General features: G+C 32.3%; 9 protein-coding genes and 1 long non-coding RNA gene across 26 annotated transcripts in view; 6 read left to right on the top strand and 4 right to left on the bottom strand.

The window, feature by feature from the left end:
- Positions 1 to 3197, top strand: part of LOC129910699 (thyrotroph embryonic factor) — an 84603-nt gene extending 81406 nt beyond the window's left edge. For 6 of the 13 annotated variants that reach the window (XM_055988183.1, XM_055988176.1, XM_055988175.1 and 3 more), the window contains 2 exons: positions 1510 to 1766; positions 1842 to 3197. In XM_055988183.1, coding sequence (XP_055844158.1) covers positions 1510 to 1766; positions 1842 to 1928 — 344 coding nt within the window. In that variant the 3' untranslated portion in view covers positions 1929 to 3197. The remainder of the gene's footprint in view (positions 1 to 1509; positions 1767 to 1841) is intronic. The other 7 variants (XM_055988184.1, XM_055988178.1, XM_055988177.1 and 4 more) reach the window with 2 other exon arrangements.
- Positions 3198 to 24962: 21765 nt separating this feature from the next.
- LOC129910698 (LON peptidase N-terminal domain and RING finger protein 1) lies at positions 24963 to 75829 on the top strand. The gene is made up of 6 exons (XM_055988174.1): positions 24963 to 26670; positions 69189 to 69307; positions 69507 to 69647; positions 69745 to 70147; positions 70218 to 71113; positions 73930 to 75829. Exons 1-6 carry the CDS (start codon positions 25113 to 25115, stop codon positions 74155 to 74157), a joined length of 3345 nt encoding a protein of 1114 aa, XP_055844149.1. The 5' UTR covers positions 24963 to 25112; the 3' UTR covers positions 74158 to 75829.
- A 3423-nt stretch (positions 75830 to 79252) lies between these two features.
- On the top strand, positions 79253 to 101500 carry LOC129909021 (circadian locomoter output cycles protein kaput). 5 transcript variants are annotated; one of them, XM_055985939.1, is made up of 9 exons: positions 79253 to 79571; positions 90022 to 90267; positions 97997 to 98145; positions 98209 to 98390; positions 98594 to 98810; positions 98879 to 99196; positions 99270 to 99793; positions 99854 to 100210; positions 100278 to 101500. In XM_055985939.1, the coding sequence occupies exons 2-9, from the start codon at positions 90230 to 90232 to the stop codon at positions 101139 to 101141; spliced, it is 2649 nt and encodes an 882-aa protein (XP_055841914.1). In that variant the 5' UTR covers positions 79253 to 79571; positions 90022 to 90229; the 3' UTR covers positions 101142 to 101500. The 5 variants fall into 5 exon arrangements, with proteins under 5 accessions (XP_055841914.1, XP_055841910.1, XP_055841912.1 ...); XM_055985935.1 differs by having other exon boundaries at positions 79253 to 79825; XM_055985937.1 differs by having other exon boundaries at positions 79253 to 79934.
- LOC129909022 (uncharacterized) lies at positions 97969 to 98645 on the bottom strand. Its single transcript, XR_008771385.1, has 3 exons — positions 98442 to 98645; positions 98270 to 98355; positions 97969 to 98214 (listed from the first exon to the last, which is right to left on the bottom strand). It is a non-coding gene; the product is annotated as an uncharacterized LOC129909022 (long non-coding RNA).
- Positions 101501 to 105592: 4092 nt separating the features above from the next.
- LOC129910002 (protein zer-1 homolog) lies at positions 105593 to 114703 on the bottom strand. The gene is made up of 11 exons (XM_055987217.1): positions 113563 to 114703; positions 108264 to 108742; positions 107941 to 108192; positions 107804 to 107881; positions 107620 to 107744; positions 107389 to 107560; positions 107169 to 107330; positions 106565 to 106726; positions 106359 to 106508; positions 106054 to 106299; positions 105593 to 105993 (listed from the first exon to the last, which is right to left on the bottom strand). The coding sequence occupies exons 1-11, from the start codon at positions 113861 to 113863 to the stop codon at positions 105835 to 105837; spliced, it is 2286 nt and encodes a 761-aa protein (XP_055843192.1). The 5' UTR covers positions 113864 to 114703; the 3' UTR covers positions 105593 to 105834.
- Positions 114704 to 117550: 2847 nt separating this feature from the next.
- LOC129909136 (mitochondrial inner membrane protein OXA1L) lies at positions 117551 to 126455 on the top strand. The gene is made up of 3 exons (XM_055986108.1): positions 117551 to 117722; positions 117808 to 118864; positions 126170 to 126455. The coding sequence occupies exons 1-3, from the start codon at positions 117654 to 117656 to the stop codon at positions 126328 to 126330; spliced, it is 1287 nt and encodes a 428-aa protein (XP_055842083.1). The 5' UTR covers positions 117551 to 117653; the 3' UTR covers positions 126331 to 126455.
- LOC129909137 (MIP18 family protein galla-2) lies at positions 126327 to 127112 on the bottom strand. The gene is made up of 2 exons (XM_055986109.1): positions 126871 to 127112; positions 126327 to 126806 (listed from the first exon to the last, which is right to left on the bottom strand). The coding sequence occupies exons 1-2, from the start codon at positions 126989 to 126991 to the stop codon at positions 126457 to 126459; spliced, it is 471 nt and encodes a 156-aa protein (XP_055842084.1). The 5' UTR covers positions 126992 to 127112; the 3' UTR covers positions 126327 to 126456.
- Positions 127113 to 129201: 2089 nt separating this feature from the next.
- On the top strand, positions 129202 to 133280 carry LOC129910957 (RNA-binding protein 45-like). Its single transcript, XM_055988567.1, has 9 exons — positions 129202 to 129652; positions 129711 to 129899; positions 129958 to 130334; positions 130394 to 130457; positions 131895 to 131989; positions 132049 to 132167; positions 132241 to 132411; positions 132464 to 132527; positions 132754 to 133280. Exons 1-8 carry the CDS (start codon positions 129345 to 129347, stop codon positions 132518 to 132520), a joined length of 1380 nt encoding a protein of 459 aa, XP_055844542.1. The 5' UTR covers positions 129202 to 129344; the 3' UTR covers positions 132521 to 132527; positions 132754 to 133280.
- Positions 133281 to 135186: 1906 nt separating this feature from the next.
- On the bottom strand, positions 135187 to 138979 carry LOC129912611 (RNA-binding protein 45-like). The gene is made up of 9 exons (XM_055990913.1): positions 138522 to 138979; positions 138272 to 138460; positions 137876 to 138213; positions 137753 to 137816; positions 136496 to 136590; positions 136316 to 136434; positions 136082 to 136252; positions 135957 to 136028; positions 135187 to 135714 (listed from the first exon to the last, which is right to left on the bottom strand). Exons 1-8 carry the CDS (start codon positions 138806 to 138808, stop codon positions 135972 to 135974), a joined length of 1320 nt encoding a protein of 439 aa, XP_055846888.1. The 5' UTR covers positions 138809 to 138979; the 3' UTR covers positions 135187 to 135714; positions 135957 to 135971.
- A 1444-nt stretch (positions 138980 to 140423) lies between these two features.
- On the top strand, positions 140424 to 146169 carry LOC129912609 (flap endonuclease GEN). Its single transcript, XM_055990912.1, has 6 exons — positions 140424 to 140652; positions 140710 to 141034; positions 144159 to 144312; positions 144366 to 144501; positions 144561 to 144728; positions 144796 to 146169. The coding sequence occupies exons 1-6, from the start codon at positions 140495 to 140497 to the stop codon at positions 146093 to 146095; spliced, it is 2241 nt and encodes a 746-aa protein (XP_055846887.1). The 5' UTR covers positions 140424 to 140494; the 3' UTR covers positions 146096 to 146169.
- Positions 146170 to 267802: the final 121633 nt, after the last annotated feature.

Below are 267802 nucleotides of genomic sequence, written 5' to 3'. Positions count from 1 at the left end.
ACTCGACAATAGACAATATTTTTTTGGTGACTCGATTTGATGAGAATCAGAAAGAACGAAGTTTTGTACTATTTTGTTTTCTACTAGTAGTAGACTATCTTTCTCATATGAAAGAAAGATATTAATCAAACAAGTAAACCTCCATATTTTCGCACTTGAAAAGTTCACATTTGCCTTGGATTTTAACTTTAAAGGTTACCAAATAAATATAGAAAACTAAAGTATTTATATTTTACCAAAAAGTGACACCTCAAAAAAGCTGTAAAATTAAGTTTATCAAAAATTTCCGTAATTTTTTTCTATCAAAATTTAAGGAGAATTAAGGGAAGAGTGTTCATAAGGTTAAGTTTACATTAGCTCCTTTTAGTTCACTACCTGAAAGCCGAACTGATTTTGTAAAACAAAGGAAAAAAGTAGTAGAAAATTTAAAATTTTTTTTTCTACTAGATGAAGGGCAGCAAAATTCCCCAAATTTGATTTTTTGAAGTTTTTACTTTAAAAATAAATCAAAAATGTAAGCTAGGTACACACATGCGATTTTGGTCGTGTGATTATTCAATCGCAAAAATAGATCACAAGGATTTCAATGACTATGGGGACAGTTTTCAAAATTTTTAACACGCGTTTAAATCCTTCTGATTTATATTCACGACTAAATAGTCACGCTGCCAAAATCGCATGTTTGTCTCTAGCCTTTAATTTTAAATTCTTGTTAAGTTTCAATTTTTTATAATTTGAAGGTCCCTCCGTATAAACCTTTTTCCCTTTTTGCTCTTTAGTTGGGCCTTTATCTAGTGTTAGATAAAAAGTCTAAAAATAGTTATACATATATAAAAATTTCTTCAAACTTTATTTCAAAATTGGTACATATGGAGCAAATCTCTTTAAATATTTCCCTAAAAAAATTTGTATTAATTAATTTCAACTAATCTCACGCAAATGCAATGGAAACACTTTTTACCCAATAAAAAAAATAAAAAAAAAACTCATCTGTCTCAAAATATTGAAGTTATATATAAATGAATGCTGCCAGTGTTGCCATTGAATATTTTTTGTCCTTTATCTGTATTATTAAAAAAGTTCTTAAAATTTTTTACGTTAAATTGTTTCAGCTAATTTAGTTATTAAGTTTTACATTTTAATCATAATCTTACAAATAAACAAAAAATTAAAAACATAAAATGTTCAATGGTGATGTGGTTGATGATGATATTATCAAATGCTAAATGTTATAATATTTCTAAATATTGTTGAAATACACAAAAGCAAAAATTTCCAAAACTGAAAATGTTCCAAAAATTCTTCTTCTTAAAATAAATAAGAAATTCACATAAATTAAATGTGTTTCCCATTTGCGTTTTTTTTTTTCTTTAATTTTTTTCTCTTTTACTACCTTTTTTTAATTTTTTTTTTATTTTTTTTCTTAATAAATTCTTCCTGCCACGCCCTCATTCATTTTTTTTATTTATTTTTACAATGGACAGTTTGTGAAACATTGTTAACATTTAGTATTTGATATTTCAGCGTTTTCATTTGCATCGTCGGGACGGGATTTCGATCCACGTACCAGAGCGTTCTCAGATGAAGAACTTAAACCCCAACCAATGATAAAAAAATCAAGAAAACAATTTGTTCCAGATGAACTTAAAGACGACAAGTATTGGGCCAGACGCCGAAAGAACAATATCGCTGCGAAAAGGTCACGAGACGCACGCCGACAGAAAGAAAATCAAATTGCCATGAGGGCTAGATATTTAGAAAAGGAGGTGAGTTTTCATTTTCTGCCCACAAACTCAACTTAAAATCATTTTTATCAACTTATTTTTATTTTATAAATTTAGAATTCAACTTTACATCAAGAAGTTGAACAATTGAAACAAGAGAACATGGACTTGCGAGCACGTCTATCCAAATTCCAAGATGTGTAATGTCGGCCCCATTCTTATACTACTTATTTAAATAATATAAATAAATCAAAATTATTAAATGAAAAAATTCAGAATATTTTTAAAGTGAATAAAAACAAAAAACAAAACAAAAAAAAAAAACAAACAAAAAATTATAAATAATGCAGCTAAATTAATGAAAAATTAAAGAAAAAATAAAAAAAAAATAAACAAAAATGTAGCTTAAGTTATATTGTTATTATATTATTATGATTGAGAGCAATTATATACATACATACATATACACAACCAGAAAAGAAAAAACGTTAAAAAAAACTAACATTCATAAACAAAAAAATAAAGAAAAACACAGTACGGGATTGCAAATAATTTAAATAAACAACAAAAACAATTAACGAATAAATTTAAAAACAACATAAAAAAATATCAATTAGTAAAATAAAATGCAAAAGTTAAATTATAAAGGTACATTTGTAAATTTAAAAATAAGGAAAAACAAAATCAACAAAAACAAAAAATACTGAAGTAGAGAATATTCTATAGTTATTCCTGCTGACGCTTACTAAAAATAAATTAAAAACAAATAAAATATGTTAAAAAAGAAATCCTAAGGCAAAATAAAATGCAAAAGAAATATTTAAAGAAAAAAAAACTTAAAACTTGTACCTAAACAAAAAAAAAAAATTGTTAACTTCTTTTTGTTGTATTCTTTTTAATTTTTCTTTCTTTCACTTACTTCTTTTTGGCGCAAACGTATCGTATATAATTCATTTTTAATTGTTCTTTTTCTTTCTTTAACTAAAACATTAGTTTGTATAAAATGATCTTTTCTTTAGTTGGGATACATCGCAATGTTTTTTATTTTTACTAAAGATTTGTTTTTTTTTATTTTTTATTAAAAAATACAATTTTAAAAAATAACTAATTCATAAGTATATTTTCTTTTATTTATGTTCTTAAATGTAAAATAATTCTTTTAATATTTATTTTTTACTTTCATTGAAAATAAAAAAAAAAAAAAAACAAAACGAAATATAATAAAAATGAGTCAATTGATTAAAACTTGGTTATAAACTATATTCTTATCATAAATAATTATTATTATTATATTTAAAATATTTTATTTTTATTGAATTTTGTTTTATTTTTTAATTTATAGATGTATACTCTCAAAATAGAGATTTAATTGAGAAACAAAAAAAAAATAGCTGTTTAACTAGATTAAAACAAAAAACAAAAACACTTAATATTGAACACATGCTTTAAAAATAAACAAAAAAAAAATAATAAGACAGCAAAGTTAAGGAATAAAATGATAATGTTGATGATATTGTTTTTGCAGAAAAAAAAGGATGTTGATTTTAAATTTATTTATTTTTTACATTTATTTAAAAAGGAAACAAAAAACTAAAAAAAAACAAAATAAAACTGTAGGGACATTGTTATATAAAAGCTTGCAAAAGTTCTTTATTATTATTTAAAAAAAAATGAAAAATGATGATTTTTTTCAGCAACTGAAGCTACATTAATTATAAATAATATATATATTTTTGTTTTTTTCTTTTTGGAATAAAATTATACAAATGATTAAAAAAATGTTTTAAATATTTTTTTGTTTTTATTTGAAGTTGAAACCGAGATTCAGGTTCAAATTTTTCAATACAAATGGTTTGGAAAGATTTTTGGTTTTAGGAAAAGGGAACGAAACGAAAAACTGAAATGAGAACTAAACGCCATTCCGGAAATGATTATATTAAATCGATGTCTGAAATTAAAAAGATTCGGAGTGAGTCAAACATTTTAAAATTATTTTCTAGACACTTTTCATCACAGAATAATTACAATAGCAAGCAGCAAACAAAATTATTATAAATTTTATAATTAAACCTTATTATAAAATATCTGTTTCATTTAATAGTATTTCATCAAATTTTCATGTGATATTTTTAAGTATATTTTTTTTTCAATTCTTAAATAAAAATATGAATATTGATACAAAAAAAATCAAATAAACGCCAGCAATAATTTTTTTCCACTAAAACATGATCCAAAAACATGTTTTATTGTCAAGATTTTCACTTTTAAAACTATTTTTAGTAAATTTAATCTTCACTCCAAAAATATAGATACTCATACCGACATTTTTTATTTTCTTGATTTAAGCTTTTCCATTTGGATCATACATATATCCTTATAAACTGCTTTTATAAGAAAAAAAAAAAATGTTGTGGAATACGTTCTTCACTAATTCAAAAACAAATACTTGATTAAGATTAGTACTTGGTGGAAGGAATTTAAGACAATGTGGAAAATTATACGGCTCCTCTGAATAGAGTGAAAATGAAATAATCAGACTAAATAGTTTGTGTGAAGTTCTCAGCTTTACATGTTACAGTGTAATTTTTTCCGTCAAAGCTGTTTTTATTGTGGATTGACATTGGAGGACATTTTTCAAAATCAATTTTTTTTTTTGACAAGGTGCTAGAAATTGTTTAGAAAATCTGAAAAAAAAGAAACAAACTTATAATTTTTTAACCCAAGCCTCCACGAATTTTTGGACAAAATAACGCAGCAACTAGGAATTTTTCAGTAAAATTGTTTTATTTACAAAAAAAAAGGTACCTACTCACTTAGCGTTGAATAAAAAAAATGAATTTCACAAAATATAAATCGATTATGTATTAGAATTTTGCCAAAGAAACGATTATAAAATATAAAAATTGATCACCTGTTTTATAAAGTATTTGAGGATGAATTACAAAATTTCACCAGAATATAGTACCTTGCTATTTTAAGTACGTACAAGTCTCTTGGAATTTTTTAACACACACTTACTATCAAGAATATTGCATATTATTCAATCTCATTTTATTAGAATATTTTTTTTTTAACCAAGGACTAAGCCCTGATTCATTCACACACCATCAATTTTAAATTGCCATTTAAGGTAGAAATTTTTTTAATTTGAATGAAATTTGACAGATTTTTCATTTTTAATAACAACATTAATTGTAACGGAAAATTGATATGTATATTTTAAATATGTGTTTCTTGTCCCTACAATTTTTATATATTTTTTTTATTTTATCATAAATAGTGGAATATAAAACAAAAAAATAAAACATACAAAATTTGCTAAAAATAAAAAAAAAACAACAAAAACACACATAAACAACACTGCCAAAATTAATTTTATTGCAGTGCTTAGAGTCTTCCTTAATTTTCGTACTAATCGAAATGATAGTGCCTTTATTTCTTCTAAAACTAAAAAAAAAGAAAAAAAAATTGAAAAAAACTCAACACAAGAAAAAAAGAAAATAAATACAATGATTTGAGAATATTTCAATCTACACAATTTAAATTGCTTCTCAAGAAATAAATTTAGTTTAGTTTGCAAAATTCCACTATTTATGAAAATAAAATAAAACATTTTCATTAGTGTAAATATTTATTTATAAAAACAAAATAACAAAAAATCAACATCCTCTTCGATTGACTACAAAAAGTTAAACAACAAAAGAAAACATAAGTTTTAACACAAATTAGAGCACGATATCCTTAATAAATTATAATTGATTTAAAAATTTAAATTTCCTTAAAAATCTTATATTAAAAAAAAACGAAAATTGTAAAATAAAATGAAAATATAAACAATTATAAAAAATAATTATGAGCGATCTCACAAAAAAAAAAAAAGCAAAAAAAAACATGCAACAACACTAAAAGTTTAAACACACACAAAACACAATTTAATATTAAAAAAAATAATTAAATGATTAAAACCCTAACGACAACTTTATTTTAATCGCTTTACATAAAATTCTACAAGAATTTATTATTTTACAATTTTTAAATTGTAAGCAACAAATAATGAAATTTATAAAAAAAATTAATTAGTTCAACACTCAAATTTAATTTCAAAAAATACTGTAGTACCGCCCCAAACGAAATACTACGAATTTACAACAAAATGATAAACAAAATCAGTTAAATAGAAAAATCATCCCACATTTACAATGCCATGTCCTTTTATCAACAAAACAGAAAAATAGAGCTCGTTGTAAAATGCGATAGTTAAAACAGTAAACAAAAGACGCTTTCAAAATATTGCTAAATACAAATTTAATTTATAAATGTTTACAGTTTTGTGATTTAATATAGTTGATGATAATTTTCTTTTTTTTTTCAAAAAAAAAAAAACAAGACAATTTTCTTTTAAATGATTCCCGTCCTTGAAATATGAACAAACTAAAACAGAAAATAATACAGAATTTTAATCTTTATCGATAAAATAGGGAACGTTTTAAGTTTCACGATAGTTACAAGAAAAAAAAATTGGTAAAATATTATCTCTTTTATTTAATAAAAAAAAAAAAAAATTATACAAAATTAAATATTGTACAAGAATCAGGTACATTTTTAAAAGAAACATTTAAATTTAAACAAAATTATACTGTAGATATTAAAAACTTCTAATATTTAGAAATTGAAATGGAAAATGCTAAATTAAAACAAAACAAAAAATTATTTCGTTGAATTTTAAAACATGAAAGTTAAAACAGAAAAAAAAAATGATGTTACTCATACATGCAAGCAATTAATATTATGTAGTTGTCAACATTTAACAGTAAACAAAAAAAATGAAGTAAAAATGAAAACATAAACCAACTTATATAAATTAAAAACAAAACAAAAAAAATGTACACTAGTTCATAATATTATTATCTGTAGATATAGCAGAAAGATAAATACAAATAAAAAATATTTTTGGTAAATAACATTTATTGAATATTAATAATTTAATACTATTATATTTTTATTTCATTGTTTAAAACAATATACAAATACATATATGAACAAAATTGTTTGTAATTTTTTAAATATAAACTTCAATATTGATAAAAATTTTGTTAAAATTTTGAATTATGTTTTTAAGAATGTTATATTATTTTTATTAATTTACTAATAAACGATTCCTACTGTTATTGAAATACAAGAGTGGTATTTTTGTTTCTTTTTTAATATTTTAATTTAATTTTGTTTAAATATTTTGTTGCAGGTAGAAGTAGATATAAGAAATTGTAGTTGTTATTAGTGATTCGTTGGACAAATAAAGAATGAATATATACATGCATAATGTATTTTATTGATCAAAATAAAATATAAAATATAATATATTCTTGCTATTTTTAAATAAAATATAATATTATTTTTATTAAGTTAAATTTCATTTGATGGTATAATGTGCTTGGGTACTTTTGAAAATGGGCTATTGATTCACTGCCTTCAGATGCATTTATTTTGTTTAAACTCTATTATTAAAATTATAAATAAAATTATTGCCTTAATATTAATCATATTTCTGAGGGAATAACATTTGCTCGTTTTATGATTGATTACTTTCTATTTTTCATAATTATTATACGAATGTTAGAAATATGACTTCAAGTCCAATATTTCTATAAAAATCTGTTCAAATTTTTAATTTGTTATCCCCAATTCATTCTATTAGACTCTTAAGGTCGCCGATAGAGGGTTTGAACAACCTTCTGTAGGCAAAAGGGTGCGAATTTGGCTGGACAAAATTTTAAAATAACATTATCATTATGATGGTCACAGTAAATTTTTCAGGAATTGTGTATACAATATTCGAATTCTTCGGAAAATTCTACGTCAATATCATATTCCCTATAAAATATCTGTTGAAACAGAAAAAAGTTATAACAACATGAAAAAGTATAAACCAAATTCGCACCCGTATACCTTACACGCAGGGTTAAATCTCTCTATTAAAAAAATTATGGAAAATTATAATTTAATTAAATAAATTAATTTCACCAGTAATGTAAAAAATACATACAAATCTGTTTTTTTTTTTTAATTAATGAAACACCGTTTTAAATAATTTATGATCACAAAACAAAGTATGCCTGATTTCTTGTATAAAAAGGAATTCTTAGAGAAAAATAATTGAAAATCGTTAGAACCGTTTAAAAAAAATAATAATTTTTAATATATAAAAATTTTCAAATTTTTATTTTCATTCATTCATTTTTCAAAAAAAAAAAGTATGTATGCATGGCATTAATTAACACTTAAAAACGATATTTGGAAATATTTCACTGATCCGTTTTCAAAAAATCCACAAATAAGCTATTTTGAAAGTTTTCGAAAATTTTAAAATTATTATTTTCGTTATTTTTCGTTACATGGCAGGTATCGTATATTATATACAGGGTGTCCCACAATCACCGCCCCAAACAAAAACCATGGATTCCTGAGGTCATTTTAAGTCGAAAAACTTAAGAGGTAATTTTCTCGTTTTCGTCCCGTTTTCGAGTTATGACGGTTTTCGCGATTTCTGCTCTCTTTTCCCTTATCTGGCTTTATCTTTGCCAAACTTCGTCTGATTCCTACAATTTTTTAATATCCAATTAAGAATTTTCAGATTCAATTAAGCCAGTATAATTTGCAAATGCTTTCTAGTTTTGAATTTCGATGTAGATTCTATGTGAAACAAACAAATTTTAAAATATAGGACTTTTATGTCGATTTGCATGTGTTTCCATTTACCCCAGAATATTTTTCATAATGGGTAAATGTAAACAACGTATTCTGGGGGTAAATATAAAAATATATTTTTGCTGAAATTATTGGTTTTAATAAAAATAAAGTATTTTAGTCAATTACTATTGCTAAAGTGCCGCGGAGTCACATTTTAAAGTAGCCAACCCCATCATTTTCAGTGGATGATGTTGCAAAATCGGTCTTTCAAGTAAAAAAAAAATATGACGTTCAGAGCTGCTCAGGATGCATATTGGGTGCTTAAATAAAGAATCAAAGGAAGAAAACAAAAACTTTTATTGGAATTTGAAAAAGTTTTTGTCAAATACCTTCTTGAACGTTTTTCAAGTCGTTATCCATATGATAAAGAGGAAATTCTAAATTTTAAACCACCGTTTACATTTACCCCGTATTTGTAAAAAAACACAAACATGGTGGGGTATTTGTAAACATGCCATATTTGACAGTAGTTTAGACAATTTGGGAAATATTTGTTTATATTTATAATGAAGAATTGCCATCATTTCATATTTGCATTTGAAGATACCTGTCAAGTTGTTCCGTTAAAACATATTAAAATCTAAAGTCAAAAGAAAAAAAGACATGAAATTGTTTACATTTACCCGCATTGACCACCTACTTACGCAATACTAAAAAAAAAAAAAAAAATTTCATTCCTGAAAATCGTAGAGGATTTTTTCCAATTTTATTTTTCTCAAATCACTTATCTTGGGATTCCATTGAATTAAAAAAAAAATATTTTTCCAACAAACATTCAATTAAAATCTCGACTTCTGAATTCTAAAGGAAAAAAGTTTTGAAAAATGTTTATCCCATCAAGTGGCATCACTGAGTAATACAATAAAATATTTGCATACTTTCGAGGAAAACAAACAAACTTATATTTCAATGCAGAAAAGTATGCAACAATTTGAGTATTCTTTTTGAATTCGTAAATGTGTCATTCGTTGGGCAAATGCTAAGAAAAGATAAATGAAGTTTGAATTCTATTTTACGAAAAAGCCAAACCTTGCGTTAAGTATCTTGAAATATTTCAACTTTGAGGGAGGGCTCGATCCACCACTTTAAATCAAAAATGCACAAAAGTGCATTTCATAATATAACAAGTAAGGTACATTTTATGAAAAATGCTATAGCATTAAATAGGCCTTTTGAGTTCAAAGTTATTCTTGTCAAACTTTAACTTGCTAATCATTTTAAAAGTAGGTACATTATTCATGTAATAGAAGCAAAGTTGATATTCTTTCACCAAAAAGATTAAGATGAAAAAAATACTCCAAATACTTAAAAATCTGTTAAGTGGAATATAAGAGAGTAAAAACAGTTTGGTTACAATTGATCCCACAGTATTAAATTTATTTATTAATTATTCGAGTCAAAATATAATTTTTTGGTTTAATCACATCTTGATTTTCGAATTATTATTTTAACATTTATTAGGATCTATTTATGCGTTTAAAAATATATTTCCTTGCAATTACTTTCATAAAAATGAACTTGTATTTATTCATATCTATTTTTTATTTTTTGTGTCTTTGATAAAAACTGTATCCAAGCACATTTCTATTCCTATATAGGTACACACACACATATAATTACATACATTATATAGAAATTCCCTGAGACCTATATTTTGACACCATAAATCTATGGGCACTAAAATTGTAAAAACAAAATGTAGTAAACAATAGCATCCTAATTATATTTTTTTTTTTCTAAGTATTAAGGAGGCAACACAATAAAAAAAAAAACATAGTTTAGAAATCCCATTTAAAAAAAAAGAAAGTAAAAAAAAACAATGAATTGCATGAAAAGTTCTTTAAGAGTTGTTATAAATATTATTATAATAATACTAGAAAAAAAACAGAAACAAAAAGTTATGTAAAAAATGCATTAGTTCTGTTACTTGTTGAACTTCATTAATTGAAAATAAAATTATATAAAAAAATGAAGATATATATGATATACACATAAAGTATTAAAAAAAGCAGTTATATACATAGCATATAAACAAACTACTATATTAAAACATAAACTAAAATATTAAAATACTCTAGTTATAAAAATTAAACAAGGAAAAAATTAAAACAAAGAAAAAAATCATAAACATGCACTGCATGTAAAAAGCATCTCAAATAAAATTAAAAACAAAAAATAAATGATAATTATAAATTTAAATAAATAAAAAATAAAAATAAAATCTAAAATAAATAAGAGCCTTTATTTACATTGATTTACATTTTGAAATTTTTGCATGAAGGTGAAAAGATGAAACTGAACATAATAATATTTTATATACATGTAAGAAAAGATTAAAACAAATTACAACAACAAACAAAAATGTTTATAATAAAAATTAAAAATTAATATTAAACGAAGAGTAAATAAGAATAAAAAAAAGTATACACAGACATGTTGTTATACACCGATATGTACCTATTCGCTATACAATTTAGAACGTTTGTATTTTGATGGTGTGCAAAGGTAAATAGACCAAGATGATGTTTTTATTTTAGTTTTTTTTTTTTGTTAATTTTTCTAATTTAATTATAATTTAAAAAAAAAATAAAACGTACCTATAATTTGAATTGTTTTGTTATAAGTTATAGATAACTATGCGTTGATTAAGTATAAGCATAGTTATATCGTAGATCTTAAAAAAAAAAAAAACAAGTAAAACAAAAAAAAAACATAATAAGGATAGATAACTTTTATTCGCAATGATTGATACTATTTTTAAAAGATATTTTGTTTGTATAAAATGAATACATAATTTTGTTTTGTTGTTAAAAAGCTGAAAGTAAAAAAAAAATGTCAGAAACAATAAAAGTTTAGATACAAATTTTGAAAATACAAATTTGAGTTTTATTTTTCTTAATTTATTAAGTTCTAAATAGTGATTGGATTTATGGAATTTGTAAGGGTAACATAAAAATTGAATAAAAGCAGTAAGTACTTCTCGAAGACGGATTAAAATCCAAATTCACGAAGACACAACATCCAGAAAGGTCAAAATCCTAAAAAATAAAATAGAATAAGTAAATAAACTCTTCAAAATTGTCTACTCACTGAAACTTTTACTGAACAAATCTTCTAATAATTGAAGTGTTACAAGAATAAAAGTTAAGTGGGTGGTTAAATATGTACATATACATATAACAGAAATTTAAGTTTTATGATATACTATTTCAAAAAATTATTTGCGAACGAAAATTGATTTTAGGTCAATGATTTTTTTCCCCAATTATCAATGCTTCGGGTTTTTGGGTTTTCGTGATTTTTGAGGTTTTCGAGATTTTATGTTTTTCAGATTCTAGATTTTCGGGATTTTGGATTTTAGTTTCGGAACTCTGACCCCAACAATATTTGTCTACAAAAGTCAAATTTTGTTCGTCAAGTATTTTTTAATTATAAAAGTTTAGATATTTCTGAATCTAAATTTATTTTTTGAAAATTAAATCATCTACAGTTTTTTTTTCAATTTTAAATTCATTTTTATTTTTCATCATTCTAAAGCTAGATAACAATTCATAAAAACTAACCTGCTTATCAATTACTTAGAACTAACTTAATGGCTCTATGCCTTCAGCCTTAAATCTATTTTAATATTAATATTTGAATGGTTATTATTTTTCACCAAGAAATAATTTGAAAATCTTGGAATTTGATAATATTTTTTGTTTCTTATCACCTACAGTTTTTGTTTTTAAATGGATTTCTAAGACTTAAATCAATTTTTGTATAAAAAGCCTTATAAGATTAAAAAAATTAACAGCCAGGTTTTAATTTCATTAAACTAGTTTTTTAAATAGACATATTTTAAGTACAATGATGTTAGACGTCACATAATAATGTGAGGAGCTTTTTGTCATAGGCTGAGGGAATACTCGTCGGATCCAGGGTTTAACTAAAGAAGCAACAAACTTTAGCTTTTGAGGTTCACTTTATTTGTTTCTTTTTATATTCAGTGTTTTACAATGTTTTACAAAGGTTTTATGTTTTACAATATTTATGTTTTACACTATTTATGTTTTACAATCTTTCATTTCAATTTATACATTTTTATTTCATATAACTTATATAATTCAAATTCATAAACTTAGTTCTAGTTTTGACTGAGGAAGCAGTGTCCACTATAAATTACAGTCTGAGATAGCAGACGTCACTATAAACTACAATCTGAGATAGCAGACGTCACTATAAACTACAGTCTGAGATAGCAGACGTCACTATAAATTACAATCTGAGATAGCAGACGTCACTATAAACTACAGTCTGAGATAGCAGACGTCACTATAAACTACAGTCTGAGATAGCAGACGTCACTAATTTTAGAACCTGGTAATCCACTTCTGGAACCTAGTTCTTTCAAAAAGCGGAGAAGCACTCTGTACACCTGATTGGTACTTTTGTAATTCAAGCACGACTCGATTGTACTGGATTTTATCCGGTGTCTTATGTTTATTTTTGTAGTAACTGGATGTGAATTGTAAGACACAGAAAAAATCCACCACAATGTTTTGTTATGTTGTTAGTCTTTTGTTATCTGTATACTGTTGTTGTAATGCGATCGTCCACATCACACAGGCTTATCAGTATGACTCACGTGATGTATGGAGTATGTGGTGTAGGCTTATGTAATGTCTCATTACAATAAATTGAATAAATTTACCACGATATGAAATCCTGGTCTTAAAAAATAGAAATACTTATGCTGTTCAAAATATCTTCGAATTAATAGGACAGTTTTTTTTTATTTAAGGCCAATTTTTCAATAGTCAGATAAACCTCAGATAGAGCTTATTCCTAGGAATAAAAGTTTTTTTTTTATATTGACATTTATTCTTCTGATAGTCTAACTGACGATTGAAAAATCAGGGCTTAAAAAAAAAGTATTCATTTTATTCAAATTAATCTTTCGCAGTTTATTATTGTTTAAAACGGTTTTGTCATCAAACTAGTTAACAAATCAAAACTTGTCAAACGTAGCCAGTATACATGGGCCATTTACCATTTACTCGGACAATTCTACACCACTTTCCAACTCAAGAAGAGGGCAACATAAATATTTATATTTCTAATTTTCAACCGAGATATTAAATTCAAAATATCTTAAAAAAATTAACAGGTTTTTAAGAAACCTCGAAAAGTGGAGCACAGATTACAGTAGTGCCAATTTGTGAAAAATTTTGAACTTTAAAGTGTAATTAAACTATGAGTTTTATTTCGGTTCGAGGCTGAGTGCATTTATGATGTAAAATTATATTTTACCTACATATTTCCAAATTTCGGCCGATATTGCCAGAAAAAATTACATTCATATTCTTAAAGATGCTGGTGTCAAGCAGACTAGCTTAGTACAATTCAAAAAGCTCAATGTTTTCATACAAGAAAATTTATGTTAAAATACCAATTTCATTAATGGCCGCCAAACGTCCAAAACGCCCATCCTTCATTTGTCTCTAAATAGCACTTTTCACCTTGAACACACTCTTTTCGGTCTTGGTTATATTATACCAAGTGCAGCATTTTCACATAACTTCACAAGAATTCGAATTTATTCACATGTTTCAAATATGTATGTAGTTTCAAATCGTCCCACTTCCATTCCTTTGTGAAAAATTAAAATGGAAGACACAATTTATATTAGCGTACCATTATTTTTCTATAAAATTTTCGCTTATGCTGTGGTTTTTATACTGAAAAATACTCATCATTTCATTAAAAGTTTATAAATTTGCAAAGTAAAAGAATAATGAAAATTATTTTTATTTTTAAGTCCCCAGAAGGACAGAGAAAAATCGCAGTTTATCTAAAGAAGGTATGATTTCATTAGTCAGTAAGTAATATAAAAAACTAAAGCAGAACTATTAGAAATCTTCAAAATTCAAATCAAAGAGGCTTTAATGTAACTCCGCCAATGGGATTAAAATTGATTGTAACCGCTTGAAATATGATAGAAGTCACTAGTATAATGCCGAACTATCTTCCAAGCTATTAAAATCAATCACTCGGCTTAAAAATAAAAACAATTTTCATTATTTTTTTACTTTGCAAATTTATAAACTTTTAATGAAATGATGAATATTTTTCAGTATAAAAACCACTGATGAGCACACTGTCGAACCTGGGCGAAACGCATATGGAGTTGAGGTCACTTGAACTTTTTAAGTGGTTTATAAATTTGTTTAAAGTGGTCGGTATATTCTCTCTCTGCGATTCGGTATTCAAAAATACTTTGAAGTAATGTGTCAAATGCCCATACAGTTTCTAGCTAGATCAATCATCACCTAATTTTTAAGGAACTTTGAACCTGCTAAAGAAGGTGAAATTCGGTGTCAATACCAATCACAAAAACTTACTACTAAGTACTAGATTCCTCAATTTCCTTTACAAGGAATGGATATTTCTTACGTTTATGTAAAAAAAGGATCAATTTTCAAGAAATCTTCCAATAACAAGAAGACATTTTTTTTCATTAGTTTTTTCCCGTGAGAAATTTTACTGAACAACTTTAAATACCCCAACTCCAAAAAACATAAAGATAGCCACAAAAAAATTCCTTTTATAAATGAGTCTGAATACAATTTGAGTGGACTAGAAAGCCAATAAACCTTTAATTCACCCCCACCACTTAGAAATCAGTAATACTTGAAATGATTATGATAATTACTTTCAATATTAGTCATAAATAAGCATTCAAAAAATTACTCATATGACGATTTGTTGGTTGACGGGATCTGTGTTGCAGCGATCATTGAAAGCAAAAGTCGGATTAACTTTAGATCTTTACTTTTCCAAACCGCCACTCTAGTTGCTGATTAAGTTAATGCAATTGATTTTTAATTTTTATTGTAGCTTTATTTGCACTTAACATGCACAATCTAAAATAATTATGTTTTCATTCAACTAACTTACATGTACTAAAAATTCTTTGAAAACATTTTATTGGTTTGCCTCTAATCAACCAATGACGATTACATTGTATTATTATTGTTATCACAGAATTGTAAAAAAAAAAACAACACCCGCAAACCAACAAAAAAAAATCCCCTAATTAAAAATATCGCATGTGTTCAAAATGTTTAAAATGTACTTTATTAGATAGATACTTGTATGTCAATGGCAAATTTGTTTACTTTATAAAAATTAATTACACCTGTGTAATAATAATAATAATAATTAATCAGTGCAACAAAATTGCAAAATCATTTTTTCTTACATAACCAACTTAAAACATTTTAAAACTAAAATTCTGAACACGTTATATTGCAACAATGTAAATAGTTATAAAATCCTATATAGATCTTATGAAACAATTTAAAAGGTTTTTTTTTTGTTCATTTCCTTAACAAAAAATATTATAAAATAAAATGAACTTTGAATGACTTTGTTTCTAATAGGCATACACACAACAATGTAAGCACAAAAAAACTATAACCACTTACTCAATTGCGATTACACAAAAGCAAAACCATCATCAGCGTTCAAAAAGTATCGCCTGTTGTAATAGTTACACTCTCGTTGTCGTTTTTTTTCGTTTCTTTTTTTGCTTTTTGGATTTTTGTTGCTTCCAAAGTGCCTTTTCAAATTGATTGTTGTTGTTGCAAACGAATTCGTCTATGCATGTTTCAAAAGGCACACTAAAACCTACTCTCTGCCTGCTGTTGCTGCTGCTGCTGCACTTGCACAACTCCGTTAAGTCACTACTAACTATACCTACCCACCCTCACCCCGGCGTTAACCCCACTATTACTCTCCACCTCACAAACTTATATATTGCCTTCATCGTCATCGTCGTCTTGCGTAATTATGGATTCAATCTGCAGTCCCTTAAGCCTGTGCCATACACAAAAAAAAAAAACAAAACAAAAACTATCATGACTAGGATTAGTCACTCGGGCGTATACGTAACAAAAAAAAATAAAAAATTCAAATAGGAACAAAATCAAATACAAAATATTGCGCGACAATTTGAAAAACATTACAAATAGAGGTAGTTAGGTTAAATTTTGTTGTAATTGTTAAGTGCCTACTGTGAAGTACTTCCCGTTATCGTTGCCATTTGATCTTTCAAACAAAAACGGATATTCCAACTATTATACCACCACTCTAAAGGGATTCAACGATTTGTCAAACAAAACAAAAGCAAATAAATGATACAGATCTACCAAACGAATGAATGCCACAGGTAAAAAGAGATACAAAAACAATAAAAATATCAGAGATAGTAAGCTTATGTGGAGACTTGAGACAAGAAAAGGCAAAAATATATAAAAATGTACATGTAAGTTGTATCATCGTGAACTTGAGCTTGAAATCATTCACTCTGCACAACGAGTTACTGATGATGATGATGATGATGGCTGCAAGCAAACACCAACCACACTTTGCCAAGCCACCAGCAAAACATATCAAAGGTGTGCAATAATTTTTTTTTTTTCAATTTCTTAAGTTGTTTTTCTTCTGCAACAACTGCAACTATAACACATTTTTACTTTCTTTCATCATCATAATTCGCATTTGTTTTTATTTCATTAGATAACAATACAAAAAAAAAAGCCAGTTTTCTCACAAATAAAATTTATATCTCACCAAAATACAAAAGTACATATCTTTTTGTCACAATTTATATTTTGTTGTTTTAAGAGAGAGATTTTGACATTTCCCCCATTGCTCTTTATCTCTCTTTCGATTAAATAAATGTTTGGCTCACAAAAGAGCAAACACAAAAGCTTTTCTCGTTCTCATCTAAAATTTAAGGGATTTGAAAAAAAAAAGTATCTTTTACCAAAATCCAAACTGGAGGTAAAAATTTCGTTGAATTTCAATTTGCCACTCATTCGCTGGCGAACAGCAGCGTTAGTTTGAGATATAATTTTTCTATTATTTCGCTTCAATCGCGTGTGCGTCGCTTAGTTGAGAACAACTTACTCTATACTCTATAAGATACAAAAAAAAAAATACTAAAAGAAAAATAAAGAAGAAAAAAAAAAAAAGAATTTAATTTAAAGTGAATGTACTCTTGGCGGCAGAAGAAGAAGAATTTTTTTTAATTCCTTTTTCAACCCCCCGCAGCAGTGTTTCTTTATTTTCTTCTATTTTATTGTGGGGAAATATACGCCCATTTATGCGATGAAATCAGTTTGTGTCCGTACAAACTAAATAAGATTGCGGGAATTTTATTAATCAAAAAATAATAAATAATTTGTATCTACAAAGTTTTTACTAAAGAAGATAGAAGTTTAAAAAAAAAAATAAAATTCGGTGTCGTCGTCGGTTCGTGTGTACTGTGCATGTTATTACGACATCACAGCACAGCGAGTAAAGGCGAAAAACACGTTTTTCCCCCGAGAGGCTCTCGTAATCGTCGCAGCCGTCGTCTTTTTTTTTTCGTTGGTTTGCTTGTTTGGGGCTTAAAAACAAGGTTTGTGTGTGCAAATTTTGTGTTGCAAATCACAATATTTTTTTTTCCTCTATTTTTTTGAAAAAATTTATCTAAAGCGGTTGTGAGATATGATTCAAATAATCTGGAAGTTCTTGGTCTGTTTTTATATTTTTCCTACTACTGCTAACTGCCTTGGATTGAAACGGCAGCAAGGCACATTCACATAATGCGCGACTGTTACATAAGTGCGTTATGACAACAGCAGCTAGCAAGCGGTTACTTAACACTCTACACCATACCGATATGATATTTCTCTGCTGTGGAAGATACACCCTGGTTTAGTTTAATTTTTTTTTTTTTATTTTGATCAGAATATTATTTATCTTTTTTTAATGATTTGATGATTTTTTTTTTTTTTTGATTTAAGAGTGAATTGAATGAAATAGTTTTTTGATTATAAAACACGTTCTAGTGGCATCTGGTTTGTTTCAGATATTTTTATTAATATTTTTTTTTTCTTTTTGTATAAACAAAATCTCAAAAAATCATCAACCATATGTGGTGCAACCTCTTGCACAAGAATTTTTGTATCTTTAAAGTGTCTACGTGGTTCTTAACACATAGTACGCGATTCCAAAAAAAAAAAAAAACACAAATCTAAAAAAAAAGCTTTTCTATGTGCAATTTGATTACGTATGCAATAGAATGCAGTATAATTTTTTTCTTCGCTAATTTTTCCAGTAAAATTTGAAAAATATACTTTTTTTCGAATTAATTTTTGGTGTTTTTTTTTTTTATGTTTGCCTTCAACCTGTATCTGCTATATCGACTGAATTGTGTGTTATTATTCATTCATTGTGTGTTACCTAATGCAAAAGAATTTGTATTTGTCTGGCCCGCCCGGCCTCTGTGACTTGGGTGGCTGCCTTCTAATACCCTACATTGTTGATTTGTAAATATTTGTAGTGTGGTTTTCCTTATTGTGTTTTTTTTTTCTTTATTTTCATTTAATTTTTCTTTTATCTAATCATGACTATACAATATTGTGTTACGTGTTCCTTCCGTTTATATAATTTCTCAGAATGAAAAAAAAAAATCTACGAATTATAGAATCATCTACATACAAAGTTGATTCATTTTCTAATTATTATTATCGGGGTTGAGAGAGAGGAGATATATCAATTTTTTAGCCTCTTTTTTTTTTGTTGTTGAGTGTTTTTCTGTGTTGTTTTGACTGTAAATTGCGCTTCATTCATATTGTTAAAGTGAGTTTTTATTGAGAAAGATGCAGTACCTTAACCGCTTTTATATCGCGAGATAGTGTACAACACTAAAAATTGTTAAGTAACACCATAGAAGAGGAAAAAAAATTGATTATAGGAGGACGCACTCTTTTTTTTTTTCTTTTTTTTTTTGTAGCTGTCATTTTTGACAGAAGATTTTATGTTTTTTATTCTCTCTCACTCTCTCTCGGTTTGGGTTTTTTGAAGTTTTTTTTGGAAAAGATAGAAAGATATGGAATTTTCTCTTAAAACAACAGCTTTTTGAGCTCTTTCTCATTGGATGCATTTTTATGCTATAAAATTTATTCTCTGATATAAATTCTCCTCTCTCATACTCTCTTGGCTTTTTTTCTAGAGCTCTGCAATTTTGTGTCCTATAAAAAAATAAAAAGTGAGATATATATCGAGAAATATGTGTCTTATCCAAAATATTACGTACAACAGCCTTTTTATTTAGTTTTTTTTTTTTCGTTTTCAAATTGTACTTATAAAATCAAAGCTGTTACGTAAAATCTAACATTTTCAAAGATTTGAGATGTTTGATTTTTTTTGTGATATTGTTGGTGCTGGTATTTTATTAAGAGCTTATGGAGATCAAAGATTAATAAAAAATAAAATTATAACATAGTTATGGGTTTTTGTTTTGTAAAGATGATGGCCTTTAGTTCAAAGGAATACAAAAAAGCAGGCTGTTTATGTTTTTTATTGTGTTCTTAAAAAGAGGGGGGGGGGGGGAGAATGTTTTTAATTAGCTTGAGATTATCATTAAGTATTTAATTCTTGAGTGGCAATTAAAAAAAAAATACAAAACAAAAAAACAAAGAATGAAAGAGTGGCACAATTATAAACATACAATGCACATTATTAAGAATTAAGATACGATTTTGACTGAGGTATTTTTTTTTTCATTTTTTTTTTTATTAAATTTTGTTTTTGTTTGTTTTGTATACTTTTTGCTGAATGCGTCATTGTTCAAGGTGGCCTCTCCAGAGAATTGTGTATTTAATTTATTTGATTTTTGTATTATTTGTTATTCACAGATGTGATAACACAAATATATAACTGCATTTTTTTTTTTTTTTATTTGCAATTTTTCGGGGTTGAAGATCTTGGACAAAAGAAATTTAGGATTCACCTTGAAATCAAAAAATGTTTAATCTTGTTCTTTGTTAGGTAACAAACAACCAGTAAGAAAAAAAATGTATTTAAAATTGAGTGGGATCAATAGACGATAAATTAAATTTAGATGCCCATTTGAACCCATTTTTGAAAAAAATAAACTTGTTATCGTTTTAACCTTGAAAATTTAGAAGAGAGAGTGTGGCTTTGAAATAAAAAAAAAGTTAAGTTGACCATAAAGTTTTAAGATTTTTTTTTAGAGAGTTTTTGTAGATTGAATGAAAACTTTTTCAATTAGTGTTTTTCTCAAAGGATTTTCGTGGATTTTATGGACTTACCTTTTTTTTTTGTTTCTAAACTTTTGTTAGAGTTTTTTTTTACACTTGGGAGATGACATTTGTTTGAAAGATTTTTGTTAATACCTACCTAATTGTGGTTTTCAATTTTAGTTTTTAAAGTAGTGTGATAGAGGTAACTTTCACGACACTTGGAAAAAATGGATTTGATGCTTTTTTTTACTTCGTTATTTGAATAACAAATTTACTATAATTTTAACTACTCCATGTTTGAGTAGTTAAAATTATAGATAGGTAATGTTAAGAGTCCATTTAAATTGTAACAGGTTTAGTCACAGGAATACCAACACTCAAAAGCCCTTTACTCAGCAAAATTGCACACATACATAACTAAACTTTTTATTTAAATAAGCCCTTTGCCTGATATTTGAATATATTTTTTTAGAGGAATCACTTAAAATCGCCTTTATTCTGTGAAGCAAGTCTCTTATGTCTGTCAAAGTATGAACAAATTCTTGGAAAATTAGTTCTGTAAGGTTGAGTTTTAACAACAAACCCCCTTTAGGAATGAAAACAATCCACAATTTTCATAAAAAAAACCTCAGTGCCCATGATTATCATGATTTAAGTCACCATATCCTCGCTATAGACTTTACTTATTTGTTTCCACTCATTTCATATTGCAATTCAAATTAAGCTGCCAAGTGGAAATATTAGTTCTTGTTGATTCTCATAATTTCAAGGGACTATTTTTTGTTTGGATTTGAATGAAATTCCTTGATAATTCAACGAATCAATGATATTTTACCGCAATTTTATTATTTTTCGACAACAAATTAAAACTTTTATAACTTTTGTTTATTTAAAGTCAGTAAATTCATTGCAATTCAAGAAAAACAACGACTTTTTAAAAAGAAAAATAGTAATACTGTATTATTAGATATTGGTTATTTTTTTTACACAACCTTTGTACTCAAGAATGGCTTTATAGTTCATCAGTTATTTACTGTAAGTGTTGACTATTCATTAAAATTAGAAAGATGTGCTTTAGCCCTTTCATAGATTACTTAGGGCTCATTATTATATGTTTGCTTAGATATTAGAACTATAAATCTCAAATAATGTACCTCAAGAACTATAAGATTAAGTTGTATTCTTTAGGATTAACTTTTCAAGGAAAGTAAAAGTCAACAAACTTACTTACAAAAACTTCAGAAACAAACAAACACAATATCAATTTTTATTGTAAATTCTAAGTACATTGACCTCCTTCCCCAAATTAAATATCTACTTCCAATATTTCTTATCATAAGTTTTTCATATAAACAACTTTATATTTCACACATTTCTATCAACACCTCATAGGAAAGCCTAATAAAGTGTTAATTTTCGTTCATCAATTAAGATAAACATGATAAAAAGGCGTTATAACTTATGAACAAGTTAAATAAAAATGTCTCACCTTCAATAAAGGCGTCAAGCACTCTAGCAGACTTATGTTGTTGTAAAAGAAATAAAAAAATTCTGAGATTTTTTTATAAATAATACTGATAATTCAATCTGTATCCAAAATCAATTAAAAACAAAAAATTATGTAAGGCTTTATAAAGTTTCTCCTCCTTCTTCTTTATTGCTGCTTTAAGCTAGTAAAGAAACAAAATTTTAAGATATAAAATATTGATTACATTCGATTAAAAAGTTTCTTCAGATTTCCTTTACACAAAATCCTTTTTGTTATCAAATATTTAAAGTTTTCTTGTGAATAGAAACGATACTTTTGCAACAGATAAGAGAAAATCTTGTGAAGAAGGGACATCTTGAAAGTTATGTTACGGGTCTCTTTTTTCAATAGGTTTATACTGAAAATTAAAGAATTTACAAACATAAATTAAAGCAAAATTTCTATCTTTGCCAAAATCTCTATTTCATCTCAACACTTCACTTATTTTATTTACAAAACCATTAATTTCTGCTAAGGGCACATTTCTTGCCAAAAATAAACTCTGCACATAAAGTTCAAAACTTATTTGAACTCATTACCTACTATAAATCACCTTTTGCCATAAAGCAAATATCTTTCTATGTAACAAGTAGTTCACTTAATTTCATATCTATTTAGACTTACATTAATCTTAAATCCATATACCCTAGCCACCATATAGTATACCACTTATAGGAGTCAAGTCAAACAAATATGTATACAAATGGCATTCTAATGCAAAATTTACTTCGCTAAAATACCAACGTTGTTAGTTTTATAAACTGTAAGTTAAGCCAATAAGTAACTCAAAAGGGCAAAAAGATACAAGATATAAATGTGTTGTATACAGTATTCCAGACGGAACAGAGCGGAGGTACACAAAAAGGTGAAACCTCCAGTTAGCAAAAGCAAAAGTATGCAAGCAAGCAAATTCCAACACAATAGAAGGCAAACACATTGTGGTTTTGGTTTTGGGGGGCTTTTGCAAAATCTCAGGGTCTCCACTCAGGTCAATGGCAAAAAGTGTTTCCCACCCATTTTCAACATCGAACTTATAACTGTTGCTGCTACTTCTGTATGAGTTGTTGGTAAACTTCTCTTCTCAAAGACGACGAACTTTTTTTTATATATCCCTGTACAACTCTTTCTCCATTTGTACTATATGAATGAGTATTGAGTATTAGATTTATACATTCACTTTTCAAATAAAAAAGAAGCATCACAGATGTGCACAATACATCGTGGTTTGAGTTCTTCTTTCTTGCTCAGTTAGTATAGTCCCCCTTCTTTTTGTAAGTCTTTTCAAAGTTATTTTGCTGGAGTTTTAGGGTGTGGGGGTATGGAATTTTATATTCAACAGGCTTTCATGCGTGTAAGGCTAATGGGTTTCACCCACGCAAGGTGCACATAAATAAAAGAAAAAGAACTTTTTTTGCTTCAGTTGTTATCTCAGTCTTTCTCTCTGGCTTACAATTATTATTTAAGAAGGAATCCTGATGGCAATATTGCGGGTTATGACATGAATAATGACTATTTGAGCTAATGATGATAAGATAGTTTAAGTGGGCTAAACAATGTTCATTTCATTTTGTAGGAAATTCAAATTATTTGTTTTCGTATATGGCTAGGTTGAAGTCATTTCAAAGATTTGTCAAAGAGTTAACAGATTAGTCGTTGTCAGGAAATTTAAGAACAAACATTTACAGATGTAATCAGATTTCTTACTTTAGTTTAGGCTAATCTAAAAAAAAAATATTTAAAGAAGCAGTTTCTAATGGAGATTAAATATCTTTAATCTATTCACAACTTTAAAGTAGTCGTAACACATAAAATTATTATTACTATTTTGAGTTAGCGTATAACACCTAAAGGACGAAATTTAGACAAATATACGCTTATTCAAAGGACATTTAATTTCCAACATTTTTAACTTCCCAAACATGGTCATGTTAAGAATCACAACAAAATTGAATGAGTGCATGAATCCTGAAATCCCTTTACTCAGCGAAAAAGCCCAAATGCAATATTTTTAATGTAAGTGCCCATTGGTGTTGAACTCCTGCTTTTTAATTGAATATATTTTTATATGATCAACCAAACTGAATCACGGATTTCAAAGAAACACTTAAAAAAAGCCTTTTTTTCCTGTGAAGCAAGTCTCTTTTGCCAGTCAAAGTAAATTCTGGGCACTTCACAGTACAAATAATTGTATGAACAAATTCTTGGAAACTCATTTCATAAGAGCTTCTCACTCGGAGGGGGTAAGGTGGCAGAAGGGAAAGTAGACTTTTAAATGCATTTCATGAAGTTTCAATTCGCATGCACTCAATGTAGACTTAACTCATTTTATTCCACAAATTTAATATTGCAAAAGTTTAACTATTATGACTTTTAATAAATGACTTGAAATAAAAAAACAATAAGACTTTGTAAAATAATCTTTGTTAGCCGACACGTCTTTTAATACCGATCAATATTTTTTTAAAGTTAAGTTTCAAGAAATTAGTTTAACAGAATCCGTAAATACACCAAACTTTTCTTTTCCTAGTAGTTTCGTTCTTGTTGATTCTCATCGTTTCAAGTGACCCTTTTTTGTATGAGTTTGAATGAAATTGTTCGATATTTCAGTCAATTGATGATATTTTACCGCAACTTTAATCTTATGTAAAACGAAATTTGCATTTTATCAAATAAGTTCACTGAAGTTATTAATTGGCTTCAAAGGGATGAAAAAATATGTTTTTTTTTTAATTTTTTTTTTTTTTTTTTTCATTAATACGTCCCATGATTAAATAGACCGAGAGCCCAGAAAATCAAATTCGTATCTCACAATTATTTTGCTTCTAATTCACATTCAATGTATACTAATTTTCTTTTTTTTTCATTCTTATTTCAGTGAAAAATAAAAATAAAGAATTAAAGACTTTTTATGGACTGTCAAATAGAACAATTTCAAATTGGTGTTTGTGTTAAATGCAATAAAACTAAAAGAAAAGTATAAAAACAATCTATTAAAAAACAAAGTTTAGAAGAAAAAACAAAAAATTCTCAATAATGTCAAAGAACGCCGAAGATGCGTTCAAAAAACTTCATAAAACCGCCTATGAGCATATAACTGAAGACATAGTTGATTGGTGTATACGCAGCGATGCATATAGAAAACCAAAAATTTCTCTATCCACATCGGCAACAACACCACAATCTCCATCATCACATCAACAAATGAAGAGGCGACGAAAAAAGAAGAATAACTCCACCCTATCGCCGGCATCAGTAGTTGCTGCTATAACACAAGACACATCACAATCATCACCACCACCATCACCACAACCAACAACACCCCTAATTTTGTCATCGGCAACATTCAATAACAATCATCTGCAGCATTTGTATCCACTGAATATTCCAGACATTGCCACAGCCGCCGCCGCCGAAAGGAAGGCCACCACCAGATCCTCTCATATTTACCAGCAGCACAATAATTCCATCAACTATGGCAACAGCAACACTCTAAACCTGTACTATTTGTATGGGGACTCCCTGGCCCGTTGTGGCCAGTTGCGTGAGGCCTTCGATATTTATGCATTTATAGCGAGCAATTATCTAGACGGGTGTATTCCGTTAGCGCGTTTAAAAGTTCTCTCGTCCACATTGATCGATTACATAAGCAGTACCTCGGCAACAGTAGCAGCTTCGAAAACAACCACCACCCCTGCCACGGTTGCCCCTGCAATTCGAAGGGTAGCCAGTAGCAGTCTTGCTATGGAGACTAATTCTACGATCGGTGGCGGTGCAATGGCAGCTTCCACTGTGCCGATGCTTAGTACAAACACCAACAGTTGTGATCGAGTGAGATTTTCTAAAAATAAACGTATTCAGCGATACTGGAAAGATGGTGGCGGAGGTGGAGGTGGCGGCGCTAGCAATGGTAGTGGGCGATTCAGCCACGATGTGACGGGACTATGTGACGAGAGTCATGTAGATTTCTGTGACGTTATGCCAAATGACGTCACCGCCCAGAAACAACAAAATTCTGTGACAATTGAGGCCGAATTGGACCCACTGATGTGTCCTCAATGTCGAGACATCCTTCGGTGTCCAGTGACGGCAAATTGCGGCCATAGCTTTTGTCGGGAATGCTGTGAAGCAGCAACCATGTGCCCTGTGTGTCGCATCAAATTTCCAACGTCATTTACTCCCGCATCTGCTGCAGCATCAACCGAATTCCCGCCGTCGTCGTCTGACCAAATGATGGGCGGCTCGTTATACAATTCCAATACAAGTGCGTCACAATATATGAACTTTACTTCCGATAGAGGAGCGCCAAGAGCTATCACCAATACAGCCGCTCTATTGCATAACACAACCAGCAGTAGCAGCAGTAGTAGCAGTACCAGCAATGGTGGCAGCATTGGAAATTATCATCCGCATGCCAACGGCAATAATAATATTTCAATGAAATTCATGCCGGATGTGCTCGTCAGGCGTCTGGTGGATAAATGGTGGGGTGCCGATTTGCAGGCCAAAACAATCAACGAAAGGGCAGCAAGTTTCTTGAGCTTGAATCTTCTCGATGATGCCCTAAAGTTCTGCAATGTCAGTTTGGAAAAATGTAAGTTAATGCTAAATTTTTATATTTTCTTTCTCTTGTTTCATTTAATATTCTTTGTATGACTGCATTTAATGTCCTTTATTTGAGATATATATATTTTCTGGGTCAAGGACCTTTTGGCTTTTGTTATATTGCTGCTGATGTTATAAGTTCATGCGTCGTCGGTGTCGTCGCTATGCCCCGATGACGTAGACAATGTTACCGAACCGAACCGACCGACCCCCATAGAGTTAAGTGTATCCAAGCATTAAACGAGTGCGGGAAGAAGAAACAAGAGAAGAGTAGTGATATGGTCTCTTTTGTATTCGGTGTACATATAAAATACCACTGAGAGAAAAACTCATCCTTTGTCATACACATATACACACTACACGCGCTTACTCATATTATATCCAGTCCTGTATGATAGTTGACAACACACAGAGAGATGGAAAATATGTGATTTTCTGGCCAAACATGAAATTGTGGAATATTCTCATGGGGATTGATATTACAGTGTGGTGTCCTATGACATAGAGATATTTGTTTTCCCAACAATTTTTTGCCTGTTTCCCATTTGTATTTTTTATTATCATGATTTTGCCACGGTTATTTAAATTTTCTCTTTGTTTTATGGTATTTTTCCTTCTTTTTTGTCGAATGTGAAAAATTGCTGTTTTATTTATTGTAATTTTGTGTTTTTTCTGTTGAAAAAAATTCATGAAATGGGAGGAATTTTTTTTTAACGTTCATTATTTATTTAAGTTATTTTAATGGAAAACGATTTAAGATAAAAGTTAAAATATTAAATATTTATATAAAATATTTTCGAGATAAGGCGAAAGTTAAAATTACATTTTATGTTATAAAATCATAAAAGTTTCAGTCAAAATAATTGAAATAATTTTTTCTTTTCTATAAAAAAAAAAATATGTGAGTGGATTAATTTAAATGGGCCCTTGAAACCATGAGAATCAACAAGAACGAACAAAAATTAGACACATGCTGTTTGTTCTTGTTGGGTTTTCCCTAATTGTATTATTATTTAATTTCCCAGTAAATTAAGTATTAATATGAAATTAATAAACACATACATATTTTTGTTCAACATAATCCCAAAACATACCTATGGGTTATCTTAACATTACTGACAGAGGCAAAAACATAAATCATCATCTTGAAGAAAAAAAAAAAAAAAAACTCATCACTCACATTTGTGTGTGTATTTAATGTATTTAGGTACTGTTTCTCTTAGTATTTAATATTCTGGAAATTAATATAATTATAGGTCTTCAATTCACACAAATGAATTTGAGTTGAAGTAAAGGTTAATTTCTGTTGATAAGAGACACCGACCGGTGATATGAAGAAGAGCGATGACACAGACTCGTTCAAAAATAACCTTGATGTTATGCAACAATTAAGATTAATTATGACAATAATCAAATTGTGTTCACCTGGGTCGCACAAGCTTAATGTGTTGTTGCCATGACTCAATGTTTTGTAATTAAGTTGGGAAGTGATAAGGAATAATAGAGAGAAATTTTTTTGTTTCAATCTTTAAACTATCGTTAGCAATAGTTTTTGATTTTGATTAGTTTGTTAGAAATTTATTTTCTTTATAGGTACTAACTTAGTTAATAGGGCCTTATTTCGTCCATCTGTTTGTCTAATTGAATTTTCTCCATTTGAAGAAAGCAGATAAATTAATTAAATTAAAACCTATAACTAAATAAAAACGCATTGAAAAGTATACGAAATTTATGACTGCTTCTAATTAAAAAAAAATCATTAAAGCCGTTTTTTTTTTAGAATTTTTCGTTTGAAGAAATTCTTCGAAGACGAATAATTATTTTTTTTACTAATACGCCCATTAATACCGACCAATTTATTTCATCTAAAATCTAAGATCTAACTAACATCGCTATAAAATAATTGAACCCCGTCACCCTACTTAAAAAACTTACAAAAATCTTATACGGTTTCCACAGCCCTATAATAATTTTATATAATTTAATTAATAAAATAAAAATAAAGGGTTAAGGGAGGTAAAAGTACATTATTATATTTACTTCACTAAAAAATTATTTTACAAATCCGAAAGTAGAAAACTTTTCATTTCGTAGTAGATTCAATTCGAAGTGCTTATTAAACTTAGAAATTAAAATGTTCGTTCTTGTTGATTCTCATCGTTTCAAGGGACCATTTTTTATACGGGTTTGAATGAAATTCTTTGATAATTTAGTGAATTGATGATATTTTATAGCAACATTATTTATATTTAACAGAAAATTTGCATTTTTATTTATTTACTTCAAATGGAAGGAAAATACAGGGTGTCCCACAGTCACCGCCCCAAATGAAAACCATGGATTCTTGAGGTCATTTTAAGTCGAAAAACTTAAGAGGTAATTTTCTCGTTATCGTCCCGTTTTCGAGTTACCACGGTTTTTATGATTTTTGTTCTCTTGTCCTTTAACTGGCCGTATCTTTGCCAAACTACGTGTGATTTGAAAGATTTTTTTTACAACCAATCAAGAATTTATTACAGTTTAAGTTTGTCTCAAAACTTTTTTTTCTGCGGACAACCGTTTCTCCACAATTTTGCATTAAACACAATTTTCTTCGTTTTTTAAGTTGTTTTTTACACTTTCATATCATTTAAGTCAAAAAAACACGTTAATGAGTATTAATTTTTTGTGCTTTTTATTAAAGCCCAGTTTATTTTCATAAAAAAAATAAGTTTTATTTCATAAAAAAGGCTACTGAAAGTAATTTAAAAAAAATAAACAAACTGAGTGAATTAAAAAAAAAAATAATTTTTAAATAAAAAATTAATTTAAATGAATTAAAAACTTTTTCTGAGCTATTGTGGTTAAGAAAAGAACAAATAGATAAAGCTCAGAAAAAGTTTTAATTCATTTAAATTAATTTTTTATTTAAAAATTATTTTTTTTTTTAATTCACTCAGTTTGTTTATTTTTTTTAAATTACTTCCAGTAGCCTTTTTTATGAAGTAAAACTTATTTTTTTTATCGAAATAAACTGGGCTTTAATAAAAAGCACAAAAAATTAATACTCATTAACGTGTTTTTTTTGACTTAAATGATATGAAAGTGTAAAAAACAACTTAAAAAACGAAGAAAATTGTGTTTGATGCAAAATTGTGGAGAAACGGTTGTCCGCAGAAAAAAAAGTTTTGAGACAAACTTAAACTGTAATAAATTCTTGATTGGTTGTAAAAAAAATCTTTCAAATCAAACATAGTTTGGCAAAGATAAAGCCAGTTAAAGGACAAGAGAGCAAAAATCATAAAAACCGTGGTAACTCGAAAACGGGACGAAAACGAGAAAATTACCAGTTAAGTTTTTCGACTTAAAATGACCTCAGGAATCCATGGTTTTCATTTGGGGCGGTGACTGTGGGACACCCTGTATACATATTTTGAATCAAAATAATTTTTTTAACGAAAACGTCCCATCTTCTATCTTATTAATAATCTTATCTGCATGTTAAATATCTGATTATTCAATTAAAATAAAATAATAATAATCAATTCTAAAGAAACCACTTTCTCAATAAATTCACACAAAAAAAAACATTCCCTTAACAAAAACAAAAATAATAATCTTAATACAGTCCTCTTCAGAAGTAAAGTGGCAGTAAAACTCATGTCATGTCTCCCCAATCACAAGAGCTAGAAACAACCGGAAATGGTCACTCATGGTTTTATTGTCCTTTTCCATGCAATCACCACCACCACAGCACACACATGGAACAAACAATGACAATCACAAAACAACAAAATTCTTCAAAAAGAATGCATGACAACAACAAATGATAGTGTGATTCCACTTTCATTGTAGTCTTATGATGATTTTTTCTTTTCATTTGTTACAACTCAAGGGTGTGCAGATATAAACATCCAATCCAAAAGTTTTACTCCTTGTGACTCTTTCACCCCCTTAAAATAAATCGACATGTCTATCCAGTTCTTACACTTTTATTATTATTATTTTTATTTTATTAATTACAATCACACACTGTAACACCACCACTGTCTGGACGTGCGACTTTGTCGAGTACTCATTACAATAAATGCAACAAACAAATACAATTTGTATTAACAAATATCATTCTTTAACAAAATAAAATAAAAAAAAAAAAAAGGAAAAAACTAACTGCGAGACTTGTTATATCATCAACAACAAAACAACGTGCATTGCATAACCAAAAACAACGATAAACGTCACAATGCCGTGAACCAAGCAAACAAGCCGGCCTGGCCTATAGAGCTTGTATAAATAATGTACTTGAAAATTAAATAAACAAAGGAATACAAAAAAAAAAAAGCAAAAATAAAACAAACATTCACAGTGTGTGATTAATGATTCTTGTTTTTGACAATTCCAAGCGATTAAAATTGCTATCATTAAAATTCGATCAATAATTTATATTTTGTTTTCTGTTTTGTATTAAATTGCAGAAGTTCTTATCAATGCAATTGAATATGATATAAAATCGATTATGTGTGTATTAATTATGTAGAAGGTTGTTTTTAACCAAAACAAACAAAACAAAAAGCAAATAATAAAGTTATAACCTGTCAGTTGGGTTTCGTGGAATATAAGTAACGAGGTAGGTGTGACATAACATAACTCTCTGATAGACTAGCATAGTATAGAACTGTCATTTGAGTATAAATACAAGATGGCGAGAATGATAAAAGTATTTTTTTTTTCTTTCTGTTATGCATAGGGATGATTGTAAATAAATAAAATTTTTTTTCTTATAACATCGACACACACGTTATGTAGAATATCAATGATATCCACTTCCACTATGTAAGTTTTATACCTTTTTTTGTTGTTGTTGTTTTTGTTCTTCTAAATATAAAGCAAATATTTTATTATATCTATATCGTGTGTGTTTTGCGTCACTTTATATCTGTTACGCAACAGTGTGATAAATTTATATTTTAACTTCTTTTGAAGTGAGTTAGTATTAGCTAACATCAGCAGGCTTTTTTAAGGTGGTGGTAGAATGAGAATTATATTTGGCAACAAGTTGACTAAAATTGGGGTTGATATTCTGGGTTGGAATAGAATAGAAGAAAAAATGTTATGTGATAGGCATTTATAGACAGCTTGATACGCATACAAATTGAAAAGCTATCCCAGAGAGTCATAGTTGTTGACTTGTTGTCAATTTAATTTGGCAAAGTAAGTAGGTATAAGGAATTTTGATAAGCAACTTTGATTAAGAGAATAAATATAAATAAAAAACATACCCAACCCATATCAGACAAACTTCTGTGGGATCTTTATTTATTTTAAGAATATACATTGCTTTATCCAAACAATGCTTTAAAGTTACAAGAGTTAAATTTTAATTTTTTTTTGTCAAGGCTAAGGTGAGCTAACCGGACTCTAGTGTTTTTGCGAAGAAAGTACAGTTAACTCATTTTTTTAAAGAAAAACAGTGTTGAACAGTCTTTAAAACACTTGATACAAATACAATGGTTAAAGAGAGCACTAAGATTATAGGCTTTCACGAGTTGGGTATAGTGTTTTATGTACTGAATACAAACTTTCATCACCTGAATTTATACGTTCTGAGTGCTGGCTTTCCTGGTTTAAGTTCAAATGTTTGTACCCATTTTTATGTACGTAGTACAGATTTGTATGTACTGAGTTCAAGATCTTTAGTACTCAGTACAGGCTTTCAGAGTTTTATGTACTTATTACAGATTTGTGTTTACTCAGGAATCAGTTTTATGAACTGTGTTCAAACTTTGATGTACTGAGCACATTCTTTTAAGTTCTTAGTACAGAATTTTATGAGCCGAGTCAAATTTATATGTACTGAAAACATGCTTTTATAGTTTGAGTACAGAGTTTTTTGTACTGAGTACAAAATTTCATCTACTGAGTTAGATTCTAATGTACTGAGTGCAGACTTTCATGGTGTTAGTATAGAGTTTGTGTGCTGTCAAACTTTTGGCTTTCATGGTTTAACAACAGTACAGATTTTAATGTTCCCATTACACACTTTGATGTACTGAGTACAGACTTTTAATTACTAGGTACAAACTATTTTGTGAGCTAAGTCGGACTTTTATGTACTGATAACATGCTGTCATGGTGTGAGTGCACTGACTACATATTTATGCGTAATAAGTACAAAAATTAAAACTTAAACCATCACTAATGGTTACTCTATGTAAACTAAAATAAATTTTTTTTACTTGTAAAGTGATCAAAAAATAGTTCCAAACTAAGTACATAGTGCAGAATAAAGCACACACTTTTCAGTGATGATGTAAACGAACCAAACTTTTCAAAGGTTTTTTTTCTCACTAACTCCATAGCTTGCAAATGACTTTAAAGACCTTTCAAAAATTGAAACAGTCAAGTTTTTTTTTTTTAACTTTACAAGGTTCAAAAATAAAAAGTCCATTAAGTTTATTGAAGTCATTATAAAAGAAACTATTTGTGAGTTTCTATTTTTTTTTTCGTTTCACACCGTCCCACGTCAATATTGTTCAATCTATGTTCAGAAACACAAGAGTTGTTTTTTTTTTCAAGAATATAAACTCATTTCGCCTCCACATAAAATTGTTGCTTTATCTACCATCCTTCAATCCACCAACGACTTCTGACATAACCTTTATACACTAGGTAAAGTATATATTATATACTACACAGACAATGATGACGCACATCCTTGTTTACCTTGTCCTGGATCTCGCGCTGTTTTTGGAACACATACAAAAAGCATCTATAACAAACTTCTTCTCAGAGTCAACCCTAAAACTATCCCGAAAAGGAGGTTAATATTATTTCACCCCATACTGCTCTCTCATACTCTCACACACTATCCCAACTATCCTTTGATATTACGAACAACAAAAAAAAAATTGTAGTAAAATGTTCATTAAAAGTTCAAACAATACACTTGGGAGAGTGAGAGAGAAGAAGAGATAGTAGAAAATAGTTAAAATTGCTTAAAGAATTCAGGACATGAAAAATCCCAAAGCATTCTGTTTAATAGCAAAAAACAAAAACTTAATGAGCACACAGGCACACGAGCAAATATAAATATATTACGTGTACGCAATCACATTAACCTTCTGTCGTGTAGACATAGTAAATAAAATAGAAAAAAATCTTCTCATTCTCACTCACAATAGCAGCACAAAAAAAACGCACATCGTACTATTAGATCAGACAAAGAAGATTCCGGCGGTGTCGTATAGTTGTAGCTGCCTTCGTCGTAGTTCTAGTCATAGTCGTCGAACTGTCAACTAGCGATGTTGGCGTTGTGCGGCGCGACAGCGGAAGATATAAAAATATATTCTAGACGTGCGACGACTGTCACGTACGGATTTTAAGCTTTAGCTATTTTATTTCTTATTTTTTTTTTGTCTTGTCTACCAAGACATTCATATTGCTTCTCTCAGCTTCCGCTTTTACAAAACTTAAAAAAATGATTCATTTATGATTTTTTTTGTCTTATATTGTGGTGTAGTATTAAAAAAAATCCTCATTCCCATCCTACCGGAACTTACCAACAACAAAATAAAAAATCAAACAAAAGACTCGCAATAATCATAATAAAATCAGCTCTTAGACATTTTATTTATGTTCTTTGGCATCAGTTTTTTCTTGAAAATTGAAAGGTCAACTTAATGGTCTTTGATTGCGTTAAGGACTTTAAGGTTTTATGTAAGAATTTAGTTAAGATGAAATTGATTTTTTTGTATTTGTTAATAAATTGAAAGGAAATTCTTATAATATTTGTGTCTCTAGAACACAATTGTTTTGACATTTTCTTTAAAATTTAAAATATTAAACCTTTCAATTCAATTCTAGAACTGTACTGATTTAATTGAACTAAATCTAGTCTTCTTCTTTTTCTTCTATTTCTACTTCTTCTTCTAATTCTACTTCTTACTTCTACTTCTACTTCTACTTCTACTTCTACTTCTACTTCTACTTCTACTTCTACTTCTACTTCTACTTCTACTTCTACTTCTACTTCTACTTCTACTTCTACTTCTACTTCTACTTCTACTTCTACTTCTACTTCTACTTCTACTTCTACTTCTACTTCTACTTCTACTTCTACTTCTACTTCTACTTCTACTTCTACTTCTACTTCTACTTCTACTTCTACTTCTACTTCTACTTCTACTTCTACTTCTACTTCTACTTCTACTTCTACTTCTACTTCTACTTCTACTTCTACTTCTACTTCTACTTCTACTTCTACTTCTACTTCTACTTCTACTTCTACTTCTACTTCTACTTCTACTTCTACTTCTACTTCTACTTCTACTTCTTCTTCTTCTTCTACTTCTACTTTGCTTCTCAAGAGAAAAAAAAACGCAAGGTGCAACTTTACATCTGGTGTATTTAATTATAATATATTTAAGTTAAATGTACGTGATAAAATAGTCAAATATACCCGAAATATTGTTAAATATACCAGAAGTAAATTTATCCCTTCGTTATTTTCTCTCCATGAAGTAACATTATATTTTTTTTTCTGTTTAGTCCTTCAAGAAAATTATTGAATTCTTCATATTTTATACATATATCTCCCAAAGTTTTCTATCCAAATTCCCCATTTCAAAAAAGTGTCAACTCTGAATTAAATTTCTGTCAATTGCATGTTTAAATGATATCTACTCATTTCTACCCCCAATTCTTACCCTGGTTCGCTCTCGCTCACAAACTCAAAAACTTCCCCTCATTTATGGTAACATTTTGTTATTTTTCGTCTCCTATAAAATTTGAACGCATTCCTGTTGAATATTGAATTATATTATTTTTGGGGGTGCCTCTCAGCCTTCCTCTATACCTACCATACCACACCCTTTCTCAAACAAAGGATATCACTGTTTTTTTGAAGGGGGGTTTTACTGGAATTTTAGTGTATCCAGCCCAATTCACCCTTACTCATGCCTACCCTTGTCCTGCCCGACTAACTGCCAAAGTGTGTTTGGGTTTATTTTTCCTATTTTTTGTTTGTTTTTTTTTTTTTTAACAAAAGGAATAAAAAAAACTCTTCTAAATGAGGTCACTCTCGCGCATACAAACAGACTATATGCATAAAGTGGCTATATGCAAGTGAGAGAGTACACTTAGGTATGCAATTAAGTGAAATATTTGGCGTTTAGCTCATTTTCCATTGTTCTAATGTAATGAGTTTTCATTTTGTTTTTTGGCTTTTCATCCCTACGAACGAGTTGGTATACCTACCCCAGTTCTGTTTCAGCTTCATAATCTATCCTTTTGTCGTGCGGTAGTCATTGCGAATGACTCGTTCGTTGGTAGAATACCCATTTTAATTTTTGGCATTTTGACTTTTGTTGATTTGTTTCAAATTTATGGTTAATGGGTGGTAGTTTTTATTTTTCATAACGGGACGTGCAGACTTTTATGTAATAAAACCTTTAAAAAGAAAAAAATATTAGAGGGAGTTTTTTTTTGAAAATTTAATCACTCTGATGCTAGAGTAGTTCATTTGAAGGGTACCTATGAGTAAACCTTATTTTTTCATTGAAAATGAAAATTGTGAATGGTATCATAAAAAAATCTTTTCTAGCTTTGAGGCTTCTAATTAAGAAAAAATAGAAAAAAAAAATGAAGAAAACTGTTGAAACCATAGCAGATTTTTTATTTCATTTTTTTTTTTTTATTTGTGAAGAATTTTTGTTCGCGTTTGAAAGGAAGCGGCATCATTCAACCCAATGAATGAATTTTTAATGCCATGTTGGAAAGAATTTAGGTTGTGGTCTCTGTTTTTCTCTCTTTCAATTTTTATTCTGTATACTTTTGGTACAAGGGGTAGGGTAAATTGAAGGTATGTATGGATCGGCTTGCGGGTAGACTTGTTTTTTTTTCTTTTTACAAAAAAAAAAAAAAAACAAACCTCCCTCTCGGAGAGAAAAATTCAATTTTCCATCCTAGTTAACTCTTTTTCACATTTTCTGGCATTCCTGCTGGGCATTTTTGTTATAAAAAAATTTCAAAGAACCCAGAAAACAGAAAATATACACAGAGAGGAACAAAAAACACAGGGAGTTTGTTATTTACTGCTGATGTTTTTAATTTGTCCATTGACAATATTTACTTCTCTTTTTTTATTTTTTTCGCTTCAAAAGTGATTAATGCCTTGGCAATGTAAGTTGTTGTTCACATCGTTTTTTGCTCTCAGTTTTTTATTCAATTAAAGGATCGTTTTTTGTTGTCAAAAGCTTTAAGTAACTGCCAGGTTATAAGGACATGTTGACAATGCGTTTTTTCATTTGTAGTTTTTGTACGAAAGTATATTCAATTGATTTTGGTTTAATGAAATCTTTTGACTGTAAAATTAGGGTTTTAAATCGCTTTTTAAAGAGTTGGCCTTATACATATGTACATAGCATTGTACAAGCATTTTAGAGGAGCAGGAAGACAAGTAACTTTGTTTCAAAATTCTATGTGACATAAGAATTCTTTATGCTTGATGAGTCCTTCGAAATACCTACTGTACCTAAATCAAAAATTTTGTATCTCAGATTCATAATTATGCAAAATACTTCATGGTGTATTGCAAAAGTTCCTAAAACCAAAATTCTGTATTTCAAAATACAGTCAATCAAAAAAAAATTATTCAGAAAGAGGGCAACTCTTTTGTACATTTTTTTACAAAAAATAAAATAAAATCGCACAGAGCTTAAGAACACTTATGTGTGCTAAATTTTCCACATTAACAATTAGTTCGTTTTGGTTTCTTTTAACTTCTGAGTCAAAATTTCCCGTACTCTAAAACCACGTATAGACTAAGTGAATTAAACCTGCAAAGTAAGTACATAACAACTTTTTCTTTTTAAATTCCATTGGCCCTTACAAAAACCCACCTTCATAACGGATATAATTGTATAACAAAAAAAATTCAAAACGGAAATGCATGCCTTTTACCTTTTCTTGTGAATACGTGCTATATTGCTCATCATCATCATCATCATTGTGTACCTACACTTCACTCTAAAGAACCAATTATAGAAAAGCTTTTTATTGTTCGTTCTCAAAAGTTTTCAATAAGGTTATTATTATTATTGTTGATGGTTGTTCCAATTATATTGTTGATGATTCAATGAATTTCTCAATAAACAAACAACCAAAACGATGACGAATTATATTCTACTTTTTTGTGCTCTATCATCAACAATAAAAATAGTTAGTGACAATATATTATTCTTGATTCTCTCGTATTTTTGTTGTTACGAAATCAAGAAAAATGTAAACAACAAACTACTCTCTCAAGTATAATACAGTTTACCTGTACTTTGTACCTGTTGTTTAATCAACCCGTAACGTAATTCATAAGCAAGGTAATAAATTGACAGGTTAAGCACGAGTATAATAGAGGTACTTCTTTTTCTAAATAAAAAAACAAAAAAAAACTTAAATAAGAACGTGTGCAATGCAAAACAAATTAAGATATTTTCGATTTTTCTTTCTTTTTCTTTTGATTTGTTGTTCTTTTTTTTCAATGAATCCAATGAACTTTCGATTGCCCCTTCAAATTAATTTCTCAAGAAAATGAAGCGAAAATGCAAGCAGCTATTTCCTTGGCAACACTCAACCGAAATTGAAAAAGGGGATGGATGAAGGCGGTGTTTGTTAATTTTCCAAGATCATCAGCATCATCATCATCATCAAAAAGAAAAAAATCTCAATGATATCGTTAAAAATTTTGATCGAATGAAAATTAAAAAGATAAATCGGTAACATACGTTGAAAAAAGTGTATTTTTGGTAATGCAGTAAGTGGTAATAATGATGAGATGATGATGATGAGGTTTTGGGTTGGGTGACCCTCCTCGGTGTGATGCACGTCGCGTCCTCAATTCTATAAAATTCTATAAAATGGAATTGTGCCAAAAGAAAATCGGCGTTTTTAAGGTGATTCGAGTTGATTTGAGATGACAATTCTTAGAAAATTCACTTTAGTCTTGAGATAGATGGTCGCCGTTATAGTGTCTACTGCATTTATAGAGTCACACACATACATGTCTCTATTTTCATTCTTTTGATAGCTTTTGATGATTTTTTTCAAAATCTCTCTTATATAGGGAGTATCGTATGATTTAATTTTGATATTTTTTGGCTGCCTTTTGTTATGTAAGATGAGTTTTATTTTTTGTTAGATTGTTATAAGATTCGACGAGGTGCCAGACAAATTTGTTTTCATTGCATTGAAATTCGAATGAGAATAAAATGTTTGAAATTTGTTTTGTTTTGAGGGTGGAGAGGGGTTGTAAATTTCATTTGTTACATTTGATAGACAATTGTATCTATTTGTTATTTTGATTTGGGGATGAGGGAATAGAAAAGCAAGAGGTGAATAATTAAATTTTACAATTTAAAAATTTATAAGATAAAACAAATAGAAAAAAGAATTGCATTGCATGAAATGATTTATTTGTTTCAACAATTTGCCGGCAGTGACTTTGTTTGTAATGCTTCATTTCGGTCAGTGGTTTTTGTGAAACTCTCAGACTCATATTTTATTTTATAATCTTTTCCGCATTCTTTAATTCTCGATCACATAAGCGAGACGTGCTTTTGTTAGTTTTATTTTTAATTCATAAATGGTATATTTGATATTGTATTATGTTCTTGTGTAATTTTTTTCTTATGACTCATTTGTGTGATCTATTTCTCTGAATTCATAGTATTGACAATGAACAGAATTTTAGATGAAGTATTTCGTGATAATTGATAAATAGATGGTAACTTTTATTTAATTAAACAAAAACACAAAACAGATAAAGCCAAATTTTTAGTCTTGATTTCTCGGCAGTTATTTTATCAATTTTAATTCCGAGAAACTGATGTTTAGACAGATCTGATAAAATAAACCGAATAAACCGGTTTGGATTTTGGTTTTGTCATTGCTTTCTCGTTGTTATTAGTGCTACGTAGCTAGGTCCCAAAGGAATTGATTGGTGTATATCATCGAAGAACTTTACCTAATATAAACTTTCAAATTGGCATCGGAACCAAAAATTAAATGAGCGAAAGGGTGTTTTTTTTTTGTGAAGGGAACATAAATATTTATTATCAAAAATCTGATTTAAAAATGTTACCCGATATAAATCCAGTAATAATTCGGTCAAGTATCTATAGAGGCTCATCAATTATTTTTAATGAAATGGTGTTTTATCGAGCAAAGAAAATGTAGAACGAAAATTTTATTTGTTTCATTAACTAAAAAAAAACACCCTTTCTCCCAAACGCTCATTTTAGTTTTGATTCCCATTAATAGATTCTCTTGATTTTATTACCTCTTTGAAAAAAAACCCTTTCACCCAAAATTATTTTATGAAGTCTCTTTCTTATTGCTTTCATTCTTAAATGTAGTTACCAAATTTCATTTACCACGATGTATTCAAACACACTTTAGATTCTTGCTTCCAATCTCAAATGTAACAAATAATTTCAATAGGTTTCCATTATTATTATTACTTAGTTTTTGGAATAAACTCACATTTTGTCTACATCTAAAAAAACATCCTTTGACGGCAAAAAAATGCATGGACTTCTTTTATTTGCTACTAGCCATGGTCATTTATACGCACAAAACAATATTTTTCCCCTTGTGATTTTCAACAGTTATTTCATGAACTTTGCTTTTTAAATAAACATAATTGCATCTTAAAACCTTCACTTTTCAAGCAGTTAAAATATCAATCTTTGTCAACCTTGTCAAGATTTTAAATAATATTCACTTCCCAGAATAAATAAATTTGTCATAACACAAAAAAAAACAAACCTTGTAACTTAAAATCAAATAACAACAAACCATGTAACGGTTTGTTCTAAGGTCAAACGACTTACTCATTTTAAAAACTGTAAACAAAATTATTTAAATACCTGTAACTACACTCGTTTATATAGTATTTTTACCTAATGAATTAAGTCTATTTTAATTTTTTGTTACAAAACAAAAATTATATTACCATAAAAGCAATGCATCCATTGCTATTGCGCTACTTGTCTATCAACGTTTTCATTTAGTTTTTTTTTTTTTTTTTGTGTAACATTTTAAATTAAGGCTACCCATAATTGAATGCGCACATTCAAGTGTGCACACACTTATTTAAATCGTATTGACTTGATAAAAGATAATTTTGTTACGTTACCAAATGTCAGAACTCACGAACGCACAATCGAATTGAATAAATATTATGATGACTCATTTGATTGCATAAACGTCAAAACCCTGTCAGAATCTAATATGATGCTTATGTGAAAGTATCTCTATCCCATAACTAGCACTAGACTTATACATCTGTCTAGAAAGAAAAAATGAGAAAAAAAAACAACCAACTTACGCAATAACCAGTCGCGCACTTCTCAACGTGTATTTGGCAGCTTGGTAACAAATATCAATATGGCACCACATGACAGCTGAACATACATCAAGTTACACTATTTTAAACCATACTAAGTCCTATATACGCAAGAGTCTACTTCTACACTGCAACAAACTAAACAAATCATTGATTAAATCACTCATGTTACACATTAAAAATAAAATTAAGTAAGAGAATTATACAATTACAATTTTACCTCCTAAAAAAAAATTGGTTTTATTCTCTGTGTTTATATAAAATTTTGTCAGCAGAGCAGCAGTAGCAATATTGCATAATAAATCGCTGCAAAAATAAAATTTTTTTCTTAATTCCCTGTTTTTATTCGTTCTATTGACTTGAAGTATTCTCCTTCAATTTGAGTGGTTCTTGTGAGAAGTGAATAACATTTTCCCAACCAATTTCCTTTCCTTTCAACCCCCCCTTTTCCCTTTTTCTTTTCATCACAAAATAACAACAAGAGAACAATAATGTCATACAAATTATGCATTCATAAGGAGAAGAAGCGGGATAAAAAAATAAAATAGCAAACCGGCGACAGATCGTAGAGCAGCGACAGAAATGTATCTTTCTATCTTTTCTGTGTGAACCTAATTAAGTCAAAAACGTTACCACGCTCTTGAGATTACCTCACACCGACAGTCTGCGCCAAGTTGTAGTTTTTGGTCGATTTAGTTGGTGGTAACACTGGTGTAACACTTATAACTCCATCATTTTGCAACAACTTCTGTCTCTCGTTGTAACCATTTTTCATCACATCCAATCGACTTCGGATCGAATTAATCCAATCTCCAATAAAAACCAGGCCCCCTTTATACGGAGATACGTCTTTTGTCAGTCAGTTTTTTTTGTTTCTTTTTTTTATTGCACATTTAGTCAATTTTTTTCTGTCGATTTTTTTGTTGTATATTTTTATGTAACAGACCTACATGCAATACCCGGCGGCGGTTGACTTTGACATACTTTCCGAAACCAACACACAATGAAAGGTAAAGACGAAAAAAAAATCATACACAGAGACAACATGGCCAAAACAGCAGCAGCAGCATAACTCTTGTCATATATTCTCTCATTTGAAGCTTTGTGCCGCTTTTTTTTACTTTTGCCACCTTTAAGTTGTATTGGAGCTACTGGGGGGAGTGCTATAAGCTATATACGGGCAGAGATTTAAGCCATTAAGCTTGCTCTTTATAAGGAGATATTTAGAGAGAGAGAGAGAAAAGACACAGCTAAAAAAAGAGAACTTCGTCTTGGGAAAAGATATTTTCGCCGCAATGCGCTCCAAGCTGTGCTCTAAAATGCTAGTATAGATATAGATACTGTATCTCTCTACACAACACTGGTTGCTTTTTTAGATGCTGGTTTGCTGCTTTAGACTAGAGTACGTTTACTTTCCTCGCGAAGCGTTGTGTCGTCATCATCGTGTGCCATTTGTAAGCTATTTTTGCTCCAAATTTAGTCTTTACACTTAAACACCGAGAGAGAGAGAGAGAGAGAGAAGATGTAAGATTTTTTTTTTTAAGTGTTTATTATTTGCTGTAGGTCTTTTGTGTATGTTTTTTTCTTTTTCTTCATTTTGTCCAACATTACATAATTGGTATGGAAATTGTCTGTTTGTGATAGCAGGCGGTTGGTTATAGTTTTCTTGCTGGCGCTATTTGAGCAGAGCAGGATTGACATTAGTATTTACGCTTTAAGGGTTTTTTTTTTCTTCGTACTATGCTAGGGGAGAGCCTAAAGGAGGGTTTTTGAAAATTCAAAGCTTTTAGCAGTATTTTTTATTTTATCTTTGCCTTGTCTTGTATTTTAAGTGTCAGGGAAGAAGAGACATGGAAAAGATAAAATTTAAAAAGAAGAAAAAAAAACTTAAACGCAAAAATGGGAATGAATTTTAATTATAGATCTTTAACGAGAGCTTGTTTTACACTTTCCTTGTCTCCCTTTTTTTTTGTCATTCGTTGTTGTTGGTTTTCGTTTTAGAACGAAGCAATTTAAAAGCTTGAAGGACACACTCTTATTATCACTTTCATTGTAAAAGGAAAAAAAAAATAAATAATTTTTTATTTGATGAGAGACAATTAAAATGTTTTACTAGCGATGATAAAGCACTAAAACATCATATAGATACTTCTGCTGGTTGCTGTTGGCTTCTTCTTGGATAGTTAATTAGTCTTTAAAAGTGCGATATGAATGAAGCAATTATAAATGTTTTTATCTAGGTAATGTAGGTAGGTATAACACCTACACAACATACATTTTCTTCGTTTATTATTATACATTCTGTGTTACTATTTGTAGAGAGAGAGACTAATTTTATGCTTGAAATTTTTTAATTGTATATGCATGAAGGATTTTTAATGTTTAAGATCTGAATACAATTATTATTATTGGGTTTTATGTAATTTTGTATGCAAAGATGCATTCATTTTATCAATTTATGCACACTTTCCATTCTAAAATAGAATGCATAAAGGATAGAATAAAAGTAAACATTTGATTTTGTTTGATGTTTTGAAAGAGAAAATTAAATTCTTTTTCCTTAAGGGGAATTTAATAATGGATTCAATCATTTTTGAAGTAGAAGTTCTTGTAAATACTTGAAGGAATATTCTTGTTTGATAATATTTCGTTGAATGAAACAAACTCTGATTGAATTATTTGTACATGGAAATAAGAATCATCAAAATTAGTGTTTTGAAAAAAAAAGTACGTATACGTCACAGTGTACCTAAAATGATTGTGTTGTTAAATTTTATGTTAGATTCTGGAATGAGTTCAGTTTAGTAAATAGTTCTATTTGATTACGAAAATATGACTATAACTTAAAAAAAAAAAAAAGAACGATTTTGAGTAAGAAATTCTTGAAGAAAATTTAAATTCAAAGAAGCGACTGACTTAAATGAACACATTATGAACCTGATCAAGTCCTTAGTACAGGGGAGTAGGGAATCATGAAAATTAATATTTTGAAGAAAAAAAACGTGTATACACCAGGGTGTACCTAAATCGAATCCTTTTTAATTTAATGTTAGACCATTTAATTTTTTTCTGATATCAATTTTTCAAATTGATTTTCTTTATTTACAAATCATATTCACTTTTTTATTCCACATTTTTTCGGACGAACAAAAAAGTTCCGAATGAAACATTTTTCAAGTGAAACTCACAATAAAGCTGATTAAATGTTAGCTAGTTTATTTTAAATATTCGAAGTATTTCGCAGAAGCATTGAAAATATTTATACTAAAATAGTACACACACTTATTAACTTCATAATTTCAACCATTTTAATTGCTTTGCAGTATAAAAATAAAAATACAATCTCACAAATGACTTTTTGTTCTTTTTAAATGAAACAATTGAAATGTTCTTCATTTTCAGTTGACCTAAAACAACAAAATTTCTAACAATACAACAAAATCAACAAAACGCTTATATAAGTTATCTTCTTTATATACAAAACAACCACAAAAACAACAACAACAAAAAACTAGCAAAACAGTAAGCACGTTTTTCATTGAGGTTATTGTTCTACGTGCTAGATAATATTGACAGGTGTTGAAAAATATCTTTTTATCTTTTTTACCTTCCACTACTATACTTTTATGTGTAAACACAAAAAAATAAACAATATTCAACCGGTATGTTCAAAGAAAGAATGATAAAATTAAATTTAAAGAAGAAAAAAAAAAGAATCTCTCTTATCTAATATTTGTATGTTAGCTCTTCACAATTATTTAAATATTTCTTTGTTTTCATGTCCCCCGAAAAAAAAATTATGAGTGACATTTATATTTTAAACTTATCAAATATTTATTTGTTTTTTTTTTTTTTTTTATTTATTACGTAACCATAATCAGAACAGAATTATGCAGAGTAAAACAAAAAAAAAATAGAAGACAGAGGAAATAAAATTTATTAACAGACTGAAATGAAAAAAAAAAAACTGGTTTTGAACTTCAACTGTCTTAACCTTTTTTATGGACAATCAACAACAAAACGGAAAAATATTACGATTATATAAACATATTGTTGACTTTTCTTATGAATCATTTTCAACTCAAATTAATTTTTTGTCTGTCTTTGTGTTAATTGACTCAAAATTATTGCCACATAAATTTAAATAAACTCATAGTCAATTATATTTTGTTTTCCTTGAAAGTTTTTAATACCTTTTTTCACTTAAAATACAAAATAAAAAGGTTAAATTAAATGTTCTTGAAGTAGAATACTAAATTTTATTCGCGTGGGTTAGTTATTAAATATTAATTATTTAAGGACAAAAAGTTTTGAACTTAATTCCCATTTGGAAAAAAATATTTTTTTTAATTATTTGTTTTCGAGGGTGTTTCTTTTGTTTGTATTTAGTATATTTTTTTTTTTTTTGTTAAGGTAATTATATTCCTTCCAGTTCCACATTCTTTGAAACTTATTAATTTTGTTTATCTATGAGAAAAGTAAAGAATTTAATTATTTCATTTTAAAAGACACGAACTTCGTGACTATTGTACATTTTTTTTTTTGAGAAACTATAATAAAGTTTGGCCAAGGTAAAAATGGGGTGAAAATTAAATTAATTCCTCTAAAATGCTTTCCTTTATTAAATTTTTAAGAAGGCACTCTGTTTCACTAATTTACGGATGTTCGTCAAATCTGTTTTATGACTAGAAAAGATTCAATTAAAAAGTATTAAAAAGATCTAATAAAAATATCAAAATATTAATTTTATTGAAAAAAGTACGTATACGCCGTAGTGTACCGAAATTTAATTTATTGTTTCAAAATACAAATTAAAAACTATATTGCTACACTGTGGCGTATGTGGCGTATATATGTAAATAATTAATATTTACATGTTTAAGAATATGTAAGGTACTGAAATGAATATTAAAAAAATCCTAAAACGGATTTCAAGAGCCTTTTTACCACAAAGACATTTTACAATCAAGAACTTTGAATAGACAATCTGAAACTTCTTTCTGCTCACTTGTTAAACTCACCTACTATTAGGAAACAAATTCACTACAGTTATTAAAATTTCTGAAATAAAAATGTTAAAACAAAACCTTTTCTTTCAGAACTACAAAAATCTTAATGGGAAAAGTTTGTTTTATTTTTTGTGTTGTTTTTTTTTTTTACATTTTCATTGACCAGACTTCCCTTTCGTGTATGTATAGTATTTGCAAGAACTTTTTCACTTCATGTCAGTCCCTTTTCATGTACTTTTCATTAGCGTGGCACTCTAATTTCCTGTTACACCTTTAAGTCCCATCCCAGTTTTTGTTCTGTGTATTATGAACTCAGTTGAACTTATACTATAGAAATTCCCAACTATATAAGGGGTAGATTACAACACAACAACAAAAACAACAACTACACCATAATAATTATGCTATGTTGCGGATATCGATTTGAATTTTTTTTTTCTTTCAGTTTTTACAAACATTCAAGGAAAATATACATATTCAACCACTCCTTTAGTAGTTTGCATAATAATAATCATCATACAAAAAAAAAATAATTATTCTTGATTACAGTTTTCCTAGCAAATGAGAATTTAAGGCAAAGAGGGAGATGGTTTAAAATGTGTTTACTGCAAACACTCATACATGGTTAATTGATATTTCTTTGTTCATTCCTCTCGAGAAATGGTTAGTAATTTTCTTCGTCGTCATCGTTGTCGTCCTGTTGAATAGAACTTGTATGTTTTCTGTAGATGGGTGGTGTTAAATTATTCTTTAGTATTCTTCTATGAAATATGTGTCCTTCTACCAAATTTAGTTTTGACAATTTTTACTTGCTTGTATCCTTGAAACCACTCTAAATATTAAGACTCTTGTTTTTTACATTACACTCTGTTAACTTTATATGGCTGCCCAAAATAGTCGTAAATTTGTGTTTGTCTTCATTTTACTTCGACATTTTGTTTTCTCCTTTGAAGTGAAAGAAGAATTCATGAGGAGCTGGAGGTGCCAATACAAATTTTAGAGATATGAGGTTTTCATTTTCCATTGAAGTGTATAATCGTGTTATTTTCAATTACCATTAGTTTAGTAGATTTATCTTCTGGTTTTACATATATCTCTGATTATTTGTATATAGGGGTTTCATAATTACATATCGTCGGTCTCATAAGAAAACCTCGTAACTCCCAAAATCAAAATTTTACAGGAGAGACGAAAGAGTAAACAAACAACAGAGTAGTTGGGAAGAAACGCGCTGTGCAAAATTTGAATTTAAGTCTATTTAGAGTTTTCGGAATGACCCCAAATTTTCTGGGTTGCTCCGCTGACATATTTTCTAAAGAATGGCATTCAAAAGTAATTTTTGAAAAAAGTGGAGTTACGAGGTTTTCTTATGAGACCGACGATATGTCGTTTTTAAGTGCAAGAATCTGTTTAAAATAATTAATAAATTATAATACTAAAACATATCACTATATTCCATGAACATATATTTTTCTTTGTTTCAAACTTCAGAAATTTCGTAATTAAAAAAAGTACCACATACCACAGTGTACATCCCAAAACAGATAAGGTGATGAGGTGATAAGTGGCCCTAACCGCTTTAAATCATGTCTTCTTCGGGAGTTTGCCAAAATAATTTTTTTATAAAAAAGTACGCATACGCCACAGTACACCGAAATATTTTATTTAATGATAAAGTCTTCTTATTTTTCGTTAATGCAATCTTCTAAAAATCAACATTTTAATAAAAAAAAAAAGCACGCATACAACACAGTGTACCGATATAACCTACTTAGGCCATTTTGTTTCACTTTTGAGCAGACCTTCTAGAAAATTCCGAGTTATCAATTTTAAGTAAAATGTTTGATTTTTAAGACAGTTTAAATGACATCATTTTCAGCTAAGTAGGTGTGTTTTTAGATTTACATTTCATTTTCTCCCATGTCACTTTAACCTTTTTCAAATTATTTATGCGTATAAAAAGCTTAACTTTTGGTCTCAAATAATCATTCAAATCTAACCTGACTTCAACCTATGCCCTTATGATGACATACACACCCAACAAAAAGAACAACTTCCATCACATAGTCCTACATAAAATAAACAAAATATGCTATCCAACTATTTATAAAGGCATTATGATAATGTCAACAAAAAAAAAAATGACATAACTTTTTTTGGACTTTAAAAGCAAAATTGACAACAAAATCCATTACCATCATTTGCTTCACTATTTAGAAGAACAACAAAAACAACAAATATCTTTTCATGTTCAAATGTACAAAAATCTCAACCAGAGAAAAAACCACAAGCTTACCACCAACTTCAACACTGATTCCAAGTTTATTTCATAATCCTAAAATCTCTTTTGTCAAGACAAGTAAAAAAAAAAGATAAAGAAGATCAAAATAAAAAAAAAAAAAAATATAGAAACAGTGAAATAAAAAACAGATTTTCAAAGCAATCTCCTTGAGGCCTATTCAATTTGTTTCTGGCACTTGCCAAAGATGAAAATGTCCTTGAGTATTCTTTCTTCACATTTCCATCCTAAAATATGATATTGTATATTGTAGATTGTTTTTTTTTTAACTCACAATTTATTTATAAAATATATTCCACTTCATAAATGGTGGAAAATTATATAACAGCACATATTTTTTTTTTCACAGCGAAAAAAAAGAATATCTCATAAAACATAAATACAATATCACCACACGACCTACATTATTCGCAATCTTGTTATATTCCCCAGACCATAACCAAAGGCTCTATCTCTTTTTTCCGTACTCTGCCTGTTTCATTCTCAAATAAAAAAAAAGAGTCATAAAAATTTGCTATTCAATCATCAAAACCCGGCAATTCCTTTGAGATACCTTCTCAAGAAGGCAAAAAAATAAACAGAAAAATAAGATACAACCCAGAACACATCATCATCAACATCATTTCGCACTCATACAAAAAAAAAAACGATAGGAAGGTATAAGCTTTTTCTAGGCCGCTAAAAGCGTAAATGAAATACTATAGCTATTCTCGAAAAGTACTTGAGATTTAAATTTAATTTGATGCCTTTATGTGCCGTGTATAGCTGGGCTATAAATTTGAGTCTCCCATCTCAGATCTAAACTGACTGCGAGTTAAAAAAAAAAATCCGGATAATTAGAGCAAATTATTGTGGGATTGTTTTCTTCAAAAACTCGTAAGATACACACAAAGCCTAAGGAAAAGAAAAAACAAATTAAAAAAATAAATAAATTGTATTTTGAAGGTCGAGATAAGCATTATTATGTATTCAGATACTTGTTTTCCCTCGTTCAGATACATTTAATTGCAATAAAGAAAAAAAAGAAACAAAATTTATATAAATTGTAATACGAACACCAACTAGATTTACAACAACAAAAACAACAAGAAAATGAAATATAACTAAATATGTAGGTAGTTTAGGTACAAGTCGTCGAGTATATCTAGATACATTTTTTTAATGTTTATTATGTTCGGAAACCACTTAGATTGTATACAGCGGCTATGATGATGATTATTATTATTATTATGATGATGATGAAGATTGGCCTCGAGTGTACTTTAGGTTTTGTGGTGCGGTTTTGAGCCATTCGTTGCGTTGCGTTGCATGTTGTAATGCTATTTATGGGGCAGTTATCGCTACTACTGTACTGCTTGCTACTGCCACACACTCGAGTGTGCGGTGGAATCAATTTTCGCGGCAGTTTGTAATAATATACGAGAGCGTAATGTCATTTTGATGTTATAATCAGTAATTCACAAATGCATTCATTAGATGTTTTTTTTTTTTAATTTTTTTTTTTTCTAAACTAGAAAGTATACTATTTTGCATGTTATTATTGACAGTGAGAGAGATACTCTTTTGTTTGGGTTATTTCTAGTTGTTGTTTGTTGTTATTGTTTATGCAATATGAGTATACGGAAAGAAATTCTTACATAATAATAAGAGAGAATAGAATTTATTTATTCTTTATTTTTAAGTTTTTGCTGTTTGTTTGTGTTGTTCTTATTGATAATAAATGAAAGAGGACAGATTTATGAGAAGAAAAAATACGGAAATCACAAAGCACTTTATAAACAGATAGAAGTATACACATGGACTGGTTGTGACAGTTCCTGTTTTATAATAAAAATATTTATTCCACATATTGCGTGTGAGAAGTTTTAAAAGATTTCAATATTTAAAAGTTCCTTTTGGGGTACTTTATGAATTTATTGGAATACAAGTTAAATTTCTTGCTTTTTCATACAAAAAAAAAATATTAGCAATTTCATCATCGGTTAATTTTTCAGTTACTTTTTTCAAAAAACTTGAATTTTATTTTAGCTTTTATCAAATACAGTGTATCACTATCAATTAAATCTTTTATTAAATGAAAGGCAATAAAATAAGTTGATCTTAGGGTTCTCACTGATACCTAATTCGTTTTACTTTAAAAAAAAAAGTACGCATACGCCACAGTGTACACGAATTTCTTATTTTACTTAAAACTCGCAAGAAATAATTTTGTTCAGGTCTTTACCGAATCGAGTCTACCTAAGGTTGACTCTTTAGACCACAATATTTTTTTTATTCACCAACCAAGAATCACTGAGGTTATTATTTAACTTCTTCTCTAAAACAAATTTAATTATTTAACTTAGTTTAGCAACGATAATTTTATTACGTAATATTATTTCATTTCTATTCCTAACTATTTAAATAAAATGAAAACCTTAACTATACCAACCCCTAAAAATGACCGTCCTTCTACCACCTACACACTCTAGGTGTTAAAATTATTTAAGGCCCATTAAATTAAGGCTTTTAATTAAGCTTGAATATTTAAGAACCTTAATTGGATTTGTCTTCCTTGGAAACTACACTCTACCCATCATCATCAACTTTTTTATTCAAACTTTCAAAGCTATATAAACGATTTCATTTCTTTGGAAGAATAGAATAAAAAAAAAAGTTTAATTCCATCAGGTTGAAAGGTTTTTATGAATAGAGAAAGAATAAAATTAAATCTATTTTAAGAAAATCTTTATCTATTTTGAAGTATATTTCAATTTCTTCGGTTTCGTTGGTTTAACATCTTCTTTGTCTTCTTTTTTTTTTTTTTTGTTTATCAGCAGGTGGAAATGTAAATCCTTGCTAAAAATAACATATTTTTAAGAAATAAGTTTTATATGTTAGTTATCTTTCAAATTTATTTTTTCTTTTATTTGATTGTCAAAAACAGATTTTTATCTTTCTCAACATAAAGAAGCTTACCTCGAGGATTTTTTTTATAAGAAAAAAGTTTTCATCATGAGTATACATAAAAATAAACAATTTTTTTATCTTGCTTTATAAAATGATAGAACGTAAAACGAAGAAGTTTGAAAATGCCAAAAGGAACAAAATCCACAGGGAATATTCCAAATAAAATACATTTACTTAAAGTCAGTCATAACTATACTCATAACCAATACTGAAGACTTTGTCTTGGTAAGCTTAAAAAATATTTCTTGCATTCTAGTTTCGAAAAAAAAAAGACTTACGAAAGATAAAATTATTATATACAAATGAAGATGACATTGTGCGTCAGCATTGACATTTTGTTCTCCTTTCTTTGTAAGAAAAAATATCTTATCTCACAAATTCTAAATATAAATTAAATTGATTTCAATTATTCATAACCAGGAATCCTGTGGCTTCCCAAGGAATAAATTCACTCAAACAAAAACCACCCACCAACGAACGAAACATATGAAACCAATAAAAATAAATTTCTTACTTATCCTATTCCAGCATTACCTTCCTTTTAACGACCCCTTCCCTCCTCTTCCTAACCCGACAATAAAGTCTAAGGTCAATCGTGAATGTCTTTTGCAGAATTCCACTTGTTTGAATTATATAATTTTTATTTCTTTTCTTCAGCAAAAATACCTCCAACATTGTGTTGAACAAGGATTTAATCTCTTTCTCGGTTGTAGATATATATGTATTGGAAAATTTGCCATCCGCTGCCACCGAGCGCGCGCCATTCCTTTGGTATTTTTGTCTGGGAATTTGTGAAAAGTATACTCCTTAAGCATATCAAGTTGTTGTCGAAACCACTTCACTGAGCAGGAGTGTCCTTAAAAGTTATTGCTTTTTCTCTGGAATTTCACAAACAATCTTGTTGTTTCAAATAATAATCACTTTTGGATTGAGGATAAAATTATTTATTTATTTATTTTTTTTTTTTTTTTTATTGTCTTTTCAGTTAAATAAATATTTGTATGTGTTTGTGTGGAGTATTTTTGTGGGCAAATTAAATATTCTTGATTTTTTAAGTGCCTTTTCTTATATCCATCAAATAACGATTTTATCCCACTTCTGAGCCACGAGTTATTTGCACATTCCAATAAGAAACAAAAGTCATTTGAAGCCCTTAAAGAAGAGTGAAAAGGCAATTGAATTTAATCAATTTGGATGGGAAATTTTATTTAATAAAGTTATTATTTTATTTGCATAGAAAATGTAAACGTAGAAGAAAAATAAAGTGAAAAAGACAAAGAAGACATAAAAGCTTAAATAAATTAATTTAATTTTGTAGCTTTTTACTGCTTCTATCCTAGAATTGAGTATATCCTTGCTCCTTGTTGTTTTTTTTTTTTTTTTTTTCCATAAGCCATTTTGAAAAACCAAAGGAACCAACATTATATTATTCTCACTGAGTCATCCGAGCCGAAGAGTGATTTGGGTCAAGGGAATACACGCGCACATTGTCACCAACATTAAAATTTATTGCCAGTAAATAATGAAACATATGTGAAGCTCCTCTGGCTTGTGTTTCTCGAAGCAAAGGCGGAATACAAAAAATTCTTTGTGGTGCCATATATACACAAATAAGAAAAAAAGTTGAAAAAACAAAAAAATCAAAAGAGGCCATTTTGCAAGAATTCACAATCAGAGAGAGAAACGACTCTGACTTGATGCTTGGCTATGAAACATGTACCCTTACCATTTTTTTTTTTTGTGTATAGATATGTGTCTATGGTACCGCGAAATTGCTGAATATTTAAAAAACCAAACTTTATAAAAAGACATTTAATCGTCCAACGACGACGATGAAGGATACACTTGGGGTATATATTTTTTTTTTGTACTTTCCATGGTTTTGGGTTATTTTTCTCTTCTTTTCATTTAGGGTGAGATGAATTTTGTATTTTATTTTCCGATCTGGAACACATTTGATGGGTTTGAAAAAGTTCTATGAACTAACAAATTGGGTCGTTAACTTAGGGTTGATTTGATAAAACATATGGATGACATTTTATCGGTTGTTTGCAAAAGTCATGAATTTTAAGTGTTTTTTTTTCGTTAAAGAAAGATAATGTGATTTGTTTTAGAAAATTATTCGCATTTGAAATAAGAGTGGGGGTGACAATTTTTGTAACTTTAATATAAAGTCCTAGTTTAAATAAAATTTTCAACTTGTCCTATTTCATGTAAAATTTTGGTGCTTCATCGTCAAAAAATTCTACCTAAACGTTCGAATTGACAAAGAAAACTATATCTGAGCAACATCGTGTACGGTTTCTGGAGATGTATTTCAGCTCACTCCAGGTCTTGCGCTGCCTCTTCCTCGACTGTACTCTAGCATAAGCTACCTGGCCTTCTGGCTCTTCTACCATCGAGTTCCTCCATTTCATGTTAGGTCTGCGAGCAGTACAAGGCATATCACCAATTAAAAATAAAATTGGTGACAGTATGCAGCCCTGTCTGGATCCAGTTTGAACTCCTATTATTTGAACCCATCATATCGTTGCTTTTATAATGCGTTGATGTTATCAATTTTTATGTTGACAACAAAGACAATAACAACGTAAAAAGTCATTTTTGTTATTTTAGAGTTGAGTCGAGTGTGAACTATAAAAACTAAAGATTATAATCGGAATTCCATAATTTTTTAACTCTCAGTAGTTTCTAAACTGAAAACTTATTATTTAAAATACAAATTTTTGAAGCGATTGTCATTTCCATGCGATTTATCATAAAAAATGTTACTGTGAACTATAAGCGGTGGAGTCTAAAATTAGTAAAATGTCCTGATCAATAAAAATGCATGCATACATTAACAAAACACGAACAAAATTTTAAGAATTGAGAAGCATTATTTCATATTAAATTTCATTAAGTAAAACAATAACACATAAACTATTAAAAAAAAATTCAATCACACACGCATGCATATAAGTCAAACTTGCGTTCATAAATCATTTTGCCTTTGCCTCTCTAAGTGGGCATATGTACTTTAATAATAAATATCATTACCAACTTGATTTTGTTTTTATACAATATACAAATGTTATGCAACCAATCTTGTTTTTGACTTTTATGAAGTATATCAAGGTTAATGGATTTCACGCCACCACCACCGCTAAGTGTGGAATTGTTGTTGTTTACCTCGTCATATGCTTCCACAATTTGTGCGCATTAAAAAATATATAAAATTCCTTTGTTCTTATAGTATAGTCTGCAGCTGTGCCGCTGACCTGCAGGCATCTAAATGCGCCATATTTTTAAATAATAACAATTTTTATGATATCATTTTGTTGATATCGAAAAAAAACAAACAGGTATTTATCACGTCACTCGAAAATGTACAAATATCTAAATGAATTCGTTCGAGGTTTAAGTGTTGAAACACAGGCGATATCCATTGGATTAATATATGCAAAAGAACTATACACAACACATTAACCTAAGTAGGATAGATATTTTCATGGAAATGGACATGATGATTAACATTATTCATGGCAAATAAAAACGAAAATCATACCATACTTGTGTGATGGTCGAGGCAGAAAAGTACCTACTCTGTTGCCATTATGTCGCGTCATTTTGTCATCCTCAATGTTAGCTATATTTGCACACACACCAAACAGTTTCGCATCGTTAAATGGTTCGTTTGGCATGGCCTTGAGAAATGTTCATCGGTCGTTGGCGTTTGTTCGCATTAATGGATCATTTGTCGCCGTCGTCGTCGGTCGACGCTTTTCACCTCGTTCTCCACGATACTTTCTATCCACAAACCAAAGAGAGAGAGTAAAACATTTTATCAAAATAAAACTTAATAGCTGGATTAGATCCTTTTGCCAAATCCTGAATGAATATAGATGTTGAAATAAGTATGTTTAGCCATTTGAACATATATGTTGACATGTTCATGACCAAATGTTGATAAGTCCTTCTATCATCACTTTTTCAGGCTTAAGTTTTGTTCAATTTCATAAATTTTCAATAATTTTTCCCCAAAAAACCTTCTGTGTCATTCTCACACACACCCCAAACAATATGCTAGCTAGGTGTTAGAATGGTGAAGGACAGCAAAAAAATGGGAAAAACCCCCCACCAAACCAATCGATATCCTTTTGGATAAATAATTTCAAGTTTGTAATGCATCGTGTAAACAATATAGTTACCAGGCCACTGCCATAAAGTGTCATGCATTTAAAGTTTACACCACAATTTGTGGGTGGTGTTGCTATGAAAATTGCTTTATATGTGTGTTTTTAGGGGCATGAGAATAATAGAACAACTTTTACCCATAGTGTAGGTGTAGTTTTTTTTTATCCGATCCATAATGGACACGGAAAGAGTTTAGGTTAATGGAATTTATAAGTAGAGTTTTCATCAAATAGAGGGGGAATTTATGTGTGCTGGTACGTGTGATAAATTTTTTTTTTCAATATATAGTGAGAAAATTTGTATTGGAAATTGTGTGGTTTGAACACATATTTTTTGATATCTTTTGTACAACACAACACAGAGCAAAAGGAATTTCATTAGATAAAAATCTAATTAAAAAGTTTTTGCATAGTTATTATAATGACAATATAGTGACATTTTGAAGGATTGAACTCATATGTATACTTAAATATCGGAAAGGGTATAGATATTAGGGGGATAAATGAGCTTTCACGTTTTAAATTGATTAATAGAAAAAGATAAAAAATTTAGCCTTGTAAACTAAAAAAAAAGACAGATAGACAATTTTATAGTATAAAACGGATGTTAACTTCAAGGCAGGGCCGGATTTTCAATATGGATAAACATAGTAAACCAAAAATATAAAAGTCTCTTGAAGAAAAACTGATAAAACACTGATGTTCTAGACTGTTCGAGACATAAATAATTCGATAGTAAATATGCAACTTCCTTTAAATAAAATATTTAATTCTGAAAAAAATGTCTTAGGTACCTACCTAAATTTTCGTATATAATTTTTTACGATAAACTCGGTTTTGGGTTTTTACGGTGCGTTATTAACTGCGTTACTTTTCTACAACTTTCAGTTTTTTTCTCTATATGCCAATTTAAATCTATAAAAAACAACGTAAGTCTCCCATAAATCTAAATGACAGAATATTTATTTTCAAAAAAAAAAAACTAGTAACAAAAAGTAACGCAGGGGTAACTGAGGACTAGAGTTGCATTTTACCTACAAACCATTTGTATTTTGAATTTAATACCTTAAATATAAATCTGAAACAAGTGTTTTACCTGCATTCTTCTGTATGGTAACGCACGTTACCATACTACGTAAATTAGTAACGCCATAGAAAATATTAATTTTATCGATAATATAAAGTTTATTGAAAGCAGCAAACATTTTTTCACTGTCAAAACTGTTAGCATAAAAACTATGCTTAAGAGTAACGAAAATATAAATTTCTTTTATACTAATCTCAAAAATTTGGTAACTTAGTGATGACGCAATAAGCACTACCACTTCCAGTGACTTTTAAGATATTTGTCTATCGTATTCACCGTGACAAACGGAAGAGTTAAATAAGTCAAACGTTAAATTGAACTACTATATTTTTGTTTGTACATTGTAAAGCAGGGTTGCTAAGATTTTAATACTTGCTTACTTACAATGTAAAATATTCCTTTTAATATACATAAAATAGGAGCAACCTCTCATCTTTAAATCCAACCCTGTTAAAAACATTCTTTTCTAAACTGAATGGTTGATTATTCCCTTATAATCCATTTATTTAAAAACAAAACCTTTACACTACAATGCCCTAATGGTTATCTTCATCAAACCATAAAATTTATTCCATTAGAAAATAACAGCAAAAAAAAAACTTATTTTATTTTTGTTGTTTTATGTTATTTGAAATCTCTTGGCAATTTCTACAATTATTATCTTCCATTTGTTTACATTTGCATAGACCTAAATGCAAAATAACCAAAAAGAAAAAAAAACACCCCAAAAATTCTATCAAAAAAACAACACTAAGCCTCAAAAAGTAATAAACAAAGACCCATCATTTTGTCGGTCTTTCGGTCATCTTATCTAAAACCTTATGCCTACCCTCAAAATAAGCAAATTTGTTTTCGTTTTCGTGACCAAAATTTGTGTTTTGATGATGGTGGTGGTGGCGTGAATTATAAACACACTAACAACAACAACCAAAAAACCACTCAATACTTGAAATCAACAAGCTTGTGCTACATCCAAACATCCGCTCCATTAAACAGTCAAATACAAAATATCATTTTGTATTGAAATGATTGAAATTTTATTTTTAAATTTAAATTAAATAAGGACCCAATAGATAAAAATAAAATAAAAGATATAATTAAAAAAATTACACAAATACCTTCTTGTTGACAATAAAATTTCAAACAAAAATAACACAAACAAATCGAAAAAAGATAATGAAAACAAAAGCCAATTTTTTCTAGAAGAAATAAAAATAACAAAAAAAAAACACAAAAACAAATGAATTCCAACAAAAATGAAATGAAGATTATTCTTTTATAAACAAAAAACTGTAGATATAAGAATTTGTAGTTCTTCTTAACCAGAGTCAGTGATAGTATAAAATCTCCCCTAAACATAATACTCCATTTCCTCAAAAAAACAACAAAAACACTGAAGCTATACAAACACACATGCAAACGATAATAATATGTAGAGGAATCATTATCGCAACATTATCCCCAGTCCTCACACAATAATTCTGTCCGTCCAGAGCGTGTATAAAGTTCTGCGTCGTCGTTGTCTTCCCCACAAAACACAACACCAGAACACACCACGCTGCCCTTTTGTGCTGCTTGCACCCTCAACATTGCCACCAGCCACCCAGTATGGGCCCCCCCTCAGCTCGCATATGGGTGCTTTCTGTGTTGGTGCTACTGTACATCAAGCAGGTCATCCACCCCACTTGTACGTTGAAATCAAAATGAAAAGAAAAAAAAAAAGCAAAAACAAAACGAAAAAAAAACAAGATACACTCGTACTCGTGCAATAAAATATACAAACTGTTCTCGTCTCTTTGACTCCCTCTCTCAATGGCTGGCTCTAGTGGCCTTCCTTGCTCTCTCTTCTCTGTCTGTGTAGGGGGCCATTCGCTATTGTTGGGGGGGCCAAGCCAGCAGCAGCGCAGCGGTGGGTGGTGTTGTATGGGAATGATGAAGTGTTGAGTCGTTGCCTTCACGAAACAAAGCGTTGCCGAGTCAAACAAAACAAAGAGAGCAAAAAAAAAACAAAACAAAATGAAGCGAAGAAAAAATTCAACCCCCTAGATGTTGATTTTTGAAAGTTTTTTGTTGACTAGCCACAGCCACACAAAAAACTCTTATTATAGGGTTTTTACCCACCCCCAATTCACGACCATTCATTTACTGATACCCTGCACGATTTTTCCACAAAACTCCCAACGCAGACAGACGACAAAGAGAAGAATGAAGGGACATCAAATAGAGGGAGATTTGTATACCCCCTCCCTTAACATTAAACACTCGTTTCGTGGAAAACATCGCGGAAAATCCACAAAAAAAAAAGATACAATTTGAATCTAAATGACGTAACACCATGTTTTAGTGTTTTTTTTTTTTTTTGTGGCTTTAGCGTATTCTCGTGTTAATGCTTTATATTATCTCTCACACTGACTATGGCTGGATTGGATATACTCTGGCCTCTGGGTATCAATGTATCTGTGTTATGAAGAGAGAGAGTCAGTCTCGGTTAATATTTATTTAATTTTTTTTTCTTGTTGCCGTTCAACCCTTGTTTCGTTGATGATTACACAACATTATCGCGACCCTAATTAAGAAGGTCAAAAGACTTGCAACTTTTGTTTTATTACACACAGGGTAGTAGGGGGTTGTAGATCAACATCGAGAATGAACCTTCAAAAAACAAAACACAACACACTTGTCGACAGAATTTTTCTTCGACAAAACACAGAAAAAACCTCCAATATTGCATAGCTGTTATATCATCACGCTGACGACTGAGAGCTGAAAGAAAAAAATTCTATTGGATTGGATGGCGTGAGGCGTGACATATAAAAAAAATAAACTGAAATAGAAGAAAAGCTCTTTTTTTTCTGGAAATGCTTTCCATGGATTTGATTAAAAAACGTTTGTTCTTTGACGTTCTTAGAACAAAAACACAAGCACTTTTGCTACATATTTGTAGAATACCCTCACTTTTTTTTCTCTACAACTCAAGAAATTTTCTCTTCAAAATGCTCTTTTATAACAAATTTTGAATTTAAGTGAATTCAATTGAGTGTCAAATAGAGATACTCTCAGCCCCCCAATGGGGTTTTATAGAAATGGGGGGAAATATTATGAGGCATTTTTTTGTTGGCGATATGCCGATGCCGGCTTGATTGTGCTTTTGTGTATTTTATTTTGTTTTTATATTTCTTAACATTTATTTCTCTTAACAAGAGTTGATTAAATTTCTCTTTAATTCAGCAAAAAAATATAAAGCTTTTTTGCTTGATTTCGATAAGATTTGTGTTGTTTTTTGTTTCAAAAGAGTTACGTTAACAATTTATCTTTTGCGCAATATCAAATTGAAAGAGATATATTTTTGTTATAATTTTTTTTTTGTGAATTAGTTGAGTAACCTAAATATAATAGTTCTCCCTGAGCATATAACCTCGTTTTTTGTGGTGTAAACAAAAAAATGTTATTCAACAAGCTGCAAGTAAAAGTGATGACACTTTTTTGTGAATTATAATAAATTAGATAGCTAGTTATTGAAGGAAATAACTATATTGTTTAAAAAATTAGATAGAAAAAACTTAACATAGTACTCACATTGGGCGCCAGTTTTTGATTTGAATTTAAATTAATATAAAAAAAATACAAATTGAGCGCCACTTTTTAATTTAAATAAATGTATAATTGAAAAACTAATAATGCTAATTGGCAAGCAATTTAAACGAATTGTATAAAGAAATTATATGGACGTCCTGATCAGATGTAGGTACATTCTGATTTCTATTAATTCTCATTTTCGTATTGGGCGCCACTTTTTAAATTGAAGTCTCCATGAAGAAAATTAATTATTTAAAGTCCTTTGACAAAGAATTTAAACGAATTTAACTAAAATACGAAATATTAATAAAAAGAGAATTCACGTTGGGCGCCACTTTTTAATTTAATGAAAAGAAATTAGTAGAGTCAGTTTATAACAAATTAAAACGAATTGTAAAAATGAATTAAAAATATGGCTGGTTCAGCGTCAGAGGTACTCGCATTGGGCGCCAGCTTTTCGTTTTTAGCCTCAAGATCTGAGCAAAATATGAAATCACTAAGATTGAACTGATTTGCAAGGAACTCAAAAGAATTTTACTGAGAAAAAATTTAAATATAAACCAAATTTACGGAAAATATAAAGGCTTTTAGGGGTACCTCATTTGTCAAATTAATCCTTGTTTTAAAGTTATGAAAGAATAGATACTGTCGTACTCAATTTTACGTCATGTCACATAATTTATTGCCAGCGAAAAATCAAGAAGCTTTTTACGATATGTCACTTGTCAAATTAGCATTTTACACTACTTTTCAAAATTACAACCACCTTTTTTTAAAGAAAAAAGTAACTTAACTTTAAAATTTTTAAAGCAAGAAAGAATATAAAACAACTAGAATCCGAAGATAAAAGTGCTGGTATATAAATACCTGATCTTAACCATAATATCTATAAATATATAAATCCATATTACATTTCATACGTAACACACAAATTAAAACATATTTATGTCAACAAGTAAAAAAGCAAACAGATAAACTATTAAGAGCTAAATAAACAAACCATTTGGTAGCTACGTTGGGCGCCATTTAAACGAAACAAAAAAGAAAACTAATATTAAATTTTAGAGATATGATATTTTCTTTCAGTTAAAATATTATTGTTTACAAAACATCAAAACAACATACTTTACTTAGCCCATATCAAAATTTGTTTTCATAAAGAATTCGCGAATTAGTAATTCAATATATTTTCACACTTAAACAATTAAACACGCTGTTTACCTGTGATCCTCTCTTTCCACAAAAATACGCCAAAAAAACACTCTTTTAAATTCCTCTTCCTATAAGTCGTCATTTTCGTGTATAGCTCCATTAGTCATCATCAATATAACCTACTCATTCGTAGAATCTATCTATTCTTCTGTTTGGTTTTGTGTGGCGCAGACTTTTTGGTTTGCTTGTGCTAAAATCATCACTCTGTGATTTGTGTTCCTTCTAATGGCCTGATGTATCCGGTGGCAAATATTTGGTCATCAATTTTTTTTTCTATTTTTTTTTTTTTTTCATTCGAATCACACCATTCATCCCTCTGCTAAGCTCTTGTGGCCATTTTTCACTTAGTAACAGAGTTCATTCATATTGAGTGACTGTGTGTTTTAGGGGGAGAATTTCATCATAATCGTCACTGTCTGTTCACTTTTATATCTATTTCATCATATTGACCTGTTTATTCATCGTAACAATTTTTTTTTTTTTTAATTTTTTTCGTTGACGTATTAAACCATAACCATAACCAATAGAACAAATTTCACAGTTGAATACAATGAACCAACAAAAAAAATTATTCACTTCCATGTTGGATAATACAAATGGGTATAGCAACATTAATACGTAACTTATTACCCACAAGAACCTATACATAACTCGTGTACCCTAATATTAGAAGGAGAGGGAGTGTGTGCCACATGCAAGCTTTATTATTGTCAAAATTTTTGTGTGGGCACATTTCTTATACCAACCATGGACATGGACATAGACATACTCGACGATGTGAACTCTCATAGTCGATTAATCTTTTGAGTATGCGTTCTTATGGGATGCATTCTTATTGTGAATGCACCATAAGCCGCAATCAATAACAATCACAATCGCATCCGTTCAAAAACTCATTTGTCAAAAACAATTTTTTTTTTTTTTTTTGCTGTTGGCAAAAATTGTTTCCCTTCCTCCTCCCCCTAACCCCCCTCGAATTGAAACACCCACTCAACATACAAAAAAATATACAAGTACTTGGTACATATGTGATGAACCTTGGTTACGATTTTGGAAATTGAAAAATCACTTTGGTCGTCATGTGTCGTTGTCGTAGTCTTTCGTCGTCCTCGGCGAATCGTCGTCGTCCGTGTTTCGGTTGATTTGGGAAACTTTACCATGAATGGGTGATGTGCTCCAGTTCCTATATCAAAACCGACTCGACTTAACGACCGTCGACGAGACGACGACGACGGAAGCACGGGCTCAGCTCAGAGAGTATCTTGTGTATCTAGTATTTTTTTGTAAATTTAATGTCGACTGCAGTTGAAGTGGATATGGTTTTTCTTTTAATGTGACCTAGTTTTGGGTGAAGTTTTTTTTTAGTTTTTAGTTGAAACTGAAGGTCCATTTCCGCAAAAAAAATAAAATAAAATAAATAAAAAAAAAAACAACCAGAAAACTAAATTGTTTTTGAAGATTCTACTCTCACACTGCATTATGGTTGGAGATTTCGTGCGATGTTGTTTAGTTGTTCTATATTTAGAGACTCTCTAGAGTGCTTGAAAGGAAAAAAGCTACATAAATTTGTATCTATCGAATTAGTGAAGATATCTCAGGTGAAATGAGGATAAGAAGTGAAGAAAGCTTAATTCGATTTCGGAGAAGAAAATTCTATGTTTGTCCTTCAATTATATTGACCAAAATTTATATATATCATTGAACTCGTATTTGTATAAATTATTTAGGTCAAAATTGAAATTTAATTTGATGTGAATTCAAAGAGAACCTAACAGATGTTTCTTATATTTTTTTGGGGGGGTTTAAACTTGATTCAGGTGACCTTAAATTATTTCCTCTTGGGAGAGGAAATACAAAAATGCGGTACAATTTATAAAAATAGAATGCAAATAATCCAGCAGTAAAATAAAAAAAAACCGGTGGTGCAACATTATTTTTCCAACACCGAGGTTAATTGTTAATAGACGTAACGTTAAATATGTCTCGCTCGCAACAAGCCAAGAATACAACATTAGCATTTAAATAAGAGTGCACTAAGCACGCCTCTATTTCTTTTTTAACATTGCATCACATAATAATTATATTGAGTAAGATTTTATAATACCTAATACTTGTTTTCTGGTTTGCAATGATTTTTTTTTTTTTATTATTTATTAGTTTGATTACTTTATGCAATAGGAGGAATAGAATATTCTAGAATTCAACATTGTTTGTTCTTATGCAACAATTATACCTTACCTCTTGCTTATGCGATGTTAATAGAAGTATAACTGAAATACCTTTTCTTATGAGTAATATAGAATATTTAATAAAATATTATATAATAATTCACCTACCTTTTTAATAAAATTCATAATCATTATTTGAACTTTTATAACCCATTTTGTAGATACAAATTTTATATTTTTCATTTCTTTGTTGCTTTTAAAAATTATATACAATTTTGTTGAAACATTTTTAATTTGAATTTTTGTTTTATATTTTTTTTTACTTAGTTGCGAGTCATTCATATGTATTCATTAAAATTGTGTGTTTGGTTGATTGAATTTTTTATTCGTGGAATTGAAATGAAATTAATTAATTGTTTGAGGAAATTTTCATGGAAATTATATTAAAGAAGTAAACAAACACATTTTGGATTATAAAATAAAAAAAAACAGAGAATTTTCGAAGAATTGTTATTGTATGCAAATTTGTTTGGTTTTTACTTATTGGGATTTGGATGAAAGTACAGATAATCGAAATAAGAAATTATTAAAATAAAAAGAGAAACATAAATCTACACTGAGGGAAAACTAATTGAAATTGTAACATGTTTGTTTCAAAGTTGAACGAATTAGATTATTGATGCTTTAATGTAGGAATCCAATTAAAATCAATGTTTTTCCAGTGTTCATTTTCAACGCTAGATTCCGAATTATAGTAAAATCAAAGTGATTTTAATTGATTTAACGATTTTTGCAAGGTTTCATGCAAAAGCGATTAACGATTCAAAATTTACTAGCATTTTTACAAATTTGCTCTTCCACATTTGAGTGTGAACAAGAACTCGACTGTATTTACAGACTACTATTTAAAGCTTTGAATCAACTCGTTCTTGTTATACCTTCAAGTGAAATCCAAGGGAGCTTTCTAAAAATATTTTACTGCCAAATTGGGCGTTCCGCAGGAAAGTCACTTGGGACCTCTACTTTTTTATGTTTACAATAAATGACGTACCGATGGTATGAAAATTTACCGAATACCTAATTTTGCAAAAGGATATTGATAGATTTGCAATAGGTACATTATGGCGTATAAAGGTTGGCAACTACATAAATGTCAGACAATGAAATTCTCCAAAAAACCAACTTTGAGTTTGTTTGAATATAGAATATCCGACCACAGTTTACTTCGTGTTCAAAGCCTGAAAGACCTTGGAGTTAAATTATACTTGATTGTACGGAACACATAATTCTGATCTTAATCAAAGCCAATTCTATGTTTGATTTTGTAAAACATTGGTCAAAAAAAATTTCGAAATCCTTTTGTAACTCTTGTAAAAAATAATAACATTAAAAAAAAACGCATGTCTTCAAATACTTTCAGTTGCTAAATAAATAAATTCCTACACTCCAAATCAAACGATTTATTTCGTCTTCGTTTTTTTTTAATAGGTATACCTACATATATATTTTTTTTTTATATTTTTTTAATCTTCTTATGAAGGACCTTAATCAAATCTCACAGCTTTAACTTTGACATCAAATATCTACTTCCTTTCTGAAAGACTTAAACTGATTCTGTAAATAACAACTTCAAAAGCACTTTATCCATACAAAAAACCCAGTACTTCTTACTCAAGGATAAAAACCCTATTCTTCTATATTTACATATGTGTGTGTCTACAAATTAATCATAAATATTTTGATAAGAATCCTAAAATCTTAATTTCCCTAGAATCCTCAAAATTGTAAACTCTCTCATCATCAACATAACAACGTCTGTTTAACCTCTTCTTCACCCACGTACATCATTATCATACTTCAAATTACCAACAAATCATAAAATGTAAGATATATGTGTTCGCCCCCTTTTATGCAAACAAATCACTTTCAACTCTCAGATATAAAGTGGGTATACATATCTAAAATAACAATGCTTCTACCCTTCTGAAATGGAATGCTTCATAAAGTACCCAATCAACCGAAAATTTAAAATCACCCTACAGAGTCTTGTCTCCATTTACTTACAATTTCACTAACCCAAACCAGAAAAAAACACAAACAATGACGCTATAGACGCGTTTTATTACGACGACGAGTCGAGTCGAATCCCACCGTCATAATCAAGGTGAACCGCGCACAATGTAAGTGTATCTCCAAGTCTGTTTTGTAACAAAAATTGAAAAAAAAAACACCACAACCCACACAACAGTAACTACATTATGCCTTTTGCACAACAATGTTTCACCCAATAACATGGTCATAATACCATGCTAACAATAACATAACAAAAAAAAAAACGTAATGTAATGAATGTCATCAGTCATCCAAAACAACACTGCTGGACGACATATGCATACGTTTTATTTTTTTTTTATTTTTTTTTTTCCTATGATTCATGAGAATCAATAGAACGAACTAAAAATGTCATCAAAAAGTAAAGTGAAATTATTAAAAATTTAATTTTTCATAAACTTTTTTTGTTGTTGTTGCTTGTTTTGCCTCTGATTGTTGACATAAAACAAATTTTTAATGAGAATTTCCATTATGGAACCGAGCCAAGTTAAGACAAAGAAAAAATACTACAAACTATTGGGAATGCCCCTGACTGATCTGAGGAGGTTGCAAGGTCACTTCCTAGTTTGTCTATAAATTTTCTTTGTTTTGTTTGTTCTTAAAGTGAAAAGTTAAGTGGTCATCTTTTTTAAAATGTTACGTATGCGTTGCGTTTAGGTAATGTGCATTTGACAGGTCATTATGTTTATATTTTTGTGTCTGCAAAAAGCTATTATGAGTTTGATAGATAGTCTATTCGATAGTGGGTAGTTTTTTAATGCATCAATTGAAACGAAGACATCAAAATGACATTTAAGCAATGTGTCAAAAAAGTAATAACGTTAATTCTGTAAATTAAGCGAATTTCTTATTCATAAAGAGATCAAATTCGGTATCTGCTCTAAATAAAAGCTCTTCACACAACAAAACTCCCAGACATAACTCTATCAAAAATCAGAGAATAATACACACAATCTCTCTCGGAGAAAATGTCAATCTCTTTAACTGTCGTAATTTGCAATGTAACACCGCAACGCTAGCAACAATCCAATCCATTCAAATGAAAAATGATTAACGAAATCATGTTGCACAAACCGTCTATCTCATTCATTATAAAAGTTGGTAACACTATGACGCCATCGAATATAAACTTTACAATTTAGCAACAAAAGGCATTTAAATGTTACACAAAAAACGTAATAACATGGCTTACGGGCCGGGCGGGCTGCCATTCCTCCAACAAAAGTCTTTTTTGTTGGTAATATAAGAAAACCCATCAGCCACGAACGAATACAAAAACCTACTCTCTGGTGGCATACATTTCCGTTCCGTTCAGTTTGTGCGATGTGCAAAGTGAAGGAGTAAAAGATATATACACTAGCGCAGCAGCAGCAACAGCAGCGCCACCATGCCATATTGCCATATGGCCGTATGGCATGTCATAAGTGCGCGCCTAATGACACTTAAAACTAACCATCTCACATCGCAAACGGTAAACGGGTGAATGTATTCCATTTTGAAAGACCGACACGATGATGACGATGACGATGACGACGACGAACGGACGACCAAGATGATTATGTCACATTTAACCAGAGAGAGATAGAGAAGTTTTAGTATATTAGATGGTAATTATCTCATTTTCTTATTCAAATATCATTTGTGATGACATTAACCACACATTTTGTATTATGTTTTGTGTGTTCATATTTATCTTCTCTCTAAAGTGATGCCACCACACAACAACACAACAAGAGACTAGAGTTTGTCAGACGGACATCTGATTTATGTTGACAGTTGACAGTTTGTTGCGTGTGAGTTGGACATCCACTTCATAATATGTGATATAAACCAATTGGGCTAGTAGCCAAACTTGTTAAAAACTCATGTATATAGTAAATATTTAGAAGAAAAGAAAAAAAAAAATATATCAAAACAATAGTTTTTTTTTTCTTCTTGTTTAACAATTTTAAAGATTTATGTTCAAAACGTTTTAAATTTAAATATAAATCATAAATTTGTTATGAAAAGGTAGATATAGATTTTTATTTTTAGCTAGGAAAAATGTTTCTGTGGTTTTTTGCTAATTTTTCATCACAAAATAATAATATGAATGGGAAGAAAATTGCCCCTGTCACACTTCATTATTTGATTCAGGATTTCGGGTTTTTTTGAAAGAAAAAAAATTAAAAATTTGTTTCCAAGAAAAAGTCACACCCCTTTTAATATGTTCTATGAATTAAATTATATTGAAGGTTAACACTTTTTTCAGAAAAAAATATGTAGACAAATTTGAATAAACTTGGAAAATTTTTGAAGGTTAATCTTAGTGTAATTTTTTAGTGGGTCACAATTTTATGTGAATTTTTAAAAAATTAATGAACGCGTTAGAAAATAGGCCAGTTGTACAATTACGTTTTTTAAAAGATTTTTGACAATAATCCCAAATTGTTGTCTCATCTAAAAAATACCCTTTTAAAAAAATTAAAAATATAATTAAATTATGGACTATTTCGATTCTTGATCCTCATGGCAACGAAGCGACTCTTTACACATTTTCCTACTTCCCAAAAAAAGAGTCTTTTAAATTCTTGTTTTGTGCATTAAATGAACCATATTTACAAGTTTTCAGCAGGACTATTTTTATTCTATTTGGTACCTACTTATCCTGGATTTCACCTTGTCTTCAAACAAAATTAAAACACCTTTTCACTCAAAATAACTTTAAGGAATGTAGACTGTTTATATACTTGGTTATTAGAACAAATGAAACATATTCACCAAATTTTGTATGTCAAATGTTACATCTTTTTCACTCATACGTCATACCCCAGCTCTAAGAAAAACACCCATTAACCGATTTTATTTTTGAGAACTCTTTGATTTATTTGTTTCTATTGCAAATGAAACAATAATACCAAATTTCACTAGGGAATCATCTTTTTTCACATGAGAAATTCGGTCTTCTTTTACATATTGTTAACAAGTTTAACGTAAAATCATTTCGGTCTTCCGGTTTAGATCTCATTAGATTTAGCACGAAAAATACCTCAAAACTATGTATTAATAATATTCTTCAATTACACCATTTTTTTTTTTATTATTGTAATTACCTCTAACTTTCCCCTTTCTTTCCCCCTAAAAATTTTGTCCCATATTCGTTTTGACTATGTTATTTTTATTTCAAACGGTGTTTTCAAGTTCAAGGGTAACACACAAATTAATGTAGGTATTATTTGGAGTTCCACGAGGAAGACATATTGGACCATTTTTATTTATTCTTTTTCTGAATGACATTTATAAGTATATTTCGTATTTTAAAACTCTCAAATTCAGTGACGACTTTAAACATTTTACGGTTTTTGAATTAGAAATGTTCGTGCACCAAGTTGAAATATCTAAAGTTTACCTAAAAGAGGAGAAATCCCTAAAATTTTCTTAATAATTTCTTAGCCCTGTTATTTATTTAATAAAAATTTATCAAATATGTACATATTACCTATTTCACTTCTCCTCATTCTCCACATATTTTATTAATTTTCTTTTTATATCTTATCTTTTCAGGTCCCAACAATTTCAATAGTCTATTATTACGGGCCGAAGTTCTAAGAAGACTAAATCATTACCAAAGTTCTTTAGCAGATATTGACAATGCTCTGCGAAGAAAATCCTCATCAGCGAAGGTACATAACTTTTTTTTTTTGTTTCCAAATTATCAATCCTCTTAACTCAAAAAATAAACTCCATAAAGTACATTTATCACTTTTTTAAATCGCCCCAAAAATCCCATTAAAAAAATAAAGCAAAACATTTGGCCAAATCAATTATAGAGTATTATCATGACACTCTTTTTCATGTTTTCATGTTTTTTTCTTCTTTTAGGCCCATTATCATCGTTCACTGGCACTTTGTGGATTAGGCCGTTTAAATGAAGCACTTGTTGACCATTGTCTGGCAGTTGGCTTGGATAATAAAAATTCCCTGCTCTCTTCAACTGAACTTTTTCAACATGATCTCGCCAAGGTAAAATCCCCCTCAAACCACATCATTATTACCCACATAATCCCTCAAACTAATCTGTCTCCTTTTTTTCAATTATACCGAAAAACCAACAAAATAGCTCCTGCAAAAACTTTTGGCACAATCTCCAAAGAAAATCCATCTCAACTCGTTGTCGTCTGCGTCGTCGTTGTCAGCCTCATCGTCCAATTCAGCGCCCTATGATATTGTCCTCGAAAGTCGGCAAAGGAGAAAACAGATTGGATTACAACAAGGCATCATCTATAAAGGGGACGAGTCCATTCTAAGTGGTGCTGATGATGCAACCACAGACTGTGACCTTCTGCGGCAAGGCTCACGGAAACATTGTCGCAGAAAATCCTATAGTATTAGTCGCAGACAACAACAACAAAAACCAGCAGTCGCATCAACACCAACAACAACAAAATTGGTTAATTTTTTTGGAAGCTCACTTTTCGATAGTGTTTTGGAAAGAACTCAACAAGAAGTACAAAGAATCAAAGGTAAGTGAGATTGTGGTCAAGTCCCTGGGAAATATGATGTAACCACTTTTTTTCAAAATTCTTCTTTCAGAATCAGAATCAAATTTAAGTCGAGAAGAAAGACACCTACTTCCAGTTAATCCTAATCTTATCGATGCATCAGATTTCGATTGTGTCCTGTGCTGTCGGACTTTTTGGAAGCCCGTTGTAACGCCCTGCGGTCACACCTACTGTTGGGTATGCTTGGACCGATGCATGGATTACTCACCCTCGTGTCCATTGTGTATGTCGCCACTTGTTGAACAGCATGTGAATGTATTGCAAGGCTCATCCTCACCAGTTCCTTTCATTCTGGCCAAGAGGCCAGTTACAAAATTTCTTGAAGCAGCCATGAAACGATTCATTCCAGAATGCTATGAAAAGCGTTTCCAACAGGAAATGGACCTGGAGCCATCGGTTCCGGTGTTTATTTGCACCACAGCATTTCCACATGTTCCCTGTCCATTATTTGTCTACGAGCCAAGATACCGACTTATGGTGCGACGAGCTGTAGAATCGGGCGAAAAACAATTCGGTATTGTCCAGCCACACAGTGGCAAGTCGAGGTATTTTGATGTGGGTACAATTCTTGATATACGAGATTGTGTGCTGTTGGGTGATGGTTGCTCGATATTAAGTACTGTCGGATGTAAGAGATTCAGGATACTTGCCAGAAATGAAAAGGATGGCTATGAGACAGCCAAAGTTGAATATATCTACGATGAGATTATAACAGAGGATACAGTTCCATTTATTAGTAGTATGCATGCGTCAGTGCTAAGTAAGGCGATTGAATGGTATGAGAGTTTGGGAACAGAAATTAAAGAGGAGATCTTAAGGAGCTTTGGTGGGATGCCAGCGGTTGAGGATAATTGGGAGAGTATTGCCGATGGACCAGCGTGGGCATGGTGGATAATTGCTCTGCTGCCATTAAATCAGCAGTTGAAGGTAATTTGAGATAAGATTTTTTTTTTTTGATTACACAACCACAAGTGGGTAATTGAGTGCAAATTGTAGAAAAGGAAGTGTAAATTGATGGTAATCAAGTTAGTTTTAGGGAGATTTTAAAATCCTTTTTTTTTTTAGTTTTTAGAAATCATTGTTGATAAATTTTTTTTACTCAAGTTGGGTGCCATAACCTAGAATTTAATTGATAAGTACCTTAGTTTTAACTTATTTTCCACAAATAGAAAGATTGTGGGATCTGGAGGATTTAAATCTGTTAAAAACCTCTAGTTTGAAAAATTGTTGTTCTTTTGGTAGTAATCTCACGTTGGGCGCCATTTCTAAACTAATTGCATTCTAACATGTATTAACAAAATTTTTCAGAATTTAACTAAAGATCAGTTTCCAATGTGTTGGTCTTTTAATTCTTTTTTGGATCAAAACATGTCTGTTTTGTGCTTTAAAAAGTTAAGCCGTGATAGGACAAATTAGGGCAAAACAAGGGAAATAGGCAAAATTACCGTTAACATTGAGGTTACGCATAAAATTTAGTATACTTAATGCAAACAGATGCAAGTTACTAACTCAAATCTGGTTCTCTTTTTTCTTGTGCATTCATTAATATTTAACAATGTTATCCTTACAGAAAAAAACAAATTACGGTGTCATTTACCGCATTGCAATGCAAATTAGGCTACTCTACGCACGTTCAAATTAGAATTTCAAATCGAAATGTTACAACATTGATTTTTTTTTGTTTGTTTCATTTATTCGATATGAGCTAACACTATTGAAATTATTCAATCAATTCTGTATGCTTCTTTGGTTGATGCATGTTACCTAGGCACATCATACTTGTACGAAGGGTTAAAACGTCTGAAGTTATGTCAACTTAATCATTTCATCATTACTAACTATTCCTAAATATTAGTCCTTCATACATTTATGTATCAGTAAAGTTTTGGACATTTGTAAAACAGCGTACTAAAAAAAAACAATATACCTACATATTTCTGTGTGGCCTTGCTAAAAGTTTAAATGCAAAATTAACTCACCATCCATTTACTCACTTAGTTCAAGTATGCCGCATAAAAATTGTTTAATACATTTTCTATTTTCCTCATTTTTAAAGCATTAATTCCGATAAAAATTTCAGCTTCGCGTGAAAGAGCCAGGACAATTTAAGTTTGATCTGTCAAATTTTAATGTAAAAATGTCAGAAAAAATCAACAATTCCTTACGTTCTAAGAACTTTTTATGTTAGGGTGGTCCAATTTTTTGGTTTTTACATTTCCGTTGTTCCCCACTCAAAAATTGGTTGCATATGTGTTTTGTATTACTCACGTGAAATTTCAGCTTTTTAGGTGAAGTGTAAGTGGGCGCTCAACAGGCTCAAAATTTTTCCTCAGATGCTGTTCTAGCTAGGTACTCATGACTAATAAATAACTTTTTTTTAATAATTTATCAAGTGAATTAAGTTGCGAAGTGGTCAAATTTTTCATGAAATGTTTTTTCTTTCATAAAAAACACTAGTTAAGTGATATTTTCACCGATTTTTTTGTTCATTTAAATTCGTCTGTAAGTATTTTTTGCTTGAAGTTAAAACAAAACAGAATTGATCAATGAAATATGAATGACTCAAAACCAAAGAAACATTTAAATCATTAACTTGGCTGTCGGAAGCATGCGTGCTTATCATATTTAAGCCAAATTCCAACTCAAAGCCAAGTCCTATTACGATATAGGTAATCAGATATTAAGGGTAACAAAGTCTAATATTTCAAAGCTGATGAGCGCCCTCTTTCTTTTACTTTTGAGAGCTAAAACTCTCAGCATATGTTGGTATAGATGTCTGTAGCAAAATAATGGGTGGGGAAGTAATGAATTATATGGTTTATTTTTTTGCCTTATAACGTGGACCACACTAATGTACATTAATGGCTTTTAATGTATATTGTAATATTGTTTGAGTCCATGATACTTCTTTTTTTTCCTCATTTTTAATGCATTTAATCAGATGAAAATGTCAGTTATCTTCGAAAGAGACCGGATATTTTTTAACGGAATAGATAAATTATATTTACTCTAATACATTATGTGATTTAATTGAATCATCAACAATTATAGAAAAATATAAAATAATCTATCTGTTTATTGCCAAGTTTTAATGTACAAATGTCAGAAAAATATGAAAAATGGCTGGAAAATTAAAGCCCGTTTTCATTTTAAGTAGGTAGGTACATATTTTTTGAAAGTGAAATCTTTTTGTGTAAGTATATTGTTTACACTTTCACTCATAGTTTGATTTTTCATTAGAAACATGTTGTACTGCTCTATTATGCATTTTTAATGCATTGAAAATTTGAAAATTAAATGACATATCAAATTATTTAATAATGTGGGATTATAAATTTTATTCACTATTAAAGATTTTGACCGTATTTTTAAGAACTGTCTTACGTGATCAAAATACAAAGATATGACAATTTAGTTAGGTGAAATTTGTTCCTTAAAATAGGGTTGCCACATTCATTTGACATCAATTTTATCCTTTTTAACTCGACGGTTTCCTCTCTAACTATTTCTAAGCTTACAAATTGTACTAAACAGTCAGAATTTGTAGTCAGCTTATTCAAGAAAATAATAAAGCTTTAATGTAAAACAATGGTGCTTTGAAAAATACATTACAATATGGTTTCTTTATCTTAAAACATTTGATATCAACATTTTACACTTCCTTAAATGTACTCTGTTTTTGAAATACGTTTATAACACTTTCCAACATCTTTATATAATATTTGTCCTTTTGTCTCTTCCAGGTGGACATTCTTGCTACAACCAGCTTAGAAAAACGCTTACGTGCCATTGAAAAAACTCTCGATTGTATGTCCGGAACATTTAAACGTTCACAACAAAGTTGTGTTGTTGTTCATCGTGAATGCATTCAGCCATGTCAAGCTATTGAATGCTGTCAACGTTCCTCATCTGAATTGTCCAGCAGTAGTGATTCACACACACCAAGTGAACATTCACATTTAATGCTTTAGTTCCTGATGAATGGCTCTATGTTCTAATATAAATTTAAAAAAAAATACCAACCGCAAAAATAAACTACTATATTAACTAAAATTGACCATAACACTACACATCTAAAAATTAGGTTTATTAATTTTATTTTTTTTTTTTCATTTTTTTTTTTTACAATTAAAAATAAAATTACAAATAGTACACTAATATTATAAAAAGAAAAATTTAATTAAATAAGTGTTGTAATAGTAAAGTATGTATAACTAATTTTTAAATAAAAAACTAAACAAAAAAAAAAAAAAGAAAATCAACCAACTTTATAGCTTTAGGGATGTTCTAGCCCGCGCGCGTCTGAGCCGTTGTCATCCTATACATACAATTATTATTCTTATATTCGATGTATAATCCAAAAAAAACAAAACTCGTGTATTCGTAAATTCGTATTCTTCTCATCTTTTTAGTATTCTTTTTTCTTTATAAATTTAGTAATTTTTTCTTCTCGTCAAAACGTAGGAACACATCTTGGGGGCCAAAAATAAAAAAAAAAATATTATTAAATTAAACAAAAAAAAAATTCTTATAACCAAATTGTTTCCAAACAAATTAAAAAAAAAGAAAAAAAAAATATAAAAATTATAACTTACAAACAATCAAACTTTTAGAGGGAATTATATATAGATAAATAAAATTATATATATATATACATTTATATTTATATATAAACAAAATATTTATGCAAATTTTAGCTAGATCTTTCTCTTACTATTACAAAATTTGTTATCCATATTATATATACTTATATCAACAAAAACAAAAAAAAATAGATATTTTTACTAAAAAAAAACTAAACTAACAAAATAAAATTAAAAAAAAAAAAATAAATGTTAACAATAGCAAAATGTTTAATTGGTTCAACTTATTCCACAGTACAGAATTTATACATTCCGATAAAAAAATTAATTTAAACAAAACAAAATTATATAAATTAACAAAAACAAAAAACATATACCTAACCATTATCTATAATGTAGGGAAGTATACTTGTATCTTATAGATGGTGTAGTAAAATAAATGTATGTGAATATTCTAAAAGAAAAAAAAAATTATATTCTATATTGTACAGTATATCTATATTATATATATTTTGTATATGTCAAAAAATAGTCTCGTTTAGCCAATGAACTACACGGTTTCCAAAATGTGTAACATAAACAATTATTATCCATTAAATGTTCTCAGAATGATTTAAAACTATAAAACAAAAACAAAATTTAACATAAAATACATTTTCCAAAAATAAAATAAAACAAAAAAACACACAAATAGAATAAAAATTCAAAAAAAAAAAATAAAAATATTATCGACGGCAACTGAATGACAATCTCGTGTTAAAGCGCCATCGCGTTCGTTTCTAATCGTGTTGTATAGCGCGCGTACAAGCGTAAATAAACATTTCTTAAATACAAAACAAAAATATAATAGTAAATAATAATACAAAATTTGCAAAAATGACTCACAGATAAACCAGAAAATAAATTCACACTTCTACTAATATGCATAGTTACAAATAAAACAAACAACACCATATTATAAAATTTATTAACAAAAAATAATTGCTAAATGAAAATTTATGTAAAAAAAAAAAAACTTTTTAGTCTTTTTGTCCTCCTCCAATATTATTCATTCCCAAGAGAGTTTCTTCTGTATCCGATTTTTATATAACCTCTATGCATACAAAGTCTCTTAAAACTTATTTAATAACTATTTAAACAAAAAATAATTGTTTAGTTTTTTAACTCTTAGATGATAAATAACAATAATACAACAAAATAAAACTTCTATTTCTTTATATTAGTATAAAAAATTAAAAAAAAAAAAAAAACTAAAAAATAAACCTCGAACAACTCACAATTTTATTTATTAACTTTAGTTATATAATTTAAAAACAAAAAAATACATACAAACAAAAAAACTGAAACAAACAATTTTTTAAGCTGTGAATATTATTATTATATACTTTTTTTTTATTAAATTTATTATTTTTTTGTTTAAAAATATTTTCTCAATTTTAAATTAAACAAAACAAACTGACAATGAAATTTATTGTATCTTATTTTTATTTTTTTTGGACTACAAAAAAACAATTATTTGTTTTATGTTAATTTTTTTTCTTGTTTTTTTTTTTTTTGAATTTAATTTGTTTGATTCATAAGTTGTGTGTCAATTTTATTTTTTTTATAAATAATTTTTTTATACCATATTTAATAATAAAAATAATTTCTTAGACATTTAGGTAAAGTATTTATCTAACAATCAAAATATCCTGTATTTTTTATATGTATACTATGTGAAAGATTATTATTATATGAAAAAAAGTAAAAACAAAAAAAAATCATTTAAATGTAATTGTTGTAGTGTTTTTATTAGTTTTCTTTGTCTTATATAAAAAAAAAAAAAATAATTAATTTTATTTAAAAATACACTTAATAAAATGTGAAGAAAGAAAATCAAAATTTTAAATGAGTATTTTTTATTTTTTGTTACAGCTTTAACTTTTTAGATTTCTTTATTTTGAAATGAAAAGTTGCGAGGGTGAGTGGGTCTAAGAAGAACTAAAATTATGATGGGATTTTTATAGAGGTTGGTGTCACGAATAAAATTCCTTTCAAAAGCTTTTTATGGTTAAGCTCTTTTATTATTCTTTTTGCCAAAACCCATATATTAGACATCCCCTAAATATAATAAAAACTTATCTTTAAAAAAAATTGCATTTAGGCATTAATAAGGATGTATACCTCATACGTTTATTTGTAAGAAAATATTACGGATGCATCTTTAATACTTTCAATGAAGGTGTGTAAAGAACAAATACCCAGCATAAAATCTTGAACTTCTCATGTTTTACGCAAACATTTTTGAAGTCAGATACAAAGTAATTAAGTAACAAGTTTCTTTATGTTCTTTTTGGAGTAAGAATGAGGATGTTTTTTATATCATATTATAAAGCTCTTTATATTTAAAAAAAATAAAATTAGAGCCAATTCATAAACAGGTTTATACTCAAAAATTCATCGATTTGCATGCATTACTGAAACCTCAACAAACTATAATTTCTGCCTTGATCCCTTAGCATGTGGTAAATTTTTTTCTCAAGCACAGGTCTGAGATAAATTTTCTGAGTGTTTGCCCATGCATTTTCTTCACTGTCCCAACCTCAGTTGGTATTCATAAGCTAAAACTAAAGAAACCCTTAGGTTTTCTTAACTTATAGAATAAGCTGAAACGCAAGAGCAATTGGTTAAAATTTTTAAGTACTTGAGTGACGACTCTGTAGGACACAAGCCTTAAAAGTGTAAAAGTAAATAAATTCAATTGGAACAAAGAAGATGAAATTTCGAAATTCAGTTTACATAATAAATTACAATAAAAATTGATTTCGTTAAAAATGGAGCTTGCATAGCTTTTGAGATTTAAGGATCAAACCCTTAGTCAGAGGGTTTGAAAACAAAAATAGTCCTTCTAGAAACTTTAAACAAAACCGAGATATTTAAAAATACCTGTTGACCATTTAAAGAAAAATTGGTACAAAAAACTCTCAAAACCAAAAAATCGAATCAAGACGCATATTGCTCTAAATCTGAATATTTCCAATATCGAGTATCGAAAGCTGCATTGCAGATTTCGATACTCGATGTTTTTCTTCTTAAAATGCCCTTAACCAATTCCAATATGAAAAAATTCTGTATCTTTATCACTTGAATTGCGTCTCAGAAGGGTTAAAGTATAAAATGATGCAATTTGAAGAGAACGCTTGAAATAAACAAAAGTTGACTTTAATTTAAGCTGAATATCATTTCATTTAATTTTTCACTCAAATATTTAGAATAAAGTGTGTCGGTTATTTTACAAAATTTTAGTTTAATTTTCCTTTCCTATTATCACTATAATATAATGGGGATTATTGCACCTTCAAAATTCTTTGGGAATATTCATTTCTTCAATTTCTGGGATTCTCAATAATTTCTGCTTACGAGCTTTCATCGCAATTTATAAGTATCGTGAATACATTTTCCAAAGGAATCGTAGTCACTTTTCGTTAAATTTGTTACTCCACATGAAAATTGAATCAGTTTGGGTCTTTAAAATGAAAGAAACACTTTTTTAGCTAGACTTATGTAAGATACATCAATTTGTTCAATGGAATTCACATTGAAAGTAAAATAAGAAATTTTTTTACCGACACCGACGTTTTAATAATGACCTTACATATCACAAAAGTGTCGTTTTTAACTTAACTTAAAAAACAAAAGAATTGTTCCAAAAGCTTTTTCAGTTAAGGATTTTCTCAATAAATTAAGTTGAATTTAGTAACGAATGTTCTGACAAAAAAAATTCTTATAGGTTCTCCATTCTTCATCCCCATCATTTTGCATTTTATAATTCTTCCAAATCGATATTTGACTTACGGCCCTGGATAATCCTTAGTGAAAGGTACTGACCATTTTTTGTTCTGCTGTCAGATCAAAAGAACACAAACCTGGACTTTTCCGTATTTGTTCTGACGTTTTGATTTTGTAACAAGCAACTCTTGCATCCATAATTTTGAAACACGGTATATTTTATAATATCTTATCCATGATTCTCTGAATCATTCATTTGCTAACTTACTATAGGTACTAACCCTATACAAACGTCGGCAACTGCTGCAAGCCCCTTTCGTTTCGTCAGAAGCGCACAGTTGTTGTTTATATGCCAACATTTAAATAAGCTATACAAAAGAATTTAATCAAAGCTTTTATCGATGTTGTAATACCGTATAACTTTAGCAGCTTATACAGTTCGTCGAGGCGAATACACAAAACAACAACTATCTACTTATACGATAACATCAGACAGGTAAGGCCAACCCCCTCTGAGCAACCCCTTGAAACAGAGATAAGCCATCTACAATTATAGCTGTCAGAGATTGCAGCTAGCTTACTTAGGCTATCTAAAGCTTTCACTAGAAGTCTATCTGATTTACTGCATTCTCTTTATAAGCTTGAACGGGTTTACACATTAAAAATGTTAGCGTTTAGAAACTTTTCCATTTCACCATTCACCGAGTAGAGCCTAGAGCTGCGTCGAAAAGCAAGTGCATGCTGCGCGTTATTCTTGTTCTTAGAGCACGACCGACCCAATAGTTGTTGAGTTTGTTCTGAACAAGCTTTGTGGAGGCTTCTCATAACTGTGTGCTGGAACGATGCAGTTTTCACACACCATCATGATAATCAAACGAGGGATATTAGTGGTGGTTGTAAACTTGTTGTATTTCAAAAGTTTATTGTCTTTTTGCGACAGCAAAGCTTAGAATGCAGCACAGCATGCACTTAGTTTGGTTCAAGGAAGGCTCGGATTGCCCGCGGAGCTTCGATTTGTCTGCCGGATTTCAGACGTTAGAATTTTTTTTCGTTTTGTTCTGTTTTGTTTTTTTTTTTTCAATCGATTTTTATTATTTTAACGGTTCATTACTATTTAAATAGTGAAACCACATGTTTTTTTGCCTTTTTGATTTAAAGAAAATTAAATAATTTAATTATAACCATTTACATGGCTTTTTAAGCTTGGCCATCGCAATAAAGAACGAAAGCAAGAGTTCAAGTTCGACAGCCCCGACTGGCACAGGCAAATAAATCGTTTACAACAAAAGTATACCTACAAACCTATCTTACTTATAGATTTGTTTCATTTCACTTAGCGCTCAAGCTCGAGATACGGAAATATAATTCTTTTTAAGAACTTAAGCTTTGTCGATGATGTAAATTTTAATTCTTATTTTTTTTTTAATTTAAAGTTTATTGTTTTTTTTTTATTTTTAATTAAAAAAAAATATAAAACAAATGCAATTGCTATTCCAGACGTTGTTGCTAATAATTATCTAATAGAAAGAAAATAACATGTAATGTAAATAGAAGCTATTTGATAATAATGATTTTGTGTGTCTTGGTGTGTTAGCGGTGCGCGGCGCGGAGCACGGTGCGTTGTCCAGTACACATATACTCGTAGTTGTGGCTTTTTATTTTAATATATGCAATTAATCATTGCAAATTAAACTATAAATAAATGGAAATGGAAAACAACAACAACAGCAACAAAACCAAATCCAATCTAATGAAAATTAAAGTTGTAAAACAAGTAGTTGGCTCTGGCATTTTATATGAGTTGTTATAAACCCCTTATATTCTCGTCGTATGTGAACTTGAGAAGTGTGTTCGCATGACCTTTGACACATCATCAACAACTTAGTGATATGTTTTATTTGTATATGTAGTACCTATAATTCTCTTCAATGTATCGCTCATTTAACTTGAAGATGAATACTGGAATTGAGCATTGGATCAAAGATTTGTTTGTATTTACAATTTATTAACGTGGCATATTTCTAACTAAATCTGACATTTTTATAAGTAACGCATATATTTGCATGTTTTGATTAAAATTTTGTTAGGATTAAATCAAAACAAACATAACGATTATGATGGAGAAGAAATAGAGGTTTTTGTGACAGCTTTTATCAGTGCGTCTATTCTTGAAGGTTATAGAACCATACTGTCTAGAATTGTTCTATTCCAATGTGATATACATTTTTTTTTTGTTCTCACCTTGAGAGACATGTTTGTTTTTTTATCAAGCTCAATTGCTAATTTTTTCCTGAACTAGATGCGACGAAAAACAAAAATTTGATGTTCAAGGTGGTTGTGCTTCAAATTTTGTTAAAATATCCCAGTGAAAATCAATTTTTGCCCAAAATTTATAAATAATATATTTTAGTAAAAGCACAAAAAAAATAATCAAATTGGTTAGATTATTTGGTCAACGACAAAAATTATATAGTAACTGTTAAAAAAAATAGTTACGCATACACCACAGAGACCCATACCTACATCGTTTAATTTGAATTATCTTGAATTATCTTCCGTGTGATATTTCTCCTTTTATTTGTTTCATTCGTGAGCTTTATAAAAATATTTATTTTCTCAATTTTGATGATAAATGATTATGTTCATTCAAAATTATGTTGCGTATACGCCACAGTGATTGGTAAATCGTATTAATTGTCAGTTGAATGACCTACCTAGAAATACATATTTCTCTTTTTTTTCTCACATCCATGAGTTAAAAAAAAATGCAACACCTTAAAGTACTTTTACATAACGGCCATTCCAAAGTAACGGAGAAGACATATTGACCTTGTTTCCAGTTTATCTCGTTGAGGAAGCAATCTTTTTTCTTGAAACTTGGTAGGTCTCATGATAAAGTTGATGTTCTAGAAGTTTCACGAAAAACAAATTAAACGTAACCAAATTATTTACAGATAAAGCGGTAACGGAGAAGACGCGTTACCGCCTCTGTCTGTTAATAATTTAGCTATTTTGAATAATTAGTTTTTCTTGAAACATCTAGAACTTCAACTTTATCATGAGCCCTTAAAACCCACCAAGTTTCAAGAAAAAGTATTGCTTCTTCACCGAGTTAAATTAAATATCTTAAGCATTCGCTCGATAAAATCCCTTATTTATTATAAAAGGAGCGGTCCCTTGCGTAAATTAAAAATTCTTCTTTGAGACTTTTTTAAGTTTTTTTTTTTTTTATTTAATCAAGCTCATTATGTTATTCAGTGCTAAGCACAAGCTATTATTTTTTTATTTGAGGACATTTTCTTAAAATTAAAGTTCTTAAAATAATTTTTTATAATGATAAGGAGCTATTAATATATTATACATAGGTAACTTCACTTATTTTTATATACAGAAAAAAAAAAAAACGATATTTTTTGTACCAAAAAAATATAACATTTATTAAAGCAAATATTGTGTTTTCGTAATTAATTCACCGAAGAACAACGGGTTTGGCTTTGTAACCGTTTAATGCATGTCAAATTTAATTCTCAGTATTTTTCATAATTTCTTGAAAATAGATTAGATCTATGTATCTTTGTTCTCCAAAAACTCTCTTTTCACATATTTGTTATAGGTTGCGAGTATCAGAAAAGAGATTCTCCAACTGAGTATTAAAAAAAAATATCAATCCGTTTAATAAATCTTAGTTTTCAATTAAAACCAATATTTTAAAAAGCAAAATAATAACGGTTATGATAAGAAAATTATCTACAACTTGCTCCGGCAAAAATCAAAAAAAATTTGCTTTAAGATCAATTTTTCCGACGATCGACGAGAAAGATCCAGTTGAATGGCGAAAAATCCCTTACATAAAAAGCATTTCCGAGTTTCTCATTGAACCTCTCAAGAAAGCTAACAGAAGACCAGCTTTCTTTAATGATTCAACTTTAAAAAATGTTATTTGCAACAACAAAATATTTCCTAAAGCCAATCAACTGAAGAAGAGCGGTATATACAAAATAACGTGCAGTGATTGTGACGGAGTTTACATTGGAAAAACCGCGAGAAATTTGGAAAAAAGGTTCAACGAACATGTAAGAGCAGTTTCTTATTCGGATCCTTCTTCTGGCCTGTCGCAGCATCTCCGTTGTTCTGGTCATTCGTGTTCAATTGAAAACATTGAACTTCTTCACAACCTAAGTTCCGGAAGGGTTTTAGATAAATTTGAAATTTTTGAAATAAATAAACTCAAATTACAGGGACAAAAACTCCTTAATAATCAAATTGATTTAACTAATAATAGTCCACTTTTAAATATAAAATTATAAGCTTTAAAAATTTCTCTAGTCATCATTGTTTGTTTGTTAACTCTTATTATGTATTTAACCTTTGTAACTCTCTTTTATATGTAAACGTATAAGTAATGTCAGTTCCTGATGATGTCTTCATAAGACGAAACGCGTCGACTCATTTTTATTAAAATAAAATTTATCAACATCATTGTGAATCTTTAAAATAACAAGTGTTTTATTATTCTTTTATAATGTCATCAAGATTTCACCAAGTGCCAACCAAAGAGTCAATCAAAAAGTCATATCGCTTCCTATATGATTTTTAAGAAAAAAAGATTTTACTCAATTGATATTTTTTGTCCTGCGATTAGAAAACTTATCATTAGAATGTACGTTCGTTCATATAAATTGCGGAAATAAGTGGTATTTATTGTGGTTCTTCACTAAAAAAAAAAATTGCCTGAACTTAGGATGGTGAAAAACTAACTAACATTCACTTCCACAGAATAATAAAACAAAACAAAACAATTTCAATATTTATACCTAATTCTTTTTTTATTCTTGGTTCCTCATCGGTTTTAATATTCATAATTTAATTTAAAGTGAATTTAATACTCTTCAATTAATATGAAAACTTGCGTTTTAGGCGGTGAAAATTATTACTTATTGATATACGGAATTATGAAGCCAAGAAAAAAGAAAATTTAAAAAATTCCTTGCTGCGAATTAAAGCTGACACATTTTGGTTTAATTTTGCATATATATTATATACCAATATATTGGTTGGATTTTGTTTAAATATTATCCCTCTGTCGGCACACGGGTGCCAATTTGGCAGAACAATAATAAAAAAAATTACGATTTTTCAAAAAAGTGGTCACAAAAAAGTCTCTTTATAAGGATGAAAATATTTTTTTTTCGGAATTGTGAATACAATATTCGTATTCCTCGGAATATTCTACATCAGTTTCATTCTTGATTCTCTATAAAATATTGTGACCGAAAAAAGTTCTAGCGACATGAAAAAGTATAAACCAAATTCGCACCCGTGTGCCTATCACGTCACAAAAAAGAGGTGTGTCTATAGAGGGTTATGATTGAAAACCCATATCAAAATGTTGAAGAGGTTTTTAAAAACCTACAAATGAATCCCCCAATTGCCAATTTCTGAGCTTCATAAATCCTTTTGACCTTTGGCTACCATCATAAATAACTGCAGCACTTTTCCATTCTTAGGTTTGATCAAACATAATAAAAAGTATTCTTATATATTTGGTTTAACTGTATCAAGGAAAGCTTTTACAATAGTAAGGTACAATTTATCTGAATTTATAAATTAAATCTAGATTTGCTCAAAACTCGAGTTATAAGGAGTAAAAGGTGACAAACTATTAAATAGTCAAAAACAATAATATGGTTAATAACTTTATCAAATAATTCAAGTCATTTCTCTAACCAAAACCTATGAATCGGAAGTCAGATTTAAGTTTTATTCCCATTTCTCAACTAAGATCATACTTTCCAACCCTTTGTAAATATTTAATAAAACAATTTTTAAGCAAACCCACGACATAATCGTAATTGACCTATCAATTTCCCAAGAAAAAAAAGCACTCAACCAAAAAAAATAACAAAAAACCAAAAACCAAATCCTATGCTCACATTATACAACCCTAACCAAAAACCAACGAAGTGTCGCATGTTTTCATTTATAAGAAACCCAATACGGTCGCATCTCTTAAAAATTTTTGCGGTCAAAGAACGACTTACCGCTGAAAGTAATATCCGCTGCCAAGTCACCGGTTCGGCGGGCAACACTATAAAAACTTCTTACCTTCACATATTAGCGTACATTAGCGCCCGACTATTAGCCGGCTTTGTTGCTTTTCAGTGTAAAGGTAAGCCAAGTTTATGCAAAACAGGTTGCAATGGGGTTGAAGAAAAGCTTCAAGGTGACTACCTACTATTTATAATATTATTTAATTTTCATTTCTTCCACCGCGCAGCTTTCACCCCCACCTACCTGTCAACTGCATAAAAAAAAAAAAAACATGTTCTCTCATTCAATTTGTACCTTGTATTGCCTCTTTAAGCCCCGTGCGCTGAACTATTATTTCACTGTCAAAGTATGCATGCTTGCAGTACTAACACTTCAAAAGAATCTACGTAGACTAGACTGCAAATATTATGCAATTTGCGCTGCAAACTTGTCGTTTATATTATTACTTCAGATAATGCAATTAAATTTGTCGTCTGTATGCAACTAGAATGTATCAGTGTGTGTGCCTTCAAGTCAAGTTCAATGGCAAAAAAAAACTTTAATAGACAGCAAGCATGGTCTACCCATACTATTTAAGAATAAATCGCACACATACATACTTATAGCAACAAAACAACTATCACAGCAAAATAGACCGATAGATTGGTCTATCGGCTTTTTTATTTCTGAGCGTGAGTATAGAGCTTTTGTTGTTTAGCGTCACTATCAACATCTCATTTCATTTCACATCCAATGAGCTTCGAGACTGATTTTCTATCAATTTAATTGCAATTCAATGATTTATAGATACATTTGAAATATGAATGCTTATTTGAAATAATTGGATGAAATTTACGGATAGGGATCATGAGAATAAACCATTTGCTGCATTAAAACATCACAGAGGGAGGACAAAACAGGACATAGGTTAGGTATCCTTCAACTTCAAAAATAAATATCAACAAATCCGTGTTTGTTGTCGGTCCTTTGTAGATTTTCTGCTGTTTTGAATTTTAATTAGAGATTGCGACAAATACTCTCTGTGTGTTGATGGTTTCCCAGCGATATGGTCGTTTAATCTGAATCCTTTTTCTATATTTCATACTGGTTTTGGTGAACCTAACCTAACCATATGTGCGGTAGCGGTGGGCAGTGTGTTGGTCACCTCCTTTGGTGAAATTGAGCAGAAAATACCTTAGGGAAATTATAAGCTTGTTAAAATTGGTTAAGCTCAGCAGGTGTACAACACACAGAGATACGAAAGATGGTTATATAGAGTGGGGGTGATGTGTGACAAATGAAAAGCCATCATATCATAACAAACAGATAGATATAATGATACTGCGATACATCTGACCTACCTGGTAGCCAGTAATCGGTTTATTTTGTTTTGATTAACAAGCAAATGCATTAAATCGTCAGTATAAATCCTTTGAATGTTTTTTGTATTTTTTTCTCGTTTTGCCTTTAAACTTATTAATTAAATGGCAATTAAAAGCGCATCGGTTACTAATTGGGCATTGTCAAAGAAGAATAAATAAGGGGTTTATTTTTCGATATAAAAATGGCAGCTAATCATCGTAAATGCTGTATTTAAATTATATATTTATAGATGTGTCAGTAGATATTCAGATTTATGTATGTATGCTATTTTTTATTTTGTGGATGATAGTTGTTAAAATTAGTGTTGTGGGGTGGATTAAAATTTAAAGAAGAATGTAGGAAGGAAATTATTACAAAATCAAACACTATATTATCGATTCTTTTTTTTTTTTTCAGATAATAAAATAAAACATTACCATAGAAAATAGGATTTCTATTTCGGGGCTAAAATTTAAACTATAAAACCGATTTTTTTCCATAATGTTAAAAAGGGTCTTGAGACTTCAGTTATTAACTATAGGGAATAAAGGTTTTTCTCAAAACCTTTGTCCTGAAAATCAATTAATCTAAGATAGAAGTTTTTCAGAACCCAGTTTTTGTAATTAATCAAGTGAATCTTCGATTCGCGTGAATCGAATAGCAGAATTGGGCTGTTACTCCACAAATTTTGGTGACATTATTTGTATTGAATTAACTTCTTGCTTCTGTATTTAAAAAAAAAAAACATGCAAGATCGAAACCAATGAAATTAATCATTTTGAAAAATAAATAATTTAAATTTTAGTTCAATCACATTGGTTTTTTTTGATTGCACTTAGTTTTTCTTTTTACTCACTATTTTATTATTGTAAGTTTAGCAGGGGTCAAGACACAGTCTAGTCAAAAATTAAAATGAATAATTTAATAATTTTTGAGTTCGAATCTCTTATTTCCAAAATATATTTACCGAAAAAGTTGTGCAATCGTATCCTCAACAAGTTTTCTGTAATATAGAAGAACTTTAATTGAATTATTTTACAAAATACAAATTTTAATCTTATATCTACTACATATCGCACCCTCAGTGCAAAAGAGCGATAAGTCAAAAAATGACATTTTTGAGATAGTGATGAGGAAATGTTGCTTTTTAAATTACCTTTCTTTTGAAGGGCTTGTTGTTAACGTAAACGAAAAATTCGAAAGATTATGACTGTTTTTATCCAATTCCTACTATGTATATTAAAAGTCAAACTCTTTCCTAATTTAAACAATTTTAAAAAATAAATTTATTAAAACTACAAAATAAACATAATGGTTCTTGTAATAGAGCTTTGCTATATGGAAATTGCTGTCCCATAGAAAGTTATAGGGGAAAGTTTAGTGTCAGTATGTATTTTGCATAAGCGTTTTCTCGAAATGAACTTTTTTGAGTTCTCGCTCTTTTGCACTGAGGGTACGATATGTACATTGGATCATTTTTAGTAAAAGTACAAAATTGGTTTGTTAAAAAGAGTATGTATTCAAACTTTTTTTTTTAAACCAAAGTCTAAGCTTTCTTCATCATTTTTCTAAGTTTCGAGGTGGAAAAACAATCACAAAACAAATTTGAAAATTTTCACTCTTGTAATTTTTCACTTTTGGTGGCAATGTAATTAGGCTTTACGCAGCGATTTTACAGAAAGCAAGATGAACCGATTTTCTAAGATTTGCCGACTAGCTCAGACATTCTTAATTTTTTTTATCAAGGAGAGATTAGTCCTAAATAGTGTTGCAAAAAGTATCTTAACGAGATAATAGTTTTGTTTTTTGCTGTTTTTGATACCTATAATATTGTTTTAAATGTAAACTTTTAACTTTTGAATATAAGCCAACTGTCTTATGTTACCAAAATTGCAAATTCGTCAATTTGAATTAAAACAGCAGCATAAGTACAGAACTTAAATATCTAAGTATCATACTGCAATTTTGCTATCAAAAACCATTATTATTTTGCGAAACCTACAAATAAAAAGGTAACTTAACTTTTGATATCTGTTTATACACTTACTATATTTGGAAACTATTGTAAAAGCTACTACATATTTCGAATGCATATATTTTTCTTCATATAGATTTAGGATACAAATAAAAAAAAAAGATTTGCCTCATGTCTGAAAATATACGCAAAGTATGAAAAATTCTTATGATCAAAACAAAATTAATTAATTTTATTTTTAAATACCATTTTTTTTTTTTTTTAAACATTTTGATAAGTACACCGAATTTGGAGCTCAAAACTACCAATAAAATTCTCGTAACACAAAATCGTTAACAGTCTGAAGAAATAATGGATTTGCGATCAAATTTACATTTTAAAATCAAACTTAGCAACTAGTACTCTGTTTTGTTCTAAATGTTTTTTTGAATGAGGTTAAAAGATAAAATTAGCAGGGAAAAGCTTATAAGAATTTCTACCCTTGTGTGCAATTTCGTAAATATCTTAAATTTATCGTGTAAATCAGATATCAAAGGAAAATACATAATGAATGAATGGAAATGAAATTAATCAGTTTGTTGTATTTTCAAAACAAATCAATTTAATAAAACAAAATCAACAATGTGAACTGTTTTAATAAAACAACAATATAATAATAATAAATAATTTTTTTTAATTTATGTTTAATAGATACTGTAATCAAAAAAATATCCTTCTTCTATTTACAGTTATTTTTAAATAAAATAATTACAAGTATCGATGGATTTTGTAGCATTTTATTAAATTAATACAATTAAAAACCACAAGTCATATGAAAGCTTATTTCATCTCATTGTTTTTTCTTGAAAGAAATGCCTTTACCTTTTTTCCAATGTCTGACGAAACCTAAGCCCTATTTTAAATATTTGTCAACCCTTTAATATCTCACTGATTGTGTGGCTATTTGTTAGGTTAAATTTTTCAAATTATCGAAACCATAAAAAAGCATCATTATTTCACTAGGTACGTGTTTGTAAATATTCTTCAAGTTTTCTCAGACTTCCTTGAGCACAAACTCAAAGAAAACATACTATTCCTTTTTCTCGCAGAAGTAAATTATTACGAGAGATTTCAATGAGTTCCCAGAAACAATAAAGAATTTCAAAACCAACTCCTGGTGACAAATAAACCAACAAGAAATACATACCTTCCTCAACTCGATTTTCCATACAAATTGTGGTTTTCTTAAGGCTTTATTGTTCTAGTTTTACCCTTTTTTGCAGCATCAGTCTAAGTTTTAAAAGAAACTTTGCTGAAATTTACAAAGAAGCCCCAAAACCAAACACCAAATACTTGCAATCGAGAAATTCTAGGAAACAGATCCTTTGAATTGATTTTCAACGTTTATTTTGGTAAAATTGCATTAAATTTTGACATAAAAAGCCATTTTATTTTTGATAGGCTGGATAACTTAAAACGTCATTATACTACAAACGTGTGTATTTTGTGCCCTTTTTTTAAACCATTGCGTTATTATATATGTTTGTGTATATATGATATGATTTTAAGTGTAGGGGTGGTACCGAATATGAAGAAGGCACTCCATCTGCTAGTATGGAATAGCCTGGGCTTCGTATAAGATCCTGCGCATCACCAAATGTCCGTTACGTAATTGGTTGAATACAAAATAAATAGCAAAATGCTTTTTTAGCTAGAGTGAGGCAAAGGCAAACGCAAAACAGGAAACATGCCACAGGTAGTAGATTTCTTTTGTTGCACATCGATTGTGTCTGTTTCGATTCGAGACTCGAAGTCGTTGAGTCTGTGATTTTGTTCCAACCAGAGTGCACTTGTTGCTCTTTTGAAACAAAATAGCAAAATCTCTCCCACACCAATACACACACATTAATCGTCCTTGCAAAGGATTTTACATTGATATCGTTATGATTCGAAGACGGTAATATTGAAATCAATCCAAATAGACAGACATTCGGTATTTGGATTTCGGTGTGCTAACGGCGGATTTGGATTACGTTCTCGGAGTGTCCTTTTGATAAAAAAAAATATAGAAGAAAATTCGGATAAAAAAATATCATTCGATAAAAAGTTCAAAAAAATAATATTGTGAATAATTACAGGTGCAGAATGTGCGTTAAAAATTACTTCATTTTGTTTAATGTTGATGCTACCTGAATTTTTTAAACCCCAGACAAAAAATAAAGAAATCAAAAGTATTAAAAATTTTGTTTTCATAAAAAAGTGTTACAAAAAAAATACGCCTGAAACAGAAAATTTAGATATTTTTCACCTTCTCAAAATTGGAATTAATAAAAGCTGTTATCAAACATGGAAGAAGAAAACGACGATAAGGATGACACGAAAAGGTAAGTCTTGAAATAAATGCTTCTTAAATTATTTTAAGGAGATTTCCAATACACATTGCATTTTGGATGGAAGAACATTCTGGATTACAACAATGGCTCAAATAACATTAGAAACTGAAGTTAATTGATTCGATTTCGTTTGTGTCGTTTTTGTTTCCTTCTATTTTATCTTCCCGTATTATATTTCGTCTAGTGAGTTATTTCAATTAACGTGTCGTTGTGCTTCTTGATATAATTATTACCAAGATTACGTCGATGAAATTATTGGGAATAGCCCAAGGTAGACTCTTTTGTTTGGATTGTTAATAAAACAACATATTTTTTTTTTTAATTCCATATAAAAGTACGTATACGCTATGTAAGCCTATGTAACTTTCTTTGAATTGTCCGCATTTGCAAGGACTTTCCTGACGAATGAAATTCTATTAACTTGAATATATATTTATATATCAATTTTATAATACCTTTTTGTAATAGATAAAAACGTTGTTTCGTTATTTTAAAGATTTATTAAACCATAAGATAGGTCTGATAGGTCATTTGAAGGACCTCTCAGTATTTGGTAATTTGTCTTTCGGCTTTCGATTGAATGGAGTTATGTTTTTAACTTTGAAAATGTTTGGTTTCTGCTGTGGCTTGTATTTGAGGAAAAATCTTTTTAATGAAACATTTTTTATTTCGTAAGCCAATTTGGTACAAATTAATACATCGCAAGTTTGAAGTTTTGATAGAATTCGGTTCCATAGTTACGACAGTGATGACCGGCTTCCACCGACGAGTTTATGACTTTCGCTAAGAAGTTATTGCTATTTTTAAACACATCCCTTTCACCTTGGGGGCCCTTTTCCGATAGGTACAGAAAAAAAGGAAATTTTCCCAACTAGTGGAAAACTTATACCTAGTTTAAGATCGCACAGCAAATCACATTAATTGGAAAACTCGCGTTATTCAACTACGCAACACCATATAACGCTGCAATTTAAAACTGCCAGACTTTTAAATTCGTTATTAGAACGCATTAGGCTATCAAACTGCATACTCACATTTTGGCTATACCTCCACTCTTGCTGTCCAAAGTGTCTGAATCATTACAAGCTCGAAACAAAAACTCATTCATGAATCAAAAAAAATTCATGAAAGAATAAAAGCAATTTTTGCAGCAAAAAGAAAACATATGAAATATTGAAAAAAGGTGGTCTTCCATTTTTTCATCAATTTTTCTGACTTTTCCCCTTTAAGTTATAAAATGATATGTTGAAATAATTTGGGTCCAGAAAAAATAAAGTTAAATTATTTTTGAGCGTTTAATATAAAGAATTTGTGACAAATTAGTGAAAAATTCCATAGGTCATAATCGTGTGGCCACCTACTGTAAAAAAAGAGTGCGCAAATGAAAAAATAATTCTTGTTCACACTACTTTTATTTTGAAGAACTTGAACTGTAAAAAATGAGTGCACAAATGAAAAAATAATTCTTGTTCACACTACTTTTATTTTGAAGAACTTGAACATGATTGTTTGTTTTCAATTATTTATCATTATTGAAGAGCACCAAAAACCGATACCTAATTATGTAATTCGGTAACAATTTTTGACTATCAAAGGTAAAAACTTTTATTTTTTCTTCGAGATAAAAATAGAACCTAAACGATGTATCTTCTTGAAATCTCGATTGATACCATCTATAACAAAGTTATTATCTAGAAATGATGAAATAACAGCAAATTTTTAATAACACCTTGAGTTTACAAGAATTCACAATTAATTTGAAATGCCTTTAAGCTTTTAGGAAAATTTTTTTGTTTTTTTTTTTAATGAAAAGAACAAGCTAAACTTAAATGCTATGGTATTGATGGTTTCTGGATAGAAACATGTTTAGGAGCCATCATTTGTTGTTAAAGAATTTTCTGACAAAAAAAGCAGCGCTTTTTGAAGTGCTGAACATGAATTCGAAATCATCCAATACAATTTTCCTGGCAAAAACAAGAGGAGAAAATTATCAACAATTTATGTGTGACTTAAAGCTTTCACCAAAAAGAGCTATGGAAAATCCATCAAATCAGTATTTTCTGAATGGAAACAAAATGTTGGTTCTTATAAATTTTACAATTCTTTTTAGAGTTTTGGTAATTTAATTTTGAAAATGTCAATTTTCACTTGCATCTATTGAGGTTATAATACACTAAGAGCAAAAGTATGTTATCAGTCCCTTTTTTTTGTCCGATGAAAAATTTTGCATTGATTTTGTTTTGTTGCAATTCCTTTGAATATAACATGTGTGATTACAGTTTAATCAAAATCGGGCCATTTTTGAGATAGGTAATTGCAATTACTTGAAAAAATTGTATGGGAGGCACACTTTTTAAGAGAGATATAATAAAATCGACATTCAGAATTCCATCTGTCTACCCGTTAAGGCTGTGTATGAATGGATAGACGCGCAGACCAACCGACCGACACGACGACGCCGACGGACGGAATTACGAGACTCACTTTTCCGGACTTCTTCATCATTGGACACGTTCAAACACCTATCGGATAGGCTATCTGGGATACCCGTATCTGGAATATCTCTGTGAACGAAAAGCTATCCAGATAGCTTGCCAAAGCAGCTACAAAAAAATATGTATAAATATTGAAAAGAAAAAATTGTTTCTTTTGAGCAAATTATTTTTTTTTTTATTGTGCATACGATTTAACTTTCATTCTTGCCATTAAATGTTGTTTTTGATCTCATTTAATAGCTTAACCCTTAAACTTTAAACTGAGGGCAGAGACATAAAACACAGTAAATCAAAAGCAAAAGAAGAGTTTTAAAAAAAAAAAAAATATTCTGCATCCTACAAGATCGTAAAAAGTGAAATTTAGTTGTACTAAATATTTGAAAATTAAAATAAAATAATATAAGTCTTTAAAAAAAATTTAAAAACTCCTATAGAAAATGCTTCTCATACACATCAAACAAATTTATCAACCTACCTTCCTCGTTTTTCTATCATTGTACCTACATTGTATTGTCATACCCGATCAAAATCTCAAGCTCGATTTGTTTATTATTGCATAACTTTCCATAATACCTCCATAACATACTACCAATAAGGTAGCAAATATACATGTTTTTCTTTTATATTTATGTACATATGTACGTCTACTAACTAGCGTCATTGCAACAAACTATTTTCTTTTTGCTTAAAGAACCACATCAGTCTTTATTATATGACCTTTAAAAAATCCAAAATAAATGCACTTAAAATAAGCTGTATCCATATAGGAAATTCTTCGGAAACCTTTCATTTCAATTTTAAATCTCAATACATACGCCCACATTTCAATCAAACACCCATGCACAATATTAAATAAAGGATATTTTTACATTCATAAATTTCCTATATATAAACTTTTCACATATATTTAAAAAATCGTAGGTCGTGAATGTGGTTGTGTCTTGTGGGAATGTTTGAAAAACCTTAAAAAATTATATATAGAAATTGCAAAGGTAAATAAAAACACAACATGTGCTGTCAAATTGAGAATTGCATGCTACACTGAACTCTATATTTTCTATCTATATTTAAATAGTCCATAGACGTATTATTCTTCGCAAAAATCTGCTAATGACAGTTTCAAATAAAATACTAGACTCATCTGAGGGAATGAATGTAGAATTGCTGCCAGTTAAGGTTTGCAGGAAAACTCCAGGTATCAGAGGGTTGAAATGTGACTACCTATATAAGCTATATAGCAATAGCTAGTTGCGAATATAATGCAATAATTAAAAAGTGAAACTCTAACCAACCTATCATCACCATCACTGTATCTGTACCAGGGCTTACTTTCTATACCTACTGCTGAATCAAAATCAGTTGTTGTATTATCCTTTAGAAGGATTTAACGCACAACAATAGAATGCTCGAATGAATTCAGACTTCTCGATTTAGTTATTCATATTACAGCTGGGATGTAGGTATAGTTAGCTATGTGTCCTAGAAAGGTCGTCCGGTAAAAATAAACTAATTGTACTGGATGTCTTTCCCAATTTATTAGCATCTGAGCGGAATTTCATGCACCTGAGATTCTAGTAAGTTTCCATCAGTTTTAACAATAACATTTGGATAACAATTGAAAACATTTTCATGGGAAATTTATTTAACTTTTTTTGGGGGTTGTTGTATCAAGTTTTTTGAATCAGGTGAAGATGAATGAAGATAATCCGAGTTATGCAACCATTAAGATCAATGTTTAAATTAACCTTTAAAAAATCGATGAATTTCGCATAAATTTTTGGAAATTCTGATTCATTGGCATGGTTGTTTTTGAAATATGATAAGCCTGTGGTGTGAGCTATGACAAGTAATATTCTGTGTTATATAGCTATAGAAATTTAAGAACATGAGATACCTGTTCTGATGATTTAGGAATGTGGTTAAAAAATGTTAAATAGTATTATGCTGCCAAAAGTTGTTATAATAAAAGGTTGCTATTAAAAGATTCTTGGTTTTTTTTGCATATATCGACGGCTTTCTCAAAAGTAAGTGCATTAACATTTTTTTACATAATGATTATAAAACCAAACTACACTACAATAGATCTTCCATACCTGATACTAAAAATATGTTAAATTTATGAAATTTTGAATAAAGCCATCTGACCACAATAATGATATCAAAGGCTTTTGATATTTGAATTTTCGATTGAAAAATCCATGTTAATTCCATTACATGAACAAAACTGCATTTAGATAGCAATTTTTCTACGAATAGCCGCCGGCGGCGGACGTAAATCCCACAAGACTACTTTTTGCTATTGGATCTGCTAGCAATAGGTCTCTTGATATAAATCGGTTACCTCTCACTCAAAAATTTAATGCCAGAAAAATTCACTTTTTCAAAGAAATGCCACATTTCAACCAAATCTTCTTTCGCAAAATAGATTTAATAGTATTAACTCTTAGCTTTCTATTCTAAACTTTAAACACAAAAAATAAAATGGATTTTCAATTGGAAGCAAATCAAATGAAAAATATTCCTCATAATTCTGATGCTTATTTCTTGATTGTCTTTAGCCAAACTTTTTTCACATGATTTTATAAGTTTCGTTTTACGATGATGGGGAAGTTAAAAAAAATGAGTTTCATCACTCCGCCGTCTGTGCGTTCATCTGTACATCTAGTTAGGGCTTAAACGGATGGATTTTTTAAATACATCTTCTTTCTAATAACTTGACTACTAGTGGAGTAACTAAAGCTCAAAAATTGGCAATATTAGGGAACCCGGCCGAACAGCTTAGATTTTGATGATCTTTTTTTTCAAACGTCGGTAATTAAAAATACTTTAAAGTCTATAGATTAAAAATTGCCGGTGTTGCCGTTTTGATTTTTGAAATTTAATTGAAGTTTTTTGTGAACAAAAACAAATTTTTTTCAAAAATTTTTCTTAAATTTCATAAATTAATTGATGCCAAAAGATTGTCTAGGAAATTCAAGGAAAAAAAATATATGGGAGTGAGGGACAATCTTCCATCGTTCAAGCGATAGATGTAATTTTCTTATTAATTGACTTCAAATACAAAAAAAAATATTTGAACACAACGGCAACACCTACAATATTCAAATATACATTTTTTAAAAGCTAAAAGCTTAGTCATACATGTAAAATTAAAATTAAGTTAATTGAATGAACGGCTTTCGAAAGAATGGTAATTGAACTCAGATTTTTGAAAAAAAAAATTATTGAAAAAATTTTAACATTTCGTTTTTTAAACTTGGTCGTAATATAAAATGCATTTATTTTTAAATTTTTTTGGCCGCATTTATTATGATTTCAAATTATAAAAGGAAATGTCAATATGTATTACGGTTTATGAAAAAAATTAAAAAGTATTTCATTTTCGAAGAACTTTTTTTAATAAAAGTTTTGAAAAAAAAATGTAACTTATTTTTTTTTTTTTAAGTTCAACATCTAAACATAAAATTATTTTTTATTCATTTAATAACCCTTACTGTTGAAAGTTAAATAGCAAAAATTTAAAGTTCCTATTTACCACAGTCTTTGAGAAAATTAATTATTTCAATGCAAAAATTCAGTTTTAATAAAAAAAAAACCATTGAAATGAAGTAATTTTTCATTTTTTTCAAAAGTGTGATATATTTTACCTTTTTTGCTTCGAAATTCAACTGATAATATTTATGGCCAAAAATTTTTTTTAAATAAATTCATATTTTATTAGAAAAAGTTTGGAAAAAAGTCATTTTAAATTTTTCTAATAACATTTTTTTTTTTAATTCTGAGTTTGAGGACCATTTTTTCAAAAAGTCTTGATTAAATTTAGTGGATTTAAATTTAAGAGATAAGAATGAGCTTCTGGTTTTTTAAAAATGTATTTTAAAATATTGTAGGTGTTGCCGTTGTTTTCTAAATATTTTTTTTGTGTTTGAGGTCAGAATGTTAGAAAATTGCATTTATCGCTTAAACGATGGAAGATTGTCCCTTACTGCCTTTTATATATTTTCCTCAAATTACCTAGAGAATCTATTGCTATCATTTGTTTTATGAAATTTAAGCAAAAAAATGGTTTTGTTAAAAAAAAATTAATTTTAATTTAAAAAAAACAATACGGCAACACCGGCAATTTTTAATCTATAGACTTTAAAGTATTTTTAATTACCTACGTTTGAAAAAAAAAATCGTCAAAATCAGAGCTGTTCGGCCGGGTTCCCTAATAATTTGCTTTAGTTACTCTACTATACATACAAGGTTTAACGCATTTTCTCGGAAATGGCTCTAACTATTTCGTCAAATTTGATATATTTTTTGATAAAATTGAAATATTTTGTATTTAGGTAATCTCGTATATTTTGGCAAACGCTGAACCAATTTTATTCAAGATTTTACAGGAAATTTGATACGATTCTCGAAAAAACAATTACGGAGTCCGTTCGTAATGAAAAATTTCATACAAATTGTCACTACACGGAGAAAACAGACCACATAGAATTAAGCGGATCGCACCTTAATTTTGGCGGATTTCTGCATGGTGTTTTGCTAAGATGACTTTCACTTTAAATTAAGGTGACAAGTCACATTAATTTATAGAATGCGCAAATTAAAAAAAAAAAAAAAACTGACAACCACCGCGGATCGAACTGTTGGGTTACTAGGCGAGTGCCTTACCATCGTGCTATCTCACTGTTGGAAATAAGTATGATAATCTACAAGTAAAGCTAAAGTGTGACTATAATTTTAAAATTTTTATTTTTGGTCGGTATTTTTAAGATGAGCATTTATGTAAATTAATATAAGATGAAGTTCACATTAAATTTAACTAAGTTTAAGTGGAATCACCTTATTTTAAGCGGATATCACCTTATTTTAAGGTGGTGAAATTTAATGTGCGCATCATCTTATTTTAAGATGACATTTTTTTCTCCGTGTACGATCGGATTTTGTGATTGTTTTTTAGGGAATCGTAGAAAATTTCCGATACGAATGGTATTCGTGATGAGGAAGAATATTTTTATTTGGACATTCTATAACTTACCTCAAAATCCTTTTTTCATAAAATTCTCAACATAAATAGGTAGGTACACGGTAGGGGGTATTTTTTACGAGTGATTAGTGAAAAATCGATGAGCAAATATTACATTTTTAGCTTACTCCTTAGTCCAGTTCTTATTCTGCTGGAAATTGTATCATGTTTAAACCCTTAAAACTTTTTCAATCATTATTTGCAGAAAGTCCAGAAATCTCAGTGAGAAAAAACGTCGTGATCAGTTCAATATGCTGGTGAACGATTTAAGTGGCTTAATATCATCAACATCTCGCAAAATGGATAAATCCACAGTCCTTAAATCAACAATTGCATTTCTTAAACATCACAACGGTAGGAATTCTTAAAGCAATCCAAATCCCAATACCAACTAAATTCTTTATTCTTTATTTGCAGAAATAACTGATAAATCAAAAATTCATGAAATACCTCAAGACTGGAAGCCTTCATTTCTTACCAATGACGAATTTTCACATCTTATGCTCGAGGCACTCGATGGATTTATTATAATATTCTCCAGCAATGGTTCAATACATCATGTATCTGAAAATGTAACATCACTTTTAGGTTATTTACCGGTAAGTTGAGAGATGAGAAAATCTGACATATTTGCATAAAAAAAATATTACTTCCACTACTATTCCCCTCTATATTTTTTTTCTAAACATCCTTAAATTTTGTTTTTCGAAACTTTACTCTCTATTATCTTGCCCTTTTTGATAAAAAAAATTTAATTTAAATCAGCCACATTATTGAATCAGAGCGATGAACTAAATTTCAGAGCGATCTATTGAATATGACAATCTTTGATTTAGCATATGAAGTTGATCATGAGAAACTATACAACATCTTTCTGAATCCAGCGTTAGTGATCGATCCGCCTAAAATCGAAGTATCACCCGAAACTCAGATAAATGTTTTTGTTCATCTTAAACGTGGTGTATTGGATAAAGTTGATACTACGGCATATGAATTGGTGAAACTTGTTGGTTATATAAGTAAGATGCCTTAGAACTTTTTTCGAACTTATAAAAGGTTTTAATATTTCTTATCTTTGATTTAAAAGAAAAAGATGTTACAAAATCAGAAAGTACAACGTCAAATACTCATTCCCGATCGTTTTCGACGGATAGCTGTGATAAAGGTCTAACATTTGTTGGAACTGGACGTGTGCAAATGCCTCAATTAATTCGGGAAATGTCCTCAATAGATCCGTCCAAGGATGAATTCACATCGAAACATAGTATGGAATGGAAATTTATATTCCTAGATCAACGAGCACCTCCAATTATTGGTTATATGCCATTCGAAGTACTCGGAACTTCCGGTTATGATTACTATCATTTTGATGATCTCGACAATATTATAAGTTGTCATGAAGAATGTAAGCTTATAAGTTTTAACTATTCAAATTACTATCAGTCAATATAATTTCTTTGAAAAATTTCTTCTTCCAGTAATGCAAAAAGGTGAAGGTAAATCATGTTACTATCGTTTTTTAACCAAAGGTCAACAATGGATTTGGTTGCAAAGTGATTATTACATATCGTATCACAATATAAGCTCAAAGCCCGACTATGTTGTTTGTACGCACAAGGTGGTTAGTTATGTTGATGTGATTAAACAAAATAAACTCAACAGCAGTAATAAGACCACGGCCAAATGTACTTCAGCAACAGTTACGCTTAGAGATCTCGAAGGTGCGGCAGCAGTTGGTGGAAGTGGTAGTGTAAGTGGGGTGGATGTTAGTGGGATTGAGAAAATGCCAGCAACAACGACAACCAAGTCACCCGAAATAGACTCAAGTATAGTTTGGCCACAAAGAGCAGCAAAACTTGCGAATTACGGAAGTATGACATCGGCTGCAGGTTTATCTAGTAATGTGAAGCGAAAACGTTACTCCCACACCAGATGCAATGAATCTGATTATACCTCAGACTCATCGTCGAGTAGGCACTCTCTAATGACGCATCTTAGTTCGGTAGGCTATGAACAAAATGATACCACTTTCCAAGTTATTTATGTTTCCCTTTTTCTTTAGCAAGCAAGAAATCGACATAACTTATCATCTCAATTACATCAAGCGCAGCAGCAACAACAACAACAGCAGCAGCATTCTATGTCAACTCATCAACAGCAACCCCACCTACAACATCAAATGCAACAGCAGCAAATGCAATCTCTGCCCCATACTAAGCTTACAAAGATGTCTCAACAAGCAATAGGTCTTCAGCTGGTTTCAAGTCCGCCTACTCAATTCGCTCAGCCAACCTATCCCATGCGAAATCCCCAGCTAATGGGACACACCTTCCTCGAGCCACAACAGTATCTAGCAGCAATACCTGTGCAGCCAGTGATAGCACCCTTCCCAATGACCCCAGTCCTTTCTCCAATGAATGTAAGTATACAAATTGAATCCTTATAAAACTCCAAATCATCATTCATTAACCTTTTTGTACTTTCAGAATTCTTCCGATATTCTTCCTAGTGTAATGATGACACAAACTCAAACCCAAATACAAGACCAGCTCCAACGAAAGCACGATGAGCTGCAAAAGATGATATTCCAGCAACAAGATGAACTTCGACGAGTGTCTGAGCAGCTTTTAATGGCGCGTTATACCATCATACCAACATATAACAATCCCAATCAGAATAGGCATTTTCAGTTGGGCGCCAGTTCCATAGACCATCACCAGCAACAACAACCACAATTTGTCAACTACAACTATGGAATGAATGACCAACTGCAAAATACCCACCACGATGTTCCTATGCACCAGCAACAGCACCAGCACCAGCAACAACAACAAACGCACCAGCAGCACCCCCAACAGCAATCAACTCAATCTCTGCAGCAACAAATGCTACCGAGAAATCCACCTGTACCTGATTTGGAGCAATATGGCCATGAAGATATCGATGCGTTCTTGAATGCCGAAGCACTCCAGCCAACGCTTGTCCTACCATCACCATCGCCAACCACAATGAACCCACAACAACAGTTGCAACCCCACCAACAGCCTTCTGCAATGTCCATGAATCCGCATAATCTCGGTGTGCAACAGGATGATAGTTTATTGTCATACATGCACATGCAAACTGAACCGACGACGACATCAAACCTGCACTTTCAAATGGGCATTAGTGACGATGGTTCGGAGAGTCGTGGTGAAGATGTCACCGTTGCTGGGCAAAATCGCTTCAACCCCTACCAAACGCAAAGCAATCAATTGCCAAATGATTTGGAGATTCTGCCATATCAGATGTCACAGGAAACGTCCCAGATACTTTTCAACTCACCTCATACGCCTGGACAAAGTCAATAGGGGTGGCATTAACCAGATTGCGTTGTTCGCATTCACAGCCCTTCGTAATCTGATATAGCAACCAATAACATCAACAACAACATATTGTCAGTGCTAAGGTATTATTGTATTAATTATAAATAAATTAATTATAGAACTTAATTATAACAAAAAAAAAATGTAAATATATATGAAATGCTATGTAAATGTGGAGAATGTTAGTATAACAAATTTTTTTGTAAATGTTTGATTTGTCTGTGTATGATGTATGTACGAGTAGGTAATATTTGTGTAGTTATAATAATCAAAAATGTACACATAATAATAATATTAGAAATATTTTTTTATATTGAAAATAAAATTAAGAAAATAAAAAAAAAAACATGGAAACACAATCAAAAAAGTTGTAAGTCCAACACTCAAAAAATGTTAAAATTCGCTTTAAAAGAAGTTATTAAATGAAAGTATAGCTTTTATCGATGAAAGATTTTTTTAATTTTTTTCAAACATCAGTGATTAGTACAGGAAAGATAGACTTTTTCGTGGAACGAAATACAGGACGGCTGAATTTTTCAAATCTGAAAAATTGGTATTAGAAAAGCTTAAGTCCTGGTTTTCGGGACGCCACCCCCCTGGCGAAATCCGCCATTTTGGAAAACGCGAATCACTCTATATCTGCAAAACCATGAGTCCTATAGAAATGGTTGTCAGACCAAAGTTCTTGGAAATTTAATTATCTTTTTCTTTGTAGTACATAATTTTTCTCAGCGGGCAATAGTTTTGAGGTTATGTTGTTTTAATTTATTTTTTTTTCGGTTTTCTTAAGATTATAACAATCCCAGTACTAGTTACATAATTTTTTAAACAGTAAAAGTTGTAGACCATCAAATTTCCAATAATTTGGTATATTTTCAAAAGTCATGCGATGTATGAGTCGAAAGTTATTGAATTGAAAACTATAGTCTAAGTACAGGAAAGTTAGTAAAGAAATCAGGCATTTTGTGGAACGAATTAAAGGGAGGCTGATTTTTTCAAACCTGAAAGAAGGGTATTAGAAAAGCTTAAGTCCTGGTTTTCGGGACACCAACCCCCTGGCAAAATCCGTCATTTTTTAAAACGCGAATTGGTCTATATCTCCCAAACTATTGGCTTGATCGAATAAGTTACTGAACCAAAATTGTAGGTAATATAAATATCTTTTCTTGTGCATGCACTGTTTTTGAGCGAGGACAACACTTTTTAGGTTATGTTGTTTTATTTTTTATATTTTCTGTTTTTTTAATTTTTCTCAGTCTCTATGATAGAAACATAATTTTTTAGCATCATTAAAGTTGTAGAACATCAAATTTACATTAATTTGGGATACTTTTGAAGATTATATGACTTTTCAAACCAAAGATACGGAACTTAAAGAGCAATCCCTCTCAATATTTTCAAAAAATATACTAATATGTTTTTGCATAAGGTATGAAAAAAAGGCTAAACCGGGTACCTAATGTAAAAACAAGAAAAATATGATATGAGGGGGAGTTATTAAGGTGGGTAATGGTAAAACTTACAATATTGAGGTACACATATTTTGTTTTAAGTCAAACATCATACTTTTATGATTCTAAAAAATTATGTTTCTATCTGTTTCTATCTTCTACTGAGAAAAATTAAAGAAAAAAAAACAGAAAAAAATAAAAAATTAAACAACATGACCTAAAAAGTGATATCCTCGCTGAAAAACAGTGCATGCACAAGAAAAGATATTTATATTACCTACAATTTTGGTTCAGTAACTTATTCGGTCAAGCCAATAGTGTAGTAGATATAGACCAATTATCGTTTTTCAAAATGGCGGATTTCACCAGGTGGTTGGCGACCCGAAAACCAGGACTTTCGTTTTTTTACTATCCTTCTTTCAGATTTGAAAAAATCAGCCGTCCTGTACATCGTTCCACAAAATGCCTGTTTTTTTTACTAACTTTCCTGCACTAATATTATAGTTTTCAGATCAATAACTTTCGATTTATACATCGCATGAATTTCAAAAATATACCAAATTATTGGAAATTTGATGGTCTATAACTTTTACTGTTTAAAAAATTATGTAACTGATACCGGGATTGTTATAATCTTAAGAAAACCGAAAAAAAAATAAATTAAAACAACATAACCTCAAAACTATTGCCCGCTGAGAAAAATAATGTACTACAAAGAAAAATATAATTAAATTTCCAAGAACTTTGGTCTGACAACCATTTCTATAGGACCCATAGTTTTGCAGATATAGAGTGATTCGCGTTTTCCAAAATGGCGGATTTCGCCAGGGGGGTGGCGTCCCGAAAACCAGGACTTAAGCTTTTCTAATACCAATTTTTCAGATTTGAAAAATTCAGCCGTCCTGTATTTCGTTCCACAAAATGCCTGTTTTTTTACTAACTTTCCTGTACTAGATAGTAAGTATTTAAAAAACATAATTTTTATATATTCTTCTCGTTGGAAAATTTTGGTTTTAGAACCAAATTTATGTGTGATTTTCAGTATCAACCTATTTCAGTATAGAAATCCATTTAATTTGCACCGTTTACCCAAAAATTGAACATTTGGAAACTGCCAATTTAGTTTAAATTATTTTTCTAAGCGATTAATCTTAAATTTTGTAAATATTGTAGGTATATTTCTTCAATCGGCATCAAAAATCCATCCAATCGGTTTTTTACACTTTTTTTTATAATGGATTTTTTAAGCGTTCTCGTAATTAAATGAACAAATATGAGAAAAAATCTCGCCGAATTTTAGAGAGTTACCCTTTTCAGACTTAAGGGTCCTTAACCACAAAAAGTTCCTACTCCAGATTAACTCCATATATTTTTCGAATGAATTACATTACACCTATAAAACTTGTTGAGAACGCTTAAGATCTATATTATTTAAAAAGTCATATAGGAATGGTATCAAATCAATTTTATAGGAATTAAATTATCCAAGCTTGAAAAATTTGTTTTTTTAAATAACATACCGAGTACCTACCTACCTACTTTGCTTTTATCACAAAGTGCACCATTTTGTTGCTAAGCCGCCCCACTAAGACGACATAAATTTAATAGTAAATTTGTTCCAAAATACATGTCAGTTTTTTTTTTATTTCTCGAAAAAAGCACCTAAAAGAGTATGAGGAGCATGTTGGGTAAAATAGCTATAAATTCAGGCTAATAAATTGGCGGTAACACATAAGTTCTTGTTAATTCATTAAAATACCTTCAATATAAATCGCTCAATTTAATTAAATAAAAACTAATGATTTATTTTTAAAAATCGAGCCTGAATTTCTAGTTTGTTTCTATTTTGTACCATGTTATTCCTTTGAAATAAATTTGTATCTTGGTTCCAGAGTATTTTTGACAGGCTGAAAAATATTTTTCACCACAATAGTGCCATATTTCGATATGCTTGGGGATCAAACAAGCTACACATTGGTTATTTTTCAATTCAAATAAAATTAAAAACAACATTGATAATATTTTTTTTTATATCGTTTTTCATTTTATTTTAAATAACCTATTTATTGATTTTTCTTACATTATACTTTTGCATTAATTCCAACACATATCATTTTTGTTTTTTATTTTATAGTTTGCTGTATATAGTCTGTACAAATTTAAAATGAAACAACTCTAAGATGACAAAATTAAAATTTAAAAAAAATAAAATAATAATATGGGAATTTAGGAAACAAGAAAGGATTATTCAAAAATTCTTAACTAGGACTTAATTAATGTTGGTATTTCGAAACTTACAATAAGTTTCAACCAATATAATAATATATTTCTATTTATGTATATCTGAAAATCGATGCAATCTTAAAATATTTTTATGTCAAAAACATAAATACACTACCATCATCAATATAATATTTATATTTTTTTCGTACAAATCTGCACTTAAATATATTAATGCAAAAATCTTTTCTTTTATTTTTAATCGAAAAAGAAATACTCAACAAATTAGTTAGTTCATATAATTATACCATATTTATTTTGAAAACAAACTCTTTTTTTATATAAATTCTTGCCAATTGAATTTTATTAAATATAAGAAAAATGAATGAGATATATTTCACAGCGCATGAAAATCATACTCGAAGAACATTTCAAAAATTGAGTTTCATCGAAGCAGAAAATTCTTTTTTTTATTTCAATTAAATAAAAGACCAAAACACAAAACATTACATTTTGACCAATGAGTATAATGATATAAGAAAAAAATATATATTTTTTTTAAATAAAAAAAAATATCCTCCTGTATCTCACAAATAACAAGAAATAAGTCAAAGTTTTAAAACTTAATAAAATTAAATATTTTGTTTAAATATATATATATTTGTTTTAAAAAGATCAATATTCTTTGCGCAGCAAATATTTACAGTAAAAAGTAAATCGATGTAAAATTGTTTTTTTTTTTTTTGAATAAAATGTATATGTGTATGTGTGGGAGTATAAGGGGAAGAAAAGGAGGGCGGTTTTGTTTTTTTTTTGTATAACTTACATTTAGGTTTTAGAAGCATATTATTTATATAATCATAAGATAGAGACTAAAATACAAACTAAACACTTAAATTTTAATAAAATTAAAATAAAAGAGACAGGGGAAACTAACAATAAAAGGCGTTAACGATTAGCTCAGCTCAGAGTTAGTAAGGATCAATTTCATCGACGACATGCATTGGCTATCCTTCAAGAGTTGCCCCCTGATTAAGACAATGTTTTATAACCAATTGGGCTGTTTCTTTGATTTTATCATACGGACTGGGATGTAATATCAAATCAGTCAAAATATGCAGGCCATTTTCTTGTTCAACAAGTCTACAATACTTTTCTGGATAAACCTGCAATAAAAACACAAATTAACACTCGTATTTCGTCCATTATTCATTTAGTACTCTTACGCATGTCAAATTAGCTAAGGCCCAAACAGCCCAATGCTGACACTGTGGAGTATCATAACAGCGTACTAAGCCTAATATTGGCTCAAAACTACGATAGTTTATATTTCTCTGACTCTTAATGTCCCAACGATCGATTGCTTTAACCATGCGTAGAAGAACATCGTCACGGGTCGGCAATTGTATGGTCCATGCTTCGGGGCCATCGGAAGCTATGTGAGCTAATACACCGGCTGCATTGTAACTTACCTAAAATCATATTAATTTGTTTTTAATATTCTAGTAAAATAATTAAAAAAAGAATTTACTTCAATTCCATCACTATCAGAATCTAGAAGTGTAGCAAAGACTTCAATAAATTCTGCTGTCATCAAATTAGGTCTCAGCCACTTGACTTCAGCAACATTACCCAATAGACCCATCATATTTCTAAGAAGTTCCTCACGGTCGGGAAATGTCTGCAATGATAAGTTTGGTATATAATGATTTTGTCCAATAAGAGATTACAACTTACATTTAAACATTTGAGGAAGTACTCCATTCCTTTGCCGTCTAAAAATCTCTTACAATTAATTGCAGTCTCATCGGTTACGTTCCACATAGTGGACCACGCTACTTCCATAACATCGTCAAATACAGAACGTGTTAAACGGTCCTTGATGAGACCTAACATCGTCTGTAAGGCATACACAAAAAAAAATACAGTCATAACCCTCCTCCCAAAGGTGATATATTGGCCGGGCACCACCCAGGCTCCCTGAACTTAACTATATTTTGTCTATAATTCGTAATCGCGACAGCTTTCTAAAAACATGTCGTGCTAAACATTGGTGTAAGCAAGCAGAGCTTTACAAAATACAATGTTTTTAGCTGCTGAAATATCTGAAGGCTCATCTAGTGTATAGCTTATTAATAACTGATGCATTATAGTAAGTCGGGTTCCCCCAAATATTTTTCCTATCAAAAAGGTCGCGAACTCAAAAAGTTTGAAAAACACTGGTATAAACTAAATGCCACCTAAATTTGTATGACATCTGGCCAATCAACTGCCTTTAAAAATTCAGAATTTAAGTGCAAGTGGTCTGCTTTGAACCCGGCCAATTTCAACAAATACTTACACTAACAACACCCATATCTCCCAAAAACAACTTCTGTCGTCCGTCAACTTGACACGCTAAAGTGTTTAACAAATAAATAGCTATCCTTTGAACAAAACCTTCTTGTTCGGTTTTGGACACACCATGTAACAAAACTCTAATCAGACGTTCATATTCAAAGAGCTGAAACAGAAAAACACGGTATAGATCCACTTTGTTTTGGAAGAAAAAATATGTTTACCACATCATTTGGCATGGAAAATTGCGTTAGTGTTAGGTAGCCATTCCGAAGCATCGTGTCGTCAGTTATGTGCATTTCCATTCCATTTAGAAGAGTGCGAATAATGTGATTTTTAAGAGGTGTTCCAAACTTCGATCGATCACGTCCTTTTACAATGTAAAACAGAGTGGCACTGAAAGAGGTCATATTTGTCAAGTTCATTTTCTGGTTTATTTAAAATTATTCAATTACCTTCCGGATATTTGCATGTGTTTGAATTTTAAATGACGATCCATAGCTGTAAGAACAACATCAAGAGCAGTATGGATCTCTTTGCAACACTCAAAACGAAAGATGTGGTATAAATCATTTAGAACCTAATGATGAAACATTTCATTAATTTAATCGATTTTCAATAAAAAAATGAAGTAGTTACCCTTGTGAGAACAGCAGGTCTATCGTAATAGTAAAGCGCTGCAGTTAGGATTTGTTCCTCATTAGCATCGCCAGCAATCTAGAATATTATTACAAATTCTCATCATTCTCTTTCGTAGGAAAAATAAGGAAACCCACCTCAATAGCAGGAATATCATGTCTTTTACAGGCCCAATGTGGTGTATGATAAAGGCCAAGGTACTGTAGTGGCCGTTCAGTTCTTCCCGCCAAACCAGGAATATCTGAATTCATTGGTGGTCGAGATTCTGAATTGAGGCCATCTTTTTTCTCGCATGCTCCTTTCTGTGCCACACCATTGCCAGCTAAATTTGTTCCCGATATATCCAAATGTGACAATTCGGGTAGATTTTCAACAAGCATCTCAAGTGTCTTTTTAATTAAAAAAAAAAATAGTTATCTTATTATTCTGTGATGGTTTTATAAATCAATTCCTTCCTTACCTGATCTGGAAGATCATATGTCCCATGACCATTTACCGATCCACTTATCGATATATCAAGTGTTCGTAATTTTTTCATTCGACAAATAGCATGCAATTGATTTGCTATTGGCCATACATTGAATAAAATTAACGTATGCAAGTTGGGTAGACTGCATAAGGCTTCCAAACTAAAATTTGCCAAAATGCATGATGTTAAATCTAAATAGCTCAAATCTTGTAGATGAGCAAATTGCAGGCGATGATGCATTACCACACCATTGAGAACAAGTCGACGGAGATGGGGACAGTTCAATTGGAAGTCTACAGGTTCTTTTTCATTTGGTTCCGGATGCTGCAATAGATGTGCACTTAAACCTAATTCCAGCGAACGGAGACTTTCGCCGTATCTCGCTAAAAGATGATGTGATTGGACTGTTATTCTGTCACAATACCATATTGACAGAGCATACAAGTTATGTCGCAGTAGAATTTCTAAACCTAAAAGAAAAAATGTAACGAATTTGTTTTTATTAGAAAAAAAAAGATTATTTTTTCTTTAACATCATTTGTCAGTTCCCAAGATTTTTTAAGGGTTCTAATAAAAAGTTTTTTTTGAGCTTTTTCAAAAGAAGAAGGTTAACAGGTATAGTAATTGTGTGTCATAAAACCGGAGGAAGATTTAAGCGAAACGGGGTGATCAAGAGTGTATGTCTTGTCACGAAGGAGGGGCTTTCGACAGATGAATCCTAAGACGTCTACATCGCTTTGTCATGAAAATATAGAGGTTTCGGAGGAAATTTTTTTGTGATTAATGAAGTGATTCTTTCTATGCACCAGAATCGAATAGCAGAATAGGGCTGTATAAAACTTAAACCTATGTGATTCTGGAATTCTTTCCAGTGGAAGGGTCAAATACGTATATTTCATTTAGGCACACACAACATATAAATCGTTACGGGTAGAGTTTTCTAAAGCCAGCGGTGGTTGTCTAGTTCGACCTATTCAAGTCACAGCCATAAAAGAAGCGCTGAACCGCCTTCTTGTGCTTCCAACTACATATTTAAAATTCTGGGGTCTCGGACATGGATATTCCAAATGTTAAAAATCTAAGTAAACCTAAATTGTCTAGTCCTTAAACAGAACAAGTGCGCAGGAATAAACAGTGATCAGATAAACACAAAGAGGATCATCCACAAAATCAGATGTGACGAAGAGGTTTGTGGTTTTCGGAGGGTTAAATAAAACTCACATTCCGAATTAATATGATTAGGCTATATTGACAATATTTTACATTGTAAATGTAAGAGTTTGGGCTCTGTCGTTTTTTCTAAGCCTGAATTAAGAGCTCCGTCTAACATATCTAGGGATTTTAGCTTTTTAAGCTATTTTTGTTGTGCTTGTTTATTTAAATAAAAAACTCTTAAGTAGAGCCGATATGGTTAATTAAAAAAGCTTTTATTTTGAGTTCTATTTGTCGCATCACTTAGATTGAGGTCTAGGGGAAATAACAGGTGTGTAGTGTGATTTTATCGTATTCACATCAATTGAAAAACTGGCTAAACCAACCGAAACCTAGGAACATTCCTTTCACGCACACTTGACCTATTCACAAGAAGTTCTTCCATGTTTTCACCTTCTCCCTGGGAAATGTTGTTGAAATTAAACTCGTTTGAAGAATCTACTTTATTGTTTATTTTTGCAATTGTTCAAGAAACTTAATGTTTTTTTTTTCGTCAAACTCAAAGTATTCGATGATTAGAGATGATTTATGATCTTTACAAGCTTTCTATAAGAAGGTTAGAGGGGCTTTGAGCTGATGCCAAACTCGAAGTTGTGGCAAAAGAACATATTCCTTGCAGACTTAGGGTCGCAACTGAATTGCAGCTGAATTAGCCTGTAAGTTTTGAATTTTTTTGAATTTTGAATTTTGAACTTTATTTGGCTCAGTGGCCATTTATATTTAATGATAATTTACATTTGATATTTATGTTACATTCAAAATAATTGACCTATAAATTTTAATTAATATAAGTTTTGGCATATATAAATATTTGATTTTTAAATTGATTCAAATTGTTGATATTTCTAATGTTGATTGGAAGATGGTTAAAGGCCTGTAATCCCATGTAGAGTATGCTGGCTTGTGCTCTACTAGTTCTGGTCCGGATAATATTGAAGTCTTCTACATTTCTTAGGTTATATGGTATTACTCTTCTTGTAGGTACACTGGATTGTAGGTATTCTGGGCAAAGATTGTGTTTTATTTTGAATACAAACACCATTGCCATCATATAAAGTCTTTGGTTGATATTTAGCCAATTTAATGATTCAAGCATTGAAGTTATTGAGCTATACCGATCACATTTTAGTATTGTTCGCATGGCTTTGTTTTGCAGTTTTTGTAGTCTAGTTTTTTGGGTTATGTTACACAAATAGAGAAGACTTGCACAATATTCAAAATGGGGCTTGACAGTTACATTAAACACTTTTATTGCACTATTTTTAGAAATGTTTTTACGCGTCCTTCTAAGGACTCCTAACTTTTTTGACACTTTCTTACATATGTAAGAAACCCATCCCTACCCTCTCACAACTAAAAAGTCGCAAAGCTGGAGTATCAAACGGGTCCTAATAGAACTAATAATAATTTTTAAGGGTAAGCTCTTCAGACTAGATGTTCCAAGGCAAGAGAAAAATGCAATAAACATGTTTGCTGAAAAATAAACTTTTTAGAATTTATGGCAACGAAGACGTTAGTCATGAAACCATGAACAAATGGCTCATTTTCATAGGTTTGAAAACTAAAAAATGCGTTAAATGTGTCCAAGTTAAGCGCTTACAAAAATCTTTTGCTTCATCAGAATCAAAAACCGGAGAATTTCTGAAATACCTATGTGACCAATTGAATAGAAGTCCCTTGGTGGGGCAAATTATTTCCTGACATTTTTGGTTGATTTTTCGCACAAAGTTTTTATATTATGTTTGAAGCGCATTTGACTTCTTAAATTTTGAAAAAGGTAAGCTTGGTGTAGAACAACTCCATTTAACCTAGCCTTCATTCTCATTATTTTGTACTGAGAAGCAGAAGGGTTGTCAAATTAAAACAAATTGATTACACTGGTTAGCAAAGTTAAACTTTTTTTTGCTGTCGGAACAAAAATATACTTTTCTGAAGGTTTTCGGTGTGTTGAACTCGAATCCGAAGTCAAAAAAATTAATCAGCTCCCGTATGTGAATATTACCGTTAGAAAATGCTGTACTTCGGACCTTATTTTTTTATATAAGGAAAATTGTTTGAGCATATTTAGTAACGGTTTCTATAAGAACTATTTTCTAGAGATGCCGCGAACATTCGGCCACTATTCGGTATTCGGCCTATTTTTCTGGTATTCGGCCGAATAGTTTAACTATTCGGCCGAATACCGAATACCAAATGGAGAAGAAAAAAGACTTAAATTATTATACCAAAATGTGTGTTTTATTAAAAAATTGCAATTTTAGTACTCATAATCTACTAAAGGCAAGTTGTGGTGAATGAAAACTATTTGTTCCGCATTTGTTCGTAGACTATTGCTGCTTTGAAAAATAGTCTTTCGCTGTAAACACTTGTCCCAGAAGAAAAAAGGTAGACTTTAGCAAATGTTGTCAAAATATGAAATTTTATAGTATGTGTTGACCACCACTTGTATGGGTCCGCCGTTCGATTTTTCTCGAACAGTCTTCATATATAATTCGATTTTGGATGTCTACCTTTGCAGTAGTAGGTAGTGTATTCAGACATTTACATATCTTAAAAGTAGTTCAGTTATTCATCGTTCAAATACGATGTTGTTGGGAATTTTTTAAGCCACATCTATTCTTGAGACAAAGTATACAATTTTTGAAATTACCAACGTTTTTTTCTGAGTGTCCTTGGCCGAATATTCGGTATTCGGCCGAGGAGCGTGGCCGAATATTCGGTATTCGGCCAAATCAATGTTCGCGGCATCTCTACTATTTTCCATCTCTCTGACCTGTTTAACTGGCTGAACAGAATGGAAATTCGCTTGTGGCAAAGAAAAACGCCGTGGTACAAGATGTCAAATAAAATCGCTCAAAATGTAGAAAAGATGAACAGAATTATGTGGCGCACTAAAATGTCAATTGCCTTGAAAAAAAAATAATATTAACTGAGCAACCACATTAGAAACGTCAAAAGTCATTGCGCTTGTAGCTTGAAGTAAAAGTCGACTCGACTTGTACCACAGCGAATTTCCTTGCCACAGCCACAGCTACGTATTCTGGCACCAATATACTAATTTCATACTTTTTAACTTTGACAGCGACACAAGACACAAGCCACAGACACAGACACACATTCTGGTCTACCAGTAAATCTTTCCGATATCTTTTTTTCCGGCCGAGATATCCTCAGTTGTTTGGAATTTTATATCTGCCCTAGAAATTTTATAACGCCATTATCTCCTTTATTTATAAAGCCAAACCCACTTACTTCATTTTAAGATATCTCGGGTAATAATAAAGATATTTAGAAGATTTCAACAGGTTTTGAAAGATCAAAAATAGTTCTTTTAGAACTACATATATATAAAAAAAATAAGGTCCGAAGCACAGCATTTTCTAACGGTATTATTTCAAAAACGGGAGCTGATTAGTTTTTTCTGACGGATTCGAGTTCAGCACAGCGAAAATCTTCGGAAAAGTATATTTTTCTTTCGACATCAAAACCCTTGTAAACCAGTGTTCTTAACTGAAACAATTCTCGTTTCCATTGAGTAATGGTTAAGGGTTTTTTTTTATAAGTAAGCAATTAGCTAGAGACTTAGATAACCTTGTCAATTGAGGTTCTTGTTTACTGTGGACTAAAAGTATACTCAATTTTTGAACTGTTGAACAGAATTTGACTATAATTTTGATTAACTTCAAAGTTTTTTAATGGGTTTGAGTTAAATTTTCACCATCTTGCAAGTTTGGTCTTTGGTTGGGTTAAAATACTAGTTCCATATGTATGTACTAATTACTTTTTGTTTTGGGAGAACTTTGGGAAACATAAAGCAGACATAATATTTGATCATTCTATTTAAAGATGTCAAAACATAGCAATTACTTTTATTTGTGTTTTTGTTGTTGTTTTAAAACGCACAGTAATGCCATTCATGATTCATAAACAAACAATAATTACTTTCTATCGCCATGCTAAAAAGAAAATCAACGATTAAGGGCTCATTAGAGATAAATCATAGACGTGATTACTAATCCTATTTAAAATAACCAAAAATTGAAAAAACAAAAGAACGAAAGAAATATCAAAAACTCACCATCACCAGTCAATGTACTATTTCTTAAATGTACTATCTTAATCGATGTCCTGTCAGTGTCCCGGAATAAATTAACAACTTTATCGTCGAGATGTTTCTGGAAGCGCTGATAGCATTCCACAAAACGATCACAAATGTCATTTGGCAATACAAATCCACTGTCCAATATACGATATCCACTCTCATCGCAACAACTAATCACATCCAAATTATTGGACAAATATTGAAATGAGATGTCTTTCAATGTTGGCGGATCCTCGTCCAACACTCCATTGGCCTTTAATCGAACTTTTCCACTCATTTTTCTGTTTTGTTCTTTTTTTTTTTGTCTTTTTTCTTAGAAGTAAATCTCAAGGTTTTTTGTTTAATTAATAAACAAAAAAATTATATAAAAAATATATAACAACAAAAAGGAACCTGTCCTTTTTGGATGGGATAAAAAATGTAAATCAGTGTCCTTCCGCTCTGCAAAACACTATCAATGAACAATCTTTCTAAAAATACAAATAAAAATATATTTTTGCTTTTTTTTTTGTTTCTTCTTCTTCCTTGAAAATTACGTAGGATTCGTTGCAAAGTGCATTTAGTCCACAAAAGGTGGGGAGGGCGACGAAAAGAACAAATTAAATGAATTTAGGGTAAAAAAAAGATGGTTTTTTCTGCCCGAGAGCAAACAAACTTATTTGCACAAACTCAAGTTATTTTTTGTAAAACTTCATTTTATATACAAGCAATGGTTTCGTGAAACATTCTTTGTGGATTTCTTTAATAAATATTTCATTTTCAATGCATTTGTACACTGCTGGCACTGACACACACAGGGCGAACAGAAACAGAGCCCCAAGTAGACGAGGAGACTTTTTTTTTGCTTTTTTTTGTGAAGAAATTATGAAGAAAAACTTCTCGATTTCGTTTGTGTCGTCAACGATGATGGAAATGCCTTGAATTTGGCGTGTCAATTTAGTCAATATTGTCCTTGAAATTATTGCTTTTTTAATAGTTAATTGGTTTAATTGTTTTTTTTTTTTTAATGTTTGTTTTTTTTTTGAAATTAGCAAATAATAATTTGCACAATAAAATTCACTTTTTTTCTGTGTCGTAGCCACAAGCAGCAGAGAACAGAACACAAAAAAAAAAACTACGACGATTTTGGACTTTTCTTTCACTTTTTCTGACATTTCATTTTATGGTTGCTGTCCTTTTTCTCTGTAGAAAAGGAACAGATAGATGGAGAAGCAGAAGAGATGGAGAAAAAAATAACAACAACAATAATTTAATTACACCACAGAGAAGTCAGCAGCTACACAGCTAGGCAAAAAAAATGAGCGAGAAACTTTTTTTTTTTTTTGTTCGATTTGTTTTGACGTCGATGTTTGTGCCAGCAGAGATTTTTCACCATTTTCTTTCGTTCTTTTTTTGTTGGTTTGCGTGGAAAAAGATCTGTTTGAGTTGGATTTGTTTGGTTTCCATATTGAGATAATTTTTTTGAAACTTCTTTTGCGGCGTTGGGGGATGAAAATTTACGCCGTTAATTTGTCGTTAGTATAATTTTGCTTCATGATGTCATAAGAAAATATGTTGCTTTGCTAAATATAAACTAAGCGAACACCATATCTACATTTTTTTTTTTTTAATTTAGTATATGGGAATTTGCTGCTAATTTGTAGTTAGTGGGTCAATTTCCATTTTCTCACTCACTGTAGTAAGAAGCTTAAACGAAGCTTTAACGAAGCTCTACTGGAAACTGTGAGATTTGACAGAGACAGCTTCGTAATGGCTTGCATAGCTTTTTAAAACATCGAAATTATAGGAATAAACACATTTACATTTTTTTTTTTTTTAAGTTTAGTATATGGGAATTTGCTGCTAATTTGTAGTTAGTGGGTCAATTTCCATTTTCTCACTCACTGTAGTAAAAAGCTTTAACGAAGCTCTACTGGAAACTGTGAGATTTGACAGACAGCTTCGTAAAAGCTTGCATAGCTTTTTAAAACATCGAAATTATAGGAACAAAAAAAAGAAGAAATTCTTGGAAATTCTTCCAAAGAGCTTGTATAGCATTTCAATACAAGTCTTATGAAGATTGATGAACAAAAATTAAAAAAAAAAAAAGAATTTTCCTTTTTAAGCCTAGTACGCTGCTGAAGCGAAAAGAAATTTTCCATACAAAATTTCGTTCTGCTTTTCGTTTTTTCAGTACGCAGCTCTAGCAAAAAATTGGAGAGTTTTCACTTATTTGTCACTTACTTTTTACTGTCCTGTTCCATTTTTCTTGACTCCAAGAGCAGTGTTGACGGGTTTTTCACTTTTAATTCATTTATTTCCTGCTTTAAAAATTATTTTCTGTTGATTTTTCTTGATTTTAAATTAATTTTGAATTTTTTTATTTTGATTTTGACAGAATACTCTATGATATATTTTTTTTTGTTAGCATTTTCGTTGTCGACTTTGGAGACTTGAAAATTTTTCGTTTCGCATCAGCAGCGTACTAGGCTTAAGAAGCTTAAACGAAGCTTTCAGGAAGCTCTACTGAAACTGTGAGATTTGACAGATAGCTTCGTAAGAGCTGGAAAAGCTTTTTAAAACAAAAGTCTTATCGAATTTATCAAAACAGAAACAAAAGAAATTCTTGGAGCTTCCAAAGAACTTGGGTAGCATTTTAATTCAAGTCTTATGAAAGTTAAAGAACTAAAATTAAAAAAAGAAGAGTTTTCTTTTTTATTTCGTTTTGATCTGATTTTATATCATGAGGCAGATTTTATATTTAAGGCAGAGTGAATTGGGTTAAATATTTTAGCCTCGTACGCTGCCAAAGGCATTGTAACAACTTTTTAACAGTTTTGTTGAACAAGTTTAAACTTCTATAAGCAATTTTCTTCTTTTCAGTTGAGAGAAGCTTGGGTTGAATTACGGCACAAGATTACGATCATACGTTAACGTTTTGACTATTGCCGTCTCTATTTAATCAGTAGAAAAAGATAGGGACAGATAGAGGCCATACCATAGAGGCCTCTATTTCCAGGCTTTTTCCCACATGATTTTATCTTAATAGGGGTATTCACGATTCGATGCAAATGGTCTTGTATCGTTGTAAAAGTGCAAAAGTGTAACATTTTCTTAAAATAAAACAACCAAATATGCAAACTACAATTTTTTTTACACTTTTACACTTTTGCTATACCCCAACCCTATTGCAAAAATAAAATACAATGGTGCAAAATTTGTCTTTTGTAGTTGTAGTAGTAGAAAACAAAATTTTGCATTTTTACATTTACATTTTTACATTTTTTTGTTACACCGGATCGTGAATACCCCTAATATTTATTCATTTTATATTGAGGCATTCATGTAACGGTGTAAACTATGGGTAAACTTGGTAAAATAGTAAATATCTGTCAAACCCATACAACATTTTGACACATTTACCACTTTACCACGTATACCCTTAGCTTACATCGTTTCATGATTACCCCTTTTACTTTGAATCCGAAATAAAATAATTTCGCAAAATATATATTTCATTTCGAATGTCAAAGGAAATAATTTCCAATACGATTTCACATGCAAAATGAGACAATTTTGCGAAACTATCTCATTTGGGCTCTATTTGAAACAAACTATAGAGACTAGCGCTAGCATGCAGATCGAACGTATGTATTCAAGAATATCAATCGACATTTGGACAGGTCCAGCTCAAAATCATTTTTGTTTCTAACTTTGAATTTAGCACACAGACAAAAAGTGAAGAAAAAGGAAAATACTAGCCAAGTATGCACTATACTAGTAAAAAAAGGAAAGTTTCACGTTGAATTTCTATACGTCACAATTTTCCACAATCGACTACTAGCTTCGTAAAAGAACGCACTTTCTACCTCTGTTTACACCCTTATGACAAAAACACCTCAAGTTCCGTTCAATACAAACTTCTAACAATTTCATAACCTCACCTTCCACAAAAACTTTTTCGACCAATTAAGAAATGTCATCTGTCAAATAACATCTGGTAAAAATTTTCCTTTTAAAACATTTTGCGGCTGAAAAAAATCCTATAAAGTTAAATAACACACCAAAAAAACAATAAAAAAAATAAAATGTTATCTACCAAAATTCGTATTGTATTAAATAATAAAAATGCCACCTTTATGTGCATGCAATCAAAAGTTAGTATTATGAAATTTAACACACAAAAACCCATTCAAACCCGCCTAACCTATAATCACCAAATATCTATGTGTTCTCTTGTAGGCAACTCGATCAGTTATTACACCATTGTCCTCGGCTAACAATCGAGATCTACACATCGCACATTGTCGACAACCAATCAGGACAATCGATCCTGCTATTGTCTCAAAGTTGACACCTCTTTATGGTTTAGCTAGCGTGCGTTTTGCCAGCGAAGATGCTGCTGGTAAAAACATCATCGACCTCACACAAATCCCAGAGGCTCCTCCTATTCCAGAGCCACAGTCGCTAAGTGAAGTGGCTACACAGGTTCTTAATGCAGCTGGAGAACCAACATTTGCCTCATTGGGATTAGGTGGATGGTCTCCAGTCGGCATGGTCCAAAACTGCATGGAATACCTTCACATTGGTCTCGATGTGCCTTGGTGGGCGGCAATCGCTATCGGCACAGCCGTCGTCCGTACACTCATCTTTCCCTTGGTCATAGTTTCACAGAGAAACGCGGCAAAGATGAACAATCACATGCCCCAGTTGCAGGTCTTGCAACTGAAGATGACCGAAGCCCGTCAAACGGGCGATGCCATCGAGAGCGCACGCTACGCACAGGAAATGATGCTTTTCATGAAGGAAAAGCAATTGAATCCACTGAAGAATATGGTTGTGCCATTGGCACAAGCTCCACTCTTCATTTCCTTTTTCATGGGATTGCGAGCAATGGCCAACACTCCTGTGGAATCACTGCGTGATGGTGGTCTCTGGTGGTTCACAGATCTGACTATTGCAGATCCTTACTTTCTTTTGCCAGCCATCACGAGTGCTACACTCTATTTAACCATCGAAATTGGAACAGACAGTGCACGTTTGTCGGCACAAAACATGCACGTAATGAAATACGTGCTGCGTGCTCTGCCTGTTGTCATCTTTCCCTTCACCATGAACTTCCCAGCTGCCATTCTATGCTACTGGACTTGCAGTAATTTCATTTCTCTTGGACAAGTTGCCATTTTGAAGATTCCCGCTGTAAGAGAATACTTCAAAATCGACAAATTGATTACCCACAGACCAGAGAATCTACCAATGAAAAAGAAGAAAACTGGATTCGTCTCAGGAATTAAAGAATGTAAGTCAAATCCAACCAAAGATTGGGAGCGGGTCAAAATTCTGACTTCAAAATTATAGTTTTGAAAAGTCTGCCTTTTTAGCGAAAATTCTGTTTTTCAAAATTCTGCTTTTTTTCTATTCTATATTTTAAAAATCTGTTTTTTAAATTCCGCTTTTTAAAGTTATGTAGCCACAACCAATAACCGCTAAGGTCAAAAAAAAAAAAAAAACAAAAAATTAGTTTTACTTTATAATGCTGCATTTTTTAAACAACAACAAAAACTTAATCTTTTCTTAACTCGATCTAGAGAATTTTTTTTATAGTTAAAAAATTAAGTACATATAGAATTAGAATTGGAAAGAATCATAAGACCACTCAAATTTTAAGCGGTTATTGGTTGTGGCCACAGAATTCTGCCAGCTTATATTTGAAAAAAGAAAAATCTGCCAATTCTGTTTATTTTTTTAAAGCATATGCGTTTGCTAAAAAAAACACACCTGATTAAAGTAATTCAACATTAGTAGTTTCCTATAAGTTTTTGTTACCTGTCGCAAATATTTTTTTAAAATTCATTGACAAAAAAAATCCCTTTCGGTACCAGCAGCGTTATTTTCATTTACATTTCTTTTAAGGTATCCACTTCTGAACAAAAAAAATAAAGTACCTATACAATCGCATTCATTTGACACATGTGTCAGCGTGATCAATAAATTAAAATCCTTGTGATGCTCAAGTCTTCTTAATTTCAACCAACCTCTCTTGCTGAGGCTTTGTCGCTGTTTTTTATTAATCTACACTAAAAAATCAAAATTATATTTACATTTTTATATTTTTTTTTCTGTGAAATTCAATTTTTGTGAAAATATTCCGCAACTATTTTGTGTCGGAGAATTTCCGATGAAATTCAAAGCACAACTTTAAAAAAGTCTTTGCTGAGCACACTTCATCGCAATGCGTTGATGGGCGTCATGTTTCATCGGAAGATTCTCCGATATGTCAATCGGAACGGATACCTCGATAGAAGATTCTCCGATTTCGAACAAATCGGAAAAAAAATTTCTCCGAACGGATACCTCGATAGGGCTGAATAATGCCTAGTTAGTTACTTCAATAAATTAAAATCCTTGTGATGCTCAAGTCTTCTTAATTTCAACCAACCTCTCTTGCTGAGGCTTTGTCGCTGTTTTTTATTAATCTACACTAAAAAATCAAAATTATATTTACATTTTTATATTTTTTTTTCTGTGAAATTCAATTTTTGTGAAAATATTCCGCAACTATTTTGTGTCGGAGAATTTCCGATGAAATTCAAAGCACAACTTTAAAAAAGTCTTTGCTGAGCACACTTCATCGCAATGCGTTGATGGGCGTCATGTTTCATCGGAAGATTCTCCGATATGTCAATCGGAACGGATACCTCGATAGAAGATTCTCCGATTTCGAACAAATCGGAAAAAAAATTTCTCCGAACGGATACCTCGATAGGGCTGAATAATGCCTAGTTAGTTACTGGATTAGTACAAAAAATTATTTATTATTTTATCGTAGTCTTGACATTTCACCCCCAGCCTGGAGGAACGTTACAAGTGAAAAACGATCCTTACCTTAAATCAAGCTGCGTGACCTAACGTCCAATTTTTGGCTTGGAAGACCTCTGGTTTTCAAAAAAAGACATTATTAGCTTTAATTTGAAATTAAATTCGCCTTTTAATTCGGTAAGTTGTAAGGGGCGCAGCGTATTATTTGAGACTTTTTCCTGAATTATTCGTAGTTTTGTATATACTTTGGGTCATTGTTAATAATTTATCAAGCTTTTTCCAAAACATCGTTTCATATTCAAATGCCAATAACTCTTGTTTTTATTTTATAGTGAAAAAACTCCTTAACTCATCGACCAAAATACCAAAAAACAAGACTTTATGAAAAAACTCACTTTCATCGCTTCTAACCTTAAAACGGGCTGCATGACAAAACTGCCAGACTTTCACCAGGAAGACCTCTGAATTTTGATAGCTGACAATATCACCTTTAATTTGACACCAATATTGTCTTTTAACTCTATGAGATGCACAATGCACTTTACCACGCCAATCGTGCCAGGATGCGAACGGGAAGACCTGTGGTTTTCGTAACTACTAATAGCCCTCTTTCACTTCTCATTTGAAATTTTCTTTAGCTCGATGAGTTGAGCGTTTGTGCAGTGGCCGCCCGCTCTAAAATTTTGTATGGAAAATTTCGTTTCGCTTCAGCAGCGTACTAGGCTTAAGGCAATAAAATATGACTTTTTGAGATTCCTTTGCAAAAAAAAAAAAATTAACGGAGATATAATTCGACGCCAAAAGTACAAAATTCAATTCAATTCAATTTAAGTTTATTGAGACTTTCTTTTTTTTAACATTTGATTTATAAAAGTAGAAAAACTTATACTAGGTTTTATTGCTGACTTTGAATTGGTCTAGCTCATACATTCAAATTATTATAAAAAGATTTACATTATCTTTTGAAAAAATAGTAAATAACTTGACTAGTTACATATGTGTTTAAGTGTTGCTCAGGGCACTTTTCAGAATGTACATATTGTGATTGAGTACTTAAAACTAGATAAAAAAAAATTAACAAATTAACAAGAGGCAGATATCGACTCGTGCCAAAAAGGACACAAAAGTCCCCTCATTGACACGAGTCGATAAATGCATCATACCACAAAAGGTATTACATAAATTTTTCATTATACATGGTATAGAGTTTAGTTTTATAAAATTTGTACATTGTTCATTTAGTTAAATAAAGCAAATAATTTAGAATTTTCATAAAGTTTAAAATTTGTACATTATTTAAAAAAATTTTTGAGATCTGGAATTGTTCAAGTGTGTTAACATTTTAATTTGAAAATAAAAGCCACAAAAAGTGTTTGAATGAGTTGAGTTCCATCTATTAGCCTCTATATACATTTGGATTGCCCCTCCCATAGAAGTCAGAGAGGAATTCGTTGTCATGAAGTTGAAATAATTGGGAAGACGAGGGGTTCGCCAAGCTAATTGGAGATGCATAATACCTATCTTCAATGGCAAATTCAATATTAGCTGTATATACATTTCTAATCAGGGGGTTGTCATGATAACTAAAAGAACGAATTCTTTTCGTAACCAGGTCGAAAAGGTATGAGAGTAAAGGTATCGTATTTGACTCGCCATATATGATAGCATTTTTATACCATTTTCCACCTGGTCGTCTATGTTTGTTTATACAGAATCTTAAGACATATCTTTCGAATATTTGAAGTTCTTTAGCTACAGTTGGAGAAATTTTAAACCATGAAATGAAGCCGTATGAGAGGATAGGTCTGATAAGTGTTTTATATAGGAGGAGTTTGGTGCTTTTGTCCACAAAGGAAGATCTGAAGAGAAATTTAAGCTGAGCTGCTGCAGCTTTACTTTTATTAAGAGCGATACGAGCGTGGGGGTTCATTCTTAGTCTCTCATGGAAGTTAATTCCAAGATATTTTATCTGTTTTTTAAGTGGGATCAGATTTCCATTAATAAAAAGTTTGAGTTGCTTGCTTTCTCTCACTGCTAAGTGATGACCACGAGGGGAAGCGTTTCTAAAACAAATCAACTCGCTTTTTTGATAATTGATGGATATGCCCCAGTAGTTAAAGTAGTCGACAAGTCTTTCGACATGACTTTTAATAAAATTTAAGGCATCGTGAGGTCTTTCAGAAGAGGCAAAAATAACCGTATCGTCTGCGTATTGTATGCTTTGTGAATGTCCGAGTGAAGAGGGTAAATCATGAATGAAGATATTGTATAAAAAGGGGCCCAAGAAGGAACCTTGAGGGATCCCGGCGAAAATTTGAATAGCTTCTGAAAAGGTCGAACCAATTTTGACTTTAAAAGATCTGTTTGACAGGAAATTAGAAATGATTTTTATCGAGTTAGTTGGAAAATTCAGGGAAATCATTTTGGAAATGAGGCCATCATGCCACACTGAGTCGAATGCTTTTTTTAAGTCCAATGAGCAAGTGACAGTGCACTCTCTTTTTCGAAGGTTTTCAAGTATTATATTTTCGAGGTACATGATGGCGTGTTCCGTAGAGTGGAATTTCTTAAACCCAAATTGGGTGTTTGGAATAATGTTATTATCTTGGCAAAAGGTTTCGATTTGTCTGTATATAGCTCTCTCAAGAATTTTCCCTAAGTTGGAAAGAAGTGAAATTGGTCTAAAGTTTTCAATATCATTGGAAGAACCTTTTTTCTTGATTGGCAGAAGGATAGCCTCTTTCCACATATTTGGGAAGTAGAAATTATTTAGGCAATTGTTAATGATAATAGTCAAAAATTTTAAAATTGAATTACAACATTTTTTTAAAAAGAAATTTGAAATTTTGTCAGGACCAGAAGATTTTTTATTGTTTAAACTCATGATTGTTGATTTGATAAAGTCAGTAGAAACAAATTCACTAGAAGATTGAAGATCAGATTTGTTAGTAATTGAAAAGAAAGAGATGGTTGGATTATTATTCCAAGCTAAAAATGCATTTTTTGAAGTAGCTATTTCAACAGCAGTGACCGGATTGATACGAAGATTTTGATTTGAATACAGATCAGTGAAAAAATTTTGAAAAGCGATTACTTTTTCGGAATCAGTGGAAAGAGTGCTGTTTCTGAATACAATTGGAATTTCAGATGGATTAGATTTATTTTTACGGCCAGTTATTTGATTTATTTCTTTAAAAACCATAGGTGAGGGTTTAAGGTTTCGAAGTCTGGTTTTAAGGTTTTCGTTGAGATCAATTCGAATTTTATCTTTAATGATTTTACTTAAGCATGAAATACGAGCAGAGAGTTCTAGGTAGTTAGAGTTTAAACGGTTTCCATTGCTATGGAAAATGCGTTTCAACTGCCTTTTCCAAATCTTTCTAGTTTTCATAAAGTTTAAGGTGTCTGAACTAATGTTTTTGTAAGAGCTTTTGATTTTTTGAATAGAAGAGTGGTTAATCATACAGGTGTTAAGGGCGTTTGTGAGAAACTCAATTTGATTATCTATTTCAAAATTTGAGAGATTAACGTCATTTGGGATGGAATGACTATTGGTAATAGTTACTAATTCTCTATTACAGTGGTTCCAATTAGTGTTTTTAAATGAAATAGGGTGCTCTTGTATATCAGGGATGGGGTTGAAATTGATGATGTTTAAAGCTAAAAGAACCGAAAAGTGATCAGAGATGGCGTCTAGAGTGACGCAAGAATAATTTTGTTGCTGGACAGAGCTAGAAGTAAGACTTGGAGAGGTTAAAAAAAAATCAATATGTGATGATGACCTTGGAAAAGTTGGTTCGCCCGGCGAAGTGATGTCTGTGCGAAAGAGGTTATTCTGATACCAATCAAAGAGGTTGTGGCCGTTTACGTTGGTGACATTATCTCCCCAAAAAGGGTGACGGGAATTAAAGTCACCACCAATAATAAAGTGACTGTAACCTGTTAACGCATCAAACAGATCATCCAGGGCTTGTTGTAAACATTGCCCAGAATTACCTGGAATATAAATCGAAACTAAAGCAATTTTATCTAACTGACCATGGGAATCATAAGATTGAATGCTAATAATTGTGGCTGAAATAACATTATTGTTAAAGGGTATGATTGAGTGTTGAATAGAGTCTTTAATTAAAACTCCAGTCCCAACACCTGAATCATTTCTAATGAATTTATAGTTATCAAAATATCTTCTATGAAAAGTTTTTAAATGAGTTTCTTGTATAAGAACCACAGTGGGTCTAATGTCTTCAATTAGAAGGCGCAGGTCGGAACATTTTTCTGTAGAGATTAGCGAGTTAATGTTGATAGAGAGGGCTTTCATGTTCATGGTGAAAGAGAGGCAATGAAACCGAGATACGCCCCCGGTTTGTCTTGTTCATTGAGTTGTTTATACTCTGGCCAAAAGGATTTAACCTTACCAATCAGAATGTTAATAGGGACACCGAAAAGTTTGATTGATTCGTTTAAGAAGTCCCCAAAAATAGAGGATTCTCCAACACCAGCAGAAGATTTACGAGGCCCAGATGTTCGAGGCTGAAGAACTTTTTTTGCTGTAGCAGCATATGAGTTGTTTGATGTAATAAAAGGTGTTGCTGAAGAGTTAACTTCAGCGAAACGTGTAATTTTTATAGTATTGCTAGATTCAGCTTTAATTTCTTGATTTTTAATATGTAGTAATCTTTTCGGACACTGGCTAAAGCTAGCTGGGTGACCTGCTTGCTCACAGTTAATGCAAAAGACTTGTGAGGGAGAACCCTCATCATTTGCTTTATTTGTGCAATCTTCGGTTTGATTAGCTTCGTGATTTTTCCCACATTTAACGCAACGAGACTCGTAGGCACAGTATCTGCTACCATGTCCGAATCTTTGACAATTAAAGCATTGAATCGGGCCCTCCCTTTTAATAGAGTCCCACCAAATTCTGTGGTGTAAAACAATTTTGATTTTTCTGAGTTTAACGATGTCTTCATTGCTGTTAACTGTACATAGGAAAATATCTAAGTCATATTTATTATCTTTCGACCACTTGGTGGTGAAGGGTTTAATTTGAATAATATTTAGTGAATTGTCTATTCTAAGTAATTCCTCTCTGACATCTGAAGGAGGGAAACAACCTGCAAGGCCTTTGAGAAGAATAGATGGATTACGTAAGGATTTGGGAGTGAAGGAGTGGCCTTCCACATTTTTTGACTTTTTAAAATTGTTAAAAAGGACGGAATGTAAATCAGGGTTTTTGACACGGACTTGAACTCTACCATACCCGTCAGTTCTTAATACTACTTTATTATTATTAATTTCACTAGCAAAATCGGATAAAATAAAGTTACGTATAACACTAGATTTTAAACCTGTGATGTAGATGTAGGGGCACCATTTTTGATTTTCAACTACGGCTGCGGGTTGGGCATCTTGACTGCTGGCCTGCTCTTCAGTCTCCATGTTACTATCGTCTTCGCCAAAAGTACAAATAAAAAAGCTTTTTTGACCTGTTAATATTAAAATATTTCAAAAACGTGAGGTGCCAGTAAAATTTTGACTTCAGAATTCATCAAAATAAGCAGTAGAAGATCATTTTATAATAATCTGAACAAAATTAAAAAAGGATTTGGAAAATGTTAAAAACCGCGCGCTTATTTTTTTTATTTTTTGGAGAATTTTGTAAAATAGAATTATGAAAAGTAGAATATTAAAAAACTGATTTTTGGAAGCACAATTTTGACCCCCGCAGAATTTTGACCCCAACCCCCAAAGATTATGCCATTTTACTGTTTTTGGTTCATTTCAGCTTGGAGCAATATGAAAATTACCCGACAAATCGAAGAACGACAACAAATTGATCAGATACGCTTTGCCAAGGCAGGCAGAGGCCCTCTAGTGAAGACATTCAAATACGATCCAACCAAAGCACCACCCGCCACAACGGTGGAAGTGAAAAGAAAGGATTAATAGAACCTCCGCGCGGGTGTGGACTTTAATTAGCTTTTAAGGAATTCAAAATAACAAAACTTGTATATGTACAGAAAATAAAAAAAACTGTTACGCTTGCGTTTTTGTTAGGAAAAATCAATTGATTTAGCCTTTAGTGGCAATGCATTGGTTAATGACCTCGGCAAGGTGTTTGTTTTCCAAAGCGGCGGCAACTCTTTCTTTGTCGGCCAACTGCTTGTTGACAGCCATTTCGGAAGCATGAGTTCCAGGGGTTATTTCAACGTTGACTTTGAATCTTGGCGGAAGCGAGCGAAGAAGTTTGACTCGGATAGATAAGCCGATTAGGGTGGCCATGCTGCAGTGCGGGATTGTTGGTGTGAAATGGATAGAGACTTCGTTGGCTTCGTCGTTGACTTTGATGAGATCTTCTTGGACGACGTGGAGTTCCTCTAGGGACAGAGGATGTTCAGGGTCATTGATGCTTCGGATAAGATCTGATTTTGGGAAGATTTTTATTTTATTTTATTTTTTAGGCAAATGGAGTAATTTTTGGCTTACCAAAAATTTCACGCGAATCAAATGGATCGGGAATGCTTTCGTTTTCTTCGTCAGCTGTTGTTTCTCTTTCCTTGCACTTGCCATAGACATTTGGATTTATATTTTCAATTTCTGTTGGCATTTTATAAAAAAATGTAGGTATTTTTGTTTAAATAAAATGAAAATTGAAAAATTATTTGTTGTGAAATTTATTTTGCGTAGTTTTTTATGAATTTTATTTTGGTTTTTTTTTGACAGTTCAAATGAATACATTCAGTGAAAAGAAGAATGGCAGTTGGATTTGATTGGTATAAAATTAAGGGTCATATTCGGGATTTTAATTCGACGATTTTTGAATTGAAGATTTTTTCAGGCTTGGCCACACCGGAGGGTACATGCGGTAGCGGTACGGGTAATTGTATGAAAAAAATTCCAAACTGAAACATCAACGTTCAGATGTTCGGCCAAGCCTTAAGGCTTGGCCACACCGGAGGGTACATGCGGTAGCGGTACGGGTAATTGTATGAAAAAAATTCCACATCTGAACGTTGATGTGTCAGTTTGGAATTTTTTTCATACAATTACCCGTACCGCTACCGCATGTACCCTCCGGTGTGGCCAAGCCTTTAAAGTTCGACTACACTGGCAAGGTATGCGGTAGTGGTGAGGGCATGAAAAAAATCCATACCTAAAAAAGTACAAATAAAGTAAAATAAATACGTTTGAAATGTTAGGCTTTTTGATGTGAAACCCAGGTGACAGAAAAAAAAACTCCATGTTGAAGCCCACTTTTTCACTTTATAGGCCATTGAAGTTAAAGGTATAACTACAACGGCCACTTTTTGCAAAAAGTCAAAAAGTGAACATTTTCAAACTGATTTTGTGATAGTTTTTCCCAACGCAAAATTAAAAATAATAGCCGTTTTTTATTATCACTTGATCCATATAGATCATTAATTAAACTGTATTACAACAACTACATGAGATCTTGCAAGATCACGATTCGTGATCCTGATGAAAAGCAAGATCACGATTCGTGATCCTGATGAAAAGCAAGATCTCATGTAGTTGTTGTAATACATTTTAATTAATGATCTATATGGATCAAGTGATAATAAAAAACGGCTAATGATGCAAAAAGCTTATTTTTTGGTTTAAAAAACAATTTTTGTAGTTTTTTTTTCCAAAAAAAATAGCAGCACTAGAAAGAAATACAGAATTTTTACTTTTGTAAATTTCACACTTTTTCACTTTTTAGGTCATTGTAGTTAAAAAGGGTTAACTACATTGGCTCAAAAAGTGAAAAAGTACAAAAGTGAAAATTTTCAAACGCATTTCCGTATAGTTTTTCGGGATGAAAAATTAAAATAAATGATGCAGAAAGCTTATTTTTTGGTCTAAAAAACAATTTGTATACTCTTTTTCACAAAACAACTGCGCTAGCGAAAAAAAAAATATTTTCACTTTTGTACTTTTTCAAAAAGTGGTGTATGTAGTTAAGCCTTTAGGCTTAACTACTTTCACTTTTTGAGCCAATGTAGTTAACCCTTTTATACTATGTTTCCACCTACGCTAAATCCGAGATTTAGCTAAGTAGATTTAGCACAAATCTCGAGTTTTATTCTAAATCTCGGATTGAAAGTAGGTGAAAACCTTAGATTTAGGGTAGCTGAACCCAAATCTAGGTTTTAGCGAAGTAGATTTAAAATAAATCTCGAGATTTATTCTAAATCTACTTAGCTAAATCTCGGATTTAGCGTAGGTGGAAACATAGTATTAACTACATTGGCTCAAAAAGTGAAAAAGTACAAAAGTGAAAATTTTCAAACTGATTTTTGTATAGTTTTTCGGGCTGGAAAATTAAAACAAATGATGCAGAAAGCTTATTTTTTGGTTTAAAAAACAATTTGTATACTCTTTTTCACAAAAAAAAATATTTTCACTAATGTACTTTTTCAAAAAGTGGTGTATGTAGTTAAGCCTTTAAGAATATGTCAAAAATTAAATTCACATCAAACAAAAATAGGGGAACGCTTTTTTATTCAAATTAAATTGTTCCAATTACAATGTATTTATTTTAATTTTATTGCAAAAAAACCCGAATATTTATGTTTATTTAAAAAAAAAACAAACACTCCTTTAAAAAAAACTTAATTAAGTTTTTGAAATCATCTCCTTCAACGAAAATAAAAACTAAAAACTTTTATAAAAGTACTGTAGTTTAAGCATGCCCTAATATTTTATTTATCATTTTCACTGAATACAGCCATTCATCTTTTTTCTCTTTCACATGAAGCATCATTTTCCTCTCGTTTTAACTCCATTTTTATCTCATCTGTCTGTATGTATTTTTGTAATTTGTAATTTCCATTCATTTTCAAGTCGTTTCCTCTGAGCGGTTCGGATTTTGTTTCTTCAACAAATATTAATTAAAATACCTGAAAACTCAATATTTTATACGAATTTTCTTGCTTTGCCTTTAAATTACAAATAAAATGTCTGATTTCCGCTCAAACTATAGAGATGATCGCTCTAGTTCAAATAAACAAGATGAGCCTCCAATGTCTCGGCTTTTCATCATCGGCAACAAGGAAAACACGGAAGATGATCTCCGTGACGCATTCAGTAAATTTGGTGATATTGAAGATGTTTGGGTGGTGAAGGACAAAAAGACTGGCGACAACAAAGGAATTGCTTATGTGAAGTTTTCCAAAACCTCAGAAGCCGCTCAGGCACAAGAGGAAATGAATGGAAAACGTATCGGCAAGTTCGATCGTCCTGTTAAAGTTATTGTTGCAGCAAAGTAATTAGTTTATCATTGGCTTTGTCTAGACAAATTCCTAATTTTGTATCTTTTTTAGTAAAAATCAAGGGCGGACAGATAACGAACCCGACAGATACGTTCGTCTCTTCATTGTCGTTCCCAAAAATGCCACCGAGGACGACATTCGCGAAGAATTCGAGAAATATGGAGATGTAGCTTCTGTTTCGGTTATGCAAGATCGACAAACAGGAAATTCCAAAGGTTTTGCTTATGTCAAATACGACAGGTAAGGTTTACTGATTGAATTTGTTGTTTTCATTGAATATTGAACATTTTGAAACTAGCTTTTACCACGCCGCTCTTGCTTTTGAGAATTGCCCAGCCAAATACAAAGCTGTATTTGCCGAACCAAAGGTTTCTCGAAACCGAGATGGTGGTGGTCGTGATGGCGGACGTGATAGTGGCCGTGATGGTGGTCGAGATGGACGTGATAGGCATCGTGATGAGTCCTTCAATCGCAACAGCGATTGGGGCAATAATAATGGCAACAATATGAATAATGCCAGCAGCGAAATGGCATCATTTCTAAAGATGCAAAGTTCTAATGATCAACAAACTACTACTCTGGATGTAATTTGCAGTTGTAACATTAACCAGGATCAACTTTGGCGCTTGTTTGACATTGTACCAGGTTTGGACTATTGTCAGATAACTAGAGAAGGTTTGGAAGAATGATGTTAATTTTGAGATCAGCTTTTTAAATGGTTTGTTTTGTTTCAGATGGACCCAGAACAAATGAAGCAACTGTCGCTTATAACACTCCAGAAGCTGCAATTTATGCAAAGTAAGTTTAATTTGTTCAGACGAGCTGAGCCGTGCCTCGCAAGCATATTATTTTTAAGTTTCTAGCTTATTTATCACAATTCTCCAACGTAACTGCTTCACATTATGACTTCACTTATTAGGTTCGCTGGGTTGATCTCTGGGAACGTGCGTCGGTAGGTCTCCTGGATTTGAATTGTTCCTAAATAAGGACAATTCAATGAAGATGTCTTTGCATTTGTTTTGTCTATGACATTTTAGGCCGAAAATTTCCAAGTTGTGTTTTTGATACATCAATGTTTAAATTGATTTTTTTTCATACTAAGGTGGCTCTAAAAAATGTTATCTTCTAAAGTTGTTTGATCAAATTATCGAAGAAAAAAAAAATTTCCATTCAACATTTTTTTTTTATTATTGAAAGAAAATTTATTTTTATTGCAGAGAAAGTATGTAAAACATAAAAAACTAATTTTTTTTAAACGCAAAAATAACTTTTCTGAACACCCTAATGAAAAATATTTTTTTTTAATCGATAATTTGTTTCAAATGTGAACCACTCGTTTTTTTATTTCGCTATTAAAAGTAGAAGAAAAAATATGTATTTTTTTAGACCACCCTAATGTAACAAAATTTACAAATTTTCCGTGTTATTAAAAACTATATTTTTGGGAACTGAAAAAGGAAATATTTTTTTCTTATTAAACAAAACTCATTCTGTGGTCACTTTTTATAGTTTTTTTCTGACGTTTAGGCCTGCAAATATTCTGCAAAATTTGTGTGTTCATTAATGCAACAAAGCAGAAAGACGATTTTTCTAACGCAGATTTCCGACGTTTATGAAAACACCAAAGTTCTTTGTTGAGATTCCCACATATGTACTATGAACTCTACATTCTTTGTTTTCAAGTCTATTGGTTGTTTGGCACAGACAATTTCTCATAATAGAGATAAATGCTTTGCCTTTTTCCTTTTCCATGTTGTACCACTTGATTCCCCGACAGCATCTTATTGTTTGTATGACACCTTCTTCTCCATAAAAAAATCTGTCAGTACAGTCTTCATCCGTTTTTATCAATCGGCCTTATCACCAATTCTATTCGTATCAGAATTTTGCTACTACTCACCTGCCTACCTACTGTATGTGGGAACAGGATGGTTAGTCTGGGACAGGGCTTCCATGTTTCTTTCAGAAAGGGCTTTACGTCTCAAATGCCTGAGGCCGAAGAGTGATCCATGAACCTGATTTCATTATTATTATATATTTTATTTTCATATATTTTCTTTTAGTCTTGTTTAACAGCAAAGCCTATTTAAGTCGTCTTCTTTTCAATACCAACAAATGCATGTTGTATTCATCCTTCATTGTGATTTACTTTTTTACTTTAAAAATCCCTCTTACGAGCCACTTTGTATGATCAAGTGATGATTTTTAACATTTTTTAATGATTTTCTGTTTTAGAGAGAAGATCCATGGCTTGGAGTACCCGATTGGTGAGAGAATGATTGTAAAATTCTCAGTTATAAATCCCCGCTTGGACAATTCTATGATGAATGGTCAGTATTCTTGAAATTGTAATTCCCATTTAAAATCTAATCAAAATTTTCCTTTATAGTGCCCGTTTCCTTGGAACGTAATCATAATTCCATGTGCAGTGTTAACTTGCCACCAGCAGCCCCAATGGCTTCTGCAGATGCGCCAGTTGCTCGCAGGCTTTTTATTGTACTCTCATCGGTATGCAATTTGAATTCATTGTTGAATTAGAATTTTACATTTTTTACAATTTGATTCCATCTATTCTTTTCAGAGTATTCCACAAGCAATTTTGAAGAACGTGTTCTCTTGTTTTGGCAGTCTTATTGATGTTTACCTGCTTCCCAATCGCAATTGTGGCTATGTTAAATATGCTCGTGGAGATAGTGCTCAAAATGCCATTGATACTTTAAATGGAGCTGAGATTTGTAGCTCCAAGCTTAAGGTAGATTTGTATAGTATTTTAGAAAATAAGTTTTTAAATGTTTCGTTTAAAGGTCATGGATGCTGAGGAACCTAACGATAATAATCGCAAACGAGTTCGTCGGGCTTAAAACCTAAGTAAGTAATGATTTTTGAAAATTTTATTTTTCTAGTTTTCAGCTATTGACTGAAGAGTTGACTGGGTGAATGGTAAGTATGACTGAGGAAGTGCAAACAACAGCACGACTATTGGAATTTTAAACAAACGATTATACCAAGTTTGACTTTCGGTTTTGAATTCTTTCTCTACACGAATGCTGTGGCATTGTAATTTTATTCGTATTTCTTTTATTATTTTCCACAGACAGTATTACCTGAAAAACAAACGTAGACAGAATAAAAGCGTTTAGTTTTGACATCAAATTTAATAACAAGAACACCAGAACAAAAAATTAAACGGGAAACGGGAATGAAAAACAACTGAAATTGACTGATGATGACCAAGACCCAAACGGACCGAGTGACCCAGACGCGACATCAATGATATAAATTGTATTACTTATAACACATTTTACTGAAAAATCTTAAAAAAGAAGAACGAGATAAACAATTGATGAATTAATGATAGACGTGTATTTTAAAACAACTTCAATGTTTTTTTTTTTTATTAAAATATATCGAGACAATGAACTATTTAATACCACTGAACGAAGCAAAAATTATTTAAAAGTATTAATTCGAAAATTTAACGAAAAACGACATATAACACGACCCGAGAACTTAAAATGAATGTATGAATGACTTTTTTTTCAAATGAATGACCCAGGAATTGGTCGAAACAAATAATTATATATATAACTTTTTACCTATGCAATAAAAATAATGAAAAACTATACAGTGTTTTTTTATTCTTCTTATAATTATTTAAAACATGAGTAAAATATTTTTGTGATTAAACAATTTTTAGAAACATCTTCGGCGGAAGCAGAAAGTCTTGCACGTAATGTATACAAGTTTCACCAAAACTGACTAATATATACATTAGTATAAATAAATAATTTTTGTTTTTCCCGGGATCCTGACCCAGTTTTTGATCCCGAAAATCCCGGGATTATAGCTCTCCAATCCCGGGATTTTCGGGATTGGTGGCTAAATATTCGCATACAAAAAATGACACAATTATGCAAAAATATGTAGAAAAGGAACATGGGAAATTACTTTCCTTATTACTTTAATGCAAAACAAGGAGGAATAGCCTTCAAAAATCGCTTATCGATCTGAATTACCCTAAAAGGTTTGAAGAAACAGATTTTGATTTAATAAATGAGACTATTGAAGTACTGGCTCCAAAAAAATTAATAGTTGAATCTCTTTGCCGTTCAGATTCTAACTTGTGTACAGCTGGCTGGTGGTGTTCTTAAATTTCTTCTAGAGTCAAAAACTTCAACAATAACCAATTGAAGACAGCTTTAATTAATAGCTTGAGCTTCCGGCAGCGAGCCGAGTTCTCTGGTGTTCTTGCTTACCTACAGAACCCAAATAAAAAGTAATTTTCGAAAACTCAAGCCCAGAAATAAGAAATTTATTTTTGAGTCCTAACAAAAAAAAAAATAAAGCAAATTACATCAAACGTGTGCGTGCTGTCAGTATTCAAGAAAATGAACCTTTTGCTGTTCCAAGCTGCGAAGAGCATCTTTCCTTGACAGAAAAATTAGAAAATGAAAAATAGTCTCAAAAACATAGGACCCACCAAAATATAGAAGCAGCTGATGAAATGAGAGATGCTGCTTTTTGAAAACGGCATAAGAGGAAAGATGTTGCTTCTTGAAGACGGGATAAGAGGAAAATACTTAGAGCAGGCACATAAATAATTAATTAACGAGTTTTGAAACCGAGCTGCTTCAAGTTTTGGAAAAAAATTTAGAAGCTGACTTGCAGACAAAACATTGGATGCTTTGCTTTTTTATTTCAATTATAAAAATTTTTTTTTATTATAAAAATAATTCCAAATGTGATGATTAACACTAAATTGTTAATGTGTTATTTAATGTTAATTAAATATTTATTTATTATTTTAAGTAGTTCTTAACTAAACTTCATTCAGTTTGTACTTTGTACACTGAATTAATTTTTAATTAAAGTTTGAAGTATATATTTTATTCCATTAGGAATATTTTATTCTATTAGGAATATTTTTTAGTTTTTGTTAGCTATATTGTTTTTGTTTTACTTGTTTTGTTTGTTTTTTTTATGAAGAATGTATTTTTTTTTATACTTTGTTCATTCAATAATAAAAAATAATCCATAAAACTTGTTTTTTTTGGCTCTCAAATTGAGTCTGAAAATATTTTTCAAATCCCGGGATTCAATTTTTCAAATCCCGAAATCCCGGGATCAGAAAATCATCCCGGGATTGCAATCTCTACTTATACGTCCTTACAGCGAATTCAAAAGTCTGGCAGCTTTAAATCGCAGGGGTTAAAAAAAGCGAGTTTCAAATTATTGTGAGAAGGGCGAGGCTTTATTGAAAAAAAAAAAACTATTGCCCAGAGGAATTTCCCTTTTAAAAAGGGTTTAAAAACTTTTTGTCCGTTTTTAATTTTTGTTTGATGTAGTTCAGGCAATCATCTTTTTTATAATTTAACTTTTGTTTTCGTTAAGAGACTCGTTTCGTAATAGACTCCCTGAATATCCTGGTTGTATTTTAAGCCATTTAAAAAATATCCATTCTCATTATAAAATAGGTACAACTGATAAGCATCTGAAAAACTCAAAGAATTCAATAAAACACTTCAAATAGTTTATTTCAAAATATTTATTGGGTAGATAAAAAGTTATACATAATTGTTTTTGACCAATTCCTAGGTCATTCATTTAAAAAAAATCACTCATAAATTAATTTCAAGTTCTCGAGTCATGTTTCTTGTTTGGTGTCGTTTTTTCGTTAATATTTCGAATTTATTTTTTTATACAATGTTTCTTCGTTTTTTTATTAGCAGTATGTATTAAATATTTGAATGTCTTGATGTATTTAAAAAAAGAAAAATTTTTAAGAAGCTATGAAATTTTTAAATAAATACATGTCTTTTTGATAATAATTTAATCAGTTAATGTTTAATTGTTTTTCTTTTTTTTATGTTCATTTTAAGATTTTTCGGTTATTTTCATTGATGTCGCGTCGTCTCGGTCCGTTTGGGTCTTGGTCTTCATCAGTCGTTTTCAGTTGTTGTTGTTGTAGTTCTTTCCCGTGTTGTTCGTTTTGGTGTTCTTGTTATTTGATGTCAAATTAAACACTTGTTTTCTGTCTATGTTTCGTTTTCGCTGTCTGTGAAAAATAGCAAAAGAAATACCAATAAAATTACAACGTCACAACATGCTATGCAGAAAGAATTAAAAACCGAAAGTCAAACTTGGTAGGTTCGTTTTTTTTGCTTATTTTTTGGGAATCCATTAGTGATGCTGTTTCTTGCACTTCTCACTTATACTTACCACCCACCAGCCTTTTTTGTTTTATTAGTTAAAGACTGAAAAGAAGAAAAAATCCTGTTTAATGAGGTCATTACTTACCTAGAAATTAAACGTTTAAGCACGACGAACTCGTTTGCGATTGTTTTCACCAGGTTCTTCAGCATCCATGACCTTTAAATAAAACATGTTAAAACCTTACTTTCTACAATTTTATACAAATCTACCTTAATCTTGGAACTACAAATCTCAACTCCATTCAATGTATCAATGGCATTTTGAGCACTGTCTGAATTAGCATATTTAACATAACCACAATTACGATTGGGAAGTAAGTAAGCATCAATTAGGCTGCCGAAACATGAAAACACGTTCTTCAAGATAGCTTGTGGAATGCTCTGAAAAGATTGAATTGTAAATAAAGTCAAAATTTAAATCAAGGATGAAATCGCATTGCTTACCGATGAGAGGACAATGAAAAGCCTGCGAGCTACTGGTGCATCTGAAGAAGCCAAAGGAGCTGCTGGTGGCAAGTTAACGCTGCAAATTGTATTATGATCACGTCCCGAGGAACCACGAACTATAAGGTAAAATATTTTAATAGATTTTGTAGGGAATGAACATTTTTTTAGAATACTGACCATCCATCATGGAACTGTCCAATCGGGAGTTTGAGACCGTGAATTTTACAATCATTCTCTCGCCAATTGGATACTCCAAACCATGGATCTTCTCTCTGAAAACAAAAAAAAACAAAACAAATTTTAACTCCCCAACAAAATACACGAAGTTTTTTCTTAGTCAATACAACTTCTGCAGGGGGTCTATTACGTAATATGAAACGAGCGGCAAGTAAACGATATTGACTACAAAGAGCGATTATGTAAAACGACAAAGTCGTAAGGCCAAACTAAACCGAAAACATTTTTTTTGAGGTCCTAATTCATTCTATAGGCAGATGCAATATTATGGCACGTAAACGAAAGTTAAACGATAGGCAAATGACAGTTATAAGGGACTGTTGCTTCAACGAGTATCGTTGAATTAAAACGAATATCGTACATAGTTTCAATTGTTTTACATAACAGGGCCTCAGAAGTCGTTTGAGATTACGCGATTGGTATTCCAATGCTAACATTATTAGGTAAAAACGTCAAGGACATTGTGAAAGCAGAAGCTAACGATTTGCGAGCAGATATAACAGAAGATGCAAATTTCAGAAGAGGTATCACGCTTTCTTTGTGCCAAGTAAATAAATCTTCGATCGCCATAATTTCTACTTGGGAGACAAAGGGAATGACTAAGATTTAGTCTTTCGGAGTAAACCCCGTCAACCACTTCATCTTTATTTTTTGAACCGTTTGTGTAAAATGAATTGATTCATCTCAGGAATATTACGAGGTATCACAGCTGTAACGGACCAAGTAGAAAAAAAAAAACAAGTCTGGTGTCAAAATCTGCGCAAGACTTAACTCTATTTAGAATTTCCATTAGTTTGGTCAGAAAGTGTTTCTATTCAAATTGTCATCTTTTCGAGAAAAACATATACCATAAAATTCAATGGTCGAGTATTTACTTTAACTCTCCGAATTCACTTTTTGTGACTTGGTTTGTTTCAGTTTTGAACCCTCCAATTAAGGAGAAGCAAAATGGGATAGTTGTGATCGCACTTCAGTGTCTATCAAAGGATGAACCAAATTTGAAGTTTGAATACGAGGAAATTTTATGCTTTCAAGTGTTTAGGAACTTTTTGTAACGAACCGAGATGTTGTCGGCGAGGTTCAAAAACTTGGATGACTCAAAGCTTTCAATAATTTTTCATGGTTATGAAAATAATATGCTTGCGATGTGCAGCTAAGCTCATCCCAACAGAACGATCTTTTTCTGATTGAACTTACTTTGCATAAACAGCAGCTTCTGGAGTGTTGTAAGCGACTGTTGCTTCATTCGTTCTCGGACCATCTAAAACAAGACAGAAAATGTGTAACTTTAATCTCAAAATCAATTCAAGTTTTTCAAACCTTCTCTAGTTATCTGGCAATAGTCCAAGCCTGGTATAATATCAAACAAACGCCAAAGCTGATCTTGGTTAATATTGTTGCTACAAATTACGTCCAAAGTAGTCGTCTGTTGGTCATGTGAGTGTTGCATTTTCAAAAATGAAGCCATTTCACTGCTGGCATTATTCATATTGCTACTATTATTGCCATTGCCCCAATCGTTGTTATTGCGATTGAAGGACTCATCTCTATGACCATCACGGCCACCACCATCTCGGTTTCGAGAAACTTTTGGCTCAGCAAATACAGCTTTGTATTTGGCTGGGCAATTCTCAAAAGCAAGAGCGGCATGATAGAAGCTAGTTCCAAAATGGTCAATATTCAATGAAAACAACAAATGGCATTAGTAAATCTTACCTGTCGTATTTGACATAAGCAAAACCTTTTGAATTTCCTGTTTGACGGTCTTGCATAATAGACACAGAAGCCACATCTCCATATTTTTCAAATTCCTCGCGAATGTCGTCCTCGGTGGCATTTTTGGGAACGACTATGAAGAGACGAACGTACCTGTCGGGTTCGTTATCTGTCCGCCCTTGGTTTTTGCTAAAAAAAGAAAGATAATTAGTTCATTGTCTAGACATAGAAACTGATATAGACTAATTACTTTGCTGCAACAATAACCTTAACAGGACGATCCAACTTGCCGATACGTTTTCCATTCATTTCCTCTTGTGCCTGTGCGGCTTCCGAGGTTTTGGAAAATTTCACATAAGCAATTCCTTTGTTATCGCCAGTCTTTTTGTCCTTAACCACCCAGACATCTTCGACTTCACCAAATTTACTAAATACTTCATGAAGTTCATCTTCGGTATTTTCCTTGTTGCCGATGATGAAAAGTCGAGACATTGGAGGCTCGTCCATTTTATTGGAGTTTGATCGAAAATCAGACATGTTTTTAAGTTGTTAATTGATATACCTAATTCGGATTATTTTCGTTGGTTTTTGCTATTATTTCTCTGGATTTTGTATTTCTTTTTATTAATTTTCTGTGTTTGATGGGAACAGGAAGAAAAACCAAATCGATTTTCGGAAAGCAAAATGCGAGAGTGAGTGAAATGTGAAATAGATTGAAAAAATGAAACAGAAGACGCATTAGACAAATGGAAGTATTCAGCAAAAAAAAAAACAAAAAAAAAAAAAATAAGCTTAAAAGCACGTTCACACTACAAAATGCTTTGATTTTAGTCAGTTTTATAAGGGCCAGTTGAACGTCACTCAATTCTTAGTTCAGCAACTTTTATCTTCTGAAATCAGTGGTAAAGTTGCGGTTTAGCACTGGATCAAGGTTCATATATACAAAAAAAAGATAATGGGAATTTTACACAAGTAAATTTTTTTGTATTTATTCTATTGCTACCAAAATTGTTTTTGAAACCAAAGCACATGCTTTTTGCATCACCGTTTCATGAAACGGTGTAAACTGTGGGTATAAACCTGGTAAACGAACTGTAAAACCCATACAAAATTTTGAAACATTTACCACATTTATCAGGGGTTTTGCACAGACTTTACACCGTTTCATGAATATCCCTTTTGAGTTTTGACAGAATACTCGATGTTTTATTTTCGCTGTAAACTTTGCATATGTATATTAGGTGTGTTTTTTTGTTTATCTATATAGATTTTGTGCAAAAAAACGACATCGGGATTTTTAAAATCCGGAAAATGTTTGGCACCACTGTACATACACTTTGGCAGCTGTCTGTCAAAAATGAGCAGTGCTCATGTTTCTTCTTTTCTACTTTTTCACTTAAAGCCTTAAGGCTTGGCCACACTGGAGGGTATGCGGTAGCGGTACGGGTAGCGGTGAGGGTACTTGTATGAAAAAAATTCCAAACTGACACATCAACGTTCAGGTGTGGAATTTTTTTAGTACAAATATCGTTACCGCTATACCGCATACCCTCCGGTGTGGCCAAGCCTTTAACTACATTGGCTCAAAAAGTGAAAAAGTACAAAAGTGAAAATTTTCAAACGCATTTTTGTATAGTTTTTCGGCCTGAAAAATTAAAACAAATGATGCAGAAAGCTTATTTTTTCGTCTAATAAACAAAATGTATACTCTTTTTCACAAAACAATTGCGCTAGCCAGAAAAAAAATATTTTCACTTTTGTACTTTTTCAAAAAGTGGTGTAGGTATGTAGTTAAGCCTTTAAGGCTTGGCCACACTGGAGGGTATGCGGTAGCGGTACGGGTAGCGGTGAGGGTACTTGTATGAAAAAAATTCCAAACTGACACATCAACGTTCAGGTGTGGAATTTTTTTAGTACAAATATCGTTACCGCTATACCGCATACCCTCCGGTGTGGCCAAGCCTTTATCCTTATGAGGCCGACAATAATCATAAATTGAACGAAAACCTTATTAGTGTGAATGTACCCTAAGACTTTTTTCTTATCTTACAATTACGTTTTATCACGTTGCGTTACGTTTTATATTTCTCGAACTCACAACTAGAGGTCGATTTTGTTTTATTTGACATTTGACATTTCAAATATTTTTCAAAATATGTCAAATTTCAAAACCAAATTCAAAATTATTTTAATTATTTTTATATGAAAAAAGTGTGATAAATCATGGGAATCAAAGAACTTTGGTCTATTTTAACACCATATTGCGAACGTAAACCTTTCTATGAACTCCGTGGAAAAACTGTCGCAATCGATTTAGCCGGTTGGGTGTGTGAGAGTCTGAATGTTGTTGACTATTTTGTCCATCCACGACAACATCTTAAGTTTGGACATTAAAAAATGATAATTTCCTTCAAACTAAAACCTTTTCTTATCCTTAGGAATCTATTCTTTCGTACATGTTACCTTATATGGGAAGATGTCACTCCAGTATTTGTCTTGGAAGGAACAGCTCCTAAACTCAAAGCCGATGTAATGGCAAAGAGAAATGAAATACAGTTTCGAGGAGTCAAACCAAAAGAACCAACCCAAACACAAACTGATGGGGTGGCTCCAGCTGCAAAAGAGAAAAATAAAGAAAAAGGTCGAACAAGATTTAACCATGTCCTGAAGCAATGCGAGAACTTGTTGATGGCTATGGGAATCACTTGTGTTCAAGGACCTGGAGAAGCCGAAGCATATTGTGCTTTTCTAAACAAAAAAGGTGTAAGTTTGATAGAATGAACACTGCCGGTCAATAGAATAGGTTCACCCTATAAACGAAAAAGAAGGAAAACCCTTTTTAATGATTTATGTTCAAGGATGATATCCCTTTTTCTGATTTATTTATAAAAATAGCTGACTCAAAACTATTAAAACAATAAATTAATACAACTGAAATGCTCACAAAAACCACAGTACACATAAAAAGGTAATATATTCCGAACTGACATTGGTCGCCAGATTGTCAAAACATGACACTTTGGCGACCAATGTCAGCTACCGAATTCTTAATTATTTAAAATACCGAAGAAAAACGCGAAAAAACCGATAAACCACGCACGCCACTAATTTTTAAACAATTATTTATCATTTTCCGCGATGAAACACGAAGAAAATTTGTTATTTTTCAATTTATAATATTTTTAAATGACATTTTATAAATTAAAACAAAAACAAATTTCCTGTTTACTGCGATTGAAATATAAAAATTAAAGGCCGATCTGACAGATTGGTGCCCATTTTTGACAAACAAATTTTGACAACGTTCGGAATATATTACCTTATTATGTGTACTGTGCACAAAAACGACCTTATTTTATCGGTCAATAGAATAGGTTCACTTGTCTTATTTAAGAAAACGATGCGAAAACGACTAAATTGTTAATGTAAAATACACTAGCCCAAAAAATTAAGGGAAGGGCTTTTATAATCAAAATCGAATATTTTTGAGTTTGTTTGAACATTTTATTGATAAATATCGTTTAAATTTAAGATAAACCAAAGAAAAATAAAAAATTTTCAAAATTAGGAAAAAAATCCAAAAATGGTAGGTATGAAATGGTATGAAAGTTTTTTTTTTTTAAATTTAACCTTTTTTGAAAACTTAGAATTTTTCCTTGATTAATCTAAAATTTAAAGGATACATATCTAATATATAAAACTGTCGTGTCTCAGTGTTTGATACCAAACTCCTCCGAAACGGCTGGACCGATTTTTATGACACTTTGTGTGCTTATCGGATAGGTCTGAGAATTGGCCAACATCTATTTTTCATACCTCTAAATTGTTAGGGTTGTCCAGCCAAATTTTTATATCTTCTTGAAACGGTATTTACGAAATTTGTTGTGTATGTCGGGAAGTCTGAGAATCGGTCATTCGGCCAATATGAATTTTCATGTTATAAAATGGTTAGAGTGGTCCAACCAAAATTATTTTTATATATCTTTGCAACGATTTTTACGAAATTTTGTACCAAGATTAATTTTCATAAAACTAAATGGTGCGCGACAGTATTGAAATTACAAATTTTCGTCTTGGTAATTTAAATTTCTACACGAGTAGCGCACCCGGTTTTTTGTTATTTTCGATTTTGCTTCTTGGCGCAAATAACAAACCAAACGCATGCAAAATCTGTTCAAAAAAAAATATTTTTAAGGTGTAGTTAAAGCGCAATCTGCTCGATGTTATAAAAGAACCATCAAAATCGGTTCGCCCAGTCGAAAGTTCTGAGGTAACAAACATAAAAAATAAATAAAGTCGAATTTAGAACCTCCACCTTTTTAGAAGTTGACAGCAAATTTTAGGAATGGATGTTTAACCTAAATGAGAGAACATAAGCAGAGCTTTATGCGTTATAATAAAACATTAAAATGTCTGGTAACTTCAAGTTATGGTGTTTTATTTCACCTCAAAAGTTAGACCCTCAAAACAGAAATCACACATAGATATAAAATAGCGGTACATTTTCTAAAAAAACGTAAAAATGCCTATTTTGATAGCTTTTCTAAATTGATCTCAAAAATGAGAAAATATTTTTTTTTCAACAATTTCTTTGTAGAGAATTGAATAAAATTTTTAAATGTTTCCTTGAATTTTCTGTAAAGTGATTCGTTGTTGAGATATTGATAGTCAAAAGTATGGTTTTTGGTTTGATGACCAAATAATAATCATTTTATCAGTTCCCACTTTCTTAAGAGAAAAGTAAAAACAAAATAAATTTGGAAAATTTTGGTTTTTGAACAGATTCGACGATTTTTTTTACTGAGATACAGCCTTTCGAAAAACAAATTATTATCTACACTCATAGAATTCACGAACAACACATTTCCGACCTTTTCAAACAACTTAAATGTACGATAAGTAGAAAGACTATAGAAAAACTCTTCTGACGGTGTGAATACATCTTTATCGTGAGGAAAAGTCTACCTAAAAGGTCCGAATAAATCACTAAACTTTGAAGAAGTCATGACGACGGAAAATCAAGGCCAGTCTTATCAAATATTAGAATATCGACTTTAACCATTACTTCGATCTTATGACTATAATGTCGCTGCAAAAGGAGTTCGCCCCTTCCTTAAACAAATTAGAAATGATTTAAAGCTTGAAGGATATACACAATTTATTTAATTCCTCGGAAAGAACACACACACTGCAAATTTCTTTTTTAACTCATGTTACACTTTTCGAAATTCAACCTATTTCCGATTCTTTGAGGTTTTAACGGAGTTTCCTATAGGATTTGCATACAACCTAGGTTTGGGCACTTTTCATTAATCTTTCTACAGTTTAAAGACTAAAAGTACTTGCAGGGGAAGATTTAATTCAAGATTTAATACGGAAGAATTGAATACCAACCAAAGGATAGTGCGCTTTTCTTTTAATTTTTAGGCTCCAAGTGCCTACTACAATAAAAATATGATACGAGGGTTGTATCATATTTTTATTGTAGTAGGCACTTGAACTGTCTCATTTTTCCATAAACCATGTTCAAATAAACCTCACTTTACACCAACAAAAAAAAAACGCTTACAAATCAAAGTTATTTTGAACCCACTTTAAAGTACTTAAAAGTGGGTGAACTTATTCTATTGACCGATCAAAATAAGCCTTTTTTTTAGAAACATTCCAAAACAGGATATACATTTACCGTTACAATAGTATTTCAACTAACTCTATCTGATTTATAGTTAGAAAAAAAGACATGCTTTAAAACTGCATTCTGGAAAGGGTTTTCGTAAAGCTCTTTTTTTTAGAGAAAAAAGCTCTCCCTTGCCGTTTATAAGGTGAACCTATTCTATTGACCGGCAGTGTATATCTTACTATTTGTTTCTAATAGCTTAGCTTGTAGTTAGTTGATGGTGTCATCAGTCAGGACTCTGATTGTTTTGCTTATGGAGCTCTGAAAGTCTACAGAAACTTTTCTGTATCAACTCAGGGAACTTCTTCGGCTTCTGGGGGAGCTGTGGATGTTTACGACATGAATAAAATATGCAAGTATATGGGTTGGTAAAGCTTTGGATATAAGATAGGGTCCACAACTAATTTAAGTTTACAGACTTTGGACAGAATAAAATTATTGTGATGGGTCTGCTGTGCGGATGTGATTACTGTCCAGATGGGGTAGGTGGAGTTGGCCGCGATGGAGTCCTTAAACTCTTCCAAAGATACTCTAACGATGTCATCATAAGCAGGTGTATATTTGGAGTATTGCACATCAATTTGATCCTCATATTCTCTTCTTTTTTTTCAGGCTCAAATCATGGAAGCAAGATGATCACAAATACACATCTCTGGAACTAAAAGTTGATGACAAAAGTATCTGTTCAAATTGTGGTCACATTGGGAAGACAGCCAGCCACACAAAAAGTGGCTGTGGATCATGTGGAACCCATAGAGGATGTGATTCCAGTCGTTGGAAGTAAGACTCCTATTCTCCCATTACTAAATTCTGTACTCAAGATCATTCTTCTTTGTCTTTTTTTAAGAGAAGAACGCCTCTCACTTAAATCAGAGTTGGCTCTTCGCAAGAAAGCCATGTTGGATCCTGGTTTTCCATCACAAGAAATAATCGATGAGTTCCTTCGAGAACCCGATTCGATTCCTAAACTTGATCTCAGATGGAAGCAACCGAATGTGGTCAAGTTTATCAAACAGATTGCTAAACTCCTCCAATGGCAGGAGGTTTATTGTTTCCAAAAGTTCTTTCCACTTCTTACTCGATGGCAGGTGCGCTTTATTAAACAACAGCCTCCTAATTCTGTAGCTTATGTAGTCCCTGAGGAAATTGTAAAGAAGCGAACTGTGAAAGGTGTTCCCAGCCTGGAAGTTCGATGGAAAGATCAGAGAGGCTTCTTTCATGGGCTCATTCCTGATAATCAATTAGAAATTTTCGCTACAAATGATCCCAAAGGCATTCAAGATCTCTGGACAAGTGTGGAACCATTCAATCTCATGGAAGAATCATATCCAGAGTTGGTTAGTGAGTTCCTTGCATCCAAAGAGAAACCAAAAAAAGTCAAAAAGCCAAGGAAGGTTAAGTCACAGAATATTTTGAAAGAGAAAAATGATTCATTGAATAATCTTGATGATCTTTTGGAAGCAACAAATGAGGTAGCTAAATCTTTGAAACCTAAAAAGGCTCCTGCGAAGCCGAAAGCAAAGAAAGGACTTCAAATGATTGATAAGTTTTTTGTTGCCAAAAATCCATCACCCTCAACACAATCATCGTCATTCAAACCGGGCGGACAGTGTTCGACTCCAAAGAACAAGCATATTCCATCAGATATGGAGAGCGATGATGAGGATGACTTTGATATGTCTGGGATTATTGATGGAATTATTAAGAACTCTGGCCCACCTATAACCAAACACAATGGTCATTTACTTCATTATGAACCAGTTAAATTGGACCGAAGTGTAGATGACTTGGATTTGATTGTTGAGTCCAAGAACAAGAAGAGAAATATTTCATGGTCAATTCTTGACAGAACATCGAAGAAATTCTCCTTGGATGATAGTATAGATGTCTTGTTGGGTGGACAGAAGAGTGGACAATCACCTCTGACACATGTTGATAGATTTTTGAATAAAAACTTTTCATTGAACAAAAGAAGTTCATTGGTTAAACAAGAACAACCCGATTGCAACACGAGTTACTTCTTTGGTTCGAATTGTGTTGATGGTGGTGGAGAAGATGAATTCGAAAGATCAATGGATATTAGTTTTTGTAGGAAATCAATAGAAAACGAAGCTGTAGTGATAAGTAGTGATAGTTGTTCTGATTAGGAAAATTGTTAGTTATTAAGTTTTAAACAAAATAAATTTGTAAATTTGTAATATTTATGAGCATGACCTTAATAAATAAGTTAATATTTTGATTTTATACCAAAAGGGGTCTGAGTTAAATGTTCATTGAATATTTAGTGAAAAGATCTACATTAAATAACACTGGTTTACAAGGGTTTTGTTGCCGAAACAAAAATATACTTTTCCAAAGGTTTTCGGTGGGCTGAACACGAATCCGAAGTCAGAAACAACTAATCAGCTCCCGTTTTTGAGATATTACCGTTAGAAAATGCAAAAAAATGTTTTTTTCAGTTCTTCGGACCTTATTCTTTTGTATAAGGAAAATCGTTTGAGAATATTTAGTAACGGTTTCTATAAGAACTGTTTTCCATCTTTCGATACCTGTTTAAATCTTTTCAATATCTTTTGTATTGCCCGAGATATAATAAAATGAAGTAAGTGGGTTTGGCTTTATATTTCATAAAGGAGATAATGACGTTATAAAGTTTATAAAAATACCAAACAACTGAGGATATCTTGGGCAGTAAAAAAGATATCGGAAAGATTTAAACAGATTTAAAAAGGTGGAAAATAGTTCCGTTACTAAATATACTCAAACAATTTTCCTTATATAAAAGAATAAGGTCCGAAGTACTGCATGTTCTAACGGTAATATTTAAAAAACGGGAGCTGATTAATTTTTTTTGACTTCGGATTCGACTTCAGCACACCGAAAACCTTCGGAAAAGTATATTTTTGTTTCGGCAACAAAAAAAAAGTTTAATTTTGTTAACCAGTGTAATATATACATATATGTATATTCAAGAAATCAAACAAAAATGAGAACTATTCGGATTTGGGACAAACAAATTCTAGTTTTGGGTAGATTATTTGTATGTCGTTTTTAAATTAAAAGTCTAGAAGTGTCCGGAAGCTTCTAGAAGACTTTTAAAACGATTTCGCCCAAAAATGACAGCGAGAATTCTTCTAAAAAAAAACATTTTCTAGTCGATTTCAAGACACAATCCACTCAGAAGGTCTAAACACTAGTGGAAAAAATGGAAGGGTTAGCAAAATTCGATGTCTATAGTCACTTTGAAATTCTGTAAATGAGTGAAAAGTGCCCGAATTGAAAATTCAAAAATAGAATTTGAAGGTCCATTATTCTTTAAAAAAATTTAAAACCCTCCGTTTTATTTTTGGTGCACCGCCATCGATGAAGAATTTTTTTTTGGAGCTAAACCATTATTAAGATTTAAAAGCCTGTATATTCACTATTCAGCTTAAATACTCGTAACTATTTTTTCAGTTTAACGAATTTAATTTATTAATCCCATTTACGGACTTTGAATAGAATATGACAATCTCTGAGGCCAATAATGATAAATTAAACGATCAAGGCTGTTCTAATATTCGTTCCAATTTGAAAACGGAAATTGAATCCGTAGGGATTGAAAACGGTTGTTTTGATTTTCATTCGATTTTTTTGTTGGAGAACATATTTTTTTTTTTTCTTTTTTTTATGAACGTACATATTTTTTCTAGAGGAACAAAAATGCCCTATTTTTTTCATACTTTTATCCCTTACCCTTCCTGGCGCTATTTTGATAAGAAGTTACTAGAGCAGGGGCGATATTCTGTGTCCAGTGTTGGCTAAATGGCGGATGTTTGATCATTCATACGTATAATAGGTATGATAGTATGATACCGTATGAAAGTATAAAACTAAAGGGGGTGCCACTATATTTTTGAAGAGGCTATATAAACTGTAATTTTTTTTCCTTTAAAAGCAAATGATGAAATATCGAAATATTGAAAAAAAAAACAAAAACTTCTTATGGCCAATTTTTCAATAGTCAGATAAACCTCAGTTAGAGGTTATTCCTAGGAATAAAAGTTTTTTTTATATTGACATTTATTCCTCTGATAGTCTAATTGACGATTGAAAAGTCAGGGCTTAATGAAATAGGGTCAGGAAGGGTTAGGAATAAAAATTTGAAAAAAAATAGGGCATTTTTTTCCTGATTTGGAACCACCCTAATGTACACAATTATTAAAAAAAAGCTCTTACAGTTTTCAAAAAAAAAAAAAAAAAAAAAATCAAGTTCAATTGTTTAAAATGTAAAGGTACTCAGCAGAAAATGCCCATATCAAAATTTGAAGAAAGTAATAGATTGAAAACGGATAAACAACATATCTACGTATCAATATGGTAATTAAATCGAAAAAAAGTTATACATTAATTCAATAGGACAAAAAAATCACGATATTCATTACTATAACACAATACTTGCCATTTTTAAATCGTAAAACTAGATGGTTTAAGCCAAAAAATACTTGTTTTAATGGCCATTTTTGTTTAATCCTTTAATTTTTTTCTAGTAGCATAGGTTTTCTCTTAATCCCTGATTTTTTATTCAAACGAATAATGTCAGTATAACAAAATAGATATTCCCACGAATAAGCTCTAACTGAGGTTATTGCTTTTTTTTTTGTCGTTTGCTCTCTAATTCAGTTAGTTGTATGGGGATGAGGACTTCCCTAAATCCAAATGACTAGTACTGGTTCCCCTATGTAACTCAAGCTACATATTGCAGAAAATCGACCTTAAAGCAAATTACTGAAGCTTTCGACATAATCAACTTGAAAATCATCATGCACAAAAGACACAACTACAATGTCTTGAGAGTACAACTATATTTCATGCTTTTATCACAAAAAAGGTCATCAAACATAATTTGTCTGAATTTCATAATTCACGCCACATGAGACATGAGCCATGTGAATTTTTTATTGTTCATGCATTGTCAATTGCACCATACTGCAACTGCAGATATACATGCATAACGTCATTTTTTATTTCGGGGTAAAATGGTGCCATATAGATTTTCACCTTTTTATTTAGAAATTCGAAACAACTTCTTGGGAAACGATATCATTGCTTTGCCACATTACTTGGGAGTTCCGTACAAATCGGCACCATTAAAAGTTTTATCCTTGCCACAAAAGTACACAATACTCTCGTAGTCACATCCAGCTTATTATTATCATAAGCAGCAGCATAACCATAGTCATCATATACACTATGTCGTCGTCTTCTCTGGTCGTCGTGAAACGTGCATCTTTTCAAACGATAAACCCCAGTGTCGCTTGTCACGTAGTGGCCTCACTCACAATTGTGTGTGAATTGGAGGATGCAATGCCAGACACCATCATCATAGCCTCATCATCATCATCATCTTCATCCACCTGACTGCAGTCGCGATCATGATGTCTTCACTATTCACGCGGCCAAAGATCAAATTGCCATGGCATCCGCCTTAGAATGATTTGTGCCATTATACTAATGGTCTGATTATAATGTTGCCGCAAGATATGTGTCGTTGTTTTGTGTGTCTCTGTCTCCCGCGCCTCCAAAGTCGCTCTCTGAATACCATCAGGCCCAGAGGTGCATGTCACCGAGAAACAATAATCATGTCCAGGCATCAATCATATCGCCCAGGTGGCTCAATGGCTCCGTCTCTTGTGATGGCTCATTGGCTTAAACAGCACACACAACACAACACACACAGATTTGTGGAGGCTGCACAGCCACCATCCACCACGCAACAGCAGCAAACCAACAAGGGCCGACTGACACACAGCAACAGTTACAGTCACAGCCGCAGCCGGCTGCAACTTCATCGGACAAGCGGGCATTAATGTGGGCAATAAATTTGGTGCCACTACCACTAGCCGAAGCCGTCCTGTCCAGCACAAGCACAAAACAGTACAACAAGTCACTCCGATTGCCAACAAATGGCACTGGATCGAGTCGAGTCGAGAATCGGAATTGCTTTTCGGAATTGGAATTTCCAGCATCAGAGTGCAGCCGCAGCGTGTGGGTTGTGGTTGGATTTAGCTTTAGCTGGGGACATAAGTCCTGTGCGATCGGTTGTGGTTGATTTAGTCACCGGAAAGTGGTCAATTAGAGCAACAGTTGTGCCAAGAAGCACCCGCCATTGCTATTAAAGAACTTTGTTAATATGCAGCTGATTCCTGGCCATGGGCATTCTATTTCCCACCACAACTGTGTTGTATGTAGAGCGAGCCCAGTTCTATTTGCTGGGCTCGTTAATAACATGTCTTGGCGTTGAAAAGTTTGTGCCAACCCATAAATAAAGTCTGAAGCATTTAATTTGCATTCTAAATTGTACATTTAAGTAAATTGAACTATTTAAATCAATGCAGAGAGAAAAACAAAAAAAAAATAAACCGGAACGAAATCCAATTTGACATTAGAAGTTGTGGCCACTGAAAGAATAATAATTGTACAACTCTTGACCACAGACCACAATCAGGAGCAGTGCAAATGTAATGTGGAATGTGCGCTGTGCTGCGCATGCGCACATGCTTTTATGAGAAGGTTGTCTGAATATAACTCAGCTGGGTTGTCTGATGAGGAAGGGGGCCGGCCGCGGCCGGTGTCTGTATCCCAAAAATGTGAATTCATGGCTAAGCTTTATAAGTTGAACCATAATAAATTGTTTAACTTGCACCTGGTGTCCTTAGGAGGCTTAAGTTGTTTTAAGGGGTGGGAATAACGAGTGGAATTTCAAGTGACCTTGCGGGCAAATTAATACAGAAATACAGAAATTTATTATGTTTCCCATGCGACTGCATTGGTACATGGGTCAAAAGGAATTTAGAGCACATGTGGTTAACTGGGATTGAAATGTTTGGACTTTGCCACTTTTGATTGAAGCTTTTTCCAAAATGATTTATCTTTTTCAATTACCGTTACAGGTAAAAAAAAATTGAAAAATAACTTGTAAAACAATTTGGAACGAATTTTGTTTTATCGATCCCAAAAATTAAGCAGGCTTTACGGGATTCGATAGCTAGAAATTTCTTAAAGGGGACTTTAGGGTTATTAAGTAAGCAACCAAAACTGAAATAACAGTTCTCTTTTTGTTTATCTGTATTTGTTTTGCACGTTCTCTATGGTGTACACGTGTTTGTCGTGTTCTATTTCTATAAACTTGTTTCATATTAAAGTTTTGGGGCAGAACAAAAAAAAAAAAATTGAATGTTCAAGCTAAACTCAATGAGGTGAAAAAATTTTAAAAAAAATGCAAGCCGTTATGTGCGACCCACAATAATTTCTATTTTTCTTTCGTGTATGCCATGTTTTTAGATAGAAGTGTTTGCACTCTGTAACAACTACTTTTATCGACATGCGTTTGTTACTACATTATAATCAGGTCAAAGAACATAGAGTGTCTTCAATTAATAGCGTGCGATTGCTGGAGCAGCTGGAGTTTCGGCCTGAAATACATCTGAGGACACTGTGGCGTATGAGTGATATTTTGAAACTTTTCAAGGTATTTTTTTGAGATCAAAGGCAAAAGTGAATCAAATAAAATGAAAAAAATAAATTAACTTGGGAAATGCAAATAAGATAAAGAAGAATTTAAAAATTTGCAAAAACATGTTCGAGAAATGTGAAAGAAGTTTTTTCACCAAAAAAGATTATAGAACTTTCATCGAGCTCTTCTTTGTACTGAGAAAACTTTGCTTAGTACTTTTCATTTACGAACCTAAAAAATTAAAATGATGTATTTATAGTAACTAAGTGATCCTATTCCTTTCACCGGACAATACTCGTACATCATACAAAGTCTTGCCAATATTTTCAATTGAGACAAAGATTAGATATATAGTTTGTGATTGTTAAAATAGTAAATGGAAATAAAAGGAAAGTTCAATTTAGGTAACAATACTTTCTTGCAAAGAAAAAACAAATGTTAAATATCGCCTTAAATACCTGCCGCCAGTATCTTTCGAAATTTAGAAAAAACAAAACAAATACCCAAACAAAACAAAACAATGTTACAATCTTTTGATTGTAAAGTGAATGGCAAGCGCCACCTACGCATTCCCTCTGTGTAAATACATACGACAATAAATGCACTATCCAAACTGAATGTGTAGGTGGCAGTGTAGTGCACTTCATTGAGCCAATAAACAAAATAACCACAAATACACAATCTCCTTCTCAATTTACGTTTATTTTTGTTTTGTGTTTCGTTTCTTTTTTTGAAAGATGAATTACAAAAGCATGACAACAGGAGAATTGAATTCGAATCACATCTAAAAGTCACCACAATAATTGCGATGAAGGCAGCAATATTTTTTGTTTTGTGGTATAAGGTAAGGGAATTGCGCTCGCGCGCAAACATTCACATTGCCTTCACTTTCCATTCGATTTCGATTTAGCTCGCACTTACATGCTTTTGCTTGCGAATAGCGTGAGAGAACACTATTATGACTCATATATGAGCGCCACATTTAGGAGATGCTACAAACTACGATCACTTCTTGCGCAACATGTGGCTGCTGCATGCCGCCGCAGACGCAGAGCACACTTCAAAGCGTTATCGAAATGAACGATAGCAATACAAATAAACAACAACTACTGTCGATCAGGAGTCATAGTTATTTATTGATTTTTAATTATTGTCAGCAGTTTCAAAGCCAATTAGTATGAATGTTGCTGAAACATTTTATTATTCAAGCAAACATTAGTCTGATGGTGTTTTGGATTGATATACTGTGACGTCAAGATGGCTTGATTGACTGATTCATTGACAATCGTCATGCTGTATCTTTCAATGACAATTGAAAGCTCAAAAGGTTTTAAACAAATTGCCAGGGACAAAACAACCGACACCGCCACCGCCATCACTGCCATTGCAGAAAGAGAGAATTTAAACGACTCAGCGATCAAATGTTGAATGAAAGGAGAACGCATCACCGACCGTAGTCGGAATCGTTAAAGATAACAAACCGAGATCTTTAAAAAGAGTAGATGGCGTCAAAGTGAAAGGATGTTTATGACAGTCATAGAGAGTTATCGTTTAGATTGTTTCTGTTATTGCCTTTCCATATGAACTATCCAAGCATCTAAGTATGTTTACGAAGTGGAATAGGAAGGATCTTAAAATGTCATTCTTTTAAAATGGAGCGACACAAATTAATGAGATTGAACTGAATGCATTGGCATATAGGATTTGTTTTAATTGTTTTAAGGAAAGTTGTCAGAGTCTAAAATATAACAACTATTTCGTATGAAGTTTTGGATTTTAATGAGGAGTCAAGCAACATTGTTGCAAACAACACAATAGTGGAAGTCGGCTGATTTAATGATTTGAAAGTAATGGTGAATTCATTACCATCCATTACCACCAATTTATAAATAGGGGACAAAATCATAATTATTTCGTGACAAGATAAATGCAATCCTCAGGTCATTGGACATGTCACTAAAATAAATGTACCTTAATTCCACTCGGAGAAGTGTTTTTAAAAGAAATCTTGCTAGGGAACATGTTGCTAACAATCGTAAATAAGCAACATGTCATATTTCCTTAGGAAACATGTCACTAGGGAACATGTCACTTAAGGACATGTCCCCTACATTTCGGCAGGATATTGCTTGCGAGATATCTTAATAGAGACATGTTGCAAGAGAAATAATTAACATTTTTAAACGTTTCTTTTTGTCTGAAATAAGCTCTTTTTGTTTGAAATAAGGTCTTCAGATCTTCTGATTGTTTTATCTGGTTTTATTGGCACCTCAGACAAGGCCATTAACAAAAAAAAACGTGGATGTTAACATTGATTAAAACACCTCTTACATAGATGTTTATTAAACATTTAATGCAGAATGTTTAATCTAAGATCCTCAATAAGAAATAAAAACCAATATTTAGATACCAATTTTACACTAGACTATTACAACTTAATAATTAACAACTAATGTTTAATAAAGAGATATTTCATTCCAAACTTTTGACAGCTAATTTAATTTCTTTCAACATCTGCACAAGGTTCTAACTAATTAAATAAACTTTTAATGTCTTCCAGCATCCCAAATGCACACAAACAAAAAAAAAAACTTCAAACCATTGAACTTAAACAACAACAACAACATTATATGTAAGAATGTTCAATAAATTTTTAGATCGAAAATCAAAGATTATTTCTTCTACAGTGACATCTCATTTCTAAATGGAGTAAGTATCACTTTTTATGTGGCAACTTTACGCTGTATCAGCTTTCCTTCCACCACACACACACACACAAAAAACAAACATAAACGTAAACAATTATTCCTGCTGCGTTTTCCTAGAGCAAACACAACATTAAACTGTTTCGCTTTTAAAAACACTGTCAACTTGTAGACGTATCATTAAATACGATTCCTTAATAGCCTGTCTTTGGCACGGGCATCATGAAAATGAGCAGAAGAAAAAACCAAAAACAAATATAAAACCAACGCAAACCTGCCAGGATGATATTAAACGCCTGTCGTTTCGTCGTCGTCGTCCACCTTTTCTGCCGACATGTACGGGTGAAAGAACACAACTCAACAACAAGCCAAACATTGGGCAGAACTTTTAATTCTCCAACATGTCCATAGTGTGTCCACCTCCTCAGCTATAGAATCACAGAATGGAAATAAAACTATACAAAAAACCATAAAGGAATAAGCCTGAACGCCTCTTGTCACTCTAGCTCTAGCGCACTAGGCAAATCTTAGAACAACTCAAATAGCCAAAGTACAACATCCCCCATGGAATGATCTCCCGTATCATCTCGTCTAACTGGTGTGTTTGAACAAGCGGAAAACACCACTTGCAAAGAATTGCGCTATTGCACGCGGCATTGCGCCCGATCTACCTCGATTTTCGTCGTCTTCCTTCACTTCCTTTACCCCAGCTAGAGAAGATGACTAGAATCATCGAAACCGGAACGTGAGGAAAATCACACTCCACCACACCATTTACGTATACATTCAGCCGCGACCGGGCACCAACCACCTTCAACTATAACGCTGCTATCACGCGCAATCCTATAAGAAAATTGATTTACGATTATTGGCAATAATGCCGGTGAAGCCATTTGGAGTTCTATCTGGACGTTGAGCAAAGACACTGTAAGACCTGTGTTAGTTAGCTGGTTAGTTTAGACTTTTTTTTCATGGGCAATTTCCACCAAAGTACTCCACACTTTGCGCATGCAAATGGTGCATATTAAAACTTGCAGCTAGCTTTTTAAATATGTGTGTGCGGATTGATTTCTTTGTCTAGGTTGTTCACTTAACTTGAACCTAGGATATGTTGTTTTGTCGTCATTTGCCCAGACCAATTCTGGCTGGAACTGGAATAGCCGCCATTTAGTTCAAGTGCCAAGTGAAGGAACGTTTTTATTTTCATATATCTAGTTATTTGGAGATGTTGAAGTTGTTGTTGTCGTCGTCGTCAATGTGGCTGCCCTCTTCTCGGATGTATAGTTTTTGCATTTTTACGATCACCCTGTCATTGACAGGCTCAAAAAGAAGGCGGGCAAGGCTCAAAATAGAATAATAACAGGAATCGCAAATTCAGGATTAAGGAATAGGTTTGAAAAAAGATGTAAGAAGCTACCCATGAAGTATACAGGTGTTTTAATAAAAAAATTTACCATGCAGGCAAAGAGCTGACTTGAATGGCATTTTGTTGAGATATTTATGGTTCAATCTTCATTATTAAAAGAATTTTCAAAGATTATGCAATGATCAAGTTTTCTGCAGAGTTGAATTAAGTAGATTTTTGTTTGGCGGAGCTTCACGGAGGTTTTGTCTTTAGAATTGAACGATAAATAGAAAATAGTTTCTAGACGGAACTCGTCTTAACCCTGTTTCTAGTTTGATAGGTTATGCGACTAGTATATTAGTTGCTACAACTTCTCGAAGAATTTAACTATAGCCAATTTGAGTACTTAATTAACTTTATAAGTGCAAGGAATTAGCCAAAAGAAATCATCAATTAAACATTAAACAAAGTAGATAAAAGTTTACTTTGTTGATCTCTCGATTTGGCCTACACCAAAATCAGTTTGGTATTAACATAAATATTGAAATTCATGTAAGGTAACACTTCCGCCCCTTTTCCTTGTTCAATGTGTTAAAGTGGTTAGTTATTATTTTCAGGTTCTGATGTCAGCTCTTTCGTTTGATATTTTTGTTTGAAGAATTTAAAAATGAAAACCTTATTAATTGCTTCTAGGGAATTAAAAATACTTAAACTTTCTGGTATTTTATTAAGTCGTAGTTAAATTCTTAAATCTAAGGCATCCAGAAATATTGTGACCAATTTTTAGTGTACGCAGAAAGTGATCACGAATTTATTTGGATTTTTTCTTATTTGATGGAAAGATGTAATCTTAACAAAATTTTTTAAAACTCCACTACTTACATTTTAAAAGCCTCCTCAACTATTAAACATGATTTTAAGCATGAAACAGCTTTCAAATTCATCTCTTATATATTTTATAGCAATAAAAAGTATGTTCTCGAAGACATTATACATTGCCATCATTTGCTTAAGCTAAATGTTTTGACTTCTACAAAAACTAGGTACATTATTTTTTCTATGTAAATCGTCTTAACAGTAAATCTCTTCAATCGTTAAAGGTGATGGTCGTTATAAACTAACGCGAACGAAGAAGAAACATTCAAACAAGAGCCGACAAAACCAACATAATTTATTATTATCCAAGAGTATTTTTAGAGTGATGTGAGGTAGCGGCAGCAGCAGCAGCAGCGCATATTACAACCAGCCACACCACTGTAACCGGCAGCAATATATCTATTCACTTCTTGAACATTACTGTACTCACTTAGCTTAGTTATTATTACCTAGGCATTTAACGATGAAACACTGCGATAGTTGGGAATGTTCATTTAATTTGCCTTTATAGAAGCAATAGGGATTACCTCTATCTTTATATTGACATAATATATTATTCATAAATATTGATGACATTTTATTTTTATATAGTTGACATTATGTATTTATATTTTATATTTCATGTCATCTTATAAATTAAAAAACGATAAATTCTCACGATTTGTAAATTCTAATTGATGTGATCAAAAGCAGTCAGTGTATTGAATATTGATAGAAAATATCACTTAGATTAGCAACACACTCATGCTTTTTCTGCAGCATGACATTTATTTAAAAAAAGAAAAAAATCATGAGATCCAACTCAAACACGAAATTAGGAAAGCGCATTGTCTAAAGGAGTTTTATTATATTGAAATTTATAATAATGAATAAATTGAACAATAGTAAAGACTAGACATACCGTTGCTCTAAAACTGTTATACAAACATTGTAGATGTAATATTGAAGGTAGTTGCAATAAATCTGCCTTTTCAGATAGATAATAAAAACTGTGTACACTTTTATTAAAAATTTATGGACAGTTATTTTTTTTTTTTAAATTGTGTAGGTACAAATTAAGTTAACCTGTGTGTCAAATTTCATCAAAATCCGTTAAATAGTTCAGATTATTTCCGCTCTCCAATACAAACAAAACAACTGTGCGGTGGATATAATAAGTATTTTTAGATAGAATTTAATTTTTTACTGAAGTATGTTTTTGAAATTTAGATAAATTTATATGAATAAGGTGGCAAATCGATAAAACATAATTTAAGGGCTATAATACTGTGCTAAATATTTCTTAAATATTTTTTTTTTAAATTAACCATAATTTTAATAACTTTAATATACATTTTCATACACAATTGAACTTTATTGTCGTTGAAATAATACAATATTCCAGTGTTCAACAAAATTGAATATCTACTAAATTTTTCGGTGAACCAAATTTTACTTTTCTAATCCAAATTGAGAAAAAACAATCACAACAAAAACATTACTGTTAAAAAAAGAGCCAAGTTCTCCTATGTTGAAATTATGCTGGCACAAAAAGTACTGAGATGTAAAAGTGTACCAAGTTCTAAAGTTTGGGTTCAAATTCGTATCAATAAAATTTTGATTGTTTACTTGGCAATTTTTGAAATAACTTTAAAAATCGGAAATTAAAAGAAAAATTGTCAAGAGAACAATCAAAATTTTGTTGATACGAATTTGAACCCAAACTTTAGAACTTGGTACACTTTTACATCTCAGTACTTTTTGTGCCAGCATAATTTCAACATAGGAGAACTTGGCTCTTTTTTTAACAGTAATGTTTTTGTTGTGATTTAAGATTAGAGTAAGCCGGCTCGACCTGCGTGGCCTGAATCTTTCGCTCTTTCTCTTGCTATTATCTGATAACGATAAGTAAAGCGAATACATCGAGAATAAAAAAAAACCAAGATAAAAAAATAAAGAATCAGATTCTTACCTTAAGTATAATTTCACCCTTTTTTATGATTCAAAGAGCCAGGGCTCTCTTTTTTATTTATTGTTTTTTTTTTGTTAAGGTTTTTAAACATGTCTTGTTATTTAGTTTAATTGTTTCCCCCTTTTTTTTAAGGGTTGATTTATAATATCCCACAGATATTAGGAGAATAGTATCACAACAAAAACATTACTGTTAAAAAAAGAGCCAAGTTCTCCTATGTTGAAATTATGCTGGCACAAAAAGTACTGAGATGTAAAAGTGTACCAAGTTCTAAAGTTTGGGTTCAAATTCGTATCAACAAAATTTTGATTGTTCTCTTGACAATTTTTCTTTTAATTTCCGATTTTTAAAGTTATTTCAAAAATTGCCAAGTAAACAATCAAAATTTTATTGATACGAATTTGAACCCAAACTTTAGAACTTGGTACACTTTTACATCTCAGTACTTTTTGTGCCAGCATAATTTCAACATAGGAGAACTTGGCTCTTTTTTTAACAGTAATGTTTTTGTTGTGATTTCACTACTTTTTGCAAGGTAAGGCTGTAGAATTGAAAATCTCTATATTTGATGAAAATTCAGTGAAAATGGGCGGTTGCCACGCCCCCTGGCGTGGCAACCGCATTTCCTTTGTAAAAACTACCAACTCTACCATTCTACCAAATTTCAAGATTCTAAGATAATCTTAAGTGCTCTATAATATTTGATGAAAATTCAGCGGAAATGGGCGGTTACCACGCCCCCTGACTGAAATTCTCAAATTAAAAATTTTTTCCTTTGTAAAAACTACCAACTCTACCATTCTACCAAATTTCAAGATTCTAAGATAATCTTAAGTGCTCTATAATATTTGATGAAAATTTAGCGGAAATAGGCGGTTGCCACGCCCCCTGACTGAAATTCTCAAATTTCAAATTTTTTCCTTTGTATAAACTACCAACTCTACCATTCTACCAAATTTCAAGATTCTAAGATAATCTTAAGTGCTCTATAATATTTGATGAAAATTCAGCGGAAATGGGCGGATGCCACGCCCCCTGAATTGAAAATCTCAAATTTTCGATTTTTTCCTTTGTATACACCACAAGTCCTATCACCGTGTAAAATTTCAAGTATCTACGATAACGGGAAGTTGTCCATAATTTTGATGATCTGTCAGTGAGTGAATCAGTCAGTCAGTCAGTCAGTCAGTCAGTCAGTTACGGTTTTTGAGATTTTCGAAGCCCTATATCTCAGAAACTACTCATCGTAGCAAGCTGAAATTTTGTGAGGAGTTTTGTTTTGACCAGCTTAACAAATGAAGCGAGTTTGAAATTTCTAGTATCTTTGGTGTGGAAGTTAGAGGGGGGTCGAAAATGGCCTGAGTTGTTTCCTGTAAATAAGGGTGTAGTGCCAAAGTTGCTAGAGAACTTGGCTGGGCACTACCGTGCCCCTTGATCAACGTGTCTTTTAAATCAAATAACATTGTTATAATATTCTTGTGTTTATGTATCTCGATATGTCGACACACATAAATCTTTTTTTGAATGTTGTAAAGCTTATAGCTTAACCTTAAAAAAACACACCTAATAATTCAATGGGCTTCAAAAACTTGCATATTCATAATCATAAATAGTCAATTTCCACATTCAATTAGCCAAAAAACAACAATGTTGTCTGGATGAGTGAAGTTAAGTTGCCACTGCTCCGATCCCAAACTAACAGCAGTACCAACCTACTTTTCGTTTCAATCTTAAATATATCAAAAATTCTCTTGATCTTGACAAGAGGAGCCCCTTTGATGGGAAACAAACATGAATTCCCCATCACACTACAAATTTATTTTTAAATTTATGTGATTTTGCGACTACAATGTTGCAAAATTTTAACGTTAAATTAGATGTCTGTTTAAGAGGGTGCGGTAGTGTGAATGCAGCCGCAGGTGACGCGACTTTCGCTAATTTATGGACCTTTTGAACGCGCCCGAATTTTGCAATTAAAGTGTCAAATTTAGTTGAAATAAATGTTTCTTTTTGGGAGGAAAGCAAAAAGCAAAAAAAAAAAAAAACAACAAGAGTCGTTTTTTTATCAATGTTATTCTTTATTCATTTTTATTAATCTTAAAAATTTCTCAATTAACGGTAATGATTGCCACTTTAGCTAAAAGTTGCTCAAGTAGCTCTCTATAAGTACTGAGAGATGAGACCAATTTATTTAGACTAATTGGGACAGGTCTTATAGTAAATTGCTTTCCAATGAACTTTTAAAAATGACACCTTTCGGCTTGGTATAAATTGTGATTGGCAATTTATGTGTACCGTAAAGGTCGGCCATTAATACGAAAATGGCTCATGTAACTGCAATATAAGAATGATTTTTTAATGAACTTTTATCTGGGCAGATGGAGCTAGTTGCGGTGTGGTGGATAGAAATAGATCATTAATTTTTTTTTATGAACTGTCAAGTGCATATGAATTGCTATAATGTACCATCTAATAGCTCAAGCTTTATGAAGGAACAAAGCCAAAAAGCCAAAATATTTTTCGAATTTCAAATGTCAAATACAATTTTCAATTCAACTCACATCCATCAGCAGTTGTTGCAAGCAATTTAAGCAATCCAACATAAGGTAAAGGTAGAGATTACTGCCGAACTACACGACGACTTGTGGATAATACGCTTGGGATTCCAAAAATCAAAATGTCGATCGATAATCACCTTCAATCTTTATTAAACAGAACTGTAGATGCAGATCTCTAAAATCTTTTGCAGAGCGCACACTACCAGCTAGCTTGCTATTTAGGGAAAAATGAAAAGCTATTGATTTTGCTGGTTGTTTGTTGGCTGTTACGTCTTACGTGCGCTCTGTGCCATGTTTACAACGGATTAATTTCGTAATAGGACATTAATTAGGTACACTCTACTGCAGTCGCGGTGTATAGGATTGCTTATAGTTATCCATAGAGGTACAGTAAATTCGCGTGCATCCAAAATGGTCTGCATGAATCTCACATAATGAACTATGTATTTGGTTAAGTCTTATGCGGGGCTTTTTGGATATTTGTTTTTGGGATTTGGGAATGCTGGAGGAATGCTAACTGTGTCAAGATAAGGCGGGTAAATACGTGTGTTTTTGCAAGCATGCTGGGGCTGGGACTGGTGCATCGTGTGCTGGAATGCCGTGGGAAATTATTTCTTTTTCGTTATTTTTCGGGCCCGGAGGCATGGACATAAATAGTTAAACGAACTTAGGTGGAGTAGGAAATTTGTTGGTTTAAGATTTTTCTGACATTCAATGCATTTCAGAGATGAAAAATTAAAATAAATTGGGAGGAAAATATGCAAAAGGCATCTTGCATCTCAAAGATTATTCGATAAAGACTTGTTACTTGTGCCAGCTTGAGAATATTGCGCAAAAATATTATTTGAAACTCCAATCTCAACATTGTCATAGTTTATGTATCACTATGATTGTATTCCTTACTTCAAAAGAAAATATTGAAATAGTGGCCTTTCAAAAGAGAGTTTTTTGTCATTTCAGAGAAAATTGAAAAAAGTAACACCAAAGCTCCAGTGGGTCGTAGAGAGCTAATTTTTTTTTTTAAATTGTAGATAATTTAAAGGGCTAGAACAGTATTTTATTTTGTTAGCCAATACTTGCACCGTTTACAAAATAATAAGGCAAGAGTTTGCTAAAGAAAAAAACGTCTTTGACTTAATATTACTTATTTTTTATTTGTTTCAACAAAAAGAATGTGCACTAAATCGATAGAAAATGTTGTAACGAACAATTAATAGCTTTATTTTTTGTCGTAGGACATTCTGAAGCCGAGTTATTCGTAAAAAACGATATTTTTGGGTGTTTTCGCACCGGTTTTTCGTGCGTTCATTTATCAATTGCTCGGTCATCTTTGGTGATAGAGTTGATTTTTTCTGTAAAATGCAGAAAATTAAGAGGGCTACAAAATAGGTTAGAAAAATGTTAACCATAATATAAGCTTTTTTCGAAATAAAAACGAAAATGTGTTTTTTAACAACTAGAATTTGACTTTAACTGGCTCTTAGTATAATCTTCAATTGCGTTTTTTGAAGTTATACTTCTTATGGGAGGGTGGGTATGAAAATTTACTTTTTGACAAGAATGTCAAAGGGATTATGACGCGATCACCCTGGGTAGCAGGGCTGTCGTTTCACCTTTAGAGTAGGCAGTACTTTAGTATTTAAAAATGCAGTACGCCGTAGTACGGCAAACATAAAACACACAACACGTTGCAAGTTACATGTTTCATGTGGCAAGTTGCATGTGGCAAGTCGTATGTGGCAAGTTGCATGTGGCAAGTTGTATGTGGCAAGTTGTGTGTGGCAAGTTGCATGTGGCAAGTTGCGTGTGGCAAGTTGCATGTGGTAATTTCCATGTGGCAAGTTGCCAGGGTTGCAAAAAGCTCACATTTCAGCTCAGCTCACAGCTCAGCTCAAATTTGAGCTAGGTACCATAGCTAAGCTCATTTGAGCTGAGCTGAAAGTGAGCTGAGCTGAAAGTGAGCTGAGCTGAAAGTGAGCGCCCCAACTTCCCATCCCTGTAGGTGCACGCGTTCTCAAACCGGGTGAACTTAAAGGTAAAAAAAAAGTTAAGCCCGATTCTGAAAAAATAGGTATGATGTGGCGGTTTAACATGGAAGATGATTTTTTAAAAATCTGAGAATGTGCAAAGCGTAGGCCCATGACACAAGCTATCATTTGGCATCACTCCCAAAAATTGCTCTCAAGCGGCTTAGCTTCCAGGAGCGTTCAAAGATTCGGGGATTTTTCGAAAAAAAAATTTACCCCAACTTTCAAACGCGATTTTCTCGGAATTTTGAAAAAAATCGAAAAACCGGATTATACCACTATCGGCTAGCTGAGAATATAAGCTTTCATATGGCACCACTCCCCTGTCTCTAGATCAAAGCGTTCCAACGCCTATATCGCGGAATTTTGAAGAAAATTAAAATAAAATTTTTGATGCCAAAAGATAGCGGGGACTCTAACCTACATTTGGGTACAACTCCCATTCCTGTAGGTCCACGCGTTCTCAAACCGGGAGAACTTAAAAGTAAAAAAAAAATATTCGCGATTCTGAAAAAAAAGGCATGATGTGGTGGTTTAACATGGAAGGCGATTTTTAAAAAATCTGATAATGTGCAAAGCGTAGGCCCATGACACAAGCTATCATTTGGCATCACTCCCAAAAATTGCTCTAAAGCGGTTTAGCTTCCAGGAGCGTTTAAAGATTCGGGAATTTTTCGAAAAAAAAAATTTACCCCAACTTTCAAAACCGATTTTCTCGGAATTTTGAAAAAAGTCGAAAAACCGGATTCTACCGGAATTTTTTTTTATGATAAAAAAAGAAATATTTTACTAAAAAAATAGAAATATATTTACTATCAAAAACACCAAGAGAAAAGATCACGAAAAATTATCTGTCTTATTTATAAAAATATCTATGTGTTAAAATAATTCCATTAATAACTAGAACCAAACATCTTAAGCTATGGTGTTTTATAAAAGTTTAAAATATCTTCATATTTCATTATACTTTCCAAATAAAAATCAATGTATCCTCTCACCCATCACAGCTCAGCTCAGCTCACTTTACCTTAGCTCACCCAACAGCTCAGCTCAACCATCAGCTCAGTAAAGTGAGTAAAGTTCACAGATTAAATTGAAAACTACATGGACGCAAGGAGGATGAAAGAATTAATTTATTGTTATGTAAAAAACGAAGTGTGGATTAATTAATTTAATAATAGAAATTAAAAATATCAAATGAAATTCATTTATATATGTATACTGAATGAGAAGTATAACTTCAGTCGAGTGTACATGTGTACACACACTCTTTTTTTTTGTTTTAGATAAACTAAACAAATAATTCAAATAGAATTATGCAAATATGAAACATTATTAAAAAAATTAATTTTGAGAGTAAAAGTTCATAGCTTTCGTGAATAAGTGGTTTGCTATTCTTTTTCCCCAAAAAAAATAGTCATTTTTTTTTTTTTTAAATCAACCTTCAGCTTTTTCATCATAACAAAAAAAAAAAACTCAACGTTTCCCCTAAAGTACTTAGACTACAACTGAAATACACAAAAAAATTGATTTCGATTTACTCAATATGTTGCGAACCAAATGTCGTTTGAGACCTAAAGACCTCAATCTTATCGTGGCCTCAGTTTCTATAGCAATTCGCAATGAAAGATATTATTTGACAGTGTGACATTCTCCCGCCAATTTTTTTTAACTTGTACTCAGTACAACTTTGTTACAAAGTATCTGCCTGTTTTTTGTTGAAATCAAAAAAAAAAATATCATGAGATTCCATTCGCAGAAATAGTTTGTTACAATGTTTCGTTGTTTTTTGTTTTGTTTTGATTTTTTTGTTTTTGTCACAAACCATGAACTTACCACAACCTTTGAAATACCGCACGTTTCTGTGTTGCGTTTGGCAACCGCGATCAAATTGTTTCAGCAGCACAGTGCAGCATATAGCATTCCAGAGTTCCACTTATTATATTAGCCGACCCATATGCAACCTGAACTAATTAAATTCATTACAAGCATGTGGCCAATCTCTAACCCCGAGGTTCAGATAACTTAAGCCACAACAATAAAAACAGCATTATTAAAATGCCAAGTCGAACCGATCCAGTTGCATGCCAAGAGATTCCATCACAATGTTACTTTAGCCAGCAGAGAGTCAAGCCTGATGATGGTGCCAGAGTGTATGGCTTAGTCTCAGTCTCAGTCTCGGTCGCTTTTGCCGTTTGCTTGTGGCAGACAAGCCAAACTAAAAACTCAAATTCAATGACCATATTCCCATCCGCATTGCAGAGATTTTCTTCGAAACTGAGCGCGCCGCAAACACATCTTCGAGAGGGTCAGAATGCCAGAGGTCTTTACAAGGGTTCACATGTGCGATGTGCAAAAAACTCTTGAGAATTTTTTATGTTGCCTCAAAAATAAAAACAACTGAAATGCAAGAACGAAATTAGTCCCAAGCTACAAGTATAAACAGCAGCGCCAGTGCATCTATCCAGGAAGTCAATACAACGTCGAAATAGAAAGAGAGCGAGAGATAGTTCACAATTACTCTGATGGAGTCTTCAAGATCATTTGCTGCTCTAGCTTAGTCTACTGTTCCATGGCTCCATTTGGCCATTTACTTGAACCAACAAATGAATATATATGTCATTCCGGGCACCAACCGATTTTAATGAATCATTTAACTTTGCGCAATTCTTTAAATTAAAGGGCTCCGCCAACGGTCCTGGGAGCATAAGTATAGAGTTTTAGCTCCGAATGGACCATAATCGAAATCTGCAAATTACACACTCGCCAGTTGGATGAATTGCTGTATTGCCTGCTGCTGCTGTTGCTGATCGCGCGCCCCGGTCGTTACGATGTTGACGACCGACAATGACGGCAACGATCGAGGAGCACGCGGACTGCTTGCTACCAATCCATCCATCTGAGCACCACAGTGTAGCGCAGCGAGTGCTATAATTCCACCTACTGGCGAAATCAATTTAGTTCGTGTGGCACGTGCTCTAGAAAAACGGAACCAGTGCCCGCCTTCTCTGGAGCACCTTGAGTTACTCTATGGTTTTTGGTTTGCTGTATTCCAACTCATACTGTAATTTCACCAAATCAAACAACGTCCGCGTCCTCACTCCTAGGTTGTGGTCTAGGAGTTAAGTACAAACAGAACAAGACCACTGAAGGCCAACACCATCACCGATTAAAGGAATTCTCGCTGCTCTGGAATTGCCTGTTTGCTGTGCGCACGGTAATGGTCTGGAACTGGGGATTGGACCGGGATTGATAGATCTAACGACGAAATTAGAATTCAATTGGTGTGGCGCAAACAATTTGCGCGAGCAATCGTTGTGGGTTGTGTATATCGCACAGAAAGCGGTTGGAGTGTGTGTCCCTCTCTGTCTTGATTGAAGGTCTGCTGTAAGCTGGAAATTGTTTTGGAAGGCAGCAGCAGCTTCAGCAGCATTCAACCATCCATCTGTGAGTTTATGTGTATCTTTGTGACTTGAGTCGCGATCTGTCTTTCTGACGTTCTCTGTCCATTTTGACTATGCTAGTATACCAGCCAACCTGCGCGTTAAAGCTGGCAAGTTTATTCTATTATGGTGACTTTCGCCTGGCATGTCGTGATCAGCGGCAATTATCCCGTAAAATTGTGGATATATCTCTGTGGCATGATTTCCGACAGATTTGCTCCTTTCTGCTTGCTGCTGCATGGTGTGTCTCTTTGATGGTGGTGTCTTATAGTCAAAGTGTACCTAAGTAACATATAGAATGTATCGTGTTGGTTTTAGTTGTTGTTTATAATGTTTTGGTTCTTTGTCTTTTCGAATTTAAAGTTTTACCTCAACATGCTTAACAAACAACAAAATAAAAAAAAATTTAGACAAAAATTGCTTTTTGCACATATGCTGTTTGCTTGTTTACACGTATTTAGTTGCCACTTGGATTCTTGAAGGAGATTGTCTATTCAAGACTTTGATCTTTCTTTCGTTTACTATTTTTTTTTTTTTGGGACAAAATTGTTCAATATATTATTAGAGTGAGTCATGCTAAGTTAACGATAGGTTTTTTTTTGATAGAGTTTGGGGGATTGGTGATCAGTGATTAACGTTTGGGAGGTTAAAGTAGTAGGTAACATATTCGTGAAACTAATTGAAGGGGTTTGTCAAAGACGAGAGACAGAGATTCAAAATATAGCAGTGAATGCCAATTGTTATAGCACGATTTGAAGGAAAACCAATTTTTGGTGCACTTTTCGATTAAGTCTTTTTTATAGAGACGTATAAGAAACTTTAATTTTTAATTAGCTTAAAGTTCATCGAGATTATACATAAAATGCAAAGTGAAGAAAATTGAAATGTTTGGAACTTAAATATCATAGAAGAAAGATTTCATTTAAAAAGCAATGAAGACAAAAATCAAGAGTCATGCTCTGTATGTTGAAATACTTGCAAGCTAATTTCTTAGCAAGTACAGGTTTTTGGAATTAGACCAATTTGCTTCAACATAGATTCTCCCAGATTGTCTGTCATAAAATGTGACATTAAATTTGGAATCGACTAAATAATGAAGGGACATGAAGTGCTCAGGCAAGTTCTCTAGCAACTTTGGTTTTGCACTGTGGTTCGTTTGGCAGGGAAGACCAACTTTTTTTTTCTTTATTTCACTATTATTTTTCAAAAGATATAACAAAAAACTTTCTTTCATATCAGAAACCGAAAAAATTGTGATTGTTTTTCCTGTGATAAAATCGTTAGTTTAAAATCGTAGTTTGTTTGCCCAAAGTTAGCCCAGGATAGCCCAACTTTTATTTTCGTTATCCATCCTTAGTTCAAAAATTATGACAACAAAACTTTTATCAAATTACCAACCTCTTAAAAATCAAAATAGGCTAACGAAAAAACTTGAGAAAAATTGAACAAAGTACAATTTTTACACTGAAAAAAACAAATTTTGATTTTTAAGAGGTTGGTTATATGAAAAAAGTTTTTTGTTATAATTATTTGAACTAAGATTGGGATAACAAAGTAAAAGTGATGTAATTTATTGGTAGTAGAAATCACTTCACACTTTTTTATATTTGTTGCTACTTTTGAAAAATGTTTGTATAGATATTACTAAGCATGTATCTTTTCTTGGTGCTAATATGGCAAACCAAAAAAAAATCAATGACTTTTACACTTGACAAAATATTTGTATGTGGTTTTTAAGGTGAAATGAAACAAATCAACTTACGAGTAAGCTTCTTAACAGCATTGTTATATGGACTACATTCAAGCAAGTAAAAATTCTAAGTCAAATAAATAAAATTTGAGGTGCAATGCAAACACCAGTGAATTTAATTTTTCTTAATTAGAAATTTAAAAAAGGTCACTGTGCTGTATGCGTACTTGTTTTTGTTTGTGTGGTGAATAAAAACTAATACTCCTATAATTTTTAAACTAAGCTTATAATAGAAAAAATAAAAGTTGGGCTATCCTGGGCTAACCTTGGGCTAACCTTGGGCAAACAAACCACAAACGATTTTTTTCACAGGAAAAAAAAAATCACAATTTTTTCGGTTTCTGATATGAAAAAAGTTTTTGTTGTATCTTTTGAAAAAATAGTAAAGCAAAGAAAAAAAGTTGTTCTATCCTGGGCTTACGTTGGACAAACGAACCACTGTGCAAAACCAACAATTTTTACACTGAATACAAAAAAATTATCTTGGGCTATCCTGGGCTAACCTTGGGCAATCAAACCACGCAGGTTTGGAAAAAAAAAATTAGCATTTGTGGTTGCCAACTTCACATAGCCCCATTAAATTCTATACTAAAGATGCCAGGAATTTCAAACTTGCTTTATTTGTTGATCAAAAACACAAAAATTAACTGAAAGATTATCAAAATTATCGAGAACTTCCCATTGCCTTAGAAACTTTATTTAGCACTTTGGGCATACAAAGAAAAACATCGAGAATTTAAGATTTTTTATTCAGGAGGCGTTCATCAAATTATTCTTCAACTAATATATTTGACATCAAAAAGTTCACAAGGATTATCATGTTATTATGCAAAATGGTAATGGTCCCACAAATTTTTTGTTATTGAACAAATTTTGTAAACAAAAATGTTCCACATACGCCACAGGGACCGTTTCTTGGTTAGTTTAAAATAAAATATTTCTTACTTTAAAAATGTGTACAAAATATTTTGACTTGATCTTATTTCGGTTGAAGAAGCTTCACCTATCCGCACTCATATTCTATTGATATGAATAGATAAAAAGAATGGTTGACTGTATAAGTATTAATGAGTCTTAACTCCATTCACTACATATATGTCTATGGCCAACTCAAATGGATGTGATAACTTACAGCATGGGTATTAGATACCCCTTCTATCAACTTTTCCAGGTGACCGAATATATTTTTGTAAGGAAGGAGAACTCAACAGAGAATTTTTATGAGAAAAAAAAAATTAATACAAACTCTACAAAAAATCTCAGCTTCGGACTTGCCTTCTCTCTTTAGACAACTCAACAGCAAAAACCAAAATCGTTAATAATAATAATTATTACCCATGGAAGTTGCTGTCAAACCCTCGTTTTGCTACTTTTTTTGTCCATTATTAGGAACTGCTGTTTTACATTCTAGACATTCCTGCGATTGCCCTTATTTGACATGCGAAACCACTCACCAAAATACCTTCCATCAAGAGATTTCGCGTTGTCAACGTTTGCGAACAACGAACGCACGCAGCTAATATTATATTGCAACATTGTTGCAATTCAATGTGATCTGTGTGGTTTAAAGTTTGGTTGAGCAATCAGCAATTTTTGCTTCAGAATCACCATCACCAGGAAACCAACCAAATCAATGGCTCAAAGGAATCCATCAATGGTTGCATATAAGTTTGCCATGCATGCCGATCGGTGGTGGTGTGTCTTGTCGCGACTATAATACTTAGTATGCAATTGCTTCCAAGGTGATTGGACACGCAATTCGAAAGGTGATAGATACACTGACAACAGTTACCTAATTTGGAGTTGGTCTCTTTCATCTCATCATTATGCTATGATAAATGACTGTAAAGAGCGTTAAGTGTACTGGTTTTTGTTTTGTTTTTGCTCGAACGCAGTTTACCACACCGCACAATCATCAGTTATGGTGGAAACTCTTCCTCCAGCTTTTTAAATGTTCCATTTAAAACATTGCAAACACCTTGGGAAATTTCAAAGACATTCAGCATTCCGACAAGTGAGAATGGAGGAGAGCAATGGGAAATAACCAGACCACCTATGAGAAAAAGAGGTCTGACTTATTGCAAGATGGTGGTGATGGCACCTTTATCTCGCACCTGGAAGAAATAAAATTAAAAAAAAAAATAATTTTTTGTTTGCAATTTCCTTAAAAGAATTAACAAGGTGGGTATGTTTACGTGATGATAGTTATTATTTATTTTTATTTTTTTAACTCAAATGAATTTCTCTAGGAATTTTTAGTTGTTGTTGTTTGCAAAGGGAAAATTATTCTTTAAGACGCAACATGGCGGCCATTCAACGTCAGCACTATTTAATGTCATATAAAGTAAAAACATTTCATAAACGACGATAATTCTGAGTAAACATTCTTTGGTAGGAACGCATTTTTTTTTTTCAATTTTGAAAATTGCAAAAAAATGTCCAATCACACGAACGCTTAAAACCCTTGGAACCCAAATGAGAGTTACTTTCTCAGGATGTAAGAACACAATGCAATAGGCAATAAGGGGTTTTTAAGACTACGAAATTTATGTAATGAGATCAAAACCGCGTTACAAAGTTTTTTTTGTCTTTAAAAAACGTTACCAAGTTATTTCATTAAGTAAATTTTTTCTTAATTTTTTGTAGTAAATGGTTTTGCGGGGTTCATCTTCTTCTTCCTTTTTTTCTCGGCGCTGTTATGATCTCGATGTCGAGGGGATCATAACCTTCCCACGTTACTGCTTCACACTAGTGATCCGCCTGTGGGGTTCGCCGGGTTGACCTCAGAAATCGGCGGCAAGCCTCCCGGTTTTGTATTGTTCCGTTTCTGAGGCCAACTGAATGCTGGTGTTTTTGCATTTGCTTGTACCAGGAGTTTTTAGGCCTACCTTTCTTTTTATTTCGTGTTGGAACGTTATATGATATTGCTTTTTTGACGGGGTTCTCAGGATCTCTCCTTTGAACATGGCAATACCAACTGAGTCGGTCGTGTTCAATTTTTTGGGAGATGGTATTTTTAACATGAAGGCTTCCTCGGATCTTCGTACTTCTAATTCTATCAAGCTTTGTTACCCCTGCTGTCATGCGAAGCATCTTCATCTCAGCTGCCGTTAACTTACTCTCATACTTTTTGTACATTGTCCAACATTGTGAACCGTATGTGAGTGCTGGACGCACAACTGCGGTGTAGAGCCTTCCTTTCAGCTTAGGGGGCATTTTTCGATCACAGAAGATAGCAGAATTTTCCCGCCACTTCATCCACCCTACGCTTACGCGATGATTGATATCGTCATCACAAGTACCTTCGTTATTTATCATAGACCCCAGATATTTAAACTTTTCACACTTGGGAAGCACTACACCATTCAAATAAATGTCAGGAATAGGCCTGTGTGGATCAGAAAATGGGCAGCATAGGTATTCTGTCTTTTTCGCGCTTATGCGGTACCCACTACCTTCTAGAACATCCACCCATACATCAAGTGCTCGTTGCAGGGATATCGGGTCTTCACTTATGATGGCTCCATCGTCAGCAAAGAATAACTGATGCACTTTTGGGTCCGTCACTTTGCCTTGAAGCAGGTAATCAAGAACGGTAATAAAGAGCAGAGGACTCAAGACGCTTCCCTGGTGTACACCTACTGTGATTTCGAATTCTTCGGTGACTCCAGCTGCACATCTTACTTTAGTAACTGCTCCATCATACATGTCCATAATTATCCGCACATAGGTTTCCGGAACTCCTCGTTGTCTGAGGGCCACCCATATCAGATCTCGTGGTTGTCGATCGAATGCTTTTTCAAAATCAACCAATACCACATGCAAATCCTCCAAGGAATCTCGATGTTTTTCCATAATGATTCTGATACTCTGGATTGCATCTGTGGTTGATTTTGCGGGGTTCATATGAGTAATTATCCGAAATTGTAACGAAAAATTCCTTACTGTCTATTGACCTTGCTTCGGATTAAAAACAATATTAAAAAGAAACGGTTTTGAGTTTGTTATAAGCTTTTATGTGGTACATCGTTTTGTCAACAACTATAAAGTTAAAAATGGCTTAAATCATCAAAGAATGAAAAATTCGGCTATTTTGCGACACCTTATGCATTTTTAACAGTCCGAAATCTTAGAATGTTAATTGGGCTAAAACCATATTGTTTGTGTTAGTATAGTTTCAACACATATAACCAAACATTCTAAATTAATTCTATAGCAATACCTTGCAAAAAGTAGTGAAATCACAAAAAATCCAAGTTGTCCAGTCTTGAAATTAGGCTGGCACAAAAAGCACTGAGATCAAAAAGTGTTCCAAGCTCTAAATTTGTATCAATAAAATTTTGATTGTTTACTTGGCAAGTTTTCAAACAAGTTTAAAAATTGGTATACACAATTACAGTAAAAATTGCCAAAAAACATTCAAAATTTGATTGATAAAAATACTATTTCTTTTTCATCTCCTTCGCCATTATCCACGATAGTTATGATCTCGGATGGGGTCACAACTCTCCCACTCGCCGGTTGATACAAATACTACTATATAATATGTATATTATTTTGCTCCGAAATTTAAGCTTTAATTTAAGCCCTTCATACATGTACTTGTGGAAATTAGTTTCTCCTTTTGTGACCTTTTTAGTAAAATAAATTTTACTTTTTCCGTGGGCTATAGGTCTTTCTTCAATATACTTAGTTAGTATTAGTCGACGTTTCGGGTATGCTTATACCCTTCTTCAGGACTCTAATAAGAAACATGACTTAAAAATATTAAAAAAAGGAATAAATTACCTATACATGAAATCCGTATTTTTGTGTAATATATTCGTAAAAACTCATCTTTTAAATTTGTTAAAGTACGGCGTGCCACGGAAAAAGTAAAATTTATTTTACTAAAAAGGTCACAAAAGGAGAAACTAATTATTATTACGGAGGGCACGCCGTACTTTAACAAATTTAAAAGATGAGTTTTTACGAATATATTACACAAAAATACGGATTTCATGTATAGGTAATTTATTCCTTTTTTTAATATTTTTAAGTCATGATTTTTATTAGAGTCCTGAAGAAGGGTATAAGCATACCCGAAACGTCGACTAATACTAACTAAGTATATTGAAGAAAGACCTATAGCCCACGGAAAAAGTAAAATTTATTGTACTTGTGGAATCACAAAAAGTCCTACCAACTGAACTAGTTTAAAAAAATTACAACCAACGTTGGTTTTCATTTATTTTATAACCTTTTTTGTAAATTCTATTTAAACTGATATTTCTTTAGTCTTCACAACCATTTTTTCTTTGAAAAATCGCAACTTTAGCAAAAAAAAACAAAGCAAAATTGTTCTTTCACTTCTGGCGTTACCTAACAAATGAGAGACTCACGTGTTTTTTGACGGCAAATTAGACGGCACTATATACCTCCATCACTTACCCCACTAATCCTTTAGCCCAATCGCGCGACTCACTCAAGTGCACCGCGCAGAATCTCAATTCAAATTTGCTGTCGGAATTGAAAAAAATCACATTCCCCGCATGTATCCAGGCACAAGGCTCTGGAAGTTGTATATAGGATACATCGTCCGCGCTGCGCTGCCCGATAACACCATTTATCTGTGATGGCCACTGACTCTGCCACTGACTGCGCTGGTGGTTTCCGACTACAAAGATCGAATTAGGAGTTGTGGTTATTTTGTTTTGGCCTACCATCACATTGACCGCTGCTGGGCTGGAAGTTAGGAATGAAGGAAAAAAATACAACTGATAGCAGGCTTCTTGTAAAAAAACGATGCTTTTTTGCAGTATGTGTGTCTGACGCTAGGGGGCATTGCATTTAAATGGTTTTGATTATTTCGTATTCCGGTCGGCAATTCGCGCACCGGGGCGGTCCATTTGGTCTAGGCCACGGCCTATTCCTTATAAGAAAATTTAATTTACAATTCCAATTGGTATTCTGGGAGCGCGGAAGCTGTATGAAGCAATTGCAACACACTAAGTTTGTTGTTCCTATGTTTCTACCGATTCTGCTGATCTTTTGCTTGAGTCCTGCCTAGTGCAACACTATGGTGCAGAACACTGCTGAGCTAATGGTTGTAAGCGTTTGATTCAAACCATTAATCGTGTCCCGATACTCCAGGCAATAAAACAAAAATTTTACCCCCCGATCAAACGAAGAAATGCTCAAACAAAAGGCGTCAGAAAACATTTGCGTTTTGTCTTATAAAGTTAATGGAAAAATAAAATTGATTAATGTTAGATGGTCGTTAACAAGTAATAACTGATCACGGACCATTGACAGGAAGAAAAATGACTTTGTCGTTTTGGTCCGCAAGCTCTCTCTGTCTCTCTGTGAAGTTTTCAATCGAAATATTGATTTGAATTAACGTTCTGTTTGGTCGTTTGGGATCATGCTGCTGCTAAGGTGAACATTTTATTGAAGTTATTATTATGGCTACAGGTCAATGCAGTTTTTTTTGTTTTGTTTTTATTGAATATTGCAGAACTTACAAAACAATTTATAGGTGTGTCTGAAAACATTGGGATTATGACCTTTTGAATTTTCAGTTTGATCCTATTAAGAAATGAAAAAAACAAGCTATTAACTTTGTGTGGGTATTTCTGACAAATTCTGAAGAATTAATCAAACCGGTCAAAATATTGTCGATTCCTTTCAAATTTCTCTAGCCACCACAAAACTCTTCGAAAGAACCTTTCAAGATTTACATGAATAAAACGTTTCATAGCGAGTTTTTTCATTAGTTGTCATGGAACGACTTAGAAGTTAGCACATGTTTAGGCAATTGAAGGTAATTCTCACCAGAAATAGGCTTTTGATAGATATAACTTCAGGATGGTCACAAAAACCTTATGACTCGGTTCACACTTAGGCCCAATTTATTCACTCTCCATTATATTTAAAGTGTCAATTAAAAATTAGAAAACTGTCAAATCGTATAGACATTTTAAAAATTCCCCTTTTTAAATGGCGGTTTTAAATATAACAGAGAGTGAATAAATTGGGCTTTAATGATTTTCTTTCAAGAAAGCTACTTGGACCTTGTTTTTTTGTGCTTTTAAATGAAAATTAAATTCCAAGGGAAATCGGTTATTTTGAAACAAGCCCTCCAACTTCGTTTTATTCCTTTGGGCTAGTCATGATAAATACAACTCTACCGTGAAGAACCAAGAAGACGTTTTATAACATTCATCATTACCGTCTTTCTTTATGAATTTTTGAAGAAAGATGTGTTTTGGTGTATTCAAACAAATGCTATGCGTGTATGTATTATTATCTGGTTCATATGATGTTTGTCATATACAAAATATTCCCTAGAAATATACCAATTTTCTAGTCACGAACAACCTTTAAGGTAGACGTAGCTTCAGGACTTTCCAGCACCTATATTTTTAAAAATATCCGGCGAGGTAAAAAATCTTCAAAAAAGAGTTAATCAACCTCTGAGACACTGTTTCGATTACAATATAAAACATTTTCTTTGGAATTTCAATGGTTAAGTCGGAAAAGAAGACATCTTTAGCAGAATGGATTGTTAATCCTGCCTCCATGAAACGGCGCGTGTTAGATAACCGCTCTTGACTATAGTTGATTATATAATAACTTATAATACGTTTTTAAGTACCATTAGGTTTCCTAGATAAATTTGGAATGAATTTTACTAGTTTTTAGAAGCACATTACAATAATCTTCAGAGATTAACTAGTTTCGGCAGAAATTTTCCAATTTAGGTTGAAGTCTATTATTTTTCGCTGAGTTCTAGCATTTTACGCTAAGTTTCAATTGATACTTACTTGTGGCAGTCCATTGCGCCCGAGGTAATACGAAGTCTTGTTCTTTATGTTATAAGCCTGACAATTTTTCCACGTGTCTGCTTCGCACTAGTGATCCACCTGCAAAATTCGCCGATGTGCAAGGTACGAAATACGAACCACAAAGTCTTAGTGATGAAAAGTCTTATTAGTTAAGGTTTCATCAGAATAAAAGGCTAATATTTTATCAAACGTGTGTTCTTAAAACTCAAACTAAGTACTTTTCTTTTTCAACTTTGATAACTTTCAAGTGGGCCCTTGTGGAATGCCGTTTCCTATCTCATTTCTTTCTTCAAACGCATCTAAGATCTCGAAATTTTATTATTAAAGGTTATTAAAAGGTTCAGAAAGATTGCGACCAAACCAATTTTAAAAGAACATTAAATACCCTCAGATTTTTGTGTAAACTTAATCCAAGAAGGATTAAGTTTACAAAAAAAAAAAAAATAGCTTAAGCTCGACATGAACATTGTTCTCTCGATCAAATAAAAAACATATTTGCAACTATTAGAATTGGAGCGCCACTCCTACGCAATCAGCTATTTATGTTAACCACATATTATCTAACAAATAAGCTCTCTTTAACAAACATTCCTGTTTCACTAAAAATCTGTCTCGAAAAAACAAGAAAATTGACAATAAATCACCATAGCGATTAAGGACTTTAAAAATTATAAGCTCTTGCAGTCTACTATATAAGCCTTTAAAAATGACAAATCTGCTAATGAAAATACCTACATTTGCACAGTATTTTTATTATCCCCAAACAAAGTAGCACATTTCTTCATCAAAAAAACAACCAGCCGGACATGTTCCTTTAATGGTATAACTTAAAGTTTCATGGTCGTTTTGCATTGGATTGACATTTGCTGATGGCTTTAAAAAAACCCAACCCACACCATTAATTTGTTTGCTTGTTTATTTGTGTATAACTCGCAAACATACCTAAAACCGCTTATCTAAGCGACATACTACAAAACAATCTGACTTTGGTTCCAATCACTCAACAATAATCCACTTAGCAGAAAAATATCCCTCAAAAACTCTGTTGTACACATTTTTATTAATCTCTTTTTCTTTTTGTTTTTCTTTTCGATAACTGAAACAATCCCATAAGGTACCTATGGGCTGCTATTGAATACCTTTTAGAATCTTAGTGACCCCATTTTTTGAGTTGCACAGGCAAAATCAACTACAACAAACTCCAACCAAATCACAAAAAAATCAAATCCTTATACATTTCAGAGCGATTTGTAGAAACTGCACCCATATTGGCCAACATATCAGAGAGTGCTTCAATGACCATAAAAAGAACATAATATCTGCGCGCCCCGATCACAACACCAAAGGGGGTCATTATGGCCAAAACAATAGCGGCCCAAACCTTCGATACCCTCGGGTGAGTAAATCACCTATGAGCAGGGAACTACGTGACATAAACAACTCGTCGTCGTTGTTTTTTGTCTCTCATGTGACTACGTGCACATGTACTTAACCTCACTCTCACTCTATAGGTCCGAGCCCCCAAAAATGGGTTCATAAGCCATCGTGCTATTCATTTGAATATTCCCATATTGGTGTTGAGTCGCCAGGAATGTTCAGTTTCATCACTCCCATAACTCGAATAGAACCTCAAGCCGAACTCCAGAGGTGGCGGAAGAGAAGCAAAGTTAGCGCAGGCCCGCATGCGCGCACGTCAATCTTCCAATCGAATGCAATATTTAAAAACTGTCACGACTTTCGCGCGCATACATGTATGCAAAGGTGGGCTACTTAAAGCTTCTTTATGGCCCCTCGAGGGATGGCCGCCACTTTTGGGTATTTGAATGCTATAGAACTGCCAATACCGCGCCAAGTCGTCATCCCACCAACTGCCACGCTGCGCTGCCGCGACTGCCACTGGCGGATTACTTCACAGAGAGTGTTGTTTCTTAATGCCACCCGCACTTGGGATTCAAATTGCTACCTCAGCCAGCGAGTCACCTCACGTTTTCTATGATTCCATCATGATTGCATCAAAATCAACTCAATCTTCCCCCTGTGGTGTATATGGATGGATGATGGCTTGATGGGAGAAAAGCACACCTCTCCCGATTGGTGGTGTACCGGTACCTATCCGATCCGATGGCAGCGGGCACAAATTTATTGTCAAAGTGCGCTGGCGCGCGTACCTATGTTGTACATAGATTGCAGCCGAGCGCAGCGGTACGTTCACGAAAATACCATTCAATCAGAGGGAATTTCGAATTCGAGGTCTGAAAGATCCTTGGTCTGGATAAGGAAGAGAGACTCCACATCAGTGGCGTCGCGCATTCGTCCGTCCGTTTTTTGATTGTCGCTATATCGTCATGGGCAAGTAGGTATATCTAAAGGCTTTCACAATATTATATAGCAGCGATGATGGCCAAAACAACGACGCGACGCGATGGACGATGATGGTGGCAATTGGACGCCTCTGATCTTGGTTTTAATTTATGCAGATAGTGCGCGCAGGAACCGCTGCTGCTGGCTAAAATTTATTCGCAAGACTCAGTTACACATTTAGATGGTGCGAGATATGGGTTCTTAAACATTCCGCACACTGCGCCTCGAGATGCATGTCGCCACTGTTGTGCTGGCTGCTGTGATGCGCGCCTCCGTATATGAATTGATTTCCATGTGCGATTCCTTTGGGGGATGCATTAAAAGTTGAATTTATTATGCATCAATGGTTTTTTCCAACCACATCAGTGTTGTGTGCATGTTGATTTCTAGAAAAATATTTAGCCTTCATATCGATGATACTTTTGTGGTATGTCGAAGTTTTGGGCTAAGTTATGAATGGAATGCAGATGGAAGTTTTTTTTTTGTTTTTTTGGTTTTTTTTTTTTCATTTTTAATGAATCTGGAAATCCATTACAGATCGATGGCAGAAAATATAAGGAATTCTTGGTGTAAAATGGAATATTGAACAGGTTGATGGTTGAAATGGGACTTTATCAAGTCATCTCCAGACATTGTTATAAGGATATGTGAATATTCGTATGTATACGGTTACAAAGATATTTATTTAATGAAGGAGCACAAATCCAGCTATCAGATCAACTTTCTTGGAGATATCATTAAAAATGTTAAACTTAAGGAATTTCATTTTTAGTTTTGAATTTTTGAATACATGGGCATTTAAAAATAGGTTGAAAGAAATTCCAAACCAAAAACAAGATCTCTCACAAGAAGATTTTTAACGATGGTTAAGTCTAGTTAAGTTATGTATTTAATTTTGTTTATTTTAACGCAAACTAGTGACTCGAAAAGTCATTGGGCTCAAACAATATCAACGGTAAAATGAAGAAAATACAAATAAATTCAAATTGTAGGTACTTATAATACAAAAAAAGCTAGAAATAATTTAAAGAACTAGATTTACAATCTATTTACACAGTTCACATTCAGTTTTTTTTTTTTAAACGCAAGAATCAAGAATTGAGTTTAAATGAAGGATTTCATTTTTCAAGGTTTATTCTGAAATCATAGAATTATCAGATTTTTCCAAAAATACGTCACTTTCGTCGAGGAAAATCATGATTTCCTCAGGTGATTATAAGGATATAAGTTCATAATGGAGTGCGATGTATGCAATTCACTTGTACAACAAGAAATTTTTAGAAAAAAAAACTAAAAATCGTTAGAGCTGTTTTTTAATAGATTTTTTATGTTTAACAATTTTCATTAAAAAAATGGTAGGTTTACCTACAGTTTATTAAAAGTAAATAATGTAGGTATTTATTGGCACATAAAAACAAAGTTTCAAAAAAATTCATTGGCCCGTTTTCAAAAAATTGATTTTTTTTAACCTCAACAATTAAAAAATATTCTCAATTATAATATTAAGATTAATTAAATTTTTTCGTGCAATTTTATATGTCGTTTCATCTTTAACGAGAAATTCAGAGAGCAAGAAATGGATTCTATGAGAGGTAACGTTAATAGTGGTTTTTATTTGAAAAGTAGGACCTTAATTGCTCAATTATTTTTTTTAACAGAAAGCACAGTGAGAAATATTACAAGCGCCGCAACACCGTCGCACATACGGCAAAAGTAGCGAGTGGAAAAAATTAATTTACATACTAAAGTTTATTGTCTGAGCAGACAATATTTTATTAACTTTAATGTTAAAATTGGGAAAGATCTTCAAAAAACTATTTTTTTTTAAATTTTTGAAAAAAATGTTTGTTTTTGAAAACTGGCCAATGATTTTTTTTTAACTTTGATTTTATGAGTGTATTAATACTGTGCTTTAACCAGAAAATGAAATGAAAACGATAATAATTTCTTCTTATGTTTTCGACTCATCTCAGGCACCTGTGGTTTTTGTTTGTGGCGATGACTGCTATGGGGCACTCTGTATGTATATTTCAAGACAAGACCTCCCCAAAGATATTTTTTTTATAAATTTGACGTTTAAATTCAATATTTAATCTTTAACACTCTCTATGTGTAATATTTCATACTTAAAAAAAGTTCTCTATAGCAAATCAACTTGATCTAATAGTCGAAAAAAAAAACACTGAGCCTTCATCAGCTTCAGCCTATACAAATAATCACACTTATAGGTAAACTCATATGAAACTCAGCACTGACACTATAATCCGCTCATAATAAAATTAATTTCTTTCAAAGCCCCATCAGGCCATCTGTCATCACACCAGAATGACGAAACATTAAAAACCACACACTAAATTGGCAGGTCTTTTTAAAAACTTGAAAAAAAAAAAAAATATTCTCGGCACTCCCTGGGGCAACACATATACCTAATATTGTAGCTCCCAATTCCAATATCAGGATGTGTCAGGTGAGATTAATCATTTTGGCAAAGTGAACGAGACACTATGTGCCATCCGTAAAGTGCACAAACAGAGTTTTTCTTTTTTTTCTGTTCCACTCTTCATCCCCTCGCGCATGCGACTTTACAATGCTGGCAACCCTATAGTAATATCACTGCAATCACACAAATGCAAAACACAATATTGGTATATTTAGCAGATGGCAATGTCTTGCGTTATTAATCTTTGCCTGTTCATTTGCGATATAATTGCATTTGCTGAAAGATCACCAAGGACCCCATCTTTTTACAAACCAACAAAAACACTATACTCTACTCTTGCATATATTGGGAGCTGTTTTTCTTTTACTAATGCACGGTTTCACCATGAGGGGGATAGAAATGGCAGAGGAGTTCAGGCGTTCAGTATACTATATTTTCACTGCACAACGATCAACCGACGTAGCATGCCACATTCCGTTCAGTAAATCATCAAAGCGAACTATGCGTGCCTGAGTGTCGGACAAATTCGCTAAATTTATAGCCGAAAACATTAACAAATTGCGACACGTCTTTTAGGAGCAGAATCTATCGCCTATTGCCAGACTAACCAGAACCAACTACTAACCACCTCTTCGCGGTCCTTAGCCTCTCTTAAAAAAACATACAAACATATACACAACACAAAACAACCGAAACGATCTGTACCAAAATTGTAAACATTTCGATTCTAAAGCAGGAATAATATACTTTTAGTGTTCTTCTTCGCGGTGCTCCGTTCATAGAGCCTACTCTATACACGGATTGTGGATACGGGCGTTGTCGTCGTTGTCGTAGTCGGTCGTCTTCGTAGGTACCTACACCGCTTATATATCTTTTGCATAAATTTAGCGTTTGTGTTCAATGTCACAATGAATTTATCGCATAATTAAATGCCATTAATATCCGTCTAAAAGAGACTTGTCCACAGATTCATAGATTCTCAACTTTTTTTTATTTTTCCTTCGCCTTGCCTTACAATATAGAAGTTTTTGGTGACTTTCGTACTCGCACTTATATTTTTAACTAACTAGGTGCAATGTGTGGTTGTAGGTGAAAAGACGCATGTGCGGCATGAAGAAGTTCTGCGTTGTTGTTTGCGCGTGAAACCAAAGTGATAAAATTTAAAGGCCAGTAGCTGATGCAGATGCAGGGATTTTGGGATCTTCAAACCTAAAGGTGATACAAATTTACGCACGAAATTGCGGCAACTATGTGAAGAAGTTTGCCGAATTTTATGCTGCTTATTTAAGATCTCAAAATCTAAATTCGCCAAAAATTAAAGACCATCCATCTTAAAATGTAGAATTTGGAGGTCCTATCTATTCTTAGTTAGAACTTGATTAGACACCTTAGTATACTATACCAAATAATTGTAGAAGTAGACGTTTAAAGAATTAAAATAAATAAACGCTGGTATACCACAAGGAAACGTGCCTGGTCCGGTACTGTTTTTTTTTTTTTTTTTTATTATCTTCTAAATATTTAACTTCCTATATTTCTATAGAAGAAGCATTTTTTTACCACCATGTTTTTGGTATAAAAATCACTTGCGCTTATTAGTTTAAGTCAATTCAATCGGTCAATTCCAAAAAACCAACAATTAATCAACAAACCAAAGCATGACAGTGGACTTAAAGCCAAAACTGACCCCCAGTTACACAAGGTGATTTGCGATAAAAACAAATCTCAAGGGCTTCCACAATCAAATTGGAATAGCAATTATTTAGCTCTATTTAACTGCATTTTTGTAAACCTTAGACGTATTGGCGACAACCAACATTCATTATTATTATAGACGTGGATGACTTTAATGTCATAAGTAAGATTCAAAACTGCAAACAATTTCATAATAATTGCAATTGCATTTATACTTATATCTGCGCCAACTATGTACCTCAATCGTTATTATTTGTTTTGTTATTAAAAATTCCAACCACATTTCTTCCACACACCAGATTTAGAGCAAAACTTGTGAGAGGAATTTAAAAAAAAAAATTTATATATAAATCAAGCTCAAAGTTTTATAGTTTAATGTATGAAGGTATAAGTTATAATAATATAGAGAAACAGAAATGGAATACGTGCAGCATTCCAGGTGCATAATATGTTTGGACGAAAAGAAAAACAAAAAACGTCATATTGAATTTGTTGCATAAGTTGGATTCATAAAATATGCCCTTTCAAAAATTTAGAACAAATATTCAGTTATATATTATTTAGAAAGATTTTTAAAATGGATAAGAAACGATTAAAGTAAGACTTTTGGTAAATTTATTTCTGGTTTCCGGGACAGCTTAAATTTTATATACATATGTACGATGTACATTAGGGCGTTCGTTATTTACTTTTTTTTCGAGAATCAAGTTCCAAAGTAAAATAACTGTTTCTAAATAATACAAAAAAAATCCCCTAATTTGTTCAGATTTTTATTTTGATGCTAGATGGAGCCCCAAGAGGGTTAAAGTTTTTTCTCATTTAAAATAGGTATATTTTTGATTTTTGAAGTCACTATTGTAGTTGATGTAGCTGATGTACACTCAGTCACAAAAGTAAGTATACACCCCTAACTTTGTTTAACCAAGACCTCAAAAAAAAGAATCTAACACATTTTCGAAAAAAATTTAAATGTGGTTTTATTTCATTAATCATTGCCTACATATTTACAAAAAAAATTTGTCAAATAATCAATACTAAATGAAAAAGTGACAAAAAATAAAACACAGTACAAAATTTTGCATTACAAAAGTAAGTATACAGAGAAGAAAAAACTATGAAAATCGATGTTAAAAGTATAAATATCTAAATTTTTTTGGGAATTAATATATTTTAGGCTACCCCCTAGACTTGACGAGGTCAAACTCACTTGAAGGCATTGATTTTACTAGATTTTTTGCAACTTTTGGGCCGAATCTTTTCCACTCTTCCTAAAAGACTCGTTTCAGCTAATCCTTTGAATGCTTCCTTGCTTTTCTCACCAAATGGTCCAACAGATGCTAAATAGTATCCAAATCGAGTGACTGGGGGACGTTTGGATCTGGTTTTGAAAGTTTTTGATCAAAAATTCACTCAAAAATACCGAGTTTTGCTTAGGGCCGTTACCTTTATTGAAGATAATCAATCCATCTTAGCCTAATTATTCGACACTCTGGTGCAGGTTTGTCTATAAAATATCTAAAAAACAATACCCATCCATTGTTTACTCAAGGAGACCAAATAACCCACACCGAAAGCTATAAGCAAAAACCCCCATACCATAAACGAATCACTGCAGTTTTTACCAGTACCAGCTTTTTGATAGGATTTTGTTACTTTTGTATCTTTCTCCAAATTTTACCAGGTCCATCTGAGCAGTACACTTCGTCTTTCGTGCATATGAGTTATGGATGTGCCAATATTTGTAGAAAACCGAGAAAAGAAGTAGATCCGAAAAGAAAGGAAGGTACTGGTAAAAACGGCAGTGATTCGTTTATGGTATGGGGGTTTTTGCTTATAGCTTTTGGTGTGGGTTACTTGGTATCCTTGAGGAAACAAAGGATGGGTATTCTTTTTTAGATATTTTATAGATAAACCTGCACCAGAGTGTCGAATAATTAGGCTAAGATGGATTGATTATCTTCAATAAAGGTAACGACCCTAAACAAAACTCGGTCTTTTTGAGTGAATTTTTGATGAAAAACTTTCAAATCCAGATCCAAAGGCCCCAGTCACTCGATTTGGATACTATTTACCATATGTGAGACCATTTGATGAGAAAAGTAAGGAAGCATTCAAAGGATTCGCTGAAACGAGTCTTATAGGAAGAGTGGATAAGATTCGGCAAAAATGTTGCAAAAAATCTGGTAAAATTAATGCCTTCAAGTGAGTTTGACCTCGTCAAGTCTAGGGGGTAGCCTAAAATATATTAATTCCCAAAAAAATTTAGATATGTATACTTTCAACATCGATTTTCATAGTTTTTTCTTCTCTGTATACTTACTTTTGTAATGCAAAATTTTGTACTGTGTTTAATTTTTTGTCACTTTTTCATTTAGTATTGATTATTTGACAAATTTTTTTTTGTAAATATGTAGGCAATGATTAATGAAATAAAACCACATTTAATTTTTTTTCGAAAATGTGTTAGATTCTTTTTTTTTGAGGTCTTGGTTAAACAAAGTTAGGGGTGTATACTTACTTTTGTGACTGAGTGTATGTAAGAAAATTAGCAAGACGATTATTTTAATACTCTGTTATTGGTATTCTTTCTATCAGACAAAACTGCAAGGTACTCACTAACCTTTATTAACGATTTGTACATTACAATGTGCTCTTAACTCTGGGAAAATATTCAAAAGGATAAGCTCTAAATATATATATCTTTTTTTTTGTTAAAATCCTTTTAAAGAAAAACAATTTCAAAACAGTTTGAGTGTTATTTAAAAAATAACAAATTTTTTATAAACAATTTTTGCAAAAAAAGGTTTAAAAAAGTTGGTGTGCCATTTTTTAGTTATTATTTATCAACAGTTTTAAAAAAAATTTCAAAATAAATCAAGAACCCGATATTGAAAAAAAAAATCCAATATTTTCCTTAAAATTTCTTCGGTGTCTTTACTTCTCTGAGATATAAAAATTCGACGTTTTTCTTATTAAAAACATACATTGAAAAAAGGCAAATATTAAATTAAATTAAAAATTTATAACTTTAGAATTTTTTCTTGATTTCCAAACCCTTTTTATCTTTGAAAGCAATAATTAAAAAAAATATGAGCCACCTCAGTTTTTAAATTTTATTTTGTAACATTATTAAAAAACTATTACTGCTTTATTTTAATTTTTGTTTAAATCATTTTCCACAAAGGCCTCATTTACACAAGTACTTGCTTTCCATATTTTATCAAATAAATATACTCACCACTCCTTGCTTTTTTGCTAACCTAGGACTGTTTTATAACAAATGACAGCAATTAACTTTTAAAATTATTAACAATAACTCATTGCTCTTGGCGGCCGGTGGCGGTATGGTCATACAAACAGAAAGACAACATTAAACTAATACTTCTCATTACTAGATTTTATTCTTGTCGCCTTACAATAATGATTATTTAACCCACCATGGTGATAATAATAATAATTAATTTACTTTTGTTATTTGTTGTTCTTACCATTATTGCACTACTGGTTTAATATTTGTATTCCATTTGTTGTTAGAAGGTGGAAAAAAAATGGTACAAACAAATTTTTAGGCTTTTTTGTCAATAAGTTCGTTTACCGAAAAAATATTATTGAATAGGCTTTAGAGTGTCTTGTGAATATAGCCTAAGGATTTTGTTTCCTTAAACAATTTCTCGTATTGCATAATTCAGTAAAAGTATATTTCTATAAGCCTTGTATTGGCTTTTAGATTACTAAGGCATCAAACAAAATATTCAACACAATCTCTTTTTACTAAAGCTCATACAAAAAAGTGAACGGCTAAATAATAAATTGTCATACAAATTTCAACACCTTCTATAGCTCCCACAACAATCATCAGCAAAGCAAAATGTGTTAAATTAAGCAAAAATATCTACCGAAATTTATCGTTTTCCATTTCAGAAAAATCCATGGGAATTGCGCGAAAACAATCAAAGCTGCACCATAAGCACAAGTGCACAACAACTGCACCAAGTTACTCCAATCATCGTCATCATTATCATCAAACATGATCGCATCATCAACACTTCTTGGTGGTGATGGTTGAAGTATAATATAACTTGTAAATTTATGATACGACAATGTCTTTTGATCCAACATTTATCTGAAGTCGTCCAAAAAGATCCAAAAGGCATTATATCGAAGCCATTGAAACGGCTTGACACTTAATTTGGATCCTTAAAAAGTCACAAAATGGCAGAGTTTGCGTGTGAAAAAAGTGAAAGGAAACAACAACCACCGCATCGCAGCCATCTTGATTGAATAACAGTTATTCCAAATATAATAACACCAACTGATGACTGGATGTGGGTTAAAAGTGTTTGTTTACACTTTGCAACACATAACTAGAGGTATGATTGGCATAATGTGTTGTGATGGGAGAACCTTATTTAGCAGTGCGAATAAACAAACAAACAAACAAACAACTTCACATAAACGAAAGGAACTTCTTCATTTTTCTTAGCTAAAAAGAAGACTCTCCAACTATTAGATACTCCATGCTGGTTAAACAAATGGTTAAAGCAAATATCCTCCAGGGAGGTATGCCAACTTTGTTAGGGGAATGCATAATCTTGACAATTTATTAACATTATTTATCCCCTTCCGATGATTATCTCTAAAGAGCACGATACTGGAGGAGCTAAAGTGCTTCAGCTTTAACTTTAACTTTAACTTTAGCCACTATAGCCACTCTAGGCAATATAGGCAGGCTAATACCAATTAAGGCATCTCTCGGAATAGTTCCACGCGAATGGATAGGAAAAAAAAAAAAAAGAACAGCCAAAGCATTCCATCCCACTTGTGGAATCACATTGGTTGGTCAGTCAGTCTTTCACTCTGGCTTATGGCCCGTTAATTTTTGCGGGACACATCGCATGAACGCATCTGCATCCGCATTCGCGTGATGGACACTTCTAAGTATGCAGGCACTTTTCAGACATATACAACATACTGCATACATGAAACTACAAAGAGACGAAGAGACGACGACGACGACGACGTTGGAGGATTCCTAAGGCGTGCGCGTATGCGCAATATGGCCCCAACATATTGGGGGTCAAGACGTCACGCGTTTTGTCTAAGATCGTTCGCACAAACAGTTTTTGAGTTGCAAGAGAGACGCTATGGACGACGACTTTGACTGCCTTTCGAGCTAAATAAACAGGCTTCTATTTATGCATCTTTTCTTTTTTTTTACTTCTTTTCTATATATAATATGGTTAGGAAAATGAGGAAGAAGATAGATGCCCTCTCCGGCATGGTTGAGAAAAGCCAACAGGTGAAGTATTCTTCTTGGACTGGACTTCTTATACATGCGAGTATAATATGCGTTGACCATAGGAGAGTTGTTGTTTATGGTCGAGAGAAGATAGCAAACAGAAAAGCGTTTGGTATGCATCTCATTTGGATGTTACTTCGTTCAAACAGCAGCAGTCCAAAGACATATACGAGTAAAAAGAAGCAAGAAGGTTCTTCAGGGTAATTTGATGGGTAAGCTTGTTAAATGGTTAAAGTAAGGTGGTTGAGAAATTGGTCAAGTTTTTGTTGGAACTGTTTGTAAAATAAATTTACAGAAAAAAGTATTTATGTCTACAGAGATTCAAATTCAAATAGGCTCCCTCAAGCCATCTTAATATAGACTTTCAAAAGGCATTCAAAGATACAAATTTATTATGTTTCTTCTATTTGTCGATAGAATACTTGATTAATAGAACTTGAAAAAGTTGATTTTATATAAGAATGGCTAATATCTTATCATTTATACTCGTTTGTATGATTAGCCCCCCCCAAACATTTAAGATCATGATTAACTGAAACTCGTTCGTAAATCTTAGAGATTTAGAGGCAGCCCAGATGCTCGAGCACCCTCCAAATTCTGAAACGGCTGTTTTGGTTTGTTTGAGTAAGAACCTTAGCTGAAGATGAGGGTTGGGATAATTTTTTTTTTCGGATTTTAGTCCAATTCCGAATTCTTTTGATAATTTTTTTTAGTATTTTGACGTGCAATAACATAAACGTTAAATTTTTCAAAACTTCTAATGCAATCTCAAACCGCCGTATTTGATCGTATATTACTTTTTTTTTAATAATATTTTTCTCAAAGATATTAGAAATAGAAATGTTTGATATCTCAAAATCTAAGTGGCCAACAGGTTTCTTTAAGAAAATTGCAGTTTGCGCTTCCGATTTGGATTAAAGAGCAACATATTACGAAAAAACATATATATTTCGCATTAAACATAAAAAAGAATTTCATTCAAAATTATTTTTTGAGACTTTCACGTTCTGCATTTCCATTTTTGCGTATTCACTTGCCGAAAGTGAAATAGGTGTTCTGCATTTTTTAGATTTTCTAACAGAATTCAATTCACTATGTTTCTGTTCGTGAATTTGGGGGCCTTTTTCAATGAATCTGCAATTGCAGTAATTTCACTTGAGAAACAAAATAAAAATGGAAGATCCTTCAGTTTTGATAGTTAGAAGCAATTTCGAAGTTTTCGAAACTAATCGAAACTAAGAATATTGAAATATTGATATTTCATTTCACGTGAAATTGAAAAGTGATTTAAATTCACTTTCGTTCGAATTGCGGAACATGGGCGTATATAACGAAATCATTGATGAGTATAGCCCGAAAACTCCTGACATGATAGGTATAAATCTGTAAACAGTTTTGGATTCAGCACCTGACAAAATTCGAACGAAATAAAGATTTTTTTTAAGGATAACTCAACTCCTTGTTGTTTGTGTAAAATGTTTGGGACACAAGAACTTTGAAAAAACACTAGGTACTCTGAATGTGAAAGGAGGAGACAGTAGTACGAATCTGTCGAGAGCAGTATAATGCTACTGTACCACTTTCAGTACCGCAGCACAGCGTTTAACTCTTGATCAAAGATTAATAAGAAGAAATGAAAATTTTTTCGCACATACCCTCTAAAAAAATTTTGAAAAATTTTCCAGCCCCCTCCAAAATTTTTTCTGGATACGCCACTGTTCATATCTGCTTCTTCCAGAAATATATAAATGACACTTGATAGTTGATAGGATCTAGTCTAGTAAAAATTGAGTTGTACTTGAGTAAGGAAAGTACCAATCACTTGAAGAAAATGGTTTTTCATTTTTAAAAGTACTTAGGCTCCAGAAGTGGAAAACTCCGTTTCTAACTTCTAAGTAGATAGATTAGTGAAATCTGTTATCTCAGAATGTGATTTAAAGTGACGTCTGCCATCTCAGTCGACCTAGAATTAAACTTATAAAATTGAATTTTATAATGTCTTAAAAATACCTAAACAAACTGTACCAAGACTGGAAACTGAATGGTCTAATGACGTTTGCCTACAAGCTGCGAGGTGTGGTGAATGTCGTGAATCTATCGTTGTGTTCGTTTTCGATGTGTGGTGAATGTCTTGAATCAATAAATGTGTGCGTGTTAACATGGTGGCTTTCACATATATTCACAGACAACACTGTATACAAAAGAGTTTTGGGGGGTAAGACGTACGAAAGTTTCCAGTCTTGGTTTAGTTGGTCGATGGTATTAACTCTATGAAATGAATCAAATTGTAAACCATAGCAGACACTTTTTAAAAAAGAAAATAAATAAAGACCATCTCCAAAACTAAAGTTAGTTGCTTTTTTAGTAAACCAATTATAAAAAGACACGAATGTTTAACAAAAAATGGCCACCCACGTTCCTGTAAATTTTTTTATACCTACAACATAATTTTTTCCATAAAATATTTTTTTTTTTAAATTTAGCATCGGAAAACTAATTTTAAGTTTTTAAAATTCCAATTCCCGTGAGAGTCTGTGATACTTACGATAAATATTTTTACACTCTAGAGATCTTATCACATAATCTATGATATAGAAAAAAAAAGCTTGCTATACTTTCTTTTTATTAAAAAAATCCTTGATATTTTGCAGTGCATGCCGTACAGGATTTACTCGTAATATAGTTTAAATTTAAAATATAATAAATATAATAATTATTTTCACAATTTGTGATATTTTCAAGGGGCCATTTCTAATACATACTCGCCTGTGCAATCCGTGATGCTCACAGAACTGTGGAGTGTGGAGGTATGCCACAGAACTAATTCTCTTTTAATGTTAATCCGTGATACTTATTACAGAAATACTTAATTCCTACCAAAAACCAAGATATATGGACATCGGGATCGTGACCAGTACCAAAGCAATGTTTAGGTACTTGCTGAACGGGAGCATCCCGTGATACTTTCTTGAAAAATCCGTGATACTTCCAGAAGTATTCTGTGATATATTTATTTTCATGATCCGTGATACTTCTTGTCACACAAATTTGTTATACTTTCCTAAGAATTACAAGATATATATGGAGTTCGTGATATATACCTACCTTTCCACATTTAGTAGTATTTTCAAAGGACAACCCGTGTACCCACCTGAGTATTCCGTGATACTTAGAGAAGTAATCTGCGACATACTGATTTTGACGATCCGTGATACTTAATTATACATATTAAAGAACCCCATGATAAACACTGAAACAATCCATAATAGTTACTACAAAATAGTTATTGAGGTGATAAATATATATGCACAGAGACTTGTTAGGTTTGTTTGGGTTTCGTTTCTAGTTTCTTATCAAAGAATGATGCCAATCAGTCATGATCCTATAATGGCTCCCAGAGCGATATGAAATACTACTTATCTATCAGGAACATAGAGGCTAAATTATTCTCGAATTAAGATATCGAAGAAAAACATATAATTCATTTCTTGCAATGAACCTTCGAAAAACATAATTCAACGATAACATAAAAAATAATTCTAGAAAATCCTAAGCCTTAAATTACAGATATAGGAAACCAATCTTTGATTTCTCTGACAAGACACAGAACACTACGCAGAACCACTTTAAAAATTCCCCAAAGTAAATAAATCCTCATCTGCAGTTCGGATCATTGTGCTTTAACAGAACTCAAAAGAATAGTAAGCAAAGCCTCTGGTGAGCAATTTCAGGTGATTCCTCTGTCTATGGGTATACAATTTCGAGTAAAAACCTCCCATATACGTGCCCGCGCACTCCATATCCCAAAGTGGTTAAACAAACATTCACCTTGTGCAAACATCTTGCAGACTTCCTTGACAAACAACCCAACACACAAGTAAACCGATTCATATCCCACCCAACTGGAACTCCATGTCTTTGGCGTCGCCTTCGTTGTCGTCGTCGGTTGTTCTCGTTCGTCGTCGTCTTAAGAGTCCAAGTCTATCCCAATGGCCATAACTAATGAGGTGCCTGTTGCATTGCGTTTCACAAATCGATCGCGATTCGCTCACAGCTTAACCTCAACAGATAACTGATGGATAAATTATTACGTTCCTAGCTTCTAGCCTGGTGTATGTTTGGCATTTTGGTGGCGATGCGATGACGATGGCGCAGGGACGACCAACGACGATGGCCGCAGAAACAATCATCATGATCGGCGAGCAGATAAATTGTGCGGATTTAACCAATCACCCTGAGGGCATCCGTATTGCTTTATCATTCTAGCCGAGGCTCTATGTGGCTCTGGCTCGCTCTTCCTGTGAATTCCATTTCTCTCGTTTATTTTGCCGCCCGGTTTAAATGCGGAACAGATGAGAAGATCGAATCTCGGTTAGGCATGCGATTCGATCCGTTTCGACCGGCCATCACCGATCACTGCAATCGCCAACAACACAACCCGCACCACCTTTTGGAAACTAACAATTTTCGCATCACAATTTACAGCTAATTCCAGAGATTACAGGCGGATTATAACTCGGAGCGGATTCCTCCAATGCCATGTCGAAGTCGACAGAGAAAGAGAGAGAGAGAGAAAAAATTCCCTTGTGTCCCCAAACAGTTCCATATTGTATGGAGCTTTCTCTTTGACTAAGTGGATTGGACTTGGATGATGGTGCACAGGAACTATAACCACCATTAACCAGGCCCATCTTGAGCGAGCAGAGTAGATTTATGAAGCAGCATTAGAGGTGCCATTTGACAGCGTTTGACCCCAGTCACCTGAGATGTTCCTCTTCTACCTCGGGTGGACACTGGCGGTGTCCAATTTACAACGCATCGTTCTGGTCTGTGTGCGCCTTGATAGGATTTATACCAGCGATCGACAGATAAGCACTTCTTGGACACACAATGAATTGTGCCATAAAACACCCCGAGGAGGAACTTTTTTTGTTTGTGGGTGGACGATGGTCTTTTCCGAGAGGGTTTCATAAATTACTTTTTTTGTTCAACAAGTACAGTAAAGGCGACTGAGGAAAATTAATCTCAAACGGGGTGCATCCAATTGATAGCTTTTTTTTTGTTGTTGGCTTGGTTATAATTCCACAGGTCAACGTCTGTTTTTTGGTCGTGTGAGAAAATTCGAAGCGCATCAGGTGAAAGTCATCGCGCGAGCTGTTTGGGTGGCGACTTTGTACTCGTTCCCACCAGCTTCGATTGGAAAATTGGAGGAATGTTGAAAGGCTTAGGCAACACAACAACCTCTCCTGATGCTGTCGAAGACTATCAGTGGTCATGTTCATTGATTTCGGCACCATTCGTTCGCCGATAGTGCCAAGCAACAACGTTTTTAATCAAGGCTCACCTATTCCTTTGCTATCTGTTTTTTCGACGACAAGCGACGATAAAACTGAGACTTTTGGTAATTGAACTTTTTGGGAGACGAGAGATGATGGCAATATGGCTGGGGGCGACCTCATTTTTCCCCAAATGTCAGAGAGGCTAATACGTGAAGTGGCTTCCTTTGAGACTATCCAGAGTTTGGTTTTCTTTTAATTTTTTTTTTGTGTGAGAAATTAATAGCTTTTGGCGAGCAAGCCAAACAACAAGCGTACAACAAGCCATCAAGACACGTGTGCGGAGGCAGCATTAACAAATATCATTTTCTTCAATATTGTTTTTGATCGCAGAGCCACATTTTTTGTGACCTCATTGAGACCTTTTTAATGCGCGCGCGATCAGGCGGCGGATCGGTTGTAGCAACATGCGGACACACCTCCAAGATGAACATCAAAGTGTGTGTGTTTGTGTGTATGGCGGGCACATATTTGGTGTGCCAATCTGCCAAGTAGGTATGTATGCATGCAACGCGTTATGCACGTTGTGCAATGTGTGTTAAATTAATGGATGCACATGCTGGGAATATTGATTGTGATTGGGAGTTAAGTGATTTGTCTTGAATGGAAAATTGTTTTTTTTTGTGTTGCACAAGAGATCGAGATGAGAGATCCTTAGTTGGTATGTTGCACTGCACTGCTGCGACTGCACATGAATATGCACAAAACTTAAATTAATCGTCACGAAGAATTGGCAAACTTAAATGACAGCCACATTGTGTTACATAGCAAATGTATTTTAAGCTGGGAGGGAGTGGCGCATATACAAATTGGGGCCAAATAAGTCGAGCTTTGAGTTTAAGAATGTTATTTTTGATTTTTTTTTCTTCACTTTTTTTTAAATTTAAATCAAGCTTGGAATGAATGAGGTCATAATAATTAAAAAAGACAATTTTTTACTAAATCTATGAAGGTGGGTAAGTAATTACCATAAATGAATACCTCAATGAGATTGAAAAACAGAAATATTAAAGATATGTTGAGCTTAAGAACTAAAAGTTAAAATTTCTAAATAAATTATATGTGTTTGCGTTTTTTAACAAAAGGTACAACTACTTCAAATTAGGCACTTGCAGGAATTGTTCCTTTTAAGAAAAGTTTTTCAAAAAAAAAAAAAAAAAACTACTTAGAAGGTACGTTCATCTCAGCAATTCTGATGTTTTGCGGAAAATTTAAATAATCTGAACCAAAAAGCAATAAAAAAAACTAAAATCTTCCCTTTGAAGAAAATGATATTTCTTTAACTACTTAAAAGTAAATGCGAGACTGCTGATCAAAAGCTCATTAAAAGTCCAAAAGCCGATCCCTTACTTATATTCTAGTCAATGCTTGTGCTTTGCATTCCGTTAGGTTACACAAAATGTTTGCACTAGTTTAGCTATTGATGATAGCAAATAAAAACTTCCCGCCATCTATTTAGCTTATAATTAAGCAGCTACAAGCTCCTTCGCTTGATCGCTCCGAAATCTAAACAGCTCTTTTATAAATAATAAATTTTCCAATGAACAACTGCATAATTTTGACTTTTAACTTTGGGGTCACTGTGGTGTATGAGCAACTTTTTTTTTGATTTTTGAATCGGTTAATGCAAATTATTGTATTCTTGAGTAATTCATCACAAGAGTTGACTATTTTCCACTATTTTTACCTTTTCAAAAAGGTTTCTTGGTAATAGGAAGTTTGGCACAGGTACAGCATGCAGAATAGTGTGGTCCAAAAAACATTTTTTTTGATACCCGCTAAATTTGTCCCACTTATCTATAAAATAAACGTTGTTAAATTTGAAGTCACTATCTTAAGTGCAAGAGGGTGCTGATAGCAGTTCAATATTGAGGTTTTGTACGTAATCTTGATTTTTCAGTTTTTTTGAAAAGTTAATATTTTAATTTTTAATTTTAATAAAAAAAATTTTTTTTTAGAAAAATTGTGAGCAATAAATTAATGATAAAAATTATAAACAAAAAGTGGAAATCTGTGTACTGGCTCAAAAAACAATTAAATTTTGTAACTTACTTTTCGATAAGAGTTTTTAAACGTGACGTTCGAACCATCATTTTGGAGAGCTTATTGAAGGGAATCCTAAGTAACGCTCCATCGCACCCTTGAGTCACAAAAATTCTTCGTCAAAAATGCTCTTTGTCGAACGAGGCTTTCACTGATTAAGAATAGCATGAAAAACTAGAATTTAAACAGAGAATAGTAGTTCTGAATGATCACTGATTCGGATGTTTTAAATTATACTTGTTACTTTCTCAAACTATCTCTTCACATCATCTCACTTCTAAGCTCCTTTTTCTATCGAAATTATTTAAAATCCTCTCTCTACTCACATATCAGTATAAATTGGACTCTCTAGACCAATGCCCAATTACCCTTCACTTTACATAGACACTCATTTTTCATTTCCGTCCGTTTACAAGTTCCATCTATAATTTTGTCCTGAAGAAATTTTTTATTCCACTTCTCGCTAAATGCATCAATCATCATCAATGCACAAGAGCCAGGTGTTTCCGCTTCCATCAGAGAGCTCACCACAAGTAGATGATTTAAAGTCTGCTAAACATGAACACGCATATGAATAACTACTATATCGATATGGTGGCGCGCGCAAATCTACTCACCCAACCCTGCTACTTAAATAAATCAGCATGTACTGACCTGAGATTTGCAAATTAATACCTCACATAAGCTCTACCATGAGAGTGTCTAGGCTCCCCTTTTTTTTTTATAGACTTCACGTAGGCATCATAACACGTATCCAATTATGCACCATATTATTACTACTACGCCATGTTTGTACCGATGCAGATCTAGTGTAATTCTATTCCCGATCTCGAATGAAACGGGCTAACAGGATCAACATTTTCATACAATTACGTTTGCCCACACAGTCTTTTCGGAAAGCATTTATGTATATGTTACGGGTAGGTATTTGGAAGGAATAACATGTCTTTGCTGGAGCACATCATCGCAGGAATTACGCTTAATACACGCATACCTACACCTGGTGTCTCTCTCTGGAGCAATTTGTACACAATCGATGCCTACACTAGGATAGGCCAAAATTTATGGTTGACATAGAAAGGATTTTAGTTTCAATTTGGCGAACATGCAAAACTTTCATCGTGAAGTGGCGTGGCTTGTGCGTTTGGGTCGTGTCGTGGCTCTCACAATAGAAGAGATAGACTTTCAAAGGAACAAACCCATCAGCATAAAGGCTGTGCCCACTTGGACACGATCTAAAGCGTGCGTTGACAACTTCTAGAGCGCTCTTATAGCTACATCGAAGGGTGTATCTTTCCTTGTTAACAAGTCTACGACTTCATTGTGGCACACTCTTCCGGCATTGAGTGCATATAATGTACGAATACTTTAGCGCTTGAATGGAGTCTTTGGGCGCATACACAGACCCCCACGTTACATGGCAATTTATTACAGAAACATGACGCGAAATGGACGTACAAATCCTCGTCGAGCATGGGAACTCTCAACTTAAAAATAAAATAACGATCTTACTAGCGCGACTTTAATGGGATTCGACACACATTCCATCACCCAGAGATAGCGCGCTCTGTCATAATTGGAGCTGTTGAGCAATTATGCAAATGGTCGTGACACCTGAAAATATTGCTGGCCAATTAGTCATCGTTGGAATATAATTTTCATTGGATGACGATAAGCTATAGATTTATATATTCGTGTGTTTGGCTCTGACACGCTTGAGTGATTTGCATCGCAGGCTCTTTATAGGTATAGAGGGATGTACTGTGTACTGGTTTGTGCATGTGATGATAATGATGATCAATCTGGCTAAATCACGCTTTTTTTTTTTGAAAATTTTATAATAAACAACCCGACCCAACAAGTTTGAGGTTTGAGAAATTTTTTTTGTAAATTCAAATATAATGATGCAGAAATGGGCACCCTGCGGCTATTCAAAGTTTTCCCTCTGCATGTTAAATAGGTCTTCAAACTAAATTGATTGAATTTACTGCCTTAATAACGGTTTAATGATCAAATTTGCATGGTATAAATGTTTTTTTTAATCAGCTAAGCTTGTTTAAAGCCGAAGTTAAAACGTTTAATTATAAACCAAAATTATTTTGTCACTTGTTATTATAGAAGGATCTCAACAAGCAGGAAAGTGCGTAAATGCTAGGAGTGGCTATGAATTCACTTTTACGAGGAGTAGTTTTCGAAATTTTTCCAATTTAAATATGTTTTTTGTACCTACTTGTAAATGGAAGAAGTGAAACGTATTTATTTGAAATATTGTAATTAAATAGGATGTCCTTCAAAATTATGAGAATCAACAAGAACGAACTTATCCTTCACAATGATGAGAATCAACAAGAACGAACTTATCCCTCAAAATGATGAGAATTAACAAGAACGAACTTATCCCTCAAAATAATGACAATCAACAAGATCGAACTTATTCCTCAAAATGATGGAAATCAACAAGAACGAACTTAGCCCTCAAAATTATGAGAATCAACAAGAACGAACTTATTCCTTAAAATTATGGGAATCAACAAGAAAGTACTTATCCCTCAAAATGATGAGAATCAACAAGAACGAATATTTATGCAATAATGCATGGTTTTTCATTCAAGAAACAAAAGAAACTTGCATATTGAGCCAACATTAAGATACAAAATATGTAAGTTCCTATCCCTCAAAATTATGAGAATCACCAAGAACGAACATTTATGCAGTAATGCATGGTTCATATACATACAAGAAACAAAATTTACCCATTCCCCATTTTGTCTTTTGAATTTTATCATGTCGATGAATGTCTCACAAAAAATTCGTCAAAAAAATCAAATTCCCACGAAATATTTTTATGGAAACGAAAACACAACAATAATTCTCTCTTTAAAGTAAAACACGTGAAAAAAATCCTGATATTCCAAAAAAGTATCTCAATCAATTTTCTATTAGGTACCATAACTTTTTATTTCACTTCTTTATCGCTACTAGCTTCTTCTACAACCTTTTGTTATTGTTTTTGTTACGTCTAGCCATACCATAGATACCTTCACACAATTTAATAGGTCAAAAATCGATATACACAAAAACAACAAAAAAGAAAAAAAAAAGAGGTTAACTTCTCCAAGTCAACCTATTGTCATTTCACAAAATGTTTTACAAGAAAAATCCAAGTCCTACCCTCGACCTTTTACCAAATCAACATCGAACGTTTTATCGTGACTCCGATCAAAAAGTGCAGCGCCACCATCAACCCAAAAGAGGAGGTTTAATTTTACTGCACCATAAGCCACCCGTCAATTTCGAGCTTCTTATACACAAGAAAAAAAATAAAAATAAGCACAAAAAAAAAAAAGAATTGGTGTAGAAGGTGGATGTTGAACGTGCTGCATGTGCATTTTGTTTTTTGTTGTTGTTGTAATGTTGTTAGTAAGTTAGGTACACTCATTCTTTACCTTGTCGTTACAACCGAAAACGAAACGAGGACGAAAGATTTGTGAAGATCATTTCGTGCCACAGCAGCTGCTGCGCTGCTTGCTGGCTCTTATAGGAACGCCAACAATATCGATATCGCGTTGCGAGATCGAAAGATATCGAGCACACACATAACAAGTATACCGCCACCACTACACCGCAGCAGCCCATACCGCCACAGTAATATGTCCTAGAACTATGCTTTATCAAACCATAAAGAGAGGCTTATTTTTTTTGCTCTCTGTTCCCCGCCTACTGCCCACCCTCCCATTCAATAGACCGTCATTATGGATATGATATACAAAATGCAATCGTGTAAGCGATAATCGTAACAACGATCGATAGATCGGGCTCAAAGCACCATAATACACACGGCAAAGAACGGCATTGGATATCTATCTGGCAGCATAGTAAAAAAAAAAAACAGTTCCAACTTTAAGAAATAATCATCTAGAACAGTGCTGTCGATTTTAAAACAGACTTTTGACAGTTCTCAATAAAAATCAAACAGGTCTTTTAATTTTGACATATCGATTATGATTATCATTCTGTAATAGAGCTGGGACGATGGGGATAAAACGAATCGATAGTGCGGGGCACAATCTCCAGAGTAAAATAGGTACATAAAATAGCATCTGTCAAACTCTAAAAGCTTCCTTGGTTACTACTTGTATATATTAAAGAAGATATTGTTTAACATATTTTTTTAGAAACTCGTTTCAACTTAAAGTAGGCAGCGAATATGGTCCAATTATTAAAAACCGTTTGCTAGTTTGACAGTTACAACAAAATGTCAAAAAAAGCATATCACCATTATGTAACCCTCACTCTTTTAAAAATTCCTAACGAAGAGACACCACCGATCTATCTCTACGAGAGAATTATAAAACAAACAGTAATACACTACCATAGATAGATCTGTGTTGGGATTAAGTGGTATACATAACCTTAGCCGGGTTAGTTTTGTTGTCTTCTTGTCTGGGATTTTGTAGAACCAGCTGCTAGCTGCTGGCTGTTGTTGTTTGGTATGTTGTTGCTCGGATCGTTACTTTTACTTTCATAAATCACACGCCAAATGGGCAAAACAAACAGCAGAGAGAACATAGCTAGTTTTGTCTCCGTATCAGCGAACAACCAGCCTCTGGCCGTGTATAACTATCACCGATATCCGTCGATATGGAAGACTATAGACGATGTAACAACGTGTCAAAGTAAATTGGAAAGACATAGGGACCAATCGCGCAGTAATCACTTGACCCACTCACCATCACCATCGTTGTCGCTGTCATCTTGTCATCTCGTTGCTGTCGTTGTTTTTATTCTCATCAACAAAGTGCGAATAAACTTTAAATCGCGTTGCAATTCAGCTGATTTAGGTGATTAAGCTGGTTCTGTCTAACAAGACAGCAGCGTGCCATGATTTTTGGTTGATGAGCATGATGATGATCATTGTTGTTTTGCTGTCATCTCATCATCAGTTCTCGGGAAAGGGGTTCGTTCGAAAATTCATCTCAAAACTCCATTCGAGCATAATTTATTCGCACATCTTTCATGAACGATTCGCAATTTCTTTCACAGTCAGTCAGCCAGAAGGCAAATGGTTCGATCGATCGTCTCAAAAACCATGATGATGATAGGTATCACAGAGATTGTATGCTGGATGTTGGATGGATGATGATGGTTTGGTTGGTTTGCAATTGGAAATAACATCACAACGGATATACAGAATGATGAATCGCCTTTCACTAAATCAATCGTTGGAACTTATTTGTTCCACTTGAACTTTGACAGCACGCGAGTGCTGGTGAGAGATGATCAAGAGACCGAAACTATAAAAGTGGGAAACGGTAATAATATAATCGGAATTAGTTATTGGCTTGCAAATTATTACACCAACTACGAGTACATACAAAATACTTCGCAGCGTGACGAATTGGATTATTCATGGAACGAAAGTTATTTCTTGTTTGGATATATTACTACCGAAGAAAACAGTTTTCATGATTTTATTAAAATTGATGTTTTTCTGTTAGTATTATGAGCAAGTGTTTTACTTGCGTACGAAAAGACCTCACATATTTAGAGACCAATTCCTCTTTTTCCTTCAGCAAACTACAACTCATTACCAGTTTCTTTTCACAAATTGGATAGATCCTTATTCAATTGCATGTGTGACCTGAATTGCACTCTTCTTCTCGTTCCTTAACGGCTATTCAAAACTGATTATGTCTTAAGATTTTGGTTGGGATAAGCTTGTCGGATTACTGTGATCGAATTTGGTCGTTTTCTTAACTTAGTTACTTATGATGGGTCTGCCTCTGCATTCAGAAAATTTTATCAGAGGGTGAACTATGAAGTAAAACCTGTAGTAACGGCTACTATGGTTTAGGTTCGAATCCCAGTCTACCCTGCCAAAAAATATTTTTTTAAGGCAGTGTGTCTGCCACTGAATGGTTGAGAACGGTTGAGAATTTGAAGTCACTAGGCCACTACTTTATTTGTTCCTTATGTGTGAACTATAAGAATCCAAGAGTAATTTTCGAAAACTGGGAAAATTCGTTAACTCCTCCAATACTTCACTAAATAATGAAAAAAAACTGCAGATTGTGGAATGCAGAATTTGGCCTTATAAACCCTGACAGTTGGTGTAGAACAAAGGTTTCTTTAAGATTCCTACAAAAAAAAAAACAAAAAAGAAATTTTAGAACACTGCCTTAAAGTTTTGTTAGAAGGCAAAATTCACTGCTCTAACACTCCAATGCCATGCAGGTGTCATTCGAAAAACTAATTTTCATTACTAACTGTCAATATTCCCGCCAAAACAAAAAATACCTTGCTGTCAAAAATGAACAAACAGCTGACATGTCCAAAATGTCATTATGAAAAATTAGTGTAACCGAAGTAAACAGTGTTTCTTTTCTCACCAAGATGAATTACAAAACAAACTTGCTCATATATATTCCGTCCGTAAAGACTTCTCGCGTATCTATAGTCAGCATGCGCGAAAAAATCCTTAATCATTTTCAGCGCAGTTATGGCAAACTTTACAGAGCTATAAGGTATCCTATCCTATACCATAATGTAGGAGTTACACAAGTTGCAGTGCAGTAAATTTGGAGATAATGCGCGCAGGTGTTTCCAAAAAGTAACACTGAGTGCCAACAATATTAACCGCCGACATGTTTGTTATATACCTTCTACGAGGAATGTCTGCCTTGAAAGCTTAACAAGCAATTACCACGTTGCGCTTGCGCTCCTGTTGCCTGTGCTGTGTGCCAAATAGATACCTATTTAACTTTTTTCACTTTATTTTCTGTTTTTTTAATTTGTTTTTTTGCCTGAAAATCGACTGCTCTCCCCATGCGACATGAGACAATTTATCGCCGACATCATTTGGCAATACAACGGCATTTGTCAAAAAACACACAAAAATACCAACAACTTATGTATACAAAAAGGCTAATATAACAACAACGATGATGGTGATGATGATGACTGCGACGAGGCTTTGAGAGAGTATAAGACGACCACCTGAACGATTTGCATAAGAATGCTTATGGGGCCGCGCATGTATTTTTGTGGCAGGTTAATCAGCCTCAGGTGTTATAATAAATAGCTTCGTGACAATTGGTTAAAAATCTCCCTCTCTACACATCCCCCCGCCACCACCGGGCAAGTTTCTCTCGTATTTTTTTTGACAGTTGCAACCAGCCTCTGGCAATCAAGTCGAATTCGAAAGAAACCCCCAAAAGTCGTACGTAAGCATGACAAATTGCCCAAAACGTCTTTGAGCAAAGTTCGCAAACCTCAATCGACAAACAAATGGTTATACAAAAAAATAACTACAAATCTCAGAAAGACTTCAGTGTGGGCCAACAACGTCAAGCAAACAGACACACTCCGCATACCAACAGCTCAATCAGCTCTGAACGAGAAGAGATTTCAAGATTCGCAACTATCTGACAAATATCTTAGCGAAGTGACAAAGCGCATGTGATATGCAAATGCAAATCACCTGCACCCGCTTAGAGACAGTCTTTGGCACAGGCTTAATATGGGCGAACTCAATTCTGCAATCGATTTGTGAATTTCAATCAAAATTTATTAATCGCTATATGAGTGTGGCGGATTGCGCGAATTGGTATGGTAGGTAACTTTGCGTGCGCAAGCTTACAGGTGTTTTGTTTCGAATGTCCAATGATTTTGATGTTTTGTGGTGTGCATAACATAAAGTTAGCTAGATATTTGTGAAGGTGCAGCTTCAGTCATCCAAATATTTATTGCCATAAAGACATGTTGTTTGTCATGCTAATAGTTGACAGAGAGTTGTTAATTACTGATTTTTATCTTTTCAAATTTTGATAAATGTATAACGAATTAATTTTCGTTTTTTTTTTTAATGATTTTGAAGAATTTGAAGAATGTAGGTTTTGCCAAATTAGGGCTCAGTCATAAAAATATGTGATCCATAGTTTAGAAACTTTTTTTTTTTGAAACCGTTGCTAAAACTAAGGTTTACCATTAGTTTAGGGTTCATACATAAATGTTAGAATAGCCAAATCCATGATTGAACCAAATTTAAACCACAGCTAAAACGCCGAAATCGGCAAGTTAAATTCCAAAATCAAGGATGAACTACGTTTGTTCAACTGGCCCTTAGAAAATCTAGAAGGATTTAATGATAAAAAACCCTTTTTTTGGAAATTTAAACGACAGCATTTCGAAATTACAGCATGATGAGAATGCAGTGAAGTACATACAACATAATAAACTTGATCCTTGAAACCTTCCGTCCGTCACCAAATACCCACTTATAAATATATTTTAAAATACAAATCTCCTTCTAAATCTGGTGCACATAAAATATCCAAAGTATCAAAATTTAATCCTTAGTCTAGAAGCTTGAGAGAATAAACTCGAAATACTTACATAATAGAATCCCTCAGATACTTATAAGGCCTTTCTCATAAAAAGTACAAAAGGACACTCTTTCGTTCTTCTGTTTTTTGTTGTTGTTTAGTCCCAGCCAAAATGTAAAATGGTAATCTTAGAATCCAGTGTGTATTTACTGTGTATACAAAAACCCCTTCGTCAAAAGATGGATCCTTAGAAAAAAAAAAGTGTAAAAATATAAAAACACTGAGCGGCAAATGTTAAAGGACCCTGATAAACAAAAAACCCAAAAAAAAAAAAAAATATAAAACAAAATGTGTAGGTACATATAAACAAATGATTGCAGGCGAAAACAAAAGAACGTCTCAAGTGGAATATACACGAAAATTCACAAGGATAATAGCCCAAGTAATGAGTTGCATGGATGAAAAATCTCACTCTTTCAGTTGGTTGGTTATTTTTTTTTTTGCATACAAACAAAAAAAAATATAACAAAAATGGGAAAAAATAATATCCTTCCGCCGTTTACCACACTACTCTACACCACTACACTCTTTTTTTTTTATTATTTTTTTTTTACTCATAATTCCGCTAGAGGGAAATCTTTTGTTTTATCCCAGGACTAACGAATACTATAAAGCGCTATTAACCAGTAGCAAAGTATCACGCTACTCGAGGGAAAGGATTTGCAATTAAACTGGTAAAAATAATATGCGAGGCTGCTGCTGCAATGTGTGACATAAAAGGCACATGAGGCTTTGAGTATTACATATTTCAATTATATGTTTTTTTGTTGTTTGAGAGATCCTTTTTAGTGTCCAAAAGATTTGACAGAATAAAATGAATTATTAACGCTCATAGATTTTGGTACATACAAACTATTCTGGAATTATAATTTTGTTTGTAAAAATTTTGCAATCCTTGCGTTTTTTTTTTTAATTTCGCCGAACAAATTTTGCCATTGAAGCCATTTTGGTTTATAATACTTTTTTAATTTGAGAGGTAAATATAATTTCGAAAAGTTTAAGATTTCTTTATAATCAAGGGGCACGGTAGTGCCCAGCCAAGTTCTCTAGCAACTTTGGCACTACACCCTTATTTACAGGAAACAACTCAGGCCATTTTCGACCCCCCTATAACTTCCACACCAAAGATGCTAGAAACTCACTACATTTGTTGAGCTCGTCAAAACCAAACACCTCACAAAATTTCAGCCTCCTACGATGAGTAGTTTCTGAGATATAGGGCTTCAAAAATCGCAAAAACCGTAACTGACTCACTGATTCACTGTTTCACTGACTCACTGACAGATCATCAAAATTATGGAGAACTTCCCGATATCATAGAAACTTGAAATTTTACACGGTGATAGGACTTGTGGTGTATAAAAAGGAAAAAATCGAAAATTTGAGATTTTCAATTCAGGGGGCTTGGCATTCGCGCCCATTTCCGCTGAATTTTCATCAAATATTATGGAGCACTTCTGATTATCGTAGAATCTTGAAATTTGGTAGAATGGTAGAGATGGTAGTTTATGCAAAGGAAAAAATTTAAAATTTGAGAATTTCAGACAGGGGGCGTGGCAATCGCCCATTTCCGCTGAATTTTCATCAAATATTATAGAGCACTTCTGATTATCGTAGAATCTTGAAATTCGGTAGAATGGTAGAGATGGTAGTTTATGCAAAGGAAAAAATTTAAAATTTGAGAATTTCAGCCAGGGGGCGTGGCAACCGCCCATTTCCACTGAAGTTTCATCAAATATGCCATACCTTGCAAAATTTTATTGATACAAATTTGAACCCAAACATTAGAACTTGGTACACTTTTACATCTCAATACTTTTTGTGCCAGCATAATTTTAACATAGGAGAACTTGGCTTTTTTTTTAACAGTAATGTTTTTGTTGTGACAATTATATCTCTATCGTATTTGTCATAGTTCCTAATAATAGAACAACTGTAAAAAGATCAGAAAAGTTCTCGAATAAAAATAATGAGCAAAATTCATTTTCTCAAACGATTAATATGGGGCATAGAAATCGGATTGACTAATATTGTGGATTGATGATTCTAGGATTAGCTTTCTTTGAAGTCTGACTTTCTCGTAAACAATTTAATCGATTTTAACGAACACAGAAATGACTTTTGAAATAAAATTTTGAAAAATCAATGTTTTGAAAACGGACCAATTAATTTTTCGGAATCTTTGTTTTTATGTATCGATAAATATTTCCTCTTTAATGGCACTCCAATGATGTCTTCATTGACAACCCCCTAACCTTAGGTATATGCCCTCGTCCCATAAGTACGTATTCTTTCTAACATCAACTTCATCATTCATAACAAACGATACACAAAAATTTAATAATTCAACATGATTGATTCAATTTTTTACCATAATTTGTGCTTATATCATGATTTCTTACATCAAATCAAATTTATCCTCATCTGCATGCACCCACCACATACATCGATAAGTCAAATAAATTTGACTTTTTTTTAAGACACAATTTTTTTTGTGATTCCTACCTTTTCTACTATAAGGTCGTAGCATGAAGTCTTGATTATCTCATCCTAGACATATCCTCTTCTCTTCGGTTATTCAGATATTGAAGTTTGTTTGATTTTTATTTGGAAGACGTAGACATATACCCTTGACTTGTGATTTGACTCCTGTCTTTCTCTACCTTTGGCAAGAGTTCATATTCTCATCCAATTTAAATTTATATCGAAAGGAAAAGGAATTGGGTGCGCTGGCTGCTGGAAATTCATGTGGTTGGTTGAATGCACAGCAACAACTACTGCCAATTTATTCTAATTTTGTCGCAAATATCATGTGTGGGGGGGGGGGGGGGGGGTTCAGCCTATTTTTTTGGTTTCTGTTTAGTCTTTGTCTAGGGTTATATAGAGTTTCCAATACAATTCGATTCGGGTGTGACGTAAATGTTATTTGGGTGAAGACTTTGTCTCATGTGTGCTTGTTAAGACATTGGGTATGAAAAGCCACCCTTCACATTTGTTTTTTATTCGTCGATATAGACAAAGAAGTTGGAGATACACGTATGTTAAAGAAAGTCCTTTCACAATTTTGAGTTCCCCTTCGAAAATTTTTCACATATCCTAAAACGAGATTTTTCTAAAAGGTGATTGGTCTATCTTTTTTGTGACTTTTTTTATTCATGTATATTTTTTCGTTTTCTTCTTAAAAAAAAAAAAAACAAACATTAATAGAATTTCAACCCTTATTGTTGGTTTTTTGGTTTTGACCATGATGTTAACTCATCCAGAAAGCTGAACTCTTTTCTTAGACATTTCCACTAACTGACTAAGTATTTCTTTCTATTCACCAAACTCATTGAAGCATTTTTGTTTTCATCTTATGTTTTTTTTTTTAAAGAGATTTTGTCGGCGATATAAAGAAAAGTAGGTATTTCAATTTCTATGGAGCCGTTATTATTCATTCTTATGGTATTCTAAAACAAAATAAGTGAAATCTTTTATCTTATTTGTGATTTATTTGAATGGTATTCACTCTTTCTGGGGGAATGGTGAATATGCAAATCACAACAAAAACATTACTGTTAAAAAAAAAACCAAGTTCTCCTATGTTGAAGTTATGCTGACACAAAAAGTACCGAGATGTAAAAGTGTACCAAGTTCTAAAGTTTGGGTTCAAATTTGTATCAATAAAATTTTGATTGCTCTCTTGACAATTTTTCTTTTAATTACCGATTTTTAAAGTTATTTCAAAAATTGCCAAGTAAACAATCAAAATTTTATTGATACAAATTTGAACCCAAACATTAGAACTTGGTACACTTTTACATCTCAGTACTTTTTGTGCCAGCATAACTTCAACATAGGAGAACTTGTTTTTTTTTTTAACAGTAATGTTTTTGTTGTGATTTCACTACTTTTTGCAAGGTATTGCTGTAGAACTTAAAATCTCTACAGTTGATGAACACTCAGAGTAAATGGGCGGTTACCACGCCCCTTGTCTAAAGTTCTCAAATTTTAAATTTTTTCTTTTGTTTAAACTACTGGGTCTACCATTCTACCAAATTTTAAGGTTCTACGACAGTTACAAATGCTCTATAATATTTGATGAAAATTCAGCAGAAATGGGCGGTTGCCACGCCCCCTATCCAAAATTCTCAAACTGGTATAACTTACTAGCTTTACCATTCTACCAAGTATCAAGATTCTACGATAGTCAGAAGTGCTCTAAAAAATTTGATAAAATTTAGTAAAAATGGGCGGTTACCACGCCCCCTGGCCAAAATTCTCAAATTAAAATTTTTTCCTTTTGTATAAACCACCAGCTCTATCAATCTACCAAGTTTCAAGATTCTACGATAGTTAGAAGTGCTCTAAAATATTTGATGACAATTCACCGAAAATGGGCGGTTACCACGCCCCCTGAATTGAAAATCTCAGATTTTCGATTTTTTCCTTTGTATGCACCTCAGCCCCCATCACTGTGCCAAATTACAAGTTTCTACGATATCGGGAAGTTCTCCATAATTTTGATGATCTGTCAGTGAGTGAATCAGTCAGTCAGTCAGTCAGTCAGTTACGGTTTTTGAGATTTTCGAAGCCCTATATCTCAGGAACTACTCGTCCTAGGTAGCTGAAATTTGGTAAGGAGTTTGTTTTTGACTAGTTCAACAAATGGAGCGACTTTCAAATTTCTGACATATTTGGTATAGAAGTTGGAGGGGGGTCGAAAATGGCCTGAGTTGTTTCCTGTAAATAAGGGTGTAGTGCCAAAGTTGCTAGAGAACTTGGCTGGGCACTACCGTGCTTAATTTTGTCTGTTCTGTAGCGAAATAACGAAAATTGTTGGTTTTTAAGAAATTAAGCTGTTAAATTTTGTTCGAATAGTATGGAAAATTTCTTTGAATCGTGAGCATTATTTTGAATTTTTTTAATTCAACAACCTGTTAGATCACATAAATGAAATTTTACAAGTTAGCTTCAAATGCTGTTTTGAACATGTCTTGCAAATTTGAAGTTTCTAGATTTACTAAAACTTATGTTAGAAGAAGTGATTGGACAGTTCCTGGTATTTGTAAATCTAAAAAAAATTTACAGGATTTTTGATTTGATGTTTATTTAGTATATAAATTATAAAAAGGGTTGGAGTCGAAATCACTAATATCCAAAAACCCGAAAACTTAGAATCCCGAAAACCCATTTCATTTCTGGATTTTGAATTTTTGGAATTCAGGGTTTTCAGAATTCTGGATTTTCGGTATTCAGGGTTTTCTGGTTTAAAAATAATGTTTGGATTGTGGCCGTCTCTCATTAAATAAATCTCATTAATTAGTATTTTTTGATGTTCAAAAAAAAGAGTCCATTTTTGAATATATTTTTATAAAATGTTTCTTAAAGCTATGTACCAAACTTGCCAATTTTTGGTTTTATCTTTTTTGCTTGTCTCAGGCTTCAGATAATTCACGTTCTACTGTAATTCAAGAACCCGTTAGTCCAAGCATTTGAAAAATTTATCTTTTACACAAGTTTTGAAAAATAGCTTAAAAATGTCAAGTCTCTAGCTATGTTTAACTTTAGTTAGCGTTCAAAATAATGAATTTATAAAACACTTTTAGAATCAATTTGAAAATATAAAACTTGAAAAAAAAAAAATTGTTTCAAATAATTTGTAACATCATTAAAATCACCACCTCTTTGGCATGCAATCAAAGTTTGTGCCACGTCAATTTATTTTCAAAAAAAAAATAAAACTCAATTTGCCCCCTTGAGTTAAAGACTAATTACTGACAAGCTTTAAACCACAAAACGCAAAGAAAAAAAAAAGACACACACAAACACGTTAGAAATCACAAACAAAAACTCCCAGTCATTCTATTTTAGCCACCTTTGCACCCAAGAGAGAAATACCTTTCAACCATTTCTATATCCCGCAATAACCAATTTAATAGCTCGAATACATCACCTCCTAATTGCCATTAATGACGCTCCAGTGTGCTAAGCTATAAGCGTCAGCAGAACTAGCGTTAGCGTTTAGTTAACACTAACACCAAGCAAATCCATATGACCACTACTAGCCATAGCGGAATTATTGCACAACTCGCTCCATAGTGAGGCAATTAACCTTTTGGACGTTGCATAATGTTCACGATGACCTTGCCCAAGTGACTGCTCCATCGATGATGTCGATGTCGAAGTCGGTCGGTCGGACAGAACTTTATACAGAGAGGACTTCCATATCCATTTTTTTTTCGTTTTTGTTGTTGTTGGTATACTTTGATGCTGACTGCTTTACGGCTAGCTGTCTGTTTTGGTGCACACCGCGTGCTTAATGATCATCTTGGGTTATTCGCTGTGAAATGCTACGAAAGAGAGAAAGATATTTTGTGCTGATCATGCACTAAAAATCGATCGGGAATATCTCTCTAGCCTCTATGCAACTGATGCTGAATTGATGCTGGTGCACATGATCTTTGAGGTATTCGTTTTGTCCGTAGGCTGTGTGGACAGCTCTAGACAATGGTGTTTTAAGAGATTTTATGGGCTCCATAAAGATGCTTGTTTCGTGTTTATGTTCCCGCAGATAGGAACCATTAAAATTGAAATGCCAACCCAAGTGATGGTTGAATGGATTTTTAATCGACAATATCGTTGCATCAAATTGGGATCTCTTTCTTTCTCTTCCATCCGATCCGATGTCTACTATATGCCTGCATCTGCATATTAAATATAAATGAGCTTGACGCCATTTTATATATGTTATGAAGCTATCTTTCTACCCACTTGAAGAAATAACTTTAGAGATGGCTGGTTGTCTAAAAAAATAATAATAATTGATAATAACATGGGTGGTAAGGTAATAATGGCTAAGGTGATGTGTTACAGGCGATAGCCGTATATTCAACAAGACTCGAACGGTTTCAAATGGGAATGTTGCATGATGTGGTAACCTTAGGAGTATCTGTTAAAAAAAATGCAATATCTTTTAGATTTAATGATTTCTTTTGAAACATTTGTTTTGGTCTCCTGAGTTATCACTTTTTGAAAACTCTAATTTTGAGCAACAAGGTTTCCAAAGGTCCTGCATTTTTTTTATTCATTTTTTTAAGAAAATAAGAATAAAAACTCTTCATTTTCGATGCTTTTTACGTAATTTTAATAATAAAACATGTAAAAACAAAATAAGTGTAACAAAGCTGTCAAAATTATTGATTTTATGTGAAGCATGATCTTTGAAACAGGCCCCTGTGTTTGAGAATCTGTAAAGCTAGACAGATGAAACTTGATATGTTAGCTTTTACAACTTTTCTTCGCATGTCTTGCAAATTTGAAATGTCTAACTTCCTTAAAACTCATGTTAGAAGTGATTCGAAATCAACTCCAGGTATTGGTCAGTTCAACGAAAATATTAAAATTTTCTTATATTTTTTTTAAGTAAACCCTTCGAAGTCAGACAGATGAAATTTGACATGTAAGCTTAAATTTATTTTCTTCACATGTCTTGCAAATTTCAAGGTTCTAGCTTGATTTATACTTATGTTAGAAGTGGTTCAAAAACAACTCCAGGTATTGGTCAATTCAACGATAATTTTATATTTTTTCTTAATTTTGTTTATGAAAAAGTCTTTGATGTCAGAGAGATGAAATTTGACATATTGGCTTTAACAACTTTTCTTCATATGTCTAGCAAATTTGAAGTTCCTAGCTTTGTAAAAAGTCATGTTAGAAGTGGTTTGAAAACAACTCCAGGTATTGGTCAATTTTACGAGATGTTTATTTTATTGACGTTGGGTTTAAATGCCTTTACTAGCTTGAATACTAGTTTTAATAGTTCTCTAATCTGATCCCATCTCAGTGAAATTAAAACCCCAATAATTACGTTATTATCTCCTTTTACTTGAATTCAAGTTTGCCAAGTGTCCTTTTTATGAATCATAAAAATCTATTTCGGTTACTTCCAACTATACGAAAACCAAAACAAAAAAACAACATCATACCATTATTTCTCTGAAAGTTGTATGAAAATGGTCTAGAGACAGTAATCTACATAATAACAGAGTTTGCAACAACATGTCAAACATGTTTCAGCACAGTTGTTGTATTGGGGCAGTGCAGCAATGCGCAGCTCAAAAGCAACCTAAACATCTATTAAGTGGTCTGGAGGAATCTCCTTATCTACTATCTAGTCTAGGTAGTGTCATAATTTCATCTTTGCTTTCGAGACATCTTGAATTTTCTTGGGCACGCTCATTTGTGTCTTCTTCTGAGAGCTTAAATCCTTTGGGAGCCTTTAACTTTGGACTATACAACACGTCAATTCATCATCGAAGAAATTAATGGATCCCTCCAATCAACATTTCATTGATGGTGACTCTCCATATACTTACTCGAATACACATTCTATGTGAGTAGGTATATGTAAATGTTAGTGATTTTATGTCCCAACATCACGCATCAAGGACGTTGAACCAGGTCCAGGACAAGTTCTACTCTATACCCTTTCTCTTCTTATGTCGCGCGCAATTCCGACCGGCAATGATCTTAAATCAAATTAATAATCATTCAAGAGATCGCGCGATAGTAACATGATCTCGATCTTGTAGACAAGATTGTCCAATAGGACACAAGGTAAAAATTCAGCTCCAACGCCAGAGAAGGATATATACGCGTGCGCCATAGCGAAATTGTCCTTCTTACCGCTGCCGCCGACAATAATGATGATGATGATGATGATGATGGTGGTGCCGGTGGACACACCTCGGATGCAGATTACCTTTTGGGATGTTCATTGCACTGCAATTCATCAAAGCGTGATAGCCCTGCAAGCGGTCTGAAGTCTGGAGGGCAGCACCTCAAGATTAGTGCTCGACTATATAATACGATTTGCCTGAAGGCAAGGATATAGACACACCACTGCTGGCCAATGCTCCCAGCAGGTGCTCGATGCCCATCGCGCGATGTCGATCGACGCCGTTGTCGCGTTGTTGTCGTTGTTGTCGTTGTTTGTATGGTATACGGATTTGCAGCGGCAGCAATATGTACAGAAGTGGCCATTGGGATGTTGTTGTGTATTTTTTCTGGTTAATGCTGGCTGCTGTAGGGCGGAAAGATTTGTGAATGAAGATTAGGTTCATTACACGACAGCTAGATAATGGATTATTGGTGGCGCGTATTATCGACCCCAAGATATGTATTTTCTGGTGGGGCCAGATAAATGCACTGTGATTAACGGTTACATTGATGGACTTATACATAAGATATCTTAGTATACCTATGCTAATATTCACGCAAATTTGCTTAACCAGAATACACTATTGTATTGGTAATATAGATTACTGATCTCAAGAACTGTTATTATGGGTTTAAATAAGATGATATAACTTAGTTCTTTGAAATTGTTGGATAATTGGAAATCACTGGATATGCTGTTGGTAGATTTGTAAAAGATCAACGAACCTGAATTATTCAATTTATGTATAATATAATCTTCTTTTTTCAACTTGAAAGGTATTCAAAGTTCCAACAAAGATGGCGTTTGCTATTATTTTCTAAGAAATAATAATATTGAGGAAGCTCTTGAAGAAAAGAAAATTTATTCAGCGGTCTTTTTATATGTGTCGCAAGCTTCTGACAAAGTATGGCGAGAAGAGTTCAAATTCACACGTCCTGTCAGAAGGACTTTATGCAATTCATAGAGAATTTCTAGAGAATAGAATTTTCTGCGTTAGACAAAGAAATGAGTACCTACACAGAATTTAAACAAATAGTGGCTGGGGTACCACAAGGTAGTGTTCTAGGTTCCGTTTTATATATTTTGTACATTGTAGCTTCTTTTGCTGACGACATTGCGCAATATCGCAATACTTTTAATAGGCAAAACGATTAACGAATCAAACACTAAACTTCAAAACGCTCTTGGTCAACCGTGAAAGTTCCTGTTAACCTTCGTAGTGAAAGAAAAAATCGGAGAGCTTTGCTGCACGACGAACGTGAAGTAGTTCACGTGCAAAATGAACAGAAAACTCTTTCACTCACGACTCTACTCCCTCAATATATTTTATTGAACAAAATAAATTTGAAAATTGAAATTCTGCTAATATAACTCTATGAATATTCTAAGGTTTGTGTCGAAAACATATTATTAGCTTCCACGGAGTTATTTAAGTTTACCTTGACTTGTGGTAGACAACTTTGCGGTTGTAACAGTGAAACGAATTTCAATAAGAAATATTTGACTGTTAACAGTCGAATTGTTTTTTCTTGAACACCGTTTATTTTTAATAAATATGATTTAAAATCATGAAAATGTAAAACCAGCATAAAAGTGTTCATATATGCGTTTCGCCCCGTTTTACATTTTCATGATTTTAAATCATATTTATTAAAAATAAACTGTGTTCAAGAAAAAACAATTCGACTGTTAACAGTCAAATATTTCTTCAGTGCCATAGCAAGGCAATAAAAATAGCTACAATTTATCTTATTTGAAGACTTGTAGCAACTATATAATTCGCAGTTGCTCTATGCAGCTCGGAAATATATGGAATCTCGATTTATTCATGAAAATATGAGTCAAGACAAGGTGTAATGGTCATCTTCTGATGAGCCCAACCATTACATCGGGGCGAAACGCATATATGAACACTTTTATGCTGGTTTTACATTTTCATGATTTTAAATCATATTTATTAAGAATTTCAATAGTTTACAAAGATAAAAGTAAGTAAGATCATCACCTAACACCTACCCATGGCCGACGGACATAAGCAAAATTTTTGGAGACGATTGGCACTTATTTTTCTGCAGTAATTCAAGGCCACAAAAATCTTCAAAAACTAGATGCTATCCAATGTTTTTTCACTGGGTCTAACAATAAAAGCTTTTATTAATAAAATAGCAATTATCTACTCAAGTACCTACCTGACATTTGGAACTAATTTGACATATAGGGAAAACTATTTTTTTGCCATTTTTAAACATGATTAACTTCTTAATACTTCAAGGAGCTTAACCGCAACTGTAATAATTTTAAGCACCTACATTTTGATCAGAATTGTTTAAGTATAATTTGCAAATCAAAATAATTCATTAATTTTTTTTTATGTAGGATGAACCAAAGTTAAATCACTTAATTGGGAAACTATTGTAAAACCCATTACATCTGCCTGCTGGCAATATCATGTGATTCCTTTGATGATTCCTGTGTAACCTCCTTGATGATATTAAAATTGTTCAGCTCTAAGAAAATCAATGGAATCCTCTGCAATTTCAAAAGATTCCATCGCGCGCTCTAGCCAGCGTGCGCTCACCACATTCTATACAGCCAATCAACCTACAGCATAAATGCCTTTCAACGGCTTCCAGGCTCTATCATTACAATAGCTAATTTCAGGTAGCAATAGCCTATTTGGCGGCGGACTACTGGTGAACGACTACGATGCGACGACGAACGACGTCGTCAATTGGAAATAGCTTCCTATAATATTAAATCGGAGAGACTGAGACTCCAGCATCAGTGATGGCGGCAAAAGTTTCCCGCATCATAGAGATATAGTTTGGTGTGTGTGCAATGGACAACGCGCTAGACGCACAGGGTTTAATGACATGGCATTAGCCAATATTTCAGCGCGCTTCATCTGTCCATTAATCTTGGACAGGCCATACAGGAGCATAGTTTGTTCTTTTTCTTCTTCCAACTTTTCTAGGTGCAGTAGCTGGATCCTGACTTATATAGATTCGCACTTTCATATTGGTGGCAGCGATGGAATCGGGAACAAGAGGAAACAAAAATAATCGTCGGGTAGCAAAAAATTATGAGAGTTAGGAATGCTCTTTAGTTTGGGGGTATAAGGAATCATCATCCAATTTAAAGAGCTCTGGCTGCTGCTGCCTCCTTGGGCATACAGACGACGAATTCCTGAGGCTATGCAATATAGAAGAGGAAGGATTTATTGCAGTACGGCACACCACACCACACAGTCAGCCAGCGTGTGAAGCTATATACGACGCTGCGAATACGATGGGCGTTGGTTTGACTTTGAAGCATAAAAGCGCTGGGGTACTCGAACTCGAGAATGCTATAATGGCCCATAAGTCATCGTAATTACCGCTCATAAAAATTTCGTTATATCGCTGAATGGAGAGAAAGAGTGGTGTGATGGGGAGGGGAGAAATTAGGGAGTGTCCCTTGTCCCATCCCGAGGACAGTAGGCATGTTCCATCGTCATCATTGTCAATGTGTACAACTTTGTTCCGATTTATTGCTTCTTGATCCTCGCATGTGAGACAGTCGCACTATTTACTGCTCTACTCCAACATTGTCTAAACTAAATTGTCATCGTCATCCTCGTCGTGTTAGTATCAGTCTGCAGCAAAAGAACTCAACGATGATGATGGTTTTTTGAAATATGGCTGCCTCCCAAAGATCAAGCGTTTTTTATCGCCCCAAGAAAAGCGAGGCTGTAAATCTCTTTCAATCTTGACGTGGTGAGAATTTTCTTTGCGCTCAGTGGTGGTGGCCATAATGTATAGCAAGCAAGGAGGAGACTAGGGAAATGAGGTCGTCGTTATCGTCAGCGTCCGTCTTCCGTCGTCGTCGTCGTCATAGTAATCGCCGTTTGTTTTGTGTTGGTCAATTGGCTGACTGGGCTATAAACGACGACCTAACTAGGTGGCAGTTGGGACGTTGACCATTAATCACGAAATCGTTTTGTATGGTCATCAACCAAATATGGCCGATGTAAGAGATACCGCAGTTGCATGATGATTTAGATAGAAGAAAAAAGGAAGAGAACGAGCAGTTGTTTATGTTCATTTTGGTGCTGGTTTTCTCTGGTGATGCTGCTGCTTCAAGTTGGCTGGTTCGATGGTGAGTCAATCAATTTGTTAGGTTATAGTTTTATGCACATATCATCTAAAGATCAGGGTATGGCTGGATAATGGCTGGAAATGTGTGTGCTTGGTTCTTCCTTGTAAGAGAAGATGACATTTCTTTGGATGGCGGGACATAATTTGTTGGTTGCTGCAAAAGGAAGTTCTTTTTCTTATTTTTTTTTGTTTGTAAATCAGCATCGTAGCACGGACGCAACCTGCAGCTGCCAAACGACATGAATGGTCGACAAAATTCTTCGTCATGGGAAATTTATTTAAAAAGGAAATTCAACCCTTATTGATATGGTTATATGCTAGTGGTCGATAGATGGCGTGGGCAATGATCGATGTTAATAGTAGAAAATGATCGTGTTTATAGAAGTTATTAAAAAAACAGGTTGGCTTTGAGAAAACAGTGCGTGAAAGACAAAGTTAGGACAGAAGTTTTATGTAAGTAGAATTTTTTTGGAACTTGAAAAAGAAAAATTAAAAATTTCTTGTTTTGTGCGATGCAAAGATAAAACAATCCTTTCAAAAGGCTAGTTATTTGGATAAATATCCAAATTTGATATCAATGTCAAGTTCGCAGGTTTGCGCACGATTGAAATGGAGGCAGAACCATTGAATAATTATATGTACATATAAAAAAGTGACACTGAAGAAAAACACCCGGTATAAACGATATGTGACGCCATAGTCGTTTTACAGGATAACCAAAAAATCTGTAAATAGGACTTTTTTGGTTACCAGAACTATAATAAAATAGTATATTTATATTTCCTCTTATATTTATTTTCTGCTACGTTTGTATTTGTTTTAGAAATATTTTTTTTGATTCTAATTTGATATGACTTTATTTTTCTGTTTAATCCATATTATTTGCACGTTTTCTACATGCACTCTGGCGTATACGTACTTTTTTGTTGTATTTATTTATTTATTGTTTTTGTTTTAAGTCGCGTGTTCTACAGTAGGGGATGAGAAAACGGTCGATCAAACAAGAAATCTATGTTCATGTAATCTGGCCATATGACTATTTGTTTTAAAGGCTTTTAAAATGCTAGAAAGAATGAGACCTAATATGACCACTCTAAAAAAAAAAAATAATAATCCTTTTTATGAAAAAATGTAACAGTGGAGTTTTTCGTTGAAAGTTATACCTGGACACATTTTGCTGATTAGTTTTAAAAGCTGAAACACAATCACGCTTTGCCGTCGATTTTGACAACTGCGAAAAGTTCAACTATAGAAAATCTGTGTATCCTCACACAATGACGCTTTTCTTAAGTACGCTTTTTTTGACAAAAGTAAGGAAACGTAAGAAAGCGAGCAAAAGTTCAACCAGACTGAACTTTTGCTCGCTTTCTGACATTTAACAGACATAGTTACAGTCACCCACATTATTATTGTGCCAAATGTGAATAAAAAAAAATAAATTATTGCAAAACTATGTGTGTTTTTTAATTTCTCTATACAGATTTTGCACAAAAAAACGACATCGAGATATTTTAAATCAAAACAATTTACGTATTAAAAACAAAAAATTTAATGATGTTTTAGACTGAGTTTTATTGTTAAAAACAATATATTTTGATTGGTTTTGTTTTTATAACTATAGGATTAAAGAATAAACAAATTTCTATGGATTTTTTAAACACATTAATATCCTTTTTCATTTTTCCACAATTAAATCAAGATAAAGACTTGGCCCAATAATTTTGTGAGTGACTGTATTTTTTTTATTTGACAGCAGATTTTATGTTGCAATCAGCTGTTCAAAGTCAAAGTGACAGAAGCGCGCTTTGAGGATTTCTCAACGTAACGCAACGAAGCGACGCCCTAAAGCGTGATTGTGTTTCAGCTTTAATGGATTTTGTAGTTGAAATATTAATTATAAAGGGCATTAGCGGATTTATTTTCAAAGTTGAAGGATGAGTATCGGTTTAGGAAAAAAGTGTTAAAATATAAGCAAAATGCGAAAAACTGTCAAAAATAATGGCTCACTATAGTATAGTTTCATTTTTCACGTGAGAAAGACTTTTTTGAGGGAAATGAGAGGATATGCAACTAGTATGTACAGAAATATACATAAATAAAATGCAACACCTGTAAAATTCAGTGAAAATGTTGCTATTGATATGATAACCAGGAACCAAAGGAGTTTAAGATTATACAATAAACAAAGGCAAAGGGATGTTTGTTTTTTTTTGACAGAAATGAAAAGTTAGATATTTTAACAAAAAAATTTATTTGGAGCAATGGAATTATGCTATCCATGATTTAAGGCTTATTAAAAATTGTCTCTCTTCTTATTTCTTAGATGCAGATTTTTTAACTTCAAGTTGTAAAACATACTCAAATCATGTACTGGGGCATTCCATGAAAAATGGTAACTTTTTATAATTAGGAAAATGAGTAATAGATGGGATTTATTGCAATGAAAAACTTCTTTAGAGGCAGAAAACTCTTTATCAAGAGTAAACAAGTGTTTGCGAACTTAGCTCCTAAATCGATATTCACCTAGCCAAACTTTTCATCAAGTTTTAAGTAAAAATAAACGCTTAAACGTAGTGGACTTAATGTCGCATACTTTACGCAACATATGTATCTAATTTATGGTAACTATATTTGTTAAATTGTGACTTGTGGACGCTTCATTACATAGAAGGGATAATATAAAATTATTTCTAAGTGTTCAAATAGATCTAAAAACTGTTACGGCACTTAAAATCGATTTCAAACACCAAAAAACATGCACAAATTTCATATACGTTACAATGGAAAGCTCCACTACATTGCTTATATTGCTTTAAAATTAAATTTTCATTATTTTTCAGCGAACATCCTTTTAATATGGATAATTTAACTGTTTTGGTTCTCAACTCTTCTATTTCCAATATGTTCACATATAGAAAAAAAAAACATACCATTTTAAGAAAATTTTATTCGACACATAAGAATATGTTTTTTCGAAAATTTTATATTACCGGCTACTTAAACACTTCTATATAGAATTTTTTGTGGAAATTCACGAGAAAGAGAAAGCAAGAAAATGATTTTAAGAAAATTAATGTTAATAACACTGTGCAAAATAGCAACCAACTTGAAAAAAAAACTACTTTTTAGGTATGAAGAACGTTTTTTTAGGGTTTTTTGAACATATAAAAATGCTTTATGAAAGTAGTTTTATTTAAGTTCTTAAATAAATCGTGAGAAAAAATAATTTAAGTCTGGGACATCTCACGTCTGTTCTTTTCATTAGCAACCTTTCACTTAATTTGCTGTAAATTAAACAGTCCAAGGATTTATGAAAGTACATAAATGGATTTAATATATATACCGACTCTCATTACTAAAACTGTTATTTTACACTTATTTTTTCAACTATTTTTATTATGGATTAAATTGGATTGTCCCCAGGACTGTATGTGGTACCAAATATGAGTGTATTTCAATTTAACCAAAGTCATAATAATTACATTTTACTTCCATTAAAAGCTAAATACAGACTTAATTTAATATATAAGTCAATCTATCACTGCAAGACTTATAGTGTTTCCTCTCACTTAAAATAACGATAAGTTTTTACCTTAAACGTTTTCCAAATGTGTTTGCGTGGGTTTTTTTCTATCATTTTTTTTGTTTTGTTGCCATCAATATTATAAAGCTCCTACTGTGCGAGCGCTAAAGTCAGTAGCACGCACGATCTTATCCATCCATACAAAACAATCCGAAAACAAACAAAACAAAACACATTCAAAACTTATATGGAAATAATTAAATCTCAATGTCGTTTCTATAGTCTCATGGCGTCATCGTCATCCTAAATTGCAGCTTCCCAAATGAAGTTGTTAAAATCTCTGGCACTGTGGTGCGACCATCTGTGGCCATCTTAACTAGACTATATAGACCTACACACCAAATGTGTTTAGTAGATCTAACGTTAGGCATGTTTTCTATCTTCATTTCGTAGTGTTTTTTGTTTTATTGTTTTTTTTTGTTTGCTCTGGATTTTACCATCAAACGATCACATTTAATTGCCACCGTTAACGCGCGCAATCGTTTCTGCGCACGAACTGTAACACTGAAAAGTAAAAGCTGAAACCTTTTGGTTTACGTCTTTGCGAGTAGATATACTAGGTATTAAAAAAGGAACAAAATAAAAACAAGGTAAAGAGGTTACTTTAGCACCCCACTGGAGGCGCTGATTGATGGCTTGCCTTGCGTTTGTAAATTGAATCTCTAGTTAAGGATTTAAGTTACAAACACAGAATTCACGTCTCTATACAATAATAGTCTGATGGTCTTCCTCTTCTCTTGTAAGTCGTTCGGCTGACGTTGTCGTCATTTGCTAGTACTTGAAAGGAAACACCAAAAACCAGCAGCTGCTCTTTTTTCTGCTGGGCTGTCAACATTGTCGCGTTAAGGTCGTGTTTGTGGCTTATTTATGCTTCAGTCCAGACGGACTTACCTACTTCTTTTTGACTAGCGATCGAGAGAGCTGCTGCTGCCCACGATTTTTGATTCCTTTTTTTTCTATACCCTAGAACTCCATTACTGGGTACATTAATTGCCTTATGGCTACAATAGAGTATGTTACAATGGGAATATGGTTGCCAGATGTGTTTAAAATAAGTCCGAATGAAATTTGTTTCTTTCCTGCTTCTTTTCCTGAGTTTTGCTTGGAGCTATCAGGACATGGGAGAAGGAGAATATCCTAATTAATTAAGAGCCTTTATAACAATATCCATATAAGATCTATGAGAAGCTTAAACGAAGCCTTACCGAAGCTCTACCGAATTTATGAGATTTAACAGAAAGCTTTGGAAGAGCTTGTATAACTGTTTAAAACAAGTCTTATAGAAACAACAAACAACAGAAAAACAAAAGGGTTTTTGTTTGGTTTTGATTTGATTTTATCTATATCATGATCAAATCAAAAACTAGATTACTCAATGTTAAAAAAAAAAAAAAAAAACAAATACAAAAATTTCTATCAAGCTTCGTTACCAAAAGATTTTAAAGTCTTACCGAAAAACTAGATACAGCATTTATAAAAGCTAGTCTTTTTTAAGATAAAACTTCTCCTAACTTCTCTAAGTTTATTTACAGAAGCTTATCCGAAAAAAACTATCTTCGGTTAAGTTTCTTTAACAGTATTTAAACAACTTAATAGAAGTTGTGACATAAGTTAGAGTTCCTATAAGCAGTTTTTTTTTAGCAACTTCTATACAAGTTCTTACTATTACCTGTGAGATTTGAGTTTACAGAAGCTTTTGTGTTAGTTGGGCAGATCCTAAAAAACATAACAGAATTTACGATCAGAATAGCTTTTAGATCAGCCTGGCAACATATTTCTTGAACTGTTCAAGCATGCTCAAGCATTTGTTTGTGATTTCCTTTAGAGTTTTTCATTCAATTAGGGTGACAAGAAATATGTAACAGTGGTTCTAACAAATACGTTGCTACTGTTAAACCAAACAGGCGACAGCATCAGACGGCTAGCGGGCGGTTTTTACCTAAATCCAATCAGTGCACATTGCAATACAATACTAGAGCGGTAAAGTTTAGTTAGACAGAATTATATAGTATACAACAATGCACGACAAAACACAAGACAATACATGTGTGGAATTTATTGCTTTGTTATCTTGGATATAGCAATTTCAGAGAGAGAAGGTAAATTCGTTACTACTTATAGAGAGGACTTCTTTTGGGAAGTTTGTTTAAATTGAGTGATCAAGTTGTTAGGGCCCATAAATGGAAGTGCTCGAGATTATAGTTTTAAAGTTTGGAGTTGGAGCATTCAGTGAGGAACTTATAAGTGTAGCTTAAATGTAGGGAAACTACATCCATTTATCAATCAAGATCACCGATGACGGTAAAGCTTTTCAGCAACTTCATCAAATAAACTTTTAGAGAATTATTGGTTTCTCAACAATTTGGATTTCTTAAGTCCCCCTTTTAACAGTCAACACTTAAAAAATAAAGACTTGGTATGGCAAAGCCCATATAACGACAGGAAATGTCACTTGTCATTGACATTGACCTTGCCGCCAATAGTTAAATTCACATAGTTGTCTTTATAATATGGAATTCAAAGATTATGGAAGTTAAATTTCTGAGTTTTAAATGCATTTTAGTTGTATCAGTTATATGGCGTTATTGTTTGACAGCTGTCATGTGAGATTTTAAAAGAGGCGCGAATGATTCGAAAATGTGGTAGATTCAAACCTTGACATGCGGGACTATTTGAAAACCTTCCAGCTGTTTATGAGATTAGGCCCGGTGCATACATGAGTTTTTTGATTGATTTAGCAGGAATCATACCCAAGTGCGGTGACGCTGCGGTGTTTTGGGAATCTTTTGGTCATGTTCCCTCAGCGTCACCGCACGGGTGGTAACATTTGAGTATAACTCCTGTAGAATCAAATGATTGCTTCAAGCTTATTGACTAGACTTTTTTTACCCCTGTTCTCCATATAACTTCTTAATCAAAATCAAATCGCAATACCAAAAAATCATAACAACGCCATTGCTAAAAGGGTGTATACCTTCCGATACTTGATACCTTCAGTCAATATTACCCTAAAGTTACAAAGTCTAAAAGAATCCATTCAAGTGTTACGAAATCAATAAACTCCATCTTTCTTTTCTTGCAAAAAAAAAAAACTTTACCCCTTGTACTAATCTATGTTTAACAATTTTGTGTATGCCGATCATGTTTTTGGCCCCAATTTAATTTGACTTCTTGAGGCCACAAACTCTGTACACACCATTTGATGATCGTCATGAGTATCTTTCACCTACTTTAACCGCTCATAAATAACCAAGATTTACGGCAGCCATTTCCTTGATAAGCTATCTCAAACATGAGTCGCTTTGGCACCGGACTGCATCGGGTTTCTTTTGACAATATCCATAAGCCAACAACAACTAAAAAAAAGACAACAACATCGCAGTGGACAGCCAGTGGTTACGGCCGGCAGTGGCGCGCGTGAAATGTTATTAGCTTTTAATGGCCGCCAGTGTGAAGTGGATATCTCACGATCGCACGGTTTTTCATCACCGATCTGTCTCCTTCATTTCGTTCGTTTTTTTTTTGTGATTTCTTCCTCCCTTCTCTGTTGTTATTGTTTTTGTTGTTTTAAAGTGCAACGGTTTGTAATGACGGTTATTACCTGTTGGCCAGTTTTGCATTTTAAATTCGAAAAAAAGGTTGTAACTTTTGTTTGCATATCACCGCAGGTGTTTCCCGCTGACTCTATAGTCAAGCGATCAACCAGCACAGTGACACTCGATCTCTGACAGCAACGTTGTCAAAGTTAATAGGGCAAGTTTTTTTTTCACAAAGACAGAAATCACAAACTGGGTCAAATCTTATCCGACTTGGTTGTATCTGAGGAAAGGAAGGGATATATATTGAAAGCCAAAGCCAACCCACTCAACTGTGTGATCGTTAACATGTGTTCTGTGGGGCGATTAGCGATCGGTTGCACACAGTCTTGTCCAACGAGTATAGATAAAAACAACCTCCTCCTTCTCATTATCAATTCAACCTTTGTGCACATTCCTAAGACGAATTCAACGACGAACGATTAAAATTCACACGAGCCGCAGCAGCAGCCACACGATCAGTGCTACGATCTTAAAAAAGCGATCAGTTTTACTTTGGAGAGTAGTCTCTTAGAGATTGTCAAGAGTTGTATAGAGAACTCGAGCGCGCGTTACGTAAGCAAATTTAAAAGATTGCGCCTTCGGAATGCACCAAGTTGTTGTAGTTCAGTTCCAGTTTCAGTTTCTCGCTCTCTCTAAGGTCCCATAAAATAGAACTTCGATCGCAGCTGTGACGCTAGCTGACGACGACGACGATCGAACCGATCGTGTACTTTACGGGGGTGTCAATCGATTGATGATAAATTATTATTTCCCCTCTGGGAGATTTGCATAGAATCGAATTCAAATCCAATCCGATCGGAAAGGAAAGAAGGAACGGAACGGAGAAAGAATGGGTGCATTAATTAGGCGGGCGCAAGAGAGTGGGATGTGGCAGCAGCAGAGAGTAGTGCTGCGGTTCTGGTGCTGGTTGACTGGAAGTGGCATTTCGCTTTTGTTTACCTACAACTTTTTTTATTTTTTTGTCTTTCTTGGCTTTTTGAAGTATATTGTGTTGGAGTTTGAAGCTTGAAACTTTGGAGGGGCTGCACTGTGGTGGAATTCTTTGTCTTTTTTTAATGACAGGTTTTTTGCGGTGAGGCGAGTAATTATATTCCGCCCGAAAGATAATTGGCACGTTGTTTATTAGAGACGGAGGCCAACAACTGCAATGCCAGCAGAATCTAGCAGAAGTAGGAAGGGTGCTAGTATAACCTTTTGAGCAGAGCGCGATTGATGGGGAGTTTTTCAAGGCGGTATCGTTTGGTATTTTGTCGCTTTTGCGGTGCGCGCTAGGTCTTTCGACATCCTTAGATCGCATTATGTAAGTTTTTATTGTTTTGTTTTTTTATAAATTGCGTTGGAGCTTTGAATGGAAAATCAATGGTTTTTTTTTCTTTTGATTGACTCTTTAAATGATGAGGCATTAATTAGGTGTCGTAGGAGGCGATGATGATGTTAAAAAAATTGTTAAGCAATCAAGTTCTCAAGTATATAGAGATTGTAGGTTGGTATAGTTAGTTGGGTTTTTGTTTTGAAACTTAATTAGTTTAGAGTTACTTTGATAGAAGGCCGCGAAATATATAATGATTTAATGTATTTAACCTTTTTGAGAACTTGCTATAACTATTTTTGGCTGATAAACCTGAATTCTGTAAACTTATTAAGGCCTCTAAAAAAATTAATGGAGACCTTTCGGAATGTTCTGACAATAACTTATGGCTTAGGAAAATAAATTGAAATGTTTATTGAAGTGACTTTTCGGAGACCTTGATGGAAATAACTTTCGAGTTCTCCCTGATCGCTCAGTATGAGATCGTGAACTAAGCGATTATTTAACTCCTTTTGAGTTTGCGTTACTAGTTTCGATATTATCAAAGATCGTCAGTTTGACGATTATTTAACTCCGTTCGGGTTTGCGTTACTAGTTCGCGTTACGAGCTACTTCTTCTAAGATTGTGAACTTAGCGGTTACTTAAAACCTTTCGAATTTGCGTTACTAGTTTCGAAATAATAGACTAATCGATCATTTCCTTTCTTCTAAGATCGGCAAGTTAGCGATTATTTAACGCCTTTAGAGTTTGCGTTATTAGTTCGCGTTACGAGCTACTTCTTCTAAGATTGTGAACTTAGCGGTTACTTAACACCTTTTGAATTTGCGTTACTAGTTTCAATATCATGGACTAATCGATCATTTCCTTAAATTAACGATTCTTCAACTCCCTTAAAGTTTGCGTAACTAGTTCGCGTTACGAGCTACTTCTTCTAACCTTTCAAGTTTTTTTTTTATTAGAGATCATAGACAAATTGATCATTTTCTTTCTTCTAAGATCGTCAACTTAACGATTATTTAACTCCTTTCGAGTTTGCGTTCGTTGCTGCGAGATCATGGACTTACCCCATCATTTATTTTCTTCCCAGTTCTTCTTGCTCGCTTTGAAAATGTAGACCTAGCGATCATTTAACTCCTTCCGAGTTCTCCCTGTTTGTTGTGAGCTCGTGAACTTGGCAATTTTATTAAACTCCTTTCGAGTTTGCGTTACTTACTAGCTGCGGTATCATGAATTAATCGATTATGTACCTTCTTCCGAGTTATCTTTGCTTGCTTTGAAACTGTGGATTAACCGATCATTTAACTCCTTTTGAAATCTCCCTGCTGTGAGATTTGGAAATTATCAATTTAACTCCTTCCGAGTTTGCGTTACTAGCTCATGGACTTATCAATAAATTTACCATCTTCCGAGCTCATCGTGCTCGCTTTGAGATTTTAGGCTTTGTATTATCAAGGTATAAGTCTTGATTGTATTTATATAGAATATTTAACACAATATTGTCACGCGTTACCTAAAGCTCTAGTTAAAACGTCTATCTAAAGTTTCATAACTGAATTTCGGATTTTGTCGCTCTGTCAAAGACAAATCATTTTTCTCTTTAGACTTACCTTAATAACTTACCCCTTTTATTTCTTAATTTTCATCGATCTTTATCAATCAATTCGACTATCAATTACTCTAGCCAGACAATTATTACTGTAAATATTTCGAGTTCAATTTCAGTTTTTATTCAGCTCAGAAGGTATACCTACATTATTAGAGTCTCCGTTTGCAGACCGATTAAGACACTCGTTTCACACTTAATCCGTCGTCTGGTAACGTCCGGAGGCAATGAATTTAATTAAACCAATCACCACGATTGCAAATACACATCCACACTCTCAGGCGAGTCAGGCTTCATAATCTATAGGCTGCCGGCAATATTATAGGCTCTGATGTGTGTTGTGCGGTTTTGTATTAAAATTTAATAAATTTCCAGAAAAAAAAAAAATAAGAAAACTGAAAGAAAAAACATGGAAACACGAGAGACCACGCGAATGTCATTGTGTCAGCAGAGCGTGCAACACAGACAGTGGCGCTGCAGCTACAAATCAATAAACTTTGATACATGCGCCTTCCAGACTAATTACTGATCTGCCCGATCTCGCATCTCATACAAAATGGAAGGTGACCAAGCCCCGGTCATAATTCATTCAGCAATAAACAGCTTTACCGCGCTCTATAGTGCGCGCTGCACAAACAAACCCGCACACACACACCTTTTGGTCAGAATTTCAATTTCAATTAATCGGCAATCGACTCGGCAATATGAGCGCAGGTTTTTCGTTTTTCGGTTAAGAGGAATTCTTCGACCAGACCAGACCACCACCGCCTTTCAAGCTCATCGCAGAGATGACAGCTCGGCATTCATCGCGTTCAATACAAAAAACTGATTTTTATTGCTAACGAGCATGACGTTAAGATGCCCATAAAGCTGCGCGCCGTGCAATTAAATGCACACGGCCAAGATGGCACATCAATGCTGCTGCTGCTGCGGTATAAGCTGCAGCTGCTGATGCTGATGCTGCTACTGCTTCTGCGCAGCACCACCGCACTGGTATCTACTGGTGCGCTGGTGCACAAACAACAAACCAAGTTTTGCAGAGAGTATTCCATTTCGGATTTGAAATTCAATATTTAACCGATTGAAAGCAATCAGCGAACTCATGTACCTGTCAATTGGAGTTTTGCGGGGATTTGTCATCGATATTGAATGGTGACCGGTGCGCGCGCACGATGGCGATAGAGCAATGGTGCTATAGTGTTTAGAGTGCGGATTGCGCGGAGTTGAAGCGGCATGAACGCATCTAGTATGCTAGATTGGACGCGGTTTAGCGCAGTCCTAATGAATTGCCCAGCGATTGTGGCTGGCATTGAAAATGCGGGAAAAATGTGCGCAGACTAAGAGTTAAAACTGCAGCTGCTTCTATATATTATATAGCTTGATAGAGTGCTGCTAGCTGGCTACTGCTGGCTGTTGTTGTTTAGCTTGGCAAGAGTGACTGTAATTCACTTGTTGCCGCACTGAATACAAATCGCCGCAACCAACTTATAGTCGGACAGAGAGCGGGCATATTATGCTGCTGGAGAGACTACGTTACGTCTCTTGGATACAAAGTATATATCAATCGAATTTATTTGGTTTAAATTCGCAACGTGCTTGGATTTTTATTATCGAAAAATCAAGTGATCGTACTTTTATTATATAGGGAACCAGCGCAAAACCTAAAGCAATAGATCGAACGCAGTGAGATTGATAAAAAAATAAAATTAAAAAAAAAAAATAGAAGAAAAAACAGAGATGGAGATAGATAGGAAGAGAGAAGGAGATTCATATCTAAAAAATAGCCTTGCAGGCAACTACTTACTCGTACTATGCTCTGGTGATTCAATATTAATCAGAAAAAATCGTTTTGATGAAAGTGCACAGATTGAAGCCGTTGACTTGGCTGGTATTGTGAAGTATTTCAAAGATTCAAACGGTATATTAAAATGATAAGCAATTGAAAAAAAGGAAAATGGAACACAGGAAGGTTGTGTAACTTTTCTTTCGACTTTATTCGCAAACTGGAACTACTAAAGTTATCTATAAAAAAAAAATACAAGCCGATTTAGTTTGTGGGAATATCTTAACTATATCAAGTCTTAGACGAAAGTTATGAATGGAAATTTTCGATAAATCCCTTCTTCAGGCAGTTAAAGACAACCTCTCTCAGACTGTTCTTTTCAAGTTATTTAGACGGCTTTATTTTGAAATATATGCTGGCGTACCACAAGATACTGTTTTGTATCCGCTTTTATTTAAAGTTTGACCCCAAAAAGAGCGTCATATTTAAAAATGACTCGCGTCATTTTCAAATTAGAATTTTGAAACCAAAAGTGACGCTCGTCACTTGTGAAAACTGATGCTCGTCTATTTTAAAAAATGACACACGTCACTTTTGAAAATGTTGCACGCATTTTTTTTTTGAAAAGTGACGCGCGTAGTCTTAAAAATCAATTTTTACCTAAGGGTGCATTAAATTTTATTATTTTGGAATATTTGTATGTATTTTTTTGCAAGTTCTTTGAAGTAGCTACTTCATAAGTTTTATGTTATTCACAAAAAAAAAAAAAAAACATTTCAAACTTAGCAGAACGGTTTTTTTTTTATTTTTTTCAAATCATTCATAAGCTCATTTGGTTTTCAAATATGCCTAAAGGATAAACCAAGTATTTATTATACTTTTTTTTTTTTGTCTTCATTATCGTCAAGTAATATTTTTTAACAGCTACCCACACCTTTACTCCACATCATCATGCAGCAGAACTTACCTTCTTCAATTTAGATTTACATAAAGGACCTTTACTTTAGAATTAAAAATTCAGTAATTACACGTTTCCTTTTGATTAAGAAGCTTACTTTTGAAAAAAACACACACATCAAGCAAACGACGACGACACGATACGTTGTTTCCATCTCATGCATCATTCTAGATGAATAGCGTGTCTCTATATCTTAGCCACATACTCAAATGAATCCTTTTCATTTGAAATTAATGATTCACCACATCATCATCATCATCACGATTCTCATCCTTATCTTCATCCTTAACTCCTAAGGACAAATGTTGATGATGATGGTAACGTGACGGATGAATACGAAAGGGCTCCGTCCGTCATTAGATTCGCTAGGCGCATTACTCGCTTTTAACAAGGTACTTTGTGTATCGTATTTACCCAATGTAATGAGATCCAAGTGTCAACATAATCACAGCTCGCCTTTCATATCGCTTAGCCATTCAAATATAAAGCACTGCCCCCGTCCATGTGTGTGCAGCAGTCATATATACAGTGAGTGACTTGCACTCTTTCAAAAAAAAAAAAAAAAAAAACAAAACATCAAAAAATGGAGAGAAAAAAAAAATTGTATAAATTCACAAAATCCTTTCACCCTTAAGTGCATCTGCATAACTTTCGTTTGGGAGATCCTTTTCTTTTGCACTTCTTTTCAATTAATTCAAAATCTCTTCCATCTTTCCTAAAAGAAATCTATGTATACAGTACACTGTACTGTACACATGCTCGCCCATTACCTGAATGACTTTCAAAAAACACTGCATTCACACAAATTCATATGTGTTTGGGCCCCCTGAAACGCCCCATTCTCATGTGTTTTTTTGAGGCAAGAAAAATTCAAATTGTTTCCTTCACTTCATGTACAAAAAAAAAAATAAATAAAAAAGCGAATACTCTATAGAGGTACCATGCTGGTACATGAAAGAATTGTGTATATTCGCTCCTCTCGACACAGGATGCTTTTGTTTTAATGAACATTTTCTCGTTTTGAATATATTTTTTTTTGTTTTAGTTTTTGCAATTTTATCCCATCCATACCCTTCCCTACCGCTCGCCGCTATACGATGAGATGTTGAAATGAATTTAGAACAAAGCCGCGAAATATAACAGCGAATCCATTCAAATGTAAAAAAATATCCTTGAAAATGTATGCAGAACTAAAAACAGTAGAAAAGTGAAGAACGAACAACATATTCAACATGCAATAGCCGAGCCGCATTAAAAAAAGAGGTGGAAAGCATACCTCTATTTTTATAAAGTAGGGTAGGGTCCTGTTTTGTGTATAAATGGCGATGGGGGTTTAAAACAAATGCACTAACACTTACTATATGTACACGCGCGCCCGCCAGAGATGAAAGATTAAGGGTGTGAATAAAGGTGCACACTGTTTTTTATTTTTTTTTTTTTTTTGCATTAAGGATTTCAATTTAAGGCGGTTTTTGCATTCTTCTGTTTTATTTTTTTAATCGCCAGTATGATTAAGCTCGGCAAATAAAGCGACTTTATAATTTAACGGTTTTTTAATGAATATTATGTTAATTTGGTGTGAAAATGCTCATTACTATCATGATGTGTGGAATATATGTTCATAAAATAACTTTAATTGCTGTTCGAACAACGAGTTAGAAATTGGTGGTTGTTTTTTTACTGTAAGTACAGTAAATAGAGCCTAAATTATTAAAAACCTAGATCGTTTTTGAAGTTATACTTCTTTTGGGAGGGTGGGAGTAAAAATTTTCTTTTTGACAAGAACTGTCAAAGGGATTAACGGTGCTCCCAGCGCCACAGGTGGACTTTTGACAGTTCTTTTTTTACAAACTGTAATTCAACTCCCTATGTATTGTCGGCAAGGTAGTAACTACAAGGTGATTCAAAAATCTTTTTAGTATTTAAGCCGAGGCTACACCTAAATGATTATTCTTTAAAGAGATTTTGATTATTTTATGGCTTGTTTTCTTAAGACTAGTACGTAGTTGGGGAAAACAAAAATTTTTGAGGCCCCAATGCCCACAGCGAACATGTTAAAGAAAAAACAATATCGAGTATTATGTCAAAGTCAAAATAATAAAAATACGAATACAAAAAATTTATAAAAACATCAGAATATTTGTGGAGTGAAGAGAACAAAAAAATTCACTCCTTTTTTAAAGCCTGGTACGCTGCTCGCGCTAAATTTTAGCCGAGATAAAATTCCCATACAAGTTATCGATAACTTGTATGGGATCCATTTTGTCTCGGCTAAAAATTTTCGATAATTTGTATGGGAGCTAAAATTTAGCGCGAGCTGCGTACCAGGCTTAATTTGTAAAAATTTTTGGGAGTGATCATGTTTGTTTAAGCGTGGTACGCTGCTCGCGCTAAATTTTAGCTCCCATACAAATTATCGAAAAATTTTATCTGATCTAAAATGGATTCCATACAAACTATCGATAACTTGTATGAGAATTTTATCTTGGCTAAAATAGGCTGCTCGCGCTAAATTTTAGCCAAGATAAAACTCCCATACATGTTATCGATAATTTGTATGGAACTCATTTTAGCTCGGCTAAAATTTTTCGATAATTTGTATGGGAGCTAAAATTTAGCGCGAGCAGCGTACCAGGCTTTAATGAAGAAAATAAAATTAGATTAATTCACTAGAAAATACGTGAAAACTGTCAGAAAAAAAGGGATTAGAAAAGTAGTGTTTTGTTTTATAGCGTTGACTATGTTCCCTATCAGTTTTGAAACTTATGTTCCATCTTCATACTGACATCAAAATCTAGATTAGGGTTTAAGCCTGGTACGCCCAACTAGCACAACAGCTTCTATAAATTGAGATCTCGCAGGTACTACTTTTTATACAGCTTGTATTGAACTTGCTTCAGAATTTAATTGCTTATAGAAGTTCGAACTTGTTTAACATTTCCTAATAAGTTGTTTAAATATTGTTAAAGAAACTTAGGGCAAGTTGTACAAACGTGGTTCAGCCTCGGATCAGGAATTTAATCCACCGATTTCGGCGGATTAGCTGCGGGTCAACTTCGGTTCAAGCATAGATTTGGCTATTTTTACATATGTGGATCTTGCACGGGTGCTAAACCGGAACCTTATCACCGATTTCAGAAGATAAAAGTTGATGAACCACGGATTAAAATATTTGTACAACTGGCCCTTAAACGAAAAAAGCTTGTTTTCGGAGAAGCCTGCTTAATGACTTTATAAAAGCTTTACAGAAATTACAAAGTTTAGTATTTGATTTTTGGTTTTGATATTGAATAATCTAGCTCGGACACTTTATGGTTTTGACATTGAATAATTTAGCTCAGATATTTTTTTTTTACATTTCTGCTATTTGAACTGATTAAGTTTTTGATCTCATTAATGAATATACTAGGATGGCCGAGTGGACTGCCACCAAGTAGGTACGAAGTTCGATTCCTGGGAGTGGTAAAAAAAATTATATACTTTTAAAATTATTATCAATAGATATAGGTACTTAAAACTAATGGAATAATATATATAATTTCAGGTCAAAATTCATGATTTAAAATAAAATAAAAACCAGTTAAAAAAGAATTCTTTTTTGTTTTTGTAGTTGTTTTTTTTTAAATTTCGATAAGACATGTATTAAAGAGCTATACAAGCTCTTCCGAAGCTATCTGTCAAATCTCAAAGCTTCGGTAGAGCTTCGGTAAAGCTTCGTTTAAACTTCTTATAGAGGGTCAAACTTGTATAGCGTTCTCCTTTTTCCATGCCCAACAACCTTACTAAAGTTTAAAAGAAGCTGAAATGTAGCTTTTGTAATACCTTAATCGAAGCTGAAATGTTAGTTGGGCGCTGCTCGTGCTAAATTTTAGCTGAGATAAAATTCCCATACAAGTTATCGATAATTTGTATGGGATCCATATTAGCTCAGAGAAATTTTTTCGATACTTTGTATGGGAGCTAAAATTTAGCGCGAGCAGCGTACCAGGCTTTAAGCCTGGTACGCTGATGCTCGCGCTAAATTTTAGCTCCCATACAAATTATCGAAAATTTTTAGCCGAGATAAAATGAGATAAAATTCCCATACAAGTTATCGATAACTAGTATGGGATCCATTTTATCTCGGCTAAAAATTTTCGATAATTTGTATGGGAGCTAAAATTTAGCGCGAGCAGCGTACCAGGCTTGAGATAAAATTCCCATACAAGTTATCGATAACTAGTATGGGATCCATTTTATCTCGGCTAAAAACTTTCGATAATTTGTATGGGAGCTAAAATTTAGCGCGAGCAGCGTACCAGGCTTAAAGCCTGGTACGCTGCTCGCGCTAAATTTTAGCTGAAGCCTGGTACGCAGCTCGCGCTAAATTTTAGCCGAGATAAAATTCCCATACAAGTTATCGATAATTTGTATGGGATCCATTTCAGCTGAGATAAAATTTTTCGATAATTTGTATGGGAGCTAAAATTTAGCGCGAGCAGCGTACCAGGCTTGAGATAAAATTCCCATACAAGTTATCGATAACTTGTATGGGATCCATTTTATCTCGGCTAAAAATTTTCGATAATTTGTATGGGAGCTAAAATTTAGCGCGAGCAGCGTACCAGGCTTGAGATAAAATTCCCATACAAGTTATCGATAACTTGTATGGGATCCATTTTATCTCGGCTAAAAATTTTCGATAATTTGTATGGGAGCTAAAATTTAGCGCGAGCAGCGTACCAGGCTTGAGATAAAATTCCCATACAAGTTATCGATAACTTGTATGGGATCCATTTTATCTCGGCTAAAAATTTTCGATAATTTGTATGGGAGCTAAAATTTAGCGCGAGCAGCGTACCAGGCTTGAGATAAAATTCCCATACAAGTTATCGATAACTAGTATGGGATCCATTTTATCTCGGCTAAAAACTTTCGATAATTTGTATGGGAGCTAAAATTTAGCGCGAGCAGCGTACCAGGCTTAAAGCCTGGTACGCTGCTCGCGCTAAATTTTAGCTGAAGCCTGGTACGCAGCTCGCGCTAAATTTTAGCCGAGATAAAATTCCCATACAAGTTATCGATAATTTGTATGGGATCCATTTCAGCTGAGATAAAATTTTTCGATAATTTGTATGGGAGCTAAAATTTAGCGCGAGCAGCGTACCAGGCTTGAGATAAAATTCCCATACAAGTTATCGATAACTTGTATGGGATCCATTTTATCTCGGCTAAAAATTTTCGATAATTTGTATGGGAGCTAAAATTTAGCGCGAGCAGCGTACCAGGCTTAAAGCCTGGTACGCTGCTCGCGCTAAATTTTAGCTGAAGCTTGGTACGCAGCTCGCCCTAAATTTTAGCCGAGATAAAATTCCCATACAAGTTATCGATAATTTGTATGGGATCCATTTCAGCTGTATGGGAGCTAAAATTTAGCGTGAGCAGCGTACCAGGCTTGAGATAAAATTCCCATACAAGTTATCGATAACTAGTATGGGATCCATTTTATCTCGGCTAAAAATTTTCGATAATTTGTATGGGAGCTAAAATTTAGCGCGAGCAGCGTACCAGGCTTTAAAAAACAAGTTTTATAGTTTTTTTCCTAGAAGATAAAGCGCTAGAAAGAAATAAAAAATGTTTACTTTTGAAAATTTCACACTTTTTCACTTTGTAGGTCATTGTTATTATAGCCTGGTACGCTGCTCGCGCTAAATTTTAGCTCCCATACAAATTATCGAAAAATTTTATCTGAGTTAAAATGAATCCCATACAAATTATCGATAACTTGTATGGGAATTTTATCTTGGCTAAAGCCTGGTACGCTGCTCGCGCTAAATTTTAGCTGAGATAAAATTCCCATACAAGTTATCGATAACTTGTATGGGATCCATTTTATCTCGGCTAAAATTTTTCGATAATTTGTATGGGAGCTAAAATTTAGCGGGAGCAGCGTACCAGGCTTAATATTTAGCGCTAGCAGCGTACCAGGCTTGAGTTGGACGAGGTGAACTAAATTACCGATAAATGAAACCACTTGTATGCAGCACCCTGTGATGAAAATATTCTTGTTTCTCTATCTCCTTTTTGAAGTTATACTTCTTTTGCGGCGTTGGGAGCAAAAATTTACTTTTTGACAAGAATGTCAAAGGGATTAACGGTGCTCCCAGCGCCACCTAGTGACAATTGTAAAATCGCACATCAAAACAAATTTAAACAAAAAAAAAACAAAAACAATGAACCAACTAAAGAAGACAAGAAAAACTGTCGAGAAAAACAAAATAGATTTTCTATAAAACAAGCACAAACACAAAACACCAAAATTCGAAACTACGGAAGAAAAATTTGATATAAATAAAAGTAAAGTGCGTCACAAGAAACATAATTTAAGCGGTGGTACCTATAGGTAAACAGGTCATTTATTTTATATATTTGGAAATTAAACACAGAGAAGGTGGTCTCCTTTTTATAAATTTTAACAATTACAAGTTTTTTACAACCACTTTTTTCTTACATTAGGGGGGTTCACATTAACCAACTTACCGGACAGACCGATTGTCATTTGGCCTGATGGCCGTTTTATATTTTTCGTTCACACTCATCAGATAATTTTTATCAAAACCCATTTTTCAGCTTATTTTTAATGTATCTTTACCCTATATTGCTCTAAAATTAGAGAGAATGGATTATCACTGTCTGCCGGACAGACATGTCGTTTAATCGACTAACATGTCCGTCCGACCACCAAAAAATCAAAATTTTTTGAAAACCATCCGGCAAACCGGACAGGCTGTCGGATGGGTGTTCACATTAGGGGGGTTCACATTGACTAACTTACCGGACAGACCAGCCGCCGTTTGGTCTGATCTGATGCTGTTTTGATAGTGTGAACACCCATCCGACGACCTGTCCGGTTTGCCGGATGGTTTTCAAAAAATTTTGATTTTTTGGTGGTCGGACGGACATGTTAGTCAATTGAACGACATGTCTGTCCGGCAGACAGTGATAATCCATTCTCTTGAATTTGAGAGCAGAATAGGTGAAAGATACATTAAAAATAAGATGAAAAATGGGTTTTGATGAAAATTGTCTGATGAGTGTGAACGAAAAATATAATTCAGCCATCAGGCCAAGTGACAAGTGGTCTGTCCGGTAAGTTGGTCAATGTGAACCCCCCTATTATCAAAACAACATCAGATCAGACCAAATGGCGGCTGGTCTGTCCGGTAAGTTGGTCAATGTGAACCCCCCTATTGTTGTTCTATGGAGTATTTTTTTTTGTCAGTAATTTTTTACAGGTTGAATTTTGACAGTTCTTTTTTTAGGAAGTACAAACTGTAATTCAACTCCCTATGTATCGTCGGCAAGGTAGTAACTACAAGGTGACTCAAAAATCTTTTTTGTATTTAAGGCGAGGCTACACTTAAGTGATTATCCTTTAAATAGAACTTGATTCTTTTATCGGTCGTTTTTTTTAAGTCTAGTACGCAGCTGAAGCGAAACGAAACATTTTTCAGACTCCAATGTCCACAGCGAACATGTTAAGGAAAAAACACCATCGAGTATTATGTCAAAGTCAAAATAATAAAAATACAAATATAAAATTCATGAAAAACATCAGAATATTTTGGGAGTAGAAAAATTCACTTCTTTTTCAATTTTTAAAGAATTTTGGGAGCGATTAAGTTTGTTTAATGAAGAAACCCTTCAAGCAAGAAAACGGAGTTCTGTTTGGTTTCTCCATTTGGACACGCCGTTTTACTCACACATATACAACTTTTTGTGTATGAACACAAAATCGAAGGAGAAACGTGTGGTGAAAAGTGCGAAAAGGAAAATTGACGAAAGAAAGACCAAGACAACAGAATAACAAAGCGTCATTTTATTTTTGTTGTGCAAAGACTGGCGTGTCGTGTCACTTTGTTTTATTTAATTATTATAAATAAAATGGAAAAGTTTTAATCCAAAAAAAGGTATGCATCGCTTAATTTGCTTCTGCAGTAGTTTTATAAATAAGTAATTTTGTGTATTTCCGTAGGAAATCATCTTCACCTGCAGCCTGACGCCACCCTTACTAACACAACAGCTTCTTTAAATTGAAATCTCGCAGGTTCTACTTTTTTAACAGCTTGTATTGATCTTGCTTCAAAATTTAATGGCTTATAAAAGTTCGAGCTTCTTTAACAATTTCTAATAAGTTGTTTAAATACTGTTAAAGAAACTCAACCGAAAAGAACTTGTTTTTCGGATAAGCTTGTTTAATGAATTTATAGAAGTTTTACAGAAATTACAAAGTTGGTTTTGATATTGAATAAACTAGCTCAGATACTTTTTGGTTTTGACATTGAATTATTTAGCTCGGGCATTTTTTTATTTTGACATTTCTGCTATTTTAACTTTTCAACTGATTACGTTTTTGATTTCATTAATGAATATACTAGGATGGCCTAGTGGGTAGAGTGGTGGACTACCACCAAGAAGATACGATGTTCGATTCCTGGGTGTGGTACAAAAACTCTTTTTTTGTTTTTGTAGTATCTTCATACTGACATCTTAATCTAGATTTAGAGTGATTTACGCTAAATATTCTTTAAATCACGTTATTTACGAAAATAAATGGAGGTCTCACACAGCTGTAACGGACCAAGTAAAAAAAATCTAGTACCAAATCTCTGTAAAATAAAATTTATACTACGTTTCCACCTACCGTAAATCCGAGATTTAGCATGAATCTCAAGTTTTATTCTATAGGTGTGTTTTTTTGTTTATCTATATAGATTTTGTGCAAAAAAACGATATCGAGATTTTTGAAATCAAAACAATTTACGTGTTAAAAACAACAAAAACTTTATCTGTATAGATTTTTGAAAAATCCAGATAATTATCCAGATTTTACTTTCTCTCGATAAAAACAGTAGTGCCAAGGTACTTTATTTGTTGTGTTCATACAAAAATATCTGAAAATATTAACAAAAAAAAAAGCGGAGAAAACGAGGTTTGAAAAAAACTCTCATAGAAAAAAATAATCAAAAATTTGTTTGACATGGTTGCATTGAAATGTTAATATCTCGAGATATACGCAATGCACTTTTCAGATAAAAGTCTTAAATGGATCCTGATAAGATTGTTGAACAGATATGTATATAAAATTACCAAAGTTTTTTCGAAAAATTAGAAATAAAAATAAAAAAGTTTTCACATTTGATTTTTAAGAAATCGAAAAAAAATTCAATATGGCTACCTTCAAACGCTTATAACACAAGAACGACGCAACTAATGTTAATGGTCATGGTCTTAAAATGTAGCTAAGAATATACAGATAATTTTTGGTTTTTTGTGAAAAACAATTTTTTTGAATCCAACATGGATGCCATGGCCATATGAAAATTTTTGTTTGCATCCAACATGGATGTAATGGCCTTCCCACTTCGGAGTTAAAATAAAAAAAAAAACAAAAGCAACATTTTTGATAGACAGCTGCCAAAGTATATGTACAGTGGTGCCAAATGTTTGCATGGATTTCAAAAATCCCGATGTCGTTTTTTTGCACAAAATCTATATAGATAAACAAAAAACACACCTTTTATCTCGGATTGAAAGTAGGTGAAAATTTTAGATTTATACTACGTATAAATCTTCTTAGCTAAATCTCGGATTAAGAGTAGGTGGAAACATAGTATTATATTAAATCTCCTCTAAATCTACTTGGAAATCGAAAATGAGGAAATCAAACATACCCAAACATACAGATCTCGGTGTGCTCAACGCACTCTTTTTCTTTTTTGACAATTTATAAAAAAAAATTTCAAAATGGAAAATTTTAATTTTCTAACGATTTCGAGACATATTGGAATTGTTTGTGTTAAATAAGTTAAATAAAGGTTTAAAGCAGGGAAATAATCAGTTTACATAGCTGAAAATATACAAAAAGTAGGTTGTATTTTTTTAACCAGAATTATTGAAAACTCCTCATGCCGGTGGGAACACGATTTTAAATCTCCTTTCTTAAATCTAGATTTAGGTTTAGTGGAGACGTAGCATTAAAATTCAAGACAATTTTTTATAATGAATTTTCACTGAGCCTCCCGACAAACAATTTTGGTTCTATAAAGCTTTACAGATGCAATTGTTGCTTCTGTAAAGCATTATAGAAGCAAAATTGTTAGTAGGACTGTTTACACGTGAAGAACGTTTAAAGGCCTAACCACAACTAAGGGTATACAAATTTTGGCAGCTCGTTTACCACATTTACCATTTTATCACGTTTACCCGGTTTCATGAATACCTCTATTCATTTTGTAAAAAAAAAATTGGTACGTGTTCAATATCAAGTCGTAAAATAAATGTTTTCTGAGGTCCCGAGGTCTTCTTTTTTTTTCTTGTAGAACTGCATCGAACGTCAAATCGAAAAAAAATCTATATCATTTCGAGAGTTCCGGCACTGTCCGCCAGGTGCCGTGACTCCAAGTTTCAGTAATCTACATTTTTTTCAATTTGAAATCTACCTTACCAACAAAATGCCGTTGTATTTGAAAATACACACTAGACACTACCTTACCTCTGTCAACTACTAACTGTTAATAGGCAATTAAAAAAACAAAAACGAGCAACAACCTTTATCTTTTCTCCATTTATTTATACTCGGATTTTTCGTTACAAAAAAAAATTTTTTAAAAAGCAGAAAGGGATTTCTCGGTGTTTTTTTTTACTCAATAGTTTATAACTTAAACAACAAATATATTACTCTTTAAATAAAAAATAAGAGCATAAATCCATCATTCGGAATACGCCAAATTGGAAATCTAATGAACTTTTAATTAGGTTTGAATTAATAATGTTTGTTACCATTCCCTGTTATCAAAACGTTTTTAAACGTAATAATATAAAATTTAATTTTTATCAATATACAGGGTGTCCCACAGTCACCGCCCCAAATGAAAACCATGAATTCCTGAGGTCATTTTAAGTCGAAAAACTTAAGTGGTAATTTTCTCGTTTTCGTCCCGTTTTCGAGTTACCACGGTTTTTATGATTTTTGCTCTCTTGTCCTTTAACTGGTCTTATCTTTGCCAAACTACGTTTGATTTGAAAGATTTTTTTTACAACCAATCAAGAATTTATTACAGTTTAAGTTTGTCTCAAAACTTTTTTTTCTGCTGCCAACCGTTTCTCCACAATTTTGCATCGAACACAATTTTCTTCGTTTTTTAAGTTGTTTTTTACACTTTCATATCATTTAAGTCAAAAAAACACGTTAATGAGTATTGATTTTTTGTGCTTTTTATTAAAGCCCAGTTTATTTTCATAAAAAAAATAAGTTTTATTTCATAAAAAAGGCTACTGGAAGTAATTAAAATAAATAAACAAACTGAGTGAATTTAAAAAAAAAATAATTTTTAAATAAAAAATTAATTTAAACGAATTAAAAACTTTTTCTGAGCTATTGTGGTTAAGAAAAGAACAAATAGATAAAGCTCAGAAAAAGTTTTTAATTCGTTTAAATTAATTTTGTATTTAAAAAATTTTTTTTTTTAATTCACTCAGTTTGTTTATTTATTTTAATTACTTCCAGTAGCCTTTTTTATGAAATAAAACTTATTTTTTTTATGAAAATAAACTGGGCTTTAATAAAAAGCACAAAAAATCAATACTCATTAACGTGTTTTTTTGACTTAAATGATATGAAAGTGTAAAAAACAACTTAAAAAACGAAGAAAATTGTGTTCGATGCAAAATTGTGGAGAAACGGTTGGCAGCAGAAAAAAAAGTTTTGAGACAAACTTAAACTGTAATAAATTCTTGATTGGTTGTAAAAAAAATCTTTCAAATCAAACGTAGTTTGGCAAAGATAAGACCAGTTAAAGGACAAGAGAGCAAAAATCATAAAAACCGTGGTAACTCGAAAACGGGACGAAAACGAGAAAATTACCACTTAAGTTTTTCGACTTAAAATGACCTCAGGAATCCATGGTTTTCATTTGGGGCGGTGACTGTGGGACACCCTGTATACAAATATTGGCGTATCTACATTATTGTAAAACCTCCTGATACTACGTTCAAGAAAATCGAAAATTACAGCATTTCGGATGCACCACGCTCGATTGCCTGCATTCGTTTCATTGAGAGTCGGCCGAGGAACTGGATGGTGAACTTGAGATTGACGTGAACGAGGAGGTTACGACGTGGTTGTCAATGATAAACGAAGAGCGGGAGGAGACTTACTTGATTCCAGTGCATATTGCTCTTGTCGTGTTTATCGCTTCTGACAAAAGGTCCGATTCATGATAATCGGAAAACAAGGTATGTTCGTTAAGGACCCATAGAATCCCTTGCATCCGTTACGTCGACGTCGCTGTCAGTTGAGACACCTCGATAAAATACGTTTTTCTGAGAATCGACCCATACTTACATGAAGAACTCGATGCAAGCGGTTTATATGCGTCAATGCTCATAAGAACCTAGTTTATCGAGCAGTCAGTTAAGTCCTTTTACGTAACAGATGCGACAAATTCTATGAGTTGGGCTTTTGAGAAGTATAACTTCAGTCGGGTGTACATGTGTACACACACTCTTTTTTTTATTTAGATACCTACTAAAATCAATAAAAGCTTGCATTAAATCCGATAGATCCTAATCATCTCAACAAAAATCTCTCGAAATCTTCCTTTGTTACATACATATTAGTGGATTTCAAAATTATGAAATTCAAATCTCCGAAAATATAACAGAATTTGGATATCCTATAAAACTACTTTAAAAAAATCAAATTGGAATGCATAGAAATCTGGTCATAAAGAGTCTTTTAAGGTACACTGTGATTTTGAAGTTATTTTTTTTTGGTATCCAGATTTAAAAAGTTTTCAAACGATTTATGTTGCTAATGAAAATATAACATTTTAAGAAACGCACGTGATAAAAAACTTAAAATAAACTGTGTGGCAATAAAATAAAAATGGAAATAGTCATTCAAAAGCGTGAGAATCAACGAGAACGAAGTCCCGCAATTCTGGCTGTCTGTCTCAAACACATCAATTTTGTATTATAATTATGGTGACCATATTTCCAGAAGCAAAACCCGGGACACATTCAAAATTGTTCGGATCGTTTTGAAAATATTGATTTTTCAAAAACATAAAAATAAATAAAAATTGAAATTTTTTAAAATGCGTTTTCGTAATTTATGCTTCATTTTGATATAAAGATTTCTCAAACAATTTTATGGGGGCATTTTCGTTGAAATCATTTAAGTCGTATACAAAATAAAGAAAGCGTTTTTATACTTAATAAGTACTGTTAATCACTTCTAAAAAATATTTTTTCAATCAAAATCGCGAGAGCTATTTTTTAACATTTTAATTTTGTTTAAAATGATTTTAAAATTGTATAATCTTTAAATAAACTTCTAACATGTCCTTAAAATTTTTGAAATTTAGCTGGGTTCTTAACTCTTTCTGTTCTTTATTCGAAAAACTTTCCCTGATGGAGCTTTTCAACCTGGAAAATATAAACTGGAGTTAAATAATTGACAACAAATTTTAAAAAACTAAAGTCTAGAGGCGAATTGAAAATTATAAAACCAGCTCAACGAAATCGTAAAAGAAAATTTTACTTTTCGTTGTACATTACGAAATTCTTACCTGTGCAAGAATAATTGGAGAGTTTTCAATCGTTTCTCACACATCCTTAACGGTGCAGGTAATTTTTCTTGCTCCAAAAAAGTTTTTTTTTTTTTGACTATGGGAGACTCAGAAAAATTTTCGTTTTGCTTCGGCAGCAAACTAGGCTTGACGCTTTTATACGAAAAAATTAGAAAAACTTTTAATTTGCAACCACTGTTTATTTTGTTTTTCGTACAAAATTTTTAAAATTTTGAATGAAAAAATCAGAGAATTTGCAAATACGGGACAATCACGGGACAAATTACTAAATACGGGACACTTACACGTGCCGGGTTTCTTAAATAAAAACCCGGGACAAGCTGTAGAAATACGGGACAGTCCCGGGTAAACCGGGACAGATGGTCACCTTAATTATAATTAAATTTTTTTTGAAAATATATTTTCTGTAAACAAATAAATAAATTTTATTGGAATGTAACTTTCATAAGTAATAAATTCTGCAGAACCGCATAGTAAATTTTTAGTCTTTGTTTTTATTTTTTAATATTTGTAAGCAAAAAGTATTAAAAAAACAGATCCAAAAATTTTTAAATAATTATTAAGCTTTTTCAAATTTTTCTCAAGGAACAAAATTTCACCGTATCTTCTTCACCCTTAAAAAAAAACAAGCGCCTTGCTTGGAACTAGGTTTGTTTTCAAGTCTGAGAACTTCCTTTTTTTTTTTTGTTAGATTTCACCTAAAAGTTAAAACTTTAATTTTTTTAAATTCTAATTTTATAAATTTTATTTATCAAATTAAATTTTTTTAATATAATTTCAAAATCAATGCATGACTTTGAAGAAAATCTTGCTCTTCCCAGAAACAAATAAGCTTGCAGTGTCGCCCCATAGCAATTTCAAATCAGCTGAGATCAGCTAAAAATAAATTTATTTTTACATTTTCAATATATGAATGATTTATTTGAAAGAAACTCCCTTTCAGTCGCAAAGTATATTCAAAGCAATAAAGTATATCTGATATAAATGTACATACATACATACATATATAATAAATACCTATTGTGCTTATAAACTTTTTTATATATCACTTTCATTCCAAAACCTACACAAAGGATCCAAGTAAAAATGCAAAAAAATAAGAAGAACAAACTTCAACTTCTTCAATACAATTTCGATTTTTTTTTTGGTTTTTTCATCATTTTCTTGAAGGAATAAGTTTTTTTTTTTTCCTTGAACAATTTCTGTTGTTATGAAGTGGTCCTCGCGTCTTTGTGTCGTCACTTTCATCACTTTCCATGTGCATCACGCCAAGACAATTTTCTACAAGAAACAATTTCCCTTCGACGAGGACAGACGAAATGGCGATACACTGTATCACCCTTCATCAGGCCATCAGACCTTATAGCCATCCATCTCGAAGGCTTTCGTCGACTTGTGTGCGCGCCAACAGAGAACTTGTTTTTCACTTAGCTACACAAGAAAAATGAAATTCACCTCAAGCCACTTTCCATTCCAAGCCCCAATTGTCTTGATTTTGTGATTTTTTCTTATTTTTTTTATGAATTTTGTAAAAAAGTAAAAGAAAGGACGAAAAATCCTCTGTTGGATGCTTGGTTCAAGAGGATTGATACTCTCTCTCTTGCTACCACTCTCATCCTTATATTGTATTTGCAACCTCTTGCCCCCCAAACCTTCTTCAATATCATATACATACCTCCCTTCTAAAGGGATGATGACGTTGCTTTTATCACGGTTAAGCTGACTTATTTTCGCGCCATATTCTTAAGAGGTTTCAAAAGGGAACCAAGAGAGCCCTTAAACACAAAAAATCTGGAGAAAAAAAATATGAAAGATTGAGAAGAAGGAGTCCCTCCATCATAGCCTTGAAAAGAAATATTTCTAATTGCACTCACACATATTCAATTTTTTTTTCACAAATACTTAAAAAATGTTGAAGGAAGATATCTTTTACATGTGTGGACCAATTCATATGATTTTATTTTTATTTTTTTTATTGCAAAACAGGAAAGGAGGAAGAAGAAGAGAGACTCTCCAAAAAGCCTCTTGTTTTAGTCCAATCTCCCATATTTCATCCTTAATGGAATGTGCCAAGTCTCTGCACTTTGGGGAATATGCAATGCAAATACATACACCTTTTCATCATGATATGCAGCTTCATCATTATCCTTAGAATGTTGCTTTCAGGCAGGCTAAAAATAAAAAAAAAATGATGTTTGTACATAAGTGTAAAAAAATCATTTTGTCCTTCAAAATAGAATAAATGTGCATATGTACCCTATAGCTACAGCATGCTCGAAAATGGGGGTGTTGTTGGTGTGAGAGGACGCTTTGGAAGATGCACTTAAAATGTCATCTCCTTGGCTTGGTGCAGCATCGTCGTCGTCGTTGATATGTCCTCGTCGTCATGCGTGTGAGGTGTATGTCGTCGTCGTCGTCGTTGGTGGATGGGATAGGTGGTGGTAAACTTGAAATTTGCTGTACCTACCTCTACCTCCTCAAAAGCTTAAGAGCAATTAAGTTGTCGTCGCTAAAAAAAATATTTTGTACAGTTTACTGCAAAACATGATTTTTAGTTAATTTTGAAGGCGTCACCTTTGGGATTAAGTGCAACTATTCTACGTGTTTATAAAAAAGTATATATAGAAGTTGTCCCGAAAATATATAAAAACCCAATAAAATCTTGCTTAGATATACATAGTTCTGATATTTAAGCAAGGTTTTACTGAGCGATGAAACCATGTTGGAGTTATATGCAAAAATGGAGAGATTTCAATCGATATGAGGAAATGTTAAAAATTATATATATATATAATTGGTAGAATTTTTAAAAGAGTTTAAGAGTGTCATCATTTTTTAAATTGCAAAATTGTAAACAGGTTGAGACTATACTTTGTATTTCGGAAACACGCCATGTCGCTATGTCGCCACGTCGCTATATCGCAATGTCGGCATGCCGCTATGTCGCTATGCCGCTATGTCGCTATGTCGCTATGTCGCCATGTCGCTATGTCGTCATGTCACTATGCCACCATATCGCTGTGTCGTCATGTCGCTATGTCACCATGTCGCTATGTTGCCATGTCGCTATATCGCCATGTCGCTATGTCGCCATGTCGCTATGTCACCATGTCGCCTTGTCACTATGTTGCCATGTCGCTATGTCACCATGTCGCTATGTCCCCATGTCGCTAGGTCGCTTTGTTGTCATATCGATATTTCGAACAGTATTCCATTATTATTGATCAGGTATGTTCCACTTAAAGCTGATAAAAAACAAATTATGTAGCTTTTATGTGAATCCTTTCAATATACCAGGTCTTGATTAATGAAGTAAGGTTCCGTTTTTTAGCACTTTTAGTAATGAGCAACAAAAATCCAATCAAATTTTTATGTTCCCGTTAAACCAATTTAGCAAACAAAAAAAAAAAAAAAAATCACCACTCCATAGCATACAAAAATTCGCGCGCATAACAATTTCCGTAGGTGTTAACACTGCCTTAGCAAACACTAAGTAATAGCACACATAAATATGCATCCCATCAGGTATTTGATCTTTTCATTAATAAACTCAATCAATTCACACTGATATCTCCATATAGCAAAAAATAGTGTTACACTCTTGCACATAGCCTTAACACTACATATTGATGCAATTTATTCAGTCCATATCATAACTGAAACTAGCCCATGAACAAAATGCAAAAGAAAAAAAAAAAAAAACTATAACCACCTGACCCGCTTTCCCAGGTGCAAATATTATTAACCACCATAAGTCTTAAATAATGATTTCTATCGACAAAAAAAAATCTTTATTAAATTTTCCACTTACCGCTGCTGAGTTACGATCCAATGGCGGTAATTCGTTTTTATTTTTGATTCAAATCACTTATGAGAGAGTTTTACAGTAATTTTTCTGATATCACAAAACTAATTCACCATGGATTTGTTGGGTTCAGGTTGGTTGTGGTTGGTAGGTTAGTGGCGTTTGATTGTGTGTGGCATTATTTTTGACGCCTTCGATAACAGCCCTCGATAAAAATTAAAACGGGTTACATATTATTACTTATGCCGAATTGAACTAAAGGATAAGTTCTTGATTTGTAAAATTTTTAGTACTGAAGGCTTTAAAAGCCAAAAAAGTTGTAATGAAAAGACTTAAAATAAGTTCTTGAAAGCTCGAGTAAAATTGAATACCGCTGAACCATCCGGCTGAAAGGCTTTTTTAAAGCCAAACCACCACCGCACCTTGTTAAAAAATTACATTTCGCCGCACCACTGCCGCATTAAACACGCACCATGATCAAAAATTTGTACTCCGCCGCACCACCGCAAAAGCACAGCCGCACAACAGTATTGACTAGATTCTCGCACGAAGTTATTTTGACATTAATAAAAAAACTGTCAGTCCAAACAAATATGACGAGGTTGTCGAGTGGTTAAGCCGTTGGATTGCTAATTCAAAGTGCTTTGCGGTTTTTTCTCGTTTTTTCTTTATTTTTTAATTCAAAATTATTCATCATGGTGTGACGAAATTGTCCATATAAAATGAAAGCATGCGACTTTGCTTCTACGGCGGTGCGGTGTGGTGTTGTGAAAAGTTCCGCCAAACGGCTGTTAAGCGGCTGTGGTGCGGCGGCGGCATAGACATTTTTTTTTATTGATGTCTTAAATTTTTGATCCTAATGTCTCAATTTCGATTTTTAGAACAATTTCATGCGACGCATATCAGCCGATTAACTGATTTGCAACAATTTGTGGGGCCTTAACACTCCTTATGAAAAATTAACCTCAGGGAGTATCTATACCTGTGAGTGGGTTTGAAAAATTTTTTTTTCTCTCAAATCATATTTTCAAACATTCATACGTTGAAGCCGGATTTATGGATACATTTATGGATATAAAAGCATTTCAAGGAGACCAAAAAAACTAAAAATATTGATTAAGATTTATGCTTACTGATAATGCGCTTTGCGGTAGCTCTCCACATCGCAGTGTCAGTGTGAGATATTTTTAAACTTTTCTACATTCAACATCAATTAATAAGATTTTAATCACGTTTTTGAGAGCTAAGATATACCGATTTAATCGCCCACAGGCTATATGTATTATATCGAAAAGTGTATAAAGATAGTTCTGCTAAGTACCGAGATAATGTTCAATCAATTGATCCATCGGTAAACGCCTTTGGATATAAGAGTTGCTTAAGATGTAGTCGCCTCTCCTCCTTGAAAATGAAGAAAAAAAAAATAATAAAATTCATCATTAGAGATAGCCACACATTGATAAGTCGTTTTAGATATTACCATCATAATTAAATGGGATGGAAGCTGTTAATTGTTTGTAATTTTTTTCAATTTTTTTTTTTTTTTTGAAATGCGGGATGATGGTAAAAATGAATTATTATGTTTCTTAAAGAGGGAACATCATAATTTTCAAAAAGGCAGTAGTAATAGTCAAGTCAAGGTAAGTGAGAAGTTTGTATATTTTTTTTTTTAATTTTTCAATTAGTTATGGGCAATAAAAGATTAGATTAACATTTCAAGATTGAACATTATAATTATTTTATAATAATAGGTCTTGTAAAAACTATTCAATCGCCTTTTTCTTGTAAATGTTAATGAAAACTAATAAGATGTCTGTCAGAAATTTAAATAAATAATATTTTGTTAAAGGGGACTTGAGAAAAAAATGCTGTATAATATTAGTAAACCATAAGGCAATATATCTGACATTTCGATCAGTCATAAATCAATTTTACAGTTTTTTTTTTGTTTTAAGTAAGGAAAGTTAAAGTATGTAGTTATTGGAAAGCTTGGTTTAAATGAGATCTAGGTGTAATTAGTTGAGAGTATGAAGGATTTGTTTTGTGTTTTGTCTTGCAAAAAAAAAGTTACTGTTATGAGTAGAGTTGGGCACTTTAGTTCACTTGAGTGATCGATCACTTTAGTTCAAATCACGCTACTGAACTAGTTCTGAACTAGTTCATTTTAGTTCAATTTCTTTTAATCACCCCAGTTTTGTTAGAATTAAAAAACAAAATTAGTTTGTACAAACTGTATCCAAATTTATGTAAAATTGACGCATTCTACATAATAAAACAAATACAACCTATATAACAGATATGTACATATTTTATTTTCTACATTTTCGACTTTTCTGGTTCCTGACGAAAGTCTAGAAGAAGTACGTTTTGCTTTCATTTAATCGAAATCATAGTAATGCAAGGTCCAAGATGCTTCTTGTTTTTTGTTGTTGCTCAGAAATAAGAGTAAGTGGTGCATCAAAATCTTGAGGTAGAGCAGAAGAACTGATTTCGCTCAACAAAGAATTGGATGCAATTTCATATGCACTTTGGTTTCTGCACCCCTTCTTTAAAAGTCTGTTGGGTTAAAAGGGTGCTGTCGTCGTATAAGACAAGGACCAAATTTGAAAATTCCCTATACAGATGGGACTTAATTTCATACAAAAAATATATAAAAAATCATAATGTAAGGTGAGCGCAAGCTGTTTCGTCGTAATGTCATATTACGATTGCTCTAGGTGGCTGTTTAGTTTGTTGAAACAAATCTTTTTCGCTATTCGCGAACTAAATTGAACTAAGTAAGAGAACTAAGTTCACTAGTTCACCAAGATGAACTAGTTCATTGAACTAGTTCGTTCGCGAACTACACAAGCCTAGTTATGAGTGATATATCAGATAAAAGTTTATCATATTAGCATGCGTTTTAAAGTTAAGTCAAATTTGTACGTGCTCTAGATCAAAAGATATAACGTGTTTAGAAAAAGAACATCTTTTCACCATTATCTCATGATTTCGAATATTAAATTAATTAAAAACAATTATAGTTTATTCTATTACCTATCTACAGTATAAATTTCATTCATGTATCTATTAAACCAAAAAAGTTATAATCAATTGATTTTTCCTGTCGCTTTTTCGTTTCATCGTGTTTCAAATCACTACGATACTAAAGAATTTTTTACTTAAAAAAAAGTGTTAATTTGAAACTTTGCTCATTAAAAAAAAAAAAAATGTGTGAGTATAAAACTTGTAACTTCGAAGTTTCTTTACAAAAAATAAGTCGATTGAAAGGATTGCAAGATATTTGAAGAGAAATCATTTTTTCAGCAAATTTTTTTGATATCTTATATTTTTTTTTTCTAAAATACAAAACCTTCAATAAAGTTTTCCTTTAAACTAGTAATGGTATTATGAAGTCAATATCATTGCCAGTTCTAATGATAATCAGCTTGAAAAATATTTTTAAACAATTTTAAGTACTTTTTTTTTCATTATTATCTTGTTTTAATGTACGATGATTTTTTTTTTTTAATAATGGTGATGCATCTTTTTTATAGCGATCACCGTTGACTGCTACTTGACGTTCATTTTCACAAAATTAAATAAAAAAAAAACCTTTTAATGACACCAAATAAATTTAACGCTTCCCGGGCTATTTTTTGAGATATTTGCATAATCTGTGTAAAATCTCAAATGTACAGTTATTAACCTTAATTCTGTTTTCCAATAAAATTCAATTTCATTAATTTTTACTCCAACAATGTATAAAATTATTATTAAGTTTAAACTTAAAAGGTCACTACGGTGTATGCGTAACTTTTATTTAAATCTATAACTTTTGTTATATTGTTAGTATACATATGCTCATATTATTATTTATAATATTTTTGGTGAAAAATTCGGTATTTTTTTAAACAAAAATTTCTTGTGCTTCAATTGAACGTTAAGAGGCCAGAACGATGTTTCTCACAGGATCACATTTATGCAAAATTAGTTCAGTATATCAAAAATGGCGTCTAAAAAAACCCGGCGGTCTTTGTTAAAGTAAACACCTGCCTCTCAATATTTTTTTTAACAAGACATTATTTTTCAGCAAATAATTTTTTTATTACAGAAAAACTAGTAGACATGACTCTTTTATGCAGACAAATTTAATGAACGGAAAACCCAAAAGTTAGGAATAACCATTGACTTTCACTTTTTTATAAAAAATAAATGTTTTAATTTAATTCTAAAGACACCAAAAGTGCTTTCATCAAATCAAGTTTAAAAAGAAAAATAATTAACGAGCCGCCGCGTACAATAACGCCTAACGAACATTTAAGTCTTAAATCGTATAATCACTTAAATAACTAACCTCAACTGATCCGATCATCTTCAACAGTTTTTTTTTTTTCATCCCACGTCAAGAGGCAACATTGTATGTTTATTTTTTTTTTAACAAACAGCTCATAAAAATTTTGTAAAACTACGATGACCAAGATAATAGAAACTTCATTGAAATAGAAACGTTATGAGAAAGATTCATAATTCCATCATAAAACTTAAATGGACTCCAATTACAAACTCACCCATCATCACCAGCTACCATCATCATCATCATCATCATCATCATCATCGTAAGCTTTTTTCAAGTCGAACTCGAGACCTTTTGTGTTAAATTCTCCAAAAATAGACAAAAGGCCAAGTGGTTTGGCGTAGCTTATAGCTGACTGCGGTGGAGTGTGGCACACTTCTATCCAATAATGTTCGAGGCGCGTTGCTGAAATCAGAAACCATTATTGTGATCTCTATCAAGGCAGTGACTTTTTTTTTATGAGCTGTAAACTACACGCAACCACAGTTACAAAAGTTAATGACAATGTCTAATTAGTTAATACATAAATCTATAAAAATAAAAATTATGATTTTTTTTGTTGTTGTTCTTGTTGTCATTTTATGGTTTTAAAAAATTGTTATCAATTTGCATTAATTAAACAAATTAACCAGGCGCCAGGAAGTTTAAGGCTTTTTTAACTTCTTGTAGGTATAATATAAACTTGAAACATAAAATAAAATTTAAAATGCCTCTGGCAGAAAAAAAGATTAACTGCACATTTATTATCAGTATCTCTATGTATATATATTTTAGTCATAATATAGTTTGAATGAGCAAATTGCCAATTAGTAGCAAATTAAAAACTTTGGTGAATGTATGCGAGTGGAGCGGATAGTGGATTTAAAGTTTATGTGGCCTCAGGAAAATCACACCATGGACATTTAATCCGAAGGTCATATTAAGTAGGTATAATTATTATATTTTTGTTTTAAATATAAATCATGATAAATAATTATTATTAGTTTATATAAATGCAATTTGTTTTTTGTAGATAAAATATAATAAAATTAATCGATTTGTCAAATAAAATTTTTTAATCCAAACAACTTTTCGATTGCCTTGCAAATTTAAAATGAAAGTAATAGTAAGTAAAAATGTAATTAATTAAGGTCTCATAATTTTCTTTGATCAATGATAAAAAATTTAATCTAGAGCAGATAACCTTCGAAAGAGATATGAGGCTGTGTTTTTTTTTTATATTTATAGTGATAACACTGTGTTCGAAAATGGAACTTTATTTTTCCGACAGAGGGCTCTCACGTCTACTAAAGATAATTCGAGTATGCTGAACACGATGGCGTACTCAGTTTTTCTGGATTAGGTCAAATAAGAAAGAGTTTTGTGTTTGAAATTTTGTTTGCACATGCCAAAAATGAGGATATAAAACACCATATATTTTCCAATTTTTAATTTTTTATCGATGTAAAATGACGGAGAATCTATTTTTTGAGAAGTATTATTCGTAAAAGAAGTTATCGAAAAAAAATCTGTCGAATGTCATTTGAAATCATTATTTTATGGCAAAAAAACGTCGATTTTTCTTCAAATTTTCTGGTATTTTTCGTTTTACTTAAATTAAAATGCAGCACTCGGTGGCAACGATTTGATCTTGTGTTTCGGGATAGAATATGGCTTGAGAGTGAAAAAGTAGCAGTAAAACCATATTTTTTCTCAAATTTTTAGTTTATAAAACAAAAAAATTACAAAATGTTTAAATGCAATACATATGTAGGGGAAGTGGGGGGCAAAATCGTTTTTTTACTATGTTGTATGACAAAAAAAAATAAAACTGGCAAAACTTGCAATATGAAAAAAGGGGCTTTTGGTACGATCGGCCATGTCTGAAAGTATGAGCAAGTTTTTTTGAAACTCCGAAAAAGTTACGGCAACTTTTGTGATTTTTCAACAAATCATTACAGTTTATGTTAAAAGTAAGTTGCACTTTTAACAGTGAGATAGTTAAAGTTTTTAACTTATTCTTTTTTATAATGAAAGTTGGATATTCAAGAGTATTTTTTTGTCAAAGAGTGAATCTCAAAGGTATGAACCTTAAGAAAAAAAATAGTTTTTGAACTTAAAAAAAATTTAAATAAAAATATTGATACCATGCCTGATTTTGTAATTAAATATCTACATCTACATATGTATAATATTCCAGAGTACTAACACATAAAAGGTGTGTACAAAAAAATTTTTGAATTTTCGTATAAATTTGTACCTTTATAGTTAAAAAATTTAAGAAAAAGTGAAAAAAAAGTCGACGTCTTTTGCCATAAAATAATGATTTAAAATGTCATTCGACAGATTTTTTTTCAAATAACTTCTTTTACGTATAATCCTTCCAAAAAATAGATTTTACATCATTTTACATCGATACAAAATCAAAAATTGGAAAATATATGGTGTTTTATACAATCATTTTTGGCATGTGCAAACAAAATTTCAAACGCAAAAATCTTTCTTATTTGACCTAATCCAGAAAAACTGAGTACGCCATCGTGTTCAGCATACTCGAATTATCTTTAGTAGACATGAGAGCCCTCTGTCGGTTTTTTGAACTATCACAGTGTAATTATCTCAAAAACAAACTCAATATATTAGTTAAATTGCAGCTTAATTGTGAAAGTAAAATTTTGTACGTTTTTATCCTTTAGCCAATCTTATTACTTGAAACAAGATATACTCTTAAATTTAAGAATCTGCTTCAACATTTTTTCAGCTCCAATCGAAAATTACATAAAGGACTAATTCTTGGACTTTGGGTACAAGTCATTGTTAATAAGATGACGTTTTCAATATAAAATTAAAACAATAAAACAAATGTTACTCATACGCCACCGTGCCCGTTTTAGTTTTAAAATTTATAATATTGCTTCCAGGAACAAAAATTCTTATACACTCTTAACGAGATAGCAATGACCTTAAAGAAATTTCCCATTATAAATGGAAAATCTGGATTATACATTATACGAAAAAAACTCTATACAAAATCAATTTGTATGCCAAATATTAATGTAAAACTATTACAGTCGATATGGTTTTGTCACAAACATTATACCTAACACACACTATTGTCATAAAAATGTCTTGCAATTCTATAAAATTGAAGAAATAATAATAAAAGAAAGTATAACCATTATTGATGTCGAAGGATTCTTTTTCGAAAAAAGCAATTTTCTTTTAAATTTTTTTTATACTATTTTTCTTTTATAGTGAAGAACATAAAAGCATTCATAACAGTTAAATTCAAGAGTTGGACTTTGTGATTTTTCGAGGGTCCATACTACAACACTCATATTTCCTCTGCTGCCCCAAGTTTTTCGCTATGGGACACAATATTTCCCTCCATTTTCTTGAATACTATTTTTTTCTGTATTTCATATTTCGTTTGCTTTTTACCATCACACACAGAAATAATAATCAAACTCCAAACCAAAAAGTAATAAGGAAGAAATAGGTACAAGAAGAATACAACAAAAAAAAAAAAAAGAAGAAAATATAAATAAAATGTACCGGAAACGCCTTTCCTTATTTCGAAGGCAAAAGATAAGTGCAATAATGGTTTGGTAATGTGAGCTCCCTTCTTTTTTTATTTTCCAAGGATACACACATTAATGTGGTATCATGACGAAAAAAAAGGAACCCCCACAAAAAATAAAAAAAAAAAGATTTTCTGACTGACGCAATTTGTTTAGTGTTTTTTTATGTTTCCTTTTTTTAAAGGGTAAGTATCGGTTTTGAAAGCTTACAATATTTGTTCACTAATTTTTTGAGTGCATTTTTGGAATCTTGTTAACACTATACCCAATAGAAAAATCGAGTTGCCAGCATTTCAAATACTATATAATAAATAAAACATATTTGGTCACTGTGGCGTATGAGTAACTTTTTTTTTTGGAAATAAAAGGTAAATAAGAAATATTCTTTTACTGAAGAGATAATGAGTTCAGTTGATTTTCTATTCACTGAGGTAAAAAATATTAAATCAAAATTAGACCTGTCATCCTAAATTGAGTCGTGATAAGTCTAGAGAAGTGTATTCAAAAAAGTTTTGTTCAACTATTTCAGGTATCACATTTTTGGAACACATTTTTGAACTTTCTTTTTCTACTGTTCTTAATAAGCTTAAATTATAGAGAAAATTGTGATATGATTTAAAAAGAATATTGTTGGCTTAAAGATTCGACACCTACAAGGCCTTTATATTTCCTTGCAGACATCATAACAACAAAAATAAATTGTTGTATACTCAAAGACATGGCGATTGGATTGAGACGACTGCTTTGAAGAACCAACCCAAAAAATGTTGATGCAAGATAATCAACTTTACAAGGATATGTAGCATATAGACATATGTGGAGCCTGGTTCCAAAAAAAAAAAATTGTTGAAGTAATGGTTTTCCTTGTAGGCTGTTCTCTGTGATGTAAATCGTTTGAGGTTTTTTTTCGGTTGGTCTATCTTACTGTCAAAAAAATCGCATGCGCTTAAAATATGCATATATTATGTTTTTTTTTGGATATACCAAAAGTAATGCATGTTTTTTTCAGAAGATCTAAAATAAACACTGAACAAATATTTATATCTTTTAGAATGATATTTTTAAAACCGTTTTACAAAAAAATGATAGAGAATAAATATTTTTGTTTTAACTTAATTTTAATTACTGTATTTAAAAATTTATTGATTTAAATTTTTTTAAGGCGTCTGGCTTCCCTCCAAGAGCGAAAAACGCACTTTTTTTTTTAATTTATGCATTCGAAACAATGCGACGAAATATTTTAGTTTTTGACTTGTTTGGTAACATTTACGCGCGGTCCTTAAACCACCTGGGTTCTCTGTTATGGATCATCAGAACACAAAATAAAATAAAATGCACGACTGGGTGGCACGTACTTGCTGTTGCAGTTCAAAGCACTTTTATGTTAGTTTACTTGTAGATTTTAAGAGCTGCATCTATACAATTTTAAAGAAATTTTGTTGATGTTGGGGAAGAAAATTTTTTTTGTTATTTGACTTTTTTGAGAAAAAAAAAAATAAAAATGCGGTTTTATTGCGATTGCTTACATCTGCAAAGTTTAATTAAAATCGTTTGAGCCATTTTCGAGTAATTTGCTATAACTTCAAAAATTTGTATGATAGGTACACTTTCTAAGCGAGATTCATATAAAAAAAACAACTTTCAGAATTCTATAAAAATCATCTGTAACAATTTTGAAGAAAATCCTTCCACCCGTTTAGACTGTGGAAATGTGTACAGACGGACGCAAATAAAATAGCAAAACTATGGTGAGAAAAAAAATTATATTTCAAATAATTTTAACTAACTTGGGTTAATTTTTTAACTTATTTATGGTCAGTAAAATTAAAGTTACCTACCTACTAGAAATCTTAAATTATACTAAAAATTCCTTTCTATATTAAAGACAATTTTCAACCATCCCAACCATAATGAAATATTTAAAATAAGTAAAATATTGAATGTAATCTTCCATGCAAACAGGACAAAATATTCTATGCAAAATATAAATCTGTATCCTTGTTATCTCATAGTTCAGTATACTCTGCCTGCATTGACAAGGATTCACAGTGAACAAAAAACGAAGAAAAATGGAAGAAAATTTCTCAAATCCTAACCTATCAAACTTGGCCATCACCACAATCGATATAGACACAAAGATTATGTAGCTCCTTGCACACAACCCTCCGCAATAATCCTACTTATCTTGTCCAATATTCCAATGAACTTTATACCATCACCAGACTCAGAGCTTTTTACTTTGGTTCTTGTTGGGTATTGCTCAAGCTATACAGCTTTATCCTTAAACTTCATTTATTTACGTTACGCATTAATTCAACCACTAAGGAATTTGTTAGAATTGAATATTCGAGAGGACATTCTATATAAAACCCAAACCCAACAACTGTGTAGAGCACCCATTTTTCTGTCGCTCCATCAACACGTTGATCCTAACGAGATGTGATTTCACTTCCGTGTTCAATTTTCCAACTTTGAAGTTCAAACACGCGTCACCTTTCTCTGCCATTGGAATAGACGGATGTTCGTCTGCCAACGAGGATTGCACAAATCACAAGTCGACGAAGAAAATTCTGCTGGGATAATATTAATAAGGCCAAAGACGAACGACGAACAAGAAAATTTCCTTATTCCTCGAGGGGATTTGCAGAGTTATAGAAAGAGAGAGAGAGAAAAAATAGTTGTTTTTGTTACTCTTCGTTTTGCTTCCGTTTTATATTTTTTTTATATTTTTTTTTCATTTTATTTAATTTAAGTCTTATTCGTCCTGTGAACGACCCGACCCAAGGATAAATGAAATTGAAATTCATTGAAGAAATTCCATTCACATCCTGGAACAGGATCAAGATGAAAAAGACTTTAAAGCGCTCAATAAACACTAAGGATGATGATGAGAAGGAGTCAGTTTTTTTTTGTATGAAGCAAAGCAACAACATTGAAGAAGACACAACTTCGACCAGGACTTTGAAGGTCCTTGTGCCTTGTCGATTAATAAAACTTTCATTTTCTTTTAACGGAGGTGGGTTAGACCACGAACACGAGTTTTCTCTTTTTCGTTTTTGTTGTCGTCGCCGTCGTCTTTAATGAAATTAATTCCAGAATGCGGAGGAGGCAGCAAAAAGGTCCTTGCTGTGGCCGGTCCGTGCCAGGCCGGGATTCCATCATTTTTCTTTTTTATTTAATTTTATTTTAAGTCGCGATAATTCTTTCAGTTTTTTTTTTCTTCTTCTTCTTTCTTGTCTTGATTCTTATACACTCTTTGTTTGTGTCGTCCTGCCATCATCGTTATCATCATCATCATCCTTGGAAGAGATAGAAATCTTCTTTGGAATGAACTTGTGCCGGTGCCGGACCATGAAGCATGAATGTAAATGAAATGAGCGACGTCTGTCTGGGTTAGTTAGTCTATCTGTCTGTCTGTCTTCATCTGTCCTCTTTATTAGTTAAGGAAGGTCAGTTTAATTTTTTTTTTAAGATTTTTCATTCTCATTGTTTTGCTTTGTATTTTTTTGTTATTTTTGTTTGTTTGGGATTTTTGCCTTTTCTGTGTCAACTTTGTCTTTCGTCGCAGTTGTCTAACTGAAATTTTACTTTTATCATTATCTGGGTGTCCTTGATTTGAAAAAATGACGTAATAATTGTACAGAGAGAAGAAAATCAATATCTCAGTGGCAGTGGTCAGTAAATTAGGGTGATTTAAATATAATTATTGCAAATGTGTTTTTTATTAACGATGTTGGGTAATTTTTACAACAATGTTGTTATTGGAAAGTTCTTACAAGGAAGGATTCTTGCACAAATTATGATTTTGTTGGGATTTTGTAGCTATAATTATAATAGACTGAAAGTCCAGTTATAGAAAATGGTGGTTATTATTATTTGTATTAAGTAAGAAGTGTTTTGGTAATTTTCAAAACCAGTAATTGTGTGTGGTTTGTAGTTTTGCGGAAAAGACTAATAATGTCAATTGCAAAGAAATTAATAAATAGTCAAGTCAAGTTATTGGAATTATTATGCTTTTTATTTATGGATTGTTAATTTTATGTTTTTTTCTGATTTTATAGTGGGTAGGTATGTTGAACATAAGTGTGTAATAAATATATATCGTTCATTACTTAAGTTTTTAATTATAATTAATTAAAAACAAAAAGTTCGTGTTAATAATTATTAATTGGTGACACGAACTTTTTGTACTTATTCTTATGCGGTATAGAAATTCCTCGTTACATTGTAAGATTTCTTTATCATATGGAAAAAAAAACTTATGTGATTCAAGTAATTTTTTCCATTTAGTAAATACGCTTTTACGCTTTTGAAGTATTTCTTTGCATAACATTTCATAAATTGGGTATTTAGGAATCTAGCCGCTGCATTACGGAACTGTATTTCGTATTTAGTTACAAAAAACATATTTCAGCAATTTAACAAATTGTCTTAAATTTCAAGCTCAAGTATTTCAAAAATTTCAAATAGTATTGTCTTGCAATTCTGTATTTCTTTCTATATCTATGTCCCTTTCTCTAGCTACAGTCTTTACCACATAACCGATTTTTTTCAGACTTCGCAGTTCAAGGTTTTGCGTGATTTCCTAGAGCAGCAAATGATTTTTTTTAGGACCAAAATGGTAGGTACTTGGCATATAAACAAATGAAAAAGTTTCTCAACCATGAATTATGACTTTCTCTTAAAATATTTTTTCGATTTCTACGAAAAAAAAAAGCGAAAAAGTCATTTTTGGATTAAAAAACAAAAATAATTTTTTGAAAACGAACTACCTGATGATTTTTTTTAAATTTCGTTTTTATGTAGCAATCAATATTATTGCCAAATGTACCAATTTTTTTTTTAATTTTAAACAAAACAAAAAAAACTTAAAAAAAACAGTTTCCTTAGTTTTTAATTTTTTTTTCTCAAAATTCTTTGCAATAGGTACCAGAAATTAAAAAGAATTTTTGATTAAAAGGTTAAAACTTTGTTCTTGAATTTTAAAAAACAAATTGTACCTACGTTATTTTTTAGTTATTATTATTATTTTTAATAGAATTAGATTTAAAATATTCTTTTATGATTTTTTACATAAAAAACAATTTTTTTTTTGTTAATTTGTTACAAAAAGGACGATTACTTATAAATTAAAAATTTCCCAAAATAAAATGAAATGTTCTCAACGACTCAATATAGAAACTAATCGCTATAACAGAAATTCAAACTTTCTTTTTATTATAATTCTATCATAAACTATAAAAATAAAAAAAATAAGTCGTAGTAAAACTGTGAATCAAAGTTTTCTTCATTTTCATAGCTTTTTCCTTTTTTATTTTTTTATTGTTCAAGGTTTAAAATTTTCTTAGATTTTATGATTGGCATTTATTTATGTTTTTTATTGAATTCAATTAAGGTACTTAAGTTTTAGGTATTTAAATCAATGAGAATCAACAAGAACAAACATTATATGTATATGAATCAGATTTCAACATTTAACAGTGTTTTTTCCAATAAATTTCAATGTTATGTCAAACAATTATGAAACCTTAGTTTCTCATTAAAAACCTTTAGAATGACCTCTAAGCTGTCCTGTTAGCAAATACAAACCAAATACAAAACAAAACTAAAAAAAAAAAAATAAAAACTGGTATGTTTAAAAGCAATTAAATAACGAAAAGAAATACCAATTCAACCATTAAAAGAAAAGAAAGAAAAAAAAAAATAAATAAAAAGAAAGGAAACATGATCTCATGGCATAAGACGATTCTTCATTAAGTACCTTCATATACAAACTCCTCATACAGACGAATCCTCACTAAATCCCTTAATAACAACTGGCTCCAATCTATGGATCAACGACTGATTACAACACGCCAGCCCCTAATTAATTGCTGTTAAGTGTTCACCTTGAAATTTATTGCCTCCTCTTCTGGACACACGACTCTCAAGTCCCGACCGCTCATATTCAACTTGTACTTTGAATGTAAACTTACCATAAAGTTCGTCAGAGTGTGTGCAAAGTGTATATAAACCTACTACTCTTCGACTCAAGGAACAAAGTCCTCCTCCAATTAGTCATAATCAAGAAATAATTCATAACTCCTTAATTGAATTAATCGCAAAAATATTCGCCAACCCACACCCCCGTGTGTTTGGTCGAGTCGGTAGTCGGTTTGGAAAAATACCTTAGCGTCCGGTTGGTGGTGCTAATTCAGCTAACCCAACACACACATTACCAACCGGTCAATGTGGGCTTAGACTCTATACCTTCTACTCCTTACAGCTCACCGCACCATCATACTAAATAAGGGGAGAAAATTTATTACCTTAATAGAAGACCATGCCGTGGTCCCTTTCGTGTCGGGAATCATTTGTCCGAGCCGTAAATACATTTGCGCGCTTATCCGAGTTTAAGCGAGAGAGTATGTATAAGGTGCAGTTGTTTGTAACTTTTTTTTGATGGGGATGTGGAGGCATATAACATAAAAAAAAAACTCTGACTTTATCCATACCAAGGAACAAAATGAAATGAGGAAAACCCGTCAGAGGGAATCTCCACCTTCTTATAACTGATATGGTTGGTGGAGAGGGGTAAGTATACGACCAGTATAAGTACGAGTTAAAAGCGAAGAACCTGTCAAGATGTTTTAACATGCCAACCAGCAGCGTGGAGCCAAAGAAAAATAAGATGGCAATAGAAAAAAAAACTTCGGAAGGCTAACACGCAATCTAGAAAGAAAATAAAACTTAACTTTATTTTACGAGCTAAAAGGAAATAAAAGAATGAAAAACTTTCCAAATATCGGACTTTTTTTTTCCACCGACTCGCTTCCACAAAAGAATTCCTCGGCGAATATTGCTTTCGTATAGTATTTTTCCGAAAACGAAGGAAGTCAACGAATGAAAAGACCACTTAAGGATGCAAATTTTCGGGAAAAAAAGGAGGCCAATAAACCGTATGTGTGTGCTTGCATGAGCAAAAGAAAAACATTTCTTTTTTTAATAGAAAACGAAGAGATTTTCCTTTTGTCGGCAAAAAGTTTTTTATATGAAAAGGATTTTTAAGCGTTTTATGAGAAAGTTTATATCAAAAAGCGTAATAAGTTCTTTTCTTTTGTGATACCTTGTTGAAAAGGATAAGTAAAAAGTGTGTAGGCGGTATAAAATAGGGTAAGGATTAAATCATTTTGGTTAAATTTTTAGGTTTTTATTTCATAAATTCCAAACCTTAGGTGGGAACTGTTACACAAATCAACAGTTGTTAATCAGTTCTTTATCGTTAATAACATACAAGTAACAGGGCAGTATTTCGGTCTAAATTAAACTTTTTTAACTGACTTTTTTTTGTCGAATTCTCCAAAAGAAAAGACAACTCTATTTCTGACCTTCTTTGTCTCAATACAAGTGTCACTCTAACATATCACACCTCTAATTGGTGCACGTGTCAGGAATAACAATTTTTGTACAAGACATAAAGTACCGGGCAACACCTTCGCCTCAACATTTTCTGTCAAACAAACTAACTTACTTATCAAAAAAGTAAATCCTTTTCTGGTGTAACAAGGTGACACACTATTTGTAGGTAAGGCACCAAAGCTGCACCTTTAAAGCATAGGTAACTCCCCACATTTTCTCTTATATTGATACCTATTTAAGTATAACAAGAGCATGTATAACATATACAAGACAGCGAACAAATAATGTTGTGCCCCTAAGGACAACACGATCTCAAACTAACAATCGTGATCAAATTGTCCAACTACATCTCCATTTGCAGCAGATCACTTCCAATTCAATGGCTTTCAACTTCAACACCAACACCAAATAGAAAATCCCTGCACTGTCAAAGTGCATTTTCATTTTTAGTTCTCTTTCATTCCGGTATAGTCGAGAGGAGGAGATGTCAAATAAATGAAACAATCCCAAAGTATTACTGTCAATTGTTGTCAATGGGGAATTAATTCCAAATGGTAAGTTGTAATGCTTTAATTAAATACAATTCTGTAAGGAGAGGAATTTGTGCAATGGGATTATTGATCGTGATGGCCATGAATAAATTTATAGAAACTGAGAGAAAAAATCTAAACAAAGACATTTTTGGAAAGGAATTGTAGCCAGGAAATGTCTGAAATTTTGCCAATATGTTCAATGGAAGCTTAATATGTAATATGCTGTAAAAAAAACAAAAGTTTTCGTTGATAGTTTGGTGTTTACTCAGATACTCATAGTTATTATTGGGTGTTTGAACAGTCTCACCTAGTGAATTCACTGTGCAAAATCCGTGGACAACTCATCATAGACATCCCATCAAAGAACAATTCATCGCAGGGAATTTTTCATTAAGTGGAACAGCTCTGGTAGGACGGTGTTGAGGCAGTGTTGTGATGGTGTTGTTGCAGTGTTATGACCGCGTTATGACGGTGTTATGGTAGTATTGTTGCGGTGTTGTGGTGATGTTGTGGCGGTGTTGTGGTGGTGTTGTTAAAATTTTTTAGCGGTGTTGTGACGGTGTTGTGGTGGTGTTGTGGCGGTGTTGTGGTGGTGTTGTGGCAGTTTTGTGGCGGTGTTATGGTGGTATTGTGTCAGTGTTGCATTGGTATTGTGGCGGTGTTTTGTCAGTGTTATGGCGGTTTTGCGGTGAAATAAATTTTTACTCGACTTGTAAGCCGTTTACGATAGCGTAAGTAGAGAAGAGCTATATTAGGCAAGTCACTTTTCAGCATCTCTCTAGTTCGAGTAATGTTCAATGCAGTATGAATTGGTTAAGAATGCAGGAGAAGATTTAGGTTATAAAGGCCATGCAGTGATATCGATCCACAACGACTAAAATCGTTGGGCATGTGGAACCAATGCACCAGCCCGGTGAGTTTCCCAATCAAACTCGGCAAAGTAAGACATAATCTTTTCTTTCAATTGCAGGGCAGCATTTACCAACTAAAGACAACAAGCTAGGAACCAAGCTGGCTTGAGAAAATGGTGTGAGATCCATCTTGGACTGATAGTCTATAAAAGCCCTTATAAACTCATCCTCGTTGGGTAAAAATTTTAGAGTTCATACTTGTTCCAAATACATGAAAAACCTTAAAAATCCCTTTTAAATGCCAATATAATCACTTAAATCCGTTTTGATCCTACTAAGCCGCCTATCACCATTGCCTGTTGCATCTCTCAAAAATAACAAATTCATTTATATAAATTTAATCTCTAAATTCCACACGGTTCATTTAACGAATTTAATTAAATCGTATCACACACACCCCTGGGCAACCTTTCAAATTGGCACAGATAACAACAACAAAAAAAGAAAAACAAAAAAAAAAAAAACAATCCTCATCAGATTGCATGCCATCCAAACTGAATTAACCAACCATTTCAATTATATCCCATTAATAATATTTACACGTTATTCAATTACAAAAACAACAAAAAAAAACAACATTTATTTATCAAAGCCACTAAGTGATAGTTATACCAGGGTGTAATGTCACTACACCCGCAACATGCGGATCACACTCATCATTTTGATTGCACCAGCAGAGCCCGAGCCAATGTTGCCTCATTTATAACCAGATTTTGCAATAATAACTCAATACTGACCACAATAAGTACACAAAACTCACCCGCAACAACATATGTGTCGTCATCCACCCATAATGACCGCACACAAAACAGTTATTCACCCTCTCACCTTTACCATCGTCATCATCATCATCCTTCACCGGATGAATAAACATTTAATTACAATCTGCATGCATAATTTTCAAAGCCAATATTGTTGAAATGAATTTAAATCACGTCGTCACCGTAACGTCGGTCGTCATCGTATACGTTGAGGTCAGGGATGTGCGGAGGGACACACGGCCATCAGCGAAACATAATCTCATATTCAGCATTTAGCAAATAAAATTAACTCTCCACAACCCCCAGGGCTCTCAACTGAAATGGATCAACTCCACTTCCACAGCCATCGAAAGTACCCCACCTTTAGGGGTTGTCCTCGCTAACTTAACGCTGCCACTGAAATAACCCAACAAGCGTTCCATTAAAATATTAAACCAAGCTAAGTGCAACACGTTGTTCGTTTTCGGCTTCAACTTTGGATGCACATCACTAACTCTCCATATCGCTATTTATAGCTATTTTTTAAGCACAGCGAGAGTCAAAATCCAGGGGTGGTTGTGAGGGGAGGAAAAATTGGCATGAGACTTGTTAAAATGAATAGCTCGACCAGGACGTACACGTATAAATATAGTGAAACGCAATTAACCCCCAAATTGGCGGTTATTAAATCTTTTCAAACTCAAAATAACTGGTGCGAATTTCACACAGTGTAGACCTACCTTCCCAATAGAGAGGTTTAAGTAGGTACGACAACGGAGCGGAGGAGGTAGAGAGACTTGATAATGAAGTTAAAAACTCTCGCTTGGGTCCGGACGGAATCCTATCCCCGGAATGGTGTGTTAAATGTGGAACTCCGCAAAAGTTTATTTTAAATATTTACACACAAAAACATTTGCAAAATATATCCTTGTGGGATATTATGTTTTGGAGGGGCTAAGGACGCAAAGTTGAAGGGAGACCATAGCTAACCAAATGTGTAGATTGTTCCCAAGAGAGGGAGAGGGCACGGGCACATACTGCCTGAACTATTTTCTGTTTCCTGGGTGTCCACATATTAACTCGCAGCACCGTTTTGTTGATGGCCCCATACATCCACTTCCCTCTGACCCCGGTAAAATAATGTGTGGATGGCGCCCGGCTCCGGACACATAGGTAAAAGTTCAAAAACTTTTCGAAAATAATTCCCTAGTTGAAAATGTTTTTTAACTGATGGCTTGGCAATGTTGGTGCGGTTGGTGGATGTTATGGTGGTTGTGGCAGTGGAGGTGTTGGTGGCGACTTCCATAAAGTGTTATAGTGCGGTGGCGGTGTGCCATGCCGGCTGCTGGCCAACGCTGGCGAAATCGAGTTTTGAAGGATATCACATCTATCTTTTTCTACGAGTACGGTGCTGGATGGTGTTTTAGGTGTGAAAGTTGAGAGAGAATATTATGATGTTATCAGAATTTTGATTGTCCAGGTGTTGAACTTGATGCGGTTTTAAGGGTTGACCTCAATTTGCGCAAAGAGCCCGGATATATTCACTATTTTAGTATGAAAATTAGATAATAATAAAGTGGTCACAAGTGGGATTTAAATAGATTGGTTGGTAGTTGGAAGAGAGGATAATCACTGCACTGTTTTTGTTAAATTTATTTATTTGAATAAATGTTATTAGGGAATTAGAATTTTGAGTGTTTTTGGAAAATATTTGTTGTTTATTTTTTTTTCGGGTTTATAGAATTTATACATTGTTTTATTGCATTTTAATAGGGGAAAAAGGTGAAGTATTTTCGATAATTGTTTTCAGGAATCAATAATATTAAAATGATAGTTTAAAAGAAAACCCAGAAGTGAAATATTTTATATGTGTAGGATTATCATGTCATAGGTTCAAATCCAGTAAGAATGCCTGATGGGTCTTTTGAATGATGTTTATATGATCCTATCAATTCTTGGACAAAACAGATTTTGACCGATTACATTAAATTTCATAATCTGAAAGTTATGTATGACTCACAAATAATGAAACCTAAATTGACTTAATTAGTTCTTCGATAGAAAATATTGTTCAAATTATGCTCGAAAATATTTCCAAACCAAAATAAAATGATATAATAATATAATAAACCACAAACCATCACAATCTCAAACTCCTCCTTTTTCCCCAAAAATGTAATACATGACATTTATGCATGTTTTATAAAGAGTAAAACAAATATACACACATCAGTCCCTTTTTCTACCTGATATCCTGTTTGCAATTTTTTGATTCGTGCAAAAAGAAGATTCCTTTTTTTGAAGGAAGACCATCATGTCAAACTCTAATAAAAATACACCTACCTAACAAATCAGCAAGCAATGTAGGCACATAAAGTAGAAGGCAAAAAAATCCCACTCATTGGAAAAAAATGTCCTTTTATGTATTATATGGGGTGTGTATGTGTTCTTTGACACCCTGCCGAGGTTAAGGATACAATATAACGAATCCATACATATTCTGATTCCACACATTTTGCCCTTCATATCAAAGACGCCATATATTTTCGTACAAAACAACACACATGCACGATATCGGATCAACGACCGAATAATTTTTGTCGTCAAATGAAAGTGAAAAAGGTAGGCTATTTGTACTTCGCGTATATAATTCCACTAAAGGACACATTACTATGTATGGACAGGTATTATTTTTTTTTCTCCTTCTAAAAGATTTTATTGATTTTAGTCGCGACATTAGTTTAGTTTTATTTTTATTTTTTTGTTGGTTTCTGAAAATGAAAATGAAGGGAAGATATTCCTGTCTAGTGAAAGTAAAATTCTAGGAATTTCCAATTCAGTCATCAGCACTTTATTTGAATTTCAAATAACAGGAAAGAACAGAACGGAAATTACAAACTTGTCTTTCTGCGTGTTTTAGTTTTTTTTTTTTTTATAAATGTAGAATTCCTAAAACATCTTTTCAAGAATGAGGTAAAGTGAAAGAAAGTAACGAGAGAGCAAAAAGAAGTGGGAATGGCCGTAGATAGAGTTTTTTGTTGTGATTTTCTAGATGCTCTTTTTTCAAAAAGTCATTTTTCGACTTATGCCACTTTGCCGCTAGAGTGATGATATATCTATATAGATAGCCTTTCAAATATAAAGATAATTTAGACAGAATAATTTCCATACACAGATAAATAGCAAGCAATAAACAGAAATTTAGTAAAGATCAGGTTCGGGCGTCAGCTCTTTTGTTTTCGTTGCAAATTTCTTCAAATGCGAGTTAAACTTTATCCTAATGGAAAAATTTGAACTAAAATAAAATGATATCATAAGAAAATGTGTTTATGCCAAGAAAACAATGTCATTTGTAGATTTTCTGTCCTATTTAGAAGAGAGGGGCTCTCAACTGGGTCTAGACACAAAAATACTATAGGCTTTAATCTCCTTTCTATGAATGATTTTTTTTTTTTTTTTTCAAATCCAGTTCAAACCAATTTTCAACAACAAAGTTGTAGCCACCAGACATATCCGGCAAGCTTAAAAAAAAAAAAAAATACAAAATTGAATGTAAGCCAAAAAAATTGGTCATTTAAACCACGAAAGCAAAAATTCAATTGCGTTCAAGGAATTTCATCTTTTCGTGTTTATTTGTCTTTCAAATCGAGTATGCAGTTGGTTTTGTAAACAGCCACAAAGTATAGATATTTGTGAATATATTTTCACTGCGGGTGATTTGATGCTAAAA

Source organism: Episyrphus balteatus, chromosome 2, assembly GCF_945859705.1.
Source record: "Episyrphus balteatus chromosome 2, idEpiBalt1.1, whole genome shotgun sequence".
Taxonomy (NCBI): Eukaryota; Metazoa; Arthropoda; class Insecta; order Diptera; family Syrphidae; genus Episyrphus; species Episyrphus balteatus.
This window is presented reverse-complemented; position numbering and strand designations above follow the sequence as displayed.

Bases quoted from the DNA above. Each gene is read 5' to 3' on its own strand.
- LOC129909021 (XM_055985939.1), top strand. From the start codon at position 90,230: ATGGAAGAAGAAAACGACGATAAGGATGACACGAAAAG. The intron at 99,197-99,269 runs GTAAGCTTATAA...TTCTTCTTCCAG, and splicing joins TATAAGTTGTCATGAAGAAT to TAATGCAAAAAGGTGAAGGT. The intron at 99,794-99,853 runs GTAGGCTATGAA...CTTTTTCTTTAG, and splicing joins TAATGACGCATCTTAGTTCG to CAAGCAAGAAATCGACATAA.
- LOC129909136 (XM_055986108.1), top strand. From the start codon at position 117,654: ATGTTATCTACCAAAATTCGTATTGTATTAAATAATAAAAATGCCACC. The intron at 117,723-117,807 runs GTTAGTATTATG...GTTCTCTTGTAG, and splicing joins TTATGTGCATGCAATCAAAA to GCAACTCGATCAGTTATTAC. The intron at 118,865-126,169 runs GTAAGTCAAATC...GGTTCATTTCAG, and splicing joins CGTCTCAGGAATTAAAGAAT to CTTGGAGCAATATGAAAATT.
- LOC129910957 (XM_055988567.1), top strand. From the start codon at position 129,345: ATGTCTGATTTCCGCTCAAACTATAGAGATGATCGCTCTAGTTCAAAT. The intron at 130,335-130,393 runs GTTTGGAAGAAT...GTTTTGTTTCAG, and splicing joins TTGTCAGATAACTAGAGAAG to ATGGACCCAGAACAAATGAA. The intron at 130,458-131,894 runs GTAAGTTTAATT...TTTCTGTTTTAG, and splicing joins GAAGCTGCAATTTATGCAAA to AGAGAAGATCCATGGCTTGG.
- LOC129912609 (XM_055990912.1), top strand. From the start codon at position 140,495: ATGGGAATCAAAGAACTTTGGTCTATTTTAACACCATATTGCGAACGT. The intron at 140,653-140,709 runs GTTTGGACATTA...TCTTATCCTTAG, and splicing joins CATCCACGACAACATCTTAA to GAATCTATTCTTTCGTACAT. The intron at 144,729-144,795 runs GTAAGACTCCTA...TCTTTTTTTAAG, and splicing joins TGTGATTCCAGTCGTTGGAA to AGAAGAACGCCTCTCACTTA.
- LOC129909137 (XM_055986109.1), bottom strand. From the start codon at position 126,991: ATGCCAACAGAAATTGAAAATATAAATCCAAATGTCTATGGCAAGTGC. The intron at 126,807-126,870 runs GTAAGCCAAAAA...TCCCAAAATCAG, and splicing joins TGATTCGCGTGAAATTTTTG to ATCTTATCCGAAGCATCAAT.
- LOC129910698 (XM_055988174.1), top strand. From the start codon at position 25,113: ATGTCAAAGAACGCCGAAGATGCGTTCAAAAAACTTCATAAAACCGCC. The intron at 69,308-69,506 runs GTACATAACTTT...TTCTTCTTTTAG, and splicing joins GAAAATCCTCATCAGCGAAG to GCCCATTATCATCGTTCACT. The intron at 70,148-70,217 runs GTAAGTGAGATT...TTCTTCTTTCAG, and splicing joins AGAAGTACAAAGAATCAAAG to AATCAGAATCAAATTTAAGT.
- LOC129910002 (XM_055987217.1), bottom strand. From the start codon at position 113,863: ATGAGTGGAAAAGTTCGATTAAAGGCCAATGGAGTGTTGGACGAGGAT. The intron at 107,331-107,388 runs GTAAACATATTT...TTTCTGTTTCAG, and splicing joins TTTCCATGCCAAATGATGTG to CTCTTTGAATATGAACGTCT. The intron at 106,727-107,168 runs GTAAGTATTTGT...TATGCCTTACAG, and splicing joins GAGATATGGGTGTTGTTAGT to ACGATGTTAGGTCTCATCAA.
- LOC129912611 (XM_055990913.1), bottom strand. From the start codon at position 138,808: ATGTCTGATTTTCGATCAAACTCCAATAAAATGGACGAGCCTCCAATG. The intron at 138,461-138,521 runs GTAATTAGTCTA...TTCTTTTTTTAG, and splicing joins AAGGTTATTGTTGCAGCAAA to CAAAAACCAAGGGCGGACAG. The intron at 138,214-138,271 runs GTAAGATTTACT...TTTTGGAACTAG, and splicing joins GCTTATGTCAAATACGACAG to CTTCTATCATGCCGCTCTTG.